Here is a 234,561-nt window from a genome sequence, read left to right as displayed (position 1 = left end):
CTTCTTGTTCCTTGTCTCAATCTGTGTCCACTAAATCAAGAGAAAACTCAACCGTGGAATAAGCCCCTTCCTAATTTTGATTGTCACATGGCACCCCAGACCCGTGGGAACCCGGGCCCTTTCCCACTGGGGCCTCCAGGACTTCTCAGCGCTGACACGTGTGGGTCTCCTCAGTGCTGCCCAGCAAGGGCCACCCGTCACCCTTTCACGTCTGTGTAATGGAATTCCTGAACACGTGGAGTGGTACCGAATTCCTAATTCTTCGGGTCTTCGCACTCCTTTCTCACCCAGAATACTTTTTCTTTTCTTCCTTCCTTCCTTTCTTTCTTTTACGGCCACACCTGGGACGTATGGAGGTTCCCAGGCTAGGGGTCTAATCGGAGCTGTAGCCGCCGGCCTATGCCAGAGCCACAGCAACATAGGATCCAAGCCGCATCTGCAACCTACACCACAGCTCTCAGCAACACTGGATCCTCAACCCACTGAGCGAGGCCAGGGATCGAACCCGCAACCTCATGGTTCCTAGTCGGATTCGTTAACCACTGCGCCACAATGGGAACTCCTCGTACTTTTTCCTTTTTAATTTCTTAAAGATTTTTTTATGACCACACCACGGCATGTTGAAGTTCCTGGCCCAGGGATTGAATCCGAGCCATAACTGCAACTACAACTGAGGAAATACCAGATCCTCGAACGCACTGCTCCCAGCTGGGGATCAAACCCTCACCTCCGAACCACCCTGTAGTTGGTGACTGTAGTTGGATCCTTAACCCACTGCGCCACTGCAGGACTGCCTCGGTTCACATCCTTAGAGTCTAAGTCTTTAGCACATCAGCAATTACTTGTTGAGAATACATTCGTAGAAATGGAATTACTGCTTCATGAAGTGTAGACATTGTTAAAGATTTTGTATATATAATTTCCCTCCAGAAATGAGCCAGTTTATACTCCTCCTAGACCTTGGGAGTGCTCTGTTCCTTGTGCTCTATTACCAACATTGGGAATTTTTATTTAAAAAATATGTTTTTGGCAAATTGATGAGACGCCCAAAATTTTTAGTTTCAGTGTCATTTAGGAAGCAGTTCATCTTTTCCTCATTAGAATCAAATACTTTCATTTCAGACAAAATTTTTACCTGCTGATTTGGACCTGATTCTGACATGTTTATTGTGTTACAAAGTCCTACATCTCTATGTTAGCACCAGTTCTCAGCAGCCCCCCCCCCGCAAATTCTACTGGGATTTTTTTTTTTTAATTTTTTTTTTTTAGGTCCGCACCCCTGGCATATGGAGGTTCCCAGGCTAGGGGTCTAATCGGAGCTGTAGCTGCTGGCCTACACCACAGCCACAGCAACGAGGGATCCGAGCCGTGTCTGCATCCTACACCATGGCTCGAGGCAATGCCGGATCATTAACCCACTGATCAAGGCCAGGGATCGAACCCAAAACCTCATGGTTCCTAGTCGGATTCGTTAACCACTGCGCCACGATGAGAACTCCATTTTTTTTTTTTTTAATTTTTAATGTATAGTTTAATTTTGGGGAAAGTTGACATCATTACTATATTAAATACTCTCATCCAGGAAAAAGGTATGTCTATATGTGCAGCAAGGACATTTAAGATAATGACACTCATTCCAGAAACAGTTTTAAGAAGCTCAGCTTGTTTTAAAAATCTAAAATTAATCCTACTTCTGCATTTTCAAATTCAGTGCATTTTGGGGGGGGGGGACTGCTGCCCATTTTGCTTTTTATTTGAGCAAATCTAAGGCATTTTACAACATCTACTCATTTTTGTCATTTCTCATCTGTTTTTATTTTAATGCTTTGTTTTCTCTTTTATACTTATTTTAGTTCATTATCCTAAAAAACAGCCTTTCTCTTTTTTTAGTTATAAAATGTCATCCAAAAATAAACAGATATTCACTTAGTATACATTTGATTCAATTCAATATAAATGAACATTCAGCAAATACTGGGTATTTGCCAGGTAAATATAATAAATCATGTGAATGTGCTACTTGATAATATAATGAGATATTCTTTCATATTTAGCATCCAAATCATTGAAAAATAATGATGATCAGAGTCCTTGCTTGTGACCTAATCGAGTTTTCCACAGGGTATCCTGCCCAAGAGGTGGGTCTTACAGCCTTGCACCCAGGACACATTGCACCGACTGGCTCCAGGGTCCATCCTTCTACCTTAGAGATGCTGTAAAGGCTGTTCTCTCTGCACATGGCCTCGGCCCTTGGCCCTCCACGTTGCAGCTGCAGCAACGCCAGACCCTTAACCACTGTGCCGGGCAGGGGAGCAAACCCGTGTCTCAGCGCTCCAGAGATGCTGCCAATCCCATTGTGCCACAGTGGGAACTCCTTTTTATTTTTTAATTACAGAAAAAAAATTTTGGCCGTGCCCATGACATGCAGAAATTCCCAGGTCAGGGATCGAAAGAAACTGCACCACAGCAGCAATCTGAGCCATGGCAGTGACAATGCCAGATCCCCAGCCTTTTGGACCACCGGGGAACTCCCTAGAATAAATTTTAGAATAAAATTTTAATCTATCCTGCAACTGACTAGCACCATGATCTTGAGCCAGTTACTTAACCCTTTTGTGTCCCTGTTTCCTTGGTAAAATGGGAATACCAGTAATAACTAGTCCATGGAGCTGTTGTGATGATGAAATCGGCTAATATTTATAAAACGCTAGAAGAGTACTTTATGCCTAGTAAGCAGTATATACATGTTGATTCAATAGAAAGAAGAAAAGGAAAAATAAAAAACTTTCATGTACTACTAAACAATGGTTAAAAAAAATTAGGATTCAATATATATGACATATTAAGTAAAGCCATTTATATAATATATAAATCTATATGTACAAGACACTGTTAAGTGAAAAGGTGTAATGCAGAATAATACATATATTTTGATCATATATATACACATGTATGTGTTCTATGTTTCACACACATAGAAAACTATATAGAAGAAAACATCCCAAACTTTGGACTTTAATAACTAACTTCTGGATGGAGAAGTCTTACGTTTAATTCTGACTATGCTGACTTCTACGTGTTTGGATTTTTTAATAATAATATTAAATTAATATATTACTTCTATAAATGAAAAAGTATTTTACAAGATAAAAATAGGCAAAAGACATGAACAGACAAATCACAAAAGAAGAAATATAAATGACTTCCAAACATATGAAAAGATGATCAATATCCGTAAAATATAAGTTGAAACAAAGAGATACCAACCCTTGTCTATCGAACTGGCACAAAGTGCAAATGTTTTGTAAAATCCAAGATTAAAGATTTACTTGTTCATAAAATGTTGGTGGAAGAGGGGAAACTTTATTTCTAGTTTTGTGTTGCAATGTCAAATACGCATTCCTTGAACTAGCAAACTCATATAAAGAGTGTAATTGCAGAGGGAGAAAAAGAAGGTGATTGCGTGCAGCATAATATTTTAAGATAAGATGGTATACTGCCTTTTCCCCCCTCTATTTGAAATTTTACATAACGGGAATATTACTTTCTTTCTTTCTTTCTTTCTTTCTTTCTTTCTTTCTTTCTTTCTTTCTTTCTTTCTTTCTTTCTTTCTTTCTTTCTTTCTTTCTTTTTTTGCTTTTTAAGGCTGCACCCACAGCATATGGAAGTTCACCCGTTAGGGGCTGAATCGGAGCCACAGCAGCAGGCCTACACCACAGCTACAGCAGCTCGGGATTCAAGCCATGTCTTCAACCTACCCCACAGCTCATGGCAACACCAGATCCTTAACCTACTGATCGAGGCCAGGGATCTAACTCGCCACCTCATGGATCCTAGTCGGGATCATTAACCACTGAGCCACAAAGGGAACCATAAAGGAAGATTTGCTTGAAGGAAAAAGTATAAAGCTTAAAAGTTCACTTATCATATGATCTGGCAATACTTCTTCTTAGTATTTACCTATATAAGTTGAAAACAGGTTCAAACCAAGCAGCTTTATTCATAATTCCCCAAACTTAGAAGCATCTAAGATGTTCTGTAATAGATTAATGGAAATGCAGACTGTGATGTATCCCAGACAATGGGGTAGTATTCAATGCTGAAAAGAAATGAGCCGCTAAGCACGAGCAGCCTCTGGAAGAACTCTAAATGTGTATTGCTAAGTGAAAACATGATCTGCAAAGCCACATCCTGGATGGGTCCAACCAGAGGACATTCTGGAAAAGGCAAAAACTATGGAGACAGTAAAAAGGTCATCGGTGGCAGGGGTTGGGGGAGGGAGGGACAAATAGGTGGTGCACAGGGGACTTTAGGGCAAGGGAGTTACTCCCAGTGACGTGACCATGGGGTGCAGATCATTATATACTCGCCAAGACCCATAGAATGTACACACAATGAACGACCCTAATGGGAACTACAGACTTTAGCTCATAGTATCAATATGTGGTCATCAATTGTAACGAGTTCCCACAACAAGGACTCGGGTTCAATCCCTGACCTCGATCCGTGGGTTAAGGATCCAGCATTGCCGTGAACTGTGGTGTAGGTGGCAGATGCAGCTCAGATCCCGAGTTGGTGTGGCTATGGTATAGACCAGCGGCTACAGCTCCCATTGGACTCCTAGCCTGGGAAGCTCCATGTTCGCGGGTGCGGCCCTAAAAACACACACACACACACACACACACACACACACAAAGACACATGGGACACGAGTTCCCACAACAGAGCAAGATGTGAAGAGAGGAAGTGGGTACATTAGACATTGGCACAACATTGTAAATTGACTACGCTTTAAAATAAATACAAATTTTGAAAAAGAGGGAGGAGGAGTTCTCCTCATGGCTCAGTGGTTAGTGAACCCAACTAGCATCCATGAGGACGAGGGATCGATGGGTTAAGGATCCAGTGTTGCCCTGAGCTGTGGCGTAGGTTGCAGACGCGGCTCGGATCCCAAGTTGCTGTGGCTGTGTGTAGGCCGGTGGCTACATCTCCGATTGGACCCCTAGCCTGGGAACCTCCATATGCTGCAGGTGCGGCCCTAAAAAAGCAAAGTCTAGCTAGAAATTATTTCGAATTGCTAGGATCGTTTTTGCAAGTACAAGATACATGTTACATCCTTTGTGTCCTTCCTTCCTTCTCTTACAAAAATCACCATCACCAGTGAATGCTTATTAAGGTTCAGCCCTAAAAAGACCAAAAAAAAAAAGAAAAGAAAGAACCAAAAATAAATAAATAAATAAATAAATAAAAGAGAGGAAATGGGAATGGCTGAGGAGGTACATGGAAGTTTTTCTATAAATCTACTGTTAAAAAAGATGTATATATTGGCATTCCTGCTGTGGTGCAGTTGTTTAAGAATCTGACTGCAGGAGTTCCCATGGTGGCTCAGGGGTTTAAGAACCCGACTAGTATCCATGAGGATGCGGGTTTGCTCCCTGGCCTCACTCAGTGGGTTAAGGATCTGGAGTTACTGCAAGCTCTGGCATAAGTCACAGATGTAGCTTGGATCTGGCGTTGCTGTGGCTGTGGTGTAGGCTGGCAGCTGCAGCTCCAATTTGACCCCTAGCCTGGGAACTTCCATACCCCAAGGGTGCAGCCCTAAAAAAAATAAATAGATAAAAGGATCTGACTGCAGTGCCCCAAGTTTCTGCAGAAGTGTGGGTTTGACCCCTGGCCCAGCGACGTGGGTTAAATGATCTGGTGTTGCCACAGTTCAGATTTACTCCCTGGGCCATATGCTGTGGTTGTGGCTATTTTTTAAAAAGCTATTCATTTTTTAAAAAGTGTAAACTTTGAGATCTCTGATGGGACAGCCTCCAGCAGAGCCTAGCAATCTCTCACAGCTCAGCTGCTCCTCAGGTTAGGGGCACACCCAGGGACTTGAAGAAGGAAGAAAGAAGCATGCAAATGGCAGACAGATTTAGCTGGTTTCTTTGCATGAACAGAAACCCCATCGAAAGATTAAAAATCGCTCTCCTCTCTGCCCTCTAATGCGCCTCCGAGCCCCACCTCAACCCTTTTCATTCTTCCACACACCTGGACCAGCTTCTGCTGTCACACTCTCTGTCTCAAGTCTGTTCAGAGCCACACGTGAAGAAGGCCCTCCTGCCTGGCCTCTGCTGGCCCGGACGAGGCAGGGGCTGCTTCGAACCTCTGGCTGCCTTTGTGTCCCATGTACCTGGTGGACAAGGCGAGGCTCTCAGCCACCAGTTACCTCTTCCTTCAGCTTCATCTCCCAGGACTCCTGTGTCCCAATTTCAGACTCACTTTTCACCAAAATGTCAAGTCCAAGAGAGTAGGGAACCCTTTGTCACTGTTTTGGTCCCTGATGTATCTCCCCCACCTAAACCAACACCTCATTCATAAAAGGGGTGTCCAAATTACTCATGAAATACACTTAATCACTGTGATGGAGGATAATGTGAAAAAAAGAATGTATATAAATGTATAACTGGGTCACTTTGCTGTACAGCAGAAATTGACAGAACATGGTAAACCAGCTATAATTTAAAAATTAAAATACCCGTGAAAAATAAATGGATGCATAAAGAAAGGAAAAATATAGACTTTTTCCTCCAAGTGTTCCTTTTTTTGGGGAAATGCTCGCTTTTTTCTCTAAGATTCTTTGGTGTTAAAATGGCTTTTCTCAAGAAATAGTGCTTGGCTCTGTGAGAGGGACATTTACTTCTCACTGTCATCCTTCATCCTTTTTGGTATTGCCTGCTCAAAATAAAGACGAACTTTAGGAGTTCCCGTTGTGGCTCAGTGGAAACAAATATGACTAGTATCCAGAGGATGCAGGTTCGATCCCTGGCCTTGATAAGTAGACTAAGGATCCGGTGATGGAGTTCCCATTGTGGCTCAGTGGTTAATGAATCCATCTAGGAACCACGAGGTTGTGGGTTCGATCCCTGGCTTTGCTCAGTGGGTTAAGGATCCGGCGTTGCTGTGGCTGTGGTGTAGGCTGGCAGCTACAACTCGGATTAGACCCCTAGCCTGGGAACCTCCATATGCCGAGAGTGCGGCCCTAGAAAGGACAAACAAAAAACAATAAAACACCTGTTGTGTCCCTGTTAGCCCTTGTCACTGTCACTGTACTCTAACGACAAACTCATAATTGCTTTCCCTGGACAAGGCTCTCCCTCTGACTTCATCCTCACACTCCCCACAAGGGTCTGCAGGTCCACAGCATTCTTGGGGTCACCCAGGTGGGGTGCGGTGCGGGCCAGGATCCTGGAGCCCTGAGGTCCTGGGTTGCAAGTGGAGCTGTGGTTGTGTCAGAGTCACGTGAGGGCTTGTTACAAATACAGTTTCCAGAAGTTCCCTTGTGGCTCAGTGGGTTAAAGATCCAGCAGTTGTCACTGCTGTGGCTCATATTGCTGCTGTGGTGGGAGTTTGATCCCTGACCCAGCCAAAAAAATTCAGGTTCCAGGGCCGTGGCATGGAAATGGGACTGGGAGGTGTCCTGGAGTCCAGATGGAAAGACACCCCGCGAGACTTTCATGCTGCTGTGCCCTCTCCCCCTCCAGAAGAGGCCTTCCGCACCCCTGAAGCTAGCAGTGTGAACGTCTTTGAAAATTATACCTTGCAGGTGACATCACACTGGAGTTGGGAGAGATGGGACTTTATCCAACATAACCGGTTTCTCCAGGAGAATAGAACAGCCCATGAAGAGGCAGACGCCCAGGAGAGGCCACGTGCCACCCTGGGCAGAGATGGGAGTGCTGCGGGCCACAAGCCAAGGACCACAGGGCACCCCTGAGGCTGGACCAGGCCAAGCGCACTCCCTGATTCTGGGAGGAGCAGGGCCCTGCCTGCTTGCACTGCTACTTTTAGAAAGAGGCAGGTCTTGCCAAGTGCCCCAGTCTGGGGTTCTGCCCTACAGTGGTCCTAAGAAATGAGTGCAGATTTCAAATGTAAGACTCCTCCATTGCATGACCACCACACTCATCATTGTTTGTTTGGTTTCTGCCTTGCAGGTGATCATATAATTCAAACTCCATGTATTGATGGAGCCCTGTGAGCCAAGTATTCCTTTTTTATCTGCCCCCACCCATTCCCCACTCCCTGGAATCACGCTAAAGATGACACCTCTAGTATCCAAGGGGGTCCCCACTTCATCTGCTCTGGACACTCTTGCTTGGTCCTCAGCTGGGGGAGCCTCAACCATGCCGCTCACAGCATCGCTGCCCATGGACCCCCCAGGCCCTCGTTCAGACGCAGAGTCAGATTCTGCAGGTCAGGATGCAGCCTGAGCTTCCACGTTTTCAGCACAATCTCTGGTCACCCCAACAGGCTTGGAGCCTCAAAGCTTTAGTTCACAGCCCATCTGAGTCTGATGGAAAACTGAGGGCTCTGGCAAAGGCTGAAACGGGCTCCAAACACGGGGATGGCTCGGGGGATAGAATCCTGCCAGCTCTGGGACGCTTGCCCTGACAGTGACAGGGAACAGCATCCTTTCTCCAGGGTTATTTATTTTTATTGTCAAAGTCTTATCTTTCGGATTCCAATTTACTGATGAAGAAACGGTGACAACGCCTCGCAGGACATCATGGCGACTTTGTCATCAGCGCCACAGTTTCCAGCTGGTCAATGCCTCTGATTTCTCTCTGGAATTTCAAAGCTCTTCCTAAGTCTAGATGCCCTGGACACTGAAAGATGCTTTCATGATAATAAAACTAGTAAAGACAATATTTAAATTGAATACTAATTGAAAAAGAAGTCTACATTTTTTTTCATTTGTCAAACATCTAACTGTGAAATCAGAGAAATTTATTGACGAGACGTTTTCACCATCTTCTTTGGAGTGATGCTGGGATGGGATAAAATATAAACTAGTGTTGCTTTTTTATGGTAACATTTAAGACACCCACTTAGTCAGATTAAGAACAGGTACATCAGAATCGTGTACCTCGAATATGTTTTTGTTCCTTCTGAAGACACAACATTAAATGGAACCATAACCCCCACTTTGTCACTACGGAAAAGTCCGGGACACTGGGAGGGCCATGCTGTCCTGTGACAGCCTCTGTGCTGACAATTGTCTCCTTTGGCACAGTCACTGACTACGTGTCTTTAGGGGGGTTTATTACTGTGAAGAAAGCTTTTTTATTTCTACCCCATGATTTGATGCTAAACATTATTGGAAGGAACTTAACAAAGCCAAAGCCACAAAAAAAAAAAAAAAAAAAAAAAAAGCCCATGTGTTGTGTACGTATCGTTTTTATGCTCGGGACGGGTTTTATTGTTTTTGGACCTATTACAAGACTTCTGTTAAACATGTTGAATGTTAAGAGGAAACAGACTCTTGGCAAATGTGGAAAACCAATTACAGAAAATGTCTCCGCTCGAGCTGGAGAAACACAGCGAGGGACAGGGCAGAGGAGCTCGGCCCCCCGCCTTCAGCTGCTGAAAACACACAGACAGCGCGTTGCCTTGAGGAAAAATACAACTGTCCCGTCATTGTCTTTACTTTTATATTTGCAGGCAAAAGACTGGAAAATGACACTTCTCAGGTAAACGTCCTAGTTCTGGAGTAGAGCACAACATACAATTACTTAAGGAAGAGCTGATGTAAAGGAAGTAATAGTTCCAAAATAAGTAAACTAAAATAGGATTATTTGCTCCGCACACACACACGCAAAAGACTCACCACTAATAAAGAAATCTAATTACCTTACATTTTAAACATGTGAATTCGAAATACTAATTTGCTCAACTTTTGAGAGCTACCTGTTGCAGTGTGGTAAGAGCAGACTATCATGTGGGGGGTTTTTTAGGGCCACACCCGAGGCACATGGAGGTTCCCAGGCTAGGGGTCGAATCAGAGCTACAGCTGCCGGCCTACACCACAGCCACAGCAACGCCAGATCTGAGCCGCATCTGTGACCTACACCACAGCTCAGGGCAATGCCGGATCCTCCCTCAACTCAGTGCTCGAGGCCAGGGATGGAACCTGCGTCCTCATGGTTACTAGTCGGGTTTGTTACTGCTAAGCCACGATGGGAACTCCCATATGGATTTTTGTCTTTTCTTTTTTCTTCTCTTCCTTCCTCCCTATTTCTTTCCTTCCTTCTTTCTTTCTCTTTTTTTCGGCTGCCTTGTGGCATATGGAAGTTCCCAGACCAGGGATCAGATCTGAGCCATACTGGCAACCTATACCGAAGCTGTAACAGCACTGGATGCTTAAACCCACTGTACCAAGCTGGGGGTTGAACCTGCATCCCAGAGCTCCAGAAATGCCACTGACCCCACTGCATCACAGCGGCAACTCCTATCATGTGGATATTAATTACAAGATAAACATTTTTTTGGCTGTGCTTGCAGCATGACAAAGTGTCCAGGCCATGGGTTGAACCTGAGCCATAGCTGTAACCAGAGCCACAGCAGTGACAACTGCGGATTCTTAACTGTTAGGCCATCAGGGAACTCCCAAGATATACTTTTATTCTATGTAAATACTGACAAGATTGAAACAAATGAAACTTCAATTTTAAATTGGTTAAAATCTGAAAAACTAGAAAGCTGGTACAGAAAAAAAAAAATCAACAGAGGAGGAAGTTCCCACTGTGGCTCAACAATAATGAACCTGACTAGTATCCATGAAGATGTTGGTTCAATTCCTGGCCTCACTCAGTGGGTTAAGGATCAGTGTTGCCATGAGCTGTTGTGTAGACCGCAGATGTGGCTTGGATCCTGTGTTGCTGTGGCTGTGGTGTAGACTGGCAGCTGTAGCTACGATTCGACTCCTAAGCTAGGAACCTCCATACACCACAGGTACAGCCCTAACAAGCAAAAACAACAGAGGGAATTTAAAGCACGGAACTGGTTACAGTAGGTAGAGTAACAGTAGTAGAAAAATGAGAGTAGGTGTGTGTTCTTAGATTTAAAATATTTTTACACATGTATAAGGTGTCTTAATATTTGGATTTGAGAAATATCAGATGAGAAGAGCTTAATCGTGGAACTTTAAAGAAATAAAAATAAAAAGACAACCACTGGCTAATAAGAGGCCAGACAGTTCTCTCTGTCAGGCCTACAGAGGTGTCTTCCCTGCCTTTCTGGGCACCTGGGCTGTTGAGACACCCATGGCCACCATGCTGTCACCCACACATGGCAGTGAGACTCAGTGGGTCGGGCTTCCAGGTGCTATGCCTTCTCTGAGCTGCTCTGTGGGTGTCCCTGCCAGTGTCCCACCCAGAATGGAGGACAGCCTGTTGGCCAAGGACAAAAAGAGCTGAGAGCTGCTGTGGGTGCTGATGGGAGTGGAGGCCAGCTGAACACAAGCCCTTTATCCCTCTCAGACCCCAGAACATCAGATCCTAATGCTGATCCTTCATCACAAAAGTTAAACAGACTTAGCCAACTCAATTTCCAGTGATAATGAGCCTCAGAAATCACATGGATTAATGAGTCACAAATGATCCCCTCCAGAATAATTTTATTTCTCATTTCTTGGCCCTCCTGATGCAGGCACTTGGAACAAGCGATGTCAGGGAGAGAGAGGGGCTGCCCTCCTTCCCTATCTTTGGCAGAGCTACAGATGAACGCCATCGTGGCACCACTGAGCAGCCCCTAAACAGAGGGAGGTAAATGTAAGAGACGGCAACCCTGTACCCTGAACTGTCATTAAGGATGTGCCCTTTCTCAGCCAAAGATACAAACCAAAGAAGAACGGCAAAAAAAAAAAAAAAAAAAAAGTCTTAAAGGCACAGCCCAGTGCCTCAGGTTTACGCTCCTGAATCCCCCAAATTCCTATCTTGCCTTCTTGGCTCCTCCTCTTCTCTCACCTCTGAAGTCCTGGCTGATTCCTACACATTTAGCCAAGGAATGAATGATTGAATATGCCAGTACCTCTGCCAGGACCGACACCAATTAGATGCAGCCAGTGCCTATCATTGGGCTCCTGAGAGGCAATGCATCTGAAAGAAGAAAAAGAGGGGAAGAAAAAAGACAAAAGACAGAAAAGCAGAGGGTTAGGGGACTTGCTCCTGTGCTCTGGTCCATGGGCATGTTTACACGGGGACAGAAGATGCAAATTCGAGGGGGTGGTTTCTCTTTAAAAATGATATAGATGCTTGACTTTCTCAAGCAAAATAAACAACAGGTGGCAATCTCGTATCTACACGGTCACCTGAAAGATAAATGCATGAAAGGGCTAATGCAAAATTATTTAAATGCATAATTGTTGAACCGATAAAAAAAAAAAGGATTAGTAATCATATCCATAGAAATAAGTAAGTCTGTCTAGGGAGTGATGGAAAGCACAGCGCCACCTGCTTTGAGCAGAGTCACGTAGGATTTTAGGCCCAAGTCTCAGCTTTAAATCCACCAACTGTCTGACCTTGGGCAAGCTACCTGACCTCTAGCATTTTAGTTTCTGAATTTTTTAAATGGGGATAATTATACCTGCCCCCAAAATCTTTGTAAAGAAAGATCAAAGAGATACCTAAAAACAGGGTTTGGCATATACCAAGTGCTCCATAAATATTAGCCTGCCATACAGACTAACCTATGGTAATTTATCAAATACTAAAGCAAAAATCTTAAGAAAAAAACTGGCTGGAAAAACCTCAATCTTATTTGGTAAGACATTTCATGCCTTACAGACCGTATCATATTAGCTGCTGCTTGTGTTTATGATAAACAACTTATTATTTCGCTCAGCCTGACATCCATTCTAATGACTTTTACGTAAATCTGTTTCATTAGGAAAATCCACACTTAAAATACTAGAAGTTTGGACTTCCTTGGTAGCTCACAGGGTAACTACTTGGCATTGCTTCTACAGCAGCTGTGGCTTGACCCCTGGCACGGGGGCTTCCATGGACAGCAGGTGCGGCCACATGTTAAAAATAAATAAACAAACAAATAAATAATAGAAGTTTAAATAATCAAAACTAAATTTGCTTTCGAGTTCCCTTATGACTCAGCGGGTTAAGGACCTGGTGTTGTCACTGCTGTGGCTCTGGTTATAGCTGTGACTCTGGTTTGATCCCTGGCCGGGGAACTTTTGTATCCCTCCGGTGTGCACACGCACGCACACACCCACACCCCTATATTTCCTTCACTCACAGACATCCACACAACTATTCATGGTACACTTCTGGAGATAGCTAGACTCTTTATGCTGATGAGTTCTGCCTTTTCATTCCTTTATTATGATGGGTGAGGGTGAGGAGCCCGGGAACAACTGTCATTTGAGGAAGCTGCAACAATGTTTAAAATTTTTCTTTGTATTTCTTCCCTTTACCAAAAAAAAAAAAAAAAAAAAGGAGAGGCATATCAAATTAGTATAATTCTGAGGAAAGTCTGTAACATAAATTTATCAAACATCAAATCTAGTTTAGTGGAAACCCCTTTATTAAGGAATGAGGTCATGTCTCTTGCAATGAATCATGTTAAATTTATCCGTTACATTTATCTTTTCTGGATACCTTCCTTCCTTCATTTATTTGTCATTTCCAAGCCTCTAATTCTTGTTGATTGCTCAATTAAATAAAATCACTGATTTTTTTTAATTTTGAAGAGAGCATGAGACTGAAGCTACAAAGTATTATCTATGTTAACACACCCGCTTTTAACTATACGATAATTTTTTTCTAAACAATGTTTTTAAAAAGCAAATATCAACTTAATTTTATTTAAAACTCTGCAAACATTTTCCATTTCTGTATTTCTTATCTCATGTGTGTCTTCTCTCCTTTGCCATCTTCCTACTCCTTTGATAGCGGGAAGGAAATAGAAAAGATGGTTATTCCTTATTAAAACTGTTCCATTAGCTAGAAAACTTCTTTAGGATGAAAGAAAACCCTGCTCTTCGCATTGACTAATAACTGATTGATCTCCATACATTTCTCTACTGCTCATTTACCTTTACTCCAAAATTGCCCACTAAAAGATTACAACTCCACTTAAATAACATTCGGGTATTTTCAAAGACAATCTGAGGAGAACTATCATCTCAAGGGTTCTTTCAAAGGTCTCATCTATTCCGAGGCCTTGAGATATGATCCATTACATAGGCTATAGCAAGATTTTAAGATAATCAGAATTATTCGAACAATGGAAGCGAACTTAGGAAGCTAAGGGTCCAGCACCCTCCTTTTACAAGTAAGGAAACTAAGACCCAGAGAAGTTGTACTGTCTAGAAGAAGGTTATTCCATATATTATGTATGAATGTACAACATATGAATTGCTTGAATTTTTATTAGGAATATTCAGATGAATCATCATTGATCCCAACTAAAGGAATCTTGAAGACAAAACGAAACTGTTTTTATGACAGTTGGCCCTTTGCAATTAACATTTTCATCTTAAAAGAAACCTTTATGTCAAACAAAAATGATTTTATTTCCTAGTTGAGAATGATTTCGTATTTTGAAACAGCACCTTATTCCACTCTCAGATTCCATGATCTCTTGTAAAAGTTAGGTTTTCCCCCTCCGGGTTCCCGCCGCTACTGGGACTCCGGCCGGAGGGGACCGGGCGGTCCGGGGCCCCCGCTCCGCACCCATGTTGCTCGGAGGAAGGGCGGCGGGCAGGGACAGAGACGGCCGCGACCAGACAATGTCCTGCATTCACGGCGGCCTCGGCCAATCACAGGCCGGCGCCTCCCGGCCCCTCGCGGCGCCACCGGCCACGACTCGGGCCGGAGGAAAACCTGGCCTCCGGGCGGCCATCTGCGGCCATCCCCAGGCAGGAGGCCGCGCCCCAACTGCGCCCCGCCCCGGGGCTGGGGGCTCGGGAAGGAGGGCGCCGTGGCGTCCCCCTGGGCAGGGATCGCGCTCGGAGCGCAGGACGCGCCGCCCCCTCCGGCTCGAACGCGGCGCTGTCCCTTTAAGGCGAGCCTCCTCCCGGGCCGAAGAGCGCGTCGGCGGCCCCGCCGCGGGGGGCAGCGACATCCGGGCTACCGGGCTGGCGACGATGACGGCCCCTGGGGCAGCTCCCAGTCCCTGCGGGACGCCCGGCTGGCTGCGGCCGGGGTAGGGGGGGATCCCGCCGGGGCGTGGGGGGTGCCTGAGGCGCCATGTGAGCCTTCTGTGCCGGTGTGCTCCGCCGCCGCCCGCCCCCGCCTCGAGGTCGCCGGGGCCCGGACGCCCAAGCCGGCACGCGGGTCACGGACGCTTCGTCCTCGGGCCCGCGCCTCGCGCGTCCACGCCGGGCCCGCCCCACCTCCTGCGCGTGCACTGGGGCGGGGCGCTGAGGAGGCAGCCAATCAGCGCCGGCCGGCCGGGGACCGCCTCTGAAGTCCTCGCGGGGGGTGGTGCGGGAGGCAGAACTTCGTGGGGGGCGCGGCGCCGCGAGGCGGGCGGGGGAAGCGGGAGTGAGGAGCGGCTGGGAAGCCGGGCGGGGACCCCGGCGGCTCCGATTCGGAAGCTCCGCGGAAGTGAAAGGGCGGGAGCAGCGGGGAGGGGCGCGGGCCCCGCGTGAGAACCGACGCGGGCGGGCAGCCGGGAGGAGGGGGAGGTGCCGGGAGCAGGTGGTGCGGCCGGAGGGGGGCGGGGGCGGGTAGGCACGTCCTGGAGATAGGAAAACCGGGGATGGACGTGCCGAGTTAATGAGCGTAAAGCCAGAATCTGTCAAGGCTTATTTATGCAACACAGAGAACTTAGAGAAGTTGTGGCCTTACTGGTGAGATGTGTTCTCAGATTTTTCTCTGTCCGAGTTTTTCTAAAGAAAAGTGCTCACATATTTTTAATGGCTGGTAATATTTATTAACATTGAAAATCGATTACAATATCTTTGCATGGGAATTGGGGATAAAAAGGAACAAGAGGCATTTTTTAAATATTTTCATTTCTGTGGTCTCTTCTACCGAAAATTTAAGAAAGAATTAGTTTCAGCAGGCCGGTATATTGACTTAATTTGGGGGCAGAGTAGGGAGTGTACTGGCTGAGAGATGGGACGTCTAGGCTTACTGCGGGTAATCATGAACAAACTGGTATCCCAAAGCCTTCTTTCCCTCACCTGCAAAACGAAAGCAATGAACTCTGCCTATCTCGCAGCATATTTTGTGATTCAGTGTATATTTGAAGAAAAGTGGAATGTAAGCATTGTCCAGTCTCACGAGAAGGATTCCCTGGGGAGTTGTCCTGGGCCACTTTCTTCTCTGACCGAGTCCACTCGGTCCTGCTTCCAGACCACCCCGTCCTGAGGTCTAGGCTTATTGAGGTTGGGTGCCGTAGAAATCTTAATCCGTGGGTCCTAAACGGAGCTCCGCATGTTCCCACCTCAGCAACTGCATCCTAAGGCTTGGCCATCAGCCCCTCACCCCATCCTCCAGTAATTAAGCCCCAGGATCCGATTTACTTCTTGTAGTCACTCCTGCCCTGCTGTGGCTTCCCCGTGGCAGGCCACCGGCGTCGTCCACCTGGATTACCGCCGTTCCCTCCTCACTGGTCTCCGGGTCTCGCGTTTTGCCCCATCCCCCTCTCGACATTGCAACCACATAGGTACTTGGTTGTAAAGTAAACCCGATCTTGTGGCTCCCCCCCTCCCCTCGCCCCGTTAAAACTCTTTTAGGGGCTGTCTGTTGCCCTCAAGGGTGAAGTCCTATCTCCTTAAATTCGCTTTTTACTTAAAAAAAAAAAAAAAATAAGGCGTCCTAATCCTGTCACCGTCTGGATCTTTTAGCGACCACTGCTCCCACCCTCCCCCAGCCCCAGCCCACCTGAACTGCTTTCAGTTCTCTGAAGGCGCCCAGTCCTCCTTAGCTTCTGCAGCACTTCCCAGGTCTCCTCATTTCCTGAGAGGTGGCTTCCTTCCCTTCCCTCATCTCCTTCCCCAAAGAGAGAACTGGGGGCGCCCACTGCGTCCCCACCTCTGCCCCAAACCATGGCCCTGCACCGCGGTCGCTTGTCCTGCTCTTCAGAACAGAGGCTGCGTCCTGCTCAACATTGTTTGCAGTTCCTGGGAAGAACCTGGCACTACTGGTCGGAGCCCAGAGCCCCTCTTAGAACACTCAGTGAGGGGCGCAGGAAACCGGGAGCCTTAGATGTCTCCTGATGGATTCATTTTATGTTGCTGTCTTTTTCAGTTTTCAGTTCCTTTTCTGTTAGTCACAGGTTTCTCTATAAGAATCACCTACTTTTAAAAAACGAGAAATTTCCTTTAAACAATTAACTATAAATCTCTTTTAGCAGAAATAATGTATGCAGTTTGTGTGGTGAAATTCTGGACCAATGGCTGCTGTTCAGTGCAAATGGGCAGAAATGTTCATTTTAAGCTCAGACTCTGCAACGTTAAAACTGAGCTGAAGGTAATGCCCCCACAATGATTGAAGGAAGGTGTTGGAAAGAAGGAATATAAAGCTGAGAGTCTTGGTTCCTTGTTTATTATTATTATTATTAATTTTTAGTATAGCTTTATCCATATGTTAAGAAATTTCTCTGATGCTGACTTAAAAAAAAAAGAAAACTCCCGATACACTTAATATTTTTCTTTTGCTTCCATGGGATGTCAGTGAAACAAATTGAAATTCTCATTTTCCTTGTGCCTAGTTGGAACAAGCAATGCTAACATATGTACATGTAGATCTGTAGTTTTTTCCAAACACCACCCTGCTACACATTTTTCAATAAAGTTAAACAAGAATTCTTTGTTGAGACATGTAATATTTGGAGGGGAGGATAGGGGAATAAATCTTTACTACTACAAATTGTTTCCCTTCAGCTTTACTCTGAAGGAGATCCTTGTTGGTTTTCTCATTACTGTACAACTAGTCTGTTGACTTTGTTACACTTTGGTGGAAGAGAGTAGGATTGAGAACAAAATAAAACTTTTTTAAAGAAGGGGGGAAGTATGTTTCTTTAGTAAAGTAAGCAAAAAATAAATGAGCTTATATAAAAGTAAAAGCAAGTAATGTACTTAAAGCATTTAAAGCATGAAAATATGCGTTATAATTAGTTACTCTTTCTATAGAAAAGTATTCTCTCAGCATGTATCATATCTGTTTACAAGACACGCCAGATGATTATTATAAACAAATGATAAGGGAAAAAGAAATGCTGGAGAAATGACTTCTCTTGTGTGTGTAGGCTTGGATAATTTTGAGTTTAGAAAACATTTTAGACACTGTGGCTTGGTTAAAATCCTATAAATGTACTTACATTTTAGCTAATTGTGTTTTTCAACTTTTAAACCTTTCTAGAAATCTTATTTCCAAACTCTCAAGTGATAAACGATTTTTTAAAATGTTTATTGTGAAACAGTTTTTAAAAATACCTACTTTTGGAGTTCCCTGGTGGCTCAGTGAGTTGAGGACCTGGTGTTGTCACTACTGTGGCTTAGGTTGCTGCCATGATGTGGGTTTGATCCCACAGGTGTGGCCAAACACCACCATCAAAAGCTACAATGTTTCAGCCTTATTTAACCATGTTACACCTGATTAAGTGACCATGTGAGAGAAACACACATTGAAGGTAAGATCTAAGATGGCCATTTGCTACATTTGTTGGCTTTAGCAGAGATTTCCAGTTAACTGGGCATTGAAAATAAACTGCCAGCCTAGTAGAGATAGGCAGGTAGTGATGGCTGCACACAGTATGGTGGAGAGTGGAATTTGGAATTAAAAGACTCAGGTCTGAGTCAGATAGCTTTACACCTTTGGCAAGTTGTCTGAGACAAGTTTCCATGTTTATAAATTGGACAACTATTTACCACCTTGACCACCTCCCACTGCAGATGTGAGGATCAAAGAAGATAATCCTGGCAGCCCTGAAACTCTGGACAAGTAGTAGTTACTGGTCCTGGCCTCCACATTCTGCTTTGGACTTGGAGATGTTTGGTTTTCGTGGCAATCAAAATCTATCATCTATCTATCTATCTATCTATCTATCTATCTATCTATCTATCTATCTATCTAAGACAGAAATAAATTACTTTTTCATAAACTATGACTCCCTAAGGAAAATTCGTATACACTTGTATTTGTTCATGAGTAATAGCTGATATTAGAGACAATTGGGGCACTTTACATAAAAAAATAATCATTGTAGTAAGTGAACAGAGGATTCCAGTACAGACTAGATTTTCTTATGCTCTGTGTGGAGCAAGGGCAAGGTGATGTGTGTGTGCGTAAGATTAATAAAAGTAGATAACGAAAAATAAGGCAAATATTTAATGAAGTATATATCTTGTTCAGTGCTCACTGTCAAAGGCTAAAAAGAAGATGTTCGTCAATAAGAATGTTTATTTGTTGTTATTGACCCATAATAAATCTGGGGGGTAAAGTAACAAAGTGGCAACAAAAGCACTCCTGTTATCCTTGACTCCTTCACCCAAGTTTGAAATATTTGGCCAGCGGTTAATCATCCTCCTGGGTTTGACTGGAAACTCATTTTGTGCAGAAGGCTCTGGTGCATGCAGTATGAATGGTAAAATAAATACAATCTGCATTTTCCCTCAAGGGAGAGTTCTGAGAAAGAAACCAAGCCCTAAGACGTTTGTGAGTGAGCCTATATCCTTTTCGAGGGATGGAGGCTGAGCAGGCAACCCCCCAGCTGCCTCTACCTGCAGCTTCTAACCCGATCCAAGAGCAAGTAAACGAGGCACCCTCCTCCCACCCCGGCCCTCGGCCTGAGTACAACTCTCACCCTCTGCTGTTCTACTCGCAGACTCTCTGTCTCTAAAATGTTCCACTTTCCAGAGATGCTAATTAAAATCGCAACCTCCCTGGCGGGGGTATAGCTGGCAAAATAATCTTTTACCTGCTCAGCCGAGATCGTTCTTATCCTGCTGAGACCAAGAAAGGGAACGAATAGGAGGAGAGCATGTGAACGGCAGAGGTGGAAAGAAAGGACTGGTGACCCATGGAAGTGAGACCCAAAAGCACGTTGACAGTTTGCGTGGACAGTCCCCCAGCTTCGTTTCTGTGCAAGTGCAACAGCCACACCTGCCATCCCATCCTGTGTTCTCAGGCTCCCGAGATCTCTGTGTCTGGCCGCAGCCATATTCCTTGACTGTCATGGGGTTCAGCTGGATTCAGACTAGATTCATGGTAAACATGGTACTAGATTTAAAAAACGATCCAGGAGTTGCCTTGTGGCACCGCAGGTTAAGGATCCAGCGTTGTCACTGTGGCTGCTCAGGTCACTGCTGTTGCATGGATTCAATCCCTACTGAGCCATTCAGACTGTCTACAGATTTCAGTTTTCACATTTGTGAAAAGAGAGAGTTGATTAGTTCCTATTCTGCTCTGAGTTTCTCCTTCTCCCAGCTAACCTCTCTGCCAACTCTTTTTTTTTGGTCTCTTTAGGGCCACACTCTCAGCATATGGAGGTTCCCAGGCCAGGGGTTGAATCAGAGCTACAGCTGCTAGCCTACGCCACAGCCACAGTAATACCAGATCCGAGCCATATCTGCGACGTACACCAGAGGCCACAGCAATGCCAAATCCTTAACCCACTGAGCAAGGCTAGGGATCGAACCTGCATCCTCACGAATACTAGTCAGATTCGTTTCTGCTGAGCCACAACAGAAACTCCCTGCCAACTCTTTTTACTGCAAGTAAACCTCTACCACAGGTGGTTAAAAAAAAGAAGAAGAAGAAGAAGCAACCTGGCAGCTCCTAAAAGGTGGAAAGAACTCGAAGGTCCATGGATGAACCAAGTGTGTCCGTACTTACAATGGAATAGTATTCAGCCTTAAAGAGGAAGGAAATTTTGGCCCATGCTACAGCATGGATGAACCCTGAAGATGTTATGCTGAGTGAAATAAGCCAGACATAAAAGAATAAATATGGTATGATCCCACTTATGTGAAACACCTAGACTAGCCAGATTCCTAGAGGTGCAAAGGAGAACAGAGGTTACCAAGAGTTGAAGGGGAGCGAGCAGGCTTGGAGCTATTGCTTAATGGCTACAGGGTTTCGGCTTGGGAAGATGAGAACGCGCTGGAGGTGGACAGTGGCCATAGCTGCAAAGCAATGTGAATATAATTAATGTCAGTGTACACTTAAAAATGCTCAAAATGGGGAAGTTCTCTTTGTGGTGCAGTGGAAACAAATCCGACTAGTATCCATGACGATGCAGGTTCGATCCCTGACCTCACTCAGTGGGTTAAGGATCCAGCGTTGGCGAGAGCTGTGCTGTAGGTCACAGATGTGGCTGGGACATGGCATTGCTGTGGCTATGGTGTAGGCCGGCAGCTACAGCTCTGGTTTGACCCCTTAGCCTGGGAACCTCCGTATGCCAGACTCTTTTTAGGTGCAGCCCTAAAAAGAGAAAAAAAAAAATCAAAATGTTACATTTTATAGTACGTATATTTTACCATAAATGTATTTTAAACAAACCAATCTAAATGTGCGAAGTGGCTGAGGACCTCTTTGTGTGTCTGTCTGGTCCCTTGCACCTGACTTTTCTGTGTGGCCGTGTGAGTTTTGTTTTGTTTTGCTTTTAATTAAAGTATAGCTGATTTACAATGTTGTGCCAATCTCTGCTATACAGCATAGTGACACAGTCACACATACATACCTACATATATACGCATTCCTTTTCTTACCCTATCTTCCATCATGTTCTATCACAAGGGAATGATACAGTTCCCTGTGCTATGCAGTAGGACCTCATTGCTCATCCATTCTGAATGTAATAGTTTGCATCTACTAACTCCAGACTCCCAGTCCCTCCCAGTCCCTCTTCCTCCTCCTTGGCAACCACAAGTCTGTTCTCTATGTCTATGAGTCTGTTTCTGTTGTGTAGATAGGTTCATTTGTGCCATATTTTAGATTCCACATATAAGTGCTATCATATAGTATTTGTCTTTCTCTTTCTGACTTCACTTAGTCTGAGAATCTCTCTAGTTGCATCCGTGTGGCTGCAAATGGCATTATTTTGTTCTTTTTATGGCTGAGTAGTATTCCATTATATCTTTGTACCACACCTTAATCCATCTGTTGATGGACATTTAGGTTGTATCCATGTCTTGGCTATTGTGAATAGTGCTGCTTTGAACATTGGGGTGCATGCATCTTTTTGAATTGTAGTTTTGTCTGGATATATGCCCAGGCGTGGGATTGCTGGATCATATGGTAGTTCTGTATTTCGTTTTCTGAGGCACCTCCATATCGTTTTCCATAGTGATTGTACCAGCTTACATTCCCACCAACAGTGTAGGAGGGTACTCTTTTCTCCACGCCCTCTCCAGCATTTGTAGACTTGTTAATGATGGCCTTTCTGATGGTGTGAGGTGGTACTTCATTGTACTTTTGATTTCTGTGATAATTAGTAATATGGGGAATTTTTTTCTTGTGCCTGTTGGCCATCCATATGTCTTCTTTGGAGAAATGTCTACTTAGGTCTTCTATCCATTTTTCAACTGAGTTTTGACCCAGTTTCCCCACATGGCAGGACCATCCCTGTAGACCATCAATGTACAGGTCTCTCTCAGGCCTGATCTGGTATCTGGTTTCCCCATTCCCCCAGCTCTTCCCAAGCAGAATTCTGGGCTGTGGCCCCACCCCCACCCCCTGAAGCTGTCACGCCAACCTTGTGCACCACTCTCCTGTGTTTGCCGAAAATATTGCCTGGAACCATTGGCTTCTCACGTTCACCCATGTGTAGCTTGTATCCGCAGCCTCCATCCTTTCCCAGGACTTTGATTTAATATACCTGCTCTTCAAGCTTACCAAGATCCTGCTTCTCAGCTGCTCCCCCAGCACCCACTCTGCCTTCCTGCGGTGTCACACAGTTGTGTGCACTGGGACATTGGCTCATTGTCTACAACCCCAACTGAGTGCAAAGTGAAGGATTTTCTGCAAGTCTGTTGGTGATTTCCTCTTACAGTCTTTAAAACTGTCCTCTCTTTGAGTTCCCTGGTGGCTCAGCAGGTTAAGGATCCAACATGATCACTGCTGTGGCTCAGGTCACTGGTGTGCTTTGGGTTCAGTTCCTGTCCTGGGAACTTCCACATGCTGCATGTATGGCCAAAAACAAAAACAAAACAAAAAACAAAACAAAGCCTCTGCCTTCTCTTTAAGCATCATTCCATTTTGCTTTATGCCTCTGCGAATGCAGGTAATGGGGCCGTGTTTTGTCATGTTCCAGCCTAATTCTGCATGAACAAACCTCAAATTGCTCTTTCTGCAGCCCTCCCAAAGTGCTAGGCTCCTTGTGTTCCAAGTTTCTGCGCCAGCAGATCCCACCTGCTGGCACGCTGTGCCCTCCCTCCCTGTCTAATGAGCTCCTGTGTGTCCCTCAGGGCTCCGCTGGGCGTGGCCTCTGAGAAAGCAGGTGCAGAAGAGTGTGTACCCACAGCCTCTGCTAACTCCTCCCAGCAGAGCTGAATTTGACAAGGGCAGGGCCTCGGTTTATTTGTGGGGACATCCTCTCAGTGTGATACAGGGCCTGATGCAATAAAATCATTGAATAAGCCACTGAATATACTTTTTTCCTTTCTCACCACAGCATACATTGGCTTGATGTGGGATCTCAGTTCCCAGACCAGGGATGGAACCCTAGCCACAGCAGTAAAAGCACGAATCCTAACCTCTATACTACCAGGGAACTCCCTGGATATACTTTTAAGAAAATATTGGGTTTTTTGTGTTGTTTTATTTTTCTTTCTTTCTTTCTTTCTTTCTTTCTTTCTTTCTTTCTTTCTTTCTTTCAAGGGCTGCATCTGCATGAATCAGAGCTACAGCTGCTCTCCTACGCCACAGCCATGGCAACACGGGATCCTTAACCCACTGAGAAAGGCCAGAGATCAAACCCCTATCCTTTTAGAAACTATGTTGGGTTCTTAAGCCACTAAGCCACAATGGGAACTCCATGAACGTATTGTTATAGCTTTGGACTAATCAATGATAATTTGGTTATCAAGTATCAATGATAATCAATGATAATTTGACTTATTTTATTTCTATAATTTTTTATACTCTTCTAAATATCATTACCTCATATGCTTTCTTTTTGTAAGCCAATGACTAGTTAACTTTATTTATTTATTTATTTATTTATTTATTTATTTTTGTCTTTTCTGGGGCCACACCCGAGGCATATGGAGGTTCCCAGGCTATGGGGTCTAACCAGAGCTGTAGCCGCCAGCCTACGCCAGAACCACAGCAACGCAGGATCCGAGCCACGTCTGTGACCTACACCACAGCTCACACCAATGCCAGATCATTAACCCACTGAGCAATGCCAGGGATCGAACCCACAACCTCATGTCTCCTAGTCGGTTTTGTTAACCACTGAGCCATGACCGGAACTCCACTAGTTAATTTTAATACTTGGTATATCAATTAGAATTAGGATCTGGTGTTGTCACTGCTGTGGCTTGGGTCACTGCTGTGGTGCAGGCTTGATCTCTGGTCCAGGAACTTCCACATGCCACAGGCAAGGCCAAAAAAGTTGAAGTTTGTTCCTAATTCCACACAAGTTCAAGTACAGACTGTGCTGGGCTGATGCATGTCTCGCTCCAAATGTTCAGGGATCAATTCTCTTTCAGCTCTGCTGGCCATCCTGTGGCTGTGCGCTGTCTTTGGGCTCCAAGATGGAGGTTGGGCTGGAATTCCAGGTGGCAGCTCGGGGAAGGGAATCAAGAAACGAGGTAGGTGCACACCACCTGTCTTTCTGGAAGCTCCTCAGAAGCTCACGTGCAGCTTTCTTGCTTCCATACCGCTGAGCAAATAGGAGTTGCCATCGTGGCGCAGTGGTTAACAAATCCGACTAGAAACCATGAGGTTGTGGGTTCGATCCCTGGCCTTGCTCAGTGGGTTAAGGATCTGGTGTCGCCATGAGCTGTGGTGTAGGTTGCAGATGCGGCTCGGATCCTGTGTTGCTGTGGCTGTGGTATAGGCCGGTGGCTACAGCTCCGATTAGACCCCTAGCCTGGGAACCTCCATATGCCGCGGGAACAGCCCTAGAAAAGGCAAAAAAAAAAAAAAAAAAAAAAAAAAAATGCAAATATGTCAGTGCCATAATTCAGATGATTCTAGATGTCAGATATAGTCTTCCCAGCTCTTAATTGTCTTTGTTGAAAGGTCATGACATTTATTTATTTATTTAGACCACACCCAAGGCTTGTGGAAATTCCCAGGCCAGGGACGAACCTGTGCTACATCAGTGACCCAAGCCACCACAGCGAGTGACATTAACCTGGATCCCTGGATCCTTAACCTGCTGAGTCACCAGGGAATCACGTTCATGACAGGTAGATTCAGGAGCTTTCACACTAAGCACATCCCTAAATTTCCAGGTTTCCCCCTAAAACCAGGGAATGAAAGAAACAAGCGTTGTCACCTTGCCATCAGGGGGAGGCTCAGAGATGGGCCTCGGGGAGCGGAGGTGAGGGCTATAGTCAGAGGAAGGGCTTGGGAGCAACAAAGGCAGGACTTCACATTTTAACATGCCTGGGCTGACCCCCAGCCTCACCGGCAGGATTGGCTTTACCCTTGTTTTGCCCTCACGGGCTTCCTGGGGCCTGTTCTAGCCGCCCCCCTTCATGGGCACCTGCAGTTCCTCCCTGGGAAGCTGGAGGTCTCTGTTCCACCACGGGCCACTGTGGACCCGTGGGAAGTCCAAGGGGAAGTGTCCCCTGAGGCCGCGATCTCTGCCATAGGACAGCGAGCAGGTGTGCCCGCCGGGGACCCCAGCCCTTGCCTGGAACCGGCCTTGTGGAGGCTTCAGCCACCAGGCCAGATGCCAAGGCCTCCACTCCCTGTTCTTTCACTCCCATTCCAAGCCTGGCCCGTCTCCATCTCACCTCTTCTCCTTCCATCCTTTTTCCTCCCTCTCAGCGCCTTCCAGGGTCCTAGGACAGACACACTGATTCCTCTCACAGCTTTGTCCTGCTTTCCTTCTCCAAACCAGCCCCCTAGAAACCAGCCCCGAATCTCAAAGCTCATGGCAGGGTGGGCCCTCCTGTCTCTCTTCCTTAGCTGAGGACCCCACTCCAGGCTCAGTTCTCCCTCCTCCCACCCTCCCCGTGGGCTTCTTCCTCTCCTCCCACAGACCCAAGAGCGCCCTTACTTTGAGGAAGGACTTCCTGGTCTCTGCTGCTCTATCCTTTTCCTTTCTTGCATCACCAAATAAGGAAATACACAGTACCCACTGCTTCCAGGCTTTCATCACCGCTCCTAACTTGATTCCTTGTCACCGAGTGGCACCCACCACGTCTTTGACATCATTAGTGACCTCCACATGACCTCAGCCGATGAAAGCACCAGATTCCCTGATCATAACACAACGCTATTGTCTTTGTCCTCTCATCAGAATTTTCTCTTGACTTCCATCACGCTACATACTCTGGTTCCTTTCTTACCTTTTACGACCACTCTGACCAGTAATAAAACAACAATGCTCACAGTTAATGTTTAATGAGCGCTTATTTTGTGTCAGGCGGAATATAAGGTGCTTTATGGGCATCATTTCCTTTAACCCTTGAATTAACTCTGTGAGGGAGATGTTATTATTCCCACTTTACAGATAAGGAAACTGAGGCTTATAGGTTGCAAGGGGTCAATGACATGCTCGAGGTGACAAAGCTAGGGAGTTAGGGCCAACCTCAAACCCGGGTGTGCTGAATCCCCAACCAGCAGGGCTCGCTCCTTCTACACCACACTTTTCCTCTTTTTTGGCTTCATCTTAAATGTGAGACTTTCCCCGGACTTTCAGTTCTGGGCTACCTGCTCCCTTGTCTATAGACACTTTTACAGGAAAGTGTTTCGCTCTCATGGGGCCCACACTCTCCTCTATTTATTTATTTTTAATCTACTGTGCAGTGACCCCCTCCCCCACCCCAGGCACTGTCATCCAAGCCCAGGAATCCATCCCGTTTCATCGCTGCCTCACCAATGATCGTGCCCACCCCCACCAGCTTATTTTGAAGGAAATCTCAGAAATCATATCAGTTCATCTGTAACTATTCCTGTATTTTTTTTAAGATATAGGGACCCATTAAAAAAAAACCTTAACCACAAAAAAATTAATGTAGCTAAAAAAGAAACAGAATCCCTTTATATCAGCAAATATCCAATCAGATCGTAATTCCTCAATTGCCTCATACATTTTTATTATTTATTTTTAGTTTTTGGCCATGCTGTGGCATATGGAAGTTCCCGGGCCAGGGATCGAACCCATGCCACAGCAGCGACCAGAGCTGCTGTAGTGACAATGCCAGATCCTTAACCCACTGTGCCACCAGGAAACTTCCTCATACATTTTTAAAGAGTTGGTTTGTTGAGATCAGGATCCAGATGGGACCCACACGCTGCACTCTTAATCTCCCTTCGTCTTCTGATTCCTCTTTTCTCTTTTTCCTCCTCTGTGTTTTATTTGTAGGAAGCACCAGCTCATTCGTGCTCAAAATCCACAATCTGGATTTTGCTGACCACATCGTTGTGGTGTTGTTTAAACACGTTCGTCCCTCCAACCACACAAATTTCCAGTTGTCAGATCTAGAGGTGTGAGCTGATTCAAGTTCATTTTTTGGCAAGACAATTTCTAGGTGAAATAAGATATCTTTCCATCAGGAATCTTACTGCTTAGATGGCTTCCAAGTCTGTGTCCAGCTTCCTTTCTTCATCTTCAGCTGTTAGATCATTTCATTAGGATAATTTGACTATCATCTCAAAATCAGCATGTCTAAAAATAAGTGTATCTTCTCCCACACAAGCTTTCCCTCTTTTTTTTTTCTTTCTTTCTTTTCCTTTTTTTTCTTTCTTTTTTTTTTTTTTGGACCTGCGGCATATGGAAGTTCCCAAGCTAGAAGTTGACTCAGAGCAGCAGCTGCCTGGCTACTCCTCAGCCACAGCAGTGTGAGATCCAAACCTCGGATCCTTAACCCCGTGAGCGAGGCCAGGGATGGAACCTGAATCCTCACGGACACTACGTTGGGTTCTTAGCCCTACAAGCCACAATGGGAACACCCGAGCTTTCCCTCTTGACACTGGCTGTTTCTGCCATTTCTACTCTCCTTTCAGATGACTTGGGCTCCGTCTCAAGGCCATCCTTCCCCTTCCCTCAGCTCCCTTAAGACCTGCCACTTCTCCCTCTAGGCTATTAGCATCCTTTCCCTTTGATTCACACACCCATTGCCTGAGGCTTTTCAGGTATTACAATACCCTCCACCACTGCTCTCTTTGTCTCGGTTCCACTCCGTAAACTGCACTGACTGGATTAACCACCTGCACATCCTGGACTGATGTTGATGTATTTCCTACTCACAAACCTTCAATGGCGACCCACTACCTATGGAAGGGTTTAAACTACTGAGGCCACCCCCCCAGAAGCTGGTCCCCATCTCCGTTTCCAGCTTACCCTGCACAGTTCAGTTTGCTCTGCCTTAGATGTTTTTCCACAGCTGTGAAAACCAATTGACTTGAAAATGTTTAGCCCAAGGTCATACCTGACATCCTCTGTTCGTGTTGGCTCTTGGAGAGTCGAATGAATAATTACTCCAGCACTGGGGTAAGGCAAAGCTTCTCTCCAAGGGTAATCCTGGATTTGTCTCAAAGGACACCCGTGGCCTCCCACTGGAGGGAGGCGAAGTTGCCTGTCACCTTAGCAAAACCCTGCCTGCTAGCTTTCTCGACTTTCCTGGGAGGATGTTCACACTTGTGTTTTTTCTGGTCCTAAAACATGTGCTTGGCCCGAGACCACTAAGACAGAATGCCAGCCACCTAGGCTCTGCCCTCATGTCACCCGCTCTCTGGCTCTAATTACAAGCCAAGCACACAAACATCCAACAACACAAAGAACTCCCAGCTGAGAGAGGGCGATTCAGGGGAAACCCTCTAGACATGACGTCTAGCCACTCTTCCAAAAACTTCATCGAGGTAGACCAGTGACCCTCTGCATCCTGGATCACCTTCGACCAAGACGCCCTTGAACGTCATCCTACACGAACCCTGCCCAGGAATATGACTTTCTGTCTCCTCTGAGAGTTCCCAAGTGATGCCTCCTTGTAAAATTCCCAGAAAGAGCTGGGATGCCGTCTTTCCTTAAAAAAAAGCTACAGATGTATATTTCCTTTCTACCCCAGCCATCAGGAGGCCCAGATACAAACTGCAAAAACCCAAAACCTGGCTAATCCTTTCAGTTAGAAATTATCTCGGAGTTCCCATCGTGGCACAGCAGAAACGAATCGGACTAGGAACCATGAGGTTGCGGGTTTGATCCCTGGCCTCGCTCAGTGGGTTAAGGATTGGTGTTGCTGTAAGCTGTGGTGTAGGTCACAGACACAGCTCGGATCTGGCATTGCTATGGCTGTGCCTGTGGCTGGCAGCTATAGCTCCAATTAGACCCCTAGCCTAGGAACCTTTATAGGCTGTGGGTGCGGCCCTAGAAAAGGCAAAAAGACAAAAAAAAAAAAAAGAAAGGAAGAAAGAAAGAAATTTTACATTTTTTCCGAGTTCCTGATTTCGGTTTCTATTTCTACGTTAATACATTTGTGCGGTTAATTATCTTACAAGCTTCTTAGAATGCATTTTGGAATGAGCCCATGTGACCATTAAGTAAATAAAACACTACTAATATTCACTCACCCCAGCAAAGGTCAATTGATGTAGCTCCTAGGACCGCACACTTGCTTATCCTGGGCCTTCTAATTGGAACGCTGTCCTGCCCTCCTCTTCCGCCAGCTCCCCTCTCCCCGATGCCTACCCACCCTGGATATCTCAGTTCAAATGTCCCCTCCTCCTCCACAAACCAAGGCCCCAGCCTAGAACAAGCCTTCCTTCCTCTGAGAGCCTTCTGCATTGTTTATGCACGATTCAGTTACCACTTCCCATGCACTGTCCTTCAGTGTGAGTTGTATAAACACTGTTTTTCAATTTCAAAGTGATTTGTGCACACAGTATAAAATTCAAACAGTACAAGAGAAGTTGTGCAGGAAAAAGTGTCTTGCCCTCTGCAATTGTGTCAGGGGCCACCGCGATGGCCAGTTCTCTGTGTATGGCTGCGGACATACCCATGAGTTTACATGCACATGAATGTACATATATTGCACACACATGTGTGTGGTATAAATCCTTCCGTCTCTTTTTTCCTCACAACTGCGAACATACAAGATACATTCTTCTGGACTAGATTTTTTTTCATACAACCGTATAGCTTGGAGATGACAGAACATCAGTCCATAAATATCTACCTTATTCTTCCTAATACCTGTGCAGCTTCTGTTATAAAGATAAACCCTAATTCAGTTGATTAGTTATACCGTCATGATCTCTATCTCTCGGATTAAACGTACTCCTTCTGGGCGATGGAGGGAATGTAACCACGTTTAGTACAGTCCGCCAAAAAACCAGAGTGTGGTACCTTGCACATAGGAAAAGCTTAATGAATGACTGATTGTCAACTTTTATCAGTAAATAATCAAGCAAAAAGTAATTCTATGCCATACAGATGTTTTGGGAGTAACTTAAGAAAGTCCTAGAGTATTATCCTGTCAGCTCGGTCTGTCTTTCACTGACATTTTCCGTGGTCTAATGTACCTGTGTGATTATCAGCAGCAAGTTTTGGGATGGCCTGACTCTGAGGTCTGCTATGTCCCAGCTTGGGGGGTGGGCTGGCCCTGCGCTCTCAGGGAAGGCCCTGGGCTCAGTCAAGTCCCCACGTCCAGTGTCAGGAGCCAGGAATCTGTAGGACTGAAAATCACTCCAAGGAGGGAGCATAGTGCTACGAGGCAGCCTATGAGGTCTTCCTCAGGAAAAGAGGAATTACAAAATGCCAGGCCTAGCGTTCCCTTGTGGCTCAGTGGTACTGAACCTGACTAGTATCCATGAGCATGCGGGTTCCATTCTTGGCCTTGCTCAGTGGGTTAAGGATCCGGTGTTGCCATGAACTGCGGTGTAAGTCGCAGACATGGCTTGGATCTGGTGTTGCCGTGACTGTGGTGTAGGCTGGCAGCTGTAGCTCTGATTGGATCCCTATCCTGGAAACTTCCATATACTGTGGGTGTGGCCCTAAAAAGCAAAAAACAAAACAAAACAAAACACAAAATGTTAGGACCTTGGCCGGAGGGGTCCTAGTTTTCTTTTTGGATGTGCCCACAGTATGCAGAAATTCCAGGGCCAGGGAAACTGCAGAGAGGCCTTAGGAGACGGTTAATCCGAGGTCTTGCTAGCTTTCTAAATGAAAAGCCCCAGTATATCCTCTCCATCACATTAGAAACACATTAGAAACATATTAAGAAGTAATTACTTTGGAGGAAGTTAACTATGCTAATTTACAAATTAAGATAAAATTAAGGATGTTTCTCCTTTCAGATTCAAGTACACAGAATGTTTTTTAAAAATGATTCCTGCCTTTCTGTATGCAGCCATCCCAACACCTTAAATGCGACACTCACGGCATAAACACAGGAGGTGTCATGTGCCTCCTCTATGTTGGGGACCGGGCCAGGCGCTGGTCCTGAAGCACCCTCTCACAGATCTGAGCGGCATCCTGAAGAGGCAGGCTCCATGACTGCTGCCTTTCACTGCGGAGCCTGTAGCTCACAGTGGTTCATATTTCCACCCAGAAGAAGGCATTTGTCAGAAGCGGTTGCATAATTCTCAAGTCTGTCTTATCCAGAGCTTCAGAGCTTATGAAAATCGGTCAAATGTGCCTTTTTCCCCTTTAGAGCAGAGAAGCACTTACACAACTGGATATAAAGGAGTTCGGTTCACCATGATGGATCCTGAGAAAGGCAAGGCATCTTCTCAGAGCTATCGGATTTCTATTTAGGGTGGAGAAGACCTGGGTTTGAATCCCATCTTTGTCATGCACAGCAGGGCAACCTCTCAAGGCTCAGATTCCTCCTCTGTCATTGAGGGTTGTGTTACATGATCTGCAAAAACCGAATTGAAGAGTCTTTCTTTCTTTTTCTTTTATCTTTAGGGCTGCACTCGCAGCATATGAAGTTCCCAGGCTAGGGGTCGAATCGGAGCTACAGCTGCCGGCCTACACCACAGTCACAGCAACGCCAGATCCAAGGCATGTCTGCGACCTCCACCACAGCTCATCGGATCCTTAGCCCACTGAGCGAGGCCAGGGATCGAGCTGTCGAGCTCATGGATACTAGTCGGATTCATTTCCACTATACCATAATGGAAACTCCCTAAACCAAATGGTCTTTCTACTGTGAGTATTTGGACCAGGGAGGAAGAGGGCCAGCAATAGCTATTGGCAAATCCCTTAACCAGTTAAGTGTGGGAGTATCATGAGGTCTGATACATGAGATATTGAATTAGGCAACCTGGAATTATGACCTGTTCTCATTTTACATTTCAAAGCACAGCTTTGAGTTTGACATAGTTTAGCCTAGAATTGTCCAAGAACTTGCAATGGTAATATTATGTTCTCCTGTATGACACGGACACTGCTGAGATCACCAAAACAAAAACAGCACCCAAGGCCTTGGCCTGGTTTACTCTGGAATCCAACCAAATGAGCCAACCAGCCAATCAGGGACTTCAGGGACTAGAAGGAAGAGGAGACGTACTTGGTTTCTTCTTTGCTGTTGTTGACATACTTATGTCCCCAAAGAGGATTTGGGATGGCAGAAATCTCTACATAGCATATTGTCATCACATACAGTTCATGTCCTATGTTTAAACAAAGGACCCATGACTGGAGCTACTTGATGACTCCCAGTGACAAGGCAAGCTGATCTTGTCTGGTCCCTGGGAACCCCTGCTCTGGCTATGTGCTCAACCATCCTCCTGGGTCTCTGCAGAAGACAATGACTCCCCTGGGTGATCCTGGCAACTCACCACTGGTACTCCTTTCCCCAGGGCTGAGCATCACTTAAGAAAGCCGGATAATGACTTGGTGGTTCTACATTTCAGCTTAGGACTCAAGGAGGCTCAGGACTCAGTGAGCGTCCTTTTACTTTCTTTGTGCAGCTCCTTTCTTTCCCATGGAGTCTATTTCAAAACTTGAAAACTTGCCTCAAATCTCTTGCCCATTCATGAACATTTCAATCTCAGGAGATGATTCCTGAATTAATAAGACAAACAGAAGCTGTGAAAAATGAATTTGTGTAGTTCCCGTCGTGCGCAGTGGAGATGAATCTGACTAGGAACCATGAGGTTGCAGGTTCAATCCCTGGCCTTGCTCAGTGGGTTAAGGATCTGGCAATGCTGTGAGCTGTGGTGTAGGCTGGCAGCTGTAGCTCTGATTAGAGCCCTAGCCCGGGAACCTCCATGTGCCATGGGTGTGGCCCTAAAAAGCAAAAAAAAAAAAAAAAAAAAAAAAAAAAAAAGAATTTGCCTAACTTTGTCATCTCTCTGTATCCCAACCTATAGACTGATTGATTGCCATTTTCACCAGCCTTTCTTTGGTTTCAAAAAACAGGTGTCACTCTTCCCATCAAGCCTCAGCTCGATGCTGTTCCCTCCCAGCTGGCATTACTCTCCTATGCTGTCATCCCCTCCCACTCTGGCTCCTGTCTTTCTCTAAAGTAATGCACATCACCCTCACATGCTAAACAAAAAACTGCTCCTCTCTCCTCCATGCGAGTTCTCCTCCAGAGTTCCCCTCCATCTCTCTTCATTTCGTAATCAAATTTCTCAGAGTCTGAAATCCAGACCTTCTGCCTCCACTTCCTCAACATCCATTGGCTTTCTCTCCCCTCTGTGATTTAGCTTTTCCCCTCAGCTCCTGAAACTGGAAAGGTTAACAAAGACCAAGGGCAATGAATGCTCTTCACTCCCCCGCTACCAGTTCTGTCTGTGACATGTGGTCCTATTGCTCCTTCCCTTCTGGAAACTCTTCTGTCTTGATTTTTACTTTTTCTTTCCAAAGAGTCTTCATGTGTTTTCTCCAGTGGCTTCTCTTTTGCTATCTCCCTTTATTATTTTTAAACATGTTTATCCCTTAACATGTGTTTTACAAGGATAAATGATATTTCCAAAGAATCATTTCTCTGGGTTCCTCTCACTCTGCGACTGGGCTGGACCATGTGACTTGCTTTGGCCAGTGGAGCATCAGCAAACGCCAAGTCAGCAGAGGCTTGATAAGGGCTTGTATCTTGCGGCTTTGCCTTCTTGAAACACCGCTCAGAAACTTCCAGGTCTTTGGGGTGATTAAGATGAAGGACCAAGTGGAGAGAAAAGAGAGATAAAAATACACACACAGAGACACAGACAGAAACACAGACACAGAATGTTAACTAGCCCAACTCGAGCTAACCCATCAGATGAATAATACATTTTAGTTTTAAGCACCAAGTTCTGGGTTGGGTTGATACACACTAATACAGAACTGAGAAAACTTGGTATTTTAAAGATTCCTTTTGCCAGCCTACTTTCCTCTCACATTGCATGTTTTTCCAAGCATCCATTTCAGTGCATTTAAGTGTATTCATACCTCGCAATTCTTACACCTGTGTTTCTAGACCAGATCAGTCTTAGTTCTCATCCCTTACTTACTGGGCGTCCCCATTTGATGCTCCACAGACCGCTTCTAATTCCCACACCAAAGGTTCGTCCACAAGCTTCTCCCCACTTACTCCTTACCTTGCATAACATGCAAGCACTTGCCAGTCACTCCAGGAGGGGACTTAGCCTGAATCTTCCTTCACTCCTTCCCTTCCATTCTCTATGGACCATCAGTCATTCCCCAAGTCTTGTCAAACATGTTGTCTCAATCTCTCGCACATTTATTCTTTATCTCCAGCACTTGGAATGCTGCCCTGGTCAAGGACTTCACCTTACTGAGCCTTTTCTTTTTTCTTTTATCCGTGGCGTATGGACGTTCCTAGGTAAGGAACTGAGTCCCAGCTGGAGCCCCAGCCTAAACCGCAGCTGTGGCAAAGCCAGATCCTTTAAGCCACTGTGCCAGTGGGATCGAGCCTGGAGCTCTGCAGCAACTTGAGCCACTGTTGTTGGAGTCTTCATCCACTGCACCACAGTGGGGCCTCCCTTGTTGTATTTTGACGGTCACCAGTGTCCACTCACTGTCTCCTGGCTCTGAGGTTTGGTCCGCACAGCCAACACATCCATATTTGTCCTGATCACTATCCTGCTGACAGTTCTTTGGTGGCTCATCACCTATGGAATAAGTGAAAGATTTTTTAATATGCTGCTAAAGCCCTTCTGACCTGGCCCTACTTATATTGCCATGCTCATTTCCCACCCTTTCCCTGTGTCTGCTTTGCTCCTAGCCAGATGACTTGCAGGGCGACACCAGCCATCTGCCCCCTGGATACCTCAGACGGTTTTCCCGCCTGGCATACCTCCCCACCCCTGCCATCTGCAGAGTCCTTGAAGACTCAGATGAAATGTCACATCCCCTGTGAAGCCTCCCCTGTCTGTCTGGGCACAGGCAAAATTAGGCGTCTCTTCAGAGCAGTCAAGTCCCCAACACTACCACTGTTATATACGTTTTTGTTGTAGCACCATGCTTAAATGTCTGTCACCTCAATGGACTCAGAGAGCTCCCCCAGGGCCAGGGTTGTTTCATTTTTGTTTTTATAGCACTCAACACTGTGTGTGCCACAGCAAGTGCTCAATCACTACTGAATGAATAAGACACTTTCTTTTCCCACTTTTTATTTTTTGGCTACACCTACAGCAGGTGGAAGTTCCTGGGCCAGGGATTGAGCTTGTGCCCCAGCTGTAACCAGAGCCACAGCTGTGAGAGTGCAGGTCCTTAACCTGCTGAGCCACGAGGGAACCCACACTTTTCATGTTTTCTAAAAGTGTCATATTGTAATTGGCTAAGTTAGCACCATGGGTTTCCATTTATTAGTCTAGAAATGGAGATGATAGGAGACTTTAGGCGTTGCTCAGTAAGACTTAGGATAAATCTTGTGACAGGTCACAGAAGTTGGAGCTGGTAACCAAGGTGGAAAGAGGCGACAACCTTGCTCCAGGTTGGTGGCTGGGCTGTGTTGGAAGAACAACCTCCATGCCCCCCATCAGTGCTCCTTCCAGAAAGATCTCTGCCTTCCCCACCGTGGAAGTGCTGCTTTGTCTTCTCTGTGGGACCATAGTCCATGTGACAAGCACTTAAGATGGTCTTGAGTCTGAACAATCCAAGACATTAGTAATGACTTTTCAAAATGTTTTCCCTTAGGTAAATTCATTAAATTTTTTTTTTTTTTTTTTTTTTTTTACTAAAGTATCGTTGATTTACTATATTCTTTCAATTTCTGCTGTACGGCAAAGTGACCCAGCTGTACATATATAGTAACTGCTTTTATTTCTTCCCTTTTCTGCCTTGTCAGGGTTGCCTCTCTTCTTTCCCTGCTCAGGTCTCTTTTCCCTCACCTGCACCTCCTCACAGGGATCCTTCAAAGTAAGGATCTGACCTGTGACTCTCTGGCCAAGCTCTTCAAGAGCCGCCAAGGCCTTTGGGGTACAGTCGAGAACTTTCCTTGGCCCCCTCCACTTGGCCCATCTAATATGCTACCTCCCTGCCCTGCCGTCTTTCTATCTGTGTAAGAATTTACTGAGCACCTTTGTGTAAAGACTCTGTGCCAACTGGGGAAGCCGAGGGACCCGGTAGTCACTGGCCCCAAGTGGCTCACAGAGAGAAGATCGGACAGGAATGAATTATAATTAAATGTAAACCAGCATTGATGGAAATGGGCACCTTTGAAGAAAAACAAGAGGACAGCCAGCCCATCCTGGGGGGTCAGAGAAGGTTCGGGAGGGGTCACCCTCCCCATTCCACTCAGTATGGAACCACCTGTGGTGACTTGTGCTCACCAAGGCTCTGAAACCACACGGCCTCGTTGTTGCCTGTCCTGTTCTCCTTGTTCTGAGGAAATCCTCAAGCTTCCCTTCCTTTAGGAAGCCTGCTCTGCTCTGCTGGCAGCAAGAATCACTCCCTTCTCTCTCTCTCTCTCTCTCTCTCTCTTTTTTTTTTTTGGCTGCACCTGCAGCATGCTGAAGTTCCTGGACCAAGGATCAAACCTGTGCCACAGCAGTGATGACACTCGATCTTAACCCACTGTGCCACCAGGGACCTCCACCCCTCCTTTCTTTGTAGTGCCACCAACTGTAAGCCCCATGTGGACAGGGGGCCAACCATGTCCTCCAGTGCTAAGAGTCTGCCATGGAGTAGGCATTCAATCAGTGTTTGCTAAAATTTAGCTAATCATGCTATCTTTGGGAGCCAGCAGTGGACTGTTTGCAGCCCTAGTGGCTTTCTTTTCATCTGATATTGTCAACTTAGCAGTCTGCGCAACTTCCAGCAAAAGCAGGAGCAACTGGTTCCATTATGGATGACGAACTTCCATATCCAACTGGGTTCCTTCCCTTATGAACACCTGACAGAGGAAGGCTATGCTGTTACTCCAGTGATGCAGGAAACGCTTTTTAGAATTTTTGGTGCTTTCTTCAGCATTTATAGCTCTCTAAATAGCTATAGCTTAACTTTTCTGTTTTCTTTATTTTCTTGTTTGTTTCTTGTTTGTTTTTGGCCACACCCAAGGCATGTGGAAGTTTCCAGGCCAGGGATCAACATGAGCCACAGCAGTGACAATGCCAGATATTTTTCTATATCTTTTTTTTTTATGGATTAAAAATATTTTAGGTCAGAATTTATTATAAGTCAAAATTTGGAGTTCCCATCGTGGCGCAGTGGTTAACGAATCCGACTAGGAACCATGAGGTTACGGGTTCGGTCCCTGCCATTGCTCAGTGGGTTAAGGATCCGACGTTGCCATGAGCTGTGGTGTAGGTTGCAGATGCGGCTCGGATCCCGAGTTGCTGTGGCTCTGGCGTAGGCCGGTGGCTACAGCTCCGATTGGACCCCTAGCCTGGGAACCTCCATACGCCGTGGGAGCGGCCCAAGAAATAGCTAAAAAAAGACAAAAAAAAAAAAATTAAAAACGTTGTGAACAGCTATCATATGCACTATTTAAATTCTCTATATTTTCAATGACAACATATCTTCATCACTGAAAGGCAAAATATACTGTCTGGAGCTCATCAGAATCATTTGGACACAAGTTTGGTAAATGATGATGTAGAATACTTCACTTTTGGAGTTCCTGTTGTGGCTGAGTGATTAATGAACCCAAGTATCCATGAGGACTCCGGTTTGATCCCTGGCCTTGCTCAGTGGGTTAAGGATCAGGCATTGCCATGAGCTGTGGTATATGTCGCAGACATGCCTCAGATCCCTTGGCATTGCTGTGGCTGTGGCATGGGCTGGCAGCTCCAGCTCCAGTTGGCCCCCTAGCCCGGGAATCTCCATATACTCTGGGTGTGGCACTAAAGACAAAAGACAAAATAACAACAACAACAACAACAATAATAATAATAATAATAATAATAATAATAATACAGCTTTTAGTGGAAAAAAAGAAATTAGTCATTAAAGAGGGTTATTTTCTGTGAATTGCAAATTGGTTCTGAATGGGGTTTTAAAAGATAAGTTCCAATAAAAAAAAAAAAAAAAGATAAGTTCCAAAAATGCATCAAAGTAAATCCTCAACACTGGGTGGAGTTAGTGTAATTGATGTAATATTGTAAAGTTTATAACCTTTGGAAGAACAGATAGGGACAAGCAGATAGTTTTAAATGGGAGGTATTCTAATGTTTGGGTCATTTTCAGTTATTTCCGGTGTGCAAATTATCCTGCCCTTTCTCTTCCCTTCCCTCCCAGGAAGGTGGATACGTTATGGGTATGGTCCCAAAGAGACACACTTATGTCTGAGCAGTAATGAAGTGGAACTATAGGTCAGTTGGCATTTAGTTTAAGTTTTTAGAAGTGACTGTTTCCATTTATTTCAAGGGGCCTAGCAAACCTTTATGTCAGGCTCTCTCTGGAATTTTTCTCAACAGCTTTCTGGGAGTACTCACTCCATCCTCTAAAGCCCCCCTCCAGGCCCCTTGTATCTTTCTGCTGCCCCCTGGCTAGATTGAACTCAGTCCTGTCCTATTCCCTAAGGGCTTGGACTCCAAAATTATGATTTTCTTTTAGTACTATCTCCAAACTATCAACCCATTAGCTTGTACACTCCGAGGTCAGTTTCGTTCAGGGCTGTATCTCCAGCACCTAGAACAAGGCCTGGAACCTCTTAGACACTCAATGTTGAATGAATGAATAAATCTCTAAATTTGTTAGTTCCAGCTAGGTGGTGGGAGGAAAACCATCCATTGAACTAATTTACACTCATCTGTGAAGGACCTGGAGTTCCTTATCTCTCCTGAAGGTATTTGCATACTTAAAGGGAAAGCTTGTGAATTCAAATTATTCTCAATGGGAAAACTTCAACAGTGAAGCAAATGGAGAGAAAACTTTGGAGGCTAGAGGGTAGTGGGGTTGTGGAGGTTTTGATCTAAGCAGGCCAGAGCTGCCAGGAGTTTGCCCCTGAGGCCTCCCCAAGGCCTGTCCAGCTCTGCCCCAGGACGACTTCTGAGAGCTTGGGGACTTCTCCATCCTGGCTATCAGAACCTCAGTGGGACAAGGAGGGAGATTAAACCAGAGAGGGGCTGCAGGGCTATTTGTTTCCACCTAGAGCTTTGGCTGAACTCTTCTACCATTTCTCATGTTTCAAAGGGAAGTGTCCTCACTTCTTGTTAAATATACAAGAGCACAGGGGGACTTCCTCATAGTCAATAGTATTTGTTAATTAAAGGTTAACTAATATGCTTTCACTACATGTAGATTTTTTAAAGCTTGAAAATTGACTTGAAATACATGGACATCTGACAATGAGCTGGGCATATTGTAAAAGATAAAAGATAATCCCTTCTAGGCCACTTTTATGTCCTCTAATATGGTCCAGCACTAGTGATTTCTTTGTAGACATGTCTTTAACCATGATCCCCTGCCCCCAACACCCCCCAAAACATCCCCCATATGCTTTCATTGAGAGATGTAAACTTAAGGGAGATATCAGCCTAACCTCGGAATTCTGATTCTTGGTTTATGAAATGGACTATAAAGAAAGGCAGAAGTTTTTAGTGTTTCCTAATTTTTTTAATTTAAGAATTTTCTGTAGCACCAACCTTCTTTCTGCTGTTTATGTGTAAATCCCTTGAATAAAACATTTACCTCTTTCAAAAGACCATTCAAATATATGATGAAAACAAGCCCAAACCAGAGCATTTCAATAAATGACAGTATAATATAACAAATCTTTAGAAAATCATTACTATAAATGTTTTAGTGATTAAGTCTAGGATAATCACACTTGTAGGGTAATCATTTTGATTAATCTTTGGTTCAAGCAGAAATACTTGACAGTCAGCACTACAGATGCTAAACGAGAAGAAATTATATTTTGCACAGTTTTACAATTTTCTGAGTTTATTTTGGAGTCCAATAATAGCATGTCGCTTTACTCTGTATCTATTACACAGGACCGAGTTTGGCTAATATGTTTCTTCCTTGATTTAAAAACAAACGTAATCGTTTACCTAACAATATCATCTTCGGGTGTACAACAGTTGACAGTTTAAAAGAATTATAATTGCTTGGTATTTTCCACATAAAAGGTGCTTGATAAATGTTTGCAGATCTATCTCCTAAAGGGAAAATTGGTAAAAGAAAAATTTCTCCAGGTTTAACATTCATTTTGTATCGGGAAGAGAAACAAGAATAAAGAGGCTTGAATATTTCAGCCTAGGAGATCACACAAAAGTGCCATTTTGGCCAAAGAATGACGAAAACACTCCAGTCCTGACACGTTTAATAATGGGCACACAACCTATTTCTTTGTTTCATAACCATTGCGCTCTCTCTCCCTTTTTTGGCATGGTAACAAATACAACAAAATCCACGCCATCTAGTTAAACTTTTTGATTTAGTAGCGGATCCGGCTGTCCTGTCAACGAGGAGGTAGGGTTGGGTTAGCAGGCAAAGTGGAGACGCAGGAGAAATCTACTGGAAATGGAGCGTGCCCATTCTAAATCATTTCATGTGGGAAAATCATTTCAAGTTGAAGGATAATTGCAGAAGAGGCGTCCCAACCCCGCGAGCCGCTGCCGTCCGCGTAGCGTCGGAAGCCCCTCGCCGCGGCTGGGAGGATCGCCGCCGGCCCAGCCGCCGCTTCCTGCCCGCGGGCGGCGCACCCGGCCTCCGGGAAGGTGCCGCGCGGGGAAACGTGGCACCCTCTCCAGCCCGCGCCCCCGGCGCTGCCGCGCGGCGGCGGAGCGCTCGGGAGAGCAGGGCCAGGAAGGCGGCGCGGCGGCCGCGCACCGGCCCGCGAGGAGAACCGCCCGCAGCGCCGGCGCCCGCCCGGGGACGGGAAGTGGCGCCCGGCCCGCCCTCCGCAGCCCGCGGCCCCGAAGCCCCGCGCCGCCCCCTTTCCCTCGGCTTCTCCCTCGGCCTCCGCCACCCCGGCCGAATTCTTGCATAAATTATGCCAGGCGCGCCTGACGTCAGGTGGCGGCGCGCGGGCGCGGGCGCGGGCGCGACGCGGAGGGAGCCGGCGGCGGGCGGGCGCGGCCCCGCGACATCGGGCGCGCGCGGCGTGCCGGGCGCGCGCAGGCGCTGGCGTGCTGGGGCCGCGGCGGCGGCGGCGGCGGCGGCAGCGGTGGCGGCGGCGGCGGCGGCGGCGGCGGCGGCGCGGGGGTTGAGCCGTGGTAGTGCGGACGCGCTCGTGCTCGGGAACTATCGGATTAAACTTGAATCGAGTGAAATTACACAAAGGAGCGCCGCTGAGAAGGCGGCCTGGGGACCCGGAGACCCTGAAACTCGCCAGAGCCCCATTCGCCCCCGGCCAACTCCGTGCCCGTGGATTCAGCCCCCTGGCCGCGGCCGCCGAGCCAACTCCGGAGCCCGCTCTGCGTTTTGTTTTCTCCTCGGCACAGGGCAGCGGAGGAGCCCGACCGACCGGGTAAGCGCGAGAGTTCGCCGGGCGCCTCCGGGAGGGGCGGCGGCGGCAGGAAATCGCTCCGGGCCGGGGCCGGGGCCGCGCGAGGAGTTGGGAGCGAGGAGTTGGGCGTGTGCGGGGCGAGGGGCGAGGGCGGGCGGGGGCCGGGGCCGGCGCAGGAGCGCAGCGCCGCCCGAGCTGTGTCGCCGGCGTCGCCGCCCGCGGGGCCCGAACCCGCGCCCGGAGCGCCGTCCGGCGCCCCAACTTTTGCCTGCGTCCGCAGGGCCGGCGGTGGCGGGTGCGCGCGGTCCGGCCGAGGGTCACTTCCTCGCATGTAAATGGCTTTTTGTTGTGCTGCCGGCGTGGGGGGGGACGGGGACAGGAGGGAGCGTGTCTGCGCGCGGGGGAGCGCGAGCGCGTTTCCTCCCGCCGGCGCCGAGCACGAGTTGCCGGCTCCATTCGAAAGAAAAAGGAAGGAGGAAAAGTTGGGCTGCAACTCAAGTGCGAGTGGGCGATGGGCGCGCGGGCGCGGGGCGGCTGAGCCGCGGCGGCGGCGGCGGCGGCGGCTCGGGGACGGCGGCGACCCCCGCCTCCCGCCCCCGCCCCCCGCTCCGGACCGACCACGCCGCGCTCGCCGGGAGCGGCGGCCGCACCGGCGCGAACAAAGTGCGTCCCTCCTGGCGCGGCGGCGCCGGCCCGCGCGGGGACGGCCACCGGGCGAGGTGGGTCTGCGGCGAGGAAAGTGCGCGGGGCGCCGCGTGGGGCGAGGGCGGCGCGAACACGCGGCGCTGGGGGCGTCCCGAGCCCGGCCTGTGCCGGCCGCGGGCGTGGAGTTGCGAGCCCGGAGCTGGGGTTCCCGGGGCGCCCCGGCGGCTCCCAAGTGCGCGAGGAGGAGAAGAAAGGGAGCGGGGCCGGGGCGAGCGCGGGGAGGCGCGGCGAGGAGGGGACCCCACCTTGCCGAGCTGGCCGGGCCAGCGGCGGCGGCGCCTGCATAATAGCGACTTTAAGCCCCCGGAGGCAACTCGGCTCACCCATCCCCGAACCCTTCGGGGGTCAGCGCCCGGGGGGGGGGTCACCAGGTGGCCCCCGAGGTGGCCCGGGTGCGCTCTGCCCTCTCGGAGATCCGCGGTTCGGAGCGTGATCGGCCCGAGGTGGCTGGAGGCCAAGCGGTCAGCGGGGAGAGGAAGGAGGGCGGCGGGGACGCGTTGTTTGTTTGGTTCGCACCGGGAACTGGGCTCGCCGGGGGTGCGGGGGGCGCGGGCACCGGGTGGGCTGCGGTGCGGGGCAGCCGCGTCGGCGCGGGGTGAGCGCGGCACGGGGGAGGGGGGAGGGCGGCGGATCCCGGGAGGGGGGGTGGTTCGGGAGGCTCCGGGGAAGGAGCCGCCGGCCCCGAGCAGCCATCATTACCGAGCCGCCTTTCTCCGGATGGCTCAGCCTCGAGGAGCCCCGCGCCGTGGGAGCGCACCCCAAACTCCCGGCCGGCCGCCCGCTTTGTGAGCGCCCCCGTAGAGCGGACGGGCGGGGAGTGCTCCTGCTACGGGGCGGACGGTTTTCCCGGAGGTCACTTTTAGAGACTGTTCACGCCTCGATTTTAAAGTAGTTTTTTTCCCCCTCTTCTGAACAGACAATGGACAAAAGAAAAGTAGCAACCCACATGGAGAGTTTCCTTTTGAATTGCTAGAATTAGATACACTATCCAGCTCTCCACTTGCTAAGTATACTTTTTAGTTTCCCATTGTATATTACCTAGCCATCGATTTAAAGAACTTATCTTGAAATATGCCCTTCCTCTGGGCTCGATTTCTGAGCTATATTAAATAATTTCTTTCTAGACGATTATGTCAAGGCCTTGATTTTTATTTTCTGAAAATACTAATTTAAGCCGTCTTTGCAGTGGGCAGTACCTTTCAAAGAGGTTGTGTTTCCCCCCAATTCTGGCCAAATAAGGGGAGGGGGGACTACTCACTAAACATAATAATCAAATTGGAAAAAAAAACCCTCCTTATTTCCTCACAGATCTAACGTTAGCAAAAAATAAAATAAAATAAAATAAAAAATATAAAAACAAAAATCTTAGTGACTATGACCTTAGCAGAATGGGAACCTGATTTATCCCAGTTATAATTCCATTTAGACTGTTGCGATGTATATGAACTAGGTAATTCTTATTTCAGAAATAACTTTAGTGATTCTACGAAGTTGAATACGGCTCCCAGCCCCCAGAGTACATCTGTCGCAGAGTGTTTTTGTCTTGCTGTTGCACAACAGAAGCCCTCCAGTCTTTACCCTAAAATGGCAGCTTTCATTTGACTGGGGCCCATTCATTGACAATGATAATAAAGAGGCTGAAAGCTAGATGCTTGGGGCACAGAGCAGGACTGGGTTTGCCTTTCTAGGTGATAGTAAGTAGGAGACATTTTACGGCTTTCAGATTTGCTCCTGAAAAGTTTGTTTTTCCTGAAAAATCTATACTGGAGAAAAAAGTTACAAAGTAAACAGAATTTGGGAGTTGAGAGGGACTTGCAGCAAATTTTAGAAGCTAAATTTTCTTGTTTTGGCAAACAGTGAAATTGTGACATTCCCCCCTTTTTGGTAACCAGATAAAGGGACATAATGGGTTTTCGTGAGGGCTTGTAACAGGTGAATTTCATCACTATGGCACTCAAGAATTATTTTCTAGCATTATGGATTTTATTATTTATAGTCTTGTTATTTTCTATTTTTTTCTCCCTCTGTGCAAGCCAGTAATTGAAGCTTGATGAATTCTATTCTAGGTTTTTCAAGGTTCAAATGAGTTTCTAGATAAGAACTGAATGATGATGATGGTAATAATAATAATGACTAGTATGTGACTTCCAAACTTTAATCATATTGATTTAACCAAAGGAATTATTTTTTGGTCAGTTAAAAAAAATGCTTCCTTTTCTGTGTCTTAATGCAGAAGTCAGGCTGGAGAAATGATACACATCATTTATAGGTGATGGTTAAAAACTCTAACATTATTTTCCTCTTTTGAGGAAAAAAATGACACTTTTCCAAGTTGAAAACATATAAGTCAAGTTTTAAATAATAGGTCTAGTAACTTAGTTTTAAAAACAGCACTTTCCCTAGTTCTTCTGTGCTTGGTCTGGCTGTGAATCAGTGCAACTTACAGGACTATTTCCAAAACTTTCCACGAGAGTCTTACTTTATTGAGTTAAAATGAATACCGTGGGAAGTGCCTTTATAAAACTGTTTCAAAGACATGTTAAACTTTTTCTTCATGCAGATACAGTCTATAGTGTATTACCTACAGTGTGGTTTTTAAGCAATTAAAGCAAAAGGATCCTTTTATCTGTGAGAATACTTCTGCGTACATGATGTGTAACCCATAAATGCAACCTCAGTGCCAAGTTTAGAGTAGTTACTTCAAACTGAGGCATACAGCTTCTTACTCCTTGTACTGAAGACTTTGCTTGTCACACAGCAAACCCCATCCATTTGGTTACTTTGGCTTCAGCAATCACTGGCTGGCCTTCAGGGTCTGAAAGCCAAGAGACAGTGCTTTCCCTCAGAGAGTTTACCTTCTAGTGGGAGAGAATGTTCTATAGGTAACCAAATACTCACAGTTAACTTCTAAGATTAGCTTTGGAGGTAGTAGGTACCTTTCATCTTTTATTATCCATATGTGGCCTTTCAGGTTTGATAGCAGTCACCATGGCTGTCTTATAAACATCTACTATAAATAAGGCATTGCAAGAATAAAAATGCTTAGTCAGGGCTGAGCAAAGTGTGTGGCTGCAAAAAGTGACCCTTAAAATTTCAGCTTTGTAATAAAGTGATTTGCTTCCAGTATTTAAATAGTTTCTAGATGTAAACAAACAAGCACTTAGATAAAAATAGGTCACTAAGATAGATGGAGAAGGAACATTTTGGGTGATATTGAGATGATGTCAGGAATGTGTTGGCCTTGTGTAACTCTTTAATTGTCTTGTTCATTCCCACCAACACATTTATATATCTTGAAAAGGGTATTCTTTTTATGCCATCAGAAATTCAGAATTTTGTATTATTACATCTTATCACAGGTTTTGAAGCTGTTACAGGTTTATCAGTTTGGGAGATAAAATTTTCTCTAGAAAACTTTATTATTTCATCATAGTTTTTTTTTGTTGGTTTTTTTTTTTACACAAAAACTTTGACATTCAGAGATGACAGACAATGTTAACATATAAAAGGAATTGGGAGTAAATGATCATTTAATTTTTCTGTAGACAATATGAAGATGTAGTGATTTATTTTAATTTGGGTATTACTCAGGTTGGTTGCAATTACTGCAGACGTCCATAGCTGATCATGGTGGTAGCTATGAGCCAAGAAGTTAATTAAAAACACCACCACCGCCCTTTTATACTTCACTTGTATCAGTATGTTAAAATTCTTAAACCACACCTGTGTGGTAAAAATCATAAATAGAAATAGAAAATCATAATGATACTGTCTAGTAGAAATTTATCTTACAATTATCAGTGAATCTTTGGATATTTAGTGCAGGAGGACCTTGGAGAGCTAGTCAAACTTTCTCATTTTACAGATTAAGAAACTAAAGCCCCGAGAGGTTAATTAAAGGAGCTGTCTTGGTCATGTCATGGGTGTCTTGTCGGTCGGTGCCTAGCTGCGTGCCAGTGCCCGGGGCGTGTGTGTTGGTCCTTGTTGGATGACTGACTTGATCTGGAAGAGTCTGGCTCTCCCTCTTACGTTCTGATTCAGAGTACCTTTTGGCTTAAGAATCCTACAGCCGGTGCTAACATAGGTCTCAGAGGTTCTTAAGCCAGCAATACTGTGTTTGCCTCTACTTTATGATGATTATTGGAGGGGGATGTGATTAGCCATCTAGAAAAATGCTGAGGAAATTATTCCAAGATTTAACTGCTGTTTTCATTTTAGAAGTGTGTATACATTACCATAACCAGACTTCTAGACTTCTTAACTCATGTTAGGTGACTGCAAATGTGAGATTATTTTCTTGGTGGGTTTCATTTTGTTCTTTCTTTGAAAATTAAAAACCATGTTTTTAAAAATAAAAATAATGTAGATTAGTAATGAATAGGCATTACTGGGTAGTATGTGGTCTGTTGGTCCCTGGGCTTGTTTACTTCTGGCAGTGGGGCATCAGAGACAGCTTCTTCAGCCATCCTTTTAGCCTCTCCACTGGCCGTAGGTGTCAGGCTTGGCTCTAGTGGCAGGGGACTCTTGGCTGCGATCCTTTTTCCTGTTTCATCTGTTTTCTTGTTCCTCAATTCAAGTGTTTATTGTGTACCTGCTACTTAAAAGGTGCTGTGCTCTGCCTGAGTTAGGGATACAGTAATGCCATGACAAGGTATCGTAGACCCCCTCATTAAATAGAGCTAGTGCAGTGTTGTGGGTGCTCTGTGGTGGTTACCAGGAGGAGTGAGAGTCACTTGTTACCTCTTAGGAAGTGGCTTTAGCCATGCCACCCAAGTGATGGTAGAAGAAGGGGGCAGTGCTAGTCAACTCGGAGGGAGGCAGTGCTTCTGCTGTCTGCAGAGAGCAGCTAGATGAGACTCCAGAGGCAGATATAGGCCAGTTTGAGTGGGGCTCACGGAATATGGAATTTGGGATTTTGAAAAAAGAAGGAGAGGAGTTCCTTGGTGGTATAGTTGCTTACGGATTTGGCGTTGTCACTGTCGTGGTGTGGGTTCCACCCCTGGCCCAGGAACTTTCGTGCGCTGTGGGCGCAGCCAAAAAAAAAAAAAAAAAAAAAAATGGCAGCAAGCCACTGATGAGTGTTGAGCAGTGCTTGACATGAGCAGGCTTGTGTTTTGAAGGCTGAATTGGTGGGTGGGGCAGAGGAGGGAGAATAGGTTGGAACAGCGTCTGCCTGCTATTGTTGTGGTCCGTGGGATGGGGGAGTAACAATGGTTTGGACTAGATTGGTGGCCAAGGGGATGGAGAAGAATGGGTAGGTTGGAGAAATACTTAGGAGGCTCGAGGAATAGGACTCAAGTATAGATTTGTTTCCAGGAAGAGGAACGTGTCAGGGAATGTACCTTTCTAGTGAATTCCTCCCCAGGCTGGCTGACTGATGATGCTGTTCACTGAGGTTGGGGGCACCTGATGAGGACCAGGTTGGAGGAGGAAGTTCATGAGTTCTTGTAGCATGTGACTGGGGAAGCCGACCATGGACCATGAAACCATGATTTCAGCCTTCTTTCCATTGTAAGTGGCATTCTAAAACTTTCCAAAATAATCTGCTTGCTTCTCCCCAAAGATGTGGGTGTACCAAGGATTGTGGGAGGGGTGGGGCTGTGGTGTCAATGAAACAGGAGAGAGGAGGGAAACTTTGTTAATCACTTAATAGGGGTTTGCTTGCTCATAAAAGGAAGAGAGTCCTGCGGTGAGCAGACTTTGCCACATTTTGTGCAGACTTTGCCACATTTTGTTCTGCTGTATCTCCACATTCTGGAGGCCATTGGCACAAGGACTGTATTCTCCCAGCAGATAGCTGGGGGGGGGGGAGGGGTCCCACTGTGCTCTCAGTGGGGGGAACTGGTTGTATTTTAGAAGCTGGTTGCAGCTATCCATGGGTGTGGTAGAAATGTACACATTACTTAGATAATCGTGGAGGAAAATACCAGCCTCTGTCAGAACACAACTATTTTGGGGGGAACTATGTATATACTAGTTTAATGTGTCTTAAAAGTCCCTTTGCTCAATTATTATAAAAGTGGATGATATAGTATGGTTGGCAGCAAATGAGAGATGTTGATCGACGAAACCAGAGGAGCTTCTAAGCTGCTGACTTTAATGAGATGAAAGTCTGAAAACTCTGAACATTTATCTTGAAACAGTTTTTTGAGGGAAGTGTTCGTATTTCTGTTTTGGCCAGTCTATATATTGTCCCCTGTTTAGTTCTGTTATAGGTCAGACTTTGACCTTGGTGCAGAGGGAGCTCCTTTCTGGGACTTGCTGTCTTTGGTTAGGGTTCTCTTCCAAAGGTACTCTTCTTCCCATCGCTCCTCATAGACTTTGTTGTCCTTGTGACTCGATCCAGCCCACGAGGGCCCTTCCTGTGGCCCTCAGGTTGGGCATGATTGTGTGGCTTTGAGGTTCTGGGGGGCTTACACGAGTGGTAGGACATGCTTCATCTGAAGTTTTACTCTCACTTCTGGTGGTTTTGAGGGGTTATTTGGATATGTTTGAAGTTCAGGGGCAGTGATATGTTCCGGGGGTAGATTTGTGGAAAAGCTCGGGGTGCTGACTTCATACAGCCTTGTGCCCACTGCTCTGTGGCGGTTTTTACTTCTGTTTCTTCACCTTGTTAAAGCTTTTCAACCTCTGAAAATTTCATTCTCTTGTTTGGTCCCATTGGCAGTGTATTCCCTTGGCTTAAGAAACTTTTGCCTCCTTAGAGGTGTAGACACCAAATTGAATGCTGCATGCAGGTTCCTGTGATGTGGGTTCTAGTGGAAGAATAAAGAGGATGTTTTTTTCCCTTGCCCCATCCCCCCAGCCCAGCAATGGCCCACCAGGCAGCAGATTTGAGTTGCCACCCTGTGTCTCATCAGCATAGGGCAGGCAGAGCCGGGGGCAAAGAGCAGGGGGCACACGGCTGGCTGCCACCCCAGGTTTTGGTGCAGGAAAAGACAGAGGCTTAGACAGTGCAGTTCTGACATGTCACATAGCTGCCCTCCTACCCTCCACTTAAAGTCAAGATATCTACTCTGTGTTTGCGGATCATTCAATAAAAGGTACATGGCACCTCATTAATTAATTTTCCTCTAGTTCTGCAGTGAGTTGGAGGCCACTTTAACTTTGTGGAAAGAGTTCACTTCATTATCCTTTCGTCCTTCTGAAAGAAATCGTGAACACTTTAGGATCTCTTCTGTTGATATTCAAAACATAATTAACAGATGCACATATTATTTTAATGCACATAATCTTTATGGCTGCCAAGTGGACAGATAGTGAGAAGACCCTTGTAGAATTATAAGCATGCCTTTAGTTTCGCAGGCAGGGCCTGCCATGGCACTAAGTGAATAATAACATCAATTTGAGCACAGGTGTGCAACAAAATTAACCTTAGTCGGTGATGTCTTTTAAAGTTATAGGTTTTGGAGTTCCTGTCATGGTGCAGCAGAAACGAATCCGACTAGGAACCATGAGGTTGAGGGTTTGATCCCTGGCCACACTTAGTGGGTTAAGGATCTGGCGTTGTCGTGAGCTGTGGTGTAAGTCACAGATGCGGCTTGGATCTGGCATTGCTATGGCTGTGGTGAAGGGTGGCAGCTGTAGCTACGATTAGACCCCTAGCCTGGGAACCTCCACATGCTGTGTTTGCGGTCCTAAGAAGCCAAAAGACAAAAAAAAAAAAAAAAAAAAAAAAAGGTATAGGTCTTGAAATTATTTATGATTTGGACTAACAGTATATTATTGTATATTATTATAACAAGGCCCCTCTTTTTTTTTCTTTTTTAACATTTAGATTGCAGGATTTTATGCTCTTGTATACTTGACCTTGTGCTTGAAATTTTGCCTTTGCCAGTTGCAGGTGTATTGATCTTGTCAGAAAAATCATGCAGACTCATCTCAAGAATTTAAAAATCTTGATTAAACTAGAAAACTTTTTCTGTAAGGTATGTGATCAACTAAAATAATGAAGAAATAACCACAGCATTAGCAATAACAGTAAGTGGCCTAGGCCGGCAGCTGCAGCTCCGATTGGACCCCTAGCCTGGGAACTTAGATGTGTGGTGTGGCCCTAACAAACAAACAAAATAACAGTAATAACCATAGCAACCAGCTAATGCTTAGTTATTGAGCAGTTCCAGTCCAGTAGGCATTAGACTGCATGTTTTAGTGGATTGTTTCATATACTCATCAGCACAACTCAAAGGAACTCGGTGGGCCTTTTAATTCCATTTTATAGATCTGGAGACTTGGACCAGGAGGTTAACTCGCCCACAGCCACACGACTCTTGCGAAGGGCGGGGGTGAGGTGGAATTTGAATCCAGGTCGGCCAGTCTCCAGAATCTCTGCATAACTGGGGTCCGTCACCTAGTGCCGTTCCAAGGCTTGTATCGCTGCTGTCTCAATAGGTAGAGGTCCCTTAGAAATGCCAGCCATGCCCCGTAATCCTACAGCACATGCCGTCGCTCTGCCCTGTCAGCTGTTTCTGTCACCCAGCCTCCTTTTGTCTTGGGATGTCCTGACGATGGGGTTCGGTGCCTTTCACCCACATGCGGTTCCTTTCTCATGGAGCTGAAGAGAGCAGTTGTTTGGCTGGAGGTTTTATTCTGTGGTGGCCGAGAACTTGAGTTGGGACATCAGACAGATCAGCTAGTGAATAATAAAAGTGGAAAGAGTAATCCTCTCAACTACCCTGGGTCATCGTGGGAGATGAAATGAGATACCCCCACCCTGAGGCACTTAGTTCAGCATGTGGCATATTTATTGAGTAGTTAGCTATTATTATTAGCTCACTCTGAATTACGGAACTGATCAAACCATGTGTCTTGATTTTATTCTTAATTTAGAAAGTCCCCATAATCCTCAGTTATGACTGGCAAAGAACGAGGGGTCTGCAGTGGAGACCAGCTGCCCAATTTTCACTTTTCCTCAGGAGTTGACATCAAAATTACTATCTGTGTGCCTTTGTCCTGGCATAGAGCTGAATGTTATTTACTAGTTCTCTTCTTGGCTACACAGGGGTGGCAGTCCCCTCTGTTCTTCCACCCTTACTGCAAGGTTGAAAATTTGTAGAAGTTTCTTGAGTAACACTGACTCTAAGGGCTCGATCTCAATAACTGCTGTGTGTGGAACATGGGCTTCCTGTGAATTGTATTTTGAAGTGTTTTCACTGACTCCTGAAGTGGATTAATCCAAATGCTGAGGAAGGAATAACAACTGCCATTTTATAGGTAGGAAATTGAGTTTTAGAGGTTGCGTTTTAGAGAATTTGCCAAGAATCCAGCTATTAGTGGTGGAGTTGGGATTCTAATCAGGACGGGCTCACTTACGAGCCTGTAGTGTTAACCTCTCGGCAGAAATTGCTTTGGCTCATGCCCTTAGCGTGACGGTGGCCTCGGAAGGGGAGGAAGAGGACCTGTCAGGGTTACAAGGCTGTGCCTTCGAGGCCTGGCCCTGGGAGAGACACCGAGAGGCCCAGAGCTGCCTGTTAACGGATTAGTCGGAGAGGCTTCTTTTCCTCACAGGTCATATCTTATCAATTGAGAACACTTTCCACCTAGAAGACACATGCTTATTGTAAGACAACTGGGTCCCCCCTGTTTGTGTTCGTGAGTCTGAGACTAGCCAACATCACCATGTTCAGCTTGCCACGGATGGGCTCTCCTCAGAGTTTCTTTCTGGTGATTATCCAAGATGTATTAATTCACTTAGCATCTTTCTTGCACAGCGGAGGACCTGAATTGCTCAGGAAAGAAGGCAGGATGCTACCTGAGTTCCCAGTCATGGAGCTTGTTCTTCACAGGTAGTTAACATGAATAAACACGCAGCCTCCAACAGGTGCCTGCGAACTGCTGCCCGCTCCCCACCCTGGCAGCAGCACACTTTCGGTGGGCTGCAGATCCAGAGGCGTAAAGCGGTGGGCTTGTGTGTTATGGGCTTGGGGTGTGTTCCTTTTCCAGGGGCTTTTAAAAAATGGTAATATCCCAAATCCTTAGACTGCTTTGCCTCGTTGGACTATTTATTCAACGGTGCTATATTTAGATTTTGTATATGTGTATAGTTTTTATTCCTTCACAATTGAACAAACTGTTGATAAGTTTGAGTATGGTGAGCCTCTCATTAAAACTTGAAGTTTTGCTATTTTTGCTACACTTAATATTTTCTTTTATTTATTTTTTTGCTGCACCTGTGGCATATGGAAGTTCCTGGGCCATGGATCGAATCCAGGCCATAGCTGCAACCTATGGCCGAGCTGCGGCGATGCCAGATCCTTAACCCATTGTACCATAGCAGGAACTCCTGCATTTACTATTTTAAACTTGTTTTGCTTGGGTTACATCTCAGAGCTAGGTGTATCACCAGAATTAGCATTTTAAGCTTTCCATTTTCTCCTCTCATTAAAAAACAGCAATAACAATCTGGGCTGGTGTTTGAAAGAAACTTCAGGTTTATAAGGAGCTTTGTGGCTGCTGAGATCTGTTCCGTTTCGCTGCTAGGGTCCAGCAGGATAGGGAGAACTCTTTCTCTTGTATTGTCAGCTCCTTAGTAGGGACATAGCACAAAGACACAGTCAGGTAATTTTGCCACACTGTTGAGCCCGTGGCTGGTGACACTGCTGTTATTGAATTGCGGGCAGGCCGGCAGGCGACACCACCATGGGATACCTGGGGAATGTGGTGTTTGACCGTCTCGGCCTGAACGAAGGGTGAAGCACTGCCCGAGGATCCGCCCAGATGCCGGGCTTTTGCCGGCGGATGGTGGCTGTCAGGCACCCGCTGGAGCTCAGGCTTTTCAGAACTTCAATGCCCACATCTTTGGCATTATCCTTTCTGGATCCCTGCCACCATAATAATAACATTAAGAATAATAATATCTTCACTTGGCAAACCCGAAAATGACTCTGGACTACCTATACCTCTTCTAAAAAAGGCAGCTTGAGCCAGCTGTTGAATTTCATACATGATATGATTTGTTTCACCTTCCAACTCCAGGCTGGAGCTGAGAAACTGGGTGTTTTTATTCAAAGCCTTAATTCATATCCATATGAAATTTTCTTGTCTCTCTCTTATTCTTCCAACATCCTGTTTTGTGAAAGGAGTGCCAGCTTCCCCTTTTCCCCTCCCTGTTTTGAAACAGTTGCTTAGAAAACGCTTGTCTGTCATTCCGGGACAGAAAAGCTAACTGAGGACAGAGTCGCTACTGGTCATTTTCAGGTGAGGAGGGAGCAGGCACCGTGAGCCTGATATCCACCAGCTTTTCAACAATGTTCTTCCCTCCCTTCCACTCTGCCAGGATTCAGAGTGGACCAGGTGGTTTTGCAGAAATAATGCATCCATTGGACAAGTAGAATGGTGAACTGGACTGAGGTAGCTTTTTCATCTGTTTTCTCCAAGGGACCTATGAAATGGGTCTGTTTAGATGACTTTGAGGATCTTATATAATTATTTAAAATTAGAATGACTAATAAGATAGATATTTATTGGGCCTTAGAATTAACAGTCACCTGGGGTGCTTGTTCAAAAATGCAGATTTTTGGAGTTCCCATCGTGGCTCAGCAGAAATGAATCTGACTAGGAACCATGAGGTTGCGGGTTTGATCCCTGGCCTTGCTCAGTGGGCTAAGGATCTGGCATTGCCAAGAGCTGTGGTGTAGATCACAGATGTGGCTCTGATCCTGAGTTGCTGTGGGTGTGGCGTAGGCCAGTGGCTACAGCTCCAAATGGACCCCTGGCCTGGGAACCTCCATATGCCACAGATGCGGCCCTAAAAAGCAAAAAAAAAGAAAAAACCCAAAAAACAAAAAACCCCCAAAATGCAGATTCTTCAATCCTATACTAGTTTTACTGAATTAAAATCACTGTGGGCCATCTAGCATCTGAATTTTTATCTAGGCCTCTGATGTATTCTAAAAGGGCACACATTTCAGACCAATATGGTTGTTTTTTTTTTTTTTTTTTTTTTTTTTTGGTTTGGTTTTTTTTTTTTTCTTTTCTTTTGTCCTGTTTTAGGGCTGCACCTGTGGCATATGGAGATTCTCAAGCTAGGGGTCTAATTGGAGCTGTAGCCACTGGCCTACACCAGAGCCACAGTAACACCAGATCTGAGCGGTGTCTGTGACCTACACCACAGTTCATGGCAACTCCAGACCCTTAACTCACTGAGCGAGGCCAGGGATCGAACCTGCAACCTCATGGATACCAGTCAGATTTGCTTTCACTGCACCACGATGGGAACTCCAGACCAGTTTGTTAATTATGCAGTGTGGGTACCATAGAAGTATAAAACAGATTGGAAAAATGGTTATTCATATATTTTACAGTATTTTTTTAGAATTTTGCAAGTAATGTTATTCTGTTACATGTAAACAAGTGGAATATAGCTGCTCTTGGGACACCAGTTAATATCAGAGGTAACAGTGGGCTTGTGGCTAAGATCTTGGAAACACAGTCACTTTAAGGCAACACGAAAAGGGGTAGAGAAGCGCATGGTTTGTATTTATTTGTTAAATTTTATTTTCGTTTCTGCCACAGAATTAAAAACTTGTTTTATCTGTCGTTTTAGTTTACATGGTATGTATGAAAAGTGAATGGATTTTTTTTTTTGGGGGGTCTTTTTAGGGCCGCACCTGAGGCATATGGAGGTTCCCAGGCTAGGGGTCTAATCAGAGCTGTGGCCACCGGCCTATGCCACAGCTCACGGCAACGCCTGAGGATCATTTAACCCACTGAGCGAGGCCAGGGATTGAAGCTGAGTCCTCAACGATACAAGTCAGGTTTGTTACGGCTGAGCCATGACAGAAACTCCCAAAAGTGAATAGATTAACTATTTGGAGCAGCGCCTTCCAAGCCAGTGTTCTTTTGAGGGCATGTCCTGTGCTTAGATTGAGAGTCGGGTGGCTGGTGACAGGTGGGTCGGTTGATGCTGTCCTGGAGGACGCGGAGTCATCTCCCTGAGAGCCAGGGTGCTCCTGCGGGAGGTGCGGCTCCCGGCCTGTTATCAGCTCTCCTCCTTTCCTTTCTGATGACTTGCGCCTCACTGACTGCCCCATTGTCTCCCTGGACCGTGGCTGGGAGGCGCCCTTGGGCCTTCCCTGGGATGTGCCCTGGGCGCCTGGTTCTTCCCTGCTCCCTAAACACCACCTGCACCCAGGTGTCCATCTTGGCTTCTCTAGGGCCCAGTTTCTCTAGGCGCTCTGGCTCCTGTTTCTGGGTGATTAACTCCTAAACCCATATTTTTGTTTCCAGTATCTCCTCCCCCAAACATCTGTCCTTGGCCTTCCCAACTGGTCTGAAACCAGAGTCTTCCCAACACCCCTCCTTCCTGCCTGAGAGGCTAACAGAGGCCCGGAAGCTGCAGGCTGCCCTGCATCTCAGCCTCTCAGCCCGCACCCATGCTCTGGTCCTCCCACATCCCTTCTGCATCCCACCTCGGGGGTAGGGGTGGGGGTGCAGGTGCCATGTCCTCAGGTCCTGGCCTCCTGCTCCTTCCAGGGTCACACCCTCCTGACATCGGCTGCCTGTGGGAGCTCAGTCCCAGGCCTGCCGAGCCCTTGCTGCAGAGGCCATCTGCTCTGGAGGAGGGTGGGCAGTGACTGTGCCCGGGGACCCTGGCCTGCCCTCCCTCCCTGACCCTGGCCTCCTCCTAGGTGCTGGCCAGGCTCCTCCTTGCCTCGGGGGCAGTGGGGCTGTCAGCTTAAAGTTGAGGCTCTGTCTCAGGAGGGGTGAGGTTGCCTGTGCCTGAGGCCTGTCTCCTCTCCAGTCTCCCCCAGTGACAGCCTCCAACCCCACCTGGCCCTCTCACAGTGTGTGCAGAATGTGGGTGGGGAAGAGGAGGTGAGGCCATTTCCGAGCTCCTGGTGCTGGTTGGAAGGCGTTTTCCCTGTGGCGGTGTTCTGATTAGGTACTTAGGATGCGCTGTGGTAGGTCTGGAGATTTGCAGGTTAGCACAGTAGTGTCCATATTATAACCTTGTGCTGCAGAGGAAACTGTTAAACAAGTAGCTGCAGTGAGCATGATGGGGACCTGTGCTGAAGCAGGTGCCCTTTGCACCAGACACCATTTGGTGACACTGGATGGGGGGTATGGCAGACATTCAGGAAGGGGTTTCCGAAATGCGCCTCTCCAAGTTCATGACAGAGTGAGCCTTTACGTAAAGGCTGTACCCAGGTCAGCTGTAGGGAGGACTTCAGAGATTGCAAAGACATGGCCAGTAATGGCCAGGGGAAATTCAGGCGTGTTTTCAGGGTTCTCTCTAAAGGGTAAATGGTGGTTTCCATGTGAGGCTGACCATGGAATCTTTTGGGGTTTTGGAAACATGGATGTGTCTGGTGAAAGCTGTTATTTTATTAATGTCTTTTAAAGATAGATAAGAATTATGAATGTGCAGAACTTTAGAATATCCTTGGTGACTCTTTGGTATGACTTTAATGATTGCGATGGGGTGCTTGTGTAAAATTATAACTGTGCTAATAAGTTCCATGGGAGACACTAAAGATGCCATAACCGTAGCTAGGAAGTACAGGTGAGCACGCCTGTGACGGTGTGAATGGGAGGGACGGTATGGAATTAAGTGCTGAAATGGTGTGATGCTTGGAGCTCTTAGTTGTGGGGGAAGAAGCCAGCAAGTATGACCCATGCTGTCTTTTGATTGTTGGAAGAACTGAGACATAACAGGAGCAGAATCACAGAGAAGCTGTGAGGCCAGGGTCCCCAGAGTGACCTGCAGAGCTGGGGTGGGGACCATGCTCCCAGGGAGGATGAGACCCCTGCCACACAGCCGCCCTCCTCTCAGCCTCCCCGGGCAGCCACCAGGAGCTCTGTTCCCCAGGCCCAGGGATGGTTGGAGTTGCTGGGAGGAGAGGGGCAGGGATTGGACAGACTGGCTGAGGGTGGGCTTTGGGGATATGGAAAGTTCAGACCGAGTGAGATCCTGACTTGCATTAAGTGATGGAAATGGAGTTGAAAGGTTAGCTTGGCAACGTGTGATGGATTGCATTTGGAGAGGGGCTAGAGGCACAAAGTCAGAGGCTGTTGAAATAGCCTAGCCAGCAGGCAGGGGAGCAGCCCCAGGGCAGGGAGGATGGGAGTGGAGAGGGGGAGGCCTGGGAGAGAGGGGGAGCCCAGGAGCAGCTGGTCCTTCCAGGCTCTGGCATGGAGCTGAGAATGGCTTTGGAAGCCTCTTTTCAGGAGAACTAAGTTTTGATGTTTTGAGCTTAGATTAGATCCAAAAATAGGAAACATTTGAGGAGGGTGAGATATATGAAAAGATAAAAAGATCACTTTAAAAAGCTTCAAAAATAAAGCTATATCACTGATGAAATTGTGCAACCTGCAAGCCAAAAAAAAAAAAAAAAAAAAAGTGACATATTAAACCTTTTTTTAAGTCAGTGTCTTATAAAAATGATTTTGAAGCTATTTCCACATGTAGTTTGACTTTATTTTTTAAAATGCCCTTATAACATGGGCCCAGTCAGGAATAATATGAAAAGAATTCTGTAGAATTGTTAATGTTGCTCTTTCAGAATCAAAATGAGCACAGTGGTAGTTTGGGAGTTTGTAAGAAGGCGACACAGTTACTCTACACGGAAGTGGGTCCGTTCACCATAGCTTGGCTCTCTTCTGAATGTGTGTGTGTGACGGGGAAGCCCTGTCCCACGTTTTGTACTTTACCTACTCTAATAGGTGCATTGGATCTGTTAAAAAGACACATCAGCGTGTTCTGTGAGCGAATGCATTCAGTAGAGAAACAGCTGCAGCCCAACAGAAAAGCAGTAAAAGACATAAACAGGTAATTCATAGAAAGACAATTTAATTGCCCAAAACATGAAAATTTCCAAATTAGAGTAATAAAAAATGCAAATTAAAATGAGGTAAGTTTTCTTATCAAATTAGCAAAGATTTGGTGTTTCCTTGTGGCTCAGTGGGTTAAAGATCTGGTGTTGACACTGCTGCAGCTTGGGTCACTGCCATGGCACGGGTTCGATTCCTGGCCCAGGAACTTCCACATGCCACGGGTACGGCCAAAAACGAAAACAAAAACAAATTAGCAAAGATTTTGAAAGTATTCCTGATTCCAACAGAATATGGTGAGACTTGCACCTCTCCTCTGACTGAGGCTGAGCAAGTGCAAACATTTGGGAAGTAATGGGAGATTATGTGTATCCAGACCTTTATGAATGGCCAATCTGGTTGTATCAGGGCTCATCCACAGGAAAAATCTGAAATCCAATCAGCTGTTATGAATTAGAGGTCATGGCATTTTTTTCCTGACAGTGAAAAATTGAGAATTGTTATATCTATGTTGTGTTCAGATGTTAAAATGTGATGCGGGCATTATAGGTTGTGTTTTTGAAAAACATAGAGCTTTAAAGAGAAGAGCACAAAACAATATATTGACTCTGATCCCAATTTTGTACACGTTAAATCATAAGCCTAGGAAAAGACTAGGGAAAACACACCAATTTAAAAAATGAGTAGTGGCGTTCCCATGGTAGGGCAGCAGAAACAAATCTGACTAGTATCCATGAGGGTGCGGGTTCGATCCCTGGCCTTGCTTGTTCAGTGGGTTGACAGTCTGGCATTGCTGTGAGCTGTGGTGTGGGTTGCAGATGCTGCTCAATCCCTCGGGGCTGGGGCTATGGTGTAGGCTGGAGCTGTCCGTTTGGACCCCTAGCTGGGAACTTCCATGTGCCATGGGTGTGGCCCTAATGATTGAATGAATAAAAACACCTCATACGGTGCTCATTCCATTGTTAGCCTTCCATAAATGTTAATTATTTGGACTAACAGATTGTTTTTATTTTAATCTTTACATCTTAATATATTTTAAATTTTATACTGAAAGGTACATTTATCATCAAGAAAAATAACCATCATGGCCTCAAGAAGCTATCTTGTGCCTTATGTGGAAAAAAGAACTCTGATGGTTTTTCAGTATCTTGTGGTATAGACAGGGAAAATCTTTATAATCTCAACTAGTTGTATTTCTGAAATGAATATTTGTCTGTTGGGGTTTTCCTTTTTTCTGGATCACTTAGCTGTTTTTTGGCTTATGTTTCTATCTCAAAGTACTTTTGTTCTGCAGTAAGTTAAATTTAAGAGACTCCCTCCCCCCTTTTTAAAGTTTTCTGAAATCAAAGAAAACAAGAATCATCCTTTAAAAAACTTCTATAGGTGAGATCTGAATTTGGTTACTGCACATGAGCCCTCAGATTTCAGTGCTAGCTCCTGTGTATCTCATCTAATTGTTTACGTATCTGAGCATGATTTTGATATTGGGGAGGTGGAAGAGAAACTCCGTGAGGTTTTTGAGCTTGAGGTAGAAGGCTTATTCTGTCTTGGCATGAGCTGATGTAAGCTGGTAGGAGGACTTTACAGCTGCAACCCTTCCGTCTTGGAATTGGGTCTTTCTCATAGAAGAAACACATTTGGGTTGCCTGCAGCCTGGAGAAGCTTTCAGGCTGTATTTTCTTCATAAGAGGGTAACAGCTTTGCACATATAATGAAATAGCTTCAAAGCCTTTGTCTCCTTGAAATTATGTTACCTTTCATTCATTGCAGACATTCTTTATTATATCTCTCATGGCAAACAAAGGAGGATAAGAAAAGGAAACATAGAGACAAATTGTTAACAGTGTCCCCTAAATTAATTATGAATAAATGTGTTGATGGTAACAAAGCTTACACTATAGATCCAGAGTATATGCAAGTGCATTATTGTACCTCATCAAATCTAAGGTGATATCAGTTGTAAGATCCTATTTCTGATCTGTGGGAATGTGAAAAAAGTATATCTTAGAATCAGTGATGTAGTAATGAGTAAAAAAATTAAAAAAACCTTCAGTTTGCAATCGCTTGTATTTTTCAGTTTCCTAAACAAAAAAGAAAATCACCTGAATGCATCTGGGATTGGAACTTAAGCCTCTGATCTTTATCGAAAAGATTTTGAAGCTGCCTATCACTGTAGTCACACCTGGTGCCTGCCAGCTCAAACACACCTTGCCGCATCCATCGTGTACAGCACCTAGAGCACAGCATAGACGGGCTCATGACTTGGGCATTTCAACATGACCCTGCTTGGCTACTGGACCTAATGCTAGCAGGCAGTGGGCTACTTTTTATAGCATTAATCTGCCAGACTGCTGTCAACACTTTGGGTACCATAAAACAGTGTCACCAAGACTATTCCACAAGGGTTATGCCAAAATCTATTAAAATTCACAGTAAAACAAGAAATGTACTGCTAACCACTAAAAGCCGGACAACTTGACAAACAGTCACGTTTTTGAGTATGGATTCCAGGCTTAGTGCTAGGCTGGCACCCACCTTGCACACAAGCCAAAGTCATAAAGCTAACTTGTTTATAAGTTTAAAATCTGACTATTCAGTGATGCAAAGCAAGGAAAGGCCCTTTGCCTTTTTTTTTGGTACTTGGGTAATTTGGGAGGACTTTGTGGCAGATAGTGTGAAGCTAGAATGGAAAGAGTACAGGGTAGGGAGACTTCTCCAGACCCAAATGCAGACCTGTTGTAATGATGCCAGAGAGTCCTCCTCCACCAGCCATAAGGAAGAAACATTTCCAATGAAGTGGGAGCCGCTTAAGGATTCCTTAAATGTCTAATTGGAGATCAGATAGGTCACATAGTTGAAGGTTAAAGCCAACAGCTCTGGAGTCAGACGGCCAGGGTTTAAAACTTGGTTCCAACATTTAACTACCTTTGGAACCTTGGGCAAGCTAATTAACCCCCTCACCTCAGTTTTCTCACTTATAAAATGGAGTTAATAGTACCTTCTCCAGTGCCTATCATATACCAGCCATTCATTAAAACGAGCAGTTGTTGGAGTTCCTGCTGTAGCACAGTGGGTTAAGAATCTGACTGCAGCAGCGTGGGTCACTGCAGAGGTGCAGGTTTGATTCCTGGCCTGGTGTTGCTGCAGCTGTGGCTCAGATTCAGTCCCTGGCTTGGGAACTTCCATATGCTGCGGGTGCAGCCATGAAAAGAAAAAGAGATCGAGTGAGCACTTATTAGCAATGTTATGACTTGCTTTGTTTCTTGGTGAAGAGAATATGAAAGTGAGAGGTGTAAAGATTTGAGCGCCTTGGTGTCTATTTGTATGACTGTGGAGGTTTCAAATAAAGATGGTAGATAACGCCTGTTTGGTGCTACAGTGAGCATTAGGTGGCTGAGTGCCTTTAGTTATTAACATCTGTAAAAGGAAGGACTGAAAGTGTGATTGTGGCAACTCCCTGCAGAGCATTTTGCCGTGAAACCTGGGTCAGGGTTGTCTGGGTTTCCCCGTGTCTTGTGGTTGAATAAGGAGGGGTTTTAAGGTGGCACTGGGGATTGGGTTATCAGTGGGTGTGGGCGCTGTGCTTTGTGCAACAGAACAGGGGCGTCTCTGTTTTATCCATAGAGCCTTCTATCTTAGGGGATAGGACCAAATATTTTAAGGTCAGCAAAAAATTATATGACCAAGAAGAACTGAGAGGATTTCAAAACTGCCAAATGTTGTTTTGTTTCAGGTCACCCAGAGTAGGCCAGCGCTGTGTGATAGGTCCTGTTTTATTACATTTATTTTGTAATGTTTTATTACGGTTTACTTTTTTTTTTTTTTTTTTTCTAAAGCCCAAGATAACCTGTTTTGCCATAGCCAGCCCTGCATCTCCCTCATTGGTATGAAATGGGCCCCACTCCTCTTTTTTGTTTCTATAGGACGGGGTGGGGGATGGTGGAGAAAACTGGAATAAGAAATAGGGGGGGTTTTTCTCCGAGAAATTAATTAATTAATTAATTTTTGGCTATACCCATGGCATGTGGAAGGAAGTTCCTGGGCCAGGGATCAAACCTGTGCTTTCTGCAGTGACCTGAGCTGCTGGAGTTGGACCCTTAGCCCACTGTGGCACTCCCTTGAGGAGCTCACAGTTGCATTTGTTTTCACCTTTTCCTCAACCCCACAGGCCATGGGCTTCTAGGGTCTTCCCTCACATTCTGCTCTCAGCCGCATCTTGGGTTAGATGAACTAGTTTTTGTTTGTCCATCTTGTTTGTTGTTAGTATTGTTTCATAGCCAGAGATTGTTTCTACAGAAATATTTTAGATTCCAAGGAGCCACATTTTATTTTATTTATTTATTTATTTATTTCTTTTTTGCTATTTCTTGGGCCGCTCCCACGGCACATGGAGATTCCCAGGCTAGGGTTCCAATCGGAGCTGTAGCCACCGGCCTATGCCAGAGCCACTGCAACGCAGGATCCGAGCCGTGTCTGCAACCTACACCACAGCTCACGGCAACGCCGGATCGTTAACCCACTGAGCAAGGGCAGGGACCGAACCCGCAACCTCATGGTTCCCAGTCGGATTCGTTAACCACTGCGCCACGATGGGAACTCCTGGAGCCACATTTTAAAAGATCATTAGGCACAAAAGCAAAGACTAGATTGGTACTTGGCAATTGCCAGCCTTAGAATGTTTCCAGCCATACTGGCAGCTTTCACCTCCATGACTCTGTGTCCAGGATGTTTCTAGAAGCTTACCACCTGACAGTCATTACGGCAGGTGACGGCCATGCTGCAGGAGGTACATGGACCTTGTCCTTTGATGCTACACAGAGGCGGGGTCAATACCTGATGACCTGATGAAAACCAAGGTTCGTGTGTGTCTCAGCCCAAACTGTATGAAAACAGGTGAAACCCAAAGATATCAGGACCACCAAATCAGGAGGTCACCGTGTGTGACCTAACACGCTGAGGTGATGCCACATCAGGTGGCAGAGACAGCTGCAGGGACCTAGAGATACTGTCGCCACCGCCGCTGACCAGGTACTGGTGGGCCAGCCAACTGGTCTCTAAGGGAAAGCTGCACATGCCAGGCCTGCTGCTGGGAACCATCGGAGGCGGTGTAACCTCCTGTAACCCGGGAGCCTGGGTTCTGGAGTCAGAATGTGGTTCTGATTTGAGGGCCCTCCGTGGCGAGTGGGCCTGGGAATGGTCCTGGCTCTGTGGCCTGGTTCCAAGGAGAGGCAGGGCTTCCCAGCAGAGTGGGCTGGCTCTGCAGTTAGAATGGGTTCGTTGGAATTTTGAGCGGAGCGAGGTTTGTGAATATGTCTCTTTGGGCTGGAACATGATCTGGTGGGAAGCGAGCATACACGCAGAGAAGCCTCACCCCGAGCTGGTCCAGAGGGTCCCGTGTGGAGGCACAGGGTGGACGCTGCAGCCTGGCTGGGGGATGTGGGAGGGGCTGGGGAGCGATGCAGAGTCGCAGTGGGTACAACTTTGAAAGTAGCAGCTGCTGCAGGTTAGTCCCCGTCTCCTTGGGAGATGCCACTGAGGGGTCAGCCCTGAGCGCTCCATGATAAAGTGAGGGTAGTCATGATGGGCAGGATGACGGCCACACCCCAGCCTTTCCCTCATGGGTTTCACCTGTAGAAAGTCTTACTTTCTCAGCATCTTTATTTCCCCAAAGAAGTGTTAAGTCCCTTAAAGGTGAGGTGGATTGCTTTTCTTCCTCCTCTCTTTCCACATAGTTAAACACGGACATGTGTTTGGGAGTGGATGGAATTTACTAGTTAATTTACTAGAGGGTGGTTCTTACCCAAAGAGGCTCTCGTGGCTTCGCCACATGTGCATGCAGTCAGTAGAGCCCAGACTTCTTACCTGTATCGTGGGTCTTTCTTTTGCACAGCTCTCTATACCCTATCATGGGAGCATTTCTTAACATGACTCTCTGGTAACGACTTGTTATCAGGAAATTACAATTGTTAAAGAGAGGACTTTATTTGGAAAGGTGGATTTGGTGAGGGGGAAAAAAAACCCTCTGCTCGTTTGAAAGGTTTTGGTTAGGTAAGAGCTCTGTGTGAACTTAGGAGATATTTTTAACCTTCCTAGGGATTTTTAAAAGCTTCTCCCCCACTCTTTTTCGAGGAGGCACCCATCCCCAGCTCAGCTTGTTTGAATTCTCTGGAGAGGCCGTTTACCTGCTGCAGGGCTGTTTCTGCAAATCCTTCAGCCCCTGCTGTCAAGCTCTGTGCAGAGCGGGCAGCGCAAGAAACCTGTGCTGTTTTGACTCCCTTGCAGTGTTGGGTTTTGGAGGCCGGACAAAGTAAAGAAAAAGCCAGCCCCTCCACTCATTTGTTTTGTGATTCAGAGAGTTACTTGATTGCTTTGGTCTAATCTTCCTCATCTACAAAATATGAGCAGATACTGCTTCAGTGGTAGTTGTGGGGATTGTGTGTGTGTGTGTGTGTTTGTGTGTGTGTGTGTGTGTAAAGCACCTCACCCACTGCTCAGTCCATTGTGAGCACTTACTAAATTGTTCTTCCACCCCATTTTTTAATTTTAAAAATTAAAATGCAGTTGATTTACAGTTTTGTGCCAATTTCTGCTGTACAACAAAGCAACTCGGTTATGCATGTGTATACTCTTTTTTATAGTCTCCATCATGTTCTATCCCAGGAGACTGGATATAATTCCCTGTGCTGTACAGCAGGACCTCATTGCTTATGCATTCTAAATGTAAGATTTTGCATCTACTCACCCCAAAGTCCCTGCCCATACCCCCACTTTAATGTTAATTTTCCATATGTCGTGGTACATAATATATAATCTGGAAAACACAGGCTTTCTTTTCTTTCTTTTTTTTTTTTTTTTTGTCTTTTTGCTTTTTCTAGGGCCATTTCCCATGGCATATGGAGGTTCCCAGGCTAGGGGTCTAATCGGAGCTGTAGCCACCGGCCTACGCCACAGCCACAACAACTCAGGATCCGAGCCGCATCTGCAACCTACGTCACAGCTCACGGCAATGCCGGATCCTTAACCCACTGAGCAAGGCCAGGGATCGAATCCACAACCTCATGGTTCCTAGTCAGATTCGTTAACCACTGAGCCGCGACGGGGACTCCAGGCTTTTCTTTTTTCCAGATACTACACTTGATTTTGGGCCAGGTTTGCCTCTGGATTCTTGCATAGGTTGTGTCCATAGCACACCTCACCTCCGGTAGCTCTTATTTTGGTTTCCTCTTCAGCCTGTCTGTTCCAGCCTCAGAGAGCAACTGGAATCTATTTAATCCACTAACTAAATAAAGCTTTTTATATTAAGACCTCCCAGGGACAAGTGTGTGGGGAGGTGGTGACTGCGGTTTCAGTTGTAAACGTAAAACCCAAGCCTCCCACCTCCAGCCTTTGCATGTCAGGGCTGTGCAGTTGCTGGAGAAGGAACAGGATGTGGGAGGGACGTGATTCGATGGTGCCCTTAGGTGCCTGCCACTGCAGCAGCCCTCCGCAGAGGAGTCTGCTGAGTCTTCTCTGTGGACTGATGATGGCGCTGAAAGTGCCAGGGCTAGGGAGAGAGAGTCCAACCTCCACCCTGTCCTACTCCTTACCTGGCGGCAGTCAAGTGGAGTTATGGGCAGAAACAAAGGGGGACTACGAGAGAGAATGGAATTTGTGCCTTCATTCAGCAGCATAGCACTCAATCTTGGGAGCAGTTTTAGGGCAAGCTCTTGAAATCCTATTTGGTTAAAACTCTGTCAGTTGGACTGTCTCTACCCCCACTGGCCTCACCCCAGGACAAGGACAGACCCTTTGTGCTTCAGTGACTGGAGCCACAGCCTCAGCTCTCGTTCTGTTGAGCAGCATCATAAAGCTCGTATTCCAGTCCTGTCTCTGAGAGTAAACTGAATTGTCGCACCCCTTCTGGAAGGGCTGTCTGGCCTGCCCTCCTGCCAGCTGGGGCCGCCTTGGGCCACTTCAGCTTTCAGTCCCAGAACTACGCTTTCCTGCATCCTGCCTGGGCCCAGCTGCCTCAGCCCTGAAACAGCCCAGGATGCCCGCCTCTTCTTGCACCTGACTCCATTCTGCCAAAGGGACCTGGAGTTAATAAGCCCGTCCCAGCTCCTGGGTCCACAGTGTGCAATTCTGACTTCCTCTCACTTACTGAGACCCTTTCTCAGGCCTGCTTCTCATCTCCTCTGCCCCGTGGCCCATCTCCACGCAACACCTAGTTCATGCTGCTTTCTGAGCAGTGCCCAGTCTTTGGCCCCTTTCTTCCTTGAGCCCCCACCCATTTTAAAAAACTCATTAAACCACTCATAGAAAAATGTCTCCCTTTTTGAGTTTCCTCAGTGCTTATGTACTTGATCATATATGCTGGCTGTAGAATTAGTTGTTCCATTAGTTTATTCATTGATCCAAAGAGTTGTTATGCTGTGGGCCGAGCACCTTGCGGAGGTGAGCGGAACTACCGGGTGCCCACAGCCAGTGCGATAGATGGGGATTAAGCAAACAGTCACACAGACGTGTGAAAGTGCAGCTGTGACAGTTGTTAAGAAAAGAAGGAGCGTGGCCAGGTGCCGTGGAGTGGGGTCAGCCTTCTGACTTGAATGCAGAAGGTGATCTTGGGCTGGCGGCCTCTTGCCTCAAGGCTGAGTGTCTCTGCTGGGTAGGGCTTGGTTTGTGCCCCAAGAACGGGGAGGTGGGGCAGTCACCCTCTGCTGTATGTATGGATCAGAGGTGGGGGAGGAGGTGCGGAGACGGCTGCCAGGTCAGAGGAGGTGGTGATTCCCCTGGTGTGGCAGGCGTGGATGTGGGCCGTGGTAGATGGGCTGGAAAGGATTCCATGGGTGAAATCGATATGGTGTGATGGTAGATTGGTGTGGAGGCCATGGGGGGAAGGGGTCCTGGGCGACTCCTGGGCTTCTGGTTGGCCTCCATGGCCAGCGGGGTGACTGGCGTTCATGGAGCCACCTGAGCACATAGGGTTCCTATGAAACTGATGTCCTTTCTCTTGGGCACATGCCCCCCCTGTAGAGCACTGGCTGGATCTTCTTACCCACTTGCTTCCCCCAGCCCTTGGTAGAGAAGGCTTTGTACAGTCACACACCTGACTCACTAGCAGGCTCACTAGCTTTTTCATCTGTGAACCAGGTGTGATTTGTGTGTGTGTGTGTGCATATATATATATATGCACACACACACACACACGCGCACACACACACACACACATATATATATATATATATATTTTTTTTTTTTTTTTTTTTTTTTGTCTTTTTAGGGCTGTACCCACAGCATATGAAGGTTCCCAGGCTAGGGGTCGAATTGGAGCTGGAGCCACTGGCCTGCCATAGCAGTGTGGGATCCGAGCTGCGTCTGCGACCTGCACCACAGCTCACGGCAATGCTGGATCCTTAAACCATGGATTGAGGCCAGAGATCAAACTGGCATCCTCATGGATGCTAGTCGGGTTCATTAACTGCTGAGCCATGACGGAAACTCCTACTTTTTTTTTTTAATCAATCGGCAGAGACTTTAGCGTATAAAATCGAGTGGGAAAGATCCAACTGAGAGTTGGTTGTATAGGACTGTGTGGGAGAGCAAAGGGCAATTGATGGAGTAAGGTTCCTGGGAGAAGGGGCAGAGGACCAGCCTGAACTGAAGAGCACAGTGCACTGTGGTGACAGGAGGGCAGGAGCAGCAGGTGACCGGTTTCCCTATAAAGTAGGAAGTGAGGTTACCTATTTATGCCTTGCCCATCCAACCAGAGCATCAAGTCACTGGGGACAAAGAGGTATGTACGTATAAACATGCTTGTTTGTTTCTTTGGTACCACTGGGTTGATAGTTACTTAATTGTTGGGCTTCATTGAAAAAATGGACTCATTGAAAATGTAGACTTGTTCCTTGGGCTTACTTATGAAATTACATGTGAAAGACAACTCACCATTTTATCAAGCTTGCAAAAATGTTAAATGCTGTGAACATGAGCCATGCTACAGTATTCCTAACTACTTCTTGAGTGTTACTGAATTTATGGCCAGGTAGCCATAAATAAACCTCATGGAATGAAGATGGCAGGATTCTTGCTAAGAGTTTGATGCATGGGCTTTAGAGAAACATACACCACTCACTCTTGGAGATTTTAAGTGCAAAGATAATGGTGACGGGTGTAGAGGAGAAAACAGAAGAGCTGCATGGAATAATGGTCCTTTACTTCAAGATCTGTGCATTGATCGACATCATGTAATAAAGTAAATCACATTTCTACCGTGTTTTATTGCTTAGCACACGTTGGCACTATAATCCACATGACATCTTTTAGATGAAGAAACTCAGGATTTACCCAAAGCCACACACATACACATAGTAGGTGGATGAGATATGCTTGATTCCAGTGCTCACGATTCCAGAATAGTCAGGTGCCTTCCCACCAGGGGCATCCTGAAAGATGAGGTACATTTTCTTGGTGGAAATATGCTTCGGTTCCAAAAGCATGGAGTATCTGATAAGCTCATTCATTCTATTGCTCTTGGGTGATGGAGTAAGTTTTCTTTTCTTTCTTTCTTTTTTTTTTTTTTTTTTTTTGGTCTTTTGTTTTTCAGGGCTGCACCCATGGCATTTGAAAGTTCCCAGGCTAGGGGGTCCAATCAGAGCTACAGCTGTCAACCTGTACCACAGCCACAGCAACACAAGATCTGACTGAGCCTTGTCTGCGACCTACATCACAGCTCACGGCAACGCTGGATCTTTAACCCACTGAGTGAGGCCAGGGATCAAACGCGAGACCTCATGGTTCCTAGTCGGATTTATTTCCGCTGTACCACGATGGGAACTCCTGGGTGATGGAATAAGTTTTCTGATTCATATTTTGTTTTCCAGTTTTGTCTGTGCAGGATTATTTTAAATGGTTAAGATTTGAATCTGGATGAAGTAGCTGAGCCATTATATATTGTGTAAGTTGGTAACATTCATGAAGTATATAGGAGTAATTTAGTATGGCACTTTTATAGTATTTACTGTTTTTCAACACTTGATAAAATAGTGGCGTTTATGGAGTTCCCGTTGTGGCGCAGTGGTTAACGAATCCGACTAGGAACCATGAGGTTGCGGGTTCGATCCCTGGCCTTGCTCAGTGGGTTAAGGATCTGGTGTTGCTGTGAGTTGTGGTGTAGGTCACAGACGCGGCTCAGATCCCGCGTTGCTGTGGCTCTGGTGTAGGCCGGTGGCTACGGCTCCATATGCCTAGAAAGGTAAAAAGACCAAAAAAAAAAAAAAAAAAAAAAGAAAGAAAGAAAGAAAAGGGGGGTGACATTTATGATACTAGGAAATATTTTTGTGCTTGACTAGAATCTCACATGTAATTAGGTAGACATAATTTAAGCAATATGCTAGAATGATGTCTGAACTGTGTAGGTGATGAAAGAACAGAGTGATATTAGATCACTTGTTATATAATCACATTTTATGGCACTTGATAATAGAGGATCTTGCTCTAATTGTTGAATAGTCATAATAAAAAGTAAGAATTTTTTAAAAAGTAAGAATTAGAGTTGTAACATATACAAAAGATAAATTAGAGGGTAACAACACATTTCAAATTATGAGGACAAAAGTATAGTAATTTAGCATTGACTTGCTGATTTAAGATGTTTTAAACCTGTCAGTTAAGATATTTTGCCATTAAAAACAGTGAACATGGAGTTCCCATCGTGGCACAGTGGAAATGAATCTGATGACTAGCAACCATGAGGTTGCAGGTTTGATCCTGCCCTTGCTCAGTGGGTTAAGGATCTGGCGTTGCCGTGAGCTGTGGTGTAGGTTGCAGATGCAGCTCAGATCTGGCGTTGCTGTGGCTGTGGTGTAGGCTGGCAGCAACAGCTTCCGATTAGACCCCTAGCCTGGGAACCTCTATATACTGCAAGTGTGGCCCTAAAAAGACAAAAGACAAAAAAACAAAACAAAACAAAAAACAGTAAACATGCTCAAAGTTAATCTTCATATTTGAAGAACAGGGAAGTTCTTTTAACACTGTTGACTAATCTCCAGAGATATGTTTTGTTTTGTTTTGTTTTGTCTTTTCTGTCCTTTTAGGGCCGCACCCGCGGGGTATGGAGGTTTCTAGGCTAGGGTCTAATCGGAGCTGTAGCCACTGACCTACGAGACAGCCACAGCAATGCCAGGTCCCAGCCGAGTCTTCGACCTACACCACAGCTCACGGCAACGCCAGATCCTTAACCCACTGAGCGAGGCCAGGGGTTGAACCTGCAACTTCATGGTTCCTAGTCGGATTCGTTCTCACTGCGCCATGACGGAAATTCCTAATCCACAGAGATCTTTAAAAATACATATTAAAATTAGGATTCTACATGGGAGCTCAGAATCTATGATATAAAAATTTGATAAATGTTTATAAACCCCCCCACCTTTTGATGCTGCCTAGTATCATCTTGGAACTTGTTTATTCTCACATCCACAGAGGGTGAAATATGCAAATATTGACAAGAGTAGATTTATTGATAGCAATTTCAGTTAAAATGTCATGTGTCTGTGCATCCAGGAGTCTCTCCTTCACTGTGGCTCTCTCTGTGGAAAGGAGTGTGACCGATTCTTCTGGCCCTGGTTTGAAGGCATCACGTCCCTCTCTTAGGTCCAAATTTGCTCCTTGTGAAATGATATAACTCAGATCTGTCTTTTCACGTCACAGGTGTCTCATTTACTGATCAATGGATTGGATTAATGAAAAAGGCTCCTAAGTGACCCTTCTATAAGAGGTTACTTTGAGGGATTTAATAGTAATTATGAAGAGCTGATGCTCAGATTTGGGTGACTTGTCCAGCACTTGTTGACAACCTGCTGTGGAAAGGCCGGGTGCACCCAAATTCTCATCTGAATCAGTCACTCGGGATCTAGTCTTCTAAAGCATTAAGACTACAAACGTTTGTAGTGTTTGGCCAGTTAAAGCACTGGGGAGAGTTCCTGGAGGCATTAGCTTTCTTTTGAGCAGGATTTAAAGGATGGAAGACAATGGGAGGAGGTGGTGATAGAAAGGGCAGGAGGCAAAGCCAAGCTTTGTGTCAGGGAACAGGGAGAGCGTGGTGTGGGCGAGGTACAGGAGGTGGCAGATGAGCTTCAGGAGGGCTGCTCTCATGGGCCAGGTGTATTTCCCAGTTGGCGTGGGGTGGGAAGCTCGGAGCTTTCACACTAGGCTGGAGCACGTCAGACTTGATCTTTGGATGTCAGGTATTTAAATTCACATCCAGCCTCCTCTCGGCCCTTCTCCCAGTTCCCGAGGAAAACTGTCTCCACGTTCTTCCACTCGGACTCTCTCTCTTTCCCGATAACCCTCCCCGTCCAGACGTCATCCAAGTTTGCAGATTTGCTCAGATCCCATCCACACTTTGGCGTCTCCTGGACCATCTGCTGGACTGTCGCAAAGACTTGTGTTGTGTATTCCCTGCCGGTGTGTCTCCTCATCTCACAGGCCGCACACCTTTCTTTGTTTTTCCGCTGAAAGCCAAATTGGCTGCCCGAACATGGTATTCAGGGCTTCCGTTCTTAATGCCAGCCTGACGTTGAACATCGCTGTCTGCTCTTTAAACATGTGCCGTGATTAGGTTTCACTCACTGAGCTACTCACGGTGGTTGCCCTGCTCGGGGCTCTGTTCTTGCTTGTCCTGTGTCCAGTGCCTTTGGGTCCACTGAGGCCCCCCTTCGCCTGTCAAAGTCCTACTTGTCAAGCCATTTCTGGTTCTTAGCAACTGAATGCAACTTCGTTACCTGACACTGTCTTCTTTCTGGTGGCTTGGGGCACCTGTCCCCTTGCAGGTGATCCAGTCAGTAAACACACAAGTGAAGCAACATCTGTCGCCGTGGGGTCTTCGCCGGCCTGTGTTCCTTCCCCAGGAGGGTCCCCATCACCACCCTCCCCCTGGTGCTGTGCTCTGCCTGCAGCATGCTGCTCTTGTAGGGTTTCTAGGGTTATATTATTGCTCTGACGTATCTCCACTCCTGTTCTCTTCTGTGATGTTATAAGCTCTCTGAAGGCAGACTAGGGCTATTTTAATGTGTTTTTTAATTAGTAATTTCCTGTTTATGTCTGTGAAGGGCCAGGTCTGATTTCCAAAGTAGGTAGTTATATAGTACATTCCCTAACATGTAACCAATAGTTGGCAATTTTTCGGTTAACTTGCTGGAATGGTGGATTCCCTTAGAGGAGGGAAACCCATGTCTACTTACATAGAATTCAGTGTGAAGTTAGAGAAAGGTGGGGAAGGAAATACAGTATAAAAATCATGGAAGCTCATTCATCTTATTTATTTATTTTTGTCTTTTTAGGGCTGTACCCACAGCATATGGACGTTCCCTGGCTAGGGGTTGAATCGGAGCTGCAGCTGCCAGCTTACACCACAGCCACAGCAATGCAGGATCTTTTAACTCACTGAGTGAGGCCAGGGATCGAACCCACGTCCTCATGGCTACTAGTCAGATTTGTTACCACTAAGCCACAATAAGAACTCTTCATTCATCTTATTTTTTGTATCCCTATAGCAGCCAGGAGCCAACCAATAGGAGTAGGTTTACAGGTTTTGGTGTAGTTGAAAAAAAAATAAAAATAAAAAAACTCTGAGGTAAAAGCTGTTGTTTTGTAACTAAGTGATTCCAGTGCCAGATCACATTGTGTCCTATTGGGGTTCATCAAGAACTTCTTGTTTCCTTTTTATTCCCAGGACCTAGTACCTTGTCTTTCACATCCTATACATGTTTAAGTTTCTAGATACAAATTGAAACTGTATTTGAGGGTGAAAGGAAATTTTAGCTACAGCTCTTTTCTCTAAGAGTGAACCATATTGACCTTTAGAGATAGGAATTTTCTTATGGAGGAGTTTAAGAATTGCTGTAGTAACAATTTGTAGAAATTCACATATTCTAAATTCGTTATTGGTAGTGGAGTGTCTAAGACTGGAGATTTGGGGGTATAAGTTGGTAGGAATAGTTTTGGAGATTCTTTTAAAATCGCCGGTTTTCATTCCCTTAGTAATGTTGTTTATGCTGGTTGTTCTTGAAGAAATTCACTCTTAGTTTTTGGGGAGGAGTTCTCCAAATACCAGTTTCTTCTTTACATCTCGTTTAGATGAAAGGTTCTCTTACATTCTTTCCAAATTTGAAAGAAATTTTAGATATCCAAAATGCGTGTTCTTAAGTCATTATAATTCCTGAGTAGGCTTTTTAGTTTTTTTTTTTTGTTGTTGTTGTTGTTGCTATTTCTTGGGCCGCTCCCGCGGCATATGGAGGTTCCCAGGCTAGGGGTTGAATCGGAGCTGTAGCCCCCGGCCTACGCCAGAGCCACAGCAACGCGGGATCCGAGCCGCGTCTGCAACCTACACCACAGCTCATGGCAACGCTGGATCGTTAACCCACTGAGCAAGGGCAGGGACTGAACCCGCAACCTCATGGTTCCTAGTCGGATTCGTTAACCACTGAGCCACGACGGGAACTCCGGCTTTTTAGTTTTTAAAATGTGCCTTCATCTAGTTAGTCCAGCAGCAGGAACGCAACACAGCACCCACCCTGGAAGCGCTGCCTGGTGGAGGCGGTGACCGCCGTGCGGGTGGCCAAGCCCCGGTCCTGGCACTCAGAGGTGCCGCTCGGCTTTCTCTCTGCCTTGTGGAAAATGGCACCTTGTTGTTCTTTGCTGGGCCAGCTGTACTGACGCTGGTGAATCACCCTTCTTTTTTTTTTTTTTTTTTGTTTTTTTTTTTTTTTTTTGTTGTTGTTGTTGCTATTTCTTTGGGCCGCTCCCACAGCAGCATATGGAGGTTCCCAGGCTAGGGGTCCAATCGGAGCTGCAGCCACCGGCCTACATCAGAGTCACAGCAACTCGGGATCCGAGCCGCGTCTGCAACCTACACCACAGCTCACGGCAACGCTGGATGGTTAACCCACTGAGCAAGGGCAGGGACCGAACCCGCAACCTCATGGTTCCTAGTCGGATTCGTTAACCACTGCGCACGACGGGAACTCCACCCTTCTAACATCCAGGTGATTCGTTCAAGTTTCCAGTCCAGTTCTAATCAAGATTCAGAAACTCTGTGTCTTCTTTGGCTGCGATGCAGATCCATGTTTATCTGCCCTCTGCTCCTCTCGGCATTTTAGGACGCATGTAATGCCATGCCTGCATCCTCAATCTTCAGGTATTTCAGATGTGAAGATTTGTGTCATGGATGATTAGCCAGACCCTCTTAGGATTTAGAAGTGGCGCGTTTTTCTGAGAGTAGAATGAAGTGTGGGCCTCGAAGAGCTGCGTGGTGGGAAGGGCCAACACCACAACCTCGCCTGTAGTGGCTGCGGCTGCGGTGTGGACGGATGGCTCCTAGACTCCCGCCTGAGGAGGGGCGGGAAAGGTGCATGACGCGTGCCCTGCATCTCCACGTGCTCACCTAGGCAGGAAAGGATAACAAGAAACTGTTGCTGATCTTTGGCAAATGAGATCAAGTTGGGAGAGAGAAATAAAACTCCTTTTTCCATTTTTATTCTTCTCTGCTGTTGGATTTTTCCCCCTTGTCACATCAGGTTATTCTCACACTAAACAGAGCCAGTTAACATCTGGGAAAGATGGTCAGCCCGGCTCCACTCGCTAGACCTGCAGAGTCTCGTCCACCTGGCGCTGCAAGACGGCACCGCTGTCCAGCTCTGTGGTGAAGTGTAGAGCATGAATACTGTTTGCTTAGGTCAAGCCTTCTACCAGTAGACTTAGGTGTAGTCCCACATCCCACTCCTAAAGGGAAAGGTAGTAACCCCTGGGGAAGGCTTAACCGAGGCTTGCCAATTCCCATTCCAAATTTCATTTTGAGCCGAGAAGGTTATAATGGAGTCCAGGGCAGTTTGAAGGCAAAGTGTGGCAGCCTCATCAGATACGGCTTTGCAGCCCGGTGACTTATAATGAGGGTGGCATGTAATTAGAAATCGTCCCTGTCTTTTCTGAGTACTGATGAAAACCATGGCTCAGAGGTTAATTCAAATAATAATTAATATTGGTCTCTGTCAGTACAGGGTGGTAATGAAATCTTTCGTTATTTGATGACTTTGACTTTAAATGTTGAGCGAGGAGTGGAAACGGGGTTACTCTGCACACTAATTGTGGGGAAGCGGCAGCCACTGAACACAAAGTGGTGGAGTTTGCTGTTCAGAAAGTGTCAGGCACAGGACTTCTTTGTAGCCTGTGACTGTCTGCAACTGATGCTCTAACAGGACATGGAGATTTTAGGGTTACTTTACTTCCTAAAGTGACAGTTATTTAGTGATGCCAGGAAGGGCCTTCACATCTTTGACAGTCCTAGTGAACAAAGCATGCAGCGTCAGACTGCCCTAAATCCTGGCAGGTTGTCACTTGTCTGCTTAGTACCCTCTGTCCGCTTCTCACTGCCTTCATACCAGCCAGGAATTTGGATTTTGGATGTGATTTCTAAGGCTTTCTGCCCCTCAGCCCCTCCTGGACTCTATTCCTTGGCCTCTAATGCTCTGTCTGGGGTGCTCTACAGGCCCCGCCCTCTGCAGGGGCCCTGCCCACCTCCCTGGCTGCTTCCACCCTCCTTGGCCTGGCTGGGCCTGTCCTGGCCTCAGTAGCAGCCTACTCTGCGTCTACAGCAACTCCCCCCGCCCCCGCCCCTGTGATGACTGCAGAGCCAGCTCAGTGACTGGGTGAATGAATGCTCGGAGGGACCCTACAGGCCAGCAGGGGTGGGGAGGGCCTTGGGGGTGCAGGTGACGCAGCCCAAGGAAAAAGAGGGAAGTTCTTCTGGCAGCCACAGGAGAGTCAGAAAGAAATATTCTGTCTGAAACATTTGCTTTTGAGCTTACGGGTGAGCTGAATGCATGTCTCCTGGGAGCCGTGAGAAGTGTGAGTGGGGAAGGACATGAGGGTTTTACAGGTGACTTTTGGGAACAGCAGCAACACTGACACGATTTGCCTTCGAAAGGGGCTCAGGTGGGCGGCTGACAACACGAGGCTCCACTCTGGGTGCATTCTGGTTCCCCGTGTTGAAGGGACGGCTGCCCTCCTGGCAGTTGTACTGACTCCTGTTCATATCAGGCAGACTCCCCTGAGTGAGCAGACCTCAGTCCACACGCATCGGGCTTCTGTCTGGTGAAGGAGCTTCCGCACCTCTGGTCTGAAACACCCTGGAACAAGGCTTCTCCATTTCCCTACATGGTCACGTGCTACCTTAAAAAAATAAATGGAAAACCAAAAAAAGCCACATGAGATAGTGGAAAAAACCCCACACTTGGGAAGGAAGTCCAAGCTCCTCTTTTGTTTCCAGCACTACCATATACAGACAAAACACATGCTGGTTCGAGCCTCTTCCCTGCATTTATACAAGGCGGGAACACCACCCGCACAGCCTGCTTCCTGGGACCCTGTGCAGCTCCCTGACACCTCGTGGCTTCCGGAGCCTCCATGTCACCATCGTCCGAGGTGGAAGCCTTTGTTGGATGCCCCTTGACTCACCCCCACCCCCAGCTGCGTCAGGTCTGTGCTCAGTGCCTGTTGGCTTTCCAGGCCGACCGTGTGCAGAACCCCACAGCTTCTGCCTCCACTGCTGCCCCCTGCCCATGGCTACCTTTTCTGCTAGCCTTCCTGCAGTAGCTCCCCGTCCACCCGCTGTCTTCAGGCTGTTTTCCTCCAGTGGAGGCAGTGCGCGGTCCCTGCACCCCTGGCCTGTGGGCTCCTGGGGGCTCCCCCCAGATCCTTGGTCCCAGACCTTCAGAGGCCTCTTCCTGGGAGGCCCTCCCGCCCCCCACTTTGCGGTCACATCCCTTCTGTGCTGTGGGTTTTTCCCCCGTTTTACCTTTTATTTTACTTATTTACTCTGACCTCCCTGGTTCAGCTGCACGAAGGTGGGAGTTGCTGCCTGGCGTTTACTGCTGCATCATCAGTGTGTGGGACAGCGTTTAGCATGTGGCAGGGTGCTCAGGCAATGGTTCCTGCATCACAGTCTCTAGAAGTTAATCACTGGAGGGAAAAGCTGTCAGTGGGCTTCTCTGTGGCTGTGCTTTTGGTGGGTACAGCAGGTGAAACTTCATGGAAAAAAGCAAACACCATTATACCGTGTGGTTCAGAAATGGGGCATCTCCTCTCCTTGCAGTCGCCAGCCCAGCAACCTCATTAGCAGAGTAGCCTTTCCCCGCCTGTCTCGGCTCAGGTTAAGCTGCCTCTCTTGGTCAGGGTCACGCACAGATGAGGGTGCGTCTGTCCTCAGGGCATTGTGTCCAGGGACACCACATCTCTGTCCTGTTTACTGGTTTTTTCCCCTTATTTATGGGTGCACCCACAGCATGTGGAAGTTCCCAGGCTAGGGGTTGAATCACAGCTACAGCTGCTGGCCTTCACCACAGCCCCAGCAACAGCAATGTGGGATCTGAGCCGCGTCTGCGACCTACGCCACAGCTCACTGCAATGTTGGACCCTTAACCCACTGAGTGAGGCCAGGGATTGAACCTGTGTCCTCATGGTTACTAGTGGGGTTCTTAACCTGCTGAGCCATGATGGGGACTCCTGTCCCATTTACTGTCGATGTTTGGTTTGATCATTTGGCAAAGGAGATGCATTCTCTTCTGAAAAAGAGGTTATCAGAATTCTGTTCTTAACCTTTGATTAGTCATTGTCAAATTAGAATGACAGTGATTTCCCTGCTTGAAAATGAAGAAAACTGTGTCATTGTGATGTGTTCGTTTAGTTACCTGTTGGTTATAATGTAAAGACTTTGGGTAGTTACTGGACTTGGGGATGCCTTTATATAGAACTTCTCCAAGAGCCCAGAATTACTTTGCATTTGTTATTTCGCCGTATGTTTTGTTTATCTAGAGTGAGACTGAGGTCTTGACACAGATGAGGCCTTGGCAGTCACACTGTATGTGGCCTCAGTGGCTTCACTGGCGCTTTCCTCATGGTCACACCGCCACTCACATGGCTGTGCAGTTAAACCTTGGCTGTGCAGGAGATGGGTGGGTGGGAGAGCTGCCGCGTGTACACTGACTAGCTGTACGAGCTGATTGACGGGGGCCTGTTCGTATGTTCATGGATGATGTCTCACATTCTGGACCATCACTTAAGAAATTCGTAACACTCTCTGGACTTGGCAAGAATTTGTCACATGGGATAGGAAGTTTGGAGCTGACAGACTTCCTTTCTGATTCCAGTACATCTGAGTTGTGATTTCAGATGAGTCGACTGAAAATCTATTTTTTAACCTCCAAAGCAGGAATATGGAAAATTGAGCCATCTTTCATTTTGAACTTCCACAGTTGTTAAGAAATTTAGGTAGGTGGATGGGTTTTATACCTTTAGTGTTTGGAGCATGGGTGAGGTTTCAAAGATTCATAAGCTTTTTTCCAAAATTCCCTGAAAAGTGAAATGTATTTCAACCTTGGACCAACACATTCTTTTTTTTTTTTTGGCTGCTCCCATGGCAGGTGAAAGTTCCAGGCCAGGGACTGAACCCTCGCCATAGCAGTGACCCTAGTCACTGCAGTGACAATGTCAGATCCTTAACCCGCTGCACCACCAGGGAACTAACTCCCTGACACATTTTTTTTTTTTTTTTTTTTGGATCCTCTTTTGCTTTTTAGGGCTGCATCTGCGGCATATGGAAGTTTCAAGGCTAGGGTGTTTAATCAGAGCTACACCACAGCCACAGCAATGCAGGATCCGAGCTTCTTCTGTGACATACACCACAGCTCACAGCAATGCTGGATCCTTAATCCACTGAGCAAGGCCAGGGCGTGAACCTGCATCCTCATGGAAACTAGTCAGATTTATTTCCACTGCACCACAATGGCTACTCCTGACACTTTCTTCTATCAGTACTGATTCACTCTGCTAGCTCTGGCTTGTCTTGCTCATGAATTATCCCTTGGTCAGCTCTCTGTACTGGGCACTCCTGGAGGCCCCGGTAACAGGTGTGCCATGCACACAGGCCTACCCTCAGGGATCTCCCAGCCGCCAGATCCTTGTCATAGCATGGGCACAGGGTGTGAGTGCAGTGGACAAAAGGGGGGGGGCATGTTGAGAGCAGGCCCCAGGCACCTCTGCCCCCGTGGCTGTTCCTGCTGATCACTTAAGTGGAAGCCGAGGCTCTGTTGGATTTAATGATGTAGCCAGGGTGACCAGCTTAGATGGAAGCAGATCAGTTGGATGGGGGAAGAAAACTGTAATCAGTTGCTTTCCCAACGTTGTCTGCTTGGAAGTACACCCATTCCAAAGCAGCCACCCCAGAAAACAGGTCTGAGGTGGACAGTGAGAGCTCCCACCCCGGTAAACACTGCACACGAGTTGTTCCTCTAGGTTTTCTGCAGGAGGAAGGTTTTCCCAGCATGATGTACCGTCCACATGTAACCGGCCGCCCTTTTCCACAGGACTCTGCCTGGTCTATGGTGTCGTGCGTGGAGCACTGCCTTTTCTCCTCGGATGGCACTGGCAGCGGCCCCCTGTGCCAGGTCCCGTCACCTTCCGTCCTCCTCTAGGGGCCACTTGGGTCATTCCCAGTGTTTCCCCGTTGGTATCAGTGCCCCCTTGAAGATCACCCTTCCCACGTATCCTGCGCACATTCGGGCCCCTTTCCTGGGATGTCATGGGGTCTCACTGTGTCCGTTTGCTGCAGGCTGCCTTCTCCTCTGAGTTCACGCCCGCTTTTCCTGCACTCGCCAACTCGAGGCGTTACTGTCCTTTGCCAGTTCGGTCAGGACACTTCTTTCATCATCCGTGGGGTCAAGTGTTTTCCTGGGAGTTGTGGCCTCTTGTGTGCCCTAGGATCCGTCCCCTGCACCCCTTGCTGTGTGGCCTCTGTGAGTCGCTCTTGGGGTGAAGGTCAGGTGTGAGCTCCGCTCTTCTTCTGGGCCTTGGGATATTCCCAGTGCTGCCCCTCCTTGGTGGCCACTGTCCTGCATTCGCTCCTTGGTGGGCGACTTAACCTTTAAACCCTCTGTTTCCTTTCCCATGACGGGTGACGAGGATTAAACAAGTGAGGGCTTGGCTTCGCCTCCTGTTTGTCACTCTGGGCATCAGGTATAGTGGGGGATGTGACCCCCCTGCCAGCCAGGGGAGCCCCTCGGTCCTGCCCAGCTGCTTTGTGTCCTCGTCAGTTCTGGGGTTCCCTAGATGGATGCTGCTGTTCCCTTGATGGATGCCCCGTGAACTCCCTTCTCCTTGTCCTGGCCTGTCACAGGCTCTGCAGTTTGGTTACAGACTGAACTGTGTCCCCTCAAATCCATATGTTGAGATCCCAGCCTCAGTGTGACCATCCGGAGACCGGCCTTGAAGGAGGTGGTTACAGTTAAGGCTTCAGAATGAAACTTGCCTGTCCCATTGGTTCCTTGACCTCCAGAACCGTGAGACACCTTCCTGCTTTGCAAACCCCGGCCTCGGATACTTTGTTGTGGCAGGTCTGTAGCAACTGAAGTTGTCGTCCTGGTGGGTGGGCGTCTGCCTGCCACGGCGCCGTTTTCAGGCTGTTGGTCCTACATCAAAACCACTTAGAAAGTCGGTGAAACACAGATTGCGGGGCTCACCCCAAGAACGTCGAATTTGCTAGGTCTGGGTTGCCCTGAGAAATCACGTTTGTGGCAAGCCCCTCGTGGCATGGCTGCTTCTGGCGCAGGACCATACCTGGAGAGCTGCTAAGCAGTGTGTGGAAGGGTTCGCACAGGAGTGCGGGAGACGGGCTGGGGTGCTGGTGCCGCCACCCAACTCCAGGCGTCTTTTTGTTTTATTTTATTTTATTTTTATTTTTTGGTCTTTTCTAGGGCGACGCCTGCGGCATATGGAGGTTCCCAGGCTAGGGGTTGAATCGGAGCTGTTGCTGCTGGGCCTGCACCAGAGCCACAGCAACTCGGGATCCGAACCGTGTCTGTGACCTACACCACAGCTCACCACAACGCCAGATCCTTAACCCCCTGAGCAAGGCCAGGGATCAAACCACAACCTCATGGTTCCTAGTCGGATTTGTTAACCCCTGAGCCATGATGGCAACTCCCAGGCGTCTTTTTAAACTTGGTTCAGTCACTTGTGAAATGGGGATGGTATTTGTGCCATTTACCTCGTGGGTTATTGAAGCTAAGATCATAAGGAAAAGCTCGGGTCCCCCTAATCTTCAGAGTTGGGTGGGAGTATTGCATTCTTGTAAAAGAGAAGAATGAGTGGGTGGGGCTGGGTATTTTCATAGTAAACTCAAAGCAAAGGTCATGGGTTTCTTTTGTTTTCCACTCTCGACACTGCCTTTGATTAGCTGCCTGTGGGGACCTTCTCTTCATCTCCTTGTCTCGTCTCCATCTTTCACCCAGCCTCTCTTGAAAGCCAGGCATCTTAGCCAAGTGGCCTGTGTTAGAGCCTGGCCCTCCCTTGTCAAGGATGTCTGTGGCTCTTTTGGTGATTGTGGCATCAGAAATTACCGAGTTGTTAGCTCTCCTTGGTAAGACTTGCTTTTCATGGCCCAGTATTGTGTTTGAAAGGTCTTCTTTTTCGTTTTTGTTTTTGTTTCGTTTTTTGTTTTGCCGTGTTTACAATGTTTTACAGTGTGAAAATGCATATTGCATTTTCAGCAACGTTGTTGACCAGCAACAAAGATCTTAATGATTTAGAGCAGTGGTTCTCATGGCCACTTTACACTCTTGCTGAGAACCCCAAAGAGCTGCCACACACATGGGTTATATCTGTTGATATTTGTACTTCTTTTTTTTTTTTTGTCTTTTTGGGGCTGTGCCCATGGCACATGGACGTTGCCAGGCCAGGGGTTGAATCAGAGCTACAGCTGCTGGCCTACACCACAGCCACAGCAACGCCGGATCCCTAACCCACTGAGCGAGGCCAGGGATCTAACCTGCATCTTCATGGATCCTAGTTGGGTTCATTAACCACCGAGCCAAGAAGGGAACGCTTATCTGTTGATATATCTTATATTTGAAATGAAAACTATTTAAACATTTTATATAGTTAATTTAAAATAATATTAAATCCATTACATATTTATATAAACAACCCAATTTTTATGAAAAATAATTTTCCCAAACAAAAGTTTAGTGTGAATGAAGGGCATTATATATATTTAAATTTTTTTTTTAAATTGGAGTTCCTGTTTTGGCACGGCAAATAGTTCTGACTAGGATCCATCCCTGGCCTTGCTCGGTGGGTTAAGGATCTGGCATTGCTGTGAGCTGTGGTGTAGGTCGCAGAAGTGGCTGGGATCTAGCCTTGCTGTGGCTGTGGCATAGGCCTGCGGCTACAGCTCCGATTGGACCTCTAGCCTGGGAACCTCCATGTGCCACGGGTGTGGCCCTAAAAAGACAAAAGACAAAAAAATTTTTTTTAAATTGAAATATGGTTGCTGTACAATATTATATAGGTTGCAGGTGTTTAATGTAGTGATTCATAACTTTTAAAAGGTACAGTCCATTTATAGTTATTATAAAATATTGGCTATATTTTCTGTGTTGTACAGTATATCCTCGTACCTTATTTTATACCTAATAGTTTGTACCTCTCAATCCCCCATCCATATATTGCCCCTCTCCCATTGCTTTTTATTTTTGTAAATATCTTTAATGCCTAGTTCAAGAGAAGACAGATTCTGATAGCTGCTGTGTTTTCCATCTGTTGTAATATGTTGTTTTGGTTGAAGAACGTGAAGAAAAGCTGGCGTGCAGATTTGTAATTGAAAAGGGAGGGATGTTTGAATAGCCTTTTCAGATCATTTGATAACTACACTAAAACGATAAGGAGTAGTTCCTTAAAGATTAGTTACAATGTGGAATCTGAAATTCTACCACTGAGATTTTTGTATTTGGTTTCATTAAAATTCATTGGCGTGTTTTGTACTCTGAATGGATCTTTTATTTGTGCATGGTTTTGTAACATGTCTTGGTAATTTGGGAAATATTAGTTCAGTGAATTACACAAATCTTTGAAATGTTAACATATTTCATTATACACTGTTTAAAAAAAATCATATTTGTTAATATCACTTCCTGTCTAATCAGAAAAGTCTTTTCAGTATTGGGAAGCTGTCAAGTTCATGATGGTAGATAGAGATTTTCCAAAATTCTGATTTTTGCTTTGAAAGCTCAAAATTTGTCATTGGTAACAAAACTCTCAATTGTTTTCCTTGAAGTGACAGACTTATTTTGTTCATTTTTGAAAAAATGCCTGCCAAATGCTCAAGTCTGAATAACCATAGATTTTCAGTTTCCTTCCGTCCAAGTCAGAATGGTGCTCTTTGACAAAAGCTTGCAACTCGGTCGTATAACCCATTTCTGTATCTACCTTGACTTGGGTGGTTTCTGACATGAACCACCATCTAGAAGGATGCAGGCGTACAGGAATGATGGTGCAGAGAGCAAATACCTGCGTGTGTAAAAGGGCTCCTCAGAGACATGGGGCAGGGGGCAGTCTCTGCTCTGCTGGTTAAAGGAAGAAATCCTCACAGCATAGTTGACTTCATACACCAGCATTATGCAAATGAATGTTGTTTTCTTCAGCATAGCGACCTTGGAGACAGAACACCACGCTCAGTGATAACACCAGCGTTAGAACGTTTCTGAATGCCACCTTAAAATGGAATTGCTTCAAGTTAATGGCTTTAGCTTACTCCATAGATTGTGTTTGGATGTACTGTTTTAAAACTGCATCGCCCCCGATGTCTGTTACTGTTTTCCTGATGATCTAGAAATAGAGTTGTCTGCTCTGAGAGGGCGCCTTTGCCTGAGAGCAGCCGCCCCACCTTCAACATCGTGGGGTGTTTATTACAGGAGCACCAGTGCAAGTCTTGGGGTCTGAGCACGAGACTGAGTCTTGGCTCTGTCTCTGACTAGTGGGCGACCTTGAACAAAGGCTGTTCCATCTCTCCAGTTCCGTGTAAGGTCAAGCGATTGGATTAGGACCTCAGTCTTGTAGTGCTCCTGTTCTGTGAGTCCCACGCTCTGGAGGCACGAAAGCCAGATGTCCCCATAACCTGGGAAGGTGGCCTGCAGGGGACTTGCCCTGCAGCCTTGCTGTTCCATCCCACCAGCCCTGCATCCACCGTCAAGGGCAGCAGGGTAAGGGTGGTGCAGAGTGTGTCGAACAGCTCACACTCCTCTGTCTGAGGGTGTGAGGCGGCCCGGGGACGGCCACTTGTGACAGCCAAACGAGACTGCTTCTGATCAGCCCTTGAGGGCTTGTTTTCATATTTTTGCAGATGAGGAAGCTGAGGCCCAGAGCCCTGCTGTCATTTGCCGGAGGTGGAGAGAGTGTCAGAGCCAGATCCAGCTGGTCTCCCCATAGTTCTAGCCACTGCTCTCTTCTACTTCCCTCTGTGGCCTGTCATTTCTTTCTGTGACCATCAGAGGCCTTTTTAAAGTGTGGAAGTGATGTCACCGTGGGTCATCATTCACATTTGATGAGAGTGGTGGTTTTACACATGTTTAACATTTATAAACCTAATGCTTGATAATGGTCAATAAAAGTTAAAGATGAGAAACATGTAAACTTGTGCTGAAATGGCCAGGGCCCTTTAGGCACAGAAAATCAAGGGCAGATCAGTTTTGGGATGAGTTCAGAAATAGGTGGCAATGCAGTTGCAACATTTGGGAGTTTCCAGTTGGCCTTCCCATGTGAAGAACTAGAAACTCAAATTCTTGGGGATTATTTACTGAAAAGAACTCTAAGCTTTTATTCCTCCCACACCTGCTGTGCACCTGCTCTGTCCTGGCCACAGTGACGCTCCAGTGCTGTGGCCGGGCTCTCGTGCTGAAGCCCTGCCAACAGCAGAGGTGCCGTTCTCTGGACTCCAGACCCGGGAATGTCCCGGGTGTGGGGGTTGGGGAAGGAGATCTTCTAGAGGAATGTTCTGGGGTTTCTTCTGAAAGTTGTCACAGTAGTGCAAGCTGAGGTCAAGGATGGTTTGAATGTAAAATCTCGTTTCCAGCTGGGTGGTTGGGGTGCCCGAGGAAAGGAGCATCCACAGCTAGACCTTCAAGACTGAACATCCTGGAGAATAAACATTTTTATATATCTTTTATATTACTCAGCCTATTTCTGGTGGAATGTTTGAAGTAGTTAAGTCATCCTCATAGCGTCCTTGAAGGTGACAGTTGACATGAACCTGTTTTGTGACTGGAAAAGAAAGTTAAAATGTTACCTTTCACTTAAGTTTGTTCAAGTAAGTGGGAAATGGAAAAAAGCTACTTGGCATCTGGTTCTTACTTTGGACCTTTATGGGGGCCTTGCAGCTGTATTCTGAACCCTTAAATTGTTAATCTAATGCTAGGATTGCAGTTGCGTGGCCAAGAATTTACACCGTTGGTGCTTAGGAGGAAGTGTGTGCTGCCAGTCCTGTTGAGGAAGAAAGGAAGTGTGAGGTTTCACTCTTCCGAGAAATTTGCTTCAGGTGACTGCTTGGTCTCCAGACGTTCAGGCCCGGACCTGGGAGATGTCAGAGGCCTTTCTCCTGGAGGGCGGGCTGCAGGTGCCTTATCTCCCTGACTCCTCTTTCTCTGGGGGGCTGAAGTGGGGGGAGTTCCTGTGATGCCCCTTCACAGGATTAGGGGTGAATGTATTCTGAGAAGTGATGGTTTTGTAATCTTACCATGTAAACCAGGTGCTCATTAACCTTTAGGGAAGAACAGTTGCTTTAGAATTACGAGGGAGTGCAGGTAATTTTACATTTAAAACTGAAGCTTCACTGCATTATTTACATGGTGCATGTGTGTTTGATTTATTTGTATAATCACTTTATTGTCTGTGCTTCTCAAGATGCTGATTATTTTTCTATCACTGAAAGTGAATTTTGGAAGTGGACACCTATACCTTGCATAATTTTAGCTGTAAAGCTGCTTAGATTTGAGTCTTTGAGTGGACGGATGTTTGCCATTTTCTTCAGCCACCTTTCTATCTCCCCAGCCTACAGGTGGGAAACCAGGAACTGAGTCTAGGTTCCAGAGTCAAGGCCTCACAGCCTGGTTGACGTGTTTGTGTATCTAAATTTCTCATATTAAAGGAGAAAGCGACCATCTGCATTGTGCACTAAATGTGTTCCAGGTGCTGTGTCCAGTGCTTTATGGATACACTCTAGTGAGTTAGGGTCAGTGGTATTAGCTGTACTTTACAAATGAGAAAAGGAAGTTCTAGAATGGGATGTCATTTCAGAGTAGGTCTTAGACCTTAGGTTCCTAGTGCCCTCTGCCTCTTTGTTCTATCGATTCTTGGGTGTTTTTTTGTTTTTTTGTTTTTTTTTTTTTTTGTGGTTCCATACAACTTTTAGGATTGTTTGTTTCTTTGGAAAATGCCATTGGAATTTTGATAGGGATTGTAGATTTGTAGAGTGCTTTGGGTAGGATGGACATTTTAACAATATTCATTCTCCCAGTCCAGTAGCCCAGAATATTGTCCCATTTATTTGAGTCTTCTTCATCTTCTCCAAGACTTTGCCTTCTGTTTATCAGTGATGTGAATATTTATATCTTCAGCTCAGCTCTCTCTCTGGAGTTGCTCTTCACTTTGATATTATGCTGGTAACTGGGTAGCTCCTTGTGGACTTATTCTGTCTCCCCCCTCCTCCCCCACAACCCCACATAATTCTCCTTCTTTTCTGTTCCCTGTGTTCCACTATGCGGTATTACCATTTGCTCAGTTACCCAGGTCAGAACCTGTGCTCCTAGACTCTTCTTCATCCTCCAGCCTCCAGTCAGAAGCCAAGTCAGATGGTTGGGTTGGGTAGGTCTGTCTCTTGAGTATCACTGTCTCCTTTGCTGCACCATCATCTCTTAACCCGAATTCCTGTAAGAGCCTTCGAACTGGTCTTGGCACTGGTCTTGTAATATTTCCACCTCTCTCAATCTGTGATCCATATTTTAGTAAGGGAGATTTCTAAAATATTCTTTCTCCCTTCCTTCCTCCCTTCCTTCCTCCCTCCCTCCCTTCCTTCCTTCCTCCCTCCCTCCCTTCCTTCCTTCCTTCCTTCCTTCCTTCCTTCTTTCCTTTCTTTGCTTTTTAGGGCCACACCCACAGCATATGGAAGATCCCAGGCTAGGGGTCAAATTGGAGCTGCAGCTGCTGGCTTACACCACAGTTACAGCAAACCAGGATCTGACCTGCTTCTGTGACCTATACAGTTGCTTACAGCAGTGCTAGATACTTAACCCACTGATTGAGGCCAGGGATTGAACCCATGTCCTCATGGATACTAGTTGGATATGTTACCACTGAGCCACAATGGGAACTCCCTAAAATGTACATCATTTCTGAATGGATGAAGAAGACACCCCCCCACACACACAGTGAAATATTACATGATTGGACCTAGAGATTATCATACTAAGTGAAGCAAGCCAGAGAGAAAAAGACAAGTAGCATATGATATCACTTATATGTGGAATCTAAAAAATAATACAAATGAATCTATTTACAAATCAGAAACAGACTTACAGACATGAAATGAATTTATGATTACCAGGGAGCGGGGGGGATAAATTGGGAATTTGGGATTAACATATACACACTTCTATATAGGTAAGAGATAAACAAGGCCCTACTGTATGGCAAAGGAAACTGTGTTCGATATTTTGTAATAGCTTATAACAGAAAATAATCTGAAAAAAATAATGTATAACTGAAACACTTTGCTGTACATCTGAGACTCATGTAGTATTATAAATTATGCTTAAATTTTAAAAAGTAAAATAAAATGTACATCTTCCTAAACAGTGTCACTTAAAACCTTAAGACTGGAGTTCCCATCGTGGCGCAGTGGTTAGCGAATCTGACTAGGAACCATGAGGTTGCGGGTTTGATCCCTGGCCTTGCTCAGTGGGTTAAGGATCTGACATTGCCGTGAGCTGTGGTGTAGGTCGCAGACGCGGCTCAGATCCCGCGTTGCTGTGGCTCTGATGTAGCCTGGTGGCTACAGCTTCAATTCGACCCCTAGCCTGGGAACCTCCATATGCTGTGGGAGCGGCCCAAAGAAATAGCAAAAAGACAAAAAAAACAAAAAACAAAAAACAAAAAAAAACCTTAAGACTAACTTCTTCACGAATTCAGAATGAAATACAAGGCTCTCTGTGATCTGGCCTCCACGTAAGCCACACGGAAGTGTTTGCAGACATCTCAAGGTGTGTCTTCTTCTTCCCTACACCTGGGTAATGGCCTTTTCAGGCCTCTCTGCCCCCCTCTTGCCCAGAGCCTCCACTTTTCAGTTTTGTATCTGCTCTTTAGGTCTCAGCTTATACAGTCTTCTAGACTAGCACTGCCTGGGGGTTTTTTGTCACGAGGAAAGGTCCACTGAGCTCTGTATTTGCAGAGTCTATTCCTGTAGCCACTAGCTACGTGTGGCTGTTGAGTGCTTGAATGTGGCTGGTGTGTCGGAGGAACTGGATTTTAGATTTTATGTAATTTTAGTTAATTTAAACAGCCACCCAGAGCCCTGTACTGGACAACACAGGGACTGCTGGAGGTGGTGCCTGTGTGCTGCTGCTTGGCTTTCTGTGCTCATCGCCACCAAACACTGTCCCCAGGAGCAACGTAACAGCCGAGAGTCTTGGAGGGATCAGAAAAAAACACACAAACTGAAGAGCTCAAAGCATATTTATATGCACACACAAGAATGTCATGTAGAAAGACAAGTTTACTGAAGATGATTTATCAAGAACTAGTTATTTTCAGCACGTTCACATGGTTACTTTTTAAATAATATTTATTTATAAGTTATATCTGGATTTATAGCTGAAAGTCTTAAAATAGATGCTGTGGACCAAAGGGGCCAGGGGAGAGTAATCATCAGAATTTATTTCAGACATTTTGGATTTGAGGCTGCAGGTAACATTAATGATACTCGATACTGGATTGTTAGCAGATATTGATGGACCTTAAAATAGGTGAGAAGGCAGAGTGCAGAGAACTTTGGACTTTTTGGAGAAAAGGTGTTTGGCTATAATAAGCGGTAACAGCGTTTAATGCATTCCTTCCTTGGCAGCACAGCCAGAGGCAGACTGGCAGGTGGGCCTGAGGATGGGAGATGCACCAGGTCACATTGCTCTGGGAGGTTCAGCTGAAGGCTGGAGCCGGTCGGCACACAAACGAGGAGGTGTAAAGCTGCAAGACTGTCACCAGCATGTGGTTCTCCTTTAATGGCACAGTATCCATGGAGAGATGGGAGAGGCTTTCATTCCCCACCCCGGCCCTCGCCCCTCACCTCCGTTGTGTGAGTGTGAAATACTAGGGACGCCATGCCGTGTGCCTGAGGAGGGGGTGTTAGGAATCCACTGAGATGCTGTGTAATGGGCGAAGTCCTTACCCATTTTGGGGGGTGCGGGGTCTGGCACTAGGGATGCAAAGTGACAGACATAAAAGGCAGGGTCTTCCTTGAAGCACTTGCCTGTGTATGTGCACGCCGGCATATCATAGAGAGCAGGGGAACAGTTAAATGGTTCATGACGAAAGAAATACTGAAATAGAGTCTGTATTTGGAGGTTAACCTTTCAACAGGGCATCATTTATTCAAAGAGAGATAGGGAAAAATGGAAAGAATTCTTTCAAAGGTAAAGTAAATTTAAATTCATTTCACAAAAAAGAGATAATTGATTCTGATAGGTTAAAAACTATTAACTATCAAGTTGGTATGCAGTCAGTAAAAATTATTTGGATACTGATGATCTAAACAACTTTAAGTACCAAATGGTATTTTAAAACTTTTGCCTTTACACAGGGTGACAGAAACCCTTTGTTATCACTATTCTCGGACAGCAGAGTTTCAGGAGCCTTGGTGCCTGAATGGGCAGCGTGCTGGACAGGTGACCAAAACGGAGCACGGAGGGCCTGTGAGGGTGGTTTTGATGTAGAAACTTGAGACCTTGGTCTGTCAGAACTTTTCCTGCCCGTTCTAGGTATGAGGTGCAGCCTGGAAAATACAGCGTAGACGCTTTTCTATTTAACGGGACACTTGGATTTACCTACAGTGTCTTAAAGGCTGTTTTAAAAAGTTAAGATTTTTTTTTCATAGCCTCTTGTCTTTAAAGGCAGTAAATTCTCAGTAGCATAGTTAGAAACTTTATATTCTTTTTTTTTTTTTTTTTTTTTTTGGTCTTTTCTAGGGCTGCTCCCCATGGCATATGGAGGTTCCCAGGCTAGGGGTCTACAGGCCACAGCCAGAGCAACTCGGCATCCGAGCCTCGTCTGCAACCTACACCACAGCTAACGGCAGCACCGGATCCTTAACCCACTAAGCAAGGCCAGGGATCGAACCTGCAACCTCATGGTTCCTAGTTGGATTCGTTAACCACTGCACCATGACGGGAACTCCTTATTTATATTCTTCACAGTTGTCATCATGGCTGAGAATGGGCATGAAGTAGAGAATTCCATATTTTAGAGGTTGATGGGGAGCGGGGGCGGGGGGCGGGGGAGACACCTCAACAGTGTGGGTATGTGTAACGTGATGTAAATACTGTCACCAATGACACTTACTCAGGTTTCCTCATCTGGGATCAAAATTTCATTCGTAGTTATGAATGAATAGTAGTTAAAGCCATGAAAACCACACAGTGGGATGGGTGCCATAGTAAATTCCGTATTTTAAAGCCACGTAGGCTTCTGGTCCTTTCGTATTCTTTGATGAAGCCAAGTACAAAATTCACTTACAACTTGCAGTGAACTCAGTATTGATCTCTGATCGAAATGGATACAGTGTAGACATTTATAGCTTCAAAACAGGACCTCTTTTCAAACTGAGATGTAAAGTTTACCTGCAAGTTGGAATGATATCCTGCTATCAGGAATCCTGTACTCTCGTGTAAAAACTACTTCTGGTTAGAATTGGCCAGCTGAATGATTTTTCAGGGAAATACGTGGTCGTTCAGGTCAGCTTTCAGTGATGTGGAGGAGGGTGGTGGAGCAGTGGATAATAAAAGGATGTGTTAGAGAATGTTTTGCAGCTTTTTGGGAAATAGATGTAGGTTATGAATTAATTTGCTTAGAGTAACATAAAAGCTATTTCATAAAGCTAGTTTGCCCTATGGGGCACAGCTAATTGGGGAAAAGCTCAGAAGATTTCTGGGTCATGAGGAGAGGGGCCAGTTTGGGGTTGAGGCTTTGCAATGGCTGCAGGAAACTATAAACATCCAGAGTTTGTGGATATAACTTTTGTTTTTCGTTACATGCTAATATGAATGAAGACATTTAATTTGGCTAAAAGAGATGTCAGGCTTATTTAGCTGCATGAAATCGATAGTTTTGATTATCAATAGTTATTATAAGAGTTTTTGATAATGTTTTGATCATCAGTTTTGATTATGGTGACATTGTAGTACTTGCTTGCATTGATAAGTGTATGAATAGAAAAAAATGTTTTCAACTTTGTTGTATATGTCAGAATGATTATGAAATAAGGAATGCAAAATGTTTACTGTGTATTCCAGCCTTAATTCTGTTTCCTTGGTCAAATAAATTTTATTTGAAAGAGTAGTTTAATACTGTAATTACTGCATAAGTTATATCTGAATTCTTTCTTTTTTTTTTCCTCTGTCTGCAGATTTACCTTTTTGAGACTGTGTGCGGTTTTCCAAAATACCTTTTCTAATACTCTTCCAAAGACCTTCTCAACTCTCGTTTACTGTTCTGTCTCATTTTTATGTTGCTTCGCTTCCCTGATGGAAATTTGAATTTCTGTAATTCCTGTGTCTTTCTCTTTTGAATGAGATATGGCCTTTTAGAATGCAGTCCAGGCCACCCTGTGACCTCTGCCCTCGGTGTCCTGTGACACTTGGCCTGGCCCTGAGCTTGGGTTTATTCGTGATGGATAATGCTCCCTTCTCATCACATGTGCTCTGCCTGTGCAGGGAAATTATTTTCAGCTGTGGTGTTGCCGGAGCATTTTTTTTTTTTTTTTCCCCTTGAAGGAATGTTGGAGGTGCATTGGAGGAGGTGTTTAACTGCACCCTTCCTTTCCCTCCACTTCAGCCAGGCAGAATTTGGGTGCAGTTTTAAACTCCCCCTGGTCTATGAGACAAAAATCTCCTTTTCCGCTTTCCAGAACTTTTTAATGCAAAAGAATGTAGAAAATTGGCAGATCCGTTAGTTAAATAGCGACAACTGTAGTGAGTATATAAAAAAGCATAAAGCACGCTTCTTCCAGGAGCGGTTGGCTGTTCCCTGTTTGTTCAGCCCCTCAGCATCTTGCCCTTGGCATCCTCCGGTGATTCGGGCTTTAGAGGAGTTCAGATCCCTAGGGTGTCCGGGCACCGGGTGGGCCAGGCACCTCCTGCCTTCCCTCCTTCTGTGCTGCTCTCACTCTGTGTAGGCTTGACTTCCCCCAGATGTGCTTGTGTGCATGTGTGTCTCAAGTCAGTAGCTTGAAATGGGTCTACAGAGAGCAGGAAGATGTTTTCAAAGACCCTGCTTTTTTCGTGGCTTAATAAAAACATTGTGTCATTTGCCTTTATAGACCAGCCAGGCTAGGATATTATACAATATTAAGCATGATAGCAAGCACTGCATTTTGTAAAATTTATATTACTCTTAGCTTGCACTGTACACATCCTTGCTAAGTGGATTGAAGTACATTTCTGAAGTTTAATTTTTCCCTGTCCCAAATGAATTACACACACAAAATTGCCATTTTCTTATTTCTGGACCTGTCTTCGTTTGCTTTCTCCCTCCCCTACAATAAAATTAATTAAGGTAGCATTAGAGTGATAAGGGACCAAGCCACGTCTTTTGCATAGATACATAGCTTGTTTGCTTACATGGACGCGGTGTGTGGGGCTCTGTGTACACACATCTCTCTTCTGCAGTGTAATGGTGCGTGTTTTAAGTGACACTGGAGTATGTGCTGGTCTGCGGCTGGGCCTCGCCGATGCACGTGGAGAGAAGATGGCCCTGGATGTGTTTTCCTCGTGTCTCTGGTGGGATGAGCAGGTCCACTCTCTTCTTAGTTGGCTTAGTCCTGGAAGGAGTGAATTTCAGGGAGTGTATTTCAGTGTTGAATTGCAGGGTGTAAAGGTTGTTTTCTAAAGGGCATTGATTCTTGTGCTTAGGGGTACAGCTTACCTGGAGGACAGTAGGCACCGTTTGACCAATTAAGGAAAAAAAAAAAAATGCTGAGGCCATGCACTTAGTGTAAACTGTTAGCTGAGTGCTGGTTCATTAGTTACTTTGCAAGAAAATCTATTAGCCCCAGGACTCTTTCTTATGGAGGAAAAAACCCCATCTTTATCTGAAAGGCAGTTCAGAATATCCAGACTCCTTAAAGTGATGTAGAAATAACTGAAGTATTTCTGCAAGAAACCTGTGAAATAGGGTGTTATGTAACACAGCATTAGATATTGTTGTTAGCTGCCTTTTTTTTTTTTTTTTTTTTTTTTCGTCTTGCAAAAATGATTGTTGAGCAGATGGATGTCTCTTTAAAATTAAACCAGCATTTGATGCCTTCTCTGTAAACCATTGCAGATTAATGCTGGTCGCCAAGGGTTATTCCTGATTCTCTGGATGAGGACAGTGCTATTTCTTTGCTGTGAAGACCCCTACTATTTAGTGTAGGGTGTCATGTCTGTGTGGTACTTGCTTTCTAATTCTTTGGGACCAGTTACCTGTTGTTGATTATTCCTTCTCACGTTAATTGAGAGAATCTGTGGCCATAGGTCGGAGGCGCTCAGAGTTTGTGGGCGGGAATCCCCAGGGGCCCTTGTTAATAAAATGCAGACTCTGGGGCAGGATTCTGCATCTCTCGCCAGCTCCCGGGGCGGGGCGGGGCGGGGGTGGGGGGTGCCTGTCGTTTCAGGTCCCTCTTCAAATGGCCAGGCTCCTGTCTGCACGGGGAGAGGCAGGGAGGTGCTGCCCTGTCGGGAGGGCTTCAGAAACAGCCTGAGCAGGACGAGTGGGGTGGGAGTGGCGCTGAGGTCAGCACGCTTCCTGGGAGGGTGGTAACAAAGGAACTGAGATGAGTAAGAGGCCAGACTGCAGGTGAGGGCTGCAGGCCGGGAGGGTGTGAGGAGGCGGACCCTGCAGTACCTAACATCCAGCCTGGGATTGTGGTGTTCCAAGGCAGAGGAAGAGGATCCCAGGAGCCGAGAACAGAGGGGCTGTCGGGGACCTGATTACGAAATGCATTCCCCCACCCCTGAGCTTTTGGGTTCCATCCCGAGAGCCAGGGACCTGCTGGCTCGAGGAGGTGAATCAGGGGAGAGAGGAAGATCATTCAGTCAGCTGTGAGTGTGTTGAGACCCGGCTTGGGAGATCCAGTCACACTAAAGTTTTGTCCTTTGCTGGTGACCTCAGAGACAGTATGAACGGGGGAGGAAATAGACTTGTGAAATACTGGGGAGGAGAATCCACAGGTTGGCCTGTGGGTTGACTATGCAGGGCGTCTGTGGGGCTTTATTAGAACAGCAAGCTGCACAGCACGAGGCCCATGCCTGGTGGTTCAGTTCTCTGTACCCAGTGTCCATCAAACATCTTATGCAAAGTAGGCCATCGTTACATATTTTTTAAGTGAATGAATAATGGGAAGGCTTGAAGGTCGCTTTCCATCACTTGGCTGGGAGTGGGGCTCAGGTAGCTGGACTGGGGCTTGAAGTACAGCACGGCATCGCTCTTACACCATCAATTTCCAAGCATAGTTTTCTCTCCCCCCCCCTTTTTTTGGTCTTTTTGTCTTTTTAGGGCTGCACCGCACATGCACAGGGGGGTTCCCAGGCTGGGGGTCCAATTGGAGCTACAGCTGCTGACCTATGCTGCAGTCACAGCAACACCAGATCCGAGCCGTGTTTTCGACCTACACCACAGCTCAGCTCATGGCAACGTTGGTTCCTTAACTCACTGAGCGAGGCCAGGGATTGAACCCGAAACCTCATGGTTCCTAGTTGGAGTCATTTCCGCTGTGCCACTATGGAAACTCCTCAGTTTTCTCTTTTAAAAGATGAAATCTCTTCAATCTCAGTTTTCTCTTTTAAGAGATAATATCAGCAAAATTGGAAGCTACCTTGTGATATAAATGGAAGCCCACTATAAACACAATTCTCATTTCCTTTTTTTGGTTTTATTTTTCATGAGATGCTGGGAACTCATATGGACCTTCTGAAGGGCTTTATCCTTTTTTGTTCTTTCTACATCTTTTTCTTCCAAAGAAATAGTGAATGGAAACAATGCACAGAGACATGAAGAAAAATAGTGGCCTGCCTTTTGCAATGTAGATTTTATAGTTGTTAAAATTAAACTTAATGAAAACTTCATTAAAGAGCAGTGGTAATATGGCAATTGTAACTGGAAAGAATTTTGAAATTAATTACTCCTAAGCATCTGAATTTTCTATGGCTGAGAATCACTCCTAATATCATAAAAATTATTTATTAAGAAATATATGTTGGGAGATATTACAGAAAGGAGAAGCTTTATAGGTTGAAAATAGAGTTAATTAACAAACTATGATATATGGACAGAGTACTATAAATTTTGTCACACAGGGTAGGTATAGACCTTTGAAAGAACACTAATCTCTGCGCAGAGAAAATGTTTTTCATTAGTGGGAACTACTGCTGTTTATCGTGGTCCTTGTCTAAGAGCATTACCTGTGGGGAGGAGTCTGTAGCTGTACCTTCCGCCGTCCATGGGATTTTCTGCACTGGTGGGACTGTGTTCCAGATGCACTGTCCATGGTGCGATGCTGCCACCAGCCACACGGGCCTGCTGGGCACTGGGAATGTAGCTTGTGCAGCTGAGCAACCGAATCCAAAATTTTATTCTGTGTTAACAAAGTTAAGTAGCAATGTGTGGCCAGCGGCTGCCACACAGGATGGCATAGCCACAGCAGAGCAACACATGGATGGGGAGGAAAATGTGGTCCAGCTGGGGCGGGGGTGCAGGAGGGCATCTCTGGTCCATGAGGCAAACCTGAGGCTGATGTGTGCTGCTCTGATGCTGGTAACTTGGAGGCTTCTTTGGGTCACCATCTGTCAGATGGGTGCCTTCTATAGCAAGCATCGGACTGGGTGGACTCCCCTCTTTGCTAGGCGGCTGCTGGGGGCCACGGGTGGGGAGGGCTGTCCTCAGGCCTGGTGATGGGGCTGAAAAGACCTGGAGGTGATGAGCACAGCTTAGCAGCACGGAGCCCTTCATCTTCTGAACCATCAGCCTGTGCATCCCTCTCTGTCTTTTTTTTTTTTTTTTTTTGGTAATTTTTTTTTTTAGGACCACACGCACAGCATATGGACATTCCCAGGCTAGGGGTCTAATTGGAGCTGCAGCTGCCGGCCTAGTCACAGCCACAGCAATGTGGGATCTGAGCCTCATCTGTGACCTACACCACAGCTCACAGAAACCCCAGATCCTTAACCCACTGAGTGAGGCCAGGGATCCACCCCGCATCCTCAAGGAGACTCGTGGGATTCGTTTCTGCTCAGCCACGACGGGAACTGCCCCCTCCCCATCTTGATGTGATTTGTAACCTCGATCTCCAGGCACCTCCCCGGGCTCTGCTGAGGGTCATGAGGCGTGCTGACCCTCCCTTGGGAACACTGGCCCAGGCTTCACCCCGTGGCCAGAATCCTGATCACAGTTGCGTCACACACCTCTGGCTATTTGGAGGTGGAGGAGAGAAGTGTAAGCGAGCCGTGACAAGGCAAGCTCCATAACTCTAAAAGCAGTCTCAGCGTCTCAAGGGCAGTATTACCTGTTCCTTCCCACGTGCCCTGTGCGTTAGATATTCATGAAAAAATGGACAGTATCCTGCTTACACAACTAGATCAGCAGTGGTCGGGCTGTGGCAGATATTTAGCTGTGAAATGAAAGGTGTTTTGTACTCACCCCTCTCCTCTCCAGCTTTCCAGGTCACCGGGATACCAGATTAAAACTTGGCCACACAAAGGCCGTCCTACTTTAAGCAGAGCACTGGAGTTAAGCATTGTTTACGGAAGCTTTGGGAAGTCAGAAACTCACCTCAAAATATAAGCTTGTATTTGTACACAGCTTCTGTCTTTCATCTGATTTGTGGCACAGCCTCTGCTTTGGCCTGATTTTCCATTGCTCTTCACCCGCTTTTGGGGGCTGCCTGGTTTGCATCCCGCTTATTCCCCTGAATATTAACCAACATGGTGCTGGGATGGGCTTGGTTCCTAAAAGTTACAGAGAGTATACAAAAAGCTTTCTTGAAACTCTCTTCTCTTTGGTGGTTTCAGTGATTGTTTTAATCACTTAGCCCTGAATAAAGAGGACCCCATCTAGGCCTCAAGGAATTTGCCCTTCCTGGGGAGTTGCCATTTCATCCAGACATGTCTCTTTCGTCTTTGGGAATGATTTGTCCTTAAAGTCTTTTGCAGAAGATGGTTGCTCCTTTGGGCTGTAAGAGGGCTTTTTCATCTGTAAAATGAAGAGGGGTGTGGATTAGGCCTCCAGAGCGCTTGCCTGCACTAAATCTGCACAGTTGATTTCATGGGGAGTCGTCCCTGCCCCACCGATGCTTCTGTTGGTTGAGCTCTCACTGTGCTCTCTTCACCCCCCAAACTTTCCCAACCCGGAAAATGCTGGCCCGCGGAGCACAGAGTAGGAACCCAAATTATGCTCTCCTCTCTGTCGGGGTCTGTTCAGGTGTCACCTCACCCATCGTGGAAACACTTGTCATTGTTAATCACCAAGAAATATTCTGTAAAGTGCTACCCTAAATTTTTACAACATAAGCCATGCATTTTAAAATTTTATCTAAAAGGGTCACCATTTACAGACGAATGTAACCTCCACAAGGACAAAAGGTAATTTTGTTTTTATTCACTGACATCTCTCACATCTGTGATCAGTGCCTGGCTCACAGTAGGTACTCAGTGGATATACTTTAAATAAATAAACGCAATTTGAGATTCAACTTGGTTTTCACTTAAAGCCAAAGCAAATGTAAATACAACTTGAATATTTATTACCCAAGGGGAAAGGATGAGAATTATTTGCTAACACTGATTATTTGTATCTCTGTTTCTTATTTTTACTAACATATACCTGTGCTGTTCAGCAGGGTGAGAATTATTTGCTAACACTGATAACTTGTATTTCTGTTCCTTATTTTTACTAATATGCACCTGTGCTGCCCAGAAGGTTAGCCATTGCCTGCACATGCACCTTTCTGGCTTAAAATGTGGCCAGTAGGAATTGAGACACTGTAAGTGTGAAATACGTACTGGGTTTCAAAGACTCTGTAAGTACATTCGTGTTGATGACATGTTGAAGTGCTAGTATTTCACATATACTGGCTTAAACGAGAATTATTACTAATATTCACTCTTTCGGGGGCTACTTTTTAAATGTGGCTCCTAGAAAAGTTAAAGTGGCATAGGCGGCTTGGATTTGACGGCTCATGGAACAGTGCTGATTTACACAGAAAATGTAGATATTGACGGTAGACCAAGGCAGCCTCCAGAAAGAAATTGTAAATGAATATCTTTGATAGAAACAAAATTAAATGTTGCAGCTGTGACTTGGGAAAGTGGGCATTCAAATGGTCTTGATCAAATTAAAAAAGACCAAAAATAAATTAATTAGATTAGCTCAGATCAGAAATATGAAATCCAGCTACCAGATGGATTCCAAGCATAGTCGCCCGCCGAGCCTTGAGGTCAGAAAAGGGGCAGGAAGGCGGTGGCTGCTGTCCCAGCCAGCGTGAGTGGTGACCAGCGACGGACTCAGCTGTAGTTTTTGGGCTCCTGTGCCTGGCATTCACCTGCGCGGTCACAGCCGTGGTGGGTGACGTGTTTTCCGTACCCCCAGCACCAGGTGGTGCTGCCATTTCTCGTGCTGCTGAGAAACGGCCTCTTGTTGGGAAGGAGCTTGGAGCCGGAAGCCCAGGTGTCCGGTAGGGTCACTCTCAGTGCGTGTCCCGTCTTGTCCCTTCCCGTGTCTGTCGGCAAGTTCTTCCCCGCTTTCTGCTCAGCCTGTAAAGTGAGTGCCAGCTCCACGCGCCTCTCCCTGCGGCCCAGGGGCCCAGGCCGTCCCTCCCTCGGCCCCCTTCCCCCTGCAGCTGGCTGGGAACCTTGTCCGCTTGCAGCGTTTCCTCCCGGGACATGTGGTGGGCCCTGGAGGATGAAGCCGTCATCCTATAAAACAAGGCCACCTGGGACGAACAGCTAGACGCTACCTTCCTTAAGCTCATTTGAAAGGTTATTTTCGTAAGCGGTTAGTCTGCACGGCTGGTTTAAGCTATTATCAAGTCCACTCCAGTATTTATTTCCTTGAAAGCTAGAATGAGCCTTGAATAAATGAGGACTGACCGCGTAGCCTTTTTAGGAGTAAATTCAATTTATAAATATTTGTTTCATTTGGCACTGGAGATTTGACTTCTCTTTAGTTTGGATTTTAAAGTAGCTGCGTAGTAAAGCCGCACGTCTGTAAATAAAATGGCCCTTGTGCTCGCCTTATTTCCACCCATCTGACCTCTGTTTTTCGAGAAAGTAGATCAGAAAATTCGTGGCAGTCGGCGGTGGAGTGAGGAGACCTTTGGCTTCGGCTGACAGCTGTCACCTGAACACTGCAGACCTGAAGACCCTCTCAGGTGTCCTGTCTGTGGTTCTGACAGCAAGCAGGCGTGTTGTTTACATCGTCTGCAAGCCCAGTTTTCCCCTTGTTGGGAGGCGTTGGACGCAGGCAGGTGGAAGCGGAATTTTGATCTGTCCGTGGGTGAGTTCCCAGTGTGCCGGCTGGCCCTGGTGCGTCCCATGCCCACGCTGGCCCCGGGGACGTGTGATGGGAGAGTTTATGGCTGGGCCTGTTTATAACATCACTTTTGGAGATTCTTCAGCAAGCTGGGCGGTATCCCGCAGTGCTTCACGGGCTCACGAAAGCGGGCAAAATGAGTTAAATTCCAAAGATGTTTAAGATTTCAAACATTTTTCTTATGTGAATTCGTTCTTTATTAGGTTGTTGATTTAATTAGCATTCGGCAAAAACACTTTCCTGTTTTGATTGTAGAAACATTCTTCAAATTGGTTATTTTAATCTCACAATCCTTTAAGAGCTATTTAAATTAAGGACAGGGCCTTGGTTGGTACCTACCGAGGGCTGTGAGCTCAGAGGCTGACGATGGGCCACCCACACCCCCCTCCCTGTGCTGTCCCGTCCTGTCCCGCCCTGTCCCACAGAGGATCTCTGCAAGGGTGAGGGCTGCATGGACCTGGTGAATTTCATTCTGTTAAAATTTTCAGTCTTGGACATTCCCGTTGTGGCTCATTGGGTTACGAACCTAACTAGTATCCGTGAGGATGTGGTTCAATCCCTGGCCCTACTCAGTGGGTTGACGATTGTGCCTCTTGGTGGCTTCGGTGGCTGTGGTGTAGGCCAGCAGCTGCAGCTCTGATTCGACCCCTGATCTTTGGCAACTTCCATATACCGCAGGTGCAGTCCTAAAAAGACAAAAAATAAAATAAAAAATTTTCAGTCTTGATAAGTTTGGGGGAAAATATTCTGTCTCTCCTGATGAGAATGCTCATTGTGTAGTAGCCATCCATGCAGCTAGCGTCTGTCTGCTAGCTGGTGACACGGGCCCTGGTCCATTCCTGGAGCCCACAGCCCAAGGGTGAGTGGTAAAGCTGTGGCTGGATATGCTCCACTCGAACTGGGATGGGAGTGAAACAGGTCCTCCCGGAGAGTGAAAGCTCTTCTCCCGGTCCTGGGCCTCGGCTTGTAGATCCCTGCCAGAAGACAACCTGAAATTGTGAATTGTTACATTGCTGGTGCGTGTGCCCGCGGACACACCCTCGCCGGCGCCTCCTCCTTCGACACCTCTGTCGCTGTTGCATAGTTAGTCGTATGTGGGCCGTAAATATCTAATTTGTATGAAGTGACCAAGTTTGGTATTTATATAATCCTGTAGTCAATTTAACTAAGTTGAGCTTTTCACAGCCCTCGGTGCTGCGGCTGCTCATCTGATTACACCGCTCAGGGGAATAAGGTTAAGGGCGGGCTGTTGGTAACCAGAGCACTTCCAGGGCTTTAGTGCGGCAGATGGGCTGCTTGGTGTCTTCAGACATCTGCTTGCCTGCTGTGGCAGCTGCTGCCGCCTCACGTTGTGTTCTTTTGTTCTGTTCCATCCAAGAATGGAACGCTAGGAAGTGTAGTGAATGGATTAATTTAAGGTTAAGGTTAGTGTTTTGCGTGCTTTCGAAGTAACCCATCATAATAATGCTTCTGGTAGAAGCTAATGAGTTTCTCTCCAAGTGAACCAGATTTATAAAATACAGCACAGCGAGGGGGCTAGAGGAGGCTTGTTGGTGGACACCAAATTCAAATGCGTAAAATGCTGGCAGTTTTTATCATTTGTTCCTAATTCTTTGTTTTCTTCCTCCCTCCTCCCTACCTCCCACTCCCTTCCAGGACCTCTATCCAGACTTTGCCTGACACTGCAGGGTCCAAGAGAATTAAAGAAATATGGAGTGACATGAAGACGATTAGTCAAGGATTATAGGCTCTGAGGACAAACCCCTCAGTGAAGTGAAGCACACACAGGCCCCTGAGCCCCGGCCTGGAGGAGCCGTGCGTTGGGAGAAGAGAAGATGGCGGATCCAGGAATGATGAGTCTCTTTGGCGAGGATGGGAATATTTTCAGCGAAGGCCTCGAAGGCCTTGGAGAATGTGGTTACCCTGAAAACCCCGTGAACCCCATGACTCAGCAGATGCCGATAGACCAAGGCTTTGCCTCCTTGCAGCCCTCCCTCCACCACCCCTCCACTAACCAGAGTCAAACCAAGCTGACCCACTTCGACCACTATAACCAGTACGAGCAACAGAAGATGCATCTGATGGATCAGCCCAACAGAATGATGAGTAATGCCCCTGGGAACGGACTGGCGTCTCCCCACTCACAGTACCACACCCCTCCTGTCCCCCAGGTCCCCCACGGGGGTGGCAGCGGCGGCCAGATGGGCGTCTACCCCGGCATGCAGAACGAGAGGCACGGCCAGTCTTTCGTGGACAGTGGCTCTCTGTGGGGCCCCCGGGCCGTGCCCGTGCCGGACCAGATCCGGGCCCCCTACCAGCCGCCGCCACCGCCGCCCCAGCCCCAGCCGGCACCATCGGGGCCCCCTGGGCAGGGCCATCCCCCGCACCTGCAGCAGATGGGCGGCTACCTGGCGCGTGGGGACTTCTCCATGCAGCAGCACGGCCAGCCGCAGCCGAGGATGAGCCAGTTTCCCCAGGGTCAGGAGGGCCTCAGCCAGGGAAACCCTTTCATCACCACCTCGGGCCCTGGCCACTTGTCGCACGTGCCCGCGCAGAGCCCCGGCGTGGCGCCCTCACGCCACACAGTGCAGCCCTTCCACCACCACCCCCCCACTGCTCTCCACGGAGAATCCGTCGCCCACAGCCCCAGGTTCTCCCCTAACCCTCCTCAGCAAGGGGCTGTTAGGCCACAAACCCTTAACTTTAGTTCTCGGAGCCAGACGGCCCCCTCACCTACTCTAAACAACTCAGGGCAGTATTCTCGCTATCCTTACAGTAACCTAAATCAGGGATTAGTTAACAATACAGGGATGAATCAAAATTTAGGCCTTACAAATAATACTCCAATGAATCAGTCCGTACCAAGATACCCCAACGCCGTAGGATTCCCGTCCAACAGTGGTCAAGGACTAATGCACCAGCAGCCCGTCCACCCCAGCGGCTCACTGAACCAAATGAACACACAAACTATGCATCCTTCACAGCCTCAGGGAACGTATGCCTCTCCGCCTCCCATGTCACCCATGAAAGCGCTGAGTAACCCGGCAGGGACGCCCCCCCCGCAGGTCAGGCCGGGGAGCGCTGGGATCCCGATGGACGTCGGCAGTTACCCCACCGTGCCCCACCCGCCCCCGGGGGCCCTGGGCATCGGACAGAGGAGCGTGGGACCCCGGAACATGCAGCAGTCCCGTCCGTTTATGGGCATGTCCTCAGCCCCAAGGGAGCTGGCCGGGCACCTGAGACCGAACGGGTGTCCTGGCGTGGGCCTCGCCGACCCGCAGGCCCTCCAGGAACGACTGCTCCCCGGCCAGCAGCACCCCGGCCAGCAGCCGTCCTTCCAGCAGTTGCCAACCTGCCCTCCGCTGCAGCCCCACCCGGGCCTGCACCACCAGCCTTCGCCCCCACACCCGCACCACCAGCCCTGGGCACAGCTCCACCCGTCGCCCCAGAACACCCCGCAGAAAGTGCCTGTGCCGCAGGTAAGGGTTGGGTTGTGCCTGCCTCGTGGCGGCGATGGGGCCGCTCCGAGGGTCGCGTGGGGTCTTCCTTTAAGCTTCGTGAAAAGCCTTTTCATTACGACATCCTTCGTTAGTTTTTATCTTGTAAGCTGCTCCAGAATCTCTGTTTTTCCCCTGTGACTCCCTGATTTACTCTCTCACTCATTGGCTTCCTCAAAAAAAATCTTGAATCCTCCTGTCCCAGGAGCTGCGCTGGAGCTGAGGGTGCATAGAAAACTAAGGCTGGTTCCTGCCTGCGAGGAGCTCTGTTCTCATTGCCAGCAGGGTGACCAACCCTGGACTTAAATGTTTTTTTTCCTTCTCTTTTTTCTTCTCTCTCTCTCTTCACTCTGGTTTAAAAATATACTGAAAGTTGGTTTCCAGCAAAGTTTTATGTGTTCGTGGTTGTCCTGCCCACTTTTTTTAGAAAATTGTATTTTTTTTTCCCTTGGGAAGCTACAAAATCAGTTCTTCTGTCATATACTCATTTCACCAACTGTTGAATGTTAGCGTGAACTTAAATTGCAGACTGTGGAAAATCAAAGTAAATGATCCTCCACAGGAAGTGTTTGGTCTCTAGGAGATCTGGGCACCCAGAACTGAAAGCAGGAGTCTTCCTTCCAAGCTGGGATTTCATTGTACAGAATTTATAAGCAAAGAGATTGAGGTTTTAGGCTCTAGTATTTACAAAGAGACCTTTCCATTATAAATGTTGGTGTTTGTGCCCTAGGTCTGGGAGAACGAAATTAATGTCTGCATGTACAGAGTATTCTGAGTGCTGTTCAAAAACATGCATTGCTGTTCCACTGTGATGGCAGCCGGAGCGTGGATGGCACAGTGTGCCTAGAGCAGCTGTAGGCACAGTGGTTGTTCCTAATGAACTTATAATCCGTTTGGGGAAACATGACCCATGCATGACAGTCTAGAGTGGAGTGAAAGACCATGCATGATGCTGTGACAGAAGTCAGAGCAGCGGCACCACGGACGAGGCGCCCAGGAGTTTGGCTGGGACTTAACCAGGGCCTTGAATCCAGGAGGGCATTTCAGGTTGGGGGATGGTTGTCAGAGGGGACATGGGGACATAGGAAATTGAGTTCACAGCAGGGCAGGGCAGGGCCAGGCACTAGAGGTGTGGTATTCTGTAAAGAATCTGGACTGCACCCAGGAGCCAGTGATACCCACTCGACAGTGTACGCAGGATGGTACTCCGGATGGCTGGGAAACCAGCAGGTGAGCTGTGAGTCTCTGGTCTAAGCCTGTGAGGACAGTTCGTACCAGGAGCCAGGGATCAGGGAACAGAATGGATTGAAGCTATGTGGAAATAAAAGGGTTGGCACAGGAAACAGAGCCTTTCAGGGTGTCCTGCTTGGAGAGGCATTTAGATCAGAGACTCAGAAGCCTCAGCCTTGGTGGGGCTGAGGGGTTGGAAAGGTCTCCTCAGAACCTGAGAACACAGGACATGAGGGGGTTTTGGGGAAGCTGTCCTTAGAGGTCCTGCACACTTGGGGACCCTCGGGAGGAGCTCCAGAGTCAGTGGTGGTTGTGAGGTACACGAGCTTCAGCCACCTGACTGGCACTGCCCAGGAGAGATCTGCTCCTGTCCCTAGAGCCCAGCTAACCTGCAATGATGGGAATGGGCTTCTAAGACCATGGACAGCGTGAAAAGGGAGATGAGAAAGGCTGTCTATTAGATGCTGGGGCCTCTGGCCAACTTGGTTGGCCTCTAGGGCAGAGATGAACATGGCTTAGTTTCTAGGGATTATTCTTTTCTTGTTCCTTGAAATTTTCTTATTAAACATGAGCTCTTTCAGAGCAGTGGTCCTCAGACCTCTCCTGATCCCAACATCTCTCCTCCCTGGGGATGAGCCCAGTTTGCAGGAGACCCCTTGACCATAACCTGATCCCTGGAGGGGAATTGTTCTCTTCCAGCATTCCCTGGTTTTCGGAGTATAGATTTCTCCATAGGCATCTGAGAGGATGCGTTTGAGTATGTGGAGCCCGAGTCCCTGAGCGCTGGGGGCCTCTGTGAACGTGCTGGGCCCTGGTAGATGCTGGGGGACACCAGGCATATCTCCGTGTCCCTCCAGCTCCACCTTCTTGAGTCGCCATCACAGACGAACTTGGAATTGTTTAAGGGGTGTAAACAAGTACACTTGCTTTTTAGGGCCGCACTTGCCACATATGGAGGTTCCCAGGCTGGGGGTCAAATCGGAGCTGCCGCTGCCGGCCTACGCCAGAGCCACAGCAGCGCAGGTTCCCAGTCACATCTGCGACATACACCACATCTCACGGCAATGCCAGATCCTTAACCCACTGAGTGGGGCCAGGGATCAAACCTGCAACCTCAGGGTTGCTAGTTGCATTCGTTTCTGCTGCGCCATAACAGGAACTTCGTATCTTGACTTTTTGATCTTGGGTCTTTTACTTCTTGAAGATAGAAGTTATGCTTTTCAAATGTTTCATGAGTAATGAACAGATATCTTCTAAATTGTGTCACATGTTTAGGTATCTTTGAAGATAAGTTTATATTGAAGAGTCAGCAAAAGAAAACATGAGAACCAAGGCCAGAGTTCATCAGGCTGTGTGTGCACTGTGTGCACGCAGTCTTTAATGAAAGCTCCAGACCAGCCTGATGATGTGACCAAATTTACAGGGGAAGAAGAAAGAAAACAAACAAACAAAAACCAACCCTAGCTTCTACTTCTTTTCAGAAGCTCATGAGGATAGTGGTTCCCTTTTCATCTCAGACTTACTTATCTGTCCATCTCTCTATGATTATGCTACTCATTTACATTTCTAATTCTTGTCTTCCAGTTTGATTGAGCTCTAGTGGACCTGCGGCACTGTGTAAAGTGTAATGATTCGATCTGCATACCTCATGCAGTGATTGTCACGGTCAGTTTAGTGAACACCCACCATCTAAGTACAAAACTAAAGAAGCAGTTTAGTTTTTTCCCCTTGTGATGAGACCTCTTAAGGTTTACTCTCTTAACAACGTTCCTGTGTAACACAAAGCAGTGTCCATATATTTACCCTGGTGTACATTCCATGCCTGCTGCTTATTTATCTTATAACTGGAAGGTTGTACCTTCTGACCGCCTTCATCTGCTTCCCTCCCCCGCCTCTGGTAACCACAGAGCTGATCTCTTTTCCTATGAATTTTTTTGCTTTGCGTTTGAAGTACGATGGCCTTACAGCACTGTGTGAGTTCCTGTTACACAACAGAGCGCTTTGCTATTTCTGTGCAGTTCAAACTGATTATCACAATCACCCTACAGAGACATTACATAATTGTTGACTGTATCCTCCACACTTCCACACCTGTGACATGTATTTTGCAACTGAAGTTTGTACGTCCTAATGTCCCTCACCACTTTCTCTTCTCCCCCACCCCCCGCCCCAACCCCCTCCTTTCTGGCAAATAGCCTGTTTGTTCTCTGTATCTGTGACTCTGTTCCTGTTATGTTTGTTCATTTGTTTTTGTAGATTCCACTATAAGTGAAATCATACAGTATTTGTCTTTCTCTGGATCTCAGACCCTTTTATGCTCTTAAAAATTATTGGGGGAATTCCTGTTGTGGCTCAGTGGGTCAAGAACCCGACAGAGTATCCATGAGAATGCAGGTTCTATCTGTAGTTTAAGGATCTGGCATTGCCACAAGCTGCAGTGTAGGTTGCAGATGTGGCTCAGATCCCCCATCGCTGTGGTTGTGGTGTAGGCCGAAGCTGCAGCTCTGATTAGACCCCAGGCCAGGAACTTCTGTATGCCACAGGTTCATCTAAAAAAAAGATTAAAAAAAAAAAGAAGAAGGGAGGAAAAAAAAAAAAAAACATGAATGGGGACTCCAAAGAGCCTTTGTTTATATGGGTTCTCTGTGTTGGTATTTATTGTCCTAGGAATTTAAACTGAGGACAGTTTAAATAAATAAGAAATAAAATAAATTATAAATTTAAATAAAATAGTAAACCACTATGTGTTAGTTAATATAAATCACATTTTTAACTGGAAAGCTGCTGTTTTCCAAAACACGAGGAAATTAATGGCATTGTTTTACATTTTCTAAAATGTTGGGTTCTGACATATGCTTCTGCCTGCAGTCGGCGTGCAGGTCACAAGCCTCTGGCCAAGTCCACTTGGATTTGGAAAGAATGAGAGTAAAAGGCAGACAGCTTCTCAGTGTCCTTACAAACAGAGTCTGACCTCCCAGGGCCCCAGCCCCACTTTGAGACCCACCCAGAGTCTGTGGTTTCTGAGTAGAGGAACTACCTACTGACTCCCTGGGCAGGTCCTTAACCCCAGGGCCCCATTGCCTTCTGTCTCGGAGGAGAGCCTCCTGGTTGGAGGCACAGACAGGTTAGCAGTGGTCATGTTACCGACACGCTGTCAGACATGCGGTGGGCACACAAACAGGAGTTCTCATCCTTGGGCAGATAGTTTAGAGTTGCTTGTCGCAGAGTTTAGGGAATAAGCTCAAGCCCAGCGTTAAGTATTGTCAGAGTTGTTTGACTTCCTTTCCTCGGTTTCTGGGAGGAGTTGTCAGGTATATAGGCTCCTCATGCTGCGCCCTGGTTGGTGGAGAGGAAGGTCTTATTGGGGCCGAGGGGGTGCGGCTACATCCACCCCAAGGGCACCCCTTGGACCTGAGCGTGTGAGCTTGGGGACAGCAAGTGAGTCTCTGCTGGGATGGGAAGCATCCCTTGAGTTGAGAGGAGGATGGGGAGGGGGAGGGAAGAGTTTAAGGCCAGGAAACAAAGAGAGGGAGCCCTCTGCCCTGCACGCCCCGCAGTGTTCCTGGAATGTGGGGCCGGGCCCTGGGGGAGAGAGCTGCACAGCCCCTTGCAAGACCCTCAGCCTGTGTCCGGAACACCAGGAGGAGGTGGCGGGGACTGTTCTCTCGGTGGGAAGAGAGAAGAGAACCAAGCAAGTGGATGTTGCTGAGAACAACCCAGAAAGGGGTTCGTTTTCCTTTGCAGAGCTCGTCTAAGAAAGACTGGTTATTTGTGGGTTGTCCGGCAGTTTACAGGCAAATCCCAGAGTTTCTGAATGATTCACCCTGCTCAGGTGTACACAGGAGATTCATGGCTCAGCATTAGATGGGCAAGTCCCCGTGGGGTTTTTAGGACCTGCAACATTGTGTCCTTAGATTAAGTATATTTTGGATACATTTGTGCTCCTTTCATTACCTTGGGTCCTGAAATATGGTCACGGGTGAAGGAGAACAGGAGCAGAAAGCATTTTTAAAGGACACTGAGATTGAGGTGATGGGTAATAATTTGTGTTCTGGTTTTCCCCTGGGAGATTAAAAGAAAGGATCCAGAAGAATCATTGGTGCAGCTTTTCCAGTTCTTTGTCCTTCCATGATGTGTTGTGAATATCTTTAAAAAAATAGTCTTGGAGTTCCCTGTGGAATAGTGGGTTAAGGAAGCAGCATCACTGAAGCAGCTTGGGTCTCTCCTGTGGTGTGGGTTCGATCTCTGGCTTCAGAACTTCCACATGCCATGGGCATGGCCAAAAAAAAAAAAAAAAAAAAAAAGAAAAAAGGGAAAAACATAGCCCTTCTGGGAGAACCTTTTTGTTGTAATCTCAAGTAGAGAAGTCCTCTCTGTTCATCAAGTACATGCAAAATTGCAAACATAAGCAGAGCAATTGGCCACTATGAAACATTTCATGAAAAAAGTGGCCATGCATCCTAAGCCTCATTTATGCAAATCGTGATGAGAAGGTGAGAGAAAAGTCTTTTTAGTGGAGAGTGGGTTTATCCCTGTGAATACATCTCCTTACAGACTTACACTTTCACACTCCTGAAGACGTCTGGGGGAGATGGGGAATCAGATCACCCATGAAGAAAGCCCAGCTCTGACCTAAGCGGCGCTCAGGGGCTGTCCTCAGTGCGCCCACGCTTAGAGACTGGCACCTGTGGTTAGACCTGATCCGAGCAGGCCACCTGCAGTGCGAGCAAGGAAGTCAGAGGGGTCCCGCTTCCTCCAGTGCTGGTCCTCTCCAGGGCATCCTGTCTGGCCCTGTTTGCTCTTGTCTTTCCTGGTCCGTGGGGCAGTCCCTGCAGCCTCCTGTTTTTCACGAAGGCTAAAGGTGTTTTTTCTGACATTAATGAGCTCTTCCGTGCATTTTCCCTGAGCATAGCTGGTTTACCCGGAGGCCAGCGTTTCAGTGGGTTAAATGGAAAATGCCAAGTGTAGGCTAGAGCAAAGAAAAACATTCTGCGCCATCTGTCCTTTCACCCCACAATCTGTAAGTATGAAATGGGCCAGATGCAAAACGGTGGCCTTGGCTCTTAGTGGCTTTGATTTTGTAAAAGCGTATTGTTTTCTGTGACCATCAAGAATACCGTAGGTAACCAGCAGTTGAATTTACTTTCGATGCTTGCACATCAACCATCTGCTGATGGTCCCAAATAGCCAGTGGAGTTTCTTAACTTTGAAAGAGCCACCTTTAGATGCTGCTTTTTAATCTTGTAACTCGGTTGCCTTCATTCAGCTCCATCAAAGAAATTCTTACCGAGTGTCTGTTACGTGCCATGTACTAGGTTAAGGACAGAGACTGGTGACATGGAAGGCACGGAGGAGGTAAAGGCCTTCAGAGATGGACAGGGGATTTTATTATTTAGGTCTAATCTTCTGGGCATGTTTTTTTTTGTGTGTGTGTGTACTGCCTATGTTCTACACCAGTGCTGTCCAACTGAAATATAATGGAGCAGTGAATGCAAGCCACAATATATATGATTTAAAAATTTTAGTAGCAACGTTAAAAAAAGAAACTATATGTTAGCATCGTATATTCAATTAACCTAACATCCAGGATATTATTCTGACACATAATCAGAATAAAAAATTTCTGAGATAGTCTACGCAAGTATTTGAGATCTAGTGTATATTTACAGGCAGAACCCATGTCATTTCTGCGGAGCTGTATTTATATCTCTGTAAGGCAAGCCTGAAGCCCCATGTAGCTTGTGGTTACCGTATTGAACAGTCCTGTGCTACACTCTTTCCGTTGCAGTTGCTTCAAATTCTTTTGGAAGTGTTGGAAATTATGATAACTCTGGCTCGGGTCGTCAGTGTTGGAAAGTGAGACACGTGGACAAGGAGAAATCTTGACAAGGCTCTTTACTTCTGCCCCAAGGCTCTTTACTTCTGCAGAAGGGCATGGGCACTCCAAAAAGTGCTGAACAAAGGACCCTCCCCTATTTATCCCTATCGCAGGTGATTTACCTGTCCCCTTCCCATTGGTCGGGTCAGGGTGCACATTCTTCCTGGTTGGCTAATTGAAACAAAGTGTTGCTGGGAAAAGAGGTAAAGAGGAAGAGGGTCCCAGGAGTGTTTCCGCTGAAACCGGATCAAAATGGGGTAACCAAGATTTCCTTTGATAGAAAAGACATTATGTTATTTTTCACAGAAGTCACGTCAGAGTGAAAATAAATTTATGCACACATAAATAAATTTAAAATTGTTTAGTCTAATGAGGACGATCACCTCCAACAGGTGCTAGCACCGTCAGGGTAAGGTTGGGAAAGCAGTAGCATGTTTTAAAGATACCAGCAATATATGTATTGCTGGAGGGTGTGTGTGTGTGTTATCGGTATCAGTTCCTAAAAAGGTAGATTTTGAAGTGAAATTTCACTTGTTTGGATTTCCAAGAAAGCTGCCTGACTGTCTTTCTCCTTTCTTGTAGGGGAAAAAATAACGCTTTCTCAGAAAGGTGGGATTACAGCCATTTCCAAGATTTTAGTTTCAGGAGGTTTTGGGATACTTTCAGTAGCTCCCCCCACCCCCAACTCAATCTCTCTTTGCCCCTGTGTCTCTAACGTTTGCGTCTGTCTAATACTGGTCCTGCAAGGATAAGGGAGAAAGCCTTCCTTTCCACTATTATGCATGCCCCCGCCCCACCCCGCCCCTGCTTGGCCCCGCCTGCCTCTCTTTCCTTTCACCTTTTTCTTTGTAGCTTTTTCTTCTGGCTTTCAGCCATCTAGAAAGGTCATCTCTGGCACTGCAGAGCAGTAGTTGGCTGGGGAGGGAGCGTTGGGAAAAGGGTGGGGGACAGTGGGCAAAGCACGGCTGGACGTAACCTGGAGAATTTACCTTCATCTTGACATCTTCATATCAGCCTGTGTTCTTTAATGACAGCTGTCAATCTAGGTAATCTCCACATCACCCCGGGGAGACGGCCCTTGTCTTTCCCTCCTCACTGGCACAGGCTTTATCAGCGAAGGGGTCCGCAGCAACCTTGTGCTGGTACTTTTGCCCTCAACAACCTCAGTAGGTGACAGTGCTTTGTCCCGAGTGAGGTTTCACTTTTTCCTTCCCATAGTGTAAAAAGCATAGAACCTTCTAGGGGCTGGGCCATGGCACTGGGTCAAGGTCCTGGTGGACAACCTAAAGGAAGTTGGCAAAAGAAACTGGCACCATTAAATAAAGTCAAAAGTCAACGGAGACAAAGAGGTGCTTCTGATTCCATATGCTCACGTCCTGGCGTGGACGGCACGGTGAGGGCGGGGTCTGGCAAGACTCGGGGCATTTCCATTCGTCCTGTTTTCATGACGAATCAAAATCATGTCCCTGGCAGTTACTTGAAGGAAATATGCCATTTCGATGCCCATGCATGGAGAGCATATTTCTGATCTGCCGTATAGCGTCTCTGGTCTGCTCCCCCCTGCCTTCTGTGTTTTACTCTTGATCATCCTGTACCACAGATTTCAGGAGGATTCCAGAAACAACTGTTTTAAGCTGTAAGAGGTATTTATCTTGAGAGCTTTTTTTTTTTTTTTTTTTTTGGTCTTTTTAGGGCTGTACCCTCTGCATATGGAGATTCCTAGGCTAGGGGTTGAATTGGAGCTACAGCTGCCGGCCTACAGCACAGCCACAGCAGCATGGGATCGGAGCCGGTTCAGCCACGTACACCACAGCTCATGGCAATGCCGGATCCTTAACTCATTGAGCAAGGATAGGGATTGGACCTGCGTCCTCATGGATCTAGTCAGGTTCGTTTCTGCTGAGCTGCGATGGGAACTCCCATCTCTTCAGGAGCTTTTTTGTTTGTTTGCCTTGGCCGTGGGCATAAAGAGTGGGAGCACATTGACAGAGGTGCAGGTGGTGATGTTGGAGAAACCTTGAGTTTCTCAAATGATGTTCACTTGCGCCTTCCTCTCTCTTCATGGGCTGGCTGGATAGCTGGACAGCCTCAGCCCACGAATGCTGCCCTTGCCCCAGGGTGGCCTGGGAGGTCCCTGCCTTTGGGCTATCTGCAGCCTTGCAGGGTGGGTGTCACGTGACAAGACTTTTAGACCCTCCTTTTCCCAAAGCTTTACTTTAAAAAAATTATATTTCTGGACTATATTTTAATGAAGGGGCAGTAGATAGACTGGGAGTTCTTATTGAGTATAGGAATATTTGAAAATAAAGTTTCATTATTAGGTCATGCTCCAAGATGAACCCTTAGAGCTTGAACATTCTCTTTAACTTAGAAAAACTCATCTAAGTGTTCCCGTTGTGGCTCAGTGGTTAACGAATCCGACTAGGAACCACGAGGTTTTGGGTTCGATCCCTGGCCTCACTCAGTGGGTTAAGGATCTGGCGTTGCTGTGAGCTGTGGTCTAGGTCGCAGACGTGGCTCAGATCCTGCATTGCTGTGGCTGTGGTGTAGGCCGGTGGCTACAGCTCCGATTAGACCCCTAGCCTGGGAACCTCCACATGCCATGGGTGTGGTCCTAGAAAAGGGAAAAAGACAAAAAATTAAATAAATAAATAAATAAAAAGAAAAAACTCGTCTAAAATTGTGGGCTTTGGGAGTTCCTCCTGTGGCTCTGTGGTTACAAACTGACTAGTATCCATGAGGATGCAGGTTCCATCCCTGGCCTCCCTCAGTGGTTAAGCATCTGGCGTTGCCTTGAGCTTTGGTGTAGGTCGCAGGTGCAGCTTGGATCTGGCATTGCTGTGGCTGTGGTGTAAGTTGGAAGCTGCAGCTCTGATTTGACCCCTAGCCTGGGAACCCCCTTATGCCACAGGAGTGGCCCTAAAAAGAAAGAAAAAATAAAATTGTGGGATTATTTGGATTTACAATTTGTTTTTACTGTTAATGTTAAAAATACCTCAAAATGTCAGCATGAAGAGAGGGTCAAACTTTCATACTACTGTGGAGGTGGCTAGAAATGGACAGTGGGGACTCACAGAGAATTTACCTTAATCTCAACATCTTAATGCCCTTCTCTGTAGTTACAGCGGTAAATCTGTGGCCTGTCTGTGTGCAGCCATGGGCCCCAGTGGGCCTGGGACAATTAGCAAATCTGATGTGCTGACGGTGCTGTAAATTGGCCCATTACTAAGCTAACTCCATTTCTGGCTGCTCTAACATTGCAGAGAGATTTTCACAAAGGAGATCTGATGAAATGCATGAATGCGTATCTTGGATTAAAGGAGATAAGTGAGAGTTCTTTAGGGAAAAAGTTTGATGGTTTGGTAAAAAGTTAGGTAGTATTTTATTTTTATCAGCTATTCCTCTGAATATTTTCTCTTTTCACTTTAACTATATTTACCCAAACTGTGAGGACTTTAGTGGGGCACACTCACCCTTCATGCTGGGGTCAGATGCCACCGTGTCTCTGTGCTCAGGGTCATAAATAACTTCTGGCGCAATCAGGTGTCTGGCTTTGAAAAAATGGTAGAAGACTCAGCTTGAGGAAACATTCCAGGCTGTGATTTTGGAAAAGGGCTTCCCTGAGAGCCGAGCTTAAAGCTCATAGCTTTAGTTTTTGCAAGAAAGTTAAAAACCAATACTTTCCAATAGATCACATCTCTAAGCTAGGGTATCATTGGTGAAGGAACAACCGAAAAACTAGTAAGAAACGAGTCATTTATAGAGCCAGAATGAGCCGAAATGTAAAATTGGTTTTATTAAGTTTCCCTCATTGAAGACTTGAGTGGAGAGCCTTTCGCTGCTATTATGCTGTGTTACATGCTAGAATAATAATTTGTTTTCAATGTAAATTTAGTCCCAATAATGTTCGTGGGCCTTTTGAGGTGTCAGTTTACCTGTTTCATTTGAGTTTCCCTCCTCATTTTTTAGATGCCTCATACCTGCTCTGGGGTCTTGGCCCCACCAGCTCTGAGCCCGCCTACTGGCAGTAGGTAGCTGGGGGATGGGTGCAGAGTTGTGAGGACTTTGGGCTTCGGGGGTGCAAGACTGCATTTGAATCTTGCCATTCCTTTTTTTTTTTTTTTTTTAGGGCCGCACCCCTGGCATATGGAAGTTCCCAGGTTAGGGGTCGAATTGGAGCTACAGCTGCCTGCCTATACCACAGCCACAGCAACACGGGATCTGAGCCTCACCTGCGACCTACACCGCAGCTCATGGCAACGCCAGGTCCCTGACCCACTGAGAGAGGCTGGGAATCAAACCCGCATCCTTACGGATCCTAGTCAGGTTCTTTTTTTTTCTTTCGGCTTTTGTCCTTTTAGGGCCACACTCAAGGCATGTGGAGGTTCCCCGGCCAGGGGTCCAATCAGAACTACAGCTGCCAGCCTATGCCAGAGCCACAGCAATGCCAGATCCAAGCTGTGTCTGCGACCTACACCACAGCTCACGGCAACGTTGGATCCTTAACTCTCTGAGCGAGGCCAGAAATTGAACCCACAGCCTCATGGTTCCTAGTCGGGTTCGTTTCCACCTTGTTGCGCCACAATGGGAACTCCCCTAGTCAGGTTCTTAACCCACTGAACCACGATGCTAACTCCCCCGTTCCCTTTTTTTTTTTTTTTCTTAGTAAAAATTTTAACTTAGCGAAAAATTGGATAAACCTTTGTTTCCCAAGGATACTGATTGTACAACTTGCACAAGATTATTATGAGAATGAAAGGAGATAAGGGCTGTAAAGTTTGTAGCACCAGCATGGCATGTGAGACGTCCAGCGAGTGGTAAATACTTTTAATTATAACTATTGTAAATGTGGTTGTTGAAATGAGCTCCTGGAAATTTTCTCCCCAATTTTTTACTGTTTTACCTTAAAGTAGAAAACCCATCAGACAGAACATTGTATCTCAGTGCCTTAAAAACCAATCTCCCAGATTCTTCAAGAGGCAAACACAAATTCATAGCACTGGTTGGGGTGAGGGGGTTGTGAAAATTGCTATCACACTACTGTATTTTTTTAATTGCATTTCTAGGCAGTGGAATACTGTGGCTAAAATATCAGCTTCTTTCTCAGTGATTAGTTTCTTCCCAATTGAAACCAAGGTGAAAACCATCACTAAGCATTTAGCAGCTTCAGGCTGCAGAGGTGAAGCCAGCATCCTGTTTTGTATCTTGAGGAAAGTTGGCTAGTGTTCCCTCCAACATTCAAGAGGTTTTAACCGACTGAACCCTGTATATACCTATATAAATAGTAAGTCCTGACTTGGATAAATGTAAATTTAAACTTATAGCTGTTAACCACACCCGCAGTGATCTACCTCTTGCTGTGGTTCTGGCTGGCGTCCTTTGTATTTGCACTGAGTGCGGCTCACACACCTTAAGCTGCAGCGTTGGGTCTCTTAGGCGGGTGGGTTCCTGGGGTGGGGTGGGGGGGCACTGCCCACAGCTTTGAACTTACTTGGTTTGTGACAGTTGTACCACTTAGAATTTTGAAAAATATTTTCTTATCCTAATCTTTTTTTTTTCTTTAAAACGTGATTTCACGTTTTAAAGTGAGACTGTCACAAAAGAAAATAAAACGGGGTTTGTGGTAGTTTGATTTAGTAGCTAAAGTTTTAAAGCGATGCCAAAGAAGGTGATTCCTATTTTTAAGTGGATAGAGTCCATGGTTTTGAAAGTGATTTTTGTGCAACTCATAACACTGTTGCCGCTTTTTCAGCTTCTAGAACTTGCAAGCTGGGGAGTTCCTGTTGTGGCACATCTGTAAGGAACCCAACTAGTATCCATGAGGATGGGGGTTTGATCTCTGGCTTTTACTTTTTATAAAAATATTGGTTGAAAAATGAGATTAAAAAAAAAGTAAATGGAAAACCTCTAATGTCCAGGTACAAGGTGCTTCTCAAAGATCACGTGCAGTGTTTGACTCTCTTACTGTGCAGAACCGCAGTCTGAGGTCTGTGTGTATAGTGAGATGCTCCCTTCACATTAAGGAAGTATTCTTGAGCGGCCGAAGTCCAGGCCTGTCATATACTTTGATTCAATTCAAGCTTTAGGGGAGGGAAAAACCCTGCATATTCCTAGCCGTGTTGCAAAGTTTGTCAGAAACTATCTGGTGTTTTCCAAGTAGTTTTTTAAAGAACGTTTGCCATGTTGTTGCATGTCCCACTGATACCGCGTTTGGAAAAGCTTGCCTTGTGCTGTCGGTGAGCTTGCTGTGATGGCGAGGGCGGCGGTCCCTGTTTGCTCTGTCTGGTGCAGGAGCCGCCAGCCACATGGGGCTCTGGAGCACCTGAAACGAGGCTTGTGCGACTGAGAGACTGACATTTCATTTTAGTTAATTAACATCTTAAAATAATTTTTTTGGCACTGCGATATATTTTTTCATTTTTTTTTTTTTATTGGCGTATAGTTGATGTACATGTTGTGTTAGTTTCGGGTGTCCAGCACAGTGGTGCAGCTGTAGTTAATTTAAATTTAAATAGCCCTTTGTCCCTTGTGACTTACATGGTGGACAGCTCAGTATGTGTAAATAAACAAGACAATGATTGAAATTACAAGAAAATAAGATAGAAGGAGTAGACCTAGAAAAGAAGGTATTTTTTTTTGCATGTGTAGCCAGTGGAAGCCTTGTATTTCCACTTTTATCCCTTCTCACCTCTTACCAGATGGCCTTAAAACCCTGGCACTCAGTATCACGAGGCCCCGCTAGATAGCAGTGGAGCATATGGCCCTCCATACATGGTAACGCCACACAATTCACCTGGTTATTTTTGGAATAAATCTTTGCTGTGTACCAGCCAATTGTTAACACAGTGCACTATCTTTAGTAATGTGAATAGAGGGTCTTGTTTGAAAGTATACGTGATAGTTCAGAAAGTTGTTTAAATTTTTTTCCTCAAAGACGTCCCAGTCAGAAATATTTCACACAAAATGCTTGCTATTCCTTGGTTTCCTAGGTCGAAGCTGTTACTACAGTTGGTAAATGGTTTTTTTTTTTTTTTTTTTTTTTTTTTTTTCTTTCTTCACCCCTTGGAAAAGATTTTTCACAACTTGACGTTAAATTCAGTCTCCTCGTTCCTGGAAGGAAAACATTTCAGAATGCTTTTCTCAAGTGCTGGTGGCTGACAGTCGTATCTTACTCATTGGTCTAGACTGTACTTTCGAATTTCCAGGTCGATGTGTGTACCTCTGTGGGTCTGTGCCTGTACTTAGCGTTGAAGACAAGCAGAGAAGCTTTCCTTGTTAGGTACTTCAGGGTGAACTAGTCCTAGATTAAGACTGATATTGTCCACATATTTTATAAGGTATGATTAGTGGCAGAGGGTAAATGGAGTCCCTGTCGTGACTCAGTGGGTAATGAACACAGCTAGTATCCATGAGGATGAGGGTTCTATCCCTGGCCCCACTCAGTGGGTTAAGGATCTGGCGTTGCTATGAGCTGTGGCGTAGGTCATAGACGAAGCTCGGATCCCATGTTGCTGTGACTGCGGTGTAGGCTGGCAGCTGTAGCTTCAATTCAATCCCTAGTCTGGGAACCTCCACATGCCACAAGTGTGGCCCTAAAAAGATGGGAGGAATAAAAGGAAATCTAGGTTATAGTCCTTAATTGATATTTTCCTAAAAGGATTTGAGACATGACAAAAGTGTGTGTGCAAGCACACTTGTGTGTGTGCATGTGTGTGTTGGGGGGAGGGGGAGAGAAATGGAAACAGGAAATCAGGCTCTGAAAGGAGCGAAGGAAATGTGCTAATTACGGCCTTGGTTGCGGGGACTGGTCGTGGAATTATATCCTGAGCTTCCTGGTGAGCGGGTGCAGGGAAGCAGGACAGATGTGTAACTCTTATCATGAGGAAGAAGGAACATTTTTTTCCCCCTTTTGAAATTTCTTACTGAAACTCTTTGCTGTCAAGAGACTTTCTCCCTGGGAGGTGACACTGAGCAGAAAATTTGAGTAAAGGGAGCAAGTCTTGTAAACTCCCGGCCAAAGAGAGTATATAGCGCCTGTGCAAAGGCCCTGAGGTGAGAGTGTACTTAGGGTATTTGAGGGGCAGCAAAGAGGCCAGTGTGTTTGGGGTGTAAGGAGGGAGGGAGAGAGTAGGAGCTTGGTTAGGAGAGTAGAGCGGTCAAGCGAGTCGGGTATTGTGCGCTCTGGTAGGGAATTTGAATTTTACCCAGAGAGCTGTGGAAGGGTTCTGGGCAGGAGGGTGACCGGAGGTACTGGCCCACTCTGCTCTGCTCTGAGGACTAGATAGGAGGGCCGATGTGGTCGCACAGGAGACTTTGCCCAGGCAAGAGGCAGTGGAGCCTTGCACGAGGGGGCTGGGAGTAGGAGTGCTCACATGTTCCAAGGGAGCACTGGCAGTTTTGCTGATGGTGTGGACATGGGACTTGAGAGAATGAGCTCCATTAAGGTCTTGGCTTGAGCAGCGGGGAGATCTGGGGATGCAGGTGAGGGCTGCAAAGTCAGGTTTGGTTCAGACATGCTGATTTGGAGACGCTTGCTAGACTCACATGGAGGTTTCAGACAGGCAGTTGGGTATGGGAATTTGGGATTTGGGGGAGGAGGTGGGCTGGGTATGACCAGCTCTGTACAGTGAGCTATCCCTGCATAGAGGGCATATTCTGCCACAGGCCTTGGTGAGGTCATTGAGAGCACATGGCTAAGGGCAGCTGTCATTTACTGCTTGAGTTGAGGGGATTCAGGAAGGTTCAGGGAGGGGAGAGGCCAGAGGGGGAGACCACCCTCAGGTGTCTGTCCTGGAGCCAGACGAAGGGAGGGCTGCTGGGGGGGTTGGCGATGGATGGTGTCAAACACTCTCCACTCTGAGGTCCAGTAAGACGAGCGCTGCATCTTTCCAGTTTTGGTCTAGAGGGTCAGCCTTTTTCACATCCTTATAACATGTCCCAGACCTGTAGTTGTAGATGAGAAGGTGTGTAAAAATTTGGGTGCAAACCCCTGGCATGATGAATACACGGGAGTTGGCTGAAAGCTGCAGGGGAGCTGGTGATGCGTTGGTGGCAGTGAGGTGGTGCCCAGACCAGAGCCACCTACCCGTTCAGCCTCTGCTCTCCGCCCAGTGCTGCCATCTTCACACTAACAAACAGCCTGGCTTCGAGTGCACGGAGATGCTTACAGGCAGGCATCCACTTAAAAAACAAAGTTACTGTACTTCCCGGGTACCAGCAGAAACCTTTGAGTATTGCTTGGCCCACTTTCCTAGCCTTTGCAGTCACTAAAATAATAAAAGAATAGGCATGGAGTTCCCTGGTGGACTAGCTGTTAAGCATCCAGCGTTGTCACTGCTGTGGTGCAGGTTCGATTCCTGGCCTGGGAACTTTCTCATGCCATGGGTGTGGCCAAACACCTCCACCCTCACCACCCGGAACGAACAAAAACAAAAGAATAGAGGTGTATGTGTGGAGGGGGCATAGAGTGGCCTGTGGTGGTGTTTGAAGTGGCAAGATAAGCAGTTCTTCTGCATCTCACATTTTGTCTTTACAATGAATGCAAAGTTTGCAGCCCACTCTCATGTGTCACATTTGCTTAGCTCTTTGATCGTTTAGCTCCCCTCCCCCACCCCAAACCCTTAAGCAAACATCCTGATGCTTAAGGAAGGTGTGCTTTGGGGGTTACTTTGAATCCCTGTTGACTGTTTGGCGTTGGGGATTACTGTGTGTCCCTGTTGACTGCTTGTCACGTACTCTTGGGGAAAGGCTTAAGCTAATAATGTTGTAGCATTTCTACTTCATATCCTTGTCATCAGAAATTTTCCTAAAGTCGAGGTGTATGTATCGAGTGAATAAAATTAGAAAAGTCTTCAGAAGCCTTTAGCCAGTGCCGGTGGAACTCCTCCCCGGGGACGGGGTGTCCCTTGTCAGGACCTGGAGGCTGCCGACACCGCAGGACCCCTTCTTACGCCTGATGCTGTGGGAGGGGCCATCTCCCCAGCTTGGTCTGTCTTTCACCAGGCTCTGAGAAGTTCCTGCTGCACCCCAAATGAGCCATGCACACTGCAGCCCTTCCCCTCCTCCCAGACACAGTGAATGGGTTCGAGTTCTTCTGGACCTTCCTGCCCCAGGACTTTCAATCCAGAACATTCACAGTAGTTCAGGGATTACTTGCTCTGTAACGTCTTTTCTGAGCTGCCACCTGTGGCGTCTGGGCTGTGCCCTGTGCCCACAGCAGGTGCGCTCTCTCCACGTGGCCACCACTCACCCGGGAAGGTGGCATGGCAGGGAAGGGCGTGGCTGCTGCTTCCTGGCTCTGTCACCTAGAAGCTGTGTGACCTTGAGTGCACAGCTTCCTGGGCCTCTGTTTTCTCATCTCTACCATGGGAATCATACTAGTACCTATGTAATGGCGTTGTTAGGATTATGTGACCTAATACACGTGGAAAGGAGCATAGAATTGTGCCTGGTGCATAGTATATTGTCTGTAAATGACTAGTGGCTTGTTCTTATGTTATTACTGCTCCTCTGACTATATTTTTGCTAAAACCCTCTGTTGCCTGAACTGCAGTCTGTGTTGAGTGTGGTGAGGGTTCCTGTCTGTCACCTTCTGGGTCATGTGCCAGTGCAGGGCACATACTTTCTGCCTTTGCTCAACCAGGGTGTGATGCTGAGACAGAGCCTGGGAGGGAGGAGGCGCCTGGGAGCGTGGGGAGGGTGAGACTTGGGAGGTACCTGTTTGAGGGGTGGCAGCTGGAAGATGCTGTGGAGGGTGGGCTGGAGGGCCCGACTACACGGGGGAGCTCAGGAAAGAGCCTGAACACTCTCTCGGGCAGAGCTGTCCAGTGGGCACGGGCTGTGAGCCCCAGGTGTTGTATAAAACCACCTCATTGTCACATTAAAAAAGCAAAAAGAAACAGTGACATTCATTTCAATGTATTTTGTTTAATGTAATTCACCCAAAATATGGTTTCGGCAACTAATAATTGAATATACTTTCAACCAACAATCTTTAACACCAAAATTTTGGCGAGGTAGTTCCCATTTCCCCTAAGTCTGTGAGATCTGGTGTGATTTACACTCGGAGCCCCTCTCAGCTCAGACCACATTTCCAGGGCTCCACGGCCACACGTGTCTGGTGGCTGCCACCTCGGACCCCACGCCTTTGGGAGAATGGGTCAGGAACAAAGACGGCGGCGGTGTGTGTGGGGCATCAGGGAGGTAGAGTTGGGCCCCCACGTTGCCCACTTGCTTACCAGGCGAGGGTGGCCCTTCAGGGGAAGGAACACGAGGGTTTTGGTGTCTTTGTTTTCAGCAGTGATGGTGCAAGAGCTAGGATGCTCAGTGGTATCCTGCAGTTTGAGGTCTAGGTGGGCCACTAGGCTTAGTGGTTACAGAGCTTTATGACCTGGGGGTCTGGCACCTGGGACTGAAGCTCCTTAAACCCAGCATGGACCCCTGGACTGTCCATCCCTGCAGCTGATGGCCCACCCGGGCACCTCTCTCTGACTCCAGGCCTCTCTCTGGGTTCAGCCTGAGGTGGATACCACCTCCCCCTGGAGACGGGCTGTGGTCAGAGCCAAAAGAGAGGCATACACGTGTCACAGTTTGCAAAAGTGCCTTAGCCTTTCATCCAAAGCTCCTGAAGTATTTCACAGTTCAGAGTCACTAGAATTTTTGTACATAAGATTTATGTACAGGAAAATTATAAGCCATTTTAGAGAAAAACATATGATCAGCGTGGTTCAGCGGTTACTAGAGTGATGTCTGTACACTGCAGAGGGACGTTTGGTGCCTGTTGAGCCTTATTTAAGGATTCAGGGATGAGGTGAGAACCTCAGCCATCCACCCATCCATCGTTCTTTCTTCATGCATCAGTCGGCATTGTTGAGCATTTATAACATGCCAGCCACTATTTGAGGTCACGGAGGTATAGAAAGAAGCTATTCTCTCCTTTAGAAAGCCCAGTTACACAGTGATGTCAACTGCAGTGAAAAGAGAAATGCTGACTTGTATGGGAGTAGATACGCAACTTAATTATTTGTAGAGGTGGGAAGAGAGGTGATCCCTGAGTTAGAGGGACAGGAGCCGTGAAGGAGAAGTTTGTGCAGACATCGGGTAGAATATGGTCCTTTCAGGGGACAGCAGATGTTTCAGGGCTGCCTTGGACCAGTAAATAAAATGTGTGCTCATTTTACATACGCATTTATTGGTCCCTCAGTGGCTCATGGCGCCTTGGGGGCACAGCTCCCATGACTCCCGGAGGGCACACGCGTCAGGTCAGAGGCTGGAGGTGTGACATCGGGCTTAACATTTGAAGGAGGTTGAAGGAGGCTCGGGGAGATTTTGTATTCACTCAGTAAATACTTAGCCAATGGTATGTGTCAGTTCCTGCTGTAGGAGTTGGGGAGGTAGACACACACACACACACACACACACACACGCACACACACTTTCGTGTATGTACATGCATCTAGTACAGTTGACCCTTGAACAATGAACATGGGAGTTAGGGCACTGACCTTCTCCTCAGTTGAAAATCTGAGTATCACTTACAGTCGGCCCTTAGTATATGTACCTGGTCCCACTGTATCCACGGTTCCACATCTGTAGACTCAACCAATCTTGGATTGTATAGTGCCGTGGTGTTACTGTTGGAAAAAAATCCACATACGAGTGGACCAACAAAGTTCAAATCCATGTTGTTCAAGTGTCACCTGTGTGTATATACACACACATACATGCACAATACACATATACACACACATGTTCAGCACACACATGAATACACACATACATATACACATATGTATGCACACATACTATATGCACACCTATACACACATATATACATACACACATGTACAATAAGCACAATACATGTACACACGCACACACGCACACAGTACACATATACACATACAGGTACACACATATATACACACATGCACACACACACACACATACACATACAGGTACGCATACATATACACACATACATTACACACATATATGCATATGTATACACATATGTACATCTATACACACATGCACACATACATATATATACAGTGCAATACACATACATGTACACACATATGCACGCATACTTATCTGTAACTCATACATATGTATACACATACATTACAGTACACATACACACATGCACATGTATATTTACTTATGTATGCACAACACATACACACATGTACACACATGTACACACATACATATATACATACAGGTACACATACACATGTATACTCCTGTGCACATAAAAACCTGAGCATCGCTTGCTGCTGTCCTTCTGGGGCCTGTCGATAGTAAATAGGCAAGCAGTGTGAGATGTGTCACTCAGCCTGGTGATTCCAGCTGCAGAGATGAGAGAAGGAAGGCCTCAGGAAGAGGTCATGGTTCAGGTGAGTTTCGAAGGTGGAGTAGGATTTACCTGGGCGGAGAGGGTAGGGACAGGCATTCCAGGCAGGAGGAGTGACTGGTCTGGAGCACCGAGTTGGGGAGCAGAGCGCCTTTGAGTGAGGGCAGCTGATGGCCTCTGGGGCCCAGGGCTGGAAGGGGGTCATGGGGAGATTCCCAGCCTCAGGCGCACGAAGCGTCCACTCAGCTGGACTAAGTCACGAGGAGATTGGAGTTCTGGGGATGCCATGACCTGGGGGAAAACGCAGGGGAAGAGGGTCAGGAAAGGGCGGATGAGGGAAGAATGGTTGGGGACAAAGGAGAATAATTACTGTGCTAGCAAGGAGGCTTTCCCTCTCTAGCTTTGGTTTTTGAAAATTTTAAATCTGGAAGTTCTCTGATGGCCTAGCAGGTTGAAGCTCCTGCGTTCTCACCGCTATGGCTCTGGTTGCTGCTGTGCGGCGTAGGTTCAATCCCTGGCCCAGGAATTTTACTGCCTGTGTGGCAAAAAAGAAAAAAAAAAAAAACAAAAACAAAAAAAAGCAAGAGAGAACCTGAAATAAGTGTTGCAACTCTCATTAAAAAAAAATTTTTTTTTTTAAATCTACGGCAAGATTGAAGGCATAATGCAGTGAGCACCTAAAATCAGCCGTTTATTAATATTATGCCATATTTGCTTTACTTTGTTGATACCTAAGTCCCTTGAAGGAGGCAAGGGAGGTAGCCATGGAGAAATTTGGGTGTAGAGCTCTGAGGACAGAGGCAGCCTGTGCAAAGGCCCTGAGGTAGAAAGGCTTTGCTCTTTGTTGTTTGGCAGTCAGCAAGGGATCCCTGTGGTTGGGAAGAGTGTGGGTGGTGGGGAGAACCGTGGGCGAGGAGGTTAGGGAGGTGGCCAGTGTCCATGTCACTTGAGGCCTTGTAGGCCATGGCAAGGACTTTAGGTTTTACTGTGGATGAAATGAGGAGGTACTAGAGGTTTGGGGTAGAGATGTGACATGATCTGATTTACATTTTTGAAGCATCGTTCAGACTATGTAGCAAATAGACTGGGAGGGCAGGCCTGGGTCTCAGGGCTGTCACTGTGGTCCAGGCAAGGTCCCCTGTGCCAGGACAGGGTGGCGATGGAGATGTCTTTGGAGGCCACTTCCTGTCTGTGCTGAAGGCGGAGCCAAGAGGAGTCACACAGTGGATTGAAAGTGGTTCAGGAGACTAAATGGAGGGTCTGGGTACCGCCAGGTTTTTGGCTTCTGCTGCTGGTAACAGTTTGTGAAGATGGAGTTGGGCAGTGAAATCAAGAGTTAGTTTCAGAATTCATGGGTTGTGAGGTGCCTGCTGGGACGTGGAAGTGGCTCCGTCAGTTAGCTGTGGGGGGCAGTGTCAGTTCAGGGGAGTGGTCTGGTTCCAGAACGAGCTTTAGGAGCCATCTGCCTGTAGGTGGGCGGCATTGAGAGCAGTGACACCTGCTGAGGGAGAAAGCATAGATCTGGGACCCAACGTGGAGGCTCAGAGCACCTTGGGAATTACAGGTCGAGAAGTTGACAGGAACTCGGCACCAAAAGAGCCCATGAGGTAGGAGGGGGAGGGCTGTCTGGAGGTGACCAGTGTGAGCTGTGTCAGCTCCAGAGGTCACCTTGGGGAGGGCCATCCCAGTGGAATATTAGTGTGGCTCAATAGAACGCTGTCTCCTAGGAGGAGGGCCGCAAATCGTGTCACTCTTCTGAGGATTCTGTTTCTAAGGGGAGCAAGGAAAGGTGGCGAGAGTGGAGAGCGTGGGGTCAGGAAAGGCGCGATGAGTCACTGAGAGCCCAGTGGAAGTGGCGGGTGCTGAAGGCGGGAGGCGGGTCTGGGATGGGCAGGGAGCCCCAAAAGGAGGCAGCCGCTGTTGAAATCGATCCCTGAGCCCGCCTTGTCCACTTCTGGTTTAAACAGTGTTGCTGCCAGGGTCCCACTGGGGGTGCAGGGGTGTTGGAAGCCAGCGCGGTTTGCCTGGTTTCCCGGGTGGGGGTTTCTGGCTCTGGAAGCTTGTGGCTCCTGGGTGATGAGTATCTGTTCTGCTGCCAGCTGCGCTTGGCTGCGTCTGTCGCGAGGGATTTAGGATCCCCTAAAATTCCCTGTCCCTGCCTCCCTGAAGTCATCACCGCCTCCCCCGCAAAACCTCAGCAGACCTTCCATGGGTTGGAGACACGCCCTGTCTGGGAGCCCTTCCGTGGGTCTGCTCGTGGTCCTGGGGCTCCTCTGAGTGACCTGCTTCCTTGTCCCCTTCCCTGTCACCTTCCCGTGGTTTATTTGGTGTGGATCCACCATTTCAGAGGTTCATAAACATGCATGAATTTTTATACCTAAGCTTTATTATTCAGTGCATGCTGAGATGTTTAATAAATATTATGACATGTTATATTGAGCAGAGACTAAACGTACTGGGAGAAAACTTAGTGGATGTTAGGTATCTATGAAGTGAGATTATGAATTATTGCAGTGCAGTTCTGAAAGTTTTCCTTTTTTGTTTATTTTCATTTTTATTTTTCCTTTTTCTTTCTATGGCTGCATCTGCGGCGTATAGAAGTTCCTGAGCCAGGGGTCAAATTGGCCAGCTGTTAGCCTACACCACAGCCACAGCAACACTGGATGCTTAATCCACTGAGCGAGGCCAGGGATCGAACCCACATCCTCATGGATACTCTGTTGGGTTCTTAACCCACTGAACCATGACAAGAACTCACAGTTTTCCTTCCCTTTTTTTTTTTTTTTTTAGTATAAATGGGAAAAGTAAATTGTGTATTTTAAGATTTCATTTATATTTCTAACTCTGGGATATTTTATTTAATTTGGGACTTTCTGTTGTTGTTTTTTAATGTCAGTTTTATCTTTTGTGTTTAAGAAACTTCCTTATCGTATCCCTCCGTAGTTGTCTTCACATCCCATTTCACTTTACACATGCTCATTTCTTTTTAGACATGTGGGGTAGTTCTCATTTAAGCAGGGCTGAAGCCAGATTTTTAGCGGTAGAGAATATCACACTGTAGATTCTTAGAGTTAGGGGTCTTCACAGATCTGTCCATCTGTCCATCCTCTTCTTCACCTTCTAGACGGAAGTCAAGGCATCTTGAGATGACTGTCTTCACATTTGATTGTTAACCCCCACCCCCGCCAGTAAAGGCTCAAGAGCAAACCCAGTGGTGAGTCCAGCCTCCCGTTTCTCCTTCAGACAGCTTATCTCAGACAGGCTGCCAGCACGTGGAGGCCTAAGCCCAGGTGAGTGCCTGGCCAGTGCAGGTGTCCTCGGTGGGGGCGCTGACCACACCAGCCGGAGAGATCCAGACTGGCTTCAGGCCACCTGGGCCAAGGCCACTCCGGCTGCCCCCATCCGGGTTAGCTGGGTCCTTCCTGGTTGGAGGCAAATCCTGTTGGCCAGCTCTCCCTGGGGATGGTGGTTGTAATGTTTACCAATCCTCGTGAGGTTGTTCCCAAGGTAATTTCTCTTTCTCTTTCTGAATTTGCTGCAATAGAAGCAAAAGAGAGAAAATTTAAGGTTCTCGAATTAGAGAAGTGGTTAGTGTTGCGTTGGACATTAGATGATTATTAAATTGTGCAACCACAGAGCTTATTATCCTAATACTTTTGAGTAACAGTGTAAAACCACCACAAGAAAGCCGTACTACTCCTTGGCATGCTGGCATTCGTACATCAGCATTGCTCAGACATTGCCTCCTGTTGTGAATACTTAATTCTTATTCACCCCCCTAAATTATACTTTAAAAGGGAATATCAAAACATACGTATTTATCTTGCAGGCATAAGTGATATTTTGTCAGAAGCCATCTGAACTTAGGCATTTTCCAAAAAGTGATGAATTTTTAAATAGAAATACATAAAAATAGAAACAGATTCCTCAAATACGCATCACTATGTAACAGCATCTTTGTAGCATTTTCACATGGTTCGAGTATTTTCAAGTAGACCCAAGTATCTGAGAGCCCGCCAATGGATATTGACATTAAGGTGCGGGGTGGATCACAGAGCAGTTTAAACGGAAACAGCTTGGTTCAGAGGGCGCTGCTGTTTTATCACCATATTTAAAAATCTGTCCCTCTTTTACTCCCTCAAACTGAGTTCAGGGATATAATGGATCCCATTATAGGTAAAAGGTCTGTGACTCAGCCATCGAGCTACTCAAACTCTTGGCTGTTTTAATTGCCACCATTAAAGCTTTAGTACTTTTATCTCATAAAAATAGATATCATTGATGTAGAATGTGTGCCTCTGCCCCGATGGTTAGCTAATCATCCATTCGTGGGTGAAGTTAGTTAAGTTTTATGCAGACGGGAAACTTGACGGAGATCACAAATGTGTTCAGATTTAGTCATTTAATTAAGACAGAAATCCATGTACTAGTAAGGGTAACATCTAGCTAGAATATTGTTTGAAAAGAAGCCTGTTTTCTTTGGGTGAGTTTTTTAACTGCATTTAATTGATGGGAAGATGGTGGATTTTTACAAAAACAAGTCATTCTTGAACTCAAGAGAATAGCGGTGTTTCTCTGGTTCTAATGCTGTGACTTCAACAATTCAAGGGAAACACCCGAGTCACTCTCTTGTCCCTGTCAGGCACATCCGTGTAAACATAAAGGATGGTAATTGGTGGTGTTTCCACGCCTATTTTCTGCAAAAGGGAAATATCAAGGTGGGAAGGAAACTCCAGGAACGCAGTGGGAGCTGAATGTTAAAAAGTGAAAAGCGACTTTGTTCTGGGCTTTCCCTTCAGTATGCTCAGTCTCGGTCATTCATTATTCACGTTGCTGTGCCCAAACAAGATGCAGTGTCTCTGAAGTAAGTGCATCGCAGGAAAGTCTAAGCTAACCACTCTGTACCCACGTATTCCTCTGTAGCACAAATAACAGCAAATGACTGGTGGGGCAGTTCATTAAGTTATTTTCTCTTCTGCACTGGTAATGGTGCAATTGTATTCGGTTAAGAGAAAAACATCTGACTGTAAAAGGGTCTCAAATCTGAAACAGTTCTAAAACTCAAACCTACCCACACAGAGCATTTGTGAGCTAATATACATAACCAGGCGTCTATTCTTGCCCAGCTGTGTAGATTCAATTATAATAATTTTCTCAGTTGCATAACATTGCTGTTTGTTTATTACTGCGTTATTAGTCAGTGAATGAACCTCCCTCTTTTTGACCCCTCAGCAGTGTTTATAAAATACTTAATTGCTTTGGTATCTTCTGTTTCGTGTGTAATTCCAGCTGGAAGGAGTCACGGGGACACAGTCCCCTCTAAGTGTTAAACCGTTTCCAAAGTGCAGCAGATTTTTTTTTTTTTTTTAAATATGTATCAGGGACCTTTAATGTTGCTCATAGTGCAGTTTCTTTTCTTTTTCACTTTTTTCTTCTTCTTTTCTTTTTTAACTGGGATGAAGTGATTTTCTTTTAAAATCTCCTCCCCATGATGGTTTCAGTGCTGGTTAACTGTCTGACAGTGTCAACTGCAGTCTGCCTGTAACAGCGACACCCTTTATTCCACCTGGGTTCTTCCTGTCGAAGCGGGTCCCACCTCTGTCCAGCTGTTACTTTGCACCCAGCTCTGCCGTCATATCTTCCTCCTCTTTGAAGACACTTGGGCAGGTATGCGTGAGCCACAGGAATTAAATAACAGGTGTCATGGCTAAGCTGTGTGCTCTGCAGAGAGGTGGTCTGGATTGGATCCTTTTTTTTGTTTGTTTGTTTTTTGTTTTTTAACAGCCACACCCAGGGCATATGGGAAGTTCCTGGGTCAGGGATTGAATCTGAGCTGCAGCTGTGGCAATGCCAGATCCTTTAACCCACTGTGCTGGACTGGGGATTGAACCTGTACTTCTCTAGTAACTGGAGCTGCTGCAGTTGAATCCTTAACCCACTGTGCAACAGCGGGAACTCTAGCCTGTATCGAGTCTCGAGTCTTATAACCAGCTTTTTGTGACTTGGGACAGATGTGTTCACCTCGCTGTGTGCCTTAGTCTCCCATTTATAACACAAAGATAATTTTTAGGTAGTTGTGAGCCCAGAGCTGCTCTTGGTACAGAAGTGCTCAGTGTAACCATTGGTAGAGTAGCATCCCAAAGGGATAGGCAAGTCCTCTTGTGCTTTTGACCTTATTATGTGACAGACAAAGCTCTAGCATGGAAGGGGGATCCTGGATGGGGGGGGGAACCTGAAAAAAATTTGAGCTGCAGAGGGTTTTAAGGTGTGCATTGTGTGTTGCTGTATTGCCATAGATTTCATGGCTTAAAACAGCGTTTTCTGTGAGTCAGAACTTGGTCACAGCCCTGCTGACTCCTGTGCTCAGGGTCCCTTAGGTTCCAGGCAGATGTCAGGGCTGCGTTCCCACCTGGAGCCTCAGCTGCGCAGGAATTGGCTTCCAGGTCCCCTCAGGTGGTGGACAGAGTTCATCCCTGCGGCTCTGTGATGGGGCTCTGGCTCTCACAGGATGTTGCCTGGGGCACCCTTGGCTCCTGACCTCGGTGGCTTCCTCATGGCTGGCAACAGGGAGTGTCTGGCTCTCCAGGGGGGCCCACTCCCTCTTCACAAGCCCCCTGATTAAGTCATGCCCATGCACGATGATGTCTCCTTTGAGTAACTCATAACCAACTGATTGGGGCCCTTTAGTCATACCTGTGAAGTCCTTCCGGTGTGGTCGTGTTCTGCTGGCTGGAAGCCACAGGTCCCCTCATGGTCAGGAGGCAGAGATCGTGAGGTCGCCTTGAATTCTGCCTCCTGCAAGATGAGAATGGGCTTTTCTAGGGCCAAAGTAGTCCATCATTAAGCATTTATTGTCAACTGCATCCGCTAGACTCACAGTGTCTGAATCCTGGAGAACTTGCCTAGTGTGTAAATTAGCTTTTATCACTGAGCTCGTTATAAATGGATTTTTCCCCCCTCAAAATTCTATTACTATTTCTACACAAACCCTTGGGCTCGTTCAGTGTGGAAGAGATACGTTCCTTTCAGTCCACTGAGGTTTGGCTTTCTAAATTCATAGGAATGGCATCGCAAGTTACTTTTAACACTGACCGGTTTAGAATGGTAGAGACCTAAGTATAAACTGGAGGTAAATGAGTCTTTCAGAGCCAGACTCTGTACACTTTATCCGGCTTAAGGATCGAACTTTCTTTTTAGCTATGCCCGTGATAGCAAAAAAAAAAAAAAAAAAAAAAAAAACCATGGAAGTGTACATAAAAAAAAAAAAAGATTGAATTGAACTGAACTATTTTTAGTATGTAAATTTGGTCCTTGTCCTTAGGGCCTTGAATAGGATCTTTTTATGCAAAACACCTCGACCAGCCCGGAAGCACTGCTGTCTAGTTTTGTGCTGAGTTTGATCTCTGTTGAGCCGGGTAGCTTCAGCTCCACGTGTCTGCTGCCAAGTCCCAGCCTCCAGACACCCCTCTGAGAACAGTATGGACCTTAGAAATGACTTGATATAAGTAAGGCAAATGCCTGTGAACCAGGATTGGTTCTCTAGGTTCTCACGCTGTGGTATTTATGGAGTGGGTGCCGGTAAGGGCACCACACGAGAGGTGGCGAAGAAAGAACAAAGAGGTAGGGAGAGACGCCGCGTCCACCTTGTTAGGGACCCCGAGCATAGTCACTGTCATTTCTGTTCTGCCTTCTGGAAAGTGATGTCTGATAAAAGAAGGCGCTTGGTGATCTGCTGCCTCTGGGAACCACGACCTTGAGGACAGGAGGGGAAGCGTGACGTGTCTGAGATGCCTTTGGTGGGTCCTGGTTTAGTGGCTTGGTCAGGGACACCATGATGCCACAGTTGCAGACTCTGCTCCTTCCTGGGGGGCTGCCATGGTGGCAGATTGGGGGAGGGGCTGCTGACTGCAGGGGCTGCCCTCTGTGAGCGGCCCAGGAGGCCTAGGATTGCGCCCCGTTACTGTTATCGGTAGCTTTGAATTGTGCCGAGTTTGTACTGGTTCTGTGTCTCCCCGCCCGAAGGCGTGGCACTCCTCTGCCCACCCCTCCCGAAAAAACTAACCCATGTTAAAACATTATTCAAGTCTTCTCTAAACAGTTAAACCAATTTCCCCAGGTGCATGTGAAACAGTGGAAAAATATTGTAAAAAATCGAAATATCAGCATCACTTCAACTCTGTGCCGTGTGTGTGTGTGTGTGTGTGTGTGTGTGTGTGGTGTGTGTGGTGTGTGTGTGTGTGTGTGTGTAGAGGGGCTGACAAACATGTTATTTCACTACATGGCTTTTAACTGCAAGCCTGTTGCTTGGTTTGGTGCCATTTCTAAGAAGTAGAATTTACCTGTTACCCCACTGGCATGGTGGCCACAGAGCTGCACCCTGCCCCGTGTGACAGCCTGGTGGCACAGACACAGGGAGGGTGCGGTGATGAGGCGGCCCCAAGTGAGGAACGTGGACAGACACCTGTTCTCCTCCACTGGGTGGAGTCCGATCAAGAGTCCAGCACTGGCGGGGCCTCAGAAATGCCACTGCATAGCATGCAGATGCCACGTGATGACACTTCCTATGGTATGTCCACCCGAAAGACTGGAAGGTGGTCAGTACTGAATATACTACGGGAAGCTCCTTAACATTCATTTAACATGACCGCTTGGTTCAATATTTTCATTGTTTTGGACTCTAATTCAAAGTGAGTTTATAATGAAGATGCTGTAAAAGTAGCTCATGTGAATTTGCGGCTCTTTAAGATTTTGTTTGTATGACAGATCCATTCCAAAGACAGAAACGTAAGCAGAAAACCAAGGGTTCAGAAATGCCTTCAGATGATTTTTAAATGAGATACGTCATGGTAATTAATTTTTTTTCAATTCTAAAATTTAATGATTCAGAGGGACACCCTGAGATAAGATATTATGCTATTTCAAAATATATTTTATTTAGCTAAGTGATTACCTTCTCTGCATGTATATCATAACAGAAATTGTACGGGTCACCCTTACATTATCTTGATGTTCCTATTTCATTCTTACATTGGAGTATAATTGCAGTAAGCTGTTTCAGTACATTTATATAAAGTTATATTTAGTCATAATGTCACATGCTGTCTTTTAAAACATTTGATAATCACTGCTTTGAGATAGGCTCTCTTACTCGGTCATCCCAGCTGCAGAGGTGATGGGTTTGCCTGCTTTGGCTGTATCAGTATAATCCAGAGTGTATTTTGAAGAACATTTTTATTCACGATATTCCTGGAAAAAGAATGCCATGGTTAAATACGCGTAGGACATACTGTGTACTCTCCGCCCTCAGGGTGTAGGAAGGGCTTGGAGAATTCTGCCCTAAAGAAAACCGCTTAGCTTTGGTTAGCCCGGAATTCTCAAACCTCATGTGACCCAAGTCTTCTTTTCTTGGAACAGCTTTTACAACCCTCAACTTAAAAAAGTGTTGTGCTATACTGTTCGCCTTCTCAAGTCATAAGACCAACAAGCGTGATACTATTCATGTTTGTGTTTGTGTTCATAAAAGCATTCACGCAATACCTATTTTTTCCCTAAAAATTGTCTTTAAGAATGAGCTGAATAAAACTAACTGGTATATAAGGGCTTGAACTTGAGGCCCTGACTCTCATACCAGATTTAGTCAAGCAGAAAATATCCTAGTCCTCGATTCCTTTTAAAAAACGATTTTGGTCCTTACTATCTTATATCAAAGAATCACAGTTAAAAATTATTTCAGTGGACCATTCACACTGGTATCTGCTCACCTTGATCTCCCTCCCACAGAGGGTTTTAAAAGCTGTTGTGATGCATTTTTGTGGCTTCAGTCATGCTGTCCTGGATGTGGTTTGTTGTTCGGGGGGTCCACTGGGGAGGGGGCCTCGGCCGGTGTCTGCCTCCCCTGCAGCTCCAGCCTGGCGGGCTGCTTTTCAGGAAGCCTCCTTGGTGTCGGCCAGCCGCTGGGTGCTTCTCTCTCCCTGGCAGGTACCGTGGCTGCCTGGCTTACTGCTAAATCCTCAGACATTTGCTAGATGAATAGAAGAATTGGGCACCAGATATTACTGAGTGCCCTTCCTCTGATGAATGTCATTGAGAAAAGATGTTAAAATCTCCGTGGGACTCTGCTGAATGCTCTTTGAACCCTGGTACACTCTTTTGGCTGCAGATTGAGTTCTAGTGTTTTTGCTGGAATTCCTTTTTAGAATCTAAAGAGTGCAGAGGGACTGAGAAGTGCAGAAATACAGGTGAAGAAGGGCAGTCATAGAAACGTGTCTCCAAAGGCATTTTAAAAAAATCTGGAAAACCGAATTGTACTTTTTGGCCTTAAATTACTACTTAATGTTTGTATTTCTACAAGCCATTTATGTCACAGTGTGTTTCAGGCTTGTGTTGGTCGTTGTGGGTCTTACGTGGTCATAGCTTCTCCCTGAGCATCTTAGTTTCTCTGAGAGCCTGAGCCCCTCCCTCACTTCATCTTAATTTGCGGGGAGGGACCTGCTCCCCCGGAAGTGTGTTGTTACCATCATCCAATTGGTAGTATCTTTGCTTTATTTTAAAGTAGTGTTTTGGGAGTTCCCTTCATGGCTCAGCAGTTAACGAACCTGACTAGTATCCGTGAGGACACAGATTCGATCCCTGGCTTTGCTTAGTAGGTTAAGGATCCAGTGTTGCTGTGAGCCGTGTGTAGGTTGCAGATGCAGCTTGGATCCTGAGTCGCTGTGGCTGTGGCTGGTAGCTGTAGCTTATTCGACCCCTAGCCTGGGAACGTCCATATGCCGTGGGAGCAGCCCTAGAAAAGGCAAAAAGACAAAAAAAAAAAAAAATTGTTGATTAAAACAAAACGTGATTAAGTAAGATAATCCTTTTGTTAGAAAGGCTGGTTAATGTGGGAGGGAAAGCCCACCAGAGATGGATGAAAAGTTTCTTCCACGTTTTCTCAAGTTCCTGTGATGAAGGCTCCTGAGCTTTTGGGGTCACTTTTGCTTAAAGGAAACAGAAGGTTTGGCCTCACCATCTCCATCCCAGCTCTCCTTTGGTTAAATTTGCATCCTGTCTCTTCGGTTTTATAAAAGACTTATTTATATATTTGTCTAATTTATGCATTATGAAAATGGAGTTAAGGATAAAAGCAATTATCTCTAGTTTCTTGTAATTTTTTTGGACAGCACATACCTTGGATCTTTTTTATTTATTGCTCAAAAGTCAGTCATTCTGTTTTAGTTCCAAAAACCCAGGACACCATCCTTATATATTCCGCAGTGTTCTTCTGAAAGGCATATGGAATTATGACAGAAAAATGTGTCAAGCAGAAAGTCCTGTTGGGTGTACTTAAAAGTACCTTTGGCATCTAGCATCCTCTACCTTTCCCCTAATAAATGAGAGGTTTTAGGAATGCCCTATATGGTCATATCAGATGTTAATGGCATTGATTACCTGTCAGGAAGTGGGAATTGATGGCAAAATGTCCGCTGTAAAATTAAATAGCATTAGAGGAGACTGTACCATGCGTGGGGGTGGGAGGGGGGCACGGCTGGGCCTGGGAGGCTTTGTCAGGGTATTACTGTGAGCTCCAGGTTTTTCCCCCACATGATTAAGGCAGGCCATCTGTTCTTTGTTAAATGTTTACAAAAACAGCTTTTCTCTAAAAGATTTAAGGAGATGTGGGTCTGGTAAACACTATAATATTTCTGAGCACCTTTTCCACCCTATTTCAGATAGAACCGAAACATAATTCTACCGCAGAACAAACAGGATTAATATCTCTTTTCGTATCCGATCTTTATGTTCTTTTCCCCCTCTTATGGGAGATTAAATTTTTAAGGGATATTAATTTATGGCTTCATTTATTGCCGAAAGGAGTATCCAAAATGATTTGTATGCTAAAGTGCAGATAAATTTTCCCTCTTTTGGTATCATGTGCTACATGCTTTTTCTAATTCCCAAACTCGGACCAGGTATCTCTCATCAGAGGCTGGCACTGGGTTGCCGGAGTTAATGCCGTGCAGATTAAAGACGGGTACACGCACCTGGAATTAATTCCCCATCTGAAGCTGTGAGCATTGTTTTCTGGTAGACTTTCCTCTTCCCTCCCCTTTCCCGGAAATGCTTTTTCTTCCATTTCCTGAGAAATAGCTTGTCCCACATAAGTTTGATCTCTCCGTCTCTTACAAAAAGATGTGGGTTCTTCCTGTTTCCTTACACTAGGAAACACTGTGTATGGGACAGGGAACTCCACTTGAGCAACTTAGATGAGGAAGAGTTCGGTTGGATCCCAAGACTTCTCGGCTCATGATAGTTTGGATAGCTCCTCGGGTGACCTTTTCAGAGTGTTTGTGAGGGAAACACAGAGGGCAGGTGGGTGAGTTTCTCCAGGACTTGACCTTGGGTGGACCCAGCACGGGCCCTTGCTTCTCCTGCACGTTCCCTGAGCCTCCTACCGCCACCCCCCAGGTCTTCCTCTCTCAGCTCTAAGCAAGGGAGGTATGTATTTTAAGGTTTTCTAAGACCGTCAGATTTATTAAGAGACTTTGGAAATCATCGAAACCAAACTCTTCGTTTTGCAGAGGAAGAAAATGAGAGAAATGATTTTCCTAGATAATAGAGCCTATGGCAGAGGCTGAACTGGAATCTTCTCTCACTCACAGTTGTGGTCTCTTCTTATCCCAGTGCAGATGGGGAACTAAGTGTAGGTTTCTACAGGGACCATAGTAGGTTTCACTGGGACCAAGTATAACCAGTTTCTTTTCAGGCAGTGACTTTTTTTTTTTTTTTTTTTTTGTAATGTTTTTTGGGTCACCAAACGCTTTGAAAATAAAGCAAAGCCTGTGGCACTTTTCCCAGAAGGAGGCCCTGTGGGGGCTTTCAGGAGGCAGACAGAGTCAGACGAGCGCTGGATTTAGGAAACTTAGATCCACGGGTCAACTCCGTCCCCCTCTGTGTGGCCTCAAGCAGCCACGTGGCTTCCTCACCTTCTGCTGCTTTTCTGAAAAATGGGGGCAGATCTTCACATTTTGGTGTGAGGTTCAGGTGAACTAACTCCTGAAAGCACCTCGATCAGTACATGGCAGGAAGCAGCTGCTCAGTAGGCGTTGGTTGGTTGGAATCGGATTTGGACTTTGTGGGTGCTGAGCGCGGCTCCTGGGCTCCTCACGAGTCCTCTGTAGACCTGGACCCCTGCTGCCCTGAGGCTCTTCTCTTCGAGGTTGTGGGTCCCAGTTATGTGACTGACACGTCCTCTACCTGGCACACCTGCGTCCACGCAAGCTCTTCGGGCTGGCATGGGGGTTGGAGGGTGTCCGGGTCGGGTGCTTTCTTAGCACGTGCCCACACACACTGCGAGATGGTTCTGCACACGCTGGCGGCTGTTGTTACCGTTGCTGATTTTATCACGGAGACTCTTAGGTGTCTGGAGGAGCACGTGAAAAAGGCAGAAAATGAGTGGCATTTGCAGATAGAACATTTTCAAGTGTTGCATTGTCAAGTGAAGGCTGATTGGATGTTCAAGTTTACAGGGGAGACAGAAGGACCTCTACCCCTGCCCTGATTTGGGCCATGAGCTGTGAGGCTGAGTCCTGACCACTCTGCATCCCCTCCCATGTGTGGGTGTCCTCCAGGCTGTTCAAGGCCATTTCTGGGTTTAGTCCTGGTGGATGATCTCTGCAGGGCATGTCCAACTGACTATTTCGGTGTTTTTCTCTCTCTCTCTCTCAGTAAGATTTGGAAATGTAAAGCTTTAATAACTTAAGAAAAACATTATCTGCTTTTCCTATCAGTACAAGAAATCTAACCCAGTCAAACACATTACGTTTGTATATCTACATTTTTTTTCCCCCATGGCTTCGCCTCTGACTTGCTGAAGTTCTGGGGCCAGGAATCAAACCCATGCCACAACTGCAATCTGAGCCACAGCAGTGACAACACTGGATCCTAAACTTGCTGCCCACCAAGGGAACTACCGTATATCTGCTTTTAATTTGATATTTGAATGCCATTTAAATCAGAAATGACCTGTACTTTGTAAGATTTATGTGTTTACACTCAGGTTTCAAACTTTCACAGTATCTGATTCTTATAAGGCTCAGTATACTTGTTCTTTTTCAAAGTGACTTCATTGTATATCTTTAATTAGAGTTCCCATCACTGCATGGGGGAAAATTCCACTTGAATTCCGTCTTTGTGGCTTAGCTTTTGCTACTGTTTCATCCTTCACCACTTCCTACTTAGGTGCTAAGAACATGGAAAGTGTCTTTAGCTGAATGAGAAATTTTCTTCCTCCTAAATGGAATTTTTTACTGTATCACCACGTTGCCCTCTTTAACACTGTCGATCTAAAAGCTTTCTTGTTGAAGAAATGTATTTTTTTTGGACGGGAGAAAATGATAGATTTCATGACTGTGGAGTTGGTGAAGTTTGCTACCTTGAGTATAGAGTAAGTTTCAGAAGCACAGCCACTAACTTTCAGTTCCTTTCTTCACTACAAAGAATGATAAACTAATTTCAATTCCTATTTGTGTCTCTTAGCATTCTCCATCGGAGCCCTTTCTAGAGAAACCAGTGCCGGATATGACTCAGGTTAGTGGACCGAACGCCCAGCTAGTGAAGAGTGATGATTACCTGCCGTCCATAGAACAGCAGCCACAGCAGAAGAAGAAGAAAAAGAAAAACAACCACATCGTTGCAGAGGATCCCAGTAAAAGTTTCGGTAAAGATGACGTCCCTGGTGGGGTTGATACCCAGGAACTAAACAGGAACTCACTAGATGGGTCCCAAGAAGAAAAAAAGAAAAAGAAAAGGCCGAAGGCAAAAAAAGATCCCAAGGAACCGAAAGACCCCAAGGAGAAAAAAGAGCCCAAGGAACCCAAGACCCCAAAAGCCCCCAAGATTCCCAAAGAGCCAAAGGAAAAGAAAGCAAAAACTGCCACGCCAAAACCCAAATCCAGCAAAAAGTCAAGGTAGGCTCTTGCCAGAGGCAGCTGCTACCCGACACAGTAGAGAAGCGAGACAGTCGCAGCGGAAGGAGCGGGCCTGGGGCGGGATGCGGGAGGGGCGCTTGAACTTTTGTCCTCATTGGTGAGGTTCTCTCTCTCAGACCCACATTGAAAAGTTAAGGTTTCGATGCATTCTAAAATTTAAGACTCAGTTACTGTGAACTGTTGATTTGGTTGGCAGGTTTTTAGAAACATTACTGGACAAACCTTGTTGATTGTTTTAAAATCAGTCTCTTGTATTTGTGTGGAAATCTGTCATTTGACAAATCGGGCCGAGTTACCAACATTTGTAAGCTCAGCCACCCCACCCCCCATCCCACCTCCCCACCCCCTGCCTCATTTTCAGTGACAATGCAAAACGGGGTAAGAAGGATTATGGAAGCAAGGAGGGTCACTGTATTTCACTAGGCTTTTCAGCCCTGCTTCCCAGAAGTTGAAACAGGAGAATTAATTCTCTCCACTTGGCAGACAGAGTGAGCCTTCCAGGGGCAGGGTTGAAATCCTGGTGGGCAACGTGGGAGGAATCAAATAGCAGTTCTCCATTCGACATGCATTCGAGTTTAGCGTGAATTTCAGGTCCTAGGAAATAGCCTGCTGCACGCCATACTTCCCCGCCAACGCTCTGACCCCCCAGAAGGCATATTTATTCAGTAAGAAAAGCCGAGAGGAGAAGACATTGAGGACTAATTTTTTTCATTTGTACCGAACATTTCTTACAACTGTTCTGAACCAGTTCCAAACATCTGAATCTATTTTTCAGAATATGGCTCATGTTAGAAGATATAGTTTCCAGATGGAAGTATGGTCAGACTTGGTTAATCTGAACCTGTTTGCAAACTCCATTAGAAAACACACCCACCTCCCACCCCCAGCACACACATGCTGGTGTGCGCATGCGCACACACACACACACACACCTGCGTGCTCCAGCCCTGCAATTGATGTGCGTGATGCAGGCTTTGCGAGCTCGCTGGCTTGTAAGCCTTTGGCTTGTGGGCTTTCCTGTGTGTTACAGGCAGGTACAGAGAGAGGGGTGGTTTCTGTGACTAGAAAGATGCTGCACAGTGAAAGAACAAACTTGGATTTTCAGCTTCCTGCTAAAAAGTATCTAAACAACTCAATACATGATTCTCTAGTATTTTGAAAGTTTGAATCATAGCCATTAAAAAATATTTGTCATCAGTACTTTTTATGGTGCCAAAATAAGTGAATTGCAGTTGGTGCTTCACATCCACTGGTCCTGCATCCATGGATACAGAGGGCTGACCGTGCTGCATCTTTTTATCTAAGGGACTTGAGCATCTGCAGATTTTGATATCCACTGGGGTCCTAGAACCAGTTCCTTGTGGTTATCACTGTATGTTCAATAACTCAGTCTTATAGGTAACTTAATATTTGCATTTACTTGGAGCATTCTTTGATGCTTCAGTATGTGGTCTCTTAAAAACCATTCATTTTTTTTTTTCTCTTTATAAACACTCTTATACACTCACAATCGATTATCAATTCTGTTTTCAGCTACTTAAGTATTTTTGTAGGTGCTTACTATTTGTAGGTACTGTGTCAAGTCTTAGGGATGTGGGCTGGGAGACATGGTTAGAGTTGGTCTGATTTATGGTCTGATTTATGAGGGGTGTTTAAAAATACATAATCACTTAGATATATGGACTGTGCTTTTGCTAGGAGGAAGCATGTGCTTTATTTCTCCTAAGGAGGGAGAAATCAAAGAAAAACCTAAGAAGCATGTATTTAAAAAAAAAAACAAAACTCAAAAATGTATCCTAAAGAAGCTTTCTCAAGCACAGACTGACTGTAGCCTCAAGATACATGTCTTCAATTTTTATCTTAATTTTTTGAATTCATCACCTAATGGTTAAAAACTGACAAGGAAAACCCCCACTGTATCTTGGATCCTTGTCCTAAATGTCCAAGTGTATTCCTTCCAGCTCTCAGTCTCCTCACACCGACCCTGTCTTTAAAAGCAGGCTTTAGCATACCTTTATGTCTGGCCCTATAGAGTACATCGGGGTGGATAGTAAATTACCGTGTTTAATAACGGGGCTTGTTGAGATTTCCCTAGTGACCATAAACCACCACTAGGAACTTGGGGCATGGAATCCCGTCGGTCCTGGGGGCGCCCCCCCCCCCCCCCGCCCCGGTGCAGCTGCACATATGCCATTGGCCGCAGAGAAGCCTTCAGTGCAGCCCATCAGCCTGCCCTCAGCCTGGCCTGGGGCAGGAGTCCCTTTGCAGGAGTTTGGTGTTGCCGAGCCTGAGTGATGGCCAGAGTCTCTGGCTTCTGGCAGGAGAGAGGTGCGTGATTATCTTCTCCCAGGAGGAAAGTCTAGTATTTCTCTCCTCCTTCTTGCCTTTGCCTCACAGGCGCACTTAATGCCTCCTATAGTTGTTGTTCTTGCAGTGGTGTGACAGTCACCGAGCGGAAACATGTCCTTAGAGTACCGACATGTGTGCCTGAGAAGAGGGCAGAGAGTGTTTGGGGCGCCTCAGCTGGCCCCGGGCGACCTGACCCCCTGTTGGGCCACTTGCTGATTTAGGGTGAAGTGGGGTGAGGACATTTCTGAGAGGTTTTGCTGCAGGTGATGCTCAGACCGGATGACTCTCCAGGAACATGGTAGCTGACTAGGGATGTTCATGAAATTGACAAGCCAGCTGGCTACTTTGTTGGGCTCCAGTGTTTCTGCTGGTCAGGTGGTGATGGGGGTAGCTCCAGTGGTGGTCTCGTTCCTCTGTCTGGAAAGGAAGGAGCATCCCTGAAGCAGGGATCAGCAGCTTGCATACAGCTACATGTAAATTCCGACTAGCATAGCAGAATAATTATGTAAATTGAATATGCAGTGATGAAGGTAATAGGGGGTTTGGGTTATGTTAGTACTGGGGTTGAATTGCCATAGCAGTTTGCTTTTAAGCACTGGAATACAGCAGTGGCAATTTTGTTTTGCAAAATGTTATGTGATACCAGTTATTTCCATCCTTGAATACGTTAACTTGATGAATTTGTTTATACAGAAAATAATTCTCCTACAGAGGGCTGAGACAGAGGGGATCAGCAGACATGAAATGAAAAATTTGCCGTTAGAAGTACTCACATCTTTCCTGTTGAGCCCTGTAGGCCGAATCCTTGGTGAGATTCTGCTCACAGACGCGGCTGTCCTTTGAGCGGGTGGGGACGGCAGTGACCCACTGTTGTCTGCATTGTGTCCTGCAGGCGGGTGCTCGTTGTGTGCCATTCACACACTCCTGGGCAGAGAGAACGTGAGCTGTCGTTTGTGGGGCTGACCTCCCCGCATGTCCTCCTCACGGCCTGTCATCCCACTTCACTCCTTGGAGTCACCGAGGCTTGAATTTGTGGCCATTCCCAGGGAACCGGCCCTTTCGGCAACCAAAATATGACTGGCTCTGTCTTGGCCCCGCAGGGAAAGAAGCTGCCCACAAGCTGGTGCATAGAGTGGCAGTGACACAACAAAAGGTGCCAGCATTTCTGAAAGAGACATTGAAAATCTTGATGAAAAAACTGGGCCTCATTCCTTTTTTCTAGTTGGGACTGTGTCTCCCCATCTTCCCATTCTACGTCAACTGTGCATTTTTTTTCTGTTTTTCTGGTGCCCTCTCCAGGTGTCTTGACAGCTTTCAAATGCTGGCACTTAATACTGAAGATAAAAGAGATTCTGTGGCCTGGAGAGGATGCCCCTTTGCCCATGGACGGGTCCGTGGGGCTGTGGTCTTTGTTCAGCATGTTTTCCGTTGTGTGTGCTTGGGCCTTGGGAAACGAGAGAGAATTTGGAGGAAGTGCTTCCTCTGAATGGCTCTCGAAGGATTTAGTGGCCGATTTAGCCACAGAAAGATTCTTTGAATGTACTTAAAGAAGGGAACTCGGCCAGAGGTTGTGACGACTACAGAAGCTTCGGCTCAGGGCAGCGGTGGAGAGTTGCAGGTTCTAGGAGCTCGTCGAGTCTTTGCCCTCCCCTCCCCCGCAGCCAGTGTTACAGTAAATAGAAAACGGAGATTGTTTCCTATTACACTAGAAAGTAAACGTACTCTTCTTGTTTTACTCATTGAGTACTAAAAACACATAAAGTGGCTTTTTGTTTGTTTATTTTTTTTTTTCAGGCCACACTATCATTAATATTTATGTTGTGACTTTATTCTGAGGAGCTTGGCTTTTCAGATGGCATTTTCTCAATTGTGATCTAAGAGAGCAGTGGCCTTTACCTGAGACATATTTTTATTCAGCCAGCAAGCCCAGTGGTGGTGTATCTTGGTAAACTGATATATATGTTATAATGTGCTCTTATCCATGTGAAATTTCTCAGACACGAAAGCAAACCCTGAGAGTGATTTGCTGATGAGTACAGGAAACCTAGCTAGTCAGATACATCCCTGTCAGGTGCAAAGGCAATGAAATAAAGCAAACCCAAAGGTTTTCTTCTTTCTGTTTTCTTGTTCCTTCTTTTACTTACACACCATGACTTAGTTCTGAGCCACGACATTGGGTAGTTGGACAGACTGAATTTAGTATGTTGACTACCACGCCCGCAAAAGAGAGTGGAGGGCTGTCTAAGGTATGGTCACAGAAAGGACTTCTGAGCCCTTTCAAGAGGCTCAAGGGCAAGAATGAGGTAGAGAAAGTGTCTGAGAGTGTCGCATGTCTGCCCGCTGGCCTGCCCTGTCCGGTCCTGGGCATTGATGCAGCCGGGCGCCCCTTCCAGCTGCTCCGGGAGATGGTCTTTGAAAGAGGGGCCATGGGATGGTCTTAGGCCCAGTCTTTCTTTCCTTCAGGACCACCACAGAGGCTTCCCTTGGCCAGTGATAGGCCACATCCTGACCCTTCTTCTGTCCGATTTGTCTTAAATCAGCAGAATGGGCAGGGAGGCAGGCCCATCCGCTGTTGTTATACAGACCCTGACATCATTGACCACAGAGCTGCAGTTCGCACTCTTTGAGGGGACGGAATGCCCAACAACACAGGCCCCAAAGCGAGCCCCTCAAGCTGGTACTCTGTGCTGGGTGTGCGACGGGCCACCCTGGGCCTGCCGGGAACTTGTTTCTGCCCACCCAGCGGACTGCAGAGCAGTGGCCCGCTGCCCTTGTGGTTCATGTAGCGAGTGGAGGTGGGTCCCCCTTCAGCTCTCCTCACACCTGTCTGCTGAGGGCTGAGATGAGGCGGCCCTGGCGGCAGTGGGATCGTGAAGGGCAGTGTTTCTGGAGACGCATTGCTTCGGAGTCTTTCTGAAGTGAAATGTTAGGGTGGAAGGTGCGTTGCCATAGTTGATGTGCTTGTGATGTTAGAGTTGGAAGGAGCAGAGAGAGTCATGGGCCGATTTTTTAAATGATATGCAACTGCTCTTCAAAGTAGGAAATTGTGTACAGTTGCACACCTTGCCACGTGATACGTAAAGATCTTTTTGCTCCTTGTCTTCTGCCCAGACAGAGGCCCTGTGAGGCCTTGCTTGTGCAAAGCCTCTGTGGGAGCGCTGGTCATGTGAGGGGCCAGCCCTCACTCCAGCCACCTTTCTATGGAATTCTCTGTGACTTAGCTCTAAAATGTTATTAGACAGGGAGTGAGAGGGTGTGATTAAGAAAAAGGACATTCTTCCCTCTCTCATGTTAGAAAGCCAGCACCCTGGAACTTGCGTTAAGATGCTGGCCCTCAGTGTATGCAGCCTGATTCCTATGGGAACAGGGTGACGTGTTGGAGTGCTGCTGCTTCTGCTGGGGTGGGTGGTGAGATTTTTCTCCTGTAGGCCTTACCATTCGCTCTGCCAACTTCTCCACCTGCCTACACCACCTGATTAAAATGGGGTCGGGCTGCCTGTCTCTGGTTGTCTCAGCAGCCAGGCAGATCAGAGAAGAGGATTATGTGTTAGGGAGTGGAGTTCTGCCTGCTAATGCAGCCCTGACTATCCCCTTCCTGGGCGTGGAGAAGAGTAGCATCTTAGCACCTGGCACCAGCAGCCAAATATCAGCTCTCCTGTTTGGTGCTTGGAAGAACATGCGTTGAAAGGCACCCTTTGTGCGCCAGTTGTGTGGAGTAGATTTACCCGATCCTTTCTGTTGTGTTGCGGTGCCAGGCGGGACCAGGGTGGCTCACATTGACGTGGGGCCCCTGTGGTGGATGACATCAGCTCACAGACTTGGCTTCCATCTGACTTCAGGGAGATCTTAATTCAGTCCATAGAACTCAGTAACCTTTAGATTTTCAATGGCAATTCTTGCCTGCATGTCTTTTTTCCACTGAGAATGTGTTCAGCCTAAAAAATGGGCTTAGCTCTTTCAGAAGAACGTTCTACTCTACTTCCTTCATTTTTTAAAAACATTCTTTAAACAATGGCCAACTGGAGTGCTCCTCAGGACAGGATTCCAATGTCATTGGGCGGCGACCCAGGGTTGGTCCCAAGTCACAGAAGACATTCACTAGGGAAGGTTTCCAAGATAAAGCAACTCCTCAAAGGCCAGGCCAGAGCTGGACCAGAGGAGGTCCCCCCACACAGGGAGGCGGGGTCCCAGGATGCAGGCTCAGGCTCTGGAGCTGGGCAGGTTCCAGCCCAGTCCTGGGCTCCACGTTTCCTTGGTTGAGCACCACTGCTTTGACCCTCAGTTTCCTCATCCTTGGACAGTCTGGTTGTAAGCTGTATGGACTAGATGGAGCATGTTGAGTTTGAAACACACTTTTTTAAAATATATATATATATATAATTTTATTTTTTCCATTAGAGCTGGCTTACAGTGTCAATTTTCTACTGTACAGCAAGGCGATCCAGTTACACATACATGTATACATTTTTTTTCTCACATTGTCATGCTCCATCCTAAGTGACTAGATATAGTTCCTAGTGCTATACAGCAGGATCTCATTGCTTATCCATTCCAAAGGCAAGAGTTTGCATCTATTAACCCCAAATTCCCAGTCCCTCCCATTCCCTTCCTCTCCCCCTAGGCAACTGCAAGTCTATTCTCCATGTCCATGATTTTCTTTTCTGTGGAAGGTTCATTTGTGCCATATATTAGATTCTAGATATAAGTGATATCATATGGTATTTGACTTTCTCTTTCTGACTTCACTTAGTATGAGAGTCTCTAGTTCCATCCATGCTGCTGCAAATGGCATTATTTTGTTCTTTTTCATGGCCGAGTAGTATTCCATTGTGTGTGTGTGTGTTTGTGTGTGTGTGTGTGTGTAGCACATCTTATGATCATGTGTTGATGGATATTTAGGTTGTGAAACACACATTTTAAATGAAAGTGAGTTAGATTTCTGTGTCTTGTCTTCGAATTTCCCTTCTTAGAAAGTAAATGTCCTTTGGAGTTCTTGACGCTGTAAGGGCTACTTAAGGTAACCGTTTAGATTAAATTGTTTGTCTTAGAGGCAGAGAACTTTTAAAAAGTCTGTTGATGATTTGTCATTACAATGTTTGCTCAGAAGTGAAATGGAATCCCCTCTCCCTATCCCGCTTCACGTTTCAGCTCTTCGTTTTCTTTCTCAAGCAGAAACTTAGGGTGAAGGGTTGGTGTGTGGTCTTTAGGAACTGGGGGGGCACAAGGCATCTATTTCCAGTGAAGTATTTGGGCGCCAGGCTGGGTGGCTCAGCGCCCAAGGGCTGGCTGCCTGGGGAGGTGGGCAGAAAGGGGTCCTGCCCCTGCCCAAGGCTGCCTTGAGGGGAGTCTCAAACGCTGGACCAGCAGCCCGCTGCTGGGCCTGGCCTCAGGAACTCTGACTGCCTTCCTGTGAAGGCGTTGACTTTTGGGTTTCTTGTTTGTCATGCGGTTTGTTTTGGACTCTTAGCTCATTAGTTTATTCTGACACCCGCGTTTTATTACATTTCGGTTTAGCTGTGAAATAAAAATGTTAGTCTTAGGACTTTATTTAAAATGTTTTATTTTGTTGGATTAATTTTACTTTATGATGATCACATTTTATGTTGTCTTCATTGATCCTTTTAAACTTTTAGTACTTTTGTCTCTTTTTTAGTTGCCTCTTTATGATTTTACTTCCTTTTTCATTGCTTAAAAAACTTGGAGGAAAATCTGAAGTTGCGAGGTCAGATGCTTTTCTCCTACCAGCACCAAGCCCTTGGCCCTGGCCGCTCCTGTGTTTTTTTAAGCAGCTGAGATGTTTCCAGATCACCACAAGCCGCACACGTCCCATGCCATGAACACCTCTTACTTCTCATCCATAGCATTCAATTCTTTACTAAAAAACCTTTTGAGTATATGAAATATAAGGATATGTTTCAGGATGTGTTGTCCTTCTAAGAGATTGTAGGGTGAGGCTTCGGCTTGAGTCCCTGAAGACAAATCTGTTTCTTCTTCACGACTTGAGCCTCAAGGGCGACTTTTCCGGAATGAGGGGCTCTTCATTCCACGTCTGGCCTGAGGTTCTGTGGGACGGAGACGCCTCCTCACCATCCAGGCATCAGCACTGACTGGCTCTCTCCTTATATTACACCTGCTTCCGCAATATGGTTCGTTTTCACACTTTCTCTCCTTTAAGGACTGAGATCCTTAGGCTGATGCTAATCAATGTTGAACTGCATTCTGCTCTGTAATAAATCAGGGCACTTGGCTGGCTTTCCAGTAGGTTTTGGCTCTTTGCATAAAGTCTCCTTTAAAAAACCCGTGCTCTTACCACCTAAAAGAATTCATTATTGACATGCTCTATCTCAGCTCGGACAAAGGTGTCCAGCCTCATCTCAGGTACTGTCACTCAGCCTGCCCTTGTGGACTCTTAAAGCCATGTGCCAAATACAGTCCTTCTGGAGGGTGGATTTTTTCGAGTGTCCCTCTGTGTGACACATAGTCCTCTCTGAGTCCAACAATTGTTTCTTGGCGTTCTCAGCAGGATGGTGTAGACTTTAACCCCTTTGGGGTAACTGTAGAACTCAGGGCTTGGTCTGGCAGAGGTGGCCTAGGGTCGCTTAGCCACGGACCCTGAGCATGTCCAGCTGCCTGTCAGTGTGCCTCCCTCTCATGGAGCGATGTGATGCGTAAGTACAGCTGGTAGAGGGACAGTGGCCCCTGAAACCACAAGCAGCATCCCCAGAAAGGCGTGTCCTTTCCAAGATGACAGGGGCATGCTTGGCTTCAGGCGGGGGTGGTCCTGCACCTTAGCTGCACCAGCAGTGACGGGCGATAAGGATCAGGGAGTGAAAGAACTTTGTGAGTAGGGAGGGGATGTATACAGAGGTACTGGTTTTGAAAAATTGCTAGGTTTTATTCTATTTTGCTAGTGTTCTCACCTCACTTTACTGAGCTTCGTAAAGATAGAATCTATGCGGGGTTTTCACAAATGAGTCAATGAGAAGAGCGTGTCAGCTGCACGTAGTAAGGGTTGTCTACGTGTTGTTATCACTTGTAGTTAAACTGTTAAGTTGATCGGCTGACGTTTATAAGTAACCAGCTTGACCAGGCATTCGAAACACAGAGATCACCAAGGCACCTTTTCTTCCTGAGCTTACAGGATGGTTGGAGAAGACACGCGCACACGTGCACGCGCACGCGCGTGCACATACACACCCATGCACACGCAACCCCCCCCAGTGCTTTGGTTGTACCACATCGCAGTACTGCTACCATCAGTTTTATGTATTTTAAATATCCCATGTGTGGGGCCCATTGTGTGGGGTGAGGTCTTATCAATCCAGGCTTTGGCAGCCAGAAGAATGTTCTCTGAGTAAGTGATGTCAAGCCGAGCCCTGCAGATGGGTCCACTGGGGCACGGAGGTGGGAGAGGTGGGTGTTCGCTTTCGGGAGTGGGGGCTGTGTCTCCGCAGTGTGGTAGCTAAAGGGTTTGGGGTGGGGGAAAGTAGAAAAACGTCCGGGTTGCCAGTTGTAAAAAGTGCAGAGGGCGCGTATTGCCCACACTGAGAATCTCAGATGTTAAAATATGTGGAGCTGGATTTAACTGAACTAACCTGTCAGGTTTGCTTTTTTTTTTTATTTGTCTTTTTCTAGGGCCGCAGCCACGGCATATGGAGGTTCCCAGGCTAGGGGTCCAATCGGAGTTACAGCTTCCGGCCTATGCCGCAGCCACAGCAACGCCAGATCTGAACCATGTCTGTGACCTACACCACAGCTCATGGCAACACCGGATCCTTAACCCTTAACCCACTGAGCGAGGCCAGGGATCGAACCCGCAACCTCATGGTTCCTAGTCGGATTCATTAGTCACTGAGCCACGACGGGAACTCCCAGGTTTGCTTTTGAGCCAGTGCCCTGGTGGCGCATGGAGGGTGGGTTTGTGGGGGAGGTCTGGAAGGCAGGACCAGGGCACGAGCTAGGGGACACGGCAGGCAGAACCGGTCCAGGAGGGTGGCAAGGGCAGCTGTGACTTCTCTGGGCCTTGGGTGGGGCTGGGCTGGGACTGCCTGGTCTTCCTTGAGGTCCTTGAGCTGCTGCTGGTGGAGGTGCCACGCCACTCAGTGGCCTGGACCCCAGTATTGTAGTATTGGTTTAAGGTCCATCCCTTACTAATACCACCCCCCACCCTGCCCCGGAAGCCTCCCCTTTTGTGTATTCAGGCTTTCCAGATGGTGATATGGGTGGGGTGGGGGAGAGGGGAGGTGTCTGTATGGCCACGTTGTGGCTTTGACATTGTCAATGACTAGCTTTGTACCTTACAGATTAGGTAATGGCTGTGCCTGTGGAATTGTGTCTTTTCTCCAGCAGTTTGATGGATGTCCCTGCCTGTGGGTGGGGTTGGGGACAAGGCAGTGGGAGGCTGTGGTAATGGTCCAGGTGGGAAGTAACCATGTCTGAACCAAAGTGGCGCTGTGGGCGCAGAGCAGAGTGGCCCCCGGGGTTGTCTGTGTGCTTGTTCACTGAGCTGGCACCAAGGGAGGTTGATCAAGGTCCGTCCTTCCATTCATGTGTCTTAGATCATGTGGCTACCACGCAGCGGGGTTCTGTCTGTAAGTTGCTGCAGTTGGTCTAGCCTCAGTCAGTCTGAGCCACAGGCAGAGAATAGGCCCCTGCTCCCCGCCTTCCAGATGTGTGTGAATGATGCCGTTTGTGCCAGGCACCTGCAAGGTTTTCATCCATGATCTCACTTAAACCTCATAACCTTGGAGCAAAATACAGTTACTGACCTCCTTTTATAGGTGAGGAAACCGAGGCTCAGGACAATTAAGTGACTTATCCAGGGTCGCAGAGATCCAGGTTATGAGTGACAGAGTTGGAACCTGAACTGAGGCTCTCTGACTCAGATCAGAGCTCTTCACCCCCGTTACTCTCCTTGGCTGAAAAAAATATTCTGATTTGGGTTTTTTGGGGGCAAAGCAGTCTTAATGTAACTCTTCATTGAAAATCCAAATTAGCTTATTGCAAAAGAGTGACAAAAGCAATGTAATGTAAATAAATTTATCTTGCCCTCAATGGTCTCGGGATGGACATTGAAGACTGTAGCCTTTTTGACTTCCAAGGGCGCTTTTGATTGGTGTGTTGATATCAGGAGAGCAAGGAAAGCCGTCGCTGTCTCTGAGCAATGTTAACTGTGTGGTGTGGTGACTCTAGGAAGGAAGCTTCCAGTCCGCAGAGCTGGGGGAGCGCTGCCCCGGCCACAGGCGTTTCTCCCAGCATTCGCAGAGATCCTGCCACCTTTCTTGGTCTTGGCGGGTCGGCAGAGTTTCCTCCTTGGGAAGGGCAGATGGAAAACCATTAGCACATCTCTCCCTCGGCAAATTGCTGTCTCCTCCTCCGACCTGGGCCCTAGCGGGCCCCGAGCCGGTGAGCCCTTCCCTCCTGTACGGTCGTTCACCCAGAGGGCGGCCACCCCACCAGATTCAGGATGTCCTTTGCTCCGGTGCAGCGAGGGCACCGGGAGAGCACTAGCCGCAACTTACTCTACCTGGCAGTGGTTCAACTCTGTGACAGGCCTACCTCTGATTTAAACAAATTTGAGAAATATGTAAAGTTTTGGAAGCAGTTTTGCACTGATTTGATAAAAGAAACCACAAAACACTGCAGCGCAGGTGTTGAGAATGTTTGAAAGCTGATTGAGGGAAGCAGATGGCTTTAGTCAGTGGCATCCAGCCAAAAGAGCAGGTGCTGGTCATGTGACCGCTGGTTACCAGGGTAATCTGATTGCTCTTGGCGTGCAGATGAAAGGAGAGGGGCCCAGCGTTCAGCTGTAGTATTGTATAATTTGTGGCAGTTAGAGCGGAAATAAATGCTGGAAATGGAGCCTCATAGTAGGGGAGACTTCTGTCCATGTAGCGTAAACACTAGGACAGTTGGATGAGGAACTGTTGTATGGATTTTTTTTTTTAATTTAAAAATATTATGCTTTCTGTGGATCTTTTGGGGGCTTAAAGTTTTTAGGACAATGCTTTTTTGTTTTTGTTTTTGTTTTTTAAATCAAAAGAACTCTTTAAACCTAGCTGCTGTTTGCTATAATCTTGAATTGTCGTAAGTTTTTTCCCTTATGTGGCTATTTACTATGCTAAGATATTAAGAGAACAAAATAAGAAGCTCTGAGTATTTAAGAATAGCTAGTTTAAGATGATGAAATATTTTCTTAATTCATTACAAAAAATGCCTTTAGGTGTGCGATTATATTAACAAGTAGTTTTGAGATATTTTATGTGACACATGCTTTGCTTAAGTAAAAGCCTATAGGTATCTTGGCCTCTTTTGTAGTAGTTGGGACTGAAAAGAAAATGCTATGTAATGCATTCTGGCAGCATACTTTTCTAAGAATTTATGAACTTAAATCAACTTTTCAAAGGTGTTTGAAATATATCTTCTGTTTTTAAAATGTATTAGAGTTTTAGCTTCTCTTGAAATGGTAAAAAAAAATTATTACTGAGGTTGGATTATTTTAAATGTTGGCTAATAAGTGGTAGTCAATATTGGAAAACCTTGGGGCTGGTTTGGAAAGTGGTGTGGAAGGTAGCACTAAGTATACATTCGAAAAGGATGGCAAATAAAGGTTCTAAAAGTGATGGTGAACTTAATTTTTTTTTCCTTATAGTTCATCCCTGTCTGTTGACTTCTATAACATCCAAATCCTATTAACATTTGACAGAAATGTACTATGGAACACATACTTAATTACTGGGATCGCTTTGCTATATTTTTGTATTTTGGAGACCTAGGTTTTGAAAAAAAGACTATTGTGACAACCTCAAAAAAAAAAAGAAAAAGAAAAAAACCTTAGCACCGAAATAAAGCTTGTGTTCACTTAGGAACACAGCATTAAGTAAAATTATGTAGGACAGGAAATTGCTATACATTTTGTTCTATTTTAAAAGGTTGTAAATTGGATAAAAACGTAGGTGGCTGGTATAAAAGAGGACACATAGTACTGGTCAAGGAAAGGACTGAAACAGGAGTGTTTAATACTATCTGCAAGAGACACAAAGAAATGATCATTATGCTCTAGTTTTCCTTGACTGTTTTAAAAAATATATTCTGCACCTTAAAAACAGGATAACAAAACTTCTTAACTGGTATTTTCATTATGGCTTGGTATATTGGCAGGAATTTTGTATTGTCTAGATGAACAAATGTACTTTGTGTGCTATTAGGAGTTTTTGCATGCAATTTCTTTTTAATTAGGTCAGATATTTGCTAAAGGTCATCAGTATGGGATTTTGGCATAAAAACTTAATCGAGAGTACTCTTTAACTCCAAGTGGCCAACATGCATTGATTTATCGTTATTGATACTTCAGGGATATGAATGTGGGAAATATAAGGCATGGGGCATGTGGAAAACCTCATTAAAAAGTGAACACTAAGTGATCCACTTTGAATTCTAGTAATAAGAAACCTGATTCAGAAGCAAGTGCTTTGAAGAAAAAGGTCAACAAGGGAAAAACAGAAGGTTCTGAAAATTCAGACTTAGACAAAACGCCCCCACCATCTCCTCCTCCTGAAGACGATGAGGATCCAGGTGTTCAGGTAATACCGTTATTCTGACCCCGAGCCTTGGTTGTTGGGCGTGGGTAACTTTAGCTGCGGATCAAGTACACTGGACCTGCCTGTCTTTGTCAGAGAGCTGCCGTGGCGATGGCCTTATTGTTGTCTGGAGCAGTATATCCAGGGTGATGAGTGCTGGGAGGCCACCCCGAAATTGAACTCCTGACTCCTTGGTTTGGCTCTCTTTGGCTTCTGTGATTGATAGATAAAACTGAGACTCTTCATTTATTCCTATCAATGTATCTTTTGATGTATCTTTACTATGTTAGTGCTAACATAATATTCTGGTTCATTGAAAGCTTTCATCTACATTTCTCATTTTCTCCCAAGTTTGGTTCCTTGTCAATTCCTTTATTTTGCAGAACAACAACAACAACAAATCAAGATGTAACCTGTAGCTCGTCTTAAGGTTTCTGACATCTGATGTCCAGAGTTGAGATGTATTTCCGTACATAGTAGAGTTGCTGTGAACAAGCTAATGACTTGCTGGATGATAACACTGCAGTTTTCTAGTATCCGATTCTCCTGACTTTTGGAGAATTTTATTGGAATCAGTTGAACAACTAGCCTCAAATAAACATCAGGAATTTAGGTTCTTATGAGTGGAACACGATGCCTTCGCTGATTGGACTCTTAAGTAAGGGGCCCTGACACGTGACTGTCAAACATTATTTCCTTGTTATGTTCCCTGGAAGCAAGCCAGTGTGGTCCCCTGGGATGGCTGGGAATGTGACTTCTGTGAGTGACATCTAAGTCATCAAGGAGCCATTACTGAGGATCCTGTTGGAATAGGAAGCCAGCCTCTAGAAGCCTTTTTGACCTTTTCTCATAGTTTAGTGCAAACTCACTACTGCTCCCTACACCTACCCATTTGCTTAAAAGTTAGAAAAAAAATATTTATGATATACAGCTCTATGCTAGAGAATTTCAGATAGTGTGTATGTGTGTGTGTGTGTGTGTTTTAAATAGAAGTCTTTGATAGCTGTAACTTCACAGAATGGCCTAACCTAAGAGCACCTGAAAGAGAGGGGCAGGGGGCGAGGGCGAGAACGAGAGCGAGAGCGAGAGTGAGAGAGAGAGAGAGAGAGTGAGAGAGAGAGCGAGGGGGAGAGAGAGAGAGAGAGAGAGAGAGAGAGAGTGAGTGTGTGTGTGTGTGTGTGTGTCTTAGAGTGAGTGAATATGCTTTGGTTTGGGGTGGTTCTATAACCAACATACCAGCACAGTGATACTGCTGGCAGTTTAAGTTAATTTTGTAATTTCCTCCTACTTTATGTATTAGTGGAAAAAAAAATATTGGGGAGGTAAGTAAATATCTTTTTTTTAATTGCTTAGGGAATTTTTTTTAATAATGATTTTTATTTTTTCCGTTATGACTGGATTACAGTGTTCTGTCAATTTTCTCTACTGCACAGCAAAGTGACACATACATGTATACATTCTTTTTTTCTCACATTATCATGCTCCATCGCAAGTGACCAGACACAGTTCCCAGTGCTATGCAGCAGTAATTGCTTAAGGAATTTTAAACTAAGGTGTTTTTTAATGGTTTTAATTTCACCCTTATGCTCACAGGTGTTTGTTGTTTTTTTTTTTCCCCCAAATTGCCTTTGCTTAAACTAGAATCGTTATGCAATAATAGTATTTGGACAATATTAAGAAAACTTTCACATGTCAAGAAAATTCTGTTGTTCTTTCACAAATACTGCTGCTGTTTTTTTTAAAAAGCCTGTTTGCATAAATGCAGACTCAAACGGACTTCATGAAATAGTAGGTTTCTTTTTCCTTCTGAGTTTCAGTTATAGAAAAATGCTAATCAATGCAAATGAACATCGGTGCATCGCTCCTAATTGGCTGGTGCGAAACTGTCATGGGTTGAACAGCTAATACCAGTAACCACACAAGTCAGTCTTCCTCAGTGCCTTTGCTGTATCTCAGCGAACAGGAAGTGATGCTGACTACTTGTTTGTTGTGTTTCTTCCTGCAGCACATGCATAAAGGGCCTAAGGTTCTTTAGTAAATGTCATATCTTTTTTTTTCTTTGACAAACTAAAATTATGTCACGAAGTACTACAACAATGAGATTGTGGCAACACATTTAAATCTCTTCAGCATACCTGTTTTAACTATAAGAAGCTTTTCTAAATAATCCAGGTTTAATAAGTCGACCTGTCATTTTAGTGTTAATTCAAAAATTTTGAACTATGGTTTATATTTTATTTTGATTCCCCCAGATCTTTCAAATAGTAATAGTTTAACAGACCATGAAGAAGCATGGTATATAATAATTTCATTTTATATTGGGAAATTGGAAAAGGAACCCTGATATTGAAAATAAATGAACTTAATTATTATTTAGAAGGTAAAGAAGCCATATAACATTTAAAGTTTTCAGAAAATTGAGTACAAATTGTATTTGTACTCTCATGAAGTGACCTTGTATCCACTATTAACTAATCCTATTACTGTTGCATCAGTTTATAACACAAAGTTGATATGAGGAGAAACTATCTTAGGAGTTATATTCACCAATATTAAAAATTTCCGTTACAAAAAAGGAAAGTCCCTGGTTTATTATATGGAACATTTCTCTAATATCAGAGTGGGAATTAGTGAAAAGTGGGTTTGTTTTAGACTCCGTCCAAGGATATTTAGTGACTTGGAAGAATACTTGGGGGGCGGCGTGGCCCCAGCCACGGAGACCCGATAAAACATCATGGATGTGTAATTAGTAGCACATTTGCCTTACAGTAATGACATGAAGAGGAAAATAGAGTAATCCATTTCAGTTGAGTTGAATTGCTATATCAAATGAAATTCAGGTATTATGCTAAATTTTACCCAATTAAAACGTTGTTCCTGATAATAGTCTTTTATGTCTTAAAGAAATTGATAGACGTGGGGGATGGTAAAGTGAGGAGTAGTTATTCTAGATCCGCTTTGGAAAGAGAGGAAGGAAGCCATATAACGTAGCCCAGCTTTGGAGCCCCATTGCTTTCTGATTTTTCTTTGGAAGGTGGAACTAGTTATTGATGACCGTGTCCTACTAATTGTATTTGGCATCAGCATGTACCATGCGCTGTTTTAAGCAAACCCCCTTATGTGGTCTTCACAGTATACTTAGGAGGCCATTACTTGCACTGACTCTATTCTACCGACCAAGAGCCCAACATCCCTAAAATAACCCATCCAAAGTCGCATAGTCAGAGCATGGGCTCATTCTCACATGGGCCCTCAGCTCCAGGACCCACTGCCCTGGGCATGTGGGGAGGAGCCCTCGCTGGTTATTCTCTGTGGGGCTGAAGAGGAGAGGGGTCGGAGGGGAAGCCTCTGCCACGTCGCTGCTCCCTCTGGTCTGAGCCGCTAGGAAGTCTGATCATAGGATGTTCAGGGGGTGCTTTGTGCCTCTGCAGCCCTGACTGGAGCTGAGAGGTCACAGTCTCAACGACCCACCTGATGGTCCCATACCCAGTCCTGTTGTGAGCTGTTCACAGCCCCCTTTGAGAACAGGGAGAGCACAGACTTAATAAAATAAGATCCTTTGAGACCGGGTGCTGGGGTTCGTTGGTCCTGTAGGTCCACAGGTCTGCACGGTGGGGTAATTGCCTCTCTTTGCGTGGCTGTCCCAACTTTAAAATTTGCAAGGCTCCTCGGAAAGCTTTCATTTCATAATTCTTCGAAAAGCATTGGCTGCGTTTTACTCTTCTCAGTATTCTTTTTCTTTTCTTTGAGTGGTTTGCAAATTCATACGTTGTAATAGTCTTACATTGATCAGTGATTTAAAACTTACATGTGTCACTTTAGAGTTACCCTAGATTTTATTGCATACATATACTAATGAGATGCTTCTTTAGTTCTGTTTTTAATTGATTAACAAAACTATTTCTGTATCAATCAGGAAGGTCAAGCTGTCTAGAATTGTTTTGAACAAAAAGTAAAAAAAAAAAATCCTTTCTTCTGCTCCATTCATTTCACTTCCTAGAATTAATAGATATGAACAGTTTCTTGTGTCTTTCCAGATTTTTTTCTGATATTGAAAACATATACATATGCATTTTTTAAAGCAAATATTTATTGAGTCATAGGGAAGTAAATAAGATACACAGTGTGTTTCTCTAGAGAAATTGATATGTTGATGGCCCACACATAGAATTGGATACATAAGATTTTTTGTGATCTTAGATAAATTATAAGGTACCTACTGTTAAGTGACTTGCTTTTCTTTTCATTTAACCATGTATCTTGCAGATATTCCCCAGACGGACCATGTGGCTTATTCCAAATGCGCTTGCTGGGAAGGGTGGGCGTGTTTTAAATGTTGATATGGCCACACTGTCCTGTGAAGGTGTATTGGGTTCTATAGTGACCCCTGGATAGGAGAGGACACATTTTGCCAGTGATCCTGCTAGTGCTCACTATTAACAGTCCTTTACATTTTAATCAGAGCAGTAAAATATATAGGTAAAATTCCTTTTATAGTCACTCATAAATTCTGCCATTCAACCTCTTCAAAAATTTTCAGACTATTTATTTTAGGAACAAGATTAAAATGCAAACTTATTTAAATGGGCCTCTGGGAGGTTATTGGCACCTTGGATAATAATATAACAGTAGTTATATAGAACTTTATAACTCACAAATGATCTTCTGTTGCCTTCACTTTTTTTTTTTTTTTTCTTTTTCTGGCCACACCCAGAGCATATGGAGGTTCCCAGGCTAGGGGTGGAATCGGAGCTGTAGCCACCAGCCTACACCACAGCTACCGCAACACAGAATCCGAGCCGTGTCTGCGACCTACACCACAGCTCAGGGCAATGATGGATTCTTAACCCACTGAGCAAGGCCAGGGTTCGAACCTGTGTCTTCATGGATACTAGTTGGGTTAGTTACTGCTGAGCCACAACAGGAGCTCCCTGTCTTCACTTTTTTGGACTTTTTGTTATGGGAAAAATGTTAAAACACACAAAAGTGGAGAGAATGGTCTAATGAATCCCTCCGAATCCATCTTCCAGCTTCCGTATTGCCTTCTCATTTGAGCAACTCACTAGCTGAGGGGGGAGTGAGATTTGCTGCAGTTTCTACTTCCCAGTTGAAGGTCACGTAGCTGGGAGTGGTAGGGCCACGGGCTGACTTCAGACCCCCCCCCCCATCGTGTTTGTTTGCCATTGTGATCGCTTATGTGATTTGCAGGGTTAAAGTCATCAGCTTTTCTTAAAGATTATTCCGTTTTCCGTCTTTTAAATGTACTGGGGACGTTATGCAGAGCATCAGTGATTGCTCTCTCAGCCCACCTCGCTGGGTTTTTGTTTTAGAAGAGACGCTCCAGCAGGCAGGTGAAGAGAAAGCGGTACACCGAAGACTTGGAGTTCAAGATTTCTGACGAGGAGCCCGATGACGCAGACGCCGCGGGGAGAGACTCCCCCTCCAACACCTCGCAGTCCGAGCAGCAGGTGGGTGCCCAGGTGTGTGCTGCGTGGTTGCAGCGGGGATCCCAGAAGTTGGGTGGAGGCGTTGGCGGACTCTGTGCTGGGAATGTTCACCTTGTGTGGGTGAGCGTGCTGTGGGAAATGAGTTGTTTAGGAGGATCTTTCAAAAAGCCCTGTTCACTGAAATTTATTTTTGCACAAGCCTGTGATATGTAATTTGACACAGTTTTGGAGAATTAATGGTCTGTGATGAGGAAGAGTCGGAGGGAGCTAGGATGCAGAAGGCGGAATCTACCTCTGAGAATTCAGGACTGTAGCTTCTGGGACTTTAATAAACCACTCAAGCTTGTCTCCTGCTGTTAGGCACCGTAAGAGCCCCTTTATGAAATTACTGCCTTGTAGTACTCAGCAGGGCATACTTTATTCTCTGTGCAATGTAAATGATGGATAAAATAGTTTGTATAAAATATGGGTAGTAATGGGGGATTGATTATTGTGAATTTTTTTTTAAAGCCCTCTTCTTACCACTACTGGGCTTTAGTTAACAAACGGGTAACCCATTGGAAAATGTATTAAATGGCAGTTTTGTCTTTTATTTGGTAATTTGCGCTCTGTTAGGTTGTTATATAAGGTTTTATGTGACCTCCATAGATAAAAGCTGCCTACAATAACAGAGTGATGAGTATATTTACCCCATGGGTCCAGATGAGGAAAAGTTATGTCTTTGACTGCATCATGCAGAGATCATTTTCTCTTGGCAGCTGGAGTTTCTGAATGCTCTTTGGCTTTAGGGACCCATGCTAGTCCACGTAATTAAACCACGTAATCAAGAAGTAATAAACACAGATCTTCCTTTTGCCTTTCAGCCGAGGGAGATTTTGGTTCTTTTCAGTCGCATTTCGCACTGGTGCCTGTACCTGGTGATTTAAAGGGTGTGAACGCAAAGGGTGTGGAGGGAGGTGCAAACGAGAATGATTTCTTGCTCTTAGAGCTTAGCATGAAATGAATGTTTTCCCTTTGGAAATTCATTCCTCCTACCTTATCTTTCAGGAATCTGTTGACGCAGAAGGTCCAGTGGTAGAAAAAATCATGAGTAGTCGTTCTGTAAAAAAACAGGTAAGCACCATTTGGAGTTATCAAAACCTATGGTGTATGTATTACTCTTAAATTATTTTTTGTTTTATGATTTCCTTTTTAAAAATTTCACTATGGTAAAATTCAACTTCTGGCACTGTTTCTAATCCTGTCTGCTCTATTAGTCCTACTTAAATCTTTGGGATATTCAGCCCAAATGAAAGTTTATCCAACAATCCATTCTTTATGACCCCATTTAGAGTAGGCAAGAACACGAAAGTCTTAAAAGAAATGTTCAGGACTCTTACCTTTTTCATAAGTATTATTCATTAAAAAATCATAAATATGAATTCATTTACCTCTCATCTCTCTTGGGAAGGTATTCCCTCCCCCCGCCCCACCCCCCGCACCATGAAAACTCTGTCATTTTAGCAAGTAGATGTTTTCTCATACTTTTCATAACATTTTTTCCACATGCAATTAAGATATTCATTAATATTTTTTTGTTAAAGTGCAGAAAATACAGAACTATTTTCAGTGTGATTTTTGAAGATCGTATGACTTATCCTTCCAAATTATTCAGAATTCATGTTGATCTGCAAAGGTGAGCTCTAAGTACCTGCCACTAGCCTGGTGACCTTGTCACTGTGGTACACGTATACCCTGCGACAACAAAGTCTGGGAACACTGCATCTCCTTTTATCGATGCAGACTCCCCGTTTCCTCCCAGCCATTTCCCTTCTTACCCAGTTTCGGAAAATGCTTTGGCTTGGGGAATCACATAGACATGCAGGTGCATCTCCTTATTCCAGCAGACAGTGTTAGGTGTCTCTAGAAAATGGTCTCCTTTACGGATAGGTCTCTGTCTTCTAGTCTGGATCATGGTGAAACGCTGAGTTGCTTCTTATTTGTTTTCAAGGTGGGTGGAAGTATCGCCTCATTGTTTTGACATGTAAAATAAGTTCTTTTAAAAAACGTAAAGGGGATACAGAGCTAACTTGCAGTGAGAGAGACGAGCAGTGGAGGAATCATGGGGCTTCAAATGAGCTCCGGGGTTTATCAAACAGGAAACCTTCACTGTTAAGTACTATCTAGTGATCCTTGAAAATGCTTTGGCAGCAGCAGTAAACGCTTTACCTTTGCCCCAATACTGTTTGCTTTTCTATTGTATTATTCAAAGTGTAGAGTTTTATCAGAAAATACAACTCTGGTCCTTCACAAACGTAATCAAAAGCAACATGTCAAGATGTTTTCAGATGGTGAGTTGGGCGTAGGGGTATGTGGAGTGGTTACCTGGTGACTCTTTGAACGTGAGGATTACATTTCTGTTGAATTGAGTGTAAAACCTCGACGAAATTTCCCACCTGTTCAGGCAGAAACGAGCCCTCTTTAACTAATTAGAAGGGTTGCATTTTTGTCCCTCTAATGACTCTAGCCCTGTTAATTTGCGAATTGTAGATATGTGGCACAATTTAAGTACTCGATGTACTTTAAAGAATAATCCCCTTCACTGAATTGAAGTGACTTGTTTGGGTAGATAACCTGTGGTTTGGATGGGGTGTGTTAATTTTCATTCAATTGCTTGTGCTTCATCAGGCACGCCCAGCGGGTTTGGGGGCTGCAAATCATAATTAGCTCTATTATTCAGAGCTACTTAGACTACGCATGATGTGGGGCATTGCTTTTCCTTTCTGCTTTGCCCACTTTGGGGCTTTATTTTCCTTCCTCCTTCCCTTTAGAGATAGGTACCCACACTTTAGGAAGAGGTATTCCTACCATTGACAGATGACCAGCCTTATCTCATCACAGGAGATTAAAAATCACTATAATTGTACACAAGGGTGGAACATTTAGAGTTGGCGAATTTTAGGCTGGAGAAAATTAATGGAAAGTTTCACCTGGAAGGAGAGCCGTGCCATGAGGTAGGATTTAAAATAGGAAAGAGGGCTGGCTCCCATTGACTTGCTTGTAGATGACCGGAATTTCATAAGGAGCCATAAAAAAACCATTAGAAGCTCGCCAATATTAGCAGGCAGTAGCTTTTTAAACTGCTCATGTTCTCGCAATGGTTACTTTAGTTATCAGCTTTAGTAGCATTGGAGGAAAATGTGGCAAAGAGAAACAGAAGGAAATCTGAGATTTTCCTGTGGATTCGAGCTATGCCTGCTGGTCTGTTTCCTATTACCATGAATAATTGAAGAAGCAGCCTGGAGAAGGTGCCTTTGTCTCCCCCTGCAGCACTATGGAAACTGGCTCTGGCTCTCAGAGCCTCTCCAGAGTGGTGCTGACACATAGTGGGGACTCACTGGTTTGCAAATCAGCTGACCTCATCATTGTAGCCTCGGAAGGGTCATCCCTTAACGATGGACGAACCTCCCTGACCCGGCCCCTCGTGTTAAACAGGGATGGCTCAGGCATTTCTGTTATTCTAAACCCCAGTGAGTGTGTGTGAGAAGGGACCTCGGTGATAACTTGTATTTGAATTTCGAGGTAGATTTAAGAATGGACTTACAGATTGCATAAAGGGTGATTCTCTTGTTTTCCACATCTAGTCCTATGTAGAGCCTTCTCCTTTGAGTCACCTGTCTTTGGAGGGCAAACAGTTCAAACCCTTTTTGTATCAGAAGGTTAAAACATGTTTTGCAAGTGAATTCTATATTAACATGTCCTGTTTTCTTCCTGGGTAAACTCTGATTTGGTATCTTGGGTAGAACATACAGTAGGTTGGGCCAGACGTAGGAATGGATTCATACCTTTGCTTTATTGATAACCTTTATCAAGGTGCTTTCTCATTCTTGTGTGTGACTTACCAAAATTTCCACCTTTTCCACGTAGTTTGGCTTTGTTTCTCCAGTGTGACTGCTTAATTTAGTAATAGGATGCTTGTGAAAGGTCATACATTCTTTCAGGGTACAGGCCGATCGTTTGCTGAAGGGCTGTTTTTGAATCCTCCAAGTGACTGGAGGAGTGGATTTAGTGTCTGGTCTAGGTTTCTGTTTCGGGTGGGACAAGTATGGCTCAATATGTTTGGAACTTTTGATTTCATGGGAATAATGAGGATTTTGATAGACTACTTTGGGAGTCTAATGAAAAGATACGCATTACTTTAGAGGGCTTTCAAATTTAATGGTAACTGTCCTGGAAATAAATTTGGGTGTTCTGCGTGCACATACGTGTGTGTAGAATAGTGCCTTGACCCGGTTTTTCATTGGATACAGCCATTATAGAAAGACTTTGGGATACTGGAGCGGGGCATAGGGGCTGGGACTGTTTTCAGCTATCACCAGTCTGGTCAAACTGACTGCCATTTAGTGAAAAATTAAAATGTTGCTCCTGAGGGCTTTCGAATTCATGTACTTGTGTCAATTGTTTTGCTGTTGGTTAAGCAGAAGAGGCCAATGAGATCGTATTTATATGAAACGAAGGGCAAAAGAGCTCCGCTTACAGTTCTGGGGGTTAAGAACTGTGGTTGGTTAAACAAAGCACAGACATCGAGAAGAAATCGATTCCGGGACAATCCTGCCCCAGCTCCAGGTGCTCCTAAGCAGGTCTGACGGCAGCCCCTCAGACCGCCCCGGCCCCTCCTGTTGCACGTCTGCGCAGCCCATCCCCAGAGAAGCTGATCATGGCAGGGAAGTGTGGGTGTCAGTGAGAGTCAGGGCAGACAATGGATAGCTCCGAGAACCAGAGCTTTTTGGAGCAGAATTGAGACAGAGTGGAAACCATCTCTCTGTTCACTCTATGTGCTTTGATGCCCACTTAGAAGTTACAGACGGGTGAGACCATTTAGGATGAGGTGGAAAGGACGGTATGGGAGAGAAATCCAGAAGAACGAAATCAGGAAATGATAGAGCATAGACATGACAAAGCTTGGATTTCTTACTCCCTCAAAGGAACTTAATTTCGAAAAACCCTTTCAGAATTGAAAGAAATAGAATTAGCAGCAAAAACAGTAAAATCAGCAGACCAGATATTTGACTTCAATTTGAATTTCATGATAGGCTATGAGAAGCATCACAAGACCCAGGCTCATCCTGGCTTCCCATTTTCCCTGACTGTCTGCTAGATTACCTTTGCCTTTCTAATAGAATCTCCAGTTCTGTACCAAGATAATGTCTTGAAATGGTTGCTGAAATGTGGGAGTGGACTGGGGTAATATTAGGCTAGAAAAATGTAAGGTGGGTCCTAGATGGATTGTTGCTTGAATGGACCAGAATTTACTTATACAGCAATTGCAGGTTTCTGTTGCTGGCTTTTGAATGCATCCAGCAGACATTTCTTTTCATTTGGGCCAGTTGAAGTCTGGGGCGCTGAAGATTTCTGAATACATTGGTTTAAGAAGCTGCTCTGTGGTTATGACCATTTATAGACCTTTGGGGGCAGAATCGGTTATTCTTGGGTTTTGGCCACACTCCCGAACATCCTTTCTTCTTGTTGGTGATCTCTAGGCAGATGGAAAAACGGTTTAAAGTTTAGGTTTAACCAATACGCTTGAGAATTTTAAAGAAGGGTTCCAGTTCACCATCTCTGACAGTAGTTTGAAGATCAGGGATTGAGGGTAATCCTAGTCTCTTTGAACAGATGCTGTGCCAGTCTGTCATCCAGGAGACGTCTCTGCTCCTTTGTTGGGCCTCTGTCGTGTTCCAACTTGCCTTAATTTTCTCCGCAGCATCTCTGAGGCGGCTTAGCAGCCAAATGTGACCCTCAAGGCAGGTGCTCTTGTAAGAGTGTAAAAGCGATCTCGAAACATCTGTAAGTGGTGTTTCTGTTTTACATCCCTGATTTATCTGATCAAATGTTCCAAAAGAAAATTACACATTACGATTTGTTTAACAGCCTAAAACCAAAAAGGGGGGGGGATTGAAAGAGATGCTTAAAATATCACATGTCCGGGATCTTCGGCAGACACTACTGTAGGCAGGAGCAAGGGAGATACTGCAGATAATCTCGCCGCGGAACTCTCGACTGGGCTGATGCGTCATGATTTTAACCTGACCTCAATGTAGTATTTGGAGTGTTAATTTTATTTGGCTGCGATGTGTGTGAGACATCTTGTCTGAGAGATTTTTAATTGTACCATTGAGTAAAACTAAAACTGTGAATAGTGATGCACTGAAATTACAGCCCAGGAACAAGGTTTACTTTTATATGGTTTCTTGTTTAGAGTTATTAACTATATGGAGGAATAAATGTCTTTTAAATATTTTAAAACATTACAAAACCCACAATGTAAAGTTGCCATGAGGCAGCCAAAAATAATCCATATGGCATTCAGGAGAGCAGTTGCTAATTGGCTGCTCCCTGAGAAAATGGTACGCTTGGCGTCTACTTAGCACTGTGGGTTTGGCAGAGAGCCACGTTTGGGGTCAGGTTGTTGTGAATGAAGCTGCGTGTGGTTAGGGAGGAGTTAAAATGATTCATGTCTGCGAAGCCGGAGCTCGTGGGTAGAGCGCATGGTCTGTCCTCGTCCCCCTGGCCCCCCACCAGCTCACAACGTGCTCATCGTTCCAGAAACCTCCTACACGGCTTTTGTGATGGCTCTTTGTGTCCATATGGGAGTTCATCGTCACTTTCGGAACATTCTAGTAGATGGTTTCAAGTATGTGCCTGAAATTTCCTTTTGTTGCAGAAGGAATCTGGAGAGGAGGTGGAAGTTGAGGAGTTCTACGTGAAATACAAAAACTTGTAAGTAGACTCTGTGTGTGTGTGTGTGTGTGTGTGTGTGTGTGTGCGCGCGTGCGTGCGCAGGCACGCGCGTGTATGCGTTTGTGTTTTCTTTTAAATGGGGGCATATACTTTCAAGGAACCAAATTAAAAAGTAATTGGGAACTTTTTTTTTTAAATTGGCAATTGGGAAATTTTGGTTTATTTATGGTTTACGTAGTGGCTTGGAGACGGTTGCCTACTAACATATCTTTGATGTTTTATGATTTTATTTTTCTGCAAAACATGTAATTGGTACAAAGGTTGACTAGCTTTTGTGTATAACCGAGGCATTCTTTTTAGAGAAGATTAAAAACTCATATGATAATAGAAGAGTGAGGAAAGTAGTATCTGCCTGTCCTCTGAGAATGAATTTTGCTCTCTGGGCTCAGCCTCCCCACCCTCATCATTCCCCAGGATGCCTGGCACTTGAGAAGAGAACTCTGCTCTCAGGTGAAGGCTCTAGAAAATCGTGGTATCATTCACATTGGGAAATGCAGCGAGCTATCATTTTGTTGGTCTGCTTTTATGTGTAACTTTCGCTTAGTGAATTTGAATTGCATAACTTTCAAAAAACTGAATCAGAACTGCCTTGAGTTGTTGTTCTAATTGTAGGTGGAGGCAGGATACTAGGACCAAAAACACTTGGATGACGAGCAAGTGTAGTTTTAACCGTCAGTTGTCATCCTACTGAGGAAGACTGAGGCTGTTTTCTAACCTGAATGACAATCACAGAACAAGGACAAAAATATATATATACACACAAAACCGAATCACTGTGCTATATAACACACATCTAAATTATGTGTTGTATAAATTATATAAATTTTATAATTTTCAGATTATTTTTCCTTAGTAGGTATTAAAAATATTGAGTATAGTTCCCTGTGCTATACAGTAGGTCCTCATTCATTATCTATTTTATATAAAGTAGTGTGTATCTGTTAATCCCAAACTCCTAATTTATCCCTCCCACATCCTATTCCCTTTGGTAACCATACCTTTTTTTCCCCCTGTGTCTGTGGGTCTATTTCTGCTTTGGAAATAAGTTTACTTGTATTTTTTTTTTTTTTAAAGATTCCATATATAAGCAATATCATATGATATTTGTCTTTCTCTGTCTGGCTTACTTTACTTAGTATGATAATCTCTAGGTCCATTCATGTTGCTACAAATGCAAATAGCATTATTTCATACTTTTTATGGCCGAGTAATATTCCACTGTATGCATGTGTATGTATATGTATATATGTGATGTGTATATGTATACATACACATACCCCACATCTTCATAAATTCATCTGTCAGTGGACATTTAGGTTGCTTCCATATTTTGACTATTGTAAACAGTGTGCTACAGTGAACATTGGGGTGAATGTATCTTTTTGAATTAGAGTTTGTCTGGATATATGCCCAGGAGTGAGATTGCTGGATCATATGATAACTCTGTTTTTAGTTATTTAAGGATGTACCTCAAGGAAAGGAACTCAAGTACCATATTAATAAGTTCTGGGGTTTAAAGAGAGGCTTCAGGGAGCCATCAAAACAAGCCTAAGAAAATGTACCTTACCCTAGAAAATAAAAGCACCAGTGTCCTGGTTTCTGTCATTCCACCTTGTTGCACTTGGTACTGTGTTAGTTATCAGATGCATTTAAAAAAAAAAAAAAAAAAAAGTTCCTGTTGTAGTGCAGCAGTAACAAACCCAGATAGTATCCACCAGGACTCGGGTTCGATCCCTGGCCTTGCTCACTGGGTTAAGAGTCTGGCGTTGCCGTGAGCTCTGGTGTAGGTTGTAGACGTGGCTCCATCACATGTGGCTGTGGCTGTGCCTGTGGCGTAGGCTGGCAGCTGCAGCTCTGATTTGACCCCTAGCCTGGGAGTCTCCATATGCCACGGGTGTGGCCCTAAAAAGACAAAAACAAACAAAAGATGTGTTTTGACGTTTGTGAGCAAAACCTTTCACCGGGTTAAAAGATGAAGGAATATCTTATCAGTGTTAGAGTTCAATGAAATGGAAAATGCTCCATAAACATGAGGTGTTGTCATCATTTCATACTTAGAGCGTGGTGAGTTTACGCAGGTAGAAGTGATGCATGTGCCATGGTTCATATAGTCTTACAAAGAGAGTGGGAAGGGCAGATAGGAGGAGACAGCAAAGTAAGCCAGAAGGAGAGAGTTCTCTGGATTTATCAAATCAGACTCATAGCAAAGAAATGTAAGTATCAAGTGCCGAGAAACGGTACCACTAGACAAGCATCCATTGCAGTCAGTATGTGGCAGTGGGGCCCGGGGTGCTTGAGGGTGGAAACAGCACCTTTAGCCTGTTCACAGCCCCAGTGGAGTGTCCAGTGTCCCTGCCCAGCCAGGGGACACGAGTCACCCTTCACCAGTCATGTGAGATGAGGCAAAAGCAGTGCTAGAAAATAGCTTTCCTTTCTGATATTGTTGAAGTCTAAGGGAAGTTAGAATTTCCATAAAATTAAATACTTTTTGGTTAACCTTTTCTTTTGACATAACTTCAGATTTATAGAAAAAATTGCAAAAATAGTACAAAGAATTCCTGCTTATAATTAAAAAGTGTCCTGTGGAAAGATACTTTGAGACTATTAAATGTGATTGTGGTTGGTGATTTACCAGTTTCACTGTTTTTTCTAAATTTATTGGTTGGGTTTCTACTGTAAGGCAGAGCTTTACCTCCTTATCCACCTGCTTATTCCTAGCTGTGTAGACTTGGGGAGTCTTTTTTTTTCAGTGGATCATAATCTCTTACTGTAATATCATTGTTTCCTTGGCTTACATTATCCCAGACCTGGCCAGTGGGAGCCCCTCGTGCTGTCTCCTCCCTCCTTTCACCTGCGCTCACCCTTCTTGGAACATTCCTTAGTTTCTGGCACCTGAGGATGCTCCTAACTCGTCTTGCAACTTCCCTGTTCAAGTCCTAGAGTCATTCATTTCTCCAAGGAGCCTTGGTTCTTTTTACTGGAGAAGGGCATTTAGAAGCCAAGATTTGGGTACTAGGTGTGCTCATTGCCACGTGGGAGTCATTGCTTCCATGCTTCTCAATGGATGGGGCTAGGAAGGGTGTGCACAGATGTGTGTATATGATACATATGTATGTATGACACCTATAAATACATAGGTTCCATGTAATACATATGTCCCATGCACCTCTACCTACCTACCTACCTACCTATAACGAAAAACAATGCTTTTATAATACTTCAGCACCACAGGATTCATTCTATTCTTTCTCCTTTAAATATTAATAACTCCCCCTTTGCAGCTAAAAGAAACCTCACTCTTATTATCCGTAATGTTTTCTTGTCAATCATAGAATATACAGGAAGTGGTTTCAGAATTACTGGACCATATTTCTGTGAAAAAGAAGCCTGCTAAATAGAGTTCATTCAGTATTTGTTTAGAGTTTTTTGTCTTTAGCCTGATGCTGTAGAGGCTAAATACTTTTTTCAACATATCCTCAGGTTGTTTCTTCTCCTCCTCACCCCATCCAGTGTGATTGTGTTATTTACTGGATTCTCAGTTTGGTGCATCTCTTTCTGTTTCTATTTGTATCTCATTTTAGCCTGCACCCCATTCTTGTTGAGGTTTTTTGTTTTTTTTTTTTCCCTCAAATTCATGAAACATGGTTCAAAAGCCAGAACTATACACAAAATGATACCCCAAGAAGTGCAATCCTCCCTTTCTTTCTACCCTATCCCTGCTTCTCCGTCTCATTGATCCCAGATTTATCCTTCCTATAATTTTTGGTGTGAATGTGCAGATAGATAGATCTTATGTATTATTTCCCCTTCTTTCTTAAACACAAAAGAATAGCATACTCTCAGTACATGTTTGCACTTTGCTTTTTTCCTCATAATTCTGTCTATACTAAGTTACTCAACATCAGTTCAGACGGTCTTCTTCATTCTTTGTTACAGCTGCGTAGTACTCCATTGTACTGCTGTGTCTAGCTTATCCACCCAATTTCCTATGCATGTGAACATGCAAATGGCTTCTGATACTTTATAGTTACAGATAATGCTGTGGTATATAGTCTCGTGCCTGAATATTTTCAAATCATTGGAGGCAGAGCTTCAGGGTAAATTTTATTTATTTATTTATTTATTTATTTATTTATTTTATTTTTTTGCTTTTCAGGGCTGCACCTGTGGCACATGGAAGTTCCCAGGCTAGAGGGCAAATTGGAACTGCAGCTGCCGCCCTATGCCACAGCTACGGCAATGCCAGATCACGAGGCCGCATCACATCCATGCCAGATCCTCAACCCAGTGAGCGAGGCCAGGGATCAAACCCTCACCTCCAGGGATGCTAGTCGGGTTTATAACCCATTGAGCCACAATGGGAAATCCAGAGCGAACTTTTAGATTGGGGCTGCTAGATCAAAAGGCATACATAGGAGTTCCTGTTGTGGCACAGCAAAAATGAACGAATCCAACTAGGAACCATGAGGTTGCGGGTTCGATCCCTGGTCTCACTCAGTGGGTTAAGGATCCGGCATTGCCGTGAGCTGTGGTGTAGGTTGCAGATGTAGCTTGGATCTGGCATTGCTGTGGCTGTGGTATAGGCCGGCAGCTGTGGCTCTGATTAGACCCCTAGCCGGGGAACCTCCAAATGCTATGAGTGTGGCCCTGAAAAGACAAAAAGACCAATTAAAAAATAAATAAATAAATAAAGCGTACATATATGTATGTAGTTCTGTTAGATTTTGCCCAGTTCTCTTCTGTAATTGTGTCAGTTTGCGGTCCTTCCAGGACCTATTTCCTCACCACTTTTTCCAGTGTAATGTGTTTTGTTTGTTTGTTTGTTTTGTTTTGTTTGCATTTTGTGGAAAATCGTATTTCAGTGTAGTTTTAACTAGCATTTTCTTTTATTGTGAGTAAGGTGGAACATCTTTATAAGTTTAATGGTCAGTTTTGTATCATGTTCTGTCAGTTGTCTGTATCTTTTGCCCATTTTTCTATTGTGCTTCCTTCAATTTTTAGCAGTTCTTTATAAACATTCTTTTTAATCCTCAGTCTCTGTTCTATGTTGCAACTGCCTTTCCCCAGTTTCAGTTGTCACTTATCTTTATTTATTGCTGTTGATTGCAGTGTAAGTTTAAAAACTGTTTTGTGTGTTTAGATTTGTTAACCTTTCACTGGGTTTAACTTTAGAGTCACAGTCAGAAAGCCTTTTTGAATACTCTGGTTAAAGACGAATTGGCCATATTTTCCTCTAGCTCTTGCCTGGTTTGATTTTCTGTATTTAGACGCTTGATCTGGTTGTTGTTTACTGTTGTATATGGTGTAAAGCCTGACTCTAATTTTATTCTTTTCCAAGTATTGTTGTTCCAGCACCATTATAAAAATGTCCATCTTTGCTTCAATGATTTGAGATGCAGCCTTTATCATGAACTAAAGATAAATATTTATTTGGATCCATATCTGTACTTTATTTTAATCTTTTGATCTGCCTGTGTCTTCATGAGTCAGTAGCACACTGTTTTACTTATAGAGGCCGTATAGCATGTTCTAATACCTGGTTTATCTAGTTTCCCCAAGATGTTTCCCTTTTAATGTTTTCCTGGATGTTTTTCCATGTTTTTTCTTTTTTTAATTTTTGGCCATACCCATGGCATGTGGAAGTTCCCGGGCCAGGGGTCAAACCCTCGCTGCGGCTGTGACCTGTGCCATGGCTGCGGCAATGCCGGATCCTTAACCTGCTGCACCACATGGGAATTTCCATGTTTATTCTTATATGTAAGTCCAGTATTAACTTGTCTATCTCCATTAAAATAGTTGTTAAAATTTTCACTTACATTAAGATAAATTACAAATTTATGATGTTGAGTCATGCTATCTAAAAACAAGCACATCTTTTTAATTGGTTCAGTTTGATTTTTTGTGTCTTTTAGGAGGGTTTTAAGTGTTTCCTGTACAAGTTTCACACGCTTCCGATTAAATGTATTGCAAAGTATTTGGACTTTGTCGATACTATAAAAGTGGTTTTCTCTAACATTTTATCTTCTAACTGGTTCTTGTTTGCGTGAATGAAGACAGTTGACTTCTCTATGTTATTACTTTTGTATCCTGCCACATAACTGAATTTTAAGTGAATCATTTTATTATTCGAGTTAGTTTCCTAATTGATTCTCTAGGGTTTTCCAGTTACGCAGTCATATCCTACAAATCGAGACAGTTTTACTTATTTTCTAATTAGTACGCCTCTTGTTTTCTCTCATCTAACAGCTTTGGCTGATGCCCTGCCTAGGAGATTGGGTGGTCCTGGAGATAGTGGGCATCCTTGCCTTGTTTCTGATCCTAGTGCAGAAGCCTGGGGTTTTTCTCCATTTAGTTAAGGCCGAGTCACATGACTGAAAATTTCATCCCAGTTTACAAAAGGGAGAGCGGGCCTGGACCCAGCTGCTGAAGTGCCTGCGTCCACCTCGTGGCCACCCCGGGACCGCGTTCCAGGCCTGCCCACCTTGGCCAACACAAGAGTGCCCACTGCCCACGTACCCTTTTCTGTCCATTAATTGAGAGACTGGACTAGGTTATTTTTTAAAATAGTATTTGGTTTGGATTATAACAGTATTACATATTATTTATTGAAAAATTGGAAAATACAAGTTGAAAGTAGAAAATAAAATGTTTGTGGTTTCACCACCCAGATAATTACTAACCTTTTGATGCATTTGCATCTAGTCTCTTGTGTGTATGTGTATACAGGGTTTCTGTTAAATTCAAATCTATGTGTGGCACATGTATTTAAAGTCCTTATCTGCCTCAGTCAATTGTAGAAGGACTAAACTGGCCCAACCTATGAAAATGTCCATTAGATGTTACATAAATAAAAAGGATGTGATAGTTAATGTCCGAAGACTTTTCCATATCATTCATCCTTTTTTGAGAGGTTTTATAGTAGTGGCTGCATAATTTCTGAGAGTTAGTAGTCCTTTGATTTTGAAAGCACCTCTTTTTTCTTAATGTCATCACCAGAAAGGGGCATAAGAGTTGAGGCTGTTGGAGGGCAGGGAGAGGATGATGGTATGAACAGATATTGAAATACCAAAGGGAAGTGTGTCGGAGGTAGCATAAACATTGCTTACGTACCTGTGAGTCTCGGGGATGAGAAAGGAAGGTGAGGCGTGCTCCGTCAGGGTCAGTTTGGAGAAGACAGTGCATGCTCGGGGTGGGCTGGGGGTGAGTCCGAGGGGCGGGACAGGGCGAGGAGTGGGTCAACATTAGGAGTGAAGAATTCATGAGGGACCCTAGGATATCATCTCAGAGCTCCTGGAAGAATCAGCCGGAAGAGGGGGCTGATTGGGAGCCGATTTTAGGGGCTTGGGGCAGGTGTTCGGAGAGCCGTTGGGCCTCCTTTTCTGCCCTGTGGCTCTAGAAGGAGGAAGTTAGGATTACCTTGGCTGTTTTAAACACGAATTCCTTCAACTTGACAAAAACGTTTTATTTCCCAATTAATGATAAAAGGCTCAAAACAAATCCATAATTAAGGCCACCCTGTAGCGCTAATGGTTCTGTATTGAAGTGTAACCCATTCACTCATGAAAACAGCTTGTTATTAGGTCCTTTTTCTTTTTTAGTGGGAACTGGTAAGAGTTTTAGTAAGGGAGCTGAAGGCTCAGGACAGAAGGCATCTTTTAGGCATTGTTACTCATTTTCTTCTCTCATTCTCAAACATTAGTAGGTATGTTGAATGTGGCTCAGCTTCTATGAGTAATTAAACAGGTTATTTTGTTATGACCTGTTTAGTTGAATAATTAAACAGGTTATTTTGTTATGACCTGTTTAGTTGGTTTTTTGGGGGAATGATAATGAACATGTGTAATAAAGGATTAATTATTTTCTGCCTGTTTCAAGTATATTATTTTATTCTTTTAGCTCTTATCTTCATTGTCAATGGGCATCTGTAGAAGATCTGGAAAAAGATAAGAGAATTCAGCAAAAGATTAAACGATTTAAGGCAAAGCAGGGCCAGAACAAATTCCTTTCAGAGGTATGAACAACCTGGTTAATTTTCTAAAGTACTAACATTATTAAAATGTTGTGAATTTTGAATATCTGGTCAGCAAATTATTAAGAAAAACTAGTTTGCCTCATTTGGTGCTGTTACTTGCATATTGGTAACTGGTTATTGCTAAAATAATTTGTAAACAGGAAATTTCTCATTCTTCCTGTTGCTTAGTCTAGAAGATACTGGTCCTTAAGATATTATGTGGAAATATGATGGTGTGATTAAATCTTGTAATGAAAGTACAGCTAGTAGACAGTGAAAAAAGTCAGTAGACAAAAGTTCTTTTAAGATCTAGCAGGTTAAAAACTCGACAGTACGTATTAAGTAAAAGCTCTAGGATGTAAAAGTTTTGGGGGAAGGGATGCAACAAATTTCTTTTGTTCGGGTCAGTGCTTAATTACTTGAGTTTACGGAACTCATTTTCACAGGTGATGTGCTGTGGTTTAGGGGTTGGTCTGATATCTAGTATCTTTGCCTTGCCCCCTTTAGCCTCAGTTCTCTATCAAGATGGGAAGGTACCCATCCCTGGGGCAGGGAAGAAGGCCTGCACATTTTAAGAAGTGCCAAGTTCCCCTCCAGCTGAATCCATTCCCTTAACGAAAGACTCTCACAGACACTGCCTGGGGTCTCTGGGCTTGTGATCACCAGTGTGGATTCATGTAGGGCCTCAAGCAGATCAAAGAGAAAGCCTCACATTGAAAGATTACACTGGCTGTGACTTACTAGTTCTCCTTTGCATAAAGGAGTTATCAACTATAAAGAAGTGTGACATTTGATGCAAAATAGTACCTGTTTCACAACCAGCTTCATGCCCCCACCCCTTTTCAGAGACAGGTCAGGGGGTGAGCAGAAGAGTGTTAAGTACTTTCATGTCATAAAGTCGGTCCTTATGATCTCAGGTGACAAGGCTGGGTTCTCCTGGAATCTGATGTTCCTGCCCCCAGAGGCATATAGTAAAATGGGCACTAGGTGGGAGATGAGGCGGAGGTTGTTTTACTGGACCTATTCATCCTCAGCAGTCAGCCCTGAGGGGGCTGGAGCTGCTCAGTGTGACTCATGACTCATGTCCTAGGGAATATTTAGGTGATTCTTTCTTTGAAAGGGCAGTTACTAAGAAAATACTAGGCAGTTCTATTTTTCATGCCCCTTAATGAAACTAAAGTTCAGTGTTTGTGACATTGGGCAAGTTGAAATCATTAGCTTCCATGTAGAAAGAGGCACCGTGTGTTTTGCTGCTGTTTCTGTGCATCTGTGATAGGAAAAGGCAAGAGTACAATCCACCCCCTTCCCCACCCCAAACCCCCAGTCCTTCAACCCCAGTTCTGTTCATTAAACGTATTTGATGGTGTTTCCTGGAGTCAGATGTAGTTTAGGGACTGTGCTTGCTCCTAGCTGTGTAGCCTTTGAGTGTGTCTGCGTGACTCACCTATGCCGAGGTTGACATACATTATCTTACTGATAACTTGGCAACTAAAAATCTTAAGTTCTGTTCTGAATGTAAGTAGCATTAATTGGGTCTGAGAAGATGATCCAAGAGTTAACAGAGAATACCAGTTCCCTTTTCCTCCCTGCCTTTACACATACACACGCGCACACTCTTCAGGTTTCCCATGATTCTGCTACTTGGGGATTTTTAGTTATGACCGCTTTCTCATTCTCTGTTTCACATTAAGCTTTCTTTAAGTCATTGCAACTAAAATCTCCATTCAAAAGATCATCAGAACTGGAGTTCCCATTATGGCTCAGTGAGTTACAAAGCCGATTAATATCTGTGAGGATGTGGGTTCGATCCCTGGCCTCACTCAGTGGGTTAGGGATCTGGGATTGCTGTGAGCTGTGGTGCAGGTCGCAGCCACGGCTAGGATCCTGCATTGCTGTGGCTGTGGTGTAGGCCAGCAGCTGCAGCTCTGATTTGACCCCTAGCCTGGGGACTTCCATGTGGCTCTAAAAAGCCCCTCTCCCCCCAAAAAAGAGATTATCAAAACTGGAAATTGCCTCACACGTATGGTGATGTAGATGACTTGCTCAAAGGATAAACGTATTTAGGCGTAAAGTTAGGAATTTTAATTTAGCAGTGAAAGGTCCTGTTAAAAACAGCTTGTTTTAGAGCTCTTATAATCAAAACCTAGTTTATGGAAAGTTTCAGTGTTTATACAGTATATGAGTAATACATAGATATTTTGTACCTAAGTCTAGATGCTTTGACAAAGCCAGTGCATTCAATATATTAACATTTTAAATTAATCGAACATTTCAGTGATTTTTGTTTGTTTGTTTTTGTTTTTTTTTTTTTTTGCCTTGCTCATGAACACTAGATAAAGGCCTGAGGCAGTTAAAACACTTTCTGGTATTTCTGATTTTGATCAAAATTCACAGTTTAAAGCATTCAAACTGGGTGCTTTAAGTGGGCCCAGAAGCCCCGAGAATGTTTATTATCCTCAAGCCAACTCTGACTGAACTGCTTTTCACCTGCAACGCAGGGGCTACGAACAGTAGCCAAGTGACTTCTAATACGTCTTCGCAAAACATTGTAACACAGTTATATTACTGATGAGTTCATCTCTAGGAACACATAATAATGTCTTTTCTAACTTATCTGACTCCGACCTCTTTAAAGGGGGGCTTAGGCTGTACCTTCTCTTTGAGCTGAATTCTGTTCTTTTACGTGAGATAACTTTGCAGGCAAAGCAGGGTTACTTTACTTTTGTAAAGGCTATTGATATATTGGCTAAATAACCCAATTATTTAAGCCTCATTTCTTTATCCTTAATACTTTTAGCCAAATGCTCTATGTTCAGTACAAATAAATCATTAGAACTCTTAGATTAACGCCAAGACTGTATTCAAATGAGGTACTAATATTGATTGGCAAAGACGACCAAACATCGTAAAGTCTGTTCACACTAAAATATGGAATTCACTGATCTCAGTGTTTCCAGCTTTTGAATAACAATTTTGAATAACATTCTGCAAATGATGCCGTAAAGCATCCGACAACTCCAATAGTCAGGAGGCTTCAAGAGCACTGGCTCTGATGCTTTATTGCAAGCTGCAGTTTCAAGAATGCTAAATGCATCGCATGCCATGAGCCTTTTGGATTGCTCATTAGTGAATTGTAATTTCACACTTCATTTAAAATATTCTTAAACATTCTCTCACAGTAAAAAGGTTTCACACAGTAATTAAAAGACCCAGTTAACAAAGTCTGAGAAATCTGATTTCCTCATGGGGAATGATTTTGCTAAATTGTAGCATTTCAATTAATATAATAGAATTTGCCAGATATAAATTTTGCATTGCCTTGACCCAAAATATTATTGCTTGATGAAAAGTGAAATAGTGTTTACTCTGAGGAGTTAAATAAACATTTTAACTTTTTTCCCTTTGGTATAGATTGAAGATGAGCTTTTTAATCCAGATTATGTGGAGGTTGACCGGATAATGGACTTTGCACGTAGCACGGATGACCGGGGAGAGGTAACAGAAGATCATTTGTAATCAGGGGCGGTGACTCAGACAGCTTATGTGTGTTTATGGAGAATGATCGTGGAATCCTAGATCTCGTCCTGTCAGCGCCTTGGGTTATGACACACTTGGTCTAAATTTAACTGAAATTTATTAACTATTAGTTTTAGGACTTAATTACAGTAAATGTGTTTTATTTTTCAGTCTGAGAGCTTTTTAAAAGAAATCAGTTTTCAATATGAAGCAAATACATTGACATTTTGCATAGTTCCAGATATGATCAATAAGGAATTCAGTATATTTTGGTATAAATTATCATGTAGTGTGAATTTCCCTTATATAGTTAGGAGTGCCCTTGTAGCAGAATGAAGTTCAATGTTATTTAACACTGGACATCCTTAGTGATGTTGATGGACTTCACTTAATGTGGTCACAGAGGATAATATAAAATATTTCTTTTTGTGAAATCCCAGTCTTGGCATGCCCATGTTGCTTTTCAAAACCCTGCGAGGTTGTAAAGGGCAGTCGATAGGGCAGTAAGAGTGAAGACAAGTTTATTGACTTCTGAGCATTGTATCTTAGTAAGGATGGCTTCTGTCATCCTTAGCTTCTTCCTGTAAATTAAACTACAGAAAGCGTTTGGTTCTTCCTTGTTCTAGTGGGAGTCTGCAGCAAACTCCCATTTTATTCCAAACTCTGCATCATGAGGTCCATGGTGTTTCAAAGACTGTATTTGTAACATAATGTTTACTTTTCCGGTTTTGCTTAGTTGTACTTTAAAAATTTTTTTTTCCTATAGTATATTTACATAGTACAGCAAATGTTTGTAACATCACAACCAGGTCAGTGTACCTTGGTCCTGAAATGAAGATCAACAAACACAGATATTTTCTAGAAGAAAGACAAAGGAAATCCTGTTAATCTGAATTATCCAAAATATTTTTCTCTCCAGTCTTCTGGAGCTCAAGTACATTATTTTAAAGTGATTGGGTTCAAACAGTATCTCTGTAAGAAAGAGGAAGAAATCCTAATAAATTCAAGCCTGTTTCTCGTTCTTTAAGACGGTAGCCACCTTAGTAAGTATGTCAACACGCTAGGAGGATTGACCATGTAAGTCTGAATCTGATAACCTGGTGATTGATTCGGATAAGAATAAGGCTCAAATTCAGCTTCGTTATTTACCAGCTATTCCTTTATAAACAAACTTCTTGCCTTTTGAACATTGATTGTCACTGGCTTAGATAAAAATTAATTTGTTCTGGTAAGATTCAGTGTCATTTCCAGTATAGACCTGAGACTCTGTAACTAAGAGCTGCTTGTTCAGTGGGCATAGTCTTACAGCTTCTGCCAGCTTCCTTTTCCTGCTGCCGGGGTAGCTTCTGTCAGTAATGAAGTGGAGCACGTGTTTTTGCCATGAATCCAATTCTGCTGTGTTTGAACCTGGCCCAGCCTGTGACTCACTACCTGGTGAAGTGGTGCTCACTGCCTTATGAAGACAGCACGTGGGAACTGAGGCAGGACATAGATCAAGCCAAGATCGAAGAGTTTGAGAAGCTGATGTCCAGGGAGCCGGAAACAGAGCGTGTGGTGAGAACTGGCGGCGGCGGAGGGTTTAATTTGAGACTTGCACGGCGGTGCGGTCTTGAGAAACCACTAATGGGATTTCCTATATTTGAAACAGGAGCGACCTCCTGCTGATGATTGGAAGAAATCGGAGAGTTCCAGGGAGTATAAAAACAATAACAAACTCAGGGAATACCAGTTGGAGGGAGTAAACTGGCTACTTTTCAATTGGTACAACATGTACGTAAAGCATGTTTTTCTTCACTTTTCAAAAAAGCCCGTAATAGCTCATTTCCTTTGCAGTTATCAAAAATATTGGATGTAACTCAGCATTTTAACGTGCTATTAAAATTATTTTTTTAAAAAAGCAAACACTGGAAGGATGTTTAGGATTTGTTTACCCAAAAAATATTAATTCGGAGATCAATGGAAATATGTCTTAGAGCGTTTTGTTTGAAAATTATTTTGTTGTATTGAAGAGAACATCAAAGATATGCATTTATGAGTAAAATGGATGCATACAGTTATTTTGTGAAAAGAAAGCACTGTCTAGCATGTGTACTTATTAAAGTTTCCTTGTTTTATTTCCCTCCCAAAGGCGAAACTGCATTTTAGCAGATGAAATGGGTTTGGGAAAAACGATCCAGTCCATTACATTTCTCTATGAGATATATTTGAAAGGAATCCATGGCCCTTTTTTAGTCATTGCCCCATTGTCCACAATCCCCAACTGGGAAAGGGAATTCCGGACCTGGACAGAGTTGAACGTGGTTGTGTATCATGGGAGTCAAGCTAGTCGTCGGACCATTCAGTTGTATGAAATGTACTTCAAAGATCCCCAGGTAACGTGTCACAGGTGGCATTCCTCATGCTTACGTACATCTCCAGGTGTTGGGTGTTAGAGTGGTCTCGGACTTTTGGCGGGGAGGTCTAGATTTTGCAGAACTGAGAAATTTGCTTAGATTTCTTACCCAGTTTATGCTTGTATTATACTTCCACATCTTAAGATTACGGCTCTTTCTTTTTTCTTTTTGCTATTTCTAGGGCCTCTCATGCGGCATATGGAGGTTCCCAGGCTAGGGGTCGAATCGGAACTGTAGCCACCAGCCTACGCCAGAGCCACAGCAATGCAGGATCCGAGTCGTGTCCGCAGCCTACACCACAGCTCACGGCAACGCCGGATCATTAACCCACTGAGCAAGGGCAGGGACCGAACCCGCAACCTCATGGTTCCCAGTTGGATTCGTTAACCACTGCACCACGATGGAAACTCTGGCTCTTTCTTTTTATAGTTACGGTCACTCTAATTATTAGATTAGCATGAATGACAGTTTCTTACCTTGGGTGACAGCTGAAAATCATTCAGTATGTTGATATGCTCACTTGGTTTATTTTGCAAGCCCTCAGAAAAAAGCTAAACAAAATGGAGCAACTAAATGTGAATGGACAGAATATTGTATTATATTTATTATCACTAGAAATAAAAAATATTCGGCGTGTAATATTGACTAGTACATTGAATGAAATACACCCAAAGGGAAGCATGTATACTTGGGCTCAGTAGCAGTCGCTGTGATTTTTAACTAATTCTAGTTACCTGGATGCAATTATCCTATGATATTGACAGTGAAGCAGTAGAAATGACGAAGAAGGAAGAATAAATAGTATGTGCTAAAATAGTTTTAAGCTGTAGGCGGTAAATAGAAGTCCTGTAACTGGAAATTGGATGGAGTTTTGTTCTGTTTTGTTAAACATGTCTGTTTACCTTCAGTGTATGTTTTGGCCTATTAAATACTTAAAGGAGAAAAATATTAAAATCTGTTTTGGTATTGATCTTTAGACTTGGGAAATTGTTAGAAGTTCTACCCAGAGTTGAAAGTTTTTTTCATGTTAGCACTTTACAAGTAAACTTCCCATTGTGGCTCAGTGGGTAAGAAGCTGACTAGTATCCATGAGGATGCTGGTTTGACCCCTGGTTTTGCTCAGTGGGTTAAGGTTCCAGCTTGAGGTGTGGGTTGCAGATGTGGCTCGCAGATGTGGCTCGGATCTGGTGTTGCTATGACTGCAATGTAGGCTGGCAGCTGCAGCTCCAATTGGACTCCTAGCCTGGAAACTTCCATATGGTGCAGGCTTGGCCCTAAAAAGAAGAAAAAAAAGGTAAAAAAATAGGTTACAAGAGTTTTATAGAAGACATAAAGTAAAAAGTTGTAAAAAAGTAATAAGACAGTTTTGGAGTTCCCTTGTGTCTCAGCATGTTCAGGGTCTGGCGTTGTCACTGCTCTGGCTCTGGTTACAGCTGTGGCTCAGGTTCCATCCCTAACAGGAACTTCCACATACCTCAGGCGAGGCTTAAAAAAAGGGGGGGGTTTTAAAAAGTCTTAGTACATAATCCCTTTGACATTTCACCTTTTGGAGTCTGTGGGATGTAACTAAAATGGACACACTTAGTGGCACTTAACTGCACATGTTTTTTTTTTTTTTTTTTTTTTGCCTTTTCTATGGCTGCATTCATGGCATATGGAGGTTCCCAGGCTAGGGGTCTAATCGGAGCTGTAGCCACCGGCCTGCGCCAGAGCCACAGCAATGCAGGATCTGAACCACGTCTTCGACCTACACCACAGCTCACGGCAACGCCGGATCCTTAACCCACTGAGCAAGGCCAGGGATTGAACCTGCAACCTCATGATTCCTAGTCGGATTCGTTAATCACTGCACCACAACGGGAACTCCTAACTGCACATGATCTTTAAGGAAATTGGCTTGCAAATTTTACTAAGGATTTTCAAAGTTCCTCTAAAAAGGAAAGATTTTACACCTCTCATATACCATAACTGTGCAAGGTCTCTAAAATACCTTGATCACAAAATACGTTACCTAAAATAAAGATAAATACATATGTTTCATGCTACTTATTCATCCTTAAAGTTACTAGTATAATCTTTAATGCTAAATAATAACCCAGAGTTGTTCTTGTAGGGTCGCGTGATAAAGGGGTCCTATAAGTTTCATGCCATCATCACTACCTTTGAGATGATTTTGACCGATTGTCCTGAGCTGCGGAATATTCCCTGGCGTTGTGTCGTCATTGATGAAGCCCACAGGCTGAAGAATAGGAACTGCAAGCTGTTGGAGGGACTCAAGATGATGGACCTGGTCAGTGTTCATAACACCGATTCCCATGAACCTGGGGTAGAATTGTTACTGCCTCAGTGTTCCTGCTGTTCGGAATTTGATACCTTTGAAGGGTGTTGGCAAAGCTTGTCAAATGCTCTGATGTTTCTTCCTGAGCTTTAAGTTACTTCACAGTTGCTACTGTCTTCCCGATTCTCAAGCTGTTGGCCCGTGTCTTCACTCAGTGGAGTGTAGTCATGATATTTCCACTGAAATGAGTTTCAAGTCTTTGATTTTCCCTTTTCTCTGTAAAAAAAACCCCTGCCATTTCATAAGCTGTTGGGCCAAGTGTTAGCTCCATGATGATAATTCAGTTGTGGTCCAGGGCTTGTAGGTTTGGGTGTCTCGGGGCCAGTAGGACAGGGAGGTGCATGCTGTCACTCAGGTGAATGGCTTACTGGAACTGGTCCGGTTCGTGCAGACGCTTAGAAGTTTGGGGCACCACAGATTCATCACCTTGAATTTGATCTGCAGTTTTGGACCACATCTATCCCATACTCTTCCAGCTTCCCAAGAGATGGTGAGGTCTTCCTGATTAGGTTTTTCTAGACTTTTTCCGGAGTATCATGGGATGACGTACGGTAGAAGGGTAGAATTCGATTGGTTTTCCTTTCCGCACTGCTGTGTGAGCTTCTCCACTGCATGACCTCAGTTACACTCACCCTTCTTTTTACCTTCACTTACAAGGTGGGTTTTGACCACTTGTTTTTATTTTTAGTGTACATTTTAAAAAGCAAAGTTATTGTTATTTAGCATGTCTTGGATGTTTTGATGAGTTTCTTGAAAGTCCAAAAAGAGTCTTAAAATTCCTTTAGTGTTGACTTCCATAGACTAATTTGATCTCTTGTTATGATTGAGAGTTTGAGATGGGACGGAATCTTCTCTATGTCCGTGGCTATAAATTTTTTACTGAAGACTCGTACTACCCAAAAGAACACTTAAAAGCTTTCCGTTGCAGCTGGTTCTTTGAAGCAGCTTTTTTTATTCCCAAATTAAGGGGATTGGATTAGCCAGCTATTCTTTTAATTAAAAACAAACAAAATCTAGTTTTGTTTAAACGAAGAAGTCGGACTGAATTAGCCTATTTAGGGTGGGATTTCCCATCCTTAAGACCTTTCTCAGAGCGGTTTATATTATTTGGTGTTCAATCCACAAAACAAATGAGAACACCTAGAAACGGTGAAGAGGCTTGAAGACAGGGCTAAAAGCATTTGGAAAAGAAAAGGTCCGGGGCTGTATTTGGTCTCCCCAGGAGATATTTTAGCACTGCATGGAAGTAAAGCTATGGTTTTCGGTAAACATTCATGCTCATGAAATATCTGACTCTGTTCTCTGGTTAGAGTTCCATCTTCACCGGGACATATAAGGAACAGTTATGGCACCATTTCCTGAGGACTGAAATAGTCGTCTGAGTTTATCTAAGTTATTTTCTATGATTAGTCCCTGTGCTCCCAGGTAGGAGATTCTTACTGTAAAACAAGCCTTCGTTGGTGAGTACAGTTAGCTCAACTGTCAACGTCAAATCTCCCAGGTCTTAATCGTCCATGGGAGATTTCAGAGGATTTTCTGTTGTTTATAGTAACACTTCATTAATGGATTAGAATCTGTTAACCAGAGAATTTTTCTGTTACATATCGCAGTGTTCCCGAACCTTTTTCACATAACGGCACATATGGAAAATGATCATATTTGAACTCATGCTGGGGTAAGCCAAGAAGGCTGGCCACTACCACAGGGTGACAGTCCTGGAATCCCAACTGTCACAGACCTGTGGCTGCCCCCAAGGACGCGGCATACCTGTAACTCATCCCTGGCTCACCATGGGGAGTTCTGAAAAGCAAATGAACAAAACAGTTGTTTTTCTGGTGATCAAGAGTCTTTATCTCACCAGGGTTGTTTTCTAGGTAGAACACATTATCATTTTCAGAAGCGTGTTTGTCCAGTTCTAAATTGCTCATTGCTTAGTCTTTAAATCCTTATTTAAAATATACACCCTGAGAACCTAGACACCAGCCACTTTCTGTTCATCTCTCTTAGAGTAGGTCATGGTCAAAGTAGCGAATAAGAGCAGGATCTAGCTACGGAGCAGGTCTCAGGGCACTGCTGGTACCTGCCGTGGACTCGGCTGTGATGGCAGAGCATTTGTGAGGGTTACCTTCTCGAGCGTTCTTAGAAGGCGAGGACCAGTGAGCGTCCCCATCTTTCCCGTCACTAAGGAAATGCTTGCGAAGATGACAGGGTGAGGGACGTGTACATTCTCCACTGTCATCCACAGGAGCCCCGGAGGCAGAGCCATCTCCTTGTCCCTTCCTGACAAGGAGGGGATCCTGTGGAGTGGTCGTTCTCCATGGTTTCTGTTTTATCATCTCTCCTTGTCAGGAGGCTTCGCACAAATTAAAGTCTGCTGAAGTGAAATTAAATCAACATCACTCCATCAGAGCTACAAAGATTGGTCATGTGTTCAAGCCAAAAGCCTAGTTGCTGTCATAGTTGGACTTGGAGGTGATAAGCTTGACAGCCCGTCTCCTACTTGACGTCCTGTGACACTGGCACATTAATTGTATGTTATGTAACAGTTACTTTCAAAGGGAAACCTGGTTTTATTTTGCTCCTCATGCAACCTTACCAAAGCATCATATGTGTAATCATTTGGTGTAACTGGCTTTGAACCGCCCTTGAGGGGAAGCAGCATAAACAAGAAGTGCTTTTCCTCTTTTCAAATAAGGTAATTTTGAAATTAATAACTTAAAAGGTTTTTTTTTTTTTCTGAAGTATTTGGTTAGAGGCTCAGGATTTAACTTGGCCATAAAAGCAATAAAAAACTGGGAGATAATCTTTACTACCAGTACAGCTTTTCCACGGAAATAACTGTTGTCCTAAATCTATAGCAGTATTAAAAAAAAAAAATTCTTGGATAAAGTAATTCTGGACTTGACCGTGTCCGGGAGCATGTTCCATGTTACCCACCAGTGTGGTTAGACAGCAGGGAATCTTGAGTTGATCCGCGAACTCCTTACTCGTTATGAATTTACTGAGCTGGAAGATGGCAGTCTGCGTAGATAGATCTTCCTGAATCAGAGATCTCTTTATTCAAAAGGGAAAAAGCAAGAAGAAAAGCAAATTGAAGTGCTTCACCCTGCCTTCAAGGAGCCTCCCTGACAGTAAGACATGGTAGATATTGAGGAAATGAGCGGGTCCTGAGGTGTGTCGTTCATCCGGTGGTTACTGTGTGTAGACTCTGCTCGGCCAAGCTTCGTCCGATTTCCAGCGAAGTCAGAGCATGGCTTTTGAACCTCCTAGATGGTACATGTACTCTCGGAAGTAGTTTTATTATCTGCACTGTGGACCAAATGGCCAAAGTAGTAAAAGTAGTAAATAAACAGGCCCTGAAAATGAATAAAGGCTGTTTATCAATCTTAATAATCAACATTAAGACTGGTCACCGTGTCGGATACAAAGAAACGAACACGGAAAGCTGGAGAAAGAGCTTGTAAACAGGAAGAATCACTTTAAAGAAATACCTAAATTGGTTCAAGGAGACAAAGTTAGAAATAACATCTATTTTTTTTTTTTAAAGTGATTGTGGTATTTAAAACCAAGCTGACCTCTTTGCTACTTTGAAATGTGTGCAGAACAAAATAGTTTTTCATGTGCTGTTGCGCGTGGAAGAACTTCTTTTGTCTCGGAGGTGAGTCACGCAGGAAGCAGATGGGGAGGTGAGAGTGCTGTCGTGTAGAACAGGAAGAAGCCCGCGCTCCCCCTGAGCCTGGGGATTGTAGGAAAAACTTCAACTTTGGTGGCGAAAGAGCCCTTGAGACCCGCGAAGCCACAGCACCAACACTGTTGACCTAAAAAAAAATCCCAGGAAAAGCAACATGGCAAGACCCGTTTCCAGGGGCCGGGAATCTGCTGGAATGGAGACCGTGTCTCTTGCGTCTCTGCCTTCGCGTCCAAGTCCTGTATTTTAGGCAGGCCAGAGGCCGAATCAAAGTGTCCCTGTGGGAGGTGGGGAAAGGCCTTCCTCGAGGGGGGTTCCGGTGATAGGCCATGGCTTGTGGTGCGTTTGCTCAGTCTCTGTTCTCTTCCTCCTGCAGGAACACAAGGTGCTGCTGACGGGGACACCCTTGCAGAACACGGTGGAGGAGCTCTTCAGTTTGCTGCACTTCTTGGAACCAAGTCGCTTCCCTTCGGAAACCACCTTCATGCAAGAGTTTGGTGATCTGAAAACAGAAGAACAGGTACTCACCCTGGTGGCGATGTCTCTTAGTCACATGATGGGAGATTAACTCCCGGAAGGGCAGAGCATTAAGATTTAAGGGCATTTAGGAATGTAAATGATAGCAGTTTCCCCACTTAGCAGACAGGTGAGCTTTACGTCTCCTTTTCGTGGACATGGACTCTTCTGGAAGGTGGTTTTCGTGTTGGTTGGTCTCTCTGCCATCCTGTAGGGCTGTGGAGATTTGCAGGCAGATTGCCTGCCTATTGGGGTACGTTTCAGCTGCTGTGCTGTTGAGATTGGGTGCTTTGCCATGGATACTTTTGGGGGCAGTGTCAGAAGCTGCTGCAATTTGTAGAACTCTTTCCCCCCTAGAGCTTTGAGGGTCTAGTTTTATAAACTATGCATACTTAGTCATGTTGCTTGCTTTTCTTGAATCTTCCTTTTTTCGTTGAGAAACACGGAACCTGGGAGTTCCCTAGTGGCACAGTGGGTTAAGGACCTGGCATTGTCAGCACTGTGGCTCAAGTTCAACCCCTGGCCTAAGAACTTCCACATGTTGTGGGTGTATCCCCCCACCTCCCCGCGTCAGGAAAAAAATACGGGAAGAAATATGGGTCCTAACTACCCCCCAGGATCGCTGTGAGAAGGAAATGCAGTGTCACGTATAGAAAGTGGTTGGTGACTTCATACATCGTACGAGCTCTGTATTGATTATTGTGCTGTATTTGAAATAAACAGGGAGATGTGCTTGAAATCTTGGTCTTTATGTCCCCTCCCCTAACTTACCATCTAAAACCTCTTAGTTTAGTTCAAAGTGAAGTCTGTTTTGTTTTTGTTTTGCTTTTTTTAAAGTAGGAGCTATCTGGTATGCTGTGTCCAGTCAACAGAAAAGAAAGCAGGGAGGGACTTTGCCACTGGCTTGTTGATGCGGGGACGCTGCTGGTTTACTCACGCGTTCATGATTTTTTTTTTTTTTTTTTTTTTGTAGGGTCGCACTCATGGCATATGAAGTTCTCAAGATAGGGTTCCCGGCCTATGCCACAGCCACAGCAATAAGGATCTGAGCTGCGCCTGCGACCTACACCACAGCTCACGGCCACGCCAGATCCTTAACCCACTGAGCAAGGCCAGGGATCAAACCCGCATCCTCATGGATACTAGTTGGGCTCTTAACCCACTGAGTCACAGTGGAACTCCTACTCACGCCTTCTGTCAGCTCTTCTTGGAAAGGAAGAGAACTGAAGTGTGGCCTTTCCATAACATTGCCTCCTCCTTCCTCCCCACCCCTAAGACTCAAGACAAAGTCTTAAGAAGGGGAAGCTAGCAAAATGAACTGGGTTCTTTTTAGCAGTGCGCCGTTCAAGCCTCTTGGCTGTTTAGGGCTCCTGGGCAGGCAGAGTAGCCCGCTGGAAATTGGCTGTTCAGTCTTCATGCATTTCTGTTTTGAAAGCTGTGAGATTAGAGTTTAATACCATACCCTCGGAGGGCTTTGATAAATGAAAATGAGTGGTAAATAAATAAGAGCATCCAGATTTTTCACACATTGGAGTATGTTTTAACATGAAAGCAAGTCATGATGCCAGTATTTACTCAAGGTCCTTTTTTAGGTGCAAAAACTCCAGGCTATTCTAAAGCCAATGATGTTGCGACGTCTCAAGGAGGATGTGGAAAAGAACTTGGCCCCCAAAGAAGAAACGATCATTGAAGTTGAGCTAACAAACATTCAGAAGAAATATTACCGAGCCATCCTTGAGAAGAATTTCACGTTTCTTTCCAAAGGTGGCGGTCAGGCTAATGTACCTAACCTTTTAAACACTATGATGGAATTACGGAAGTGCTGCAACCATCCCTACCTGATCAACGGTAAGCTGTATACCTGGCGCCGCGTTTAAATCACCGTCAGGGCTCCGGACAGCCTTCTCTCTCCTGACTGACGGTGTTCTGGTTTGTAATCATCTCGGTGTGGGTTTCATCATCCTCCTCCTCTTCATGAAGCCTCCTTCCGAGTAGCTGAAGGTGCAGGACCGTTGTGGGCCCGCCTGGCCTTTCTCTGGCTCTGCATCTTACCCCTTGAAGAAGGAGGTGCCCGTGCTTGATGGCTGGAAGTCGTCAAAAGTGCTAACAGTTCAAGAGAAATTAGTCCCTGGTGGAGGTTTTCCCGCACCGTGTGTGTGTGTGTGTGTGTGTGTGTGTGTGTGTGTGTGTGTGTGTGTGTGTTTCAGGCACCTGCAGCACCTGTTCTTGAAGAGTAAGAGGTTATCTGCAAGCATTGATAGCAGTTGGTCTCTGGCACCGATGGATGCTTTATAGACTTCCTGTTTTCTTACCTAGATTGATAGCATTATGTAGCTGATATGAGTAGAAACCTGTACCATATACTTCCAAAAGTCACTAAAGGGATCAATCTTTGCTGCCTATGGTGTAAGATAGTGGGGAACACAGGCAGAAAGCCTAGCTAGGAGGCTGCTGCTGTGGTCCAGGCCAGAGTTAAAGTGGGGTAACGAAGAGTGACGGCTGGCTAAATCGTGGCACTTGTGTGCAGTTAAAACTGGCCAGCAATGCAGTTGGGTTCCTTTCCGGGGAGAAGGAACAATCCGTGAGGTTCGAGTGCTGATTTAAAGAGTTGCTCATCTCCCCCTCTTTCCTAACTTACACACCTCCCAGCCACGTCGAGAGGCTGCACTTAGTGAGTGACCTCGGTGTGGTCGTGGCTGTGGTATGACGTGAGTGAGTTTCTTTTGCAAACTTTGTGCATGTAGCTTGGTGGCCTCAGGAGAGTAACAGGTGTGATGGCTGTGTGCTTAATGCTGCCAGCCTGCTCATCACCATGTATTTAAGGGCCCAAGGCCACTGTTGTGAGTGTCAGCAGCCCCATCCTGAGGTGCTGGGGCTGAAGGTTGATGTGTGTAGTAAAGCTCTGTGTGTGTGTGTATGTGTGTGCGCGTTTAATGTCTGTAAAAAGAAGATGAGATCAGTAGGTTCCAGGGGTGGGGGTGGCGGGGAGGAGAAAAGGCAGTCCCGAGAGAGCTGAAATGCGGCCGCGGGGTGCGTGTGAAAGGAACATCTCTGCGGTGGGTGGTTGAACTTCAGTGCCCTGGCGCCCGCTGGTGGGTTACATGCTGTCACATGCCTTGAGCATCTCGAGGAGCGAGGGCTCCACCCTCCACACTGCTGCGGTCTCCTCCTGGGCCGATGCTGTTGGCTGGAGGCTCTTCTCAGGCCCTGGTGCTGTCCTCCTAAGTGGTCACCCCTCAGGGTCAGCTTTTCTGTCCTTACAACAAGTGACGAGGTGTCTGTTAAGCAGGCCCCCTTCTAAGCCTTCAAGTCAGGCAGTAGTAGTAAGAAAACACCCACACGCCCACAGCCGGCAGAACCTGCCCAGAGAGCCTCTGTAGACGTGCTTCAGAGGTTACTCCGGGGCCAGCGCAGTCCACGCTCCCTCAGTCTGGAGAAGGAAGGCCTGACACGACGCCAGCTCCGCACTAGTTCATTGAGCAGTTACAGGATGTTGTCAGTTTAGGATATTGAATTCAAATTTGTGTCGGTTGTGAGACAGCAGAGCCGCTTCAGTCAAACTCAGATTCGGTTCAGCAAAACACAGTGTTTCTGTGACTGTGGAAGACAGAGCAGCTCTTTGTGTAGGTCGAGAGCAGCCACACCAGCAAAGAAATCAGAGGTGCTTGTGGAACACAGGGTGTGCCCGAACGAGGAATGTTTCTAATGGCCCTGAGATTTTTTTACTTAGGTGCCTAGAACAGTGTTGGGCTCGGTAAGCGTTGCTGGTTGTTGGTTTTCTTGCTAAAAGTTGAGCAGGTAACTGGGTTCTGTAAACAGAGTGACTGTTATTGGCCCAAGCTTTATTTATTTAATTTTGGGGGGGCTGTGCCCACGGCATTCGGAAGTTGAGTCAGGGATCGAACCCAAGCCACAGCTGTAACCAGAGCCATAGCAGTGACAATGCCAGAACCTTAACCCGCTGCACCACCAGGGAACTCTGGCCTAAGCTCCACTAGAATGGAACGTCCAATTTTAGGTCCCGGACGTGGGGGTTAAAATACTGCTGGGAACTTGGTAGGGGCCCTGATGGTCAGAGGCCACCTCAGAGACACTTGGTGGGGACAGGGCCGTGTGGAAAAGTGGGGGCGGAAAGAAAACCAGCCTGCAGCTCACGGGATGGAGTGAACCTCCGAGAGGAGATGGTGACTTGTTCTTTCCCCGTAATCTTCAAAAGGAAACCGTTTCTTGTCTGTGGCTGATCAAGCTAGAGAATGTTGCAGCTCCTGTGATGACAGCGATGATCTGACTAAGGGAAAGATGTCCCCATGTATTTCAGGTTGTCTCTGACACACATACACACACACACACTTTTAAATGTAGTATAGGCAGGGCCTTAACTCTGGGCATGGCTAACTGACTATTTGGCTTATCATAACCTATTTCCAGGTAATTTTTTTGATAGCTAGTTACAAATCTAGCATCAAGGTAAATCTTTAATTGGTGAGCTTGGGAGTTCGGCCAGGACTTAGAAGATATGGCTTTTTTCCTTCCCAACACCTGCCCTCCTTCCTCTCTTCATCTGTTCTGGACATGATGCAGTGCTAAAGGAATCATGTAGGAAATCTGTTTGCTGATATTTTTAAGTGAAACATCGTTAGTGTAAATCAGCCATCCCTTCATGAACCTGAATTCACAGCAAAGAGTTGACTTGATTAATTCAGCAGTAACTTTTTTCAGGTAAGAAAGAATGTGTTTTAATTCTGACTGTTTTTGATGACATGAGAATTTATTGGTAGCATTGAAAATATAGGAGGGTTCTTTTTTTATCTAAATAAATTTAAAAGGAAAAAATTAAATTTCTCTACTAATTTGACAGAAATTCTATTTTCAAATTTTTTACCAAAACAATACAAACATGTCAGGTATTTGTTTTGTCCAAATGATTATTTCATTTTTGAAAACTATTCGTTGACCATCAACTTGTTTTAAGCTAAAACACTACATTTTATTTTGATTATGGATTATAATCTTAAAATGGATAGAAAATAACTACCCCGATCTTATGAGAGTAAAATCTATTTCTGAACTGCAAAGAGCTTATAGTATATTATACCACAGGAACAAACTTTGAAAAGACCTAATGTGATGTATGGACTTAAATCTGTTTTCCTGTCTCCAGAGGGCCTTCTTGTCGTTTATGAAGAATCTAGATTTATAAATTTATGTTTTGAAAAATGTTATTCGACTGTATGCAAGAACATTTATTTAAGAACATTTTTTTTTCCTCTTTTGTCTTTTACTAGGGCTGCAGTCCGAGGCATATGGAGGTTTCCAAGCTAAGGGTCTAATCGGAGCTGTAGCCGCCAGCCCACACCACAGCCACAGCCATGTCTGTTCTGAGCCACGTCTGCAACCTGCACCACAGCTCACGGCAACACCAGATCCTTAACCCATTGAGCAAGGCCAGGGATCGAACCTGAAGCCTCATGGTTCTTAGTTGGATTCATTTCTGCTGCGCCATGACAGGAACTCCTCCCAAGAACATTTTTTGTTCAAGAATATTCCTGCTGGAGTTCCTGCTGTGACACAATGGGATCAGCGGGGCCTCTGGAGCGCAGGGACGCAGGTTCAATCCCCAGCGGCCTGGGATCTGATCTGATCCCTGGCCTGGAAATTCCACATGCCACAGGTGGCTAAAAAAGAAAGAAGGAAAAGAAAAGAAATTCACACATACAAAATTAATTAAAAAAAAAAAAAGAATATTCCTGCTAATGCTCTTTAACATCATTTTAGTTTTTACCTTTCCCTAGTCAAATCTCAGATTAAAATCCTGAATATTAGCCTTTTAGTCATGCAGGATAGAGTGAAAAACAGCAGTTCCGACCCAGCTGGTGCCTTCCATCAGGCCCTTCCTAAGAGGGAGCAGCAGTGACTGGTCCAGACATTAGTGACTCTAACCTTTTCTCAGTAAGATCCTTTGTTGATTAATAATTAATAAGCTCTGTTTCTGTGTATGACCATGTCATGACTTGACTTCCACAAGTGCCCTTAAACCGGAAATGGGGGGCACTTCTGTCACACCTGTGGCCGCCTGCCACCCTTCTGTCCTTGTGGCTGTGGTGGCCGAACTAACCTAACCTTTAAACCCTGTGAGGGTCACCTGTCCCATCTTGTGCACAGGTCCATCACAGGCTTACCACCAGTGGCAAGAAGAGTCGTTTAAGGTTTCCGGTGCTGTTTAAACCTGGGAACCAATCCCATTAGGTGGATTTATTCATCCCTATTTTCTGAAGATTTGGTGCCCACGCCTGGTCCTCAGGGAGAGGGGCTGAATACAGCCCCTGTGTCCTAATTAACCCGGCAACGGAGTATAGTGGACAGCTGATGGTGCCTGGTTCTAGCTGAGCCCAGAGCAGGGCAGGAGGCGCAGCCTGCTGCTTCCGGGGGGGCGGGGGAGAGGGCCTTGCTCCCTAAGATGTCATTCTCCTGGGGCTTCTCTCTGATGACCCACGTCTTCAAACAAGCAGAAATCTCTGAGGAGCTATGAGAAAAAGAGGATTAGGTATAGAAGTCTTAAGTGAAACAGAGGTTGGTTTGGGTTTAGTTTGTTTGTTTGTTTGTTTTTTAAGCTTTGGATAATTCCAGATAGAATTTTTGTACCTTAGGAAATTATCAGACGAGAATGAATGTGGCAGGAGATTTAGAGCTTTCAGTAGAAATGTGTGCTCAGATCCCCTAAAAATTATCCAGGAAAATGGAGTCCCTTTTGTTAACAGTCCTCTGGGCTGCATTAATATGCATTTAGAGACACAGACCACTGCCCTTGCCCTGTAATTGTTTGAACTCTGTTCCCTTGTTTCTTAGTTTCAGAACAGATTTTGTTGTTTGTGTTTGTATTCAGCTAGTAAACAGTTCTTCATTTCTTTAGCATTTTAGGTTCCAAATTTTCTGTAGGTATCTGGCCCTTGGCTTGTTTCTGCCACTTCTAGCTTGACAGTCTGTTGTTGAAATTCAGCTTCTGCAGACAGCAAACATTTGTGTGTTGGAAAATGTGGTTTTTCTCCCCCAAATGCCTAAATGTGTCATGCTTGAAACTTTGATCCCTTTTATACTTCTGCGGTTTTGTGTAGACCCGACTTTGAGCCAGTGGGTGGATGTCTGTTCATGAACGCAAGTGTGGCGTCCTGGTCCCTCCTGTTTGGGGTGCATTTAAAAGCCAGTTCATTGTTTTTAGTCATAAAAACCTTTTACAGTATTCCCGTTATGCTGTCCAATCTCTGCAGGTGCTGAAGAGAAAATTTTGGAAGAGTTTAAAGAAACACACAATGCCGACTCTCCAGATTTTCAGCTCCAGGCGATGATCCAGGCTGCTGGCAAGCTAGTGCTGATTGACAAGCTGCTGCCGAAGCTGAAGGCTGGTGGCCACAGGGTGCTCATCTTTTCCCAGATGGTGCGCTGCCTGGACATCCTGGAAGACTACCTCATCCAGAGACGGTGAGGGCCACTGGGCCGGAAGGATAAACGGAAATAAGAGATGACCGAGGCCCGGGCTCCACGTGGTTTACCTCGGAGTGACATTTATGATAAAGGGGACCAAGTGGGGGACATGTGTCGCAGCTCTTTTTAAAAACTATAGCTGTGCACAGCAGTTATTCTGAGCAATGCTTGCCTTTATAGGCACTTTTGTTTTCCACATCTTACGTTTGACTAGGGGAGAGCAGTTCTCACTTTGAATTGAAATGGCTGGTTATTTTACTGTTAGAAGGGTCAGCTCCCTTTAGAGCTTAGATATTTCTTTCAGTGGTGAGGAGGTAAAATAAACTTTAATCCTTAGGGGCATTCAACTAGCGGTATGAAAAATTACAACAAAACCTATTTGCTCTGAGATGATTTCTGATAAATAATATCATTCTGTTAATATATATCCCATACTGTAGTACTTTCTTAAACATACCCCTCCCTCCAAAAAGAAAAAGAAAAAAAGAAAAAAAAGGGAGCAAGCGCATTGCAGCTGTCTGTCAGGCCTCCTTGTTAACACTGACATTTTCTAGGTACCCCTACGAAAGGATCGACGGCCGGGTCAGAGGCAACCTCCGCCAGGCAGCTATCGACAGATTCTCCAAACCTGACTCTGATAGGTTTGTTTTCCTCCTGTGCACAAGGGCAGGAGGTTTAGGCATTAATCTTACTGCTGCTGATACCTGCATCATCTTTGATTCCGACTGGAATCCCCAAAATGATCTCCAGGTAAATACGCAATAGAATCTCCCTGCTGCCTCCCTCCCCTGCCTTTAGAGTCGCCCTGCTGTGTCAGAGGATCTCTGGTCAGACCGATAAATTACAGCCCCCTAGTCACTCAGGCAGTGTCCTATGATCAGGGCAAATGAACCAACTAGAAATCAATTTACTAATAATATAAAAGTAATTTCTTAGTGCGTTAATAACCCTCTTCTGCTAAACTGCACCTCTGTTTATTGGAACAGATGCTCGTGTAACCAACAGTTGAGTCCTTTCTTTCTTGCGTAGCCATTAATTTCCTTCTTCTTTCAGGCTCAGGCTAGGTGTCATAGAATAGGACAGAGCAAATCTGTGAAAATCTACAGGCTGATTACGAGGAATTCCTACGAAAGGGAGATGTTCGACAAGGCCAGCTTGAAGCTCGGTCTGGATAAAGCCGTCCTGCAGTCCATGAGCGGAAGGGAGAACGCTCCCAATGGGGTAAACGTGCTGCCCCCCGCCTCGCCCAGTCCGCACTCCTGATGGGGAGAAGCTACCCGCCTCTGATCACTTTTCACTGGCACTGTTTTAAGCACATTATTTTGTCACATCTTCCTTTGTTATATTTCAGGTCTACCCTCTTTGAGAAAAATGAAACCTCTGTTTAGTCTACAGACATTTCCATTCTAATTTACTTTTAACCGTTTCTCTAAAACAGGTACAACAGCTCTCCAAGAAAGAAATAGAGGACCTCCTGCGGAAAGGGGCCTACGGTGCACTCATGGACGAGGAGGATGAAGGCTCTAAATTCTGCGAAGAAGATATCGACCAGATTCTCCTCCGGCGAACCCACACCATCACCATTGAGTCCGAGGGCAAAGGCTCCACATTTGCTAAGGTGAGGGCGGCTCCAAGCAGGCAGGTTTGCGGTGGGGCCGGAGTGCTGCGCGTAGAAGAGTTAGCCCTGAGCACTGTGGGTTCCCGCTCCTCTTCTCTGTACCTGGTGGGTGTGGGTGGAGAGCTTCCTGCTCCCCGAGGTGGTCCTTTCCTTGTGTTCTGGGCCCTGACCGCTCTGCTTCTTGAGCCTCCGCACCCCTCCTGAGATCCTGGTTCCTGACAGATCCTTAAGAAAAGGCAGCTCGCTCCTGTCTTTAAAGAGTCTCCCATCCGTTTTTCCCCTCTGGCTGCATTCCCTTGACTCTTCTTTCCTAGTTCAGATCCTCACAAGCATTGTTTACACTGCTGTCTTCTTTGCCTCCTTTTTTTTTTTTTTTTTTTTTGTCTCTAAAAGACCCATGGCATATGGAGGTTCCCAGGCTAGGGGTCCAACTGGAGCTACGGCTGCCAGCCTACACCATAGCCTCTGCAACGCAGGATCCTAGCTGAGTCTGCCACCTACACCATAGCTCACGGCAACACGGATCCTTAACTCACTCAATGAGGCCAGGGATTGAACCCGCAGCCTCATGGTTCCCAGTCAGATTGGTGTCTGCTGTGCCACCACGGGAACTCCCTGCCTCCCTTAATGCTTCTCTCTCACCTCCCAGCCTCTTCCCCCCGCCCCCCTGCCCCCAGCCCTTCTGATTCACCAGCACACTGTTCTCCCATCCACACCCAGGCCCAGACTACACTTTCATTTCTAGCAGCTTCATTGAAATGTAACTCACTTACCATAAAACTTAACTATTTTAGTGTACAACGCCATGCCTTTACCGTATTTACAAACGTGTGCAGGTATCCCCATATCGAGGTTCAGAACGTTTTCATCCCCCAGTTAACCATCCCCACCCGCCGTGTCCTGGCAACCGCTAATCTCCTTTGTCTCTCCAGGTTCGTGACGCTGCATTTCGTATAAATGGAATCATAGGACATGTGGTCTTGTGTGTCTGGCCACATGTGTTTGAGGTTCATCCACATTGTAGCATGTGTCAGTCATTTCTTCCTTTTTACTGAATGGCGTCCTATTGGCTGTACCTCACTTCCCGGTTAACCATGGGCATTCAGATTGATCCACTTACCAGTAATAATGAAGTTCAGGTTGTTTCCACTTCTTGGTTATTGCGAATAATGTTGTTGTGAACATTTGTGTACAAGTTTTTGTGTGGACATAGGTTTTTGTTTCTCTCGCGTATATACCAGGAGTGGAATTGTTAGGTCACATGTTAACTCTGTGTATTTCAACCCTTTGAGGAGCTGCCAGACTCCTCAGGAGTGCCAGAGCTGCCACACCTTTCTAACGTGACTGTACCATTTTCCCTTCCCACTAGCGGTGTTTAGGGTTCTAATTTCTCCACATCCTCACCAATACTTTTTGTTGTCTGACTTTTTGATTGTAGCATGTTACTAAGGGTGAAGTGATCGCCCACTCTGGTCTGATCTGCATTTCTCTCATGCTGTTTAGCATCTTTTCACGTGCTTGTCGGCCACATATATATCATCTTTGGAGAAATGTCTATTCAAAGCCTTTGTTCATCTTTGGAGTTATTTGTCTTTTTAATTCAGTTTTAGAAATACTGTATTTTATATATTCTGATAAAAGTTTCTCATCAGATAATACAATTTGCAAATATTTCTCCTAATCTTTCTTAATGGTATTTAATTTTGGTGAAGTCCACATCATCCAGTTTTTCTTTTACCGTTTGTGCTTTTGCTGCATGTTTTGACCTAAGGTCGCAAAGGTTTGCTCCTGTGTTTCCTTCTAAGAGCTTTATAGTTTTCACTCTTACCTTTATGTCTCTCTTCCCTTTTGAGTGAATTTTTGCACGTGGTGTGAGATAGAGGGATATTCGATTATCTCCACTACTCCAGCTGTCCTACCTACTCCAGTTCTCTCAGCTACTCGAGTTATCCCAGCTACTCCAGTTGTTCCAGCTAATTCAGTTGTCCCAGCTACTTCAGATTTTCTCAGCTACTCCATTCTTGAAAGGCTCTCCTCTGGGCTCTGTGACCCAGCACCTTCTCCCTCATGTTCTTTCAGCCTCTTTTCAGGTTCTTTCCTCTGTCCTCAGAGGCCCAGCAGATTCGTCATCCCTGTCCTTCCATCCTCTGTGTGCACATGCGTGCATGCACACACACACATGCACATGCACCTGTTTATCCACCTGAGTCGCACGTTTCAGATGCCAGAGCTGGGGGCTGAGGTTTTTCACGGCTTCCTCCTCCTTCAGGCTTTACATCCACTCAAATTCTAACTCCTTTAATTCTACCTTTTGAAGACTATCTTCTAGACTATCTCTTTTGCTTCATTTCTGCCATCTTCACGGCTTCCTCGCTAAACTACTGCTGTACCCTGTTCTTCTTTGCTCTGCCCTCCCTGCTCCACGACACCAGCGTGGTCTCTCTGACAGGTGACTTTGCAATTGTCCCTGTTTTCAGAGAGCTCCCACTCTCTCCGGAGGGAGTCTGGCCTCTGTTAAGAGGACACACGAGGTCTGGCTTGACCCGTCTTATACCTGCCTGACCAGCTTGGTTCTACGTGCCCCCAGCCACACGACACACTCACCTTCCTTCCTCTCTGTGCCTTTGCACACGCTCTGCCATGAACGTTTCCCCACGCTTTCCTTCTCTATGAGCCTTACCATCCGGTCCAGGCACTGTGTTCTGGAGCCTCTGCCCTCCTCCTGCCATCCCTCCCTCACCCCCACCCCACCTGAACCTGGTTAGGGCCTCTTCCTCATATCAGGTGCACCTGTACATACCTTTGTCACCTGTCTTTGTTACGCTGCGCTGTCATCTTTTATTTCCTGATCTGTCTCAGCCCCTGGACAGTGAGCTGCCTGGGGGAGGCTCCTTCAGCCCTGGTGCATGGACCACAGCATCTGGCACACAGTAGAAGCGTGCATACACATCTGAGTGAATGAATAAATGAAAGCTCCTTTGCGTTTTGCCTCCCAGGAAAACATGTCAAAGTAATACACATTTTCCCCCTTTTAGGCCAGCTTTGTTGCATCTGGAAATAGGACAGATATTTCCTTGGATGATCCAAATTTCTGGCAAAAGTGGGCTAAGAAGGCTGAATTGGATATTGATGCCTTAAACGGAAGGGTGAGTGAGAGGCCCCGTCAGACTCGATCTGATCTCACCCCAGGCTTGCTTTTTCAGAAGGTTCAGATGTGTCTGTTGTCTTTTAGAACAACCTGGTTATTGATACTCCAAGAGTGAGGAAGCAAACCAGGCTGTACAGTGCTGTGAAGGAGGATGAGCTGATGGAATTTTCAGACTTGGAGAGCGATTCCGAAGAGAAGCCGTGCGCCAAGCCACGGCGGCCCCAGGACAGGTCCCAGGGCTACGCCAGGAGCGAGTGCTTCCGAGTCGAGAAGAACCTGCTTGTCTATGGGTGAGTCAGACTCATGCGAGAGATGGAATTTTATTTTAAAAATAGTTAGAATTCCAAGTGGAGGAGAAAAACTCTATTTGTGTTTGTATTTCTGTGACTCCCCGCAGCGTGAGTATCTTTGCAGCCGCCCGATAGGCCCAGGGCCGCCTGGTTACAAAGCCCAGCGGCCCTTGTTATCAGCTCATTCAGATACTCCTGGATTTGAAGGGGCTCAGGTTTGTTCCCTAAGGAATTTTGTTGGGTTCAGACCTGCTTGCTGATCAGTAATAACTCAGAACGAGGTCCCAAAATTATAAGATCTTTTCCTAGTTTACTTTCACGCAGGTATCACTATGGTAATCTTTTAATAGTTTTCTGTTATAAAAATTTGTTAAAGGCAGTCCTTTCACTTGTAAAGCTCTTGCGACTCATCTGAGACATAAGTGGGGGTCGTTTCAACTGTCTGAGTGGGTCATGTTTCTCCTGCTGGACTGCGGTCCCTGAAAGGCAGGATCCACATCTGATCTCTCTCTGAATCGCCATGTGCGCCCCCCACCCCCTACCCCACCCCCCGGGGCTTTGGAAGGCAAGGTGCTGGGTGAACCTCTGGGTTCCTAAGTCTGAGTGCTCCAGTGGGCCTCCAACTCAAATGAAAAAGCTGCCACCGAAACAGTATTTCTATCGGTCTGATGACATCCCCTCTCTGTGATCCTTTTTTTATTCCAATGGAGCATCATTAATTTCAGAAGAAACATAAACATTCTGCTCACGTGGCATGCAGGGCTCTTACCTGGCCTTGTCTGTCTCCTCTGAGCTCCTGTTAGGACAGGCCCTTCGCCTCCTGCCGTGGGCCCAGCTCCGGCTCATCCCTGTTTCCACCAGCCGGGCCCCACGACCCCACTGCTGAGAGCAGCCCTGCCCACACACCCCCAGCACCCAGCCTGCCACATCCTGCCCCTGACCTCCATGCAGGTGTCCCCTCGGCAGGTCCCTGCCCCGCGTCTCCCTGTGCCTACGTCACATTCATCCTCTCGGGCGATGGCCCCGAGCCCGGCCTCCCCTGCTCCTTGAGGGCAGGGCTCTCTGCATCCTGGGAGCAGAGTGCAGGGCCGCCAGACACTGCAGGCTCAGGGCTCGCTTGTGGAGTAGGTGACATTCTGCTGAAGCCCAGACCGCATCTCGGCAGCGGTGTCATCTCTCCTCCTCATCTCTGCCTGCCAGACCTTCCTTCCCTGCCACCTAAGCCCTTTGCTACCTCACCTGCTTCCCTATTTCAGCCTAATGATCAAAGTTGAGAATTTTGCCGCTGACTTTGGAAATGGAACATGTTCATAACTCTGGAGGCTGAGAAGTATGCTTAGGGCCTCCGTCTTTCAGGAAACCTCCTCCCATAGGCAGCAGGTGTAGTGAGCACCGATCACAGGCAGGGCACTACGCCAGGACGCCCAGCTGAGAGCGGGCGGGCAGGTGGTTACCTGTGCTAAAGCTGTGTGGGGACACACCGCACCCCTGGGGCGGGGAGGCACATCCCCTCTCCTTTATGATACACTCAGGCACTGTCTCCCCACTTCTGGGGCTGGAGGAATAAAAGAAGGAATGCCACAGAAAGTGGCTTAAGTGGGTTTCTTGATTTAGCAGGTGGGGGTGTTGGGTGTTGGCTAAGAAAGAGGAGAGAGCTCCACCAGAAAGAGCCGAGCGTCCAAAGGCACAAAGGTGGGGCCAACCCTGCGATCTGAGGACCAGGCAGGGACAGGGCTTGCTAGGCTGGGCCGCGGGGCTGGTTCCTGTCCTGAGCGCCTGGGACCAGGGTGACGACGACGTGCTCAGATCTGATGGTGCGCCAGGCGCTCTAGCTTTTGACACTAGGCGGGTGAGCACAGTGCTGTTCAGCCCAGGTCATGACCTTAGCTGGACACTGGGTTCACAGTGGGTGTGGTTCTGCCCACAGTCTACCCCTATTTCCCCCCCTTCCCCCCCGCCCCGTCCCGTTTCAAAGGGAGACTCAGACCTTTTTATGGCCTTTCGTCAAGTAGCTGTACCCTCAGCCATGTGCATCCCTGATTTGGGGATAGGCACACTCACCTCATGTCACCTTTCGTCTCAAATGGTTGGTCAGCATTGGAGCTGACAAACCGTGACCGAGTGAAGCAGAGCAGAGGGATGGCAGGTCCCACTGGGCCGACTGGGGAGGTCTGTGTCAGCCCCTCAGATGTGAACTTCAGTTCCTGCTGAGGGAGCAGCAAGTGAATGCACAGCCGCTTTGGATCCCTCACGCCCTTGATTGCTTTCCTGTCACCTGATGTGCAGCGTCACTAGTTTTAACTCAGGCTGGCCTAACCCTGCTCCCTGACTATGGAACCACAGCCCCGCATCTAAACCAAAGGCACTGCCCTCATGTGAGTGTCTGCTTTGCAGCTGGGGGCGGTGGACAGACATCCTGTCCCACGGACGCTACAAACGTCAGCTCACCGAGCAGGACGTGGAAACCATCTGCAGGACCATCCTCGTGTACTGCCTCAACCACTACAGGGGGGACGAGAACATCAAGAGCTTCATCTGGGATCTCATCACACCCACGGCCGACGGCCAGACCCGGGCTCTGGTCAACCATTCTGGTGGGTGGGGCTCGCGCGTCCTGCCGCAGGGTCCCGGGGACTGTCCTGCACACAGCTGACACTAACTGGGCTGGTAGAGTGCTTCTGTCATCCTCATCATGATTATTACTGTGACTGCTGTGGTTCTAGGTTTATCGGCCCCGGTGCCCAGGGGGCGGAAGGGCAAGAAGGTGAAAGCGCAGAGTGCACACCCGGTGGTGCAGGATGCCGACTGGCTGGCTGGCTGCAACCCGGATGCCCTGTTCCAGGAGGACAGCTACAGGAAGCACCTGAAGCACCACTGCAACAAGTACGTGGGGCGGGCAGGCGGGCGAGGGCCGGGTCCCTCCTCGTTCTCAGCTGTATGCTGCGCACACACACTGTTTGGCGTGTCAGTAAGGTTATTCAACTGTTGTCACTGTCTTTGCACAACCTGGCTGTTTTTCCTGACACATGATGCCAAACCACATGGCAGCATAGCTGTAGACCCCTGGTTTTATATATACATGGAGATAAAAGATGCATAACGCAATTTTACCTGTGTCACCATTTGTAAGTTTATCATTCATTGGGAATAATTACATTCACACCGCTGTGTTCCCATCACCAGTTAGCTATACTCAAAACCTTTTTATTGACTCCAATATAAACTATACCTATTAAATAATAACTCACCCTCCCTCCCCCCTGGCAACCGCTGTCCTGCCTTCTGACTCTATGAATTTGCCTGTTCTGGGTAGCTCAGAAGTGGACTCATACAGTATTTGTCTTGCTGTATCTGGTTGATGTCACTTAGCATAATGCTTTCAAGCTTCATCGTGTTGTCGCTTATACCAGAATTTTGTTCCTTTTTATGGCACAGTGATGTTCCATTGCCCATAACATACCACATTTTGTTTATCCATCCGTCCATCGCTGGGGACTTGGGTTGATGGACACCATTTGGCTCTGTGAATGGTGCTGCCGTGCACCTTGCAGACGACTAAGTTTTATCCCGTGTGTGTTAGCTGTGGCTGGCTTTATGTGATCCTGCGTTCAACTGACTGCTTCCAGTGGCGAGACTGGGGAGTTTACATATTATTATTTTCTTCATAATACCTCAGTTGCTGGGTCCCTTTTTCTTTCCTAGGAGCTTTGAATCATATTCCTTACCTTCATTTCCAGAACCAGATTATGTGTAATTGAAGGCTGTTGGATCTGAATTCATTTCATTGCTTGGAGTTCTGCGAGCTGCCCTCATGTTAAACCAGCTATAGGCTGGTTCTTTGCTTCCTCTGAGGGTGCTTTTCTCAGTGCCAGTGGCACAGGCGTCACTGCCTGGCTCTGGAAGGCCAGGAGCAAGTTCCTTGATCTCTTTAAGAGGAGTTCCCATTATGGCTCAGCAGGTTGAGAACGTAATATCTATGAGGATGCGCATATAGTCCCTGGCCTCGCTCAGTGGGTTAAGGATCTGGTATTGCCATGCGTGAGCCGTGGTGTGGATCACAGACACGGTTCGGATCTGGGTTGCTGTGGCTGTGGCGTAGGCCAGCAGCTGCAGCTCTAGCCTGGAAACTTCCATTTGCCACAAGTATGGCTCTCAAGAGGAAAAGGAAAAAAAAAAAAAAAAAAAAAAAAAAAACCTCACTTACCTTATTTGTCAAATAGAGCTTAAGTAAATGTGTATCTCTTTTAAATAGCAGCAATGAGCTACAAGGAGTTCCCATCATGGCATGGTGGAAACCAATCTGACTAACCTCCGTGAGGATGCAAGTTCGATCCTTGACCTCACTTAGTGGGTTGAGGATCCGATGTTCCTGTGAGCTGTGGTGTAGGTCACAGACATGGCTTGGATCTGGCGTTGCTGTGGCCTAGGCTGGTGGCAACAGCTCCGATTTGACCCCTAGCCTGGGAAACTCCATATGCCGCAGGTACAGCCCTAAAAACAAACAAACAAACAAATAAATAAATAAATTCACAGACGTGGCTCGGATCTGGCGTTGCTCTGGTGTAGGCTGGTGGCAACAGCTCCGATTTGACTCCTAGCCTGGGAAACTCCATATGCCACAGGTACAGCAGTAAAAATAAATAAATAAATAAATAAATAGCTAGCAGCAATGAAAGTCTGAGCACATAATGCCTGCGGCATGCCAAGCCCTGCCTATGGGTTATCCATTTGAGCTGTCTAATAAGTAGCATGCTTTTATCCCCATTTATCTGGCAAGGAAACCAAGTCTTGGGGACGTAAGGTCCCTTGGCTAGTGAAGAAGTAGCACCCTTATTCTCAGCCCCCCCCCCCCCCCGCCCCCCATAAAACTTCAGCCGCCTCCAGTGAACTAACTGCTGCTCCTGGGCTGTGCTGATTCTCGGTTCTCATCTCTCTTTAAATACACTGGTGCTTTCAGGGACCGCCTTGCTCACCGTCCTCAGACTTTGATAGAATTTGTTGTTTCTGAGCCTTCGACACCAGTACCTTAGAGCATTTTGGCACCTAAGTCTTTATTGTTCCTGCCGTAGCATAGTGGTCCTCCCGAAAGTCCTGCCCTGCTTGTAGCTATTAGAAAACTTCTGTTTCTTTGTAGTTTATGTGAACTTGGGTCCATAACCTTCGAGTTCTGGACTCAGACAAACCGTAAGGGAAGTGGTTTAGTGCGGGAACCACGGCTCCTCAGTGCGAGGGGGGCGGGTGTTCATTCCCCATTCTGATGTCAGCGGCAGACCTGCTGGGGTACCCGCAGTGAGTGTATGAGATGTCACATTGTTCCCCATGCCTGCCCCCCGGCCTCAAGGGAGAGCTGGCAGTGCCTTCCAGCTCCTCTCTGGGATGAGCAGTCACAGAAAATGAGACCCAACTCAAGGGACCTCCTAGAAAATAGCTGGCCCGTCATCTTCAGAAGGTTCAGGAGACAAAGATAGGAAATGTTTCAGGTTGAAGGAGACAAGAGGGATAGGACAGGTCAGTGCCATGCGTGGTCCCCACCTGGACGCTGGGCCAGAAAACGGTCACTAGTGGGACAGCCATGAAATGAGAATGAGGTCTGGGGACTCGTCAGCAACCCAGCTAGCTCCTTAGGGTCAGAAGGCACCTCCTGTCACCTCATTGTCCTGCCAGGACCTGCCGCGTATTCCACAGGGACACTCAGCTTGCTGGTGCATCACTTTGAATCTTTTCCTCTAGAAGAAGGGTGACACTCTCAGTTCGTAATTCTCCACAAAACTAAAATTCTCCATGTGGTCAAACACTGTGCCTTCTACCAAAGGGAGAAAAACCCGTTGGGATCATTGCTGCTGCTGCACCGAGGTTTGGTGAAAAAAAGCTAATCCAGTTAAAAGTGCAGGGTGTACCCCTTCCGAACAGCCTCTACAAGGGGATCCTGGTCTGCAAGTTCTTATTTTTCTTTTGCCAGGTCTGTGTGGCCCAGCCAACTTTTAATCCTATCTGCCCCTCCCCCCACCCCAAAGAAAAGCAAAAAGCTTAAAAAATAAAAACAAGTTGTCCAAAAAAATTCCTTGCTTGGAGCACATTCGGATATTTACAGCCTTACCCTTTGCCCGCCTAGGACCCAGGGTAGCCAGGAGCAACCCCGTGGTGGAGAGGAAGGCAGGTCAGGGTGTGTCTAGTCACATAGCATCAGGAGTGGGCTTTCATGGTGAAGCCGCCCTTAGTTGTCATTTTGATATTTTCAAGGACAAGTGTCACATCCCTATAGATAGTAGGAAGTGGTAGAGTCAGAAGGCCTAATTCCCAGTGGTCCATGCTCAAGATGACTGCGGCCTCGGACATGTCACTTGTCTTCTGTTAGTGCCAGTTTTCACATTTGCGAAGTGAAAATTGCAACTTGCCCCACTTTGTTAGAGTGTTACTGTGACGATCAGATGGCTAGTCCGTGTCCGTACGTGCGATGCTCTGGTTGTAAGGTGTTGTCTTAGTCTGTGGTGGGTTATCCAGCTAGGGAATTAGCGGCTGGTGTCAGCTACTCTGACCAAGGAGGTCATCTCCAGACATCAGGCCTGGCTGTGCACCAGGGACCGTCCAGCAGGAGGTGCTAGACTTGGAGTAGCCAGGCCTTTGGGATTTGCCAGGAAGGCTTTATTGGAAAGAACTATGTTTGGACCATTGGGGAAATCCAAGTGAGATTGCAACCCTGGTTCCTAGAATTCTATGAGTCTTTCAAAGCAGGTTCCTTGAAGATGACTAAGAACTTCAGCGAATTGGACACATTTTCTCTCCTTTGTGATGTTTTATTGGTATTTGTTAAGCTATGACTTCGGCTTCCAGGTGATAGAGGCCAGAGGGGATAAGAATGTCTCCTGTCCCTCCGGGCAGAGCGGGATCCGCCCTCGCCACCATCTTCCTCTCTCGGAAGCAAAGTTGTGTAATCCGAAAAACCTGACTTTCCATATTGAGGGTTTATTGTAAGGTAGTAAAACCAGATTTTATATCTCGTTTATTCCGACAACTTCTGATGTGCTTCCAAAAATGGTATTAAGGCAGCAGCTGAGGAAATTTTATGAGATAATGAAGCAGAACAGTTACTGAAAGCCATCTGCTCAGTTGTTTACAAACTTGCTTCAATACTTCAGAGGCAGCGGTGGGGTACGTGTCTGAACTTCACAAGCCGCACGAGGTAGAGCTAAATGGAGTGCGCCGGGCCGGCCGGGCTTGGGCCCTCTCCGTGCAGGGGAGCGGTTGCCAGGCAGGCCTGCTGGAAGCCAGCAGAAAGCACCACACAGAGGTGATTATGTGCCACCATCTGTCACGCTTCAAGCCTACCATACAGCATGGCTAATCAGCCTTGGCAGGATGATGGATGAACAGCAGCAGCTGCCAAAAGCCACTGTTGGCAAACAGTCCCGAAGTTAAGAACTTTCCCCCCACCCGTCTTCCTCTCCAGGGTCCTGCTGCGTGTCCGCATGCTCTACTACCTGAGACAGGAAGTGATAGGGGACCAGGCCGAGAAGATCCTGGATGGTGCTGACTCGAGGTGGGTGCGAGCCCACGTCTCTCGGTCCAAGACAGCGGCGATGGCCCGGGGTGTGGGTGGGACCGCATCACAGACCGCCTTTCCCACCCCTGTCACCCAGCAGCAGCGCATCTCCCTTCTTGCGTCTCGAACGAACGCAGTGTTTGTCCTCCCAGCCCCGGGGACGTGAAGAGAATCAGGAGAAGCCTGTTTGTATGTGTGTGTGTGGACGTACAGGGAGGCGGGAACCGAGTTAAGGGTGCTCTGAGATGACCTTTATGACAGGACGCTGGGTGATGAAGTTCATGTCTATCCTGCTAGAAGGCGGCTGACTCCTGCCCTTTCTTTTAACCTTTGCTTGTTCCCCACGCGCGCGCGAGCCCTGCTCAGGTGCTGCTGGTGAGCAAGGGGCGTGTGTTGTATTCATCAGGCAGCAGCCTTTTTGATGCTGGTATTTGTCCTAAATATGACACCCACGGTTGTCCTTACAGTGAAGCCGACGTGTGGATACCTGAGCCCTTCCACGCAGAAGTCCCCACAGACTGGTGGGATAAGGAAGCTGACAAGTCGCTCCTGATTGGAGTGTTCAAACACGGTAAGGGGTGTCTCTGCTGGACCCCAGCTTGACCGTGGGGCTTTGTCTCTGTTTTAGAGCCTTTTGCACACTCTTTCCAAAGTCATAATATTCATGAGGCTAGTTCCAAAGGACTCTTGGCGTCTACCATTTTCCTGTACTAAAAAATCTAATATGAACTGTAAATATCAGATGCTGTTTTTGAATGTTTGTTGAGTATTTGAGAAGAAAACATTTCTTTCTTGGCTGTAAATAAAACCCAAACCATATTTGTTTTAAAACCAGCCCAGTTCGTCCTATAGCTCTCCCTAAACTTTGCTTCCAACCCGGCTCCCCTTGCGAGCTCTGCCAGCCCGTGTCAAAGTGGACGGTGGGCTTAACCTCTGCTATTAATCTGTACAAGTGCCTCCTGGGCTTTGTTCCAAGCAATATTTCACAAATGTCAGTGCGGAGAACTCGGGCTCCCCGGAGTGGGATGCAGCCTTGTTAACTTTGAAAGGCTGGGGAAGCAGAACTGGCATGATCTATACAGTGAACGATTCCTGATTATAATCCCAGGTCTCTGGAGGTCGCCGAGGTATTCTCAGCAGCCCAGCCTGACTAAAGGGGAGAATGATGGCTTATAAAACCTTTCATGATTACAGTTTGGCTTGCGGCTCTACAGCAGTTAGGAGCGGTGTGTTGTCGTACACATCCTAATTGAATTGTGCTGTTCTGCTTATGTACTGCAGCCGTGTTTTGTGAGCTCAGCCTAAAAATCATTTTCCCGCAGTGCACTGTTGGGATCTGCCATTTTCCATCTAGTCAACTTGGGCAGTCAAAAAGCAAATTGCAGTTTGAAAACCATAGAGGGAACAGTGTCATCTTCCTGACATGCATCATCCTAAACCTAATAAGACAGGTTCGCTGGCCTTCCGCAGACAGGGATTTCTCAGCTAGTGGTGCAAGTTCCTGCAGGACCGAAGCTGTTCACAAGGAGGGTGGGGTGGACCGTTGCAGAGGTCATCAAGGAACATTACGAAGCCTTTTAAATGCCAAGCAAAATGAGATCCTGGGGACAATAGGGTCAAACATCTTCCCAGGCCTCTCGCAGTTATTCAGAACCCGTTCTTCTGTTAGTATTCATGGTCATTCTGATGACATCCCTGTGATGGAACCTGCCCCCTCCCACCCCCAAATCTGCCCTGGGCTGAGCGTTCCAGAGAAAGGGCTACTGCAGCCCGGTTCCTTTAAATACAAAGTAAGTGATCACCTCGATGGTGAAACGAACGTGCTGTGTTGCGGCGGTGCTGTGATTCTGGCAGTGACGGGCCTTCCTTGTTTCCGTGTGTGTCCTCTGCGGGCCGGTGGGACGGCACAGGGTATGAGAAGTACAATTCCATGCGAGCTGACCCCGCGCTCTGCTTCCTGGAACGAGTTGGTATGCCCGATGCCAAGGCCATCGCTGCCGAGCAGAGAGGAACAGACATGCTAGCAGATGGCGGTGACGGGTAAGAAGGACATTTTAAAATTTTAATAAACTTTATGTCAGTGTCACATCTACTGGCAGGGTTCACTTCCTATGCCGCACCGTGCATTACATTGCATCTGATTTGGACTTAAGTGATGTTTACCAGTTTAGTCTGTTTATATATCATAATGACTATTTCAACACAATATATGATCTAGATAATCTGCAGCTTGTCTGTCTTTTCCAAGTGATGACAGTACCCCCACCCACCCACCCACCCTTCACGGCTGCACGTTTTAAATACCAATAGAGTCGCTTTTGATGTCAGACTCTGAATTTAAAGTAGCATCAGACAGGTTCTTACTCTTTCCCAGGCTCCCTTCAGTCTCTTGCTAATCAGTATGATTTCAACATTTTTAAAAATTTTATATAGGGGAGAATTTGATAGAGAAGATGAAGACCCAGAATACAAACCAACCAGAACGCCATTCAAGGATGAAATAGATGTAAGAACTTGAGTACATTGACTTTTACAGCCCCAGTAAAATATTATGTGCCCATATAAGACTTGTTAAACTTTATAGATGATGGCCTTTTCTTTAAAAGATAAAGCAAAATTAAACTGCAAATTAAAATAATTTCTCTTTCTTGCTTTGCTTTCGAGGAATTTGCAAATTCTCCTCCAGAAGATAAGGAAGAACCCATGGAAATACGTGCCCCAGGTAGGGCTCCCTGAAAGTGGGGGGCATGGGTGCTGACGAGTCAGGGACAGGCCCTGCCCCCCAGCGGGGCTGCTGCTGCAGCTTCACAACAGCCAGGTCTTATTTAGAGAGTGAGTTCATCTACACAGCCTCATCTCTTCTGTGAAGAATTTTAGTTCTTGCTTATTCTTGGTTTTTCATAACTTTGAATTTCTTTGATAACATAACTGTTTTGGGGATTAAGGTCATTTATATATTTGTGTTTTACAACAGCTGGTGAGAACTTTTAAGCATCTTTAGAAGTATAGTTTTTGTGAGCAAACCATTTGCTAAGTACCTGAAATAGTGCCAGTTTATAGAGACTACTGCCCTGTTTGCCTAACGTAAAGTCGTTAGCTGACAATTGTGTGATTATTTCTTATGTTCAAGGCAATTACATCAGAGGAGAGCACCTTTATCATATAGTTCATGGCCTAAAGTATGTTTCTTTTTGTGTACGATTGGTAAATGAACTTGGTGGTTCCCCCCCCAGTTGACAAAGAAATGGTTTATAAGTTGCATACTAATATTATTCCTTAGTATATTTTCAAAAGGAGGGCACTGCAGTGCCCTTCCCCACACTGTCATTGGAATGTTAACGAGTCACCTTGTTTTGATGGAAAACCCCGAGTTGCGGCACGGTTGCAGCTGCAAGTTTCAGGAACCTTTTCTCGCTCCCCCAGGCAAGCACGGCGAGAGCAGCGCTGAGTTCGGCCAGCTCTACTGGCCCAACACCTCCACCCTGACCACGCGCCTGCGCAGGCTCATTACTGCCTATCAGCGCAGCTATAAAAGGCAGCAAATGCGGCAGGAGGCTCTGATGAAGACCGACCGGCGGAGACGGCGGCCGCGGGAGGAAGTGCGGGCCCTGGAAGCGGAAAGGGAAGCTATCATATCCGAGAAACGGCAGAAGTGAGTTGCTGAGGGTTTACCCAGCTCCTGGTACCTTCCTCCCTCCTCTGCTCTTCACCACTTGTCCGCGGGAGGCAGGAATCACATCCGAGATAAGGAGCATCCGAGCAGCATCTCTCCACTTCCCCCCCCCCCCCCATAAGCAGTGTGAATTCAGTTTAGAGGAAAAGCAGCCCAAAGCGTTAAGCCTCTGCCCAGGTGCAGTTCCGGCTAACGTCTCCTTTCTGACAGGTGGACGAGACGGGAAGAAGCAGACTTTTACCGCGTGGTGTCCACTTTTGGGGTCATTTTTGACCCAGTGAAACAGCATTTTGACTGGAACCAATTCCGAGCCTTTGCCAGACTTGACAAAAAGTCCGACGAGAGTTTGGAGAAGTACTTCAGCTGCTTTGTAGCCATGTGCCGGCGGGTGTGCCGGATGCCCTCTAAGCCGGACCACGGTAGGTCCGCTCAGCGCCCACGGGCGAGCCGGGCGGACGTGTCCAGCGCGCCCGGTAGCGTGATGGTAAGACGACCGCCTCCCGTTGCAGAGCCGCCCGACCTGGCTTCCGCGATCGAGCCCATTACGGAAGAGCGCGCCTCCCGGACCCTGTACCGCATCGAGCTGCTGCGCAAGATCCGTGAGCAGGTGCTGCACCACCCACAGCTGGCTGAGCGCCTGAAGCTCTGCCAGCCCAGCCTGGATTTGCCCGAGTGGTGGGAGTGCGGGAGGCACGACCGGGACCTGCTCGTGGGCGCTGCCAAGCACGGGGTCAGCCGCACGGACTACCACATCCTCAACGACCCCGAGCTGTCCTTCCTGGATGCACACAAGACCTTCGCCCAGAACAGGGGGGCGGGCAGCACCTCGGCCCTGAACCCGCTGGCTGTTGGCTTCGGCCAGACCCCCGTGGCCACCCCCGCCGCCCCGGGTCAGGAGGAGAAGACAGCGGCCGAGGGCAAGGCCGAGGAGGCGGAGAGGCCTGAGGTGAAGGACGAGGAAGAGGAGGCCGAGGGCAGTGGCAAGGACAAGAAGAGGGACCGCGAGGCCGAGGCCGGTGCTGCCAGAAACGAGCCAAAAGGGGTGGAGGTCGGTGCGGACACGGGGCCCAAGTCTATTTCAGAAAAGGGTTCTGAGGAGGACGAAGAGGAAAAACTGGAGGATGATGACAAGTCGGAAGAATCCTCCCAGCCTGAAGGTAAGGCCTGGGCCCTGAGGCTGCTCCTGACACCACCCCGCCCCGGAAGGTGTTTTCATGTCTGGTGACCAGCGCTGGGTTTTGTTTCTTTTTTTTTTTGTCTTTTTGTGTTTTGTTGTTGTTGTTGTTGCTATTTCTTGGGCCGCTCCCGTGGCATATGGAGGTTCCCAGGCTAGGGGTTGAATCGGAGCTGTAGCCACCGGCCTACGCCAGAGCCACAGCAACGCGGGATCCGAGCCGCGTCTGCGACCTACACCACAGCTCACGGAAACGCCGGATCGTTAACCCACTGAGCAAGGGCAGGGACCGAACCCGCAACCTCATGGTTCCTAGTCAGATTCGTTAACCACTGCGCCACGACGGGAACTCCAGGGGTTTTGTTTCTAATGAGTGCACCTTTTTCTCCTGTGAAGGGATTGTGTCAGGTGTGCCTGCATGTCTGCTTTGCTCTGATACTGCCTGTAAACATCCTGTTGCAAACAACTTCTCAGAATTATTACACACACTAACAATTTTAAAACAAATGATGCCTAATTATTATTTTTCATTCATAAGTACAGGGTAGGAGGAGAGTCTGGGAAGAACCAGTTCTGTTCCCAGCTCCCAGATAGGTTGCTCTACCTGCCACCAAGGGAAAAGAAGGTGGCACATTTTACTTTCCTGCTGAAGCTGCAACTAGGGACCACCGCCAACACATTAGCCCCTTTTCCTGGTGGAGGAACAGAGGCTTCCGGCTCAGAGACTTGGCTGTCATTCAGCCTCCAGACTCTTGTGCAGGATGCCAGATGACTAGCGACGTAGCCTCCCTAAGCCTCTGCTTCCTCATCTGTAAAATGGGAATAATAACTCCAGCTGCCTCGCAAGCTTTTTAAACAACAAATGCATAAAAATGCCTAATACCATTCCAGCCATAGCAGGTACTCAACTAAACGGAGCTTCCTGGCATTGGAATATGAAATTGTATCTGTTCCACACTTCTTTTCAGTGGTGAGTGATGCACACTAACTCCTTTCTCAGCAGGAGCTGTCTCGAGAGGGAAGAATTTTGATGAAGAAAGCAATGCTTCCATGAGCACAGCCAGGGACGAGACCCGGGACGGTTTCTACATGGAGGACGGGGACCCGGCCGTGGCTCAGCTCCTGCACGAGAGGACATTTGCCTTCTCGTTTTGGCCAAAGGTCGGTGGGGTTTTATTTTGTTGACCCAAAACACTGAGGTGGAGGGAATCATTCTAGCTTGATTTGTTAAATTATTTTAAGGGAAACTTTGTCGCCGTATATGGAGATTGTAGATTTTTCTTATGTTTTTAAAAGAATGATCTGGAAAAACCTAAGGAAAAAAATCTGTAGAAATTTTTGTGATAGGAAGCAAAGCGAATAAGAAAAAAGTATGGATCTTTGGTTCCTTGTGGTTTTTTAGGTTACTTGTCTACTGTAGTCCATGGATTATTGTTTCCAAAGACTCACTCATTGGCAAAAAAAAAAAAAAAATTGCGATTAAGAAACACATACTACGAAATTGACAGTTCTAACCATTTTAAAGTGTGTGGTTCGCTAGTGTGAAGTATATTCTTATTGTTGTAAAACGAGATCTCCAGGACTTTTTTTATCTTGCAGGGCTGAAACTGTACCCACTAAACAGCTCCCCTCCCCCACTGCCCCTAGACAGCCACTGTTCTACTTTCTGTTTCTGTGAATTTGACTACTTTAGCTCAGATGCCTCATATAAGTGGAATCATACAGTATTTATTTTTTTGTGAATGGCTTATTTCACTTAGTATAATGTCCTCAAGGTCCATCCATGTGAAAGATTGTAACAGGATTTCCTTCCTTTTTAAGGCTGAATAATAATCCATTGTCTGTATATACCACCTTCTCTTTATCCATTCATCTATTGATGGGATGTTTGGGTTTCTTCCAGCCTTTGGCTTATTATGGTGCTCCTGCAAACATGAGTCTATTAATCTTTCCTTGAGACCCTGCTTTCAGCTCTTTTGGATACATACGCAGAAGTGGGATTGATGGATCATACATGTTAGCTCTATTTTTAACTTTGTGAGGGACCTCTGCACTGTTTTCCGTAGCAGTTGCACCATTTTGCAGTCCCAGCAACAGTGTGCATGGGAAAATGTGTGGACTCTTAACACTGTGGGGGGGTTCTTTTGTTTTTAATCTGCAGCAGAACTTTCAGGTTTAAGACAACTTCATGTATTCGGAAACCTGTAATCTTCTAATACCAGGGAGGGTGGGCTATTGGCCCATTGGCTTGGTTACATTGTGAGATGATTCAAATGTAATTATCTATAACCAAAAAAGCAAAATGGAAATTACTTTTTTTGGCCAACTAGCATAATTTTATAATCGATCTCTATGTAATTTGGGTCTGTTTTTCAGAGTGGGGAGATAATCATCCTGATCACTGTAACAGGGCTCTCTGATTTAAGATAAACAATATCAAAAAGGCTTCGGTCAACTCATCCCCAGGCTGGTCTTCCCTAGTGGTAGCTGTGAAAGAAGCAATGTGACATTTTTAACTAAAGGAGGTACTATCTAGACATATTTCCCCGTTTTGCTCATCTTCCTTACTGAGTTTAGAAGGGAGTTTTACAGATCATCCAAAAGGTCTTTTGCAGCCAGCACGTTTAACCTATGAAAACCGGGCTTAAGAGCTGTAATTAGAAATTGTTAACGTGCACGCTTCAATGAAACTTGAAGTGATAATAGGTGGGGAATGCGAATTGACACTCATTAGGTGCTCCTAGGTTGGTGCCCACTCGTAATGCGGAACTTTATTAATAGTGACGCTAATGATGTCCCGCTTCCTGGGACAGGCTGAGGTCCAGCCTGCAGACTGAAGCACCAGAGCGTCGAGAAGCTAAATGCAGGCTTCCATTGTCTCCTCCTGATGTTTCCCAACAATCTTTAGCCTGAACCATGGTTACTTGTAAAACTGAGGGATGTTTTAGTTATGTAATGTTCTCGAATATATGTGATTCAGTGTTCATAAGGGAAAAATAGGGAGTTTTCTGTGCTGCGGCCACCTCCGGACCTGACGCCAGAGTAAAGCAGTTCTGGTGGGTTTTGTTTATTTCCTTGCTTGCTGGCTTTTTGTTTACTTTTCCTTTTTGCCTGCTGCTGCTGCTGCCACCGCCGCTACCACCACCGCCACCAAGTGACTTTTTAAACCTTTTCTGCTCTTCAGCATTTTGGTGGGTAGATTTAGCTCCTCCTTTTCACCAGGTCTTCGTTACAGTTTCGTGTGCCTTTTCTTCTCCCTCCAGGACCGAGTAATGATAAACCGATTAGACAACATCTGTGAAGCAGTGTTGAAAGGCAAATGGCCGGTAAATAGGCGCCAGATGTTTGATTTCCAGGGCCTCCTCCCAGGCTACGCGCCCCCCACCGCCGACAGTCCCCTGCAGAAGAGGAGCCTGGCCGAGCTCTCCATGGTTGGCCAGGCGAGCATCAGCGGGAGCGAGGACCTCACTGCCTCCCCTCAGATGTCCAAGGTCAGTCAGAGCGGGTGGCAAGTGCAGCTTAAAGATGAGCTCTCCTAACTCGGTTTGGAAGCTCGAGGTCCCTGGTCCTACCTAAATGTAAGAGAGGCCCCTGTTCCCTCAGCCCCGCTTAGCAGCCACTGACACATACTTCCTTAAGCTTCTTGTTCCCAGTTTCCGAAAGCCAGCTCCTTTCATCTACAGCAGGTGTGGTTTGGGCTCACTCTTTTGTTTTGTTTTGTTTTGTTTTTTTGTCTTTTTAGGGCCGCACTGGTGGCCTGTGGAGGTTCCCAGCCTGGGGGTCAAATCTGAGCTGCAGCTGCCGACCTGCGCCACAGCCACAGCAATGCTGCATCTGAGCCGCATCCGTGACCTACGCTGCAGCTTGTGGCAACGCCAGATCCTTAACCAAGGCCAGGGATCGAGCCCACATCCTCATGGATACTAATCAGGTTCGTTTCCACTGAACCACAATGGGAACTCCGGGGCTCACTCTTTTTTTGTGATTTTTCAACAGGAAGACGCCCTCAACCTCTCTGTCCCTCGCCAGCGGAGGAGGAGGAGGCGAAAGATCGAAATCGAGGCCGAAAGAGCTGCCAAGAGGCGAAACCTCATGGAGATGGTCGCCCAGCTGCGGGAGTCTCAGGTGGTCTCGGAAAATGGACAGGAGAAAGTTGTAGATTTATCCAAGGCCTCGAGAGAGGCGACAAGCTCTACCTCAAATTTTTCATCTCTTGCTTCAAAGTTTATCTTGCCTAATGTCTCAACACCGGTGTCCGATGCCTTTAAGACTCAAATGGAGCTGCTCCAAGCAGGCCTGTCCCGCACGCCCTCCAGGCACCTGCTCAACGGCTCCCTGGTGGACAGCGAGCCTCCTGTGAAGAGGAGACGGGGAAGGAGGAAAAACGTGGAGGGCCTCGATCTGCTGTTCATGAGCCACAGACGGACGGCACTGAGTGCAGTAAGTCAGGAGCTTCCCCCTCCCCCCGCCCCATGTGTGCCCGTCCCGACGGCCACTGCCCACGAGGGGCACATGTCACCCATGCTAAAAAAGTAGAATCACAATGAACAGTCGTAGTTCTGAGCTGGCAGGCTGTGCTGAGCGTTGATACAGAGCCCTCGGCCTGAACCAGGTGTGGCTTGAGGACTTACTCTTCCCAAGATCCTGATATACCGATGACCCTTGGAAGACTAGCCCCAAATAGAAGCGTGTTCTTCTGAGCCTATAATCATCTTCTCTGAGCCCTCGAGGTGGAAAAAGCATCACTTAAGAGTACCGATATGTTCTGGGCCCGACAACTATTAGAGCAGTGTACGTGTTCAGTTTCAGGCTTAAGATTTGTGTTTGTATACAAAGCTCTTGGTTGCGACTTCTCCTGCCTCCATAACTGCTATTTTAAAAAGCTCAACTGCATAGAGATCTGTGCTAGTTTAGGTTTGCATGAAATGTATGCCGATGGATTGTGATTTTTCTTCTTCAGTTCAAAAGAAATGAATGGAGTGTACTCAGAATAACTCTCTTCCCTACTCCACCCCACCACTCACCTAAAAACGGGCTAGCCAACTAATGATGAGGATTTTACCCCAAAGAACCCAGTTATGCGCAGTCCCTTTTTAGAGCGTTGAAATTGATACAGGGTATCTTAAGCCCCATGGATTTGAAACCCAGGTCAGCACAGGGATGCTGGAGCTGGTGCCCGAGGAGCTGGGATATGGGCAGCAGGCCCATACCCTGGGCAGTGGGACACAGTTTGAGAAACACTGAGGGGAGACGTCGATTTCAGTATGTTCCTTAGTCCATCCCTATTGTTATTGGCCCGATTTTTAGTTCTCGAATTTAGAGAAAACTTAATAACTTAAAAGAGTAGGGAAGACATGGTGAAGTTAGAGTCTGGAAATGACCAAATAGCCTGCACTGAAACTTGCTCCCTGGGGGGTCTGATTAAAACAGAAGCATCCAGGAGTTCCCATCGTGGCTCGGTGGTTAACGAATCCGACTAGGAACCATGAGGTTGCGGGTTCGATCTCTGGCCTCTCTCAGTGGGTTGAGGATCCGGCATTGCCGTGAGCTGTGGTGTAGGTCGCAAATGGGGCTCGGATCTGGCATTGCTGTGGCTCTAGCGTAGGCTGGCAGCAACAGCTCTGATTTGACCCCTAGCCTGGCAATCTCCATATGCCGTGGGTAGGGCCATAGAAAAAAAGACACACACACACACACACACAGACACACACACAAAAGAAGCCTCCAAATGGTTAAAAGATAATCTTCAAAACTCATTTCCAATGTACCAGTCATTATAGTGGTCATTTTTGTTGATCATATGGCTCCTTTTAGAATCTTGTAAAAAAATACACCTCATGATGGATCAGCTGTGACTGGTTGTTCCATAAGTTAAAATACCATTTCTATGTCTGTCATCCCCAAAGTGGTATTGCCAGCAATTAGCCTTCCTGCTGGGAACCACCCCTAATGCCGAAAATCCTTTCTCCATACACGTCAGCAAATCAAGGATTTTCTGCAGCTCATGAGGCTTCATTCCCTGTCATTTTTCATTGTGAATCTTATGATTGTCTGTGGACCCTGTGTCAGGAATTTACAGTCAGTAAGCGCAAGTACTATTTCCTATTGTAATTAGACACCCCATGCTCAACTTAAGCCAATTTTATTCCTACGTGTATCTTAAGCCGTTCCTGAGAATTTATTGTTTTATTTCCTAAATTCGTATTTAGCAACCTGGCTCAAAACTCATAGGGGATGTTAGAGAATGTATTTTTATTTTTTAATTTTTAAAAATTTTAATTATTTTTTTACTCTTAACTGTTGGAATTTGGGGATTCCTCATTTGGCATTACAGAGGGTTATGTGTTCATAAAATACAAGAAGAATGCTAATTGATCTGTAAATGGGCTGAGTAGTGGAGAGGTATATAGGTCAGCAGGGTGACTTTTACGCAACAGGACAGAGCCTGAAATCTTGCAGTACTCAAATTGGAGACCACGATGCCACCATGAAAAGCAAGGGTGCAGTCTCCTGCATCTGGCGGCGTTGTGGGAGCCGGCCCACCCTGTGCTGGGCACTGGGATGTGGGGAAGAAAGGCCTGACAGGCGCTCGCACCAGTGAACTCAGTGTTTCAGACGGGTGGCCAATAAATAGCGTGTCACTGTTGTGAGGCACGCCTGGGGTGCTTCGTGAGCCCAAAGGAAAAACGGGAATGTGGGGAGGAGGATGTTGGGAGGGACAGACGGGGAGCGTCCCTAGAGACAGTCATACCTCTTATACCTCTGTGAAAGGTTGAAAGTTTTGTGGGAGTGAGTCATTTGGAAAGAGGCAGCGGGGAGAGCATGTGCCAAGGGCCTGAGGCCAGAGAGAGCCCGTCGTGTCTGGTGAACTGCAAGTTACTGGCCAGGAAATGTGGTGAGGAGGCAGCTTCAGGAGAGGTGAGCTTGGTGACAAGGTAGGATGCATGTCACAGAGGGCCTGGACTGCCCTGCTAAAGGACTTGGCTTTTATCCTGAAGGTGATGGGGATTCAAAGACGGGTGGGCTAGAATCAGGGAGGCCATTTAGGAGTGAAAAAGGTGCAACCTGAACCAAAGTGGGAGCAGTAGGAATGGGCAGATGGGCCACCTTAAAGACGTCTGCAGGTCGAAATAACAGTTTGAACAGTGGCTGGATGATGGTGGAGTCATGACCTCGGTTAGACTTGATCTTTCCAAGGCTGCCACACACACCTAACGGGAAATACTGTACTACCAATGGAATTGTACTGATCATGGAGTGACGAAAAGCTCCGTATAAACCGGCTTTTGGAACGTCCCTCTAATTATAATTTCTTTAGCAATGCTCCCCAGGATCCCCAAAAGAAACCGAGAGGCTACCTTTCATGCATATCAAGCCCAGACTCCACTCTGTGTGTTTCTTCCTAGTGCCTTACTTAAGCTCTCAAATACGAAGCAATTGATGGGCAGTGAATTTGCCACCTTGTTACTAATTCTACAACATGATGCATGGTATCAGGTCCATCTTCTAGTTTAAGAGCTGTTCCAAAACTGATATTATTTCCGGTAGTTTCTTCCCCTTTCAGATTGGAGATCCATGATGCTAGGTCAGCATATTCTTGGGATAGGATGTTATCAGGATTTCTCTCTCTCTCTCTCTTTTTTTTTTTTTTTTTGTCTTTTTTGCCATTTCTTGGGCTGCTCCCTCGGCATATGAATGTTCCCAGGCTAGGGGTCGAATCAGAGCTGTAGCCGCCAGCCTACCCCAGAGCCACAGCAATGCGGGATCCGAACTGCATCTGCAACCTACACCACAGCTCTCGGCAACGCCAGATCCTTAACCCACTGAGCAAGGCCAGAGATCGAACCCGCAACCTCATGATTCCAAGTTGGATTCGCTAACCACTGAGCCACGATGGGAACTCCAAGAATTTCTCTCTTCACGTGATGATTCTGTCAACTTTCCGCAGGAGGATGCTGAGGTGACCAAAGCTTTTGAAGAAGATATAGAGACCCCGCCTACAAGAAACATTCCTTCTCCTGGACAGCTGGACCCAGACACGCGGATCCCTGTTATAAATCTTGAAGATGGGACTAGGCTGGTGGGGGAAGATGCTCCTAAAAATAAGGATCTAGTTGAATGGCTGAAGCTGCATCCCACTTACACTGTTGATATGCCAAGTTATGTACCAGTGAGTATTAAAGAGTTGAGACTTGGGGGGACTCTTTCTAGGTTAGTCCATTTCCTTCTGTACGATGAAGGAATCTCGGGTCCCTCCCTCTGCCTTTTCTTTGACTGTCTCGTTACCACAGATGTTTCCTGGTTTTTGTGGTTGTACCTTCTGCATTAGAGAAATCAGCTTCAGATCTGTCCGATGTGAAAGGCAGCCTGATAGTTATTTGAAGACACCTAGTATGCATTTCCTTGCTTTTCCCTTCTCCTACCAAATAGACGCAACTCCATTTCTTCACATGGCATCATTTCCAGGGGGTCTCGGTATTGGGAAAACACTCCCGAACATGCTGTAATTGGTCCCCGGACCAGGTCTGCCCAGCATAGAATATTATGAAGCTGTTATTGCCAAGATTTGAGCAGCAGCCCAAGTTTTTTTTTTATTGGTTTCTTTGTTAAGCAGCTAACACTTTTGCTGTGTTTTAGACGGTAGCACGATCTTCAGACGATTTGTCGCTTAAACTGTTTGCTAGCTAGCAGTGCAGATTTTTTACATCCTATACTTATGTGGTTGAATTTTAAAAAACTTAAATGGAGGGGTTTACATGTTATTTTGTTGAGTTTCTGCCACTTGGAATTTGCCTTCCTGCAAAGGCTTTTATCTCTTGGGTTGGGTCTCGTCATGTATAGTCTCATGTCAGAGATGTGAGATCATCTGTGTATCCATTCAAGTCACTGAGTAGAGATTAGCAAAGGTTCTGGAGAAAGTTTCCTTTTTAAAAACCGTGACTTAGTTAAACATTTGAAGAAAAGACTTTAAGCAGGATTATTGAGAGACAAAAGGAAAAGCACACCCTCAGCCTCCATGTTTGTTTCTTAAGTATGCATTTCCTTGCTTGGAAAAAAACCATAGTTTGTCCTTTCAAACAAAAGTATGGTTTCTAATAATGATTCTTGAAACTTCCATAATAATTGAAAATGGCTGGACCACTCTGTTCGTCATTTATATAGGAAAGACTAAGTACTACCTACAATTTTACTAAATATGTTTTGTTTTTGTTTTGCAGAAGAATGCAGATGTGCTGTTTTCCTCATTTCAGAAACCGAAACAAAAACGACACAGATGTCGAAACCCTAATAAATTGGATATAAACACTTTGACGGGAGAAGAAAGGGTGCCTGTGGTCAATAAACGAAATGGGAAGAAGGTAAACATTGGGAGAGAATTGAGGTCTATGAGATTTCTTCTCCCAGAAAGAAGGATTTTAGGAGTTCCCTGGTAGCTCAGTGGGTTAAGGATTTGGCATTGTCACTGCTGTGGCTTGGATTTGATCCCTGGCCTGGGAACTTCCACGTGCCCTGGGTGCGGCCAAAAAAAAAAAAGAAGAAAAAGAAAGGATTTTCTTCTGACATCTTTTATAAGGGAAATGAATCATGTTTCTTCCAGAATATACGTGTATGATATGTGTGTATATATACAGATGGGGAGAGGGAGGGAGAAGTTGTCTGTTTCTTAACCATTTTCCAAACGCCTCTCCCCAGATGGGTGGAGCTATGGCGCCTCCGATGAAGGATCTACCCCGGTGGCTGGAAGAAAACCCCGAGTTTGCGGTTGCCCCAGATTGGACTGATATAGTCAAGCAGTCTGTAAGTACAGACTCTGCCTTTTTGTCCAGAAAGGAGAACCACTGTTTTCCTGATTTTTTCTTTACTTTCTGTTGACCATAAATTATTCATTTATAACTTATTCTTGACTTAAAAGAATTACCATAATACATCATTTTCATACCTCATTAATATATCATCTTTCCTTGTATCAATATGTCATTAATCCAAAGTGGATTGATTGGACAGCTCTGATTTAAAAGGGCCTAGAGAAATATGCATACTCTAGGGAGGAGGGGTCCAGGTAAGCCTGGTTCACAGCACATCTGTAGAATGGGATTTATGGTGATCGAGATCCTTAAGATTAACTGTGACTTCTGATAATTAAAATAAATAAAAAATACAACAGTTCTGCCTAAAACTTATTTCAGCGCTTTTAAAAATTAATCAGTTAATAATAAAGTCTTGATTATTTTTTTTTTTTTATCATTTAAATTATACAGTAAAAGTGCTTATTTTTCTTTTGGTGTATGGGCCTGTCTTTACAGTAGTTTCTGCATTCAGACAGTTCCGTCACCCCTAAGTCCCCTTGTTTTATTCTCTCTCCCCACCCCTAGCCCAGGGCAACTGCTTGCTGATGCGTTCTGCAGCCCTAGAGTTTTATCTTTTTGAGGCATAAATTATGTAACCTTTCTGACCCGGCTTCCTTCACTCATCATACTGAGAGTCATCCAAGTGGTTGCCGGGGTCAGAAGTTTCACTGCGGCTCAGCCTTGCAGTGCGTGGAGGTACCCTGGCTGCATTTATCCATCATTTACGGAAGAACACCTGAGCTGTTTCCAGATTTTGATATTTATGAGTAGAACTGCTTTAAACCTTCGTGTACAGGTTTTAGTGTAAACACGAGTTTTTGTTTCTCCAGGGTAGCTACTACAATATAATTGTAATTAATTTGTCCATATTTTTCAACTTCCTTCTGCTGTTTTGTGAGTTAGCTGTAGTTGCAGATAACTTGACGTTTGTCTCACCCATAGCCTTGAACTTTTTTCCTGGCAATTTAGCATACTTCGGTGAGCTACTATATAGTGCTGAAAAATAGAATTTTTGCTCTCATAAGTTTAATCCTTGAGCTTTTAGACCAGAAATACTTGCTCATGTGTTTGCATTCGGAATGAAAATTCAGTGTTCAGGTCCCAGCAGAGGCTCACTTGGAGAGGAGGCCTTCCTGAGCAACTCTGACAGCCCCTGTGTGCCTCTCCCTTCCCTTCAGGGTTTTGTTCCTGAGTCAATGTTTGACCGGCTTCTCACTGGACCCGTGGTGAGGGGAGAGGGAGCCAGCAGGAGAGGACGGAGGCCCAAGAGCGAAATCGCCAGGGCAGCCGCCGCTGCCGCGGCCGTGGCTTCCACGTCGGGGATCAACCCTCTGCTGGTGAACAGCCTGTTCGCTGGAATGGACCTGACGAGCCTGCAGAACCTCCAGAATCTCCAGTCTCTCCAGCTGGCGGGTCTCATGGGCTTCCCGCCGGGCCTGGCCACCGCGGCCGCCGCCGCCGGAGGTGACACCAAGAACCCGGCGGCCGTGCTGCCCCTGATGCTGCCCGGCGTGGCCGGCCTACCCAGTGTCTTCGGCCTGGGCGGGCTTCTCAACACCCCGCTGTCGGCCGCCGCCGGCACCTCAGCCCCCGCGGCCGGCCCGGGAGAGGCGGACGACGGCACTTCGAAGGCGGACGAGAAGGGCGCCGAGCACGAGGACGAGAACAAGGACTCCGAGAAAAGCACAGACGCCGCCCCGGCTCCCGACTCTGCCAATGGCTCCGTGGGTGCTGCTCCGGGCCCGGCCGGCCTGCCCTCCAGCCCGCTCGCCTTCAACCCCTTCCTCCTGTCCACCATGGCCCCGGGCCTCTTCTACCCATCCATGTTTCTACCTCCAGGACTGGGGGGATTGACACTGCCCGGCTTCCCCGCACTGGCAGGACTTCAGAATGCCGTGGGCTCCGGCGAAGAAAAGGCTCCCGACAAGGCCGAGGGGGGTGCCTTCCAGGAAGAAGAGAACGCGGAAGGCAGCGATGCGGAGGAGAGCCTGGACAAGACCGCCGAGTCCTCGGTCCTGGAAGACGAAATGGCACAGGGGGAGGAGCTAGACTCACTCGACGGGGGGGACGAAATAGAAAACAATGAAAATGACGAATAACCAGTACCAGTTCCAGTTAAAGTGTTTAAAACTTTTGACAAGTGGTAGTCCTACTGTTTACACTCACAGTTAATGTTCATACCTAGTTTTATAAGCTGTTCTGTAACATAGTGTAGCAAAAAAAGAAAAAAAGAAAAAAAAAGTCCAAGTCATGTTATACAGGTGTGTCAAAAGGTATCTTGGTCATTAAGTATTGTGCAGTGCATTATTTATTATCCCTAGGAGAGATGAAATTTGAGAGGTGAACATGTCTTTTTAAGGAAACTTCCATAATGCTCTGCTTTTTCACCCCCCCCTTCTTTTCTTTTCTTTTTCTTTTGGTACCATTGGTATTATAATAAAGAGCAATTTGTAACAGAGTGGCACTAATGGAAGGAAGTGCTGCTCAAAGGAAGTATGAAGTTATATATTTAATTTTTTAATTTTAATTTTTTTTTTTTTTTTTTTTTTTTTTGCTGTGAAGGTCAAGATGAAATTTACCGTACATATCATACTTGCTCGTTTGTTTCCCTTTTTTTGACTGTACGGGGGTTCCCACACTCGCACATACACACACATCCATACACTCTGACAATCTCCACGTTAGTGTGAACGTCTCTGTCCTGAGGCGCAGCAATAATAAGGCAGCTGTTGAATGTGAAGGGTCCCTTTGGAAATTAACCTACTGGGAGGGTTCTTGCCAGACAGAACTACAGTTCCATTGTCTCGTGGTCTTGTAATGCACTGGTATAAACAAAATAAATAGATGAATAAATAAAGAGTGAGAGAAGAGAGAATCAGGTACCTTTTTTAAATTAAAGGACTTTGTTACTTTAGCCACAAAGCTAAAACAGCATTACCTCAGCTCTAAACTAGCCTTGAAGTTTACAGACATGACTTTGTAAATGTATTGTTTTTCTTTGTTGTGATGTCCTTTTATTTTTTTTTTCTTTGAAAACTGCTATCATGTAAGATAAAATGTAAATTGCTGCCAACTGTAGTAATGATGCTTTTAATAAAAGTGACCCATGATATGCAGAGATGTAATTATAGAATGTAGTATAGAAGGGGAACTGGTGTTCACTCTATTTTTTGTATTCGCAATAGATGCAAATACAGCATTCTGGCCTTCGTACAGTTTCTTGCTATATCCTCCTATACCAGATTAGCTGTTGGTAATATGCTAAACTGACTTGTCTTCAGACTGGACCGGAAGAAAACCCTTAATTTGCCTTTACCTAACACTGCTCCAGAGAGCTCAACCGAACCATGAGCGGAAACCTCCTATTTCTCCCCCCAAAGGGCATGTGAGACCAAGACTACTTGAAAACATGTGCAGTGCCTGATAATGTGGTACACCGAGCAACAAAAGGGCACATAGAAAAATGAGGCTTTAATAGGCACACTATCTAGGTCATTTATCCTTGGTTAATGGGGAGAAAGACACAATGCCGTGGTGTCAGATAAGGGACACAAAGGCACTCCGGTGTCCTGCGGACCCGGGCTCCGCGCCAGGACCATGGAGACCCGCGGGGACTACAAACGGACCTGCTTAAGCGAGCATGTGCGAACGCGCGTGGACCACGCACACGCACGCACTCTGGCTCTCGCGCGCACCCGCACCACGTACACGCACGCACGCCGGCTCTCGCGCGCCCGCGTAGGCCTGGGGGCTCCGGATTTGTGCACCTCTTATGACCTTTGATATTTGAGGTAAACTAGAATTTGAGATCCTCTATTTTCTCCTTGTTCTGTCACCTGACCAAACACAAAGCCCTCTTTCCTTGCCGTGAAAAAGGAGAGGAAGAGAGGGTGGAGCCGGTCTGCGTGCCGGCTCTCTCCCCACACCCTCCCCCCGACACGCAAGCCATCCCCCCCTGTAGATGTCACCAGGCAGCCTGCCGAATCCCTCTTAGACAATGAGGTTTGGTGATTTCAAATCCCAAGATGAAGGTATACCCATGATGATTCCAGAAAGGGAGCTACTGAAACCTCCACCTTACAGACCTGTGGTCGCTTCACCTGTCGTTTTGACTCGGAAGTTAGCACGAGGGTAGTTCGCAGGGGAGAAAAGTGCCTTTAAGAAGAATAGTTTCTGGAATGGAATCTTCAAACGTGGAAGAAAAGATTAGATCTGCGCAAAGTAGAGAGAACGTAAAAAATTTAACTGAAAGATTTTATAAGCCTTAAAATAGGACTTTAAGGAGGGAGAATATGTTTCATAAAATGAGTCTTACAGGGTCTTCTGAAATTCTTTATAGCATCAGAAGTTTTCCTATGACCTTCTGTAAATAGAGCATGCGATGTGACTTTGTGCCGGTTAAAGGAAGATGCTGAGAGCAGTGGCGATCTTCAGAGCAGAGGCATCAATTGCTTGCGGCCAGAAGGAACGCTGAGATGATAGGTAGGTCAGCATCATCTGGGATTTATCTGTTAAGGTGGCCTTAAAGGCATTCAAATGTCCATGTTGGAAAATGCATTTTTTTTTCTTCTAATGGAATGAATGCTTGTTATGAGATCTCGAATTTACCTCCTTAAGAAATATTTTAAATTCAGCCTGATACCCCCTGACCAATGCCCTTGCAAGCTCAGTATAAATTTAGCACTAAGGTGCCGAGTGCTTTCCCTGGTGGTGCTGCCTCACTGTCACTTCTCTGAGAGGGAAGAGCTCTTCATCCTCCAGGAAACTGAGACCTGGAGACTTTAAGTAACTGGCCAACACTAAGTACATGAGCTGGCTTGGGACCCAAGCAGACTGACAGAGCCTGATTACAGTTTCCTGAAATCCTGCACAGAGGTCTCAGAGAGAAAATGAGTCTTTAGTGGTGATTTGAAGTGCTTAGGGCTTTTATATTTGTCCATTTCCCTCCCTCACTCCTCCATGAGGGATCTTCAGTTTCAGTGGATATGGAGGCAGTCCATATGAAGTAGGGCCTGGAAGAGTGAGCTTTGACCAGGGAAACTTGAGTCCCAGTTATCTCATTTAAATTTGGTTTTGTCCTGCCTCATGAATATTTCAATTTTATAAAGAAGTCAAGTCTTTAAAAAAAGTTAGCTTGCTTAAGTCTCAGAGCTAGTAGATTGCAAACCTGGTATTTCAACTCAGACTGAGCCAACTCCAAAGCCCAGGCACTTAACCCCTGCGCTGGGTTAATTAACATTCATCAACAAATGTATTGGATGCTCTGTGCTAGGTACTATTTTAGTGGATTGAGGATTTCTGTGAGGGGCGATGAAGTGGTCAGGGAAGAGCTCTCTGGAGGCGACAACTCTGCTTATGCCTGAGTGGTGAGAAGCAGTGGCCAGACAAAGCTGGTCGGAGAATGTTCCCAGCAAATGCAAGCGCCCCTGCCAAGGTCCTGAATTGACAGTGATTTCAGAAGAAGTAGGGGCAGGGAGGCTGTCTGCCTAGATTTGGGAGGTGGGGACCAAGCTGGTCCGGGTAGAGAATTTGGATTTCCTTTCAAAGTGCCATAGAAAGTCCTTGGAAGGTTTTGTGCAGGAGAACAATATCATATTCATGATTTACAAAAAGAATAATCACTGTGGCTACTATGTGAAGAAATGCCTTGTAAAGAGGAGTCAGGAATTCCGTTTGAGCTGCTAGAGCAGCCTTCGATCAAGGCAGTAGCTAGCGATGGAAATGGAAAGCAGTAAATTGACTTGGATGTTTTAAACAAATGGAGCCTGCAATTTAAATGAGATGAATAATTTGAATTAACTTTTCAGGATTACTCTTACTGAAATATACCCAAAGGTAAAACCAACAGATGAAGAATGTACCCTATGCTTTTTTTTCATTCCATGATTAGTGTTAATAGAAAAGATACCAGGAACTGACATCTTTCCTTCTGTGTCCTGTTACAAAGTTATCCTTTCAGTTCAATGAAAATTATTTGTTAGTTATTTTGGGGAAGAGTTTTTAGAACTTCTAAAATTCTAACAGATAGTGTGTGTGTTGTCGAAGTGATGTGTGGTGCAGTGAGCATTGGCTGTCTCCAGAGCCAACAATAAATTTAAATTAAGAAGCAAAACAATGTAAATGACTTCTACTAACAGGCACTTAAAAGTTAGAATATGTCGTACTCATTTAACTTGGCTCTCTAATGAGCAATTTTATATATTTTCTTAGCACAGGTAAGATTTACCATGGTTTTATAGATGTTTTAAGGTAAACTGTATTTCGTAAAATAGGTGAATAAATTACCATCTGGAATATTTAATCTAAGACTTCTTCAGTGAAAAAAAGTGTTGAATTTTTTGTTGGGCAAGTCGCTCAGTTTGGAGATTTTTCTTGTAGGTGTTAGGATGGTGATTTTCAAAGCATTTTGGAGAACATGGGTCATTTCTGTGTTTAAGGCTTCTGCCCAACTTTCCCAATATTTCCATTCTTGCATCTCTAAACCCAAACTAAAAAACTCCTTATGTGTATGTCTCGGCAATGTAGTCGCACCCTCCTTGTGGGTCTATTGGTCTGTAGATCTTATTCTGGATCTACCAATGTAGAGTTGAATTTTAATCTGCCGTTCCTTAATAAATGTTTGCCATGTAATTTAAATGAAATCGAAAGATAGGGTAATGACAATTAAAATTTCAAATATTCTTTCATCTGACATCTTCATCTCCAGAAACGATTGACTCTTGTTTGTTTAGCTCCTAAGCCGGTTGAAATTTTCATCAACTGAACAGAGATGGCAGAATCTGTCTCCAAAGGCAGCCAGACATGTTATTTAAGGGTGGTGGTGTCTCCCAGTGGGTTTCCTCCTGTGAACCTTTCTCACTCACCAGGTCTTTACTGGGCTCTGAAATAAATCTGTCATGGTGAATTTGAGTTACAGCTGAAGGACAGCATAATAGATTGCTAAGGTATAATAAAGAGAAACACTAAGTCAAAATATTGTTTAGCACTCACTTAATACTCTACATTAGGTGAAGTCCTCCATTGTCCCTCGCCCGCCTCTCTATTTTGATCTGAAAGCTCGATTTCCAAATTACAAATGAGAGACATCCGATTCTCTTCTGTGACTAAAGCCAGGTACTACAGTAGCTTTACAGCCTTTGCAACCCAGACCGTCTCCTGTCAGCGGCAGTTAAGGAGACTTCAGCTCGGATGTTGCCTGGATGGCCTAAACGGGCTGTAAATTTAGTAGTTTGAGGAGGACACATCACGTTTTAGAACCGAAGGTGCTTCCTGTTCAACACGTTTCACCACGTTTCCTTGGGTGTCAGGAAGCTCTCAACTTTTTAGAATTCAGCATTTTTGTTTGTTAATAGGATCCTTGTGAGTTGATCCACACACACGCCTCTAAGTTCTTGCCACCACCCCTTTACCTGGTAAAGCAGGATCATTTGCCCAAGTCCAAAGCTAAGACCGGTGTGGTGGCCAGAACTAGCATTTAGACTTCTCAGAGTAAGCCCTGTCCAGAGGTCGGCTGTCTGTCTTAAGTATAAACCTGTCACATTCATTCAGGTCTATGATGTTACCAAAACCAAAACAAAACAAAACAAAAAACCCAACCTAAAATAGAACAAGCTACACTACTCTCTTTTAATAACAACTGGTGGTGTGATCTGATAAATAAGCCAGAATTTCCAGAATCTCCTGCTGTAAGACAAAAATAATACCCCAGGACAGGATGACTGAAAGGTGGTTCAAGGTTTGTGTTTTAAAGTGTATGCAGTTGTGAGCTCGCTTTCCATCCATGCCTGATTTATGATATAACCTATGCAACTGATGGTCTAAATATCTTTGCACGTTCTTGAAGCTTATTCTCTAGAATTTCTGGATAATGAGTCTTGTATCTGAATGGTGCTAAGAGGCAGCCCCGGCTAAGTCTGGAACTTGAAGTTCCTGCAGGGATGGGACAATGGCCCCAGCAGCTCCGTATGGCCCCATCAGTCTCCACCCACAGGGCTCTTCTGGGCTGGGCGGCTGTGGCTCTCAGAACGGATTTGCATATCTGTAGCCTCAGAGCTGTTTCCTCACTAGACTGCGGGCCCTCTGAGGCCGAGGCTGAGGCCATTGCAGGATCCTTTCCATCTGATTGTATGAGAGTCCCCGTCAAGGAAGAGCGACTGCCCTGTGGCTGCAGAGGCATCGTTCTTGCCTGGATGAAACTGGCCTCTTCTCAGCCCCTGGGTTTCCGCCACCTCAGCCTGCCCGGCCTCTGAGGAGCCGCTGGACTGACCCAGTAGCCCACAGGGTACGCAAAACCATTTCAAATGCTCCCTTCTCCTCGACTGCAAAATGTCATGTTACAAACAAACCCCCACCCCTTTTTTCTTTCAAGTGTCATTTTGTGCAGAAACTGTATGTCCTGAGGGGAAACAGAGGAAAACAGCAATGGCAACTTGAGAATGGGGTGCTGGCCTCTGCCCCCAGCCTGCTCTTGAGAAAGAACCCCCTTGGCCTGGCAGCAGCCAGCAGAGGGAGGGGAGAATGCAATTAAAGCTGCAGGTGTCCCTTGGCTTCTCAGCCGGAAAGCTGTGTACTGCTAGGAGATGCTCGGGTATCAATGCTTGATTATCATTGATGTCCTCCCATTGGGGACAGTCACTGCAGAAACCCCAGTACTGTTTGTGATGTCAGGGAAACAAAAGCTTGTGTGTTTATGTTATACTTTTCATGTGGTTTGGGAGCAGACCAAATGAGCAGGGTGGCTGTGACCTGTGAAAGCTGACGGGGGGCTAGGAGGCCAAGGTGTAAAAGAGACCCAGGAAGAAAAGCAACGTTGCGAATCATTTGTTTCCCCTCGTATTTGGAGCTCAACTAACTAAATGGCCAAAGACCTATCTCCAGTGGACATGCGCCCACCATGCTTGTGCTTATTTCTCTTTGACTGTTTGTATAGCTGGTTGATTGTCAGCTGTGGCTGCACGTATTGAATAATTAAGACGAGCCTGAGCCCACAGGTCTGGGCAGAGGGCAGGTGACACGATGGGTCCTCGGCAGCTGCAGGTAATTTCAGCTCCTTGCACCTGACAACCTCACTTCCAGCTTAAACTCATCTTGTTTAACTCGAAGGCAAGGCATCTAGGCGTCTGAATTATTGGCCCCCTCCCAAATAAAAAGTTTGGGACTTCAGTTAAATGGCTCACACAGGTCAGCCCCTCCTGCACAAACACGGTCGTGATGCCACTTCTCTTGTAGGAGCAAGAGCAGTGACTCAGACACGATGGCCGCAGGGCAGAGAACAGCATCCCCGCTGCCTGTGTCCACACCCCATTTCCTCCTGGATCTGGATTCCCTTGCTTGTTGGGTTCAGGCAGCCATTTCTGTGCACGGGGGATTCCAACGTGAACCCTCCTCTTTCTCAAGGACAGATGTCATGGAGTCTTTTTGTATATGAAGGACACTTTTTAAAAGTGTCTAGAGAAAGAGAATAAAAGGCATCATTCTTGTCCTTAAGCAGCCACCAAGTGGCAAATATTTAATGTGCAGCTGGAGGGTGTGCTGAGGGGTGGGGGTGGGGAGGGACAAAGGGCGCAGTCAGGGTCCTTGCTCTCTGGGTCCTTACTGGGTTGCTGACGTAGTTTGTGTAAATAACGCATCTGCCTGCAATTTACAGATTTCAAAGCACACAGGCAGGCGTTGTCTCAACCGACACAACTTTGAAACCGCACGTTCGTTGTGACTTGAGAGATGGAAGATAGTAAAGCCAGCCGTCCCAGGGGAGCGCTTGGCTCATTTGGGTCTTACAGGCAGGTCTTTGGACTATAAACCCAGAGATCTTCCTGTGGGCAACCCCTCTGGGCACAGCATGGCAGCCCTGCCTGGTGGTGAGAGCTCAGCTCCCCTCTGAGCCCCACTGTCCCATTTGTAAATTTGCAGTAAAACGAATAATAACACCAATTGTGCCTGCCTTGTATTATTGTATGAAGATTAGAAATAGTGACTGTGCAAAGTCCTTAGCGCCTGGCACTGGATTGACACACTCCGTAAAGGATGACTTTGAAACCATCCTCATCTGAAGAGTTCAGTGGAGCTGCGGAGGAGACGCAGTGGAAGAGCACTGAGGAAGTGGCTAGGGTGAGGGGTCCGCGAGGAAGAAACCACAGAACGAAGCTGATGCTAGGCCTGAGAACACTGGCCTTTCTCTTCTGCGGCGAGAGCATCGCAGAGCCTGGAGGCGGGCTCAGGGTGGAAGCAAGGTGTCCAGAGTGCTGCCCGCAAACCCTAGAGAGGGGATGAGCCCCCAGGCCTCGTACATATTCGGATTTGGAGATGACTTTTTTCCCAAACTTCACACCATACAGCATGTCCTTACCGCCTCCGCTAGACTCTTCTCTATTGTATTCTATTTCTTTACAAAATAAATGATCATGCCCCTCTAGATTGATTTTAGGATTTAGTAATCGTTGATGACCTGCTCTTTGGAAAACCAAGCTTTAAAACAAGGGTTTTTCACTGGGGGCCGTGAACAGGTTTGGTGGGAGAGAGATGAAGGGGGCCTCAGATTTCCTGGAGTTGGAGGTTCAAGTGTGTGTGTGCGTTTCTGGGGAGAGGGGCCTTATGTTTCGTGGCCACAAAGCACTGGGATCGCTCTTAGTGCTGCTTTGACATGGAAAACTGGTGGGAGACCAGGCCCCAAGGAGGCCACTGCAGCCCACGGTTAAACTGGGGTCACGACCGCCCCCCTTTCCCCCTGCACCAAGTGGGGCTGGAAGGGGCACCCAGCCTCCAGGCCTGTTTTGAAGATGGGATGAGATCATGTGTATAAATAAACACGTTCACAATGTCGGCCGTTGTGCACTGTGGCCCTGCGTGAGGATGGTACCACAGGGAAGGGCGTCCCCATTGTATCTGCTCTGTCGCGTGTGTGCGTGTGCGTGTGTGTGTGTGTGTGTGTGTGTGTGTGTGTGTCTGGTGGAATCAATTATTTCCCTCATTCATTTGGACCAAGGCCAATAGACAGACATTCAGGGCTATCAAATACACCTCTGGGCCTGGCCCTCTAGTCCTCACACAAAGCCAGAGGACAGAAATGAGGCCTTTCCTCCCTCCCTGGCTTCTGGAATCTGATCCTGGGGCCTGTGTGGCTTCCCTGCCAGGCTAGCTAACACCAATTCCCCTGGCGCCCATGGGTACCCCACCTGCCAGCTGGCACAGTGCCCATGGTCGCCTCGCCCTCCACCCCAATGCACCCAGGACCTGCACTTGGGGCCCTGCTCGCCCTTCAGTATAAAAACCAAATCAGAGGAATTCCCGTTGTGGCTCAGGGGAAACCAACCCGACTGGTATCCATGAGGACGCTGGTTTGACTCCTGACCTTGCTCAGTGGGTTAAGGATCCAGCATTGCCGTGAGCTGTGGTGTAGTTCACAGACGCGGTGTGAATGCTGCGTTGCTGTGGCTGTGGTGTAGGCCGGTGGCTGCAGCTCTGATTTGACCCCTAGCCTGGGAACCTCCATGTGCCGTGGGTGTGGCTCTAAAAAGACAAAAAGGAAAAAGAAAAAAAAAAAATTGGGCAAAACCAAAATGAGTCCCAGAGCATTGCCCTCCACCTTCTGTCCTTACAAAGAAGGTGAATTGAGAAGAAAAAGGCCTCTATGCATGAGTTGCTTTCCTTTTGGGAAGTCTGGATTTCCGCCTTCTTATCTGAAAAGCCCACTGCATTATTTGAGGCCTCAGGGCTCAGTTAGGACCCAGGCCCCACACACCAGAAGCTCCTCAGCCACCCTCCCCCCGCCCCCCCCCCCCCCGGGGCAGGGAGCCGGTGGGCAGTGCAGCAGCACAAGCCACACTGCACACAGAGGGACCATGGGGTCCCGTCCTGCTTTCTGAAGGGGCTGAAAGGCAAGGAAACAAGTCCTCTGCCAGGAACCAGCTTTTCTTTTCTAGAGCTCGGCTTAAAAGGACAGAGGCAAAGGTTTTGCTGGTTTTAACAGCTCAGTCCCTGTCCTGAGAACTGCTACATGTCTTGGATGCAGTCAAGAAAAAAAAGAAGGAAAACTGTCACAGGGAAGTAAAAAGCGGTGATTAGGAATATGGACTTGTGTTGGAATGAGTCTGCTTTTTTTTTTTTTTTTTTGTCTTTTTTTGCCTTTTCTAGGGCCATTCCCACAGCATATGGAGGCTCCCAGGCTAGGGGTCTAATCGGAGCTGTTGCCACCGGCCTACGCCAGAGCCACAGCAACGCCAGATCCAAGCCACGTCTGTGACTTACACCACAGCTCACGGCAATGCCGGATCCTTAACCCACTGAGCAAGGCCAGGGATGGAACCCGCAACCTCATGGTTCCCAGTCAGATTCATTAACCACTGAGCCACGACGGGGACTAGAATGAGTCTGCTTGAATCCTACTTGACCAAGTACAAGTCCACGCCCAGGGCAGGTACTCCACCCTGGGCCTGTTTGTTAGATGTGAGGTAGAGATGTTGATTTTTGTGGTGATGGTTATGATGGTGATGTGACGGTGGTGGTGATGCTGGTGGTGGTGGTGGTGGTGATAAGGGTGGTAGTGCCCATGTCACAAGCCTGTCCAGGGAACTCAGTGGGTTACCATGTGTCCAGCATTTAGCACTGAACTTAGAAGTACTATCTGAGTGACTCTTTTGTTGCTATTACAAACCTGACACTCAGCTCCAAGTCTGGAACCTCCTCTCTCCCAGATGTGTGACCTTGAGGAGGTCACCACCCCTTGGGTCTACTTCATCTGCACAGCGAAGACCTGGTGATACTCGAGGACCCTTTTGATGCTAACGTTTTATTGTTCTAATAAATGTTGATATAAACTATTCCGCAGGAGCAGTGGAACACCTTGGTGAGTCGTGAGAAGCGTGACAACTTGGGGGTTTCTATACTCGGTGTGTTGATGGGGCACCTTTAAGGAATGACCTTCCAGATGGTTCCCTTTTAAAAACATATGTACCCTTGGATTTTGGAGGCATTAACACCGAAAGGGGGGAAATCTAACTTCTACTTTAAGCTGTGCAAAATGACTACAGTAAATCTGTTAGGTATCATCCTGTTTGACTTTAAGAAAATGGCTGAGCTACGGGCAAGGTAATTCAAGAAGATATAAATGGCTGCATTATAATAAGCAGACACCTATTTTAAGCATGATCTATGTTTTGGAGAAAATTCATTACGATGCGACTTACAATACCAGCCTCTTCAATGAATTTTTCATGTCTGCATACCAAGATGTATATAAAGCGATCGTAATCATATACCTTTGGGGCAACGCTGAGCGCCAGCTGTTTTGGAGATGATTTATAGGTTGCCACGCTCAAGGTTAATAATCAGGAGAAACAGGTTACAGTGTGCAATGTATTTATGTCAGGTTAGAAGTTCAGTTAGTGGAGATAGGAGGTTATAAGGAAGCACACACTTTTAATTATTTTCTAAGCCTCCCCCCTCCCCCGCCTTTTCTCTGCAATAAACTAAAAGTAAATGATGTTTTACATAGGGAGCCCTCTCTGCCAAGTGCATCTTCTGGTTACGGTTGGCTTTATTTAAAGGGAAACCGCAACTAGGAGTTATTAGCTGTACATATGAAAACACAGCTTGAAGGTGCTTAAACATCTGTGCAATGGGCCCACATAAAGGGTGTGATGGAATTTTGTAAACACTGAGGTAATGACACCCTTTTGGAATGGCAGCATTTTGCTGCTGGCAGGATTTCTAGCAGGGTCTTCAGAGATGGGGCCCCAGATGCAAACCCATCTCCAAAGGTCCTAAAAAGTAACTTGTCACAGAGACAAAATTATTACATCAGTTTCATAAAAATCTCAGAAATGTTCCCTTTCCAAATTGAGACAAAAATTATCTTGTCTTAAGAAACTTTTTTTTATAGTATATAATGAGAAAAAATTTTTTCTGCAGAAGGTTGAGTTCATTGTGTCCTCATTCATCATTGTTGGTCTATAAATGTCTCTCTCTCCTTTCCTTTCTTTTTAAATTCTCTTCACCTCAGTTCTGGTTTCTCAGCTCCCGTCCTTCTATGAGGCGGCTTTCTAATGTGTTTATCATATATACATGTGTTTATTTTTGCTTGTATTTTTCAAAATGTGTTTTGTGTGCATGTACATATATTTAACTATGTGAATGGTAGTTTATGTATCTCACTCTACTTTTTTCTCTTTTTAATTTTTAAAAATTATAGTTGATTTACAATGTGCCACTTTTTGCTGTACAGCAAAGTGACTTAGTTTTATATACTTATGTATATATGTATATATATGTGTGTGTATGTGTATATATATTCTGTGTATATACACATATATATCCTGTATATATACATATATATGTGTATATATAATAAATATATGATTATATTTATATATATATTTATATATATATTT

At 45.9% G+C, this 234,561-nt stretch overlaps 2 protein-coding genes across 9 annotated transcripts; both read left to right on the top strand.

Annotated features, from left to right (window-relative positions):
* Positions 11,708–20,306, top strand: LOC106510078 (translation initiation factor IF-2-like). Of its 4 annotated transcripts, none has more exons than XM_013996743.2 (3): positions 11,708–14,985; positions 17,146–17,261; positions 18,686–20,306. In XM_013996743.2, exons 1-2 carry the CDS (start codon positions 14,516–14,518, stop codon positions 17,225–17,227), a joined length of 552 nt encoding a protein of 183 aa, XP_013852197.1. In that variant the 5' UTR covers positions 11,708–14,515; the 3' UTR covers positions 17,228–17,261; positions 18,686–20,306. The 4 variants fall into 4 exon arrangements, 2 of the variants coding, with proteins under 2 accessions (XP_013852197.1, XP_013852196.1); XM_013996742.2 differs by having other exon boundaries at positions 17,143–17,261; XR_001308219.2 differs by lacking the exon at positions 11,708–14,985 and adding an exon at positions 15,307–15,634.
* Positions 41,399–223,387, top strand: CHD7 (chromodomain helicase DNA binding protein 7). 5 transcript variants are annotated; one of them, XM_021089338.1, is made up of 38 exons: positions 41,406–41,728; positions 101,522–103,344; positions 138,342–138,772; positions 152,583–152,724; positions 158,052–158,189; positions 159,216–159,281; positions 164,869–164,924; positions 172,842–172,956; positions 176,368–176,451; positions 177,889–178,026; positions 178,121–178,242; positions 178,601–178,844; positions 180,979–181,155; positions 185,268–185,411; positions 187,000–187,255; positions 192,673–192,883; positions 193,441–193,636; positions 193,940–194,107; positions 194,325–194,504; positions 197,540–197,650; positions 197,737–197,942; positions 200,337–200,536; positions 200,666–200,825; positions 205,390–205,479; positions 205,950–206,053; positions 207,393–207,522; positions 207,916–207,988; positions 208,147–208,204; positions 208,906–209,134; positions 209,366–209,574; positions 209,665–210,312; positions 211,333–211,490; positions 213,593–213,820; positions 214,326–214,769; positions 218,278–218,499; positions 219,548–219,688; positions 220,023–220,127; positions 221,356–223,387. In XM_021089338.1, the coding sequence occupies exons 2-38, from the start codon at positions 101,701–101,703 to the stop codon at positions 222,274–222,276; spliced, it is 8,949 nt and encodes a 2,982-aa protein (XP_020944997.1). In that variant the 5' UTR covers positions 41,406–41,728; positions 101,522–101,700; the 3' UTR covers positions 222,277–223,387. The 5 variants fall into 5 exon arrangements, with proteins under 5 accessions (XP_020944993.1, XP_020944997.1, XP_020944996.1 ...); XM_021089337.1 differs by having other exon boundaries at positions 211,330–211,490; XM_021089334.1 differs by having other exon boundaries at positions 41,399–41,728; positions 209,366–210,312; positions 211,330–211,490.

Source organism: Sus scrofa, chromosome 4 (genome assembly GCF_000003025.6).
Source record: "Sus scrofa isolate TJ Tabasco breed Duroc chromosome 4, Sscrofa11.1, whole genome shotgun sequence".
NCBI lineage: Eukaryota > Metazoa > Chordata > Mammalia > Artiodactyla > Suidae > Sus > Sus scrofa.
The sequence above is the reverse complement of the archived record's forward strand: the minus strand, read 5'-3'. Positions and strand labels throughout refer to the sequence as shown.

Excerpts from the sequence above, each read along its gene's own strand:
- LOC106510078 (XM_013996742.2), top strand. The coding sequence starts at position 14,516 with ATGTTGCTCGGAGGAAGGGCGGCGGGCAGGGACAGAGACGGCCGCGAC. Across the intron at positions 14,986-17,142 it reads CCCGGCTGGCTGCGGCCGGG|CAGAAATAATGTATGCAGTT; the intron begins GTAGGGGGGGAT and ends AATCTCTTTTAG.
- CHD7 (XM_021089334.1), top strand. The coding sequence starts at position 101,701 with ATGGCGGATCCAGGAATGATGAGTCTCTTTGGCGAGGATGGGAATATT. Across the intron at positions 103,345-138,341 it reads AGAAAGTGCCTGTGCCGCAG|CATTCTCCATCGGAGCCCTT; the intron begins GTAAGGGTTGGG and ends TGTGTCTCTTAG. Across the intron at positions 210,313-211,329 it reads AGAATCCTCCCAGCCTGAAG|CAGGAGCTGTCTCGAGAGGG; the intron begins GTAAGGCCTGGG and ends CTCCTTTCTCAG.